The 288,358-nt window shown below is 44.5% G+C and overlaps 1 long non-coding RNA gene across 1 annotated transcript; it reads left to right on the top strand.

Annotated features, from left to right (window-relative positions):
- The first annotated feature begins 140,036 nt into the window (after positions 1-140,036).
- Positions 140,037-274,467, top strand: LOC136793857 (uncharacterized). The gene is made up of 6 exons (XR_010839876.1): positions 140,037-140,106; positions 171,930-171,975; positions 249,862-250,756; positions 252,785-252,933; positions 260,730-260,937; positions 272,362-274,467. It is a non-coding gene; the product is annotated as an uncharacterized lncRNA (long non-coding RNA).
- The last annotated feature ends 13,891 nt before the right edge of the window (positions 274,468-288,358 follow it).

The raw sequence follows: 288,358 nt of genomic DNA, 5'->3' as shown, positions 1-288,358 counted from the left end.
AAGTTTTGGGAAGTTACAGAGTGAAAATACTATATAAACATTTCCAGGGGGGAGTGACAGCTTCAAATAAGGTTTATTTAGGGAAGCTTGGGGTACATGCAAAACTATTTAAGGTCATAGAAAGCAACCATGTTCTTTTTGACATTCTCTTAGTTTCACTTTCTAAATCAATATATATGGAGTAAAATTACTTACTTTAAGATGTTCATAGTCATTAATGAGTTTTCATATACAGAGTTAGTGTAAAAATCCTGACATGCACTCAGTCAGTACCCAGTTAGACTATGATTTCTAAAACCCTTCTTTCCAGAAGACATTAGTACTTTCCAACAGGGGTCAGTGGAATTTCTGGTTTTTGTAGTAGACTTGCATCTTCTGACCTTCAGCTGTAACTCCTTGGACATTGACATGATCAAACCTCCTCCTCCTCCTTGGGGAGAGGGGGCAAATTCATATTTCCACTACATTTTCTCATGGTGGGGAGTGACACACAGCACTCATATTTCCACTTTATTTTCTTTCAGTATTGTAATCCAACTGCATGGAAATCATGACTTCTTAACAACCAGTTCTTTCTGCATGTGGACTTTGCATCCTGATTTAGATAATTTCTGCAGAAATACCTTTCCTTCTTCCTTGCTGTCTGTCTGAATTGAACGAGCATCACTGAGGCTCCATGCAGAGCCTGGGGCAGCTCTGCTCTCACATGCATCTAACCTGGGAAGGTCCTCGGAGTAGAATTCCTGGGTAGCCACAGGGCCCCCAGCTCAGAAGGGCTCTGTGCTGGGTTGTTTTAACTCTCTCTTGACATTCTTAATCATTTTTGTATGTGAGGTCCCACATTTTCAAGTTGTATTGGGCCCTGCAGATTACGTAGCTGGTCCTGGAGAAATGGGCACTGATACCAGTTTTACAAATGAAGAAAGCAGTGCTCGGGACGGGAGAGCAAGTATCTCCTTAGAGGGACAGAGTTAGGGAGTGGCTGAGACAAGCATCACATTTGAGGCTTCTAACTCCAAACCATCTTCCATGGGTGATCAGGCACCATCACCATTGATCCCCTGAGAACACAGCCGTGGCCTCAGCAGCATTGCTGTGGGAAAAGAGCCTCTGTCGGGGAGGGCAACTTTCCCAGTCAATGCAGGGAAAGCATGGCCACTTCACACTTTTTAGTTAAAGACTCACTTCCTCCTGATGACCTTGGACTGGCCTCAGCCTGATGGACAGGAGTCGATGGCTGAGTGGTGGGGAGGGGGCATGAGGGGTGAATGAACAATGCTCGCATACTTTCCAATTAAGACATCCATCGAAGTCCTATGAAATGGGGCATTTTGGCATCCACTGTGAAGAAGTATTTTATGTTGAGTGATGATTTCCTCTCTGCCTGGGCCCTCTCCCTTTGTCCCCTTGCCTCGCCTCTGCCGGTGGTGAATTGGGGATCATGACCCCGCCGTGATATCACTGTTCAGGCAGCTGTGGCGCATGGCCCTGTCATCAGGAGCAAAACAATGATGCCATTTTCCTCTCAAGCTAGAAGATCTTTTTCCAAAGAAAAATAAAGTGCCTGAGGCCCCCCCTGCCTTTGTTTTTTGCTGCAGTTTCTCCTTCACCCAGCGGTCTCTAGTTTGTTCCTGTCCCTGCAGAGGTGTCGCCAGATGACCTGCAGCCTGTTGATAAAATGCCAGTCACTGCCCAAGGTTGCTGTGCTCTTTGGACTCTGGTCTTAAAAGTGAGGCATCACTTATGTACCTATGGCTTTTGTTCATGTGAATGAAAAAATGACCTTTTTCAATGATTCTTCAGCTAAAGGCAGAAGCATTGAAGCTAGATGGGAGGACGTGGGTTATTGGTGCAACTGAAAAATGTTTACAGTTAAGGGTCCTGGCAGAACACAAAAAAATAAATTGTTTTGCCTAAGAAGAGGAGGAGGGGCTTGCTTTCAGACTTCCTTTGCTCAGCCGTGTTATTTACGTCACAGTGCAGGCATGGCGTTAATAGCCTCACACAGCTGTTCCTAAAGTCGTCCCACTGGATTGGCTCTGTCCCTGGTACATGTTTGAGGGGAGGGGAACAGAGAAGGAAGACACCCATCACTTCATTGGCTTGTGACATGAACTTAGTTCAGTGTTTTGCTGTCACCAGCTTGACCTTAATAGTTTTTTAACAAGGGGCCCCACACTTCCATGTTGCCCTGGGCCCTACAGATTATATAGCTGGCCATGCCCTTTAGTGCTTTTCTACCAACGTTAATGCTCACCACTGAATTCTCAAAATTCCTTTCCATGATTATAGGGGATCACTTTGTTCTCTACTTGAAATTTGAAGATGTATGTTTGTGTGCATGTGTGTGCACATGTATGTGTGTTTAAAGAGGTACGTGTGAAACAGAGGAAAAAACCTTCACAGGGGTATTTTGAATTAGAGATAAAATAATAGAAAAGCTCCTGAATCAATTTCACATCCATTTGTTGGTGTGTTTGTTCCATCTGTTCCAGTATAATTTAATATCTGTCACCTTCATCTAGGACATGATGTTCTTGGATGACACTTCAGCTTATTTAATTAGCACATGATACAGTGGGTGACCCCTATTCTTTAGATGTGCCACATTGGAATGGGGGTCCTTTGCTAATATTATTAATATCACATCTCTGACCTCTAGTACCAGTAAGCTCACTGTTCTGGAAGTTGTAAAATTTGGTAAATTTACTTTAAAAGCATTCCTATAAAATTTTTTGAAATCTTGGGTATTGAGCCATTGATAATGCAGTGTTTGTTTCAGGTGATTGCTTATTTTATCTGGCTTCTGGTTATAAGGAACACTGCAGATTTGGAGCCCATGTAACAATTGAGTGGTTACATATACAGTTAGAAGATGGAGGATGGCTGGAGCATGAACATTGCCACAGTATCTGTCTGAGCGCTGGCCCAATTGAGATGGACTGAAGGGGACTGGAGACTGGTCCTCCTCCTCCGTGTGTATCCAGCAGTTCTAGGAGCAGCTTTGCAGCATCCCAAAACAGGGGTCAGCAGACTTTTTTTGCAAAGCATCAGCTTGTAGACAGTTTTGGCTTTGTGAGCTATGATGTCTCTGTTACAACTACTCAACTCTATGGTTGCTTCGCAAAAGCAGCCCTGGGCAGTATGTAAATCATGTTCCAATAAAAAAATAAAGCAGGCAGAGAGGTGGAACTGACCTGGCGTGGCTTGTAGACCCCTGGCCCGTATATACCCTTTGTGTCGCCCTTGGCAGACAGGCTGGCCCTATGCAGGCCAAACACAAGGAATGATCATCTCTTCACTCTCCGTCCTAGTATCAGAAAAGGACCTTAAAAAGTTTCATGCAGAAAGTAAATGGTAATAAGGCTTAATTTATAGTCCTTGCTGAGGCATTTATGTCTGTGTGAGGAGGGTGGGGGTAGAGGACTTGAGAAGGACACAAGAAGGAGATGTGCTCTGGTATGAGTGAAGATGAATGGAGCCCCATGTTTGTGATTGGCAGCTGGGGAGGGGCTTGTGAGTCCTCTCCGTGCCTTGGTCCACAGAACACAGACTGTCTATTTACCTCCCACCAAAGACCCACCAGTTACCTCTCCGGTGAATGGAAGGCACTCCCAGGAGGGATTCTCTGAACAGACACAAGTCCGTTAGCTGGTGTACTAAACCAGATTCAGCAGGATGCAGTGGCAAAGGCAATTTCATTCTTCTCCTGCATTGTCCCTCTACTGATGTTTTCATTCCCAGTGGGTGAGATTTCAGGCAGGTTCCAAAGCTTCTCTGCTCACTTTCAGGGAAATAAATATAGGCTAATGTATTAGTGAGGGTTCTCCAGAGAAACAGAGTCAATAGTACGTGTGTGTGTGTGTGTGTGTGTGTGTGTGTGTATGTACGTATGTGTGTATATATATCAGTGTATATATAGAGGGGAGAGGGGAGGGAGAGAGAAGATATTTATTATAGGAATTGGCTCACATAGTTATCAAGGCAATCTGTCATCTGCAAGCCGGAGAACCAGGGAAGACATTGGTGTGATTCATTCTGAGACCAAAGACCCGAGAACCAGAAGCACCAATGTCTGAGGGCAGGAGAAGATGTACGTCCCAGCTCAAGCAATGAATTTGTCCTTCCTTCACCTTTTTGTTCTATTCAGGCCCTCAATGGATTGGATGGTGCCCACTCGAATTGATGAAGGTGATCTGCTTTACTTAGTCTATTGATTCCAATGCTAATCTGTCCCAGCACCACCCTCATAGGCACACCCAGAAATCATGTTTTATCAACTATCTGGGCATCCCTTAACCCAGTCAGGTTGACACATAAAATCAATCGTCACAGCCTGGATCACTGTCTCTGGCAGTGACCTCAGCCGGGGGGTGGGGAAGGGTGACTATTGAAAACTTTTTCAACGATGTGGGCTCTGCCCCACCAATACATAGAATTTGAGTTTCCCTCAAATAGAGTGAGGAGGTTCAGATGCCACATGGCCAGAGCAGAAAGGAAAGCAAATGTCTCTTACATCCTTGTCCCTGGATTTTTTTTTGTACTTGTGTAAGTTTGTTCACAGGGTGGAGGCCTAAAAATGGGATATCTGGGTCAAAATATGATATTTCCCAAATTTCTGTTGCAAAAGTTTATCGTCTTGCCAACAGTGCATGAAAGTTCTGATTTCTCCACACCCTCCAAATACTGGATATTTTCAGTTATTCAAGTGAACTGCTTTCACAAGAAACATAAGTCTCAAGAAATTCCTTGTTGGAATAGTCTAAACTTGTGCTTTTTGTGACTTTATATACTTAACATAGGTGGTTTCTCTTAAAACAATAAACAATATTTTCAAAGAGAAGTGCAACTGTTATGATGTTTAATCATTTTTATTTTAAATCTCCTGGGGGATTCTATTCTATAGTATTGCATATGCATTAATAGATATCAAAATACATCATGTATTTATGTGTACATGTGTGTAACACTGAAATATGTATATATGTATATGTTTATATATACATAAAGAATAGCAAACTAAGATTATTTTTTCCCATGGTGAGATCACTTTCCAGTTACTATGAAAAATGTGTTAATACATTATATGGCTGATATACTCCAACAAAGAGAAATGTACTCAGCAAGATACTGATGCCAACCAAGCTCTTCTACATTGAAATGTTTCCTGTGGAGTTTTATGGGTACCTCTCTCAAGACATCGCATTGTATGTTAGAGCTACATTTCCTAAAGGTGTGGGTGTTAAAAACCGTATTCAAAATAATAATGACAAAAGTCCATGATATAAAAGTGTGAGAAAGCCTGGGTTTAGCACAATTAAACAGATTTCATTTCTGCAGGGAGTCTATGTGCCTTAATATGCTAAAGCTAGTTTGATCTCCAACTGGAGGAAATAACTGGGAGCTTTTCACTGTTGATAAAATTGATCTTTCTATCATGAGACTGTATCTATTTGGGGACTGTATATTAAAATTCATAGTGTTAGAATATTTTGAATACAAGTGTCATCCTGGCCATGTACTGTTGAACAATGGTCCCCAACCTTTTTGGCACCAGGGACCGGTTTTGTGGAAGACAATTTTTCCACAGACTGGGGGTGGGGGGTGGGATGATGGTTCAGGCAGTAATGTGAGCTATAGGGAGCAACGGGGAGCAGCAGATGAAGCTTCACTTGCTCGTCCAGTCCACCATTCACCTCCTGCTGTGCAGCCCGGTTCCTAACAGGCCATGCACCAGTACTGGTCCGTGGTCTGGGGTTTGGGGACCCCTGCTGTTGAGGAAAGGACTGTATTGCTTTACTGTGTGCAGATACCCTCAATCAGGGGTGTTCACTATTCACTGCAAAGTTTCCAGCTTGATGTAAACACTCTTCGTAACGCTGGACTGACTGGATATGCAACTGGATTAATTAGTTCCATTTCATTGGAATCTAGACAATTGACATTCTTCAACAACTTCAAGTCTTGACTTGTTCTGATGGCGGTGACATCTAGAACCAACTTCACATTTACATATTTATTAGTAATTTTAAAATTCCCTTTGATTGAACAGTTATTTAAATCTAATTCTAGCATCTTATATTTCAGTTCAGTTTTCTAATATTTTGAAATATTATTATTTCTCAAGGATGTAAACAGCTTTCCAGTCACTCCTCTGTGGGGTTTTGGATGGAGAGAATGGAGATTAATTATCGATGTTATTTATATTTTCTGCTTGCCTACATCATTGGGTGGTGTCTTCACATTTTCTCTATGTTTGCTGTGTTGGGAACACACTTACCATCATGGTCACCTACCAAACACTGACCTTTCGAATCCAAGCTGTTCACCAGTGCAGTGTGTGTCCCTGGTACTCTGTAAACTCCTCTGTTCTCTAACATCTTATTTATCAGTTACTGGACACCTCCAGCCTCAGATGGGCATCTAGCACATGGCAACATCTCAAGTAATGCTTGTTGGACAAATAATTGGATGATTGTGTTGGTGAAAGTTCTGCTTACGAGAGCTAGATGTTTTTTGTTGGGTGTTTCTAAAAATGCAATTCTACTGTTCAGCTGAGTATAGCTGGAAATGAGTTTTCTGCTTTAGTATTTCTGAAACTTGGGTTATGTACATATGCATTTAAAGAAAAATAAGAGTTCTCAATGCACTCACAGTGTTTATTTAAACAGCTTATAGTATGATAAAAGTATATATAATCTCTAATCTAGGTATAAATAGTTTATGCTTGTAAATCCAATAAAACAAGAACACATAAATTTATACAGAAATATAAGATTTAATACCAATAAAATTCAAATTAACATAACTTAATATGGAAAATTAGCTTTTCTGTTAAGAAACTGCCATTCCAGATGTAAGTATGATATACCTATGGTACAGTCTTGATTTAAGTGTGACCACCATAACTGCTGTATATGCCTCAAGTCTCTCACTGCCTTTCTATATTCAAAGTTCTCCAACCTCTTAGCCCCTTAGTCCTTATAACATTGTTAGATCACTTTGATTTCACTTGGTAGAAATATTTAGACATTAAGTATACCTCTGCAGTTGAACCATTATACCACAAGAATGAAATTTTTACCCCATTTGATTGTAAAGATAAGCAAAATGTATGCTTAAAAACCCAGAAGCCATATACAGTCATGAGGTGGTTTGAGATGACCCCATAATACACTTTTATTATTAACAGTGTCAACGAGATGAAATCATAGTTTTCAAACTTCTTACTATTAAAACAATTTACTGAAAACACACACTAGTTTGAAAATTTTTGTTGCAGTTGGAGGTCTTTGCATCCTTCCCAAGCACAGTTTTGCCAATGCAAATTTTAGTGTAAAATTTTTAACTTAAAGTAAGATGAACAATTCAATTAATCAGAGCACATTATTCCTCACCATAATGATTAACTGAGATGTTTCTATGGGTGTTTCAACATATATATTCACCATTCATTGTGTCTGTCAATAAATAATGGTTTTATAGTATTTCCATTGAATGACATTTTAAACAAAGTTTCTGTTTAAAATAATCAGGTTTTGTTTTTCATCTACAACAAAGGGTCAGTTCTGTCGACCTTGCAAGGTGACTGTGAGTCAGATAAATATTAAATGAGATCATGTATGCAAAACACTTGGCACTGGGCTCAGTGCAATCAGGAGCCCAATAAAGCCGGTATCTCCTCTTCTTCCACCAAGAGCGTCACCGCTTTCACCACTGCTGGGTTCCTCTTCTTCCTTGTCAGTTCCTACACGGTCCTGCAGTGTTAACTTATCCCGTGCCATTTCCTTTATTCTGTGAGCTCATGACAAAAATAGGATCCTTTTCAAGAGATTCTCCCATTATCCAAGGGAGCAAAGAGCTCTGGGACCCAGGAGCTCCAGGTGGCCTCTATGCTGAAGAGTGAGTCCTTGAGAAAGTCAACTCATTTCTCTAGGAAACCTAAATGTCCTTCCCTTTAGGGGTTAGGAGGATTTCTTGTTGTCAGTGTATACTTAGAACTTGAAAAAGCTTGAAGTAGGAGAGATTGTGGATAAATATCACATCATTCTTCATGTCTCCTTGAGTTCTCCTTATTTCAGTGCTTACAACATGGAAGAAAGAAAGGAATAACACACCCAAAATAGCCCCCAAACATGTTGGGGAAATAAGTTTATGAGTAGACTCAACTTTCTGTGGACTCCCAGTCTGGTTTGAAGAGCACAGAGCTGAAATTATGTCTATGTAGGATAAGTCTTAAAACGTCAAACGTCCACAGTTAAAAAATGGGCATAAGACCTAAATAGACATTTCACCAAGGAAGACATACAGATGGCCAAGAGGCACATGAGAAGATGCTCAACATCACTAATTATTAGAGAACTGCAAGTCAAAATTACAATGAGGTATCACCTCACACCAGTCAGAATGGCCATTTTCAAAAAATCTAGAAACAGTAAATGTTGGAAAGGGTGTGGTGAAAAGGGAACCCTCCTGCACTGTTGGTGGGAATGTAAATTGATACAACCACTATGGAAACAGTGTGGAGGTTCCTTAAAAAACTAAAAATAGAGCTACCATATGACCCAGCAGTTTCACTACTGGGCATATACCCTGAGAAAAACATAATTCAAAAAAGTCATATACCACAATGCTCATGGCAGCACTATTTGCAATACCAGGAAATGGAAGCAACCTAAATGTCCACTGACAGATGAATGGGTAAAGAAGATGTGGCACATATATACAGTGGAATATTACTCAGCCATAAAAAGAAACAAGGGCTTCCCTGGTGGCATAGTGGTTAAGAATCCTCCTGCCAATGCAGGGGACATGGGTTTGATCCCTGGCCTGGGAAGATCCCACATGCTGCAGAGCACCTAAGCCCATGTGCCACAACTGCTGAGCCTGTGCTCTGCAACAAGAGAAGCCACAACAATGAGAAACCCACGCACCACAACGAAGAGTAGCCCCCACTTGCCTCAGCTAGAGAAAACCCATGCTCAGCAACGAAGACCCAACACAGCCAAAAATAAAAACAAATAAATAAATAAATTTATTAAAAAAGAAAAGAAACTAAACTGAGTTATTTGTAGTGAGGTGGATGGACCTAGAGTCTGTCATACAAAGTGAAGTAAGTCAGAAAGAGAAAAACAAATACTGTATGCTAACGCATATATATGGAATCTAAAAAAAAAAAAGTGTTACTGATGAAACTAACTAGTTGCAGGGCAGGAATAAAGAGGTAGACATAGAGAATGGACTTGAGGACATGGGGTGGGAGGGCGAAACTGGGGCAAAGTGAGAGTAGCATCGACATATATACACTACCGAATGTAAAATAGTTAGCTGGTGGGAAGCAGCAGCGTAGCATAGGGAGGGAGATCAGCTCAGTGCTTTGCAATGACCTAGAGGGCTGGCATAGGGAGGATGGGAGGGAGTCTCTAAAGGGAGGGGATGTGGGGACATATGTATGCATATGGCTGATTCTCTTTGTTGTGCAAAAGAAACTAACACAGTATTATGAAGCAATTATACTCCAATAAAGATCTATTAAAAACAATAAAAAATAAATAAATAAAAATAAAATATACATTTAAAAATGAAAAAAAAAATCCACAGTCTAAAAGTCAACATATTACTTAATGGGTAACACTGATGTTTTCCCTGCCAGTGTCAGAAACAAGGTGATGAAACTCGGCACTAAAATGAGAAGATAAACCAAACACTGAATATAAAGAATGCTGTAGTGGAGGGAAGACACAGACAGAGGAGTCAGGGATGAAAGACATCCCTGAATATATCTTGTTTTGCAGATTTGATTTTGGAACTCTGCATATTTTTATGTAAGGCAAAATTAAACCAAAACCTAGAAAGCAGGCCTCAAATACTGAAAACAAACAAAAAATAAATGACCCTAGCTATGTATGAAGGTGGTCGCTAACTGGCAAATAAAATACTATTTTGAGTAACTTCAACACAATAATTTAACAATGCTAGTAGTGCTTTGGACAAAAAGAATAGAAAGAAGTCTTGAACTCTTCAGTAATCATAGTATCAGTGATAATATTCATATTTTTTTAAACTTTTATATATTCTTAGGTAAAATCAATAATTTTGTTAATGTCTTTAGAAACCAGAATCTTAGCACAAAGAAAAAAGTTGATACAGATTTAAAAATTAAACAAAAACTTTATAAGTTTAAATTAAACATATCACTGTGTACTTTTAAATTATTTTTATTGAAGTATAGTTGATTTTAAATATTATATCAGTTTTGGGTATACAGCATAGTGATTCAGTATTTTTATAGAGTATACTTTATTAAAACTTATTTCAAAATAATGGCTATAGTTTCTTGTGCTGTACAATAAACATATCTTTGTTGCTCATCTATTCTATACTTAGTAGTTTGCTTCTCTTAATCCCATACCCCTGTCTTGCCCCTACCCCCTTCACTCTCACCACTGGTAACCACTAGTTTGTTCTCTATATCTGAGAGTCTGTTTCTGTCTTGCAATATACATTTGTTTGTTTTTAAATAGTGCTGCTATGAACATTGGGGTACATGTATCTTTTCAAATTATGTTTTCATTTTCTGTGGATGTATACTCAGGAGTGGAATTGCAGGATCATATGGTAGTTCTGTTTTCAGCTTTTTGAACAACCTCCATCCTGTTTTCTGTAGTGGCTACACCAACGTACATTCCCACCAACAGGGTCCAAGGGTTCTCTTTTCTCCACATCTTTGACAACATTTGTCATTTGTAGACTTTTTAATGATAGCCATTCTGACAGATGTGAGGTGATAGCTCATTGTTGTTTTGATTTGTATTTCTCGATTAGTGATGTTGATCATCTTTTCATGTGCCTGTTAGCCATCTGTATGCCTTCATTGGAAAAAATGTCTCTTCAGGTCTTCTGCCCATGTTTTGTTTAGGTTTTGTTTTTTCATATTGAGTTGTATGAGTTATTTACATATTTTTGATATTAACCACTTGCTGGACATATTGTTTGCAAATATTTTCTCCCATTCAGTAGGTTGTCTTTTCATTTTCTCGATGGTTTCCTTTTCTGTGCGAAAACTTTCAAGTTTAATTAGGTCCCATTTGTTTATTTTTGCTTTTATTTCTTTTGCCTTAAAAGAAGGCAAAAAAATATTGCTATGATTTATGTCAAAGAATCTTCTGCCTATGTTCCCTTCTAGGAATTTTATGGTATCTGGTTTTACATTTAGGTCTTTAATCCATTTTGAGGTTTGTTTTTTTTTTTTAATATGGTGTGAGGAAATGTCCTAATCTCAGAGTCTTTTCTCCATTGTATATTCTGTCTCCTTCATTGTAGATTAATTGATTATAGGTTGCATGGGATTATTTCTGGGTTCTCTATTCTGTTCCATTAATCAATGTGTCTGTTTTTGTGCCAGCATCATGCTGTTTTGATTACTGTAACTTTGTAGTATAGTCCAAAGTCAGGGAGAGTGATACCTCTAGCTTTGTTCTTTTTTCTCAAGATTGCTTTGGCAATTCAGGGTCTTTTGTGGCTCCATATAAATTTTAGGATTATTTTTTCCAGTTCTGTGAAAAATGTCATGGGTATTTTGATAGGGATTGCATTAAATCTATAGATTGCTTTGGGTAGTATGGCTATTTTAACAATAGTAATTCTTCCAATCCAAGAGCACAGGATGTCTTTCCATCTCTTTGTATCATCTAGAGTTTCCTTCATTATTATTTTATTTTATTTTATTTTTTTTTGCGGTACTCGGGCCTCTCACCGTTGTGGCCTCTCCCGTTGCGGAGCACAGGCTCCGGACGCGCAGGCTCAGCGGCCATGGCTCACGGGCCCAGCCGCTCCGCGGCACGTGGGATCCTTCCGGACCGGGGCACGAACCCGCGTCCCCTGCACCGGCAGGCGGACTCTCAACCACTGCGCCACCAGGGAAGCCCCTTCATTATTATTTTATAGTTTTTATAGTGTATGTTTTTCAGCACCTTGGTTAAGTTTATTCCAAGGTATTTTTTTTGATGTGATTTTAAATGGGATTTTTTTCTTTCTCTTTATGATAGTTCAACTTTAGTGTACAGAAGGGCAACATATTTCTATATATTAATTTTGTATCCTGCAACTTGGCTGAATTCACTTATTAATTTTAATAGTTTTTTGGTGATGATTTAGGGTTTTCTATATATAGTATTGTGTCATCTGCAGATAGTGACAGTTTTACTTCCCTTCCAATTTGGTTGCCTTTTATTTACTTATTTTTCTCTTCTGATTTCTGTGGCTAGGACTTCCAATACTATGTTAAATAGAAGTGGTGAGAATGGGCATCCTTATATTGTTCCTGAATTTAGAGGAAAGGCTTTCAGCTTTTCACCACTGAGTATGTTAGCTGTGTGTTTGTCATAAATGGTCTTTATTATGTTGAGATATATTCCCTCTATACCAACTTTAATGAGAGTTTTTATCATGAATGGATGGTGAATTTTGTCAAATGCCTTTTCTGTGTCTATTGAGATGATCATGTGATTTTTATCCTTCCTTTTTTTTCCTGTTAATGTAGTTTACCACATAGATTGATTTGTGAATATTGAACCATCCTTGCATCCCTGGAATAAATCCCATTGATCATGGTATATGATCCTTTTTATATATTGTTAGATTCAGTTTGTTAATATTTTACTGAGTATTTTTGCATCTATATTCATATCAGCATATAATTTTCTTTTTTATAGTGTCTTTGTCTGGTTTTGGTGTCAGGGTAATGGTGGCCTCATAGAACGAATTTGGGAGTGCTCCATCCTCTTAAATTTTTTGGAATAGTTTGAGAAGGATATGTATGAGCTCTTCTTTATATGTTTGGTACCCTAATTGTGATTCTAGATTTCCCATTAAAAGGAGCCAGTGCTCCTTGGAGAAAATGCTGATTCTGGGTATGGGCAGGAAATATATAAATGATCCTGATGACCAGCTTCTTGTTCCAGAAAGTGAGAACAGTAGCAGAATCATGACAAAAAGAATCAGAATTAAAGGATTCCCACCAGCCACACTGAGACAATTGAGCATCAAACAAGTAATAACTGCAATTTATCACAACACAGCATATTGCCAAAATCCATTAGATCACAGTGATACTTCAGAACAGAAATGAACAGAAATGAAAAATGAAAAGTATGTTCACCACTTTTTTCAGACAAAATGATTATTCTAAATGTTCACCACTTTTTTCAGACTAAATGATTATAAAACTTGTAAATATAGGGTACAAAACAGGCATTTATCCCACTTTGTATGAATTGTGCTTCTGGATAAAAAAAAAAAGTTGTTCAGGAAAGTTCTTTATAGAAATTTTGGCAGCAAAGCAAAGAACCATAGAGCTAGAATATCAGAATTTTGCGATCTCTAATGACGCAAAAATCAAGGTGATAGTCATCAATGCTGCCAAAACCACTGGGTGAAGAACTGATAGAGAACTTGATAAGGCTGTGCTGAGGGCTCGGCCATCACAACACCAGAGAAACAACTAGAACCCCAGGCATCTGATGTAGTACATTCCATCCACAGACAACTCTGGTCCCCAAACCAGTCTCAATCTTATTAAGCCTCTGCATCAGTGCTGTTCAATAGAAATATCATGAGAGCCAGATGGGAATTTTATATTTTCTAGTAAACACATGAGAAAGGTAAGAAGAAATAAGTGAGAATTAATTTTAACAGTATATATTATTTAACTCAGTGTATCCAAAATATCACAATTCCATAATGTTATCAATGTAAAAAATATTGATGAGAGCTTAAAACATTTTTTTCCTACTCTGTCTTTGAAATGCTGTCTATACTTTACACTTGCAAGGATATCTTACTTTTGTTGCTAAATTTTCACTGGAAAAACTATCTGTATTTAGATTTTACAAAATTTACAGTTAAAAAGTAGGTTCACATACCAAAGCTGTTCCAATCATACTTGAAATTTTTCCAGTAACAATAGAGTATCAGTTTTTAAATTTACATTAATTTCAATAAATTAAAGATGCTCACAAGAACCACATTTGAAATGCTCAGTAGCTGCTGGGCAGCAGAGATGTAGATCTTTGTACCAGACTCCAGGGACACACAAAGGACAAGGGACCAAGAAGGAGATAGAAGACAGCACAGGTATGCAATCACCAAAATCCAGATTGGGGAAAGCTCTGCAGGACAAGGAATCTGGTTAACTGCAAGTTACAAAAATAAAAGGCGAGAGAACCTCAGATTAAGGAGATTTAAGAGACTTGTCAGCCAAACATACTGTTTAGAATGGGTTTGGATCCTGATTTAAACAAGCCAACCAAATATATACATCTGCCCGTATAAAGGCATGCACACACGAGCGCACACACACACACACATATACACACACACATATACACACACACACACTTAAAATCAGGTAATTTGAATTGTATATTTGTAATATATTTTTAATAGAATGAGTTATTGCTAATTATTGTTATTACTGATCATGCTATTGTGGTTATATTTTAAAAGAGAGGGCCTATTTGTCAGAGACACAGACTATTTACAGATGAAATGGTAGAAGGTCTGAGATTTCCTTCAAAATAATCCTATGGAGAGGAAAACGATTGTGTGGGACTTTTAGGTGAAACGTGTTGACCGCGTGTTCATAATTATTGAAACTAGGTGATGGGGGCATGGGGGTCTAATATAAAACTGACAGCCTTTTAAGTAATATTAAGAATGCTGACAGTTTAGTCAATATAATAATGGTGTGCTATGACTTTTTTTAAAGATTCTTATTTGTGACTAATGTGAAATCATGTGAAGTCTTAGATTTGGCTTAAAATATTCCAGAAGAGATATCGGGATTGTGGGGGGAGGACGGAGGGAGACACTCAGACATCCTTGAGCCTGTGCAGGAAGCACTAATCGCTGTCTCCCACGGGCATCACTCGGCAGTCACCGGCCTCCCCAGCAAGACTGGGGGCAGCGTTCCAACATCCAAAGGAGAGAATCAGCACCACGGTGGGCAGATTACTTCAGATGCACACGCTGTGGCCAACCCAGAGACTGCGTGAGATCCAGTCCTTGGCATCTCTCCCTAGGAGTCAAGGCTCAGTGCTCTGTTTTCTGGTTTTGTTTTGTTTTCTGAGAATCTAAACTGCCTTTCTCAGACTCTAGCCTCTGTGTGTCCTTCACCAAGCTGGGCAGAGGAATCCTGAGGCTGGACTAAGAAAAAAGGTTTGAAAAATTTCCTCTCCTGACTTTAATCCCCCGGTTAAAGGCTACACCTGGATTTGTTTATTGTTATTATTTGTGAAGATCATTAAATCCCAGCAGATTAATGATGATTATGGCCTGGGTTGTTCCAGAAATCTTGACCTCATCTAGGACTTTACCTGCCATCAATTTGAATTACTTCCACTTGTGTCAGCACTATTTTAAGGAGATCAGTGAAGGTTTATGAAGAAAAAAAGCCTTGTCATCTACTCCCAAATTGACTCAATTAATTAAGATGCTGGAGCCACTTCTATGATACTTTTTATATATCCTCACTTTTTATGGGCCGGCAGCTGACATTGATTAGAACAAAAAGATGTGCCTTTTCTACTGAGCACAACAGATGTTTTTAAACAGATATTCATAATTTGACTTTCTTAGTTGGCAGAATCAGATATCAGGGGCATATTTATTATATAAACGTGAGCATTTCCCAGCATGTGACAGGAGTAGAAATTTTAAGCTAGAGGAAGTCATTATATAAATGCAGGTATCAATTTATATATAAACCTGTAAGAGGCCTGTCTTGTCTGCCTTCCTGTAGGTGTGGGGCTGTCCCTCTGGATGAGGTAGATGGGGAAGCTGAAGGGGAAGCCGGCCTGGCTCCTGAAAGCTGTATATTTGCATTTCTTAATCTCACTTTTTTGCATCCTGAAATTCCCCTTCCATCTAGTGCTCTCTGGAAGGCAGTAAAATTGAAAGGGCACTGAATCAATTTAAGTCATCTTGCTGTGGCTCTACCATTTATATGAAGTAGCAGGGCACTTAATCACCGGAACTCTGAGATTGCGTCCTGCGATTGGCTGTCTGCAACTGGGTTCCAAAGCAATTTGTTAGCCACATAGATATCCACCCACTCTGATAATGCTTTGTCCCACTTCTCTCGTCAAGACTTGTTCTGAGTCTTTGAAAGTTAAAGGGCTAATCCATGAAGCTAATTCAATACGGGACACTGAAAGTCGGCTATAGGCTTCTGTGTTTTTTAATAAATGTCTCATTAATATTACAATGTACCCTAGTGGGGGGTAATTTAGACATTGTAGTAGGCCACTGAGAGAATTGAGAGCAGAGGAGTCTTTCTAAAGTCCACTCAGATGTACCATTTTGGATACAATCCACACCTTACTCTGAAGAAGGCCCTGTGGCGAAAAGTGCACGGAAGACTCCAGTAGAAGGAGCTTATGTTTAAAACACGGTCTCCTTTTCTGCTTTTGGCAGTTTGTAGCTGGGCAAGCTGCTTGAGGATGAGCAAGGCTTGGATTGAGCCAGTTGATGGAGCCTCTGTATTCCATTCCCTTTCCTACCATGATGGCTCAGCTGTAGTGGCTCTGTCCATGCAGGGCCGTGGGGACAGGTGGTTGGAGAGTGCGGCAAGGGTGAATCTTGCAAGAAATGGTGCAGGACTGGAGAGCAGAGATCAGTAGCATCTGGCTCCTGGGAATCCACCTTGTACTGTTCCCTCGTGGGAGCCAGTGAGCCAGCCCCCTTCAGTGTTTGGTCCATTTTGAGCTGGACCTTTGTGCTAGTTGCAGCACACAGGGTCTTCCCTGACATGCCACCCAAGCAGCCAGTCAAGCCCTATCCTCAACTATGTGCCATAAAGAGAGTGAAAAAACTGGGGACCTTGAGAAAGGATGGCACTTTCTCTTCTCATCATTTTTTCAGCCTCTGCAGATACCAGGCATCTTCGTAGCCACGAACTCGACTTCATAACATTTTCCTGTATGATCCTGAGTTTGCCTTATTTGTTTAGAACCTAGGATCCTTTCCAATGAGGAGAATGGATGACATGGTGTCCATCCCTGTGTCACCATTTCTAGTACCATCTGTACATCACACATGAAATGAAACAGGGATTTACAGTGCTTGGTGCTCTGAAGAGATGGAAAGGGTCTGCTATTGAGGCGTGAAATATAAACCGTTAATTTATCGGCACACTCGCTGGAAGACAACAGCCAGCCTGTTTGGATACGATGCCAGGGCACCTCTGTTTACTATGGGCCTTGGTCTCCTTGGCCAGATTAGAGGATTTCCGTCTCTCTGGCTCCCTGTTTAGGCTGGACAGATGTTTGCCACACCGTGCCTCATGCGTGCTCCCCAGTCTGTAAAAGTCCCTGAGCGAAGGAAGGAGCAGCCCCCACAGATCAAAGTCTTAAATAACAATATTATTTTATGTAGGGGAGGAGATGAGTTCCTCCATTTAAGAGAAACCACGCTCACACACAGTAGGTCCTGGGGCATGCCGGAGGAGAAGGACACCAGAAACAGGAGGGTCTTGGAGATGGTACTGATGATGTCACCTGACGCTATGCTAATGTTGCTTCCCGCGCCCTCACGGCTGCGAAGTTCTACTTGGTGCCACACGTAAAATACAAGCATATCTCACTCATGTGACGCTGTTTTGCTACTGTTTCCAGAATTAGGAAGTTAGCCTGGGAATAAATTTGAAGGCATTATGAATGCTTTTGCATAACTTCTTCCTGGAATTGCCATCCTTTCGAGGTTGTGTATTCAGAAACAATGAGAACATTTTTAGGATGCCTGTGGTACCCAGACAGCCGAGTTCCCTGGTATAATTATAATAACCGAGACATGAGAGCTGGCTCCCACATCCAGCCACGAATGCAAAGCAGCACAACCACACAGGGTCAATGTCCCAAAGAAGTGAATTTGGAAATTGAGATCATAAAAGTCAACAACAGCCGGTGTTCCTGCACAGGCTTCCTTCTGGATGGAGTGAACCTTCCCATAGTTATCTTCCCGTAGCATCTTTCTCTATGACCTGGCTGGCCAGTTAAGCCCCACGGCACCTGAGCAAGGGCCTTGACTGTTGCTGGAACCACACTGGCTCCCCTGCTGTCCCCTGGTTGTTCATAGTTGTTGGCATTGGAAGGGTCTCGCAGAGTTCCTAAGACACTCTCACCCTCATAATTTTATCTGATCCTCATAAAACTCAATGAGGTAAGAGCACATTTATTATCATTCCAGTTGTATGGATGGAGGGACACTGTGATTCTGAAAAGTTAAGGCATCACTGACACACCTGTCAAGCTTTCCTGGCTCAAAAACCTGAAGCTGGAACCCGAAATCAGGATTTTAAGATCAAAATCCACATGGCGTTCCGACTCTGGGTTGACAGGCAGTGGGGTGTGGAAGGTGGATGGGAGCCGCTGCCTGAGCACGTTGAGGCTGGGACCTGTTTGTGTTCGTGGTGGGTGTGGTTATCTCTACTCCTGTTGGGTTAGCGATGCAGTCAACCATGCATTCATTCCTTCTTGCTGGCCGAGAAATCAGGTCACAAACAATGGGTTCCACCTTAAGAAGTCACTAATCTGGACCCCGCCTGCCCCACAAAACGCCTCTCCCTCCTGACCTCTTCATTCACTTTACTTTCTCTTACCCCAGTTTTTTTGCTCAACATCCCACCAAATTCCATCAGTTTCTGCACACCCTCCCGCATTCTAGTCATGAGTATTCTGACTTTGACTCCTGCCTGTGTGGTTGTCAACCCCCTCGATCCGGTTGCAGCTCACCTGCAGGCAGGCAGAGCCTACACTCTAACCCTCCTGCCACACACAGATGGGATGGCAGTGTTGTCAGCATACAGCAGCATGCAGTGGGGGCAAATCTTGTGTTAACAAATAGGAAATAGCACTAATTTGGTTTTCTGTCAAGTTTAAGAGGCTTAAATCAGTCTTATCCCATAAACAAACATGCATTGAGCCACAAAAGGCACAAAAGCCCATGCTTATACAAGAATATGTTTTTTCTCTATTTATTTAAAAATGTTTCAAAGGGAACTAAACAGAAAACACAGTGTGCATACGGTTGCTCATGGTAATAGAAAAAGAACACTATTATAAATTTACAGTCATTGGAGTGTCTTCTCATCCCTTTTAATTACTTCTGAAATTCGACGGCAGAATTAATTTCTAAATCTTTGACATTATTACGATGAAGCACACATAAAAGGATTATATAATAAGGGAGTATTCATAATGTGAGTTTCTTCCAAGCAGTCAATTTACCAACAAAGTTGAGTTGTTTATGTGGCAGAAACAGGAAGGAAAGAAAATGAGCAAAACAAAACACTTGTGGATGGGAAGGTAGGATACAGCAGCTTTTGTCTCAGCAACTGCAAATATGTTGGTCTGGAAATTTGGAGAGCATCTTAATCCGGAAACCTTGGCCAGCAAAAGAACCTCTTATTCACTAACCCTAAAATCCAGTAGCACAGACAGCAATTCATCTGGCATCAGCGCACAGAGAGCTAAAGCATCCAGTCTCATAGCTTCTCACCTGAAATGGAAAATGTGCCTCAGTAAGAGCAAATTTTAATTATGTTTGTCTCTAATGAAGCTAAAATGCAGGGAAATTGCCATTCCATGCACAAACGTTGCTTCTTTCTCTGGGTTTCCATTAGCTTTCACAACAGTTGTGAGAGACCAGGTGTCTCTGTAAACGGCTGCCTGCAAGACAGCGGGGTTCTCTCTCTCCCCATTCCTGGTAACCCCAGTGCCTGGCACTGTAACTGAGTATTCTGTGAACAAGCACACAGAAACAAATCAATGAATAGCAGACTCTCTGTGTGGAAAGTCCATCTTCTCCACAGAGGTGTGTATTGAACAGCTGAGCCAGTGCAAACGGTGGTGCAGGGACCAGGGGTAAGATGAGTGGAAAGAGCTTCAGAGGAGGTGGGATCAGTTTGTGCACGAAGCAGGCGCCAGGAGTGGAAATGACCCATAGGCGTGCCCTAGTGGGGCCACAGGTACCCCAGAGGTGCCCACATAGGCTATCTGGGACTTGGCGAGGAGATGTGATCTTGCCCTGTGGGCAGATGTTGGAGTGTGGCTTGTGGAGGCCGGCCCAAGGAGGCTCAGTCCCCGCTGGGGAGTAGAGAAACACAGTAAGAGTTTACCATCTGGTGGAAGTTGGCGCCTGTCACCTGTCAGAACTCACGTCAGGTTGTAGCTACACGCAGATGCGGTTTCGGCAGGTTGGGGGCTGGCCTGAGCCTCTGCATTTCTCACTCGCTCCCGGGTGAGGCTGGTGCTGCTGGTGCAGCTCTCATGGAGGAGCCAGGCTCTGAGACGTGGTGGGTGCCCAGCGCAGTCTGCAGCCTCACCGGGCCTGTGGCTGGGCAGGCAGAGCAGGCAGGTAAAACAGGTGAACCCTGTTCATCAGCCTGCCCCGAACTGGTCCAGCCAGGTATCAGCAGTCACTGATTCACGTGTCATCTTCATGGAGGTGGTGGGTATTGAATGCTGGAGCTAAGTGCACAGGAGGGTTTTCTCCCTGGAAAGTCCCCAACCAGACAGAACAGGGACACTGAGCTGAGGTCTCTGGTCAGTCGGCCACAGCCAACATCCCTGAGCAGGCTCAGCCTCTTTCTTACTGAGCTTTCATCTTTTATCCCTTCAAGTGGTTCAGAGCCATCAAAGAGAGAGTTATTCGTTTTTCTTTTCTTTCTTTTTTTATTTTCATTTTATTTTTGTTATTGGAGTATAGTTGCTTTACAATATTGTGTTAGTTTATACTGTACAGCAGAGTGAATCAGCTATATGTATACATATATATCCCCTCTTTTCTGGATTTCCTTCTCAGTTAGGTCACCACAGAGTACTGAGTAGAGTTCCCTGTGCTATACAATAGATTCTCATTAGTTGTCTATTTTATACATAGTATCAATAGTGTATATGTGTCAATCCCAATCTCCCATTTCATCCCACCACCACCCGTTTTTCCCTTGGTATCCATATGTTTGTTCTCTACATCTGTGTCTCTATTTCTGCTTTGTAAATAAGATGCTCTATATCAGTCTTTTCAGATTCCACATATATGCATTAATATACAATATTTGTTTTTCTCTTTCTTTTAAAAATAATTTTTTTGGTGGGAGTTATTTGCACAGCCTCCTCAGTTTGGAAATTCTGGGAATGATATTTTTTTCAGATTCTATACATCTTCTCCATTTAATACATCTGTTACAGTACAATCTAATTGCTCTAATCATGGCAGCAATGACAAGTAATAACAGTAAGGAAACTTGGTGAAATACAGCATATCAGAGGTTAGCAACTGCTTTTACTCAAACTTTCTCTTTTAATCCTCATATCACTCTAGGAGGATTTAACATTTGTTCCATTCCACATTCCAGGACAAAGTCCAAGCCAAACATGGCATTTTCTGAGAATCTTGCATTTCTCATCCCATGGACCAAATAAGTAGGCTGACATTTTAAAATATGTTTAGCCCCAAACTGGCTTAGTTGCACAATAAATGAAAATGCTCTGTGCAGGGTTCTGGCCACTTGGAAGCTTCTTAGCTCCAAGCACAGGGAGGCAAGGCTGGAAGGAAGCGATGTATCCACAGCCCATCATCGTCCCTCCAGTGGTTTGGTGGTTTGGAAATTACTTTGGTGTGTCTCATGAGGCTGACTGACCACACAGAGGGAGGGGGTCCTCTGTCCCCTGGGGCTTGGTGAAGCTGCCCCAGTGGGGACTTGGGTCTGGATCTGAACTAGTCAACAGAGCTCTCTGGGCTCCCCTTCAACACATCCTACAGATGTGCCTTCATGAGCTGCAGCCCCTGCTCTGTGTTCACATGATCCTGGTGTCAGTCTGGGCACAAGTGGTCTCTTCTTGACCTTTCCCCTTCTCTTGGTGCCCTGTATTTGCCCGGAATGTCATTATGCTTTAGTAAGATAAGCCTTGGGCCCTCCTGGCTCCGTGGGAGAGTTGCTCTAATCACTTCTGACCGCCAGCTGCCGACTGCTCTTCTGACCTGGTGAAGACAAAGACAGGTTACTTGAGTTCTTTGTGGACCATTCTTTGCAAGGACCAGGTACTGTGGCCGAGATAGGGATCAACTTCTTACCATGTCTACCCCTGTGATACCCAATGGTCACACATGACTGTGTAAATTTAAACTAAAAAAAAAAAAAGAAATCAAAGTAGGTAAAATTTGGTTGCTCTGTTGCATTAGTGGTATTCCACATTAATTGCATTAGTACTTGAAATTCTTTTTTGATTCATTAAACATACCTTTAATCTGTGAAGCTGATTATGGTTCGCTGTGAGCCTAGCTGCTTTTACCTGGTTGGAATTCTGGTTACCTTTTCTAGTTGGGGGGTGGAAAAATAAAACAATACACTTTTCTTACCTCCTTTACTCAAAAAGTACAAAAAGCAGTAGGCAAGATATTGGTTGTTTTCTTTTTAAAGATCAAAATCTCTGTAAAAGGAATATGCACAATAAAATGTTTAAATCCCATTTTGATTAGTTTGTCAGGCAACTAAATAGAAAAATTATTGCGGTGAGTTAGGTTTAAAATAGAGCAACCTCGGGCTTCCCTGGTGGCGCAGTGGTTGAGAGTCCGCCTGCCGATGCAGGAGACACGGGTTCGTGCCCTGGTCCGGGAAGATCCCACATGCCGCGGAGCAACTAAGCCCGTGAGCCATGGCCGCTAGGCCTGCGCGTCCGGAGCCTGTGCTCCGCAACGGGAGAGGCCACAACAGTGAGAGGCCTGCATACCGCAAAAAAAAAAAAAAAAAAAAAAAAAAAATAGAGCAACCTCTCATGCAGTTACACAGATCAGATTAGAAGGCTGTTAACTTTATAATTTTAGTCTAGTTAGAGATTGTAAATGAAGTTTACAGTGTGTAAGTGGACTAAAGCCCCATGTCTAAACCCCAAGTAGGGATGGAAAAAAAAGTACAGCACTAGTGCTGTATGGCCACAGGTGGCCAGTGGCTCCTGTGCGGGATAGCACAGATAGTTGCAGTGGGTTGGAAGTGTGAGGCAGCCCAACAGAAGTCAGAAAGAGTTCATGAAACTTGACAAGACATACAGAATGTGACTATTTGGAGACAGTATCCAGGTAATCTGCAGGATCAATGAAGCATCAAGGTGGAGGTCCACATGTCATGGATGCTCAGAATCAGGGAATCAGAAGGACAGGAGAGCCCCCTGAGCAGTGGTTCCTCCAGCTTCCTCTCCCTGTGGCTCCGGCCCAGGTCTCGCCTACAGCCCAGTATGGCTGTCCTCTGCCCAGAGGCCTTCTCGGTTTCACCAGGTCCTCAGTAATGTTTGGCCAGAGTTCTTATCTGCTGTTGTCAGATGGCAGAGCCATGGTCTCATAGGTTGGATAGCTCACGGGGAAACCCAAGTTTCCAAGGAAGATTAAAGAAAAAAAAAGAAAAATGTGAGTGAGTAATGAAGGAGAGCCAGCCCTACTAGCTCTACAGGAAATAAAATCCTTTGGTACTGGTAGAAGAGTAAATACTTTAATCATTGGAAAAGATTAGCTATCCCAGAAGCAAATACTAAGAGAGAAACTTAGTGGTAACAGAGAAGGTAATTAATTCAATAAATGATGTTGAAAAATGTGTAGACTTAGTTGGGAGAAAATCAGTGAAGATCTTTAATTCATACCATATATAAAAATAAATTGAAGAAGAATTTAATGGAATATGTAGAAAGCTAAAACACTAAAAATAACAATTTTAAAAAATTGAGGGGACTTCCGTGGTGGCACAGGGGTTAGGAATCCGCCTGCCAATGCAGGGGACATGGGTTCGAGCCCTGGTCCGGGAGGATCCCACATGCTGCGGAGCAGCTAAGCCCATGTGCCACAACTACTGAGCCTGCGCTCTAGAGCCTGCAACCACAATTATTGAGCCTGCCTGCTACAACTACTGAAGCATGTGTGCCTAGAGCCCATGCTCTGCAACAAGAGAAGCCACTGCAGTGAGAAGCCTGCACACCACAATGAAGAGTAGCCCCCGCCCGCCACAACTAGAGAAAGCCCATGCACAGCAAGGAAGATCCAACACAGCCAAAAATAAATAAATAAATTTATTATTTTTTAAAATTGAGGAACGTTTAATTATGTCAAGAAGAAAAGGGAGGGCTTCCCTGGTGGCGCACTGGTTGTGAGTCTGCCTGCTGATGCAGGGGACGTGGGTTCGTGCCCCGGTCTGGGAGGATCCCACATGCCACGGAGCAGATAAGCCCGAGAGCCATGGCTGCTGGGCCTGTGCGTCCGGAGCCTGTGCCCCACAAAGGGAGAGGCCACAATGGTGAGAGGCCCGCGTATCACAAAAAAAAAAAAAAAAAAAAAGTAAAGGGAACTTTCCAAGAAGATAATCAATGGAAGACAATTATAAGCAGGATACAAATAGGTTCAGAGACTCTTCAGGATCAGCAACAGTATCACAAAAGCACTGACCTTCTCCTATGGTCACTGCTTTCATGAGTTCTGGTCCTGGCTTGCCCTACAGCCTTTGCAGCCCAGCCCCACAGCACTACTGGCTGACCAGACAGAGTCCACGTGCCATCCTGGGCTTCCACACAGTTGGATAAAGCAAAAAGCTTCAGAGAGCCTAACAGCATTCATTGTGAAATAACTAAAGGTATATAAGAAACTAGGGAACCGTGTGCCGCAAGGATTACAGGCAGATCGTTTCCAACAGGAAAATGACCAAAGGGTTACTCACAGGACAAGAAAAGTAGAGACTGAAAAGCAAAGGGAAAATCCCTCAACCTCTCTAGGAACGAGAAGAAATTCATATTCTTAAAACTGAGCTATCACTTTTTGCTTGACAAATTTACAAGCTTTTTTCTTTTCTTTCTTTCTTTTAATAAAACCCTCATTTCTGCTAGAATTTCTGGTAGATAATCTCATTCACTCCTGGTCAGAGTCTGTATTGGTACAGAATTCCCAGAAAGAGTTTCTCAGTTTATAACATTGAAACTTAACATTATCTGTGCCCCTTGAACTGGTAACTCAGTTCCTAGGAATATATCTTTATATAGAATGTGATTTATCTGTAAAGATCTATGTGCAATGATGTTCTCTCTAGTTAATGCTGAACTGTTAACATCAGAAATGGTCAAGACTCAGAGCATGACTAAATAATTTAGGTACATTATTAAGATAAAGTATTACGTAGGCACTAAAAATAATAGGTTTAAAGAATTTTAAATTACTTGGAAATGCTAAGTGAACAAAGTAGGATATCAAATTGCATAGGCAGCCCGTTCACCATGATACATGTAAAATGCTTATTTGACTGTACGAAGGGGATGGTTTACTCACATTGCCATAGCAACGAAGAAGGGTACACACCCCACCCCCAAAATAACGATGGTTGTGCTACTAAGTTTGGCCAACACAAATGAGTTGTATTTCCTCCTATGTATTTTGTCCATGCTTTCCAGCTTTTTTCAAAGGACCATTAATCATTTCTATCAAAAACGTCAATACAGAGATTGTTTAAAAGAGGTTTCAGTAATGAAGTGGCTCAGACCTATGGCAGTCCCCTCAGTCTCATCCTGTCCCTCGGTAAGAGTGTGAGAGAAAACAGAGAGGCCTGGAGTGGTACAATCGCCACTGAATAGGAAGCGAGCCATAAATCCTGACCTTTGCAGGAGACACGGCCCTCAGAGGGGAGAGGTCTCCTGTGTGGGGTATCTGTGGAGATTTTGATGCAGAGGCAGAGGTCAGTTAAAAGAGACAAGATGAGTATAATTAATTCAAGACATTAACTCACTCGACAAACCTTCATCAAACACCTTTTCTACATTTTAAGTATTGCATCAGATGTCGAGTCTGCTCAGCCATGCATACTTAGTTCAAGAGAAGCCAGGGTGCAGATGGAGGTTTTGGAAAACCTGCTTTACTCAGCCAGAGTATTAGCCCAGGACCCAGGGAGCATAATGCATACTCGACTCTTGAACAGTCAGGAAGAGAATGGCGGGCGACATGCCAAAAACAGAACGATTAGAGTTGGAATCCCAAGTGAGAACCTCATATGTGTCCAGCCCTGTGCTGCAAACTGTGAGAGAAGCAATAAAACCAGACCGCAAACTGCTCCTCATCCGGGAGAGCCATATGTGAACACAAACGCAAAAAGTTTAAATGACAGGACAAGACTGTGTATGGCTTAGAAGGGTCAGTCCCAAACTCTCAACTGAATGCTCCTTCCTGAAGATTTGGAAAGGAAATATATGTACACATATGCTGCTATGGCCTGAGTTGAGTCTCCCCCAAGTTTATTTGTTGAAGACCTAACCCCCAGGAGCTCAGAATGTGACTGTATCTGGAGATGGGGTCTTTAAAGAGGAGACTAAGTTAAAATAGGGTCACTGGGGGTGGGCCCTTTAGGACTGGTGGCCTTATAACAGGAGAGGAGATGAGGACACAGAGAGGACCACGTGAGGACACAGGGAGGAGACGGCTACTGCACGCCCAGGAGAGAGGCCTCAGAGGAACCAGCGTTGCCCACACCATGATCTCAGCTTCCACCCTCAAGAACTGGGAGGAAATAGGTTTTTGTTGTTTGACTCCTCTAGTCTGGAGCACCTCATTATGGCTGCCCAGGAGTCAGCTTGTCATTTAGCACTGCTCTTAAAATGGAGGTTCAATTCTGATTGCACAAACTCTGTCTCTTTCCTTTGGGGCCGTCATTGCCAATAAGACAGCTTTGACATCTGAGTTAACCCTTGACCCAGAAGTGTGTGGTTTTCCTGTTTAATTTGTGTATGAGCTTAGTGTCTATTTTTTGTGTCAAAAACAGAAGGGCCGGGGCATAGTAGTTTTAGATTCTCATCTCTCTCCATGGTCCATTTCAGATTCCACACCATTGAATTTAAGGGATTGAGCCCAGGTCAGAGCACTATGGTCTCTGTGTTCTTTCCATGGCTGGTGGGCCCTAGGTCAGTGACCTCTTGACCAGCTCTCTCTGTAAGAGTCTGGCCTGTTACTAGCAAACAGACGACAATGTGTCAGAGGACGTGGGTGTCCTCCAACTTGAGTTTCAAAATGCTGTGTCAAGGAGACAGCAGAGAACATGGTTTTTCCTCAGATTCTTAAAGGATGGGTGGCCCCAAAACATTTAAAAACTACCAGGAAGCTTTGTGCATATCTACAGAATGTGTTCAGCTCTACCGTCTACTGTGTTGTTTTCTTCCCCTACTTGGACCCCACCTCCTGGTGCCTTGGAAGGTGGAGGTGGAAGAAATGAATGGCATCGACTGTGTGCGTAGTTTGGGATTTCCAAGTAAATGAAAATGTCCTAGGAAATAGTCAGTGTGGGTTAAACCTCTGGTCCCCCAACATCTGCATCTGCATCTGACTTAAAACTTTTGTAGGAAGGAAATGTGGGGGAACCTCCACAGCTTTTCCTCTGCTGAAATCTCCCCTTTGATCAGCAAGTGTGACTCACTGATTCCAGCTCTGACACAGATGCCTCAAAGGAAGGCCAACTGACAAGAAGCAGGGTGACTAACTTTCTTTAAGTATATTCCAGAAAGTTCTGGCCAGTTTGGGAAAATTGCAGTGCCATTAGGTCATAACAGTAGAACATAGATCTGACTGAAGCTGAGAGCAAGCAAATGAGGGGAAGCAGTGGGGGGGTGGGCTGCCGTGGAGGCCGGGTTACCTATTCCCTGGAACCAGCGTACCCTGCCTGGTTATAAATTCTCTGCAGCTTTTCGCTAAGAACTCACACCAGCCTTTGAGAGAAACAGGGCCCTGGTCTGACCTCCTCCCTGATTGAGAAGGCCAGGAATTGAGGTGCAGGGATCCAGGTGCTGCAAAATTCATGCCTCAACATTCTGAGTGATGCACTGGGTTCACAGTAATGGGAAGATGGGCATTTTAGGTAACAGGGAGAGTAAAATGCTTACTCATGGGCCTGACATTAACTGGTCATGCCTCAAGGGTTTTATAATTCAAGAATAATTTGGTTGCTAAAAAGAAAACTCCCATTTTTTATGTTAGCTGTCCAAACCCAAATCTGTTTCTTTTCATTCCAAAGAGAAAATAATGCTCAAAAGTGATACAGTTTCTCTTAAAATATGGTGTTGTTTAATCAGGTCCACTTCCATGAAGACCCAATGATCTAATCAACAAACATTTATTGAGCAACTGGATGAACACACACAAAAACCGTATCATTGATGTAAAACAATAATGGATGTGAAAAGCAATGCCCTTGTTTTGGTATCACTGTGGATAATCATCATAATAACAAAATTGTATTTGTGACCCTCTTTACGTTTTATACTCCCGTGAGAGAACAGAGTTGCATACTCAAAATCCTGGCCTTAGCTTTAGAACATCCAAGAGACATGAGGACCACACAGGTCATAGACCTCAGAATCAGGGCCAGATGCCCATCCAGTGAGTGTGCGCCATTTTAGGAACACACGTATGACAACAACAAACACATCAAAACAAAAACTACTTGTGCAGGAGCTGCTGCCACTGCTGCACTTTCGGGGCTGGAGGTCCCTGGGTCCTGTCCCTGCCTTACCACTTACCAGCTGAGAGTTCTTCGTAAACTGTCTGTCCTTTTCACGCCTTAGTTTCCTCATCTCTGATGGGGCAAATAATAATATATCTCAGGGATGCTAAAAGGATTTTATGAGTCAGTATATGTGAAGGGCTGTGTTGTACCTGGAATCTAGCAAGCCTTCAGTTTGAGGGAATATGTAGAAATAGAGTTTGCTGCAGCCTTGGGGACAAATAGCCAGGGATAAGGGATATTGGTGGGAGAAGAAACCTGGAGGTATGCGGAGCACAAGGAAATAATTAATTGAGGAAACTGCACTAGAATTGCATATTTAAGAGGCTGTTTCTGGAAACCAAAGTGTCTGGTAAGTCTTGTGTCTAGCAAAGTGCTAGGATACAAGATGATTATAATTCTTATTTTAGAATAGCCCCAGAAAAGAGGGCTATTCTATAATAGAATAGCTTTACCTTAAGAATAGCCCACCTACCTGGTGGGAGGACCAGATACATTTTTAGATCTAATATATCTATTAGAATATGCCTATTCTTAGGCCTGACAGATATAGTAGAAATGTTGGAAATAGTGGAAGTAGTTGGAAAGTCTTCTTGGAAGAGGTAAAATTTTAATGAGGTTTTGAGGTACAGGTAAAATATTGTGAAAAAAAGTAATTTGAAAAAGAGTAAGATCAGAAATTAGAATATTTAGTCAGTGCTGGGAATTAAATTATAGAAATACCTAAGAATTGGTAATCCCCAAATTGAGGATCAAGTTAAACAATCCAGTGTTGGAAATACAATGTTCAAAATATTGTACTGAATCGACATGGAAGCATAATGTTTTAAAGGATTTAAAATTTTTCCCCAGGTTCTGTTTTGGTCCTAGCCACTATATTCCTGACATAAATTTGACTCTTCTCTTTTTGACTAAGAAAAGTGGAAGATTTTTAACCAAGAGAATTCAGTCCTGATGCTCCAAATTGCCAACTTGAAATGATCTTGGTCATAGCTTGAAAAGCATATTAAGTTACAGAGACTCAATTACACACAGATTATGGTTAGGAATTCTAGACTCAAAATATTGTTATTGTTTTTATTGTTATTGCTCCATTGTTTTGGAGCTATACATGTCTTATATTTTATTTCCTTTCTGGGAATGCTTTTAGTTCTGAGGATTTCTGTGCTTTCACCAAAAGTCAATGCATTTATTCTTACAACTATCTCTGGAGAGTCTTGAAAGAGCAAGAAAATCTGCATTATCCTAACTGGTGGTTATAAAGTTGTATTTAATAGACTTTATTTTTTAGAGCAATTTTAGGTTCACAGCAAAATTGAGGGGAAGGTACAGAGATTTCTCATATACCCTGTATCTCCACTCATACACAGCCTCCCCACCACAATATCCCCCACCAGATGATGCATCTGTTACAATTGATGAACCTACATGGATACATCATCCTCACCCAGAGTCCACAGTTTACATCTGGATTCACTCTTGGTGTTGTCATTCTATGGGTTTGGACAAATGTATAATGACATGTATCCACCATTATAGTATTATGTAGAGCACATAAGGATCTATTTTTAACCTTACATACTTCATGTCTGAATCAAGTTATTCTCACTATATGATTTATACATTGTCTCCAGGAGCTTTTGATATATAATGAAAGAGAAAGGGAATATACAAATAGGCATAAGGTGTGTAGTGGCTAGATATGTGACTTTTAACATAAGAGTTAAACCCCATGATATAACTGAATTCACTTTCTCATCTGTAAAATGGGGACAATAATAGCTTCTTATTTACTCTCAGGGCTACAATGAGGATTGAAAACCAACATATGAAAGACATTTGGAACTAGACCCTACGGATGATCAGAAGGCTACAGTGCTAGCAGTTACTGTCAAAGGGGAGTTAAGAGAACAAAACAACACTTACTGATTTATATTTTCATTTAACAAAAATTTCATGAGTGATTACACAGTAGGAACCATATTAAAGGACTGGAATTTAAAAATAAACAAATAAAAGCCTAAGAACTTCATTGTTTATTGTGGTAAAGTGACATATGAATGTCATTATATATTATAAATATATATATATATTATAAATGTTCATTATAGTGTAAGGTGCAAGGCAATTAATAAAGTACCTTCAAAGTGCTCTAGATGTACAGAGAAAGAATTTATTCTTAACTCACATGAAAGTAAATTTGTGTCCCTCTAGAGGAATGATTATTTAATCATGTTCCATATTGAATTCAGTATCAGAAACATCCATATAGAAACTGTCTTAGTCCTTTTGGGCTGCTGTAACAAAGTACCACAGACTGGGTGGCTTATAAGCAATCAGAATTATTTCTCACAGTCTGAGTCTGGAAGTCCAAGATCAAGATGCCAGTAGATTTGGTGTCTAGTCAGAACCCGATTCCTGGTTCATAGATGGCGTCTTCTCACTGTGTCCTCACATGGCAGAAGGGGCAAGGGAGCTCTCTGGGGTCTCATTAATAAGGACACTAATCCCATCATGGGGGCTCCACGTGATGACCTCATCACCTCCCAGAGGACCCACCTCCTAACACTATCACGTTGGGGGTTAGGTTTCAACATGGGAATTTGAGAGGGGCATAGGCATTCAGTCTATAGCAGAAAGGTACTAAGTAAGAGTTAATGTGGGCTATCCTGGGCTACTGAAGCAGAGATAAGGCAGAGACACCTGGAACTGGATTCTGACCATCCCTCGGGAGGAGAGGGTGGCCTGGCTGTCTTGGAGTCTGTTCACAATTAGGTGGAGCTCCTGAGGCAGCATGTGGACAGGTGTGTGAGGCCTGCATGAGTGTGGCATAAGCGTGTGAGGGGTGAAGATCCAAAAAACCCTGACTTCCTGGTTCCTCCAGATCCACAGCCCACCTGTTAAGAGTGTCTTCACCAAACCCATTTTTACTAGATTTGCGCTCTGCCCTTACCATGGTCTGACCTTTGAGGTCACGGTGAGCTAAGAGGCAGTGGTGTTCTTGAAAAGTGAGCCCAAACACAAAGATGTAAAACGAGCAGCATGAGACCAATTAAAATGCAGCCTCTGGGCCCCTTGGGAGAGTCCAGGGCTTCTACAAACAGAGCTTGTACCTGGGGCCTGTGCGGGGGCCCATGCCTGCTATTGAGGATCATAGGGCTACTTCAGGGGCTTTAAAGAGCTGCCTAGAGCAAATATTCTGAAGGTGACCATGGCCTATTCCAAGTTCTTTGCACTCTCTCTGGGCTCCCCTACTTGGAATGATAGCCAGCTTTAGAGCAGTCCCCAGTGGCTATTTCAGAGTTTGTCAGTGGGTCAGGCTTTTAGGATCTAGGTATTAATAGTGCCATGCTCTAAACAAGAGCTTTCCCATATTTTTCACATCAAAGCAGTGAGAGGAAATGGTAACAGTTAGCGAGCCCCTGGGATAATTGGGTGCTCCTGCTCCCAAGCAGAGGTTCAGTGCCTGGGGTATCAGAACTTGCACACACCTGAGACCGACCCACCAAGGCCAGCTCGCCTGGCTGCATGGATTCAATCTCAGTAGCTGACCCACAGAGCTTTGATCATCTTCCCTATGGTCTCTTAATTTATCCTACCGTGTTTCATTTTAAGGAGTTTTACAAGTCTTCTTAGACCAATTTTGAAAGAAGAACCAATATGTAAATTAAAAAATAAAATAGTCACAAACTAAATTCACTTGTAAATATGAAGAGATACGTACAAAATGTGTCCAGAACAAATAGGATAGAGAATCCTACTTTCCCTCCAATTTTCCCATTTCTGGGTCCTCGGTAACATGGAAGACAAAAGCATCAGCAGATTCAGTTTAGCCCCCTTTGGCTTAGTGCTTTTCTTTTTTTTTTGCAGTACGCGGGCCTCTCACTGTTGTGGCCTCTCCCGTTGCGGAGCACAGGCTCCAGACGCGCAGGCTCAGCGGCCATGGCTCACGGGTCTAGCTGTTCCGTGGCATGTGGGATCTTCCCGGACCGGGGCACGAACCCGTGTCTCCTGCATTGGCAGGCAGATTCTCAACCACTGCGCCACCAGGGAAGCCCGGCTTAGTGGATTTCTCTCCCCTCTACCTTTTTTTATTAGTGGAGAAATGCCCCAGCAGACGCTATCATCTGGTTAGACTGTGAGAAATTGAACCAGTGAGGCAGCACCACGTGTTGATGAGCTTCCAGCAGGCCAAGGAGCTCCGGAAGGGCTAGTGCAGCTTCTGGCAGCAGCAAACATCAATGGACCCGTGAGACTGAGGCGCTGCTGCGGTGAGTTTGCTTGTTTGGTTTACAGTGGATCCTATCTTCTGATCAGAAGGGGTCACCGAACTAGGAAGGAATGACAGAATTGCTTTCTTTTCTACATTTTGCTGTGTGTTGCATCGCAGCTGGGTGCTACTGTCCCTCCTATGGGCTGTTTGTATTTGGGCAATTTAGTGAAGTAAATACTACTAGGTTCAAGTCTTTGTCGTTGTCGCTCTGAGTCTCACCTCTCCCAAACCTCAAACAATTAAGATTCCTGCCATGGGCTCCTGCAGAGGTTAGGTTTGGATTTCAATAACGTAGAAGCAACACTTTTCGTGGTTGTTTTGGTCAGTCTATTATTTTAGGAATTCTTCTCCACTTTAGTGTGAAGTAGAGGTGGTTACTTACTGAGCTTGAGATGTTGGTTTTCCTTAAGGTGGAGCACAAATGGAGGACATGGTTTTTCTTTATTTGTGATTCTTTGTTTTGACTACATAATGCAAATATAACTGAGTGAAAGAGTTAGAGATTAATTCATGTGACTGGGTGATTTGTGGGTCTTCATTACTCCTCATGTGAGTAGTTTCATTCACTAAATTTATGGAACACCCAGCAGGGCCTGGCTGATGATAGGTAAGAGGATGCAAGAAAGAATGAAACAGAGGCCTGCCCTGGGTGAGGTCGTGGGTTAAAGGGAATACACAGACCAAATCACTTCAATTGATTTCCAGTAAATTATGTGATTAGAGTCCTGCTCTGATACATTAGTCAGAATGGTTAGTATCGTATAGACTTAGCTCTTTCCCCTATTTTTTGAATTTCTGAATGTGTGAAGTTCTGAATGAAGCACAAAAGATGAACAGGAGGAAGTTGATCAAGAGGATCAGAGAGAGTGGTGGGCTCATGTGGGGGGCGTGTACAACGTACACACGGAAGGAAGCTGGTGGCACTGACAACCACATGCCACCTCCAGGAACAGCAAAAGACATAGAGTTTTCACTTTCGATTGTGTGGTTAATGAGTCTTCAGACTTAAAAAGAAAGTATGCATTTTACAACTTTAATTTATAAGGCTGCATATTAAAATTTCAGAACATCCCACCACAGTAAATGTGACTGTCGGGCTAGGTGGATTTGTCTGAGTCTTTGCAAAGGGAACCTAGGCTCTGCAAAGTATAACTCATTTCTAACTGGACCATATCCAGTTGGAGAAACATTCGAATGGGTACATTTTGAGAGCTCCTTAGGCATGGCCATTGGTGTTCTCTCATCCTTGACCAGTGATAAACATATGTCTTTTTAAGTCTTTCATGTCCTTCTGTCTGGAGCGTGAAATGTCCATCAGTGGAAGCAGGCCAGCACCATCACCCAGGACTTCCCAGGTCCCACCTGAGGCTGGACCTTAACGAGTAAGGCCTGTTGCTGTTCTGCCTCCTAACTTTTACTTAACTGTCTAGGGATGCGCTCTTCCATCTGCTTCCATTGTGAAGTCTGTTCATAGCCAATAAAGGTTTTCCTCTCTGAACCGGCCTTCAGGAATGATAAGGGAAGTCTCAGAGAGCAGGGAAAAAGAGGGTTGGAGCAGAGCCCTGTCAAGGTGACCCAGGGCACCCAAACCCCTCTGTAAGTAAAGGAAATAAATGCCTCTGAGAAATGTCTCCAAGAAGGTCAGCTGAGCAAAACAGGAATGCAGGTGAGCTTGTAGGCATGCAGCATGCTTCCAGTGGCAGGAGGAGTTCGTGAGCCGGTTGCCAAAAATGTCGATGGCGAGAGGATATCAGTCAGGCAAAGATGCTCAGCCAGAGGGTAGCCAGTGCTTTTGCAAACAGCAGGTACTGTCCCAGCTTCAAAGCTCTGGTGTGGAGGACTGCGATTACCGCATACTACTGAGCAAGACCTAAAGGTGTGGCAGATGCCACACTGGGTGGGGTTGGGAGCTAGCGGTTGGTGAGAAGCACTTAGAGATCCTGCAGACCAGTCACCCAGAGGGTTCCCAGAGTGCCTGCTTCAGTGGTTATTCTGGGGCCCAGTCAAACCTCAACAGAACAGTAAAACAATATGTCCACCGAGAAGGAGAGCCAACATCTACTGGCCGATGTGGACATGGCTAGAGACCGTCTCCTTTCAATATTTACTTCTGTTTAGTAGGAAGAATGGCCAGTGTAATTCACAGAGTGCTGAATAATTGACTCACTGTTGTAATGTATGAAGTTTCCTTTCAATTCTCAGAGCACAAATAAGCAAATCACTATTTTGTACAGAATTAGATTATGGGTCTTTTTTCTATACAACAATTGAAATTCTGCTGGAAATAACAAAGGGCAACACTTCCCCAACCAGAATTTTAAACCTCCTGATGCAAATAAATTGCACATCTTTGACATTGCAAATGAGTTGCTACTATTATGAAAGCATTAATAGTATTATAAGTATCCTTAAAAAGATGTACATCAATTTATTCCAGTATTAAATCCAAGATTTACTTAGATCTTCACAAGATCAATCATGCTGCTTTCCAAGAGGAGTGAATATTAAAAGAGTTGATAGTGCATATAGCGATAGCAAGAATTAGAATAGCTTACCAATGTACATCAAAGACTTATCTACCTTAAGCTTCTGCAAAAGAGGAAGTTATTTTTTTTCACAGTGGTACATACTATGCATGGATAAATAATCAAAATTAAACTGAGAAAAGATGGATGCAAACAGAGCTGATACGGATTGGGAAAGAGCTTTATTGTTTTGTTTCATAATTATGAGATGTAATGGACCCAGGAATATTTGAGAAAGAAATTGTCTAAATGAAAATCTGAATAGCTTTAGAAAATATGTGTACATGCATATACACACCATCCCTGTCCCTGGAAAGCAGATTTCTCTTTCATTATGAGGAAGTAATTAAGCAGAGGGGACAACAGCAGCCACCCTGAGGGTGTTAGAGGAAAAGAAACTGCAGGCAGTTTATACAGTTCGGACAGATAGCTAGCTGCCTGCTCTCCTGTCTGAGTTCAAAGGACAAAGTGAGAGAGGTCTGTAGTTACAGAATTTAACAAAACCAAAAAGCCTGAAGCTGTTGTTGCCTCAAACAAGAGTCAACGCTGTGACCAGGCCCTTAGAAGAGATGAAAAGTTGCAGCTGTTTCCCACCTCCTGTTCACCATGTTTGCGACTGAGATTCTTACATATGAATGAAGGAGTATAAACTTCTTAAGTGCAGGAATGTGCCTTCAGTTGCAGGAAGCATTGTATCTTGTGTATCCTGGGTGCCCAGTAGCAGCTATCAACCAACCACTGTCTATTCAGGTGAAGGGTCTAGAAACAGTTTTGTGCAACTAATACATTGAGGGCCAGAGGGTGTGTCACATGAACATGAACAGACATAGAGAGGAAGCTAGTGGCTCTCTTCAAATATTTTAAGGGATGCCAGATGGAAGAGGTGTCTACTTTAAATTTTAACCAAGCAAGACCCTATGGGGATTTCCCTGGACAGAACCCCCTTGTCTTTCACCTGCCTCTTGTCTGTAGAAAAACTTTCGTCAAAGAATAAATTTAATCAGAGAAGTGAGAAAATGGCAGAAAGAAAGGAGAGCAGTCAAGCAAGACAAAATGATGATAATTTAACCATAAACAAAGTCAAGGACCTTTAATTCCTCCTCAAGGGCTATAGATAATATTCTGAGGCATATCCTTTGAGCTGTTTTGCCAATACTGAAACCCCCATCAGGTGGAAAAAGTTAACCCTGTGATAAGCAGACTGTAGCCATGACATAAGCTGCTCCGTCTTACACAGTTCCAAGAACTAACCTCAAGGAAATGGGAACAAAATGACCCTGGAACCGAAGGTTAACTGTACTTAAAACAATCAAGATGATGCTTATCAGACCACTGCAGGACCAATTTCAAGATGATTTCTGGAGCTGACTGTGCTGCTCTGAACGTAGCTCCCTTCCCCCACACACTCCTGAAACTTCCCTTTAAAAGCTTTTGCCCCTTGATCAACAGCAGAGAGGTGGTTCTTTGGGACATGAGTTCACCTTCTCCCCAGGTTGCTGGCCTCCTGAATAAAGCAACCTTTTCTTTCCTACCAATACTTGTCTCTCGAATATTGGCTTTCAAGCTGCAAGCAGCCAAACCTGAGTTCGGTAGTAAAATCACCAAAGGGAAGGTCTAGAACTAACGGGTGGAAGCTACTTGGAAGCAGATACTCATTGTAATAGAGAACTTTTAGCCATCAAAGTGCCCCAGCATTTTGGAAGCAGTGAGCTTTATGTCTCTCCAGACTGAAAATGAGTAACTTCGTGAATAACTTCTCAAATCCTATCCCCAGGCAATAGGATTTGCTGGAAAGTCTAAAGAAGAGCTGTATTTACATGACACATAAGTATGGGTAAATGCATCAAACTCTTGTCGAGAAAGTAAACTAATTTTATAGTTGTCATACAGCCTGAACATTAATTGAATTCAAAGGTCTTTGTCACTAATACATAATATCAGCTGGTTAAGAAAAGAGTGATAATCTCTCAAGGGACAACTTTGAGACCTGAGAGATTTAATCATGGAATTAATGAACCTGGCCCTTCTGCTTCTGACACTTCTATACAGCATCCTCCACTCTCCTCTTGACTGACCATCTTGTTGTCCACAGTGGCCTAAAGAGCTGTATGCCCTTTTGGGATGGAGCTCAGGTTTACCACATTCTCTTCCTTGAGTGCATGAGGTGCATGGAAGTCTCAGTGGGATGGCTGTGTCTGGCCTCACACACTGGACTTGAGAAGAATTCTCTGGAATCAGACAGCAGGCAAGAGAACGTGTGACAAGTTAAGATTTATGTTCTGATGGGAGCCTGGTAAAATTACTGCAGCATACTAAACCAGATGTGACTAAGTTTAAAACAATCTTGTTAGGGTAAATAGGTTCTTAAAACATCATTAAAACTGAAAGCTGATGATGTCTCAGACAAACACTGGCTTTTCTGAGTGTCTGCCCAGTCATTTTTTTTTGTGAGGGAGAAGCTGCAACACTGAGTCCTGGTCATGAGTAATGTATGGTAACCAAGCCAGTGAAACAATCTCCAACAAAAACATGTCTCCACACCAAATTCATACGTCACAGGACCCCAGCTAAGTAGGTAACTATGATTTCTGTTGTGTCCCCTGCTTCTGGTGTTCTTGAACATTTGAACATATGTCTCAGGGCTCTGCTGAGACTCCCTGTGTCTGAACATGGAAGGGAGCCAGAGGGGGAGAGTGTGGATACCTTCCTGTTGATAGGCCTTAACAGTGCAAGACCTGGAGGGCCAGTCACAGAAAGCAGCAGGGGAGAGGCCTCTGGACAACCCAGGAGTGCCAGAAACTCTAGAATCTGCTGCTTGACCTCTCATGGCCAGAGAATTTGGGTCTATGTTAACTTCCATGAAAAACTTGGAATTAGATCTAGGAAGAGTAGCTTGTGATGATGATGTTTTTAATCACTCAGCTGTAACAGTTGGTTATTTTTAACCTACTGCTATCTTGGAATCCATAGAGAGAAGCAAGTTAGAAAGTGTCTAAGAGCTGATAAAATTTCAGCAGGAAATATGTGGAGAGGATTAGTGAGCAAAGCAATAAATTTGAACCTGGATCTATGACTGGCTAAGGAATATCTTTCTACTCTTCCCATTGCCTTGAGGATATTTCTGCTCCTCTGTTCTTATCCCATTTGTTTTCATTATGAGGATTAGCTGATATTGGATGATCATATGCCATTAGTTTACGGGTCACTGCTTAGAAATTGTCATCATTTAAAATTTGGTTAACTGATTTCTGTGAGCGCTGTATTAATTACTTTTACCATTTGTCCTAGGTCTCTGTCTGTCCATTTCTTTTTTGTTAGTATAGTTTTTAGTGCTTATTATCATTGGCGGATTTGTTTTTTGGTTTCGTTACTCTCTCTTTTTATTCCTTTTTTATTTTTAACTTTATATATATATATATATATATATATATATTTTTTTTTTTTTTTTTTTTTTTTTGTGGAATGTGGGCCTCTCACCGTTGTGGCCTCTCCTGTTGTGGAGCACAGGCTCCGGACGCACAGGCTCAGCGGCCACGGCTCACGGGCCCAGCTGCTCTGTGGCACGTGGGATCCTCCTGGACCGGGGCACAAACCCATCTCCCCTGCATCGGCAGGTGGACTCTCAACCACTGCGCCACCAGGGAAGCCCAATAATATATTTTTTTAAATAAATTTTATTTTTCTTTCTTCCTTTCTCTCTCTCTCCCTCCCCCTCTCCCTCCCTCTCTCTCTCTCTCTCTCTCTCTCTCTCGTCTCTCCCTCTCTCTCTCTCTCTCCCTCCCCCTCTCTCTCTCTCTCTCTCTCTCTCTCCCTCCCCCCCCCCCCACTCTCTCTCTCTCTCTCCCACATGCCACGGAGTGGCTGGGCCCATGGGCCACGAGCCTGTGCATCCGGAGCCTGTGCTCCTCAATGTGAGAGGCCACAACAGTGAGAGGCCCGTGTACCACAAAACAAAAACCAAAAAACAAAAAAAACAAAAACAAGATCCATATATATGCTGTCTGCCAGAGACCCACTTCAGACCTAGGGACACGTACAGACTGAAAGTGAGGGGATGGAAAAAGATATTCCATGCAAATGGAAATCAAAAGAAAGCTGGAGTAGCAATTCTCATATCAGACAAAATAGACTTTAAAAGAAAGACTATTACAAGAGACAAAGAAGGGCACTACATAATGATCAAGGGATCAATCCAAGAAGAAGATATAACAATTGTAAATATTTATGCATCCAACATAGGAGCACCTCAATACATAAGGCAAATGCTAACAGCCATAAAAGGGGAAATCAACAGTAACACAATCATAGTAGGGGGCTTTAACACCCCACATTCACCAATGGACAGATCATCCAAAATGAAAATAAATAAGGAAACACAAGCTTTAAATGACACATTTAACAAGATGGACTTAATTGATATTTACAGGACATTCCATGCAAAAACAACAGAATACACTTTTTTCTCAAGTGCTCATGGAACATTCTCCAGGATAAATCATATCTTGGGTAACAAATCAAGCCTTGGTAAATTTAAGAGAATGGAAGTCGTATCAAGTATCTTTTCCAACCACAATGCTATGAGATGAGATATCAATTACAGGAAAAAATCTGTGAAAAATACAAACACATGGAGGCTAAACAATAAACTACTAAGTAACCAAGATATCACTGAAGAAATCAAAAGGAAATCAAAAATACTTAGAAACAACTGACAATGAAAACATGACAACCCAAAACCTATGGGATGCAGCAAAAGCAGTTCTAAGAGGGAAGTTTATATCAATACAATCCTACCTCAAGAAACAAGAAACATCTCAAATAAACAACCTAACCATACACCTAAAGCAATTAGAGAAAGAAGAACAAAAAATGCCAAAGTCAGCAGAAGGAAAGAAATCATAAAGATCAGCAGATCAGAAATAAATGAAAAAGAAATGAAGGAAACAGTAGCAAAGATCAATAAAACTAAAAGCTGGTTCTTTAAGAAGATAAACAAAATTGATAAACCATTAGCAAGACTCATCAAGAAGAAAAGGGAGAAGACTCAAATCAATAGAATTAGAAATGAAAAAGGAGCAATAACAACAGACACTGCAGAAATACAAAGTATCATGAGAGATTGCTACAAGCAACTTTATGCCAATAAAATGGACAACCTGGAAGAAATGGACAAATTCTTAGAAAAGCACAGCCTCCCGAGACTGAACCAGGAAGAAATAGAAAATATAAACCGATTAGTCACAAGCACTGAAATTGAAACTATGATTAAAAATCTTCCAACAAACAAAAGCCCAGGACCAGATGGCTTCACAGGCGAATTCTATCAAACATTTAGAGAAGAGCTAACACCTATGCTTCTCAAACTCTTTCAAAATATAGCAGAAGGAGGAACACTCCCAAACTCATTCTACGAGGCCATCATTACCCTGATACCAAACCCAGACAAATATGTCACAAACAGAGAAAACTACAGACCAATATCACTGATGAACATAGATGCAAAAATCCTCAACAAAATAGCAAACAGAATCCAGCAGCACCCAGGAATGCTAGAATTCTTCAATATATGCAAATAAGTCAATGTGATAAACCATATTAACAAATTGAAGGAGAAAAACCATATGATCATCTCAATAGATGCAGAAAAAGCTCTTGCCAAAATTCAACACCCATTTATGATAAAAACTATCCAGAAAGTGGACAGAGAGGGAACTTACCTGAACATAATAAAGGCCATATATGACAAACCCACAGCCAACATCATTCTCCATGGTGAAAAACTGAAATCATTTCCACTAAGATCAGGAACAAGACAAGGTCGCCCACCCTCACCACTATTATTCAACATAGTTTTGGAAGTTTTAGCCACGGCAATCAGAGAAGAAAAAGAAATAAAAGGAATCCAAATCGGAAAAGAAGAAGTAAAACTGTCATTGTTTTCAGATGACATGTTATTATACATAGAGAATCCCAAAGATGCTACCAGAAAACTACTAGAGCTAATCAATGAATTTGGTAAAGTAGCAGGATATAAAATTAATGCACAGAAATCTCTTGCATTCCTATACACTAATGATGAAAAATCTGCAAGAGAAATTAAGGGAACACTCCCATTTACCATTGCAACAAAAAGAATAAAATACCTAGGAATATACCTACCCAAGGAGACAAAGACCTGTATTCAGAAAACTATAAGACACTGATGAAAGAAGTTAAAGGTGATACAAACAGTTGGAATATACCTACCCAAGGAGACAAAGACCTGTATTCAGAAAACTATAAGACACTGATGAAAGAAGTTAAAGGTGATACAAACAGTTGGAGAGATATACCATGTTCTTGGATTGGAAGAATCAACATTTTGAAAATGACTATACTACCCAAAGCAATCTACAGATTCAGTGCAATCCCAATCAAACTACCAATGGCACTTTTCACAGAACTAGAACAAAAAATTTCACAATTTGTATGGAAACACAAAAGACCCCGAATAGCCAAAGCAGTCTTGAGAAAGAAAAATGGAGCTGGAAGAATCAGGGTCCCTGACAGTAGACTATACTACAAAGCTACAGTATTCAAGACAATATGATACTGGCACAAAAACAGAAATATACATCAATGGAACAGGATAGAAAGCCCAGAGATAAACCCCCACACATATGGTCACCTTATCTTTGATATAGGAGGCAAGAATATACAATGGAGAAAAGACAGCCTCTTCAATAAGTGGTGCTGGGAAAACTGGACAGCTACATGTAAAAGTATGAAATTAGAACATTCCCTAACACCATACACAAAAATAAACTCAAAATGGATTAAAGACCTAAATGTAAGGCCAGACACTATAAAACTCTTAGAGGAAAACATAGACAGAACACTCTATGACATACGTCACAGCAAGATCCTTTTAGACCCACCTCCTGGAGAAATGCAAATAAAAACAAAAATAAACAAATGGGACCTAATGAAACTTAAAAACTTTTGCACAGCAAAGGAAACCATAAACAAGACAAAAAGACAACCCTCAGAATGGGAGAAAATATTTGCAAATGAAGCAACTGACAAAGGATTAATCTCCAAAATATACAAGCAGCTCATGCAGCTCAATATGAGAAAAACACACAGCTCAATCCAAAAATGGGCAGAAGATCTAAATAGACATTTCTCCAAAGAAGATATACAGATTGCCAGCCAGCACATGAAAGGATGCTCAACATCACTAATCATTAGAGAAATGCAAATCAAAACTACAATTAGGTATCACCTCACACTGGTCGGATTGGCCATCATCAAAAAATCTACCAATAATTGCTGGAGAGGGTGTGGAGAAAAGGGAACCCTCTTACAGTGTTGGTTGGAATGTAAATTGATACAGCCACTATGGAGAACAGTATGGAGGTTCCTTAAAAAACTAAAAATAGAACTGCCATACGACCCAGCAATCCCACTACTGGGCTTGTACCCTGTGAAAAACATAATTCAAAAAGAGTCATGTACCACAATGTTCATTGCAGCTCTATTTACAATAGCCAGGACATGGAAGCAACCTAAGCATCCATCAACAGATGAATGGATAAAGAATATGTGGCACATATATACAAAGGAATGTTACTCAGCCATAAAAAAGAAATGAAATTGAGTTATTTGTAGTGAGGTGGATGGACCTAGAGACTGTCATACAGAGTGAAGTAAGTCAGAAAGAGAAAAACAAATAACTGTATGCTACACATATATATGGAATCTATAATTTTAAAAAATGGCTCTGAGGATCCTAGAGGCAGGGCAGGAACAAAGACACAGATGTAGAGAATGGACTTGAGGACACAGGGAGGGGGAAGGGTAAACTGGGACAAAGTGAGAGAATGGCATGGACATGTATACACTACCAAATGTAAAATAGATAGCTAGTGGGAAGCAGCCACATAGCACAGGGAGATAGCTCTGTGCTTTGTGTCCACTTAGAGGAGTGGGATAGGGAGGGTGGGAGGGAGATGCAAGAGGGAGGGGGGGATATGGGGATATATGTATACCTATAGCTGATTCACTTTGTTATACAGCAGAAACTAACACACTATTGTAAAGCAATTACACTCCATAAAGATGTAGAAAAAAAAAGAAATCATTTGTATTCAGAACAAAAGAAATACTTTATGAAAAGAAAAACCAAAAATGCAAATTAAGGAAAACATCCATTGTGCTGGCTTTTTCTGATAATCCACTTGCACATGTTAAAAAATAGCACACCTAAGGAAAAAGAGAAAGCCAACAGAATATTTCAGGGAGATAAAATTTTCAAGTGAAGAAAGCAAAGAAAAATAGGTTTTAAATGTGTATTTGCATTTGAACTTGAAAGATCTCAGTGTCAGGAATAATAGGGTGTAGCTTCTTTTTTTATTGAAATATAGTTGATTTACAATAGTGTATTAGTTTCATAACTTCTTTTTAACTATGGGAAAACCAACCACCAGGATACCCAATGTGAGGTGATAGATCCCTATCTTACTAATTCTAAACGGGAACCGTATGGCACCCCAAAGACATGGAAATACCCCAGAAGTGCTCACATGCACACACACCGTCATACTAGTCACACTTTACTAGAGAGATTTTCCTAGAATATATGTGCTTTTTAGAAATTGCCTTGTTTCCCTTTCATTAACTCTAGCTGTAGGAATGAAGGGTGAAGCTAGTGTAATGTCATGGTGTGTTTGTTCGTCGCCTTCTTATATCCCAGTCTTCTGGAAAAATGGTCTGAGAAGGGAAAGAAAATCATTAATTTTTTTGTTTCCGTTTATAATATATGCCCCCAACTATTTCTCACATGGGTGTGAAGTCACAGTGATCCTGGTTACTTGACCAGCTGGCAACTAAATTATTAAATAATCCTTTGAAAATGAAAAGAACTTCTCATACTTATATTTTTCCTCTGATGTTCTCATTTTTAGTGTTTTTCATGACATTTCAAATTTGGATCTAAATAACAGCATTAACTCTCTTCAGATTCCCAAAATATTATAAACTAACAGTTATTTCATGTGGCATTATGCCAGGCTCAGATGACAGAAGCCACATATGTAACATCCAACAGGTAACAACTCTGCTCTGTCAAACGGGGAAGCTGTGTGTCAGCCAACGGAGCCCCAGGAGTCACCGGGAGACTTAACAGTGCCAGGAGGAAATTAATAAGAATGATAAACTCAAGAATGTTTTTGTGGTGTTGGAGGACAGACTCATTTTGAAAACAACTTATGGTTGGTGGGAGATAAAGAAATAGAAATGTTAGAAGTGTTTTAAAGGATAAAAAGGGGGCTCGTGGCTTTCACTGATACTCAAAGTTTGCATCAGTTAACAAGAACTGGGTAGAGATAGAAAAAAAGGAAAGATATTTGAGACTGGATAGAGCAAAGTTTGATCTCAAAGGCAAAAAGCCAGCTTTGAAAAGGGTTCAGAAGTCTTGATGGAGTAAAAAAAAATATCTTTGAAGCATTCATTTTACTCCAGGGAAATTAGAAATTTCTTAGAAATGAGCTCTGCTGGAGCAATGATATGGAAAAATATCTTCACCACAAATAAGTCCATTGGAGAAACAACTTAGTTTCTCAAGTATGTGGAGCCACTGATGCAAAATGCATTTGACTCATCATTGGAAGGGGAGTTTTATTTAGCTGTGAAGCTGGCATGATATTTTTAGAAATAGTAAAGTTCATGGAGTTTTTAAAGTGTTTAATGTCTTTAGCAGATGACATTTTTAGGGGGTGTGCAGAAGTGACCATTCTGGGCTGGAGGCTTTAGCTCCTGTCCTGCTCTCCTCCAGGTTGGGCCCAGGGTGTGGCTTGGCTGCACTGGGGAGGCTCTGGGGCTGGGTCTGTAAATTCTCCCAAGGCAGCCCTCTCCTGAATTCCTTCCAATTCTCCAGGAACACGTGGTTCCCTGGAGAACACCACATCAGAATTTCAGAGCTGGGGTGGACTTTAACATCCCTCACCACGTCCTCCAGTCCCCACTTGAACCAGTGGAGAGGGAGGTGGAGTTCAGTGAATGTACGCCTGTCAGCCTCAGCTGCACCTGGAGTCTCCACGTCCCCCCACTTCCCCCAGCTGCCTCTCATTTTCGCCAGATGGAATAACGTGGGACGCTGCCCAGGGTGGGGAAAGCTCTTGCCACTTTACAAGAATAGTACACTTTTGGCTGAGGCTGGGCTGTGGTTTCCTGAGAAGTATGTTGCTTGGTCATCCTGCCTCTTTCCTTTCTGAGTAATACAATTTTTCTGTGGAATGGATGCAGAGAAGTGTCACCCTTCCATGGGAGAACCAGATGTGGTCAGGCCTCTGGCAGGCTTCACCGTTCCAGGAGCACTCCTGCCCTCCCAGCTTCCCTCTTGCCCTTCTTCTGTCTGTGACTCGTGATCACCCACCACATCTGCCCTCAAATGACAAGTGGCCTCAACGTTTTCCTGGGTCCAACCATGGCAATGAGAAGGCAGATAAGACACCAAACAAAGTCCACATGCAGAAAATCCATCCTTCTCTCCTTTAAAAAGAAAATCTATTGCTTTTTTTAAAAATTGAAGTACAGTTGATTTATAATATTATATTAGTTTCAGGTGTACAACATAGTGATTCAAAATTTTTATAGATTATAGTCCATTTAAAGTTATTGCAACATAATGGCTATATTCCCTATACTGTAGAATATATCCTTGTAACTTATTTATTTTATACATCATAGTTTGTGTCTCTTAACCCCCGACCCCTATCTTGACCCTCCCCCTTTCCTCTCCCCACTGGTAACCACTGGTTTGTTCTCTATATCTGTGAGTTTGCTTCTGTTTTTTTATATACACCTGCTTGTTTTATCTTTGAGACTCCACATATAAGTGGTAACATAAGAGTATTTGTCTTTCTCTGTCAGACTTATTTCACTAAGCATAATACTCTCTAGCTCCATCTGCATTGTTGCAAATGGCAAAATGTCATTCTTTTTTATGGCTGAATAATATTCCATTGTATATATGTACCACATCTTCCTTATCCGTTCATCTGTCGATGGACACTTAAGTTGCTTCCATACCTTTGCTATTGTAAATAGTGCTGCTGTGACATTGGGGTGCATGTACCTTTTCGAATTAGTGTTTTTGTTTTCTTTGGATATATACCCAGGAGTGAAATTGCTGGATCATGTGATAGTTATATTTTTAGTTTTTTTTTCCACACAGCTAAGATATGAGCATATTATTATATTTTGGATCTGTTTAGTTGTCAGAGGCTTAAGTAAATGTTTTGCTCATTAGGACTTGCTAAAGAATGTCTGAAGGTACGTAGGACGTTGTTTTGTCATGAGAGCTATAAAATAAGAAATGTGAAATTCCAAGTTTCTTAACAATAAAGACTATAACATGATGCACCCAGACCAGATCCAAGTGGAATTTGGAGCTAGTGGTCATGTCTGAGTGCTGATTAAATGTAGAAAAGAGAGACAGCCACCCATCCAGCTGCATGCCCTGGGGTCTCTGATGGTGTACTGGGTATGTTTTTTAGAAATTCTCCTCAGAGGGGTGGGATAGGGAGGGTGGGAGGGAGGGTGACGCAAGAGGGAAGAGATATGGGAACATATGTATATGTATAACTGATTCACTTTGTTGTAAAGGAGAAACTAACACACTATTGTAAAACAGTTATACTCAAATAACGATGTTAAAAAAAAAAAAAACCTAAAAAAAAAAAAGAAATTCTCCTCAGAATTCAAATCTCTGGAAATTCAGAAACTAGACAAAGACATATGTCAGTTTTGTTTCTGAAATATTGACTCAGGAAAAAAATCGTTCTCAATGAAAAACATTTTATTGTGCTGTTTCCTAATCCACCTGTGTAGTGGGGACTCTCCCTCATTTTGAATAAGACCAGTCAGTTTGATTTCTCAGCCCCTGGGATAGAGCATCGTTATAGCACAGAGAACTCAGCTATATAAACAAGCAACTTGAAACATGCATCCAATCTATGAGACCAACTTCTAGATGGTGCCAGGACCCCACTAAGGTAGTGCCACCTCGCCCCATTCTCCAGGAGGTCTCATCAAGAATTCACATTAAATCCCTGGTAAATCTGGAGATGGGTTACTAATGTCTACAGTGCTGAGAGGTGTTGTTTAATTTGATATTTGCAATATGTTTGTCAACTGGTGATAAAGCAGGAGCGATGAAGGTGTCCCAAGAGTAGTCACTGTTGAGGGCTCAGGACTTTGGCTCTCCTCTTTTCTCACTGTGATCCTCTGCTTGGTGATAGGATACAGTCTCCACTGTAAAGCCTCTCTTTATATGGATAACTCCCCAATGTATATTTGGATCCTAGACCTCCCCTACATTCCAGATAGTGCAGCAAACCACGTATTCAATATTCCCACTTGGGTGGTCTACTGGCATCTCAAAACCAGCACGTCCAAAACTAAGGTAATGCTTTTCTCCGGCCAAAGCCCTCATCATTCAGCCTCTCTTGTCTCTGTATCAATTCTGTTCTTCTGGTTGCTCGGGACAGAAACTTGGAGTACTCCTTGACACTTTCCCTCATGTCACATGTTCGATAGACCAGCAAACCCTATTATATACCCATATCTGACCACTTCTCACTGTCACTTGAGAACACAGACGTGAGCAGTTCAAGTTTCTGACCTAAATTATCACAGTAGTCTCCTAGCTGGTCTTTGTGTTCTGCCCCATGCTCTATTACAGTCTATTCTTGACACAGCAACCAGAGAGAGTCTTTAGGTTGAAAATATAAGTCACCTCAGGACTTCCCTGGTGGTGCAGTGGTTAAGAATCCACCTGCCGATGCAGGGGACACGGGTTCAATCCCTGGTCTGGGAAGATCCCACGTGCCGTGGAGTAGCTAAGCCCATGTGCCACAACTACTGAAGCCTGAGCTCCTAGAGCCCGTGCTCTGCATCAAGAGAAGCCACCATAGTGACAAGTCCGCGTACCTCAACAAAGAGTAGCCCCCACTCGCCACAACTAGAGAAAACCCACACGGAGCAACAAAGACCCAATGCAGCCCAAAATAAATAAATTTTTAAAAGTCACCTCTTAGCTCAGTAGCTCCCCATTTCACTGAGTCAGAGTGAAGTTCTACCAGCAGCACCCAGCATTCACTGGTGGCTGTTGCCTCTTTGAACATGACTCTGCTGCTCTGTCAGTGCTCACTCTGCTCTAGCCACACCTGTATCCTGGCCAGATGCCAGCTCCCCCTGAGACCGTCGTGCCCAGCCCCTCAGTTCTGCCCAGCCTCGCCCTGCTCTCCTTCCCCTCCCTCCCCTGCACCCTTACCCTGTAACACAGTGTGATTGACTGGTGTGAACTCCTGTGTGAGTAACACCTTACACCATCAGAATGTTGATGCCACATCATGGAGATCTTTACTCCTTTGTTTGCTGATATATCTCAAGTGCCAGGAGCAGTGACTTGCACATAGTGGGTGCACATTTAATGTTTATTGAATGAATTCATGTTTCTGTGTGATCACGAGTGCCCTGAAGGATGTGAAGAATTCTATCTCCACGCAAGCACACACAGCTCCGACCAGAGCCCACTCTCATCCTTCCATCTCCCACCAGAACCTGCGGTTCTATGTTCTCACAGTGACTGTCCCACTTTACCCATCGGTCCAGACCTTGTCCCTCCCTTTTAGACGATGACCAACTTAAGTGCAGACAGTCATGTTTTCTTCCCTTGCAATCTCCCCATTTTTAAAGACAGTAATGCTTTTGAATGAGACTTTTCCTGATGACTAGGACTGCCTCTTAAAGTTCAAAAGCCAAGGTCAAAGGCACTAAGTATCCCCACATTCTAGTGAATGTTCTGGAACATTCTAAGAATGCTGCAGTGCTGCCAGAATCATGCCCTCCCCCAGACCAAGATGTAGGTGTCCTGACCTTTGACAGTCTTCACCCCACAACCCATCCAGCCTACAAAACCAGGTCTAGAATGTGTTTTGCTTGAGTTGAGGACTTTTCTTGAGTTCTTGGCCCCCTTGGGGTGTTGGAGCAAACGGGTACTCCCTGGCCCCAAGACAAGGACTGGGCTCCAAAGTAACCTCTTCTGGAGATTGGGGTGCCTGGTGTCCGACACCCTGCCTGAGCACTTGTGAACAGCAGAAGGTTATAAGTATTCCCCACGTGGCCCCCCATTGTAGCATGAGAAAGGATTCCAAGAACTCCACCTAGAGACACATACCCACCACTTTACTGAAAAGGGAAGCTAGTCAGGCAAGAGGAGAGGCAGCAGTGCCGTCTGTGTGTCTCCTCCACCTGATGTTGGGAGTGGAGACGAGCACTGAAGGGATGTTACTCAGGGGTGGCCTTGAGTGATAGCTCTTCTTCCTTGATGATTCTTATACATGGTAGGGTTTTTTAAAGGGAGGACATGGGTGGATTACCCACCATGTTTTCATAACTCGCACAGAATACTCCTGCTGTTTGATATGGTTCTTTCCAATCTTAGATAATTGAAAACAAATATCATAGGAAAGAGGGACGATGCTTCTGGAAGACTGGGCTTCAGAGTCAATAGAAACATGACAAATTGCTCTTTATGGGCAATAGGGCAACATTCTCTTCCTTTTTATCCATTTCCCTGGAGTGCTGAAGCATGACTCTTTGCAGTACAGTGTCATCTCCATGACACGATATTTCTCAGAAAGGATGCTTTAGCACTGATCAATCTATACACAAGCCACTGTGTAAGTACAGTGTCCAGAAGTTTTGTGCTTGAGGAAATGGGCCCTTAGCAATAAAGCACTATTTATAGGACATCTCATCATATGAGCATCCAGAGTGTCTAATATAAACACCAAGGAAAAATAAATGTAGCTCAGTCACAAAGAAAATCACATATGATGAGTTCCAATTTATTTAGAAGATTAACTACATGAGTGGTGCCATGTTCCCTCTATTTATATGGTTTCATAGATAAATGCTATGCCCAGAATAGCTCCAAATGCCTCACAGAATATGAGAATATCTTTTCTCCTCCAGAGACATTTTTCATGGCAAAATGAAGGATTAATTTATGGTAGAAATAATAATCTTATTGGGTGTACCTGATTGGATTATTGAAAGCAGGTGTGTTTTGAGTTGGTTTCAATGTTTTCTCCATCACTTCGCCATCTATAATGAGACTAAACTTTTGACTTTGTCTCCTACTTAGAGCAGAATTTTCGGGAAGAAAGGAAGTTTCACAAACAGTTGGTTCAGCTCTCTCTTTTGCCGTCATCCCACAGTGGGTGTTGTCTTCTCGTGTGTACAGAGCTGCCCAGCACTGGGTAGGGCTCTTGCCCAGCATCAGTGCCCCTTCCTCCTGTGGGTTTTCTCCTTATTAGTAGCCAGCCTCTGTTGTTTACTAGCTATGTGGCTTTGGGCCTCAGTTTCCTCATCAGTTAGATGAAAGAGTTCAGTTAGATCATCTCTGAGACCTCCTCCAGCTCTGAGATGTAGCATCTCTAAGACTCACAGAGAGCCTTGTAATGAGCAAAAGTCCCTTACCATAATGGAAGTGTCTGATCCAACAAAAAATTACAAAATTCATTGTGGAGTGTATTTCTTCTTTTGTTCTGCTTGTCAGTCAATTACTTAACCAGTATTTCTTGTATTTTCTCAGTGACTCAGACATTGTATTATTTTATTTCTCATTCATCCAAAGGCACCCTCTCCAATTGAGTGATGTGCCAGCTACATGGCCACCCAGGGAGGTCCTGCATCCTCTCTGGGTCATCTCAGTTCCTGGATAGTTTAGAAAGCCCTCTTGGTCCACTCCAACCATATTTGTCCGTTCCTCTTATAAAATCAGAGTGATACACAGATTCTTTGGCATTCAGGATAACAGTCAGTCCTTTGCAGTGTTAACCTTTATCATGTGCAGCTACTGGCATTGTGCATGTTTGCTTGTTCTGTATGCCGTCTTCCAGGGTAGGCTGTGAGGCAGGGCGGGCGCTCTTACCTACCAAATAGCGTCTACCTCAAGGCTTGGTCGAAGTCAAGTGTTGGTTGAGTGAATGGTAAAGTGATAGTCCCAGAAGCCTGAATGGGAGGAGGGCCAGCAATGCTGGAGACTGACAAGCAGGGTGAGCCTTCTGGCAGAAGAGGCCTCCTCAAAGTTAGGCATTGATTTGCTGTGGGGACATTTTCCATGATTCTGGGCCTGGTTTTCAGCCACATTGAACAAAAAATTAATCTAGAATGCTGACATATACAACATAGTAAAGATTTCTAGCTCTGAATACATCTCAGAAAGAGAAACACAATTAGGTGATGTGGAGAAACATGTCGGGAACTACAAGTTACAGCTGCATTGACTGAGGGCCTGGCAGCATGTCAGGGTTTTGCATGGATGCTTTCTGCAAAAGAGTTTCACACAGGATGACATTGAAGATAGGAGATCCAGTAAAGCTGGATCCTCCACACCAAAGCTTAGGCTCTCTCCAGTGTGCCTCACTGGGTCTTTCACCAAAACTCAATAGAAAATGTACACCATCTTAATGAAGGTAGAAATAGTACTTATGAGAGTGTAGTGTGTTGTAGTATTTCCATGTGCTTTATCTCACTCAATACCTTAGGAAGGTAGAATTTTCTCCGTCACAGAAATGGGTTAACCTCAGAATCACACACTTTGTAAGTGGGTTAATACAGATTTAATGAATGCAGGATTTTCAGAGTTCCAGGTGTAGTCAGAGTGGGCCATGCAAAGATTATTAACAGAAATGGTGCGGTAATTATATCAAGTTAAAATGCATATAGAGGGCTTCCCTGGTAGCGCAGTGGTTGAGAGTCTGCCTGCTGATGCAGGGGATACGGGTTCGTGCCCTGGTCCGGGAAGATCCCACATGCCACGGAGCGGCTGGGCCCGTGAGCCATGGCCACTGAGCCTGCGCGTCTGGAGCCTGTGCTCTGCAATGGGAGAGGCCACAACAGTGAGAGGCCCGCATACTGCAAAAAATAAATAAATAAATAATAAAAATAAAAAATAAGATGCATATAGAAACTGGGAATGAGAACCACCTATTCACTTCTTTAGAGGAAAATAATGCCCACCCTTGAGATAAGAGCAGGTGTCTCAGAAAGAACAACAAGCCCTTGGAATTGTGTGTTGCATGTCTGCTTCTGCTGACACAGTGGAGTTGGAGAGAGTTTAAAGTGAATCCCTTTTATTTTGTGCCCAGCTTGCAGCTACAGCTACATTCGCAGCCTGTAAGCGGAGACTAGCTAACAGAGAAACAGCATGGAGGCCAGGGGAGCCCTGACATTGATGGAGGAAATCACAGCAGACAAACTTGAATTTTGTTTCTGGTAGAATTATAAGATTGGTGGAAATGGGGAAGACAGTGGACGCCGTATATGTTTATTTTAGCAAAATACTTGATATTGTATTTTCATGACGTCTTCTTTTATAAAGAATATCAGATGGTTTGGAAGCAATCACTGTTATTTGTGTTGAAAGTAGCTATGTTGTGGTAAATAAAGGAAAATAACAAAAAATCCAGTGGGACTAGGTTTCTCCCACATGGTGAAAACAGTAGGGGTGAGAGGGCTCAACTCCAGAATGCCTGATGCTTAATGAGAGACACGGAGATGGGAAGGTACAGGTGGTTTGGAACAGTGAGTTCAAATGGAATGGAAAGCAGGAAAACTTTAGAAATACCCTTAAAAGACAGAATAGGGGATAATTCACTAAATAAGTTCAAACCTAAAGGTTCCAGAAAGCACCTGCCAGGTGAGAAGCACATTGGAAATGGGGGAGCTAGCATATCGCTGGATTCTAGCTGCTGTTTTCCTGACAGTGGGCCCTGCTGCCTCTTGCTGGAAGGATGTCCAGACAAGTGTCAGGAAGGCCCCTCCCACAAGTCCCTGGGGCTGAGCGGCACCCACGGAGTTGCTGACTTTGCCCAGCGTGTTGCCAGCCTGGTCTCCACGGACCCATCTGGCAGTACCAGTGTGAACATTCAGGTTTTTCTTTTTTTACATTTTCACCACAAGTTTTATTTCTTCCCTGTCCATTGAATACTATTTTTCTCTTTCTACTAGAAAAATGTACTGTAAGATTTCTGTTCTTTCACTTAAACAATAAAAAATAATTGTCCTTGTGCTTCAGTGATTTCTGAGAAAATGGAATAAACAAGAGGAGATGTCAGTAAAAGTACTGTTATCTTTTCTTTTAAATGAGTCAGGGATTTTTGTGAAGCAAAATTATTCAAATGATTTATTTATAAAAGTGCCTACTTTTTGTACTTTAAATATGCTAATATTAGGGTTCTCCACACAGGTAAGAGCAAAATATCACATTGGTTCTGTATGCATGTGTGTACACACACACACACACACACACACACACACACACGAGAGAGAGAAAGAGAGAGAGAGAGAGAGAGAGAGAGAGAGAGGTTGAGATTTACTCTGAGGAACTGGCTCATCAATTATGGAGGCTGAAAAGTCCTACTATCTGCTGTCTGCAAGCCAGAGACCCAGGAAACCTGGGGTTGTGATTCAGCCCAAGTCCGAAGGTCTGAGAATCAGGAAGCTGATGGTGTAACTCCCAGCCCGAGGACAGGAGAAGATGAGATGAGAGGTCCCATTCAAGCTGTGAGGCAGGAAATAAAGGCAAAACCCTCCTTCCTCCACTTTTTGTTCTATTCAGGCCCTCAACGGATTGGATGATGTCCATGCACATTGGGGAGCATCATCTACTTTATAGAGTCTGCTGATTAAAGGGCCAGGCTCATCCAGGAACACCTTCACAGACACATGCAGAAATAATGTGTCATCTGGGCGCCCCATGGCCAGCATGGCAGCTACTTATCTTAACGCTTGTTTTCTCCCTTTGAAATCTATGGCAGAAGACTTAACACCAAGAGACTCCCTAACCCCACCTCCCAGATACATTAGAGCAGAAGATAGAATCACAGACATCTAAATCGGGAGAATTGTCAGGGATCACAGGCTGGGTGATAGAACTTCCTCTACTGTGCCATTTATTCTGGTCAAATGCAAGTTTGCCTTCTTAGACTCTCCTGTCCTAGGGGGTCTTGCTTAAATGACCACCATGTTCACTGGGGCACTGGCAGGGACAGAGGTCTCCGTCCAGAGGCAAATGGGGGTCTGGGGTGTAGGCAGCTATTCCTTGAGGTCATCCAAGGACCTAGGTCCATTCTCTCTTGTTGTTTCACTCCTGCAGGATGCCTTCTCTTGTCTGCAGAGGTGAATCGGGCCCGTGTCCACAATAGGGGAAGGAGGAAGTGAAGCCCAGTGAGTCTGTCCACGGCTATTTGATCTCTCTCCTTTATCTGGAAAGTAGTCACAGGCTCACCCCAGCTGTGCCTTCTAAAATCCCCCAGAGTGCAGATGAACCTGGGACACAGGGTCTGTTATTAAAAGGAAAAAGGAGGAAAGAAATGGGGTGACAATTAGAGCCTCTTTCACAATTACCCATCCATGTGCAAAACTGTAATAATAGCATAAGGTAAAGATAATTTGGTTGGGACCAGTCAGAAACAGGGATGAAATGACCACCTGAAAGAAGTTTGTGTTTAGTTTTCTGATGTAACAGAGGAAATTTATTAATAGCAGAAGGCAGCAGAAAAATGGGCATCCACAGCACAGATGTGTCCTTCTCAGCTCTGGTGAAATGCATCCCTTGCTTTTTGCCTGAAGACACCTCCTGTCACCTGGCAGTGCTCAATAACACAGGTTATGCCCTCCAACTGGCCTCCCGCCTCTTGGGTTCCCCCACATCTAATCTCTCTCACACACAACCTTCTCCTTGCCCAACACCATCCCACCAAGGCAACAAGAAGCTGGGAGTGTCTTCACATTTACTACCAAAACCCAGACCCCCTGGCCTGGCTACTGGTCCTCCAGGGACTGGCCGCATGCATCTGACGATATCTTTTCTCATTCCTGCTCACGGATTCAGGCAGACATGCCCGCAAATGCCTTTGAATGTTAGGCTCCTAATCTTTTCATCCTTTGTTAAGAAATGCTTTTCATTTTAATGCGGCTATACTTTCTGTTTGCCTTTGAAGCCCTTTTCCTGTTCATGACCTCAAGGTAGATGTTTCCCCTAATTGAAGAAAGAACAACAAAGCTTTAGCATCACCATCCTGCATCTCATGCCTGTTGCTCCCTTATTAAAATATCATACAATGCACAAACAGCTGTTTTCAGAGTGCTTTTTACTTTCCACTCCTGAAGCAAAGAAAAATTAATGGCAAATCACTGTGAAGTGCCCCAGCCTATAGAACTAGCTGCTTTCAGAAATAATCACTCCTGATGGGGTCCCAAACAATATATATGTATATTTACGGAAAGAAATCAGTCAAGAACATTCCTCTTTGACCGGTTGGTAAGACGTGATGGCTTTGGTCCTAAAAGAAGCTCTTCATGCCTTTCATCTCAATTAGCTAGTGTACCAGCCCAGGCAGAGACAACAAAAGCTCCTTTCAGAAGGCCAGGTCAGAGGGCAGAAGGTAAATTGATAATTGGATGCCGTTCCATGGCAGAGACCTCACGGATAGAGGATGGGGAGCCGGCTGGTAGCTGCTAATGGGCAGACAAGAGCAGTGTCAGTGTTTTATTACATATGGTCAATGGTCAAAACACATCTTTGATCTTCCTCACCCACTCTTTATAGAGCACTTTGTTCCTTCCCTCCTAAAAGCTTATTATTAATATCTGCTCTTAGGAAAGACGGGGGGATGCAAATGTGTTTTACTTGCAGGTGAATCACCTCTTCAGGCGTCTTTCTTCTGAAAATGAATCTGTTCTTGTGGAATAGAGGCTCCAGCCCCAGGTTTGCAAACTTCTGGCCATGCATCAGTTACTACCAAGGTATTTGTCCAAGTAGTAATAAATGGTAATAATAAAAAGAATAGTATCATTCGATTGTTGTATTAGGCAAAATGGGATGAAAAAGTCCACAGTGAGTCTGTAATAACATTAAAATAGTTGGTAAGACACAGCCAGGCAGGTATGGACTTTAAGGGTGGTACATCCAGAGTAAAGACTGAGAAATGGTTTAACAGGCCGCTGCATCCACGGTGGATGCCAAGAACTCTCATTTACCCTCCGTTAAAAGGCTTCAGGATAGAGGTGAAACTCCAGCTCCATTTGCTGTCATTTAGGAAGATGGATTGAATTGAGGAAGCCGTGAGGAGGCTTAGATTTCCACAGGGCCATATCCTACGACCAGTAAGCCAAGCAGCCTGTGAAGGGACCATCATCTGCTTCTAGTTTTCTGGCTTGTTTTGTGATGAATCACTGGGATTATAACAGTGCACCTGAAGTGGTGTTGAAAACCACACATGGATATTTGCTTACTTCGTAGGCACGTAGAGACAAATTCTTGGAGGTCAATATAGGACATATTTTACCTAAGCTTTCACATTTACATTTGCCTGGAGTTCCTCGGGTTGTAGAACAACAGGAAATAGTGCACTGGTTTCACTGTAATTTTTTTTAAGTTCAGTCATATCATAAAATTTTAATCAGGTATAACACAGGTTATGAATCCTGGGATCCTTGGTACAGTGAGAAGGTGACTGGTCCGGGAGACGGAAGGCCAACATCTGCCTCTGGCCTGAGCTGTAAGCTTGTAGTATGAGCCTGGGCGAGCTGCTTCATCTCACTTCCTCAAACGAGAGAAGGTGGTTAAGAATCATCTCCTCAGTCTCTTTATGAGCTAACAACGTACAATCCTTTTTTTTTATTTTTGGTTTTCCTGAGCAATTGACAAGGATGATTGAATGGGTGTGCTGCCTTTTCGTCTTGTTTTATAGGAGCTTAAGTTTGAAAAAAAAACCATGAAAGCTAAACAGAAAACCACAGCTCACTGCGCTGCGTGTTTACCGTAAGGCTTTCCTGGATGTTTGTGTGTGTCCTTTGCCATGTGACATATGCTGTGTGCCTTCCTGTGAAGGTCCAGGAAGGAAACACTCATGTCACCTCCAGGCTCACCACTGACACCTGGGCTAGAGGAACAACCTTAAGTGTTGGCCATTTTCCAGGGACCTGCTTGACGCACTTCACAAGAAGATGCTTTTAGATTCCTTTTCCCTACAGTTTTCTCGAAAGGAACTATCTCACACTTTTGATTTTTCCATCATTAAACCAAAACCCACAGCCATTGTACCTGCCACACTTAGGCATAGGGTGCCTCGTCCTGAGAGCTGCATCATCATCATCTCCTGAGCCACATGTTGTTTAAAAAATGGCACTGGTTCTGATATGTCTACGTTATTTTTCTTCCTTGCCTTTTCAAATTTAATCCTGCAGATTTATTCTGCCCTTTCACAAACAAGAATATATTATGTACATTGAATTTGCTGTTGATGCTGTGTCAGGCTAAAAAAAGATACTCTCTCATACTAAGAATTTTTGAATAAATAGGCAAGAATTTTAGATAAGGTAGAGTATATATGTCAGATAAGGAAAATGAATCCATTTTCTTTATTAAATATGTGAGAGGATCCTGCCCATGCAATGTATGCTACTATAGCTTCTTGCGCTGATGGATTTGTTTTCAGTCATTGGTGTTGAAATCCTACTATGTTCACCATTTTTGTCTCCTGGTTCTCTGTCTGGCAGCCCTCAGGCCTGGGCTGAGGGACATGCAGGCACCCAGGGCAGCTCAACTCTGACCCAGAAGTGGTTTCCTGTCTCTGGCAGTGTCATGGAAAAGCTGCTGCCATGGCTGCCATCAACCTGCTCAAAATACTTTCTAATCATTTAGTTGGCAAAAAAAATCACCTATAAAGAGGAATTGCTTCTTGTTTATAAACATTAGCAGAGTCAGTAGATCTGTTTTACAGGAGAATAAGGGGACAGTCGGGACAGTCGTGCACCTAACCAACAGTAAGGGTTATTGACAGTCCTGCTTCAGTAACCCTGTACTTTTTCCCTGTTGCTGACCTAACAAAAGCTCAATGGGTTGAAGCAACACAAAATTATTAGCCTACAGTTCTGGAGGTCAGAGTATGAAATGGGTCTCACTGGGCTGAAATCAAGATGTCAGCAGGGTTCATTCATTTCTGGAGACTCCAGGGGAGAATCTGCTTCCTTGCCTTTTCCACCTTCTAGAAGCCACCTGCGTTTCTTGGCTCATGGCCCTATTCCTCCATCTTCAAAGCCAGCTATGCCAGGCTGAGTCCACCTCATGCTGACGTCTCTCTGTTTCTTCCTCTTCTATCTCCTTCTTCCACTTTTAAGGACCCTTGTGATTACATCAGGCTCCCGATCTACTTACATCGGGATAAACCAGGATGAGCTCCCCCTTGTAACATCATTAACTTAATCACAACTGTGAAGTCCCTTTTGCCAGGTAATATATATAATATATTCATAGGTTCTGGAGATTAGGATATGCACATTTGTGGGGTCATTATTCAGCCGACCACAGGCCACCCTCTGGTCCTCAGATTCATGTCTGTCACATGCAGAATATATTCACCCCATCCCAAGGTCCCTAAAAGTCTCAGACCATTACAGCATCAACTTAAGTCCAAAATATCATCTCTTATCAGTTCAAAAGTCCCAAATCTCATCATCTAAATCAACTAAGTCAGGTACCGGTGAGACTCAGTGTGATCTAACATAGGCTGAAATCCTTCTCCATCTAAGAGCTTGTGAAACTCAAAAAACAAGTTATCCGCTCCCAAAATACAGTGGTAGAACAGGTATAAGATAACAGTTGCAGACATTCACATTCAAAAAAGTAAACAAGAAAGGAAAAAAAAGGAGTCCCCACCAGTCCTACATAATTTCAAAATACAATGGACAAACATTATTAGGATTACTAAACAGAATAATCCTCTATGGCTTGAGGCTCTGCCTTCCTGCTGGACCTGCAGCTCTGCCCTCAGAGGCATTCTTCCTAAGAAATAATGAATCAATACCAAGGAAGAGTGTGTATAAAAAGCTCCATTATGCCTGCCTTGTTGGAATTTTCCCCTCCTACTTCTTCACTAAGTCACATCTGGGTTATCCACGTCCAGATCAGGAACAATCAGAAGATCATGTGTGGGTCAAAACCTACAAATAGTATGGAGAGAATTCTCTGCAGGTCTTCGAGGCTGGAAAGGCTGAGAAAGTGTTTCTGCTTTTAGTTCAAGATCTGGAGGCAACTAAGGTGAAGTTTCCTACAAAACAAAGGCCAACATTTGTAGAGAACACTTATTTAAAAATTACTCTTCTAGGGCTTCCCTGGTGGCGCAGTCGTTGAGAGTCCGCCTGCCGATGCAGGGGACACGGGTTCGTGCCCTGGTCCGGGAGATCCCACATGCCGCGGAGCAACTAAGCCCGTGAGCCATGGCCGCTAGGCCTGTGCGTCCGGAGCCTGTGCTCCGCAACGGGAGAGGCCACGATAGTGAGAGGCCCGCATACCGCAAAAAAAAAAAAAGTAAAAAAAAAAAAAAAAAAAAAAAAATTACTCTTCTAAAGTTTGGTACTTTCCTAAAAGTGCAAAAGTCTACTTCTAGACATCAGAGAATACATATGCTCACCTAAAAGAAAATTAAGTTCCTGTCCTGCTGCTCTGATTTAATGGTTTAGCCAAACAGGTCATAACGCATTTCCTTGCTTTATGTTGGTTTTGAATTTCAGGTCTCATGTAAGTCATATAAGACAAATATTAGCTTCCCATTTATACCTGGAGAGACAGATGCAGAAGCAGAAGAATATGCATTAAAGGCAAACTCAAAATATAATTTATAACCTAATCCACTGTTTTAATCACTAAACAATTAATTTTGTTCATGTCCGGGGTATGTGAAAACTTGTGAAGGATTTCCATATTTAAGAAAAGAGACTGTAAGAGCTAGAAGAAGTTGAGTTATGCCCATAAGACTGTATCTGTAGGGTCTCCTTTGCACCTCTGTGATTCTGTACACACGTTCTAGAATGTCCTCGCTAGTCTTCAGTTGCCATAAAATTAAAGGAGAATGTGGGAGAAACTAGAGCTCACCCTAGACTCCTCGTCACAGTCACCGCTAAGGCGAGCTCTTGAAAGGTTAAGAGCAGTGACATTAACATAGTCCCACAAATGCTGACAGGCATTCTAAGCTCCCAAATGTATATAAAGAATTTTTTTGCAATCTCAAAATATTATCATTGGAGGGGATTATAAAGATTATGTGGTCTAATGCACTAATTTCACAAACGGGAAAACAGAGGCTCAGTGAGATTAAGAAGCGTAGGTAGTTATTCATGGCAGGGCAGGACCAGAGAATTCAGTTCTCCTTCAGCCCAGTACATTGTTTCTCTGCCTTTGTGTATAAAGAAAAACGTATAAATCCTAGTTTCCCCCATGGTGTAGTAGTCCAAATCTAATGGATTAATATCGTCATATTTTCTAAGAACTAAACATATGCACACATACACATAAAGACAGCTTGATAATTCCCATACCTTGTGTGATCAGAAATAAGGAGTCTCACAAAGAGCAGGCACATTCTCCGTGGTTAGCCCTGGGTCGGGCCCCTGGCTGGCCTCTCAGGTCTTCTCCCCATCCAGGCAGGGCCTTCAACGGGTGCGCCTGGGGCCAGGAGATGGGTTGATAGGTCTACCTGCCATGTGACCCTTCAGGTCCAGGACAGCTGAGGCTTCACCTCCATCAGAATGCATTCTTGGGCTTCCCTGGTGGCGCAGTGGTTGAGGATCTGCCTGCCGATGCAGGGGACGCGGGTTCGTGCCCCGGTCCGGGAAGATCCCACATGCCGCGGAGCGGCTGGGCCCGTGAGCCATGGCCGCTGAGCCTGCGCGTCCGGAGCCTGTGCTCCGCAAAGGGAGAGGCCACAACAGTGAGAGGCCCGCGTACCGCAAAAAAAAAAAAAAAAAAAAAAAAAGAATGCACTCTTTCCATCACAGGCAGACTGCAGCGTGTTACCCAAATAGTGTGACCTCCCACTCATGCCAGGACTGAACAGGTGTCCACTACTATTTGGGGTATATTTTGTGTATTGTATTGAGTGCTTTACAAACATTACTTCATCCAATCCTCACATCTGTCAACAGAGTGTCACCAGTATTTGATCTTATTTGGCTTAGAGAGGTGAAGTGACTTGTCTCGGGAATGGATCCAATCGAGAGGGTGTGGGAAGGAGTCAGAAAAGCTTGTCTAACCTACACCTACATGTTGTTGGAGTGAAATAAGACCTCCGATGCCCTTCCTCCTAGCATAAGAGAGCAGCAAATCAGAGACAATCATACTTTAAAGACCATGTGCTTGAACTGACTCGTATTAAAACACTGCTGTCCAGAGAGGGCAAAATGGCTTGCCCATCATCATGTAATCTCTCTAGGACTCAGACGGCGGATGTGGACCCAAATGATCTAGGAGGTCCCTTGGACTAAAATAAAATATTATCTAGTAAACCCTTGTCTTTAAAGCTTTAATTGCTGGGAAAATTGGCAGCTGACCACCACTATGCAAGCACAGTGAATGCTTCAGCAGCCCGCTGACCGCCTGCACAGATGCCCTCAGTAAGATGTGCATCTCCCTCCACCCACTTGGGAGTAGGATGAAATGGCACATTCCATTTTCAAAGTGGGCTCCTTGCACATATCGACAGTATCAAAAATTTGAAAAACTGTACCGTGGAACCTGTAGTAACTTGCTAGCACGATTTACTCACCCAGGTAATCCAGGTGACAGAGGTTATAGAGTCATGCAAATTCCAGATGCCATTTCAAAGCCAGCCAGGGGGAGAATAAGCAGATTTGTGTTTATGATAATGACATTTAAAAGTCCTAAATTATAGGGTTGTTTACAGAGATGGACTTATTATAAAATAATTGCATCCAACTTCACATAAACATAAAAGAAAGTCATTTTGTTGTGGATGGTTGAAAGGAAAGATTTTCTTAAAAGAATGGAGAAAATAAGACTCAGTTTCAGGCAAAAATCTTCAAAGGAAATTCATGGAATCTTAAAAAGAGAATCTCACTCAAAGAATTCTCTAGAATTTCCTAAATTTAAAAGCATTGTTTTTCTTCAGACATCTAATTTAGATTACATACCAAACCCTATAATAAACCTCCCACAAAGAAATAATAGTAGACTGCATGCATTATAGATGTTCAGGGTTCACTCCATTTAAATACAAGTATTGACCTTCTACTAACAGGATGCCAGTGTTCTATGGCAACAGCGAAAGAAAGGTCACAATAATATTTTCCAAGGCAATTTTTGGCCCTTAGTGGGGAATTCACTATTATACTTAGAGGCTGTGCCACCTGATAAACAATGGGTAATGATCACATTTCACCTTGAGCATGTTTTTTTTTCTCTTTCTAGTCGCAGACAGCTTGCACCTAAGCAGTAGCTACTGTTCCTGTAAGATACATTTAGTCACCATTTAAGCATCAAATTGCCCGTGGTGGAGGTTCGGGTGAGATGTGTCTGTTAGTCTTTGGGGTGTTTGACAGCCATTAATCCCAGAGGCAGTATTTGGAGAGATGTTATTGATAAAAAGCTTTAATTCTGGGATCAGCAAAACCTGAGTTTGACACCCAAGTCAGCCTGTTTCAGCTGGAGACTTAGCCCATCTCTGCCCCAATAAATGGGGAGTGAGTGACAGCACTCACTCTCAGAGCCACTGTGAGGATTCCAGATGGTCAGATCCAGGCAACTCCTGAGATAGTACAAGCAGTCAATAAGCATAGCCATTCCTGTTATTGTTACACACTTATCTTAATTATCTCAGTAGTTTAAGTTACATGTTTCATAAGTGTGAGCAGATGGTACAAAGCATTTTAAAATATCAAATATGAATGCATTATTTTAACAATTTCCTCTTGGCTCATACAGCTTGAAACAGTTATTGTTTCATGGGTTTTGAAGCAGACTGAGATTTATTACTAAGTTTTATATATCATAGGAATAATAAACATTATTATACCATTGATTACATATATACATAATCTGTATATGTTTACATGTATGTATTCTTATGTGAATTTAGTCATTTTAATGAACCTGGCAAAATACATTGATGTTGGATTCTCCAACATCATGTGTTCTGAAAAACAAATATATTACATAAACAAAACTACAGTATCAAATGATACCATTTTAGCAAATATGGGACTGACGATAAATCTTTTGTAGGCTGAAGTCATACCATTCACAGTAGTTTAACTGAAGAATCTGCACATTCTACAGCTATTTCAATCCCTTCTGGGTTAAGTATTTCCCTTAATCAATGTTCATTTTCTCTATGGAATCTGTTTTTAAGAAGTAGAACAAGGAACCAGTTTCTCTGATTAATGGTATCAGGTGTAAAAGTTTCAGTTACTGAGGACTTTTTTTTCTTCTCTGTGTATGTGTGTGTGTGTGTGTGTGTGTGTGTGTGTGTGTGTGTGTGTACGTGCATGTGACTGGCTTTATTTTGATATTGCCTTTATCACATATATCTATAAACATATCATTTGAACCTCATAACAATCACAAAAGTAAGTACATATTATTATTAAACCATTTTTTCTTATTGATCCCATTTTTTTTTGAATTTTAGAATTTTATTTTTTTTATACAGCAGGTTATTAGTTATCCATTTTATACATATTAGTGTATATATGTCAATCCCAATATCCCAATTCATCACACCACCACCCCAACCCCCGCCACTGTCCCCCCTTGGTGTCCATACATTTGTTCTCTATATCTGTGTCTCTATTTCTGCCCTGCAAACCACAGGTTCCACATACATGGGTTAATATGTGATATTTGTTTTTCTCTTTCTGACTTACTTGACTCTGTATGACAGTCTCTAGATCTATCCACGTGTCTACAAATGACCCAATTTCATCCCTTTTTAATGGCTGAGTAATATTCCATTGTATATGTGTACCACATCTTCTTTATCCATTTGTCTGTCAATGGGCATTTAGGTTGCTTCCATGACATGGCTATTGTAATAGTACTGCAATGGAACATTAAGGTGCATGTGTCTTTTTGAATTATGGTTTTCTCTGGGTATATGCCCAGTAGTGGGATTGCTGGGTCATATATGGTAATTCTATTTTTAGTTTTTTAAGGAAACTCCATACTGTTCTCCATAGTGGCTGTATCAATTTACATTCCCACCAACAGTGCAAGAGGGTTCCCTTTTCTCCACACCCTCTCCAGCATTTTTTGTTTGTAGATTTTCTGATGATGCCCATTCTAACTGGTGTGAGGAGAGACCTCATTGTACTTTTGATTTGCATTTCACTAACAATTAGTGATGCTGAGCAGCTTTTCATGTGCTTCTTGGCCATCTGTATGTCTTCTTTGGAGAAATGTCTATTTAGGTCTTCTGACCATTTTTTTATTGGGTTGTTTGTTTTTTTTTAATATTGAGCTGCATGAGCTGTTTCTGTATTTCGGAGATTAATTCTTTGTTGATTTGTTTGCAAATATTTCCTCCCATTCTGAGGGCTGTCTTTCCATATTGTTTGTAGTTTCCTTTGCTTTGCAAAAGCTTTTAAGTTTCATTAGGTCCCATTTGATTATTTTTGTTTTTATATCCGTTACTCTAGGAGTTGGATCAAAAAAGATCTTGCTGTGATTTATGTCAAAGAGTGTTCTTCCTATATTTTCCTCTAAGAGTTTTATAGTGTTGGGTCTTACATTTAGGTCTCTAATCCATTTTGAGTTTATTTTTGTGTATGGAGTATTCAAATTTCATTCTTCTACATGTAACTGTCCAGTTTTCCCAGCACCACTTATTGAAGAGACTGTCTTTTCTCCATTGTATATCCTTGCCTACTTTGTCATAGATTAGTTGACCATAGGTGTGTGGGTTTATCTCTGGGCTATCTATCCTGTTCCATTGATCTTTATTTCTGTTTTTGTGCCAGTACCATATTGTCTTGATTACTGTAGCTTTGTAATATGATCTGAAGTCAGGGAGTCTGATTCCTCCAGCTCTGTTTTTTTCCCTGAAGACTAATGGCTATTCGGGGTCTTTTGAGTCTGCATAAAAATTTTAAGATTTTTGGTTCTGGTTCTGTAAAAAATGTCATTGGTAGCTTGCTAGGGATTTCATTGAATCTGTAGATTGCTTTGGGTAGTATAGTCATTTTCACAATTCCCAATCCAAGAACATGGTATATCTCTCCATCTGTTTGTATCATCTTTAATTTCTTTCATCAGTGTCTTATAGTTTTCTGCATACAGGTCTTTTGTCTCCCTAGGTAAGTTTATTCCTAGGTATTTTATTCTCTTTCTTGCATTGGTAAATGGGAGTGTTTCCTAATTTCTCTTTCAGATTTTTCATCATTAGTGTATAGGAATGCCAGAGATTTCTGTGCATTAATTCTGTATTCTGCAACTTTACCAAATTCATTGATTAGCTTTAGTCGTTTTCTGGTGGCATCTTTAGGATTCTCTGTGTATAGTATCGTGTCATCTGCAAACAGTGACAGTTTTACTTCTTCTTTTCCAATTTGTATTCCTTTTAGTTATTTTTCTTCTCTGATTGCCATGGCTAGCAATTCCCAAACTATGTCGAATAATAGTGGTGAGAGTGGACATCCTTGTCTTGTCCCTGATCTTAGAGGAAATGCTTTCAGTTTTTCACCACTGAGAATGATGTTTGCTGTGGATTCGTTGTAATGGCCTTTATTATGGTGAGGTAGGTTCCCTCTATGCCCACTTTCTGGATAGTTTTATCATAAATGGGTGTTGGCTTTTGTCAAAAACTTTCTCTGCATCTGTTGAGACGATCATATGGTTTTTATTCTTCAGTTTGTTAGTATGGTGTATCACATTGATTGATTTGCATATATTGAAGAATCCTTGCATCCCTGGGGTAGATCCCACTTGATCACAGTGCATGATCCTTTTTTTTTTTTTTTTTTGCGGTACGCGGGCCTCTCACTGTTGTGGCCTCTCCCGTCGTGGAGCACAGGTTCCAGACGTGCAGGCCCAGCCGCCACGGCTCACGGGACCAGCCGCTCCACGGCACGTGGGATCCTCCCGGACCAGGGATCGAACCCGCGTCCCCTGCATTGGCAGGCGGACTCCCAACCACTGCGCCACCAGGGAAGCCCGCATGATCCTTTTAATGTGTTGTTGTATTCTGTTTGCTAGTATTTTGTTGAGGAATTTTGTATCTATATTCATCAGTGATATTGGTCTGTAATTTTCTTTTTTTGTAGTATCTTTGTCTGGCTTTGCTATCAGGGTGATGGTGGCCTCATAGATTGAGTTTGGGAGTGTGCCTTCCTCTGCAATTTTTTGGAAGAGTTTGAGAAGGTTGGGTGTTAGCGCTTCTCTAAATGTTTCATGGAATTCACCTGTGAAGCCATCTTTTCCTGGACTTTTGTTTGTTGGAAGATTTTTAATCATAGTTTCAATTTCATTACTTGTGATTGGTCTGTTCATATTTTCTCTTTCTTCCTGGCTCAGTCTTGGAAGTTTATACCTTTGTAAGAATTTGTCCATTTCTTCCAGGTTGTCCATTTTATTGGCATAGAGTTGCTTGTAGTATTCACTTAGGATGCTTTGTATTTCTGTGGTGTCTGTTGTAGGTTCTTGTTTTCATTTCTAATTTTATTGATTTGAGTCCTCTCCCTCTTTTTCTTGATGAGTCTGGCTAATGGTTTATCAATTTTTTTATCTTCTCAAAGAACCAACTTTTAGTTTTATTGATCTTTGCTATTGTTTTCTTTGTTTCTATTTCATTTATTTCTTCTCTGATCTTTATGATTTCTTTCCTTCTACTAACTGGGTTTTGTTTGTTCTTTTTTCTCTAGTTCCTTTAGGTGTAAGGCTAGATTGATTATTTGAGATTTTTCTTATTCCTTGAGGTAGGCTTGTAGTGCTATAAGCTTCCCTCTTAGAACTGCTTTTGCTGCATCCCATAGGTTTTGGATCGTCATGTTTTCATTGTCGTTTGTCTCTAGGTATTTTTTGATTTCCTCTTTGATTTCTTCAGTGATCTCTTGGTTATTTAGTAATGTATTGTTTAACCTCCATGTGTTTATGTTTTTTACGTTCTTTTCCCTGTAATTGATTTCTAATCTCATAACATGTGGTCAGAAAAGATGCTTGATATGATTTCAATTTTCTTAAATTTACTGAGGCTTGATTTGTGACCCAACATGTGATCTATCCTGGAGAATGTTCCTTGTGCACTTGAGAAGAAAGTGTAATCTGCTGTTTTTGGATGAATGTCCTATAAATATCAATTAAATCTATGTGGTCTGTTGTGTCCTTTAAAGCTGTGTTTCCTTATTAATTTTCTGTTTGGATGATCTGTCTACTGGTGTAAGTGAGGTGTTAAAGTTCCCCACTATTATTGTGTTAAAAGTCCATTTTCTCTTTTATAGCTATTAGCAGTTGCCTTATATATTGAGGTGCTCCTATTTTCGGTGCATATATATTTATAATTGTTACATCTTCTTCTTGGATTGATCCCTTGATCATTATGTAGTGTCCTTCCTTGTCTCCTGTAACATTCTTTATTTTAAAGTCTATTTTATCTGATATGAGTATTGCTACTCCAGCTTTCTTTTGATTTCCTTGTGTGGGATATCTTTTTCCATCCCCTCACTTTCAGTCTGTATGTGTCCCTAGGTCTGAAGTGGGTCTCTTGTAGACAGCATATATATGGGTCTTGTTTTTGTATCCCTTCAGCGAGCCTGTGTCTTTTGATTGGAGCATTTAATCCATTCACGTTTAAGGTAATTATCGATATATATGTTCCTATTACCATTTTCTTAATTGTTATGGGTTTCTTTTTGTAGGTCCTTTTCTTCTCTTGTGTTTCCCACTTAGAGAAGTCCCTTTAGCATTTGCTGTAGAGCTGGTTTGGTGGTGCTGAATTCTCTTAGCTTTTGCTTGTCTGTAAAGCTTTTGATTTCTCTGTCGAATCTGAATGAGATCCTTGCCAGGTGGAGTAATCTTGGTTGTAGGTTCTTTCCTTCCATCGCTTTAAATATATCATGTCCCTCCCTTCTGGCTTGGAGAGTTTTTGCTGAGAAATCAGCTGTGAACCTTATGGGAATTCCCTTGTATGTTATTTGTCGTTTTTCCCTTGTTGCTTTCAATCATTTTTCTTTGTCTTTATTTTTTGTCAGTTTTATTACTATGTGTCTCAGTGTGTTTCTCCTTGGGTTATTCTGCCTGGGACTCTCTGTGCTTCCTGGACTTGGATGGCTATTTCCTTTCCCATGTTAGGGAGGTTTTCAACTATAATCGTTCATATATTTTCTCGGGTCATCTGTCTCTCTCTCTTCTCCTTCTGGGACCCCTATAATGCAAATGTTGTTGCATTTAATGTTGTCCCAGAGATCTCTTAGGCTGTCTTCATTTCTTTTCTTTTTTTTTTTCATTATTCTGTTCCTTGGCAGTGAATTCCACTGTTCCATCTACCAGGTCACTTCCATTTTTCTGCCTGTTATTCTGCTACTGATTGCTTCTAGTGTATTTTTCATTTCAGTTATTGTATTATTCATCTCTATTTGTTTATTGTTTAATTCTTCTAGTTATTTGTTCTTTAATTCTTCTAGATCTTGTTAAACATTTCTTGCATCTTCTCCATCTTTGCCTCCATTCTTTTTCCAAGGTCCTGGATTATCTTCACTATCATTATTCTTAATTCTTTTTCTGGAAGGTTTCCTATCTCCACTTCATTTAGTTGTTTTTCTCGGGTTTTATTTTGTTCCTTCATCTGGTACATAGCCCTCTGCCTTTTCATCTTGTCTATCTTTCTTTGAATGTGGTTTTTGTTCCACAGGCTGCAGGATTGTAGTTCTTCTTGCTTCTGTTGTTTACTCTCTGGTGGATGAGGCTATCTAAGAAGCTTGTACAAGTTTCCTGATGGGAGGGACTGGTGGTGGCTAGAGCTGGGTGTTGCTCTGGTTGGCAGAGCTCAGTAAAACTTTAATCTGTTTGTCTGCTGATGGGTGGGGCTGGGTTCCCTCCCTGTTGGTTGTTTGGCCTGAGTGGTCCCAACACTGGAGCCTACCCGGCTCTTTGGTGGGGCTAATGGTGGACTCTGGGAGGGCTCACGCCAAGGAGTACTTCCCAGAACTTCTGCTGCCAGTGTCCTTGTTCTCACTGTGAGCCACAGCCACACCCAGCCTCTGCAGGAGACCCTCCAACACTAGCAGGTAGGTCTGGTTTAGTCTCCTATTGGGTCACTGCTCCTTCCCCTGCATCCTTATGCACACACTAGTTTGTGTGTGCCCTCCAGTAGTGGTGTCTCTGTTTCCCCCAGTCCTGTCGAAGTCCTGCAATCAATCTTGCTAGCCTTCTAAGTCTGATTCTCTAGGGTATTCCTCCTCCTGTTGCTGGACCCCCAGATTGGGAAGCCTGACTTGGGGCTCAGAACCTTCACTGCAGTGGGTGGACTTCTGTGGTATCAGTGTTCTCCAGTCTGTGAGTCATCCGCCTAGCAGTTATGGGATTTGATTTTACTGTGATTGTGCCCCTCCTACCATCTCATTGTGGCTTCCCCTTTGTCTTTGGATGTGGGGTATCTTTTTTGTTGAGTTCCAGTGTCTTCCTGTCGATGATTGTTCAGCAGTTAGCTGTGATTCTGGTGCTGTTGCCAGAGGGAGTCTGCTGAGGACTTGAAAAGGGTAAAGAGGAACCTTGGCCTTCTGGTGCTTTCTCTGGAAGCTGTGGGAAGAGAAGTCAAACTTCATTGACTACTAATTAGGATTTTCTCAAAACATTTTCTCTTTAAAAAAATCCATAATATATATTTATAACATCTTGCATATTTTGAATTCTCAAAAACATATAATTAGAAATCTATGCATGTTATAAAGATCTACACATACACTCCATCTAGATCTTTACTAAACAGTCCTTCAGCCCCTCACTCCTCCTCTCCTTTCTTCCCTAAGGGCCCAAAGTCACAACATCTCAAGGATATGGGCAAATGAATTCTTTTGTCTTCAATTTCTTCTTGACTACATGCAAGAGAAAAATAGATGTTAGTGAAAGCCAAAGAAAAACCTTATTTTTCTAAGTGATCTGACATATCAAATGAAATACTGACTTCTGAAAAAAATAAAAGCTTTTTGAAAAAGATAAGTTATTTATGGTTCTCAAGAATAAAAAGTATTACACAAGGTGTACATATGCACACACTGCTTCCTTTTATTGGAGATCTGGCACTATTTTCCCATGATGTTTTCCTTGCTAGCTAGCTAACACTCTCTTTTGTTTTATCATTAAAGGCCTAGCCCTGATTTCTCGCATCACGTGACAGTGTTGCTATGGGAACAGTGGCTTTGTGTGTCCCTGAGGGAACAAAGGGTGATTTCCATTTGAGGACTTCAGAGCAGGCTTGGTTCCCTGTTGGTAAATGATTGTGGTAACCAGCATATTAAATGTTATCGGCAAAATTCCATTCATATTTTACATGTCCTCTCTCCAGCAAACAGTTCTTTCAGTACATGTTATTACGACAACCTTGGGACACAGGCCAGAACAAAATGAAGCTTTGCAGGGTTGAGAAAGGACCACCAGTCAAAAGCAAGTAGTAGAATTTTGAATCATGGCTTTTGTCTTCTGAATCCCAAGTCACAGCTATTTCCAGAATATTTAAGATTCTGCTGTCATTTTTTAAGAAAATCTTGGTACCCATATGACTGATTTTAAAGTGAATGAAGAGGCAGTCAGATAGTCCCCAGCGTTCCCAACTCCTGCCTGGTACCAATTCAGGTACCTGGTTTACCTGTGTAGACAGACTTAGTGAAAAATCCAGAAAAACTCGAAATCTATTGAAAAAAATAATATAACATTGTAGTGATTAAAGTTACAGCTGTTACATCAAATGAGTACGCCCACGTAAGTATATAATTGTTTACAGATATGATGTATTTATTTAGTGCATTTCTTTTGCTAATATATTTATTTAGTTCATTTCAGCCTTAAAATATTTTAACTTTTTTCTTACATACAACATTCATGTTGTAAAGTATACAAATCATAAGTGTACAGTCCATTACATTTTTTTAAAAATGAGCATATGCATATAACCACCATCCTGATCAAGTTATAGAACATTACCAACACCCAGAATTTTCTAATCATAGCCTTTCTAAAGGTGACCACTGTTCTCACAGCTACCATTACAAATTTATTTTACTAGCTTTGTAGTTCATATACTTGGAATCATATAGTATGTCTGATGGCTGTGCATACATAGTTTGTTCTTTTTCATAGCTTTAGGAATTCCACTGTATCAGTATAACTCAAATTATTTAGCGCTATGTTGTTAAAGGACTTTTGTGCTGTTTCTAGTTTGGGGCTGTTGTGAATAAAGCTACTGTGAACACTCTCATAAATATCTTTTTGTGTATATCTGCACACTTTTCTCTTGGATAACATTGTTAAACTCATTTATCCTCATAGTTTATCTGCATATTCTAATGAATTTTCTATCTGCACAGTCATGCTGTCTATGCAAAATGACAGTTTTCTTTCTAAGTCTCAGGATCTTTATTTATCTTGCTTGTCTTATTGCACTGGACAGGAGCTCCAGTTTACTACTAAATAGAAAGTGTTAGAGTGAATTCCCAGTCAGAAGCAGAAAGCTCTCAAATTTTTTTTTTCTCTAGTATAATATTTTCAGGGGTTTTTGGTAAACATCCTTTCCTGTATAAGGAAATCTCCCTTTATAGTTTGCTACGAGTTCTATTATGAATGGGTGCTGAAAATATAGAGGGCTTATTTTGCATGTTTTGAGAATCTCATGTGATTTTTTTTCCTTTAATATGATGTCACATTGTTTTAATTTTGAGTTTTATATAAAACATACATCCCTAGAATAAGCCCAACATGGTTGTAATGTATTACTCTTTTTTTTTTTTTTTTTTTTTTTTTTTTGCGGTATGCAAGCCTCTCACTGTTGTGGCCTCTCCCGTTGTGAAGCACAGGCTCCAGATGCGCAGGCTCAGCGGCCATGGCTCGCAGGCCCAGCCGCTGCGTGGCATGTGGGATCTTCCTGGACCGGGGCACGAACCCGTGTCCCCTGCATCAGCAGGCGGACTCTCAACCACTGCGCCACCAGAGAAGCCCTGTATTACTCTTTTTATACATCATTGGTTTCATTTGTTAATATTTTGTCCAGGATTTTTGTGCCTGTATTTATGAGAATGATTTGCCTCTAATTTTCCTATCTTATAATGTCCTTGCTAAATTTTGACATTGAAGTTATACTAGCCTCACAGAGTCTGGAAATGTTCCCACTTTTATTGTTTTCTGGTTGAGTTTGTGTAAGATTAGTGTGAGTTCTTCCTTAAGTATTTTTAGTGATTTAACGCTGCAGTCCTCTGGGACTTGAGTTTTCTTATTGGGAATGGTTTAAATTGTAGATTCAACTCCACTGAGAAATAGAATTATAAAGATAGTTGTTTCTTCTTGTTTTTGTTCTGGAAAATTGTTCTTAAAAAATTTGTTCATGCCATCTTAAATTTCAAAGTTATTTTCAATACATGGTTCATAATACCCTGTGTTTCTTTTTCCCCAGAACTGTGAATATGTTACTTTACATGGCAAAAGGAAGTTTCTAGATGTGGTTAAATTAAGGATCTTGAGATGGAGAGATTATCCTGGATTATCTGGGTGGACCCAGTGTAATCATGGCATCTTTTAAAGTGAAAGAGAGAGGCAGGAGGGTTTGAGTGGGAAAAGAAGCAGAGGATGGGTGATGGTATCCCTGAGAGTGGGACACAATCCAGGGAATTTGGGTGCCTCTGGAGGCTGGAACAGGCAGGAAGCAAACTCTCCCGAGAGCCTCCAAAAGGAACACATGTGGCCACTACCTTGATTTTAGCTCTGTAAGACCTCCTGGACCTTCAGATAAACAAAATCTGTGCTTTTAGCACCAAGTTTGTGGCAACTTGTTACATTAGCAACAAGAAACTGATACAACCTGCCCTTATTTTTAATGTCTTTAGGATCAGCATTGATGCCCCCACCTTTTCATTCCTGATATTATGCACTTAGGCTTTTTCCATTTTTTCTCAGTCAGTTTTTCTGTTTTGTCTCTTTTGTCAGTTGACTCAGTGGACCACATTTGGCATTTACTGATTTCCTCTATTGCCTGCTTTATATTTCCTTGATAACTTCTCTCATCTTTATTAAATCCTCACTTCTAACTTTTCTCATTTTAGTTGGATTTTCTTTTTCTGTTTTATAAAATAGGTTACTCAGATCTTTATTTTCATCCCATTTGTACATCCAAAGAAACATCTGTACAAAAATCCTGAAAGATAAGTGTAAGAACTAATGGTAGTCTTGGTGCAGCAGCCTTAAACAGGAAATAACCTAAATGCCCATCAATGGTCTTACATATTAGAGTTTGACTTTTATCCTGAGACAGTGGGTAGGGTAGGTGGGTCATTGCCAGGTTTCCAGCACATGAATGACATTATCATCAGGCGTGTTTGAAAGTCCCTCCCTTTTCTTTGGCACAGCGTGGGGATGCACTAGAGGGGCCAGACTTGGCTGTAAGCAACCCAGGGTCTGACACACAGGCAGAGGGCATGCCGAGAAGGGACAGGTGCACGCTGTACTGTTAGTATTAACGAGGGGACATATGTGGTTCATAGTCCATTGTGGCCAGTCTGGGATGACCTGGGGATGAGGCATCCGTCCTGTCCACCTACCTTCAGTTTCCTCCACCTCCGCATCACCACACACCCTTGACAGCGCCCCTTTTGGAACCTTCCCCTCGGTGACAAGGATAGCAAGCTCTCTTGGCCTCTGCTTCCCTGGTCCATTCTTCTCTGTCTCTCCAGCAGCAGCTTCTCAACTTGACCTCCATCTGTTGACTTTTCAGAGGGTAATTCTGGACCCTCTCTTTGTCTTTGTCTACACTCTGTTCCTAAGTGTATCCGTCTCCATCACTTTAAGTATCCCGCACGTGCTAATGACTCATAAATGTGTATGTCTGGTCCTGCTCACTTCCTTCAGCTCCAGAATCTTGCCCCCTCCACACATACTGTCTCTGACCAAATAACCTACAGTGTCCTAAAATCACTGTGTGCCTTGTGTAGACAGGGAAAACCAACCTTTTAGCCCCATGTCTACCTCATCTCTTTTCTTTCAGAGCCACCTTTAGTTCACTAAGTCGGATCATCATCTCCTTAGTTACTTAAGCCAAACCTTGGTTCATTTTCTCCTTTGTTTAAAAGGAAAAGAAAAAAGAAAAAAACTTCTAACTGAGGTCTGCAGAACCTTGTGAGACCTGGCCATATCCACCCACATCTCACACGCATGTCCTGCCACTCTGCTTTTATGTAGTAGCTCCAGGCACCGCGGGCCCCTCTCTGCTCCCCAGGTGAGGCCTGCCCTCTCCTCTCTCGGGGCTTGGGCTGTGAGACCTGCATTCCCTCTGCCTGGAAAGCTCTTCCCCCACTGTTCATCCTCCACTTGGATGCCGTCTCCCCAGAAAGGCTCTCCCTGGTCCTTCTGTCCAGGAATGCCTCCCTCCTCTGCCTTTGTTCATCTCGGGACCAAGGCTGCTTTCCTCCTGACTGTCACTGCAGGTTGTAACAACACTCAAATTTTCCGTTTCCCGACTATTGTCTGCATCGTTTGCTGGAGTGAGAGCTCCATGGAGGTGGGGACCACACCCTTTGTCCTCACCCAGAGTAAGATGGTGTTGAAAGGATCTGGGAGGGAGGTTCAGAGTGCTCTTTAGCAAGTTGGGAGACAATGTTAAGGGTGGTTATTCTGGGTTATGGGATGAAGACATTTTTATTTCCTCATTATACTTTATACATAAACCCGTAAGTGTATTAATCACTTATTACCTTTATAATCAGAAAAACAAAGCAAAACCAACAATTTAAAAAAGGCACACAGAAGATGCATTTGTGATGTGGAATATTATCATGAGAAGCTTGTTTTTGAAGGTGCTTAGAGGGTTCACCTTGCCTGATTGGAAAGCCACAGCTGTCCTGGAGCATCCCACACCTGAACACTTCATTTAGTTAGTGTTGCTCTGGGTTTAACAGTGAGATTATCGTGTCCATACACTGCACATGGGTAGAGGTGAAGGGAGGGTCAGTACTTCTGGCTTTTTAATCTTGGGTCTAAATCAAGAGTTTTCATTTCTAATACTTGGTCCTTTCTCTCTCTCTTTTTTTTAATCTCATTTCTCCTTGATTTCAGAAAGGGGTGGGTTTTTATTTTTTTAGCATCTATCCCACGAGACTTCATTAATTTAAAGGGCATGGGGTTGGATGGCGTTGCCTTTCTGCACAGAAAGTGTAAACTTTGTTGTAAGCAAACTCCCTACTGACTTCTGCAAACAGCAGAGAGGAAATGTGGCTGAGCATGTCTTCAGTCTACAGAGGTTCATTTGTGTGGATTCATAAGTGAGTCACAGCTATACTGTTATTTTACGCTCAAGCCATTGTCAGGGCATTAAAAAGCCATTCTTTCAGCAGTTACCCTGTCTGTCCAGATGAAACATGTCTCTGAGCTATAGTAGCCCGAATATCCACAGCCGACATTTACTGGACATGGACTCAGTGGGGAGGACTGAGTGGAAATTAGTTTTTATTGGTCTTGTGTCATAGGTACGGAAGTGGAGGCCCAGAGGCAAAATCCTTGACTCCTGGGCTCAGACACTCTCCTCGCTCTCATTCTGGCTCCGCAGGTCTCTCCTCCTTCCTTTCTCCATCTCCTCCCCCTCCCCCACTGTCTCCCTCAGGCTTCAGCTCCTAAAGAAAGTAGGAAAGAAATAAACATAAAGCAAACCAGTGTGATGACTCATCTGTGATCCAAGCATGATTTGACTTCAATATTGCACAGCATGTAAGGCTGATTTGGAGACTGCTTGCTTTTTCCCCTGTGGAATAGCATGATAAGGTCACTTTCTTGAGGAAATACAGCTGCCCCAAAAAAGACAAGAAACCACTTTCCCTGTTCTCACTCCCCGTTTGGAACTCTGCAAGGCGGTGTTAAGAACAACTGTCCTGCAGTTCGTCCTTTCATCACTTCCTTCACCTGGAAAAACCACATGAGTCAGAATCACGAGTGTGGCTTCATTCACAACCTTCTTTCTCATGGCTTGAAAGAAAATGTGCACTTATTGGAAAACACCCTGATAAATCCCATAGTTAATACTTAGAATATACTTTTACTTAGCAAAACAGAACATGATGGTACTCATCCAATCAAAGCCAGAGAGAACAATCTAGTTTTGCCATATATGCACCAGTTGGAATTCATCAGTTCTCTCTGATGTTCACGTACTTCTGACAGGAAACAAGACAGTTCACGCTCCACACAGTTGCTGAAAGAAGTCTGGATAGAGTAGTGCAGAGGAAAAAGCATGAGGACTGTGGAAAACACAGAACTATGGACCAGCCAGCTGAATGATTTGATGGCTGTATTACAGAAGACAATCCACAGCACCTCCTCTGACTCCTTGCAAACAGGATGTGATCCATTTTCCAGTGTTAACAGAAACGGGGACAATAATGCTTATCTATTATTTTATCATCCATGCTTTGGGACATGAGTTGGAGTCTTGAAAAGTCTGAGCTTTGGAGTGGTTTATTGCATGAAGCAGAGGACTCGCAGTGTGGCCTTATGTAACTGCCTCCTCTATGACGGAAGTGATCTGAGATGTAATCCATTCCCAGGCAAGAAAATGGACATTCGGATTGACCAGAAAGATTAGCCTCTTCCTATGTACAGATAAGCAAGGAGCTGAAAGCTGTAATGACAGACTTGGAGAGAGAAGTGTTAAGGGGTGGAGGCACCAGAGATGCTACGACCTGAGGCAAGGCACTTAACTTCTCCAAGCTTTAATTTACTAACATGAAAATGAGGATAATGATACCTGTCCTGGTACCGTCATTGTTGTAAGACCAAATGAGATGTTTTATGTGAAAGCACTTTGAAAATTCTAAATCACAACCGACTATAAGCAGTGATTCCATTCATGGAATTAGTGCAGAAAATAGCTTTTCCAAAAGAAATTAATCAAGAAAAATTAGTACTTGCTATCTAAGGTAGTGTTTGTTTGTATTCTATTCCCAGCACCTAAGTAGAAATTACTTGAAATTTATTTATATGAGTTTGCTTGCATTATATTCCTAGAAACAATACTTGGTTTTGAAAACAACAGAGATCCACTCTGGCTGTAACATGGTAATTGTGTTTCTGGGGAAGCTTATACTGTTAAAGATTCTTTTATAAACTATTGTTTTAGTGATAAAAGTGGGGCATAGAGGTTAGATTTTATCAGGCTTACAACTGCAAAGTTGTTTTTGTCAGAGGACATTCTAGTCGTTGGCTGATTCAGTCATTGTGGATGTATAATTTAAACCTAAGCATCGTTGAGTAAATCCCACATTTGATGACATTGCTGCTTTATTCACAGGGAGCAGCCTTTCCTTTATTCTCACCACCAGTGCGATCATTTATGTGGTGCTTCTTACACATTCTAAGTATTTTGTCAGTCTTCATTATGATGCTCAAAGCACAAAACTTACTCGGACAATAACAATTAGTAACAACCAATTTCTGGCTCCCAGTGCAAATTCTCTTCTCAGAAAAATGCACCTCTTTATATCCAATTAAAATAATATAAGCTCTTTCTGTAGAACTGAGGTCTGTATTTTACTTTTTTTCCAAATTTTTAAAATAAAATTAAAGTTGGGGATCTCCACCAATTTCCCGCTGTTCAAGGCAGGAGAAAATCAATACCTTGCAGCTTCTGGCACCTTGCCCTTTCTCTCCAAATTCCTAGGATTTGATGTGAGAGGAGTCACTTTCATTTGTGCACCATCTTTCAGCATCCTGAGACTGTAACTCAAAAAAAATTGACCATGTGCTCCCTGTCTCCTCCCTAATCTTGGTCTTCAGTTTCCTCATCCTGAATGAGTTTTACCCTTTGCAGATTGAAGATTTTGTTTCCTTGATGAGGAAAATGGGAGTGAAGTGGGAGGTGCATCCTTTTCCTACTAGAACCCAGCTAATGATGCCATCTCTGCCTTTCTTAATAATAACAATGGGCCTCAGCCCTCCTGATTCAGTTCTTAAGCTTCCATCCCTGCTCCAACCGTTGTGCTTTGTCTTTGCCAGCGTTTCTCCTTCCCTGTCATCGTCAATATCACTGAGTCCTCCTTGAGAAGCCATCTAAGTCCCTGGAGATACCCCCTCATCTGTCCTCATCAAAATCTTCTGTGATCATATTGTTCAGCTTCCTCAACTCAGTGGCTCAGACATAGGAGTGGGTGCTATGCACTGTGTTTGTGTCCCCTCCAAATTCATATGTGGAAACCTAACCCCCAATGTGATGGTGTCAGGAGGTAGGAACTTTGGGAGGTGATGAGGTCATGAGGGTGGGGCCCCCATGATGGGATTAGCATCCTTATAAGGGAGACCCCAGAGAGCTCCCTCACCCCTTCCTCCATGTGAGGACACAACAAGAGGATGCCATCTGTGAACCAGGAAGTGGGGTCTCCAGATCTAGATTGGACACCAGATCTACCTATGCCCTGATCTTGGCCTTTCAGCCTCCAGAACTGTGAGAAATGAATGTCTGTTGTTTGTAAGCCCCACAGTCTGTGGTATTTTGTCATAGCAGCCCCCCCAGTGGACTATAGCAGTGGGTACTCAAAGGAGACCTCCTGGCTGTGGCTCCTAGCTCTACCACCAGCCAGCCATGTGACTCTTGAAAATCACTTCACTTTGCTGTGCCTGAGTCTTCATCTTTAAATTGGGGCTAGTAAGAGCACCAACCTCATAGACTCGTACTGAGGATTAAGTAAGAAAATAAGCAAAATTCTTGAATAGAACTTGGCACAGAACATGCACTCAATAAATGTCAGCTATCATCATTATTGAAGGAGGGCAGGTGCCCTTAACCACAAGCCACACCAATCCTAATGGCCTCATCCTTGCCAGATTTATGTTTCCTGCCTGGCCCTGGAGGCATCTGGGCTCCTGACAACACCCTTAGGTCATAACTGAGTATCAGCCTATCACCCTGAGTTCTCTCAGAATGAAGTTTCCACCTTCACAGAATCAGCCTGTCTACATTTGAACCCAGAATTTTTCCATCATATCAGTACTTCACGAGGGAAGTGGGTCCACCTGGGGCCTTGGTATAATGTGCAGCGAGGCTGGGGTGTCCCTCTCACCAGGCAGAGCTTCCTTTCTGCAACTTGCAGCAGCTGCAAGGATGGAAGGTCTGATCTCTGGGGGGGTGGGGAACCTGCAAAAGACCAGGTCTGTCAGCAGGGGCCCGGTGAGGCAGCTCACACCTCTGCACCCCCCAACCCCCACCCCCGTCCTCAGGGGCTACGTGCCCACTGGTGCATTTACACCAGTTTTTTCATGACAGTCTTTGCTGTCACGTCATTGCAAAGGCATTATTTTGGGAGGGCAAAGCCCCCTTTCTGGCTCCCTTCCAAAGCCTCACACGTCCCACCTGGCAATGTACCTGTTTAAAAATACACTTTCCCCTTTCTGAGTAACTGAGGATGAACTGGGTCAGCCCAGGAATTTTTTGGGTGTCATAGAGAAGTAGCCCTGGGCGCTGACCTGGAGAGCACTGGCTTCGGCTCACATAAAAGTCAGAACAAGATAAAAAGAAGGATCCTTAACCTCCAGTCGGCAGCCCTTCTCACAAATCCAATGTGATGCACAAACCACCTGGGAAACCCCACTGTTGCCATGGAGATGGGCACCTGGTGCTTTTCAGCTGCCATCAGCTTCCTCCTCATTTCCAGGCCACAGAGTTCTAAACTGACAAAGTCAGGCTGACCCCATCTTGGTGCTGGACAGCAGGGGTTGGATTTGGTTTTGCCTTTTGCTTTCTTGTTTGGTTTTTTTTGTTGTTGTTTTGGGGTTTTATTTGTAAACTACAGGGAAATTGGTTTAAATATATACCTAATGAGAAATGCACACAACCCAGGTCCCTCACGTGGATAAACACACTGTAGGCAGGCTATACATGCTTGAGCCAGTTATAAAGCTGGTTATAACGCAGTGGGCAGTGATCTTGCAGATGTTATGGTTCAAAGGGGGGCCTCCTACTGCCTTCTTGGCTGCTGAGCCTCCTTCTCACAGGGGGTAGGACTTTGAGGTCATTGATGCTGTGACACTTCCCAATGTGGCCCAGTTATAGAGATGGCAGTGATCAATTATTTCTGCTGATCTGATGAAAAACAAGGCCCCAAGTACCTCACTGAGCCATGGCTAGATGGTGTGGCTGGAAACTGCCCTCGGGCTGTAGGCGAAGTTAGGGATGTACTGCTTGGAGATGAGCAAACTCATCTAAGTGCCCTGCTTTCATGCCCCATCCGTAACAATTGTTCTTTAAAAGATTTTATTTTTTTAGAGCAGTTTAAGGGTCACAGCAAAATTGATGGGAAGGTACAGAGATTTCCCATGTACCCCCTGATCCCCCACATGCACAGCCTCCCCACTATCAACACCCCCACCAGATGGTCCATTTGTTATCATTGATGGACCTACATGGACATGTCATCATCACCCAGAGTCCATAGTTTACATCAGGATTCAGTCTTGGTGTTGTCATTCTGTGGGTTTGGACAAATGTATAATGACATGTATCTGCCATTACTGTATCATGCAGGGTAGTTTCACTGCCCTGAAAATCCTCTGTGCTCCTCCTGTGAATCCCTACCCCCCAGACCCCGGCAACCACTGATCTTTTTACTGTGTCCACAGTTTTGCCTTTTCTAGAATGTCTTATAGTTGGAATCATGAAGTGTGTAGCCTTTTCAGATTAGCTTCTTTCACTTAGTAACATGCATTTAAGTTTCCTCCATGTTTTTTCATAGTGTGGTAGCTCATTTCTTTTTAATCACTGAACGATATTCCATTATCTGATGGACCACAGTTTATCCTTTCACCTACTGAAGGATATCTTGGTTGCTTCCAGGTTTTGGCAGTTGCGAATAAAGCTGCTATAAATATCCATGTGCAGGTTTTTTATGTGGACATAAATAGTCACCTTATTTGAGTAAATACCAAGGAGCTTCATTGCTGGACCGTATGAGTATGTTTAGTTTTGCCACAGTGTCTTGCAAAAGGGCTGTACCATTTTGCATTTCCACCAGCAGTGGATGAAAGTTTCTGTTGCTCTACATACAACTGTTCTTGGTTGGTTGGTTGGTTGGTTGGTTTTTACCATTTCCCCATTCCCTTTCCTTAAAATATACCTAAACAGAACTCATTTTAATCAGAATCATGCAGAGAGCTTCCAAATCCCGAGCTCACTGCTCAGTCAGAAATCCCGCTCTCCTAGGAAGAAAAATGTATTTCTCTCCAAGAAATAAAAATATAAGGTGTTTTGGACATGGGTGTCACTCTGCATTTTAATCAAGTAAGAACCCAATCTATTACTTAAGATGTCTGTGTTTACAACATTCTCAAATAGAGATTTGATATAAGTATGATCAGGGCATTTTAAATAGTAAGGTATCCTTTGTGTTCACCAGACAACTCTGCTAAATACTATCTTAAAAGAAAGGTGGTAAACAATAGCTTGTTGGAAGCAATATATTTTTAAGAATCTAATCTGAAATTTTTCCTATCTTTGTTTGGACAAGGACCCACTTAGGTCAATAATTCAGTGTTAGCCTGATGAGGAAATGTGACCGAATCTTGCATTAAGAATCTCAAACTCGGATATGGGGAGGGGGAAGGGTAAGCTGTGACGATGTGAGAGAGTGGCAGGGACATATACACACTACCAAATGTAAATTAGATAGCTAGTGGGAAGCTGCCGCATAGCACAGGGAGTTCACCTCTGTGCTTTGTGACCACCTAGAGGGGTGGGATAGGGAGGGTGGGAGGGAGGGTGATGCAAGAGGGAAGAGATATGGGAACATATGTATATGTATAACTGACTCACTTTGTTGTAAAGGAGAAACTAACGCACTATTGTAAAACAGTTATACTCAAATAAAATGTTTAAAAAAAAAGAATTAGAAGCAAAAGAAACAAAAAAGATAAATGAGACCTCATCAAAATTAACAAAATTTTGTGCATCAAAGAACATTAAAAAGAAAAAAAGAAGAATCTCAAACTCATTCACCTCTTACATCTATGCTCTGAAGGCCTGACCCGCCTCAAAGCTGGGGAGGGTAGCCTCGAGCTGTCACTGCAATGGCCCCAACTTCACTTTAGCTCAGAGAAAACATGACTGGACTCCCCCCAATTCCACCGTCCACTGAGGGCTGCATTTTTGCCAGTGAGATTCCTCATCACATAGGAAGAGTAGGGATGAACAAATGCAAATAGACTGGCAAGAGCATGGGCTATGGTTTATACGTAAACGGAAGAGCAGGTTTTTGTTTGCTGCATTTAGACAACACCAAGTGAGAATTTAACATTCATCTCTAGCTGCAGCTCAGCCTAACTGGAACATGCACAGTGGCATTGTCAATGTCTCCATGTGGCCACAAGCCAGTGTTGAGGCAAGAAAGTGGGACTTAGGTGTCCCGAGGCACGTCCAGGATGGAGAGGAAGGCTTTGTCGCCCTGTGCGCCTCCTCCCATCTGCAGGGTGAGGGAGGGCAGCCGCATGCTGTAGGTGGCTTTGCTGTCTGAGCACAGGCCAAGCAGGTGGAGATACTCCCGTGGAAGGTGGCTGTGATGACATCGTGCTAAGCAGGTGATTTCCCCACCTGGTCTCCACTTTGCAGGGGGCAGGACACAAGATGCTACTTATTCGAAAATTTGAAGAGTAAAATAGGCAGGAAAGAGTACAGACAATGGTCATTTGGCCTAATGATAAGAACAAGAGGAACTCAGAATTGGGATGTGAGAGAATGTTCCCGTGTTCAGCGTGGTCAGGTACTTCCAGAATCTCTGGATAATGAGCAGGAGGTCCCACCCTGAGGTTCCCCCAACCAGGGTGATTCCTCAGGAAAGCAGGGACCAGCCCCACACACGGGAGCTTAAGGCCAAAGCTCCACGGCACCTCTAGCCATGGAAGATAATCTTTGCCAGAAACGCTTCCTAACCAGAGCCTATAGTGTCACAACCTACTGCTCATTATAGCAAACAGAAACCTTCCATCAGCAGTTCCAGGGTCTCTCTGAGGGGGCAACTCCATGGAGCTATGGACTGACTTTCCTTCCAGAGCTTACTATGTTTCTTTCCTATTTAGCTAAGTAAAATTACCAGCTTTTTAAGGACCAGACCACAACAATTTTAACGCAGCCTCTTGTTTTGAATAAGGAACATTTCCACACTCATTAGATCGTCTACCTTAAACCCTCCTGATATTCCTCCTGTTCTTCCTAATTTCAGAGGGACAGAATGTTTATTTCCTTTATGTAATTCTATATAAGAGATACCTAAAAGGGGATTCATGTCTCAAACAACAGTCTGACCAAGGTTTTAAAAGTGGCTGAATGGAGTAAAACTAAGGGATTGGGGAGGACGTGAAGGGAGGCAGGGTGCTGCCTCTGGGCACTTTCTCTACGCAAATCATTCATTTTCTCCTTTGTTAACAGGATCTACTTAGAGGTTCCTGCTACCTATACCTATTTCTTTTTATTTTATTTTATTTTATTTATTTTTTTATACAGCTGGTTCTTATTAGTTATCCATTTTATACATATTAATGTCGATATAACATATATATGTCAATCCCAATCTCCCAATTCATCTACCTATTTCTATTTCTATCACTGGCCCCTGTGACAGAAATGCACATATTTCAGACAATATTAAAGTATGAAATTACAATATTGTTATCTTTATACACACATTCTCCCATTCCCTGTAGGTAGAAACACTTTTCTATTTAAGTCATGTTTACAGCTTGCTAACTTAACGGCATCTTCCTAATTTGCACTTGGTTTCTTACCAAATAGCATCTAAAGGGCTGAGCAGAGCCCAGAAGGCAGAAGCAGAAAGAAACTGCCAAATTGAAAGTGGTCCGATTAGACTGGGAGTGAAGCCAGTCATGGTAAAGGTAGAACCAAAGAAATCACAGGAACGGGAAATGACAGAGTCTTCAGCACAAAATAGACCTGTGAGAAACTAATTGCTGCAGATTTCATGATGCCCAAAATAAAACCCAGGGAAGATAGCATGAGCATGCTGTAATGCATAAAATTTTGACATTTCTGGTAAAATACTCCAAATATGCCCGGGAAGGTTGGAGCTTGTCTTCAGTGTTCAGTTCTTTAAATCATTGCAAACAGCTAGCCGTATTTGTGGGATCACATTGACTGGGTGTTGAGAGGAAGAGAGGAAACAAAAATAGATCCTGCTCCGCCTTGAGGAATGTGTGTCCCAGATGTAGCTTTGGAGCAGCGCAGAGCGGTGGCGGCCGATGGCCGAGTCTCTTTTCTCAAATGCAGAAATGGCGGCCAAGACGGATAAGGGATTTGGTCAAACCACCCTTTTCCTGGAGGCAAAAACTCAGAACTTGTACCACACAGCCTCGCCAAGACGGAGAAGTGGCTGCTCTTTGCATTTATCATAAACGGTTGTTTATTCCTCAGGAGTTTGAAGGAGGCCATGCAAAGATTACATTCCAAAGGCTTGATTTGATCACTGAAAATGCTGGGGTTGGAACTGTAATTACCAGTGTTCTCAGAGCCCCATGCCTCCTCTGGGATTATTTGCATAAAGGTATTGCCTGGGGCAATTCCTGGAAACAACTATGCCCTCACTGTCCTCCTGCAGGGAAGAAGGCTTCCCAGGTTAAGATTCTGGCCTAAGCCCCCTGATCACCAGCCTCTGAGTGGCAGTATCTTTATAAAAATAAGCACACAGTGCTGTTTCTCTGTCGTTCTCCTGGACTGTATCTGGAATAATCATGAGCACCAGTGGAGGGTATGAGCCCGGGGACTCTCAGCCGGTGGTTTCAATCGAACATTGACTGTGGTGATAGTAGGATTGGAATTCGTTTTATTAGAAACCAGAAGGTGGAGGAAACCAGAGCCGGGGGGGGGGGGGGGGGGGTGCGGTGCACTCGAACAGGCTGGAGTTTGGAGCCAGAGAATCCAGAATTTGAATCCTAGCCGTGCGTTGGGAGGGTCTGATGAAATAGTGGCTGATGTCAGTGGGCAGTGCTTTATGGGTATAGATGATAGGCCCGTTGGAACCTTCAGCAGTAGCGTGTGCAGAGGAAAGACCTAGAGAAGGGAGGCTCAGAGCCAGGAAGGGGCTGCTTGGGGCCCCGGTGGAGAAAGTGGAGCAAGGTCCGAGTCTGTCCAGGACACGCAGCCTTACAGTCCACTCCCCTCCTCCCAAGCCACTCATGCCACAGCTTGAAGGGGGTCTGTGTGTTGGCAGAACAGCCCAGTGGGAAGAAGACACACTTTCAGGAAAGAGCTGGAGCCAGGGGTTCAGAGGGGAATAGACCCTTCACCTGCAGAGTTAGTGAGGCAGTCATCCCTCTGTGAGATTCTTCTAGGCAGGACTGTTCCCCAAGGCCCGATGGCACCAGGGTGGTAGATGCTCTGGAGCTTTCCACGGACTTTTCTTTTCTGCCTGAGGGACCCCTATACATGGCGTGGGGATGGCATGCCCAGTGTCACAGCTCCCTGTTGGAAATCCTACACACACAGCATTCAAGCTGACCCGTCCCGAGTATCAACTCCCCCCATGCCAAAAGGAGACCTCTAATTCTTTATATTAACTTGACTTCTACTACTAAGTGTTTGCTTAACCATCAGCTTGCCTCCTAATTTCCGATCTCATAAGCAAGGGATCTCTAACTCACCCATCATAAATGAGCTGTGGAAGCTTCTGAGCTGGTAGAGTAACCTCACCTTTCATCTCCATTCACTTGGCTATGGGAAGCTCTTGGATGACCTTAGTGGCTCGATAACAATTTATGTGCCCATAAATTCACTACATAAATATACCACGATTAAGGAAAGCACATGATTATTTCCTGAGCAAGTGCTGACTCAAGTATTTATCCAGTCAAGGACAGGTCAACAACAGTGAAACCATATGCACTCTCATTGATGACATTATGTGATTTTGTTAAAAGGGGACCTAAGATATTCAGGGTCTTAGGTTTAAAGGAAGCATAACCCACTGAGGGTTTCCTTCCCTCTCTTGACTGGGGCATGTAATAAATAATCTCAAATAAATATTGTGCTGTAATTTTTTTAAAATAAATTTATTAATTTTGGCTGCATTGGGTCTTCATTGCTGTGCACAGGCTTTCTCTAGTTGTGGCAAGCGGGGGCTACTCTTCATTGTGGTGTGTTGGCTTCTCATTGCAGTGGCTTCTCTTGCTTTGGAGCACGGGCTCTAGGCATGCAGGCTTCAGTAGTTGTGGCACCCAGCCTCAGTAGTTGTGGCTCACAGGCTTTAGAGCACAGGCTCAGTAATTGTGGTGCACAGGCTTAGTTGCTCCGTGGCATGTGGGATCTTTCCAGACCAGGGCTTGAACCTGTGTCCCCTGCATTGGCAGGTGGATTCTTAACCACTGCACCACCAGGCAAGTCCCTGTGCTGTAATATTTTAATAAGATTTCTCTTATATCAGTTTTCTTTTTGTGCCTGATCATCCATAGCAAGTTTTTCAGGTTTTTGGATGCAAAGGTCTAATTACAAACACAGTGCACAAACAGGCAGGTGGTGGCAGGATATTAATCTTGCAGACAAGACCTGGGCACACTTTTCTGACCTTGTGCGATCATAACTAAGAAGCAGCTGACTGTGAGCACAGTGTCCTTACACGTCTTGGTGCCACCAGGGTGCGAGCGGAGTTTCCCATTGCTCTTCTCACACTTGGCCTGACAGTGTGAACTCTGAGGGGTAAATGGACACAGCCGCTGGCTCTTCTGCTCGTTCACTGGCATCCTGGATTGTGCTGATTGGAGAGGAGGGCCCTCGTCTGTACACGTGGGCAGATGGGCCGTCACTCTTCTCCTTTGCAGTCTTTGGGAGGTGACAGAGTTGTCCTTGATCTTCTCTCCTGTCAAATTCCTCATGGGATGGGCTGATGTACATCTTCTCCCAGGAACAGAGGGGTGAAGAATAAAGGCAGCTTACTCCAGACTTCACGAAATTTCCATCATTTCTGCCTCAAATCTGCTCTCTTTGGAATCTAACAACTGTCCCAAATGAATTTTCACAATCTTATCCAATTTCATTATTACAGACATTTTCATTCATTCATTCATTCATTCTTTCCCCTACTTACCCCTTCCTCCATGTGAGGACACAGCTGTTTATGAACCAGGAAGCAGGTCCTCACCAGACATAGAATCTCCTGGAACCTTGGCCTCAGGCTTCCAGCCTCCAGAACTGGTAGAAATCAGTATCAGTTTGTGTTGTTTATCAGCCACCCAGTCAGTGGTGTCCAAGGCGGCAGCTCAGATGGACTAAGACACCCTGTCGCCTGAATTTATTTTACAACTCACAGAATTCATGAGTGAGATCTTGAAAGTGAAGTCACAGTCTACTTCTCTGCCCAGAGGAGTCATCTGGGTGCTTCCTGTCACTGGTGACTTACAAAAAGGCAGTGGTCAGTGGCCTCATGGGAAGGCAGCTGGTTCCATCAAATTGGTGTTCTGACAAAGCCATAATTCCTGTGTTCCTCCTGGTTATACTGGGGACTAGACATTGGTTCTCAGCCGTGCTACAGATTGAAATCCATGGGAGCTGTAGCAATGCTGATGCCAACTTCTGCCCCAGAGACCCTGATCTGACCACTCTGGAGAAGGCCTGGGAGTCGGATGCTTGAACCCTCCCTGGGAAATTCTGACGAACAGCCATGGTGGAGAATGTCTGCTCAGGACCTTCCCAATGAAGCCACCTTCTCCCAGTGGACTCAGAGGATGCTTTACATGTCTCCTCAAACAGCCGAGCTTCTGTGAGTGCCAGGCTGATGAGTGTAAATCAGATCCAATCCAACAAATATGTCCTTGGAGACTAAGGTATGGACAGTTCATGGGGGTTGGGGGTTGAAGCAAAAATAAAGCATATGCACTAAGCACTCCAGAGTTTGGATTTTGTTTCCAGAGTGAAACTGATACCTGGGGGTACCTGCTCTGCATCAGAGGTTCACCAGATGGCATTTGTTCTATGATGCTGTTGTAACATCCCTACTTTACAGCCCGGTCAATTAAAGCCCAGCAGCTTTCCCAGAGCTGCATGGCTGGTCATGGCAGAACTGTGCTATCCTGGGGCCCAAGCCACCTCAAGGCCTTGCTCTTCCAATGGAAGACATTGTAAATACAATGGGTTCTAGAACAAAAGAAGTTCAAGGAACGAAATCACATGTTCAATTTGTCTTCACCGGCTGTGTTCTTTCTAATAGCTTACCCACAAGTCTTCTTGGAAATACACTCCAGGGCCGAGAGCCCACAGGCTGGAGGCAGATGTAATCCCCTGCCTTCCTCGATGCATCTTGATCCTAAGAGCCCACTAACATGACTAGGAAACCCCCTCCCCAATGAGACACTGAGACTCATCCCACAATGTGACTTTGTCCCCTGTTCTGGAGTCCACTGAGTTGCCACACCTAATCTCTATTTACCTGCTATTCAAGTCCTGCCCTTCCCATTTAAGCTGTGCTAGACCCATTCAAGGCCTTGCCCGAGTGGCCCAGGGACCGTGATCATCCCTGTTTCCTTCCAGCCACTTTCTCAGCCAGACAGTATCATCAGTTATTTGTAAGACCCACAGAATTGAGAGGATGCTGCTCTTTCCTGGCCCTCGGACTTTTCATGCACCCTTTCCATAAAGTCCCAAATACTGAACAACTCATGTCTGCCACCAAAGTGGCAGGAGCTTCAATCTTCCTTTCGTGGTTGTAATCTGTAGGTTATGCATTCATCTTCACTCTGGGGAATCAGGTCACTTTAAGCTTTGAGTGATGTCATTTTTTTCTGTCTCTGAACTTTGAACATTTCAGTGGAATACTGACTTATTGAGCCCTCAACTTTATTTAACCAAGTAATTCCCAAAAGCCCATTTCCCTATTGAAGCTCTCTGAGGCTACTTGGTCACGAGCAGATGTTGTCCCAGAACAGATTCTCAGTGTGCGTTCCTGTTACCGTGTTCAATTGTTGACACCACCTGTATCAACGTATATGGACACGACTTCGATTCTGATGCTTAGAGCTCATGTTCACTCCTCTCTTTACCAGGATTCATAACTTGGTACAAAACTGGAATATAGGTCAGAGGTTCCACTGGAATTCCACTTGGATCATTGAGCTAAGAGTCCGAGTGCAAAGGCTGTCTGCAGACACATGGGCAGAGTAAAGAGTACCAAAGGGACACCAACAGGGACCGAAAGGGACATTGAGGCCCTGGAGACAAGCAGCAGCAGCAGGAGACAGTGTTACCAGCTCGGCCTCAGAGAAGGGGCCCCTAGTGGGAGCTAAACCCGGGGAGGGTCCACATGCTCCCTTTCCCCATCGTCCCGTCTCCAGGAATTGCACTGGCCGCACTGACCTTAAGGGCAGCCTCGCAGGACGGGGATGAGGACAGCGATCGTGGAGGATGGATGAGGGGCGGGAGTGGGCAAATGGGAAAAACCACTCAACCGATTCTCGGTACAGTCGGCTGGCAGGGCGTGCGGCAGCAAAGAGAGGTAATCATCCAGCCTTGAGTTAGCGGCAGGAACCTGATTCTACAAATTTCCTACTGGAATGAAAGCGCGAGGGGCAGCAGTTTCCGAATCTCCACCTCTCTAACCACGCCTGGTACCCCTCAGGGGCTTGGTTCATTGGTTAGTTAATTAAACACGTGATGTGTGTTTTAGTCAAAACACATCTAGCAGACGTCTGTGGAGGTTTCCTGAGGAAGCAAGCAGTGGCTGACGGCCAGGCAACATGAGGGCTTGTGAAGAAGCGGGGAGCAGACGTTCGTCCATGCTTGCCAATCCATGGAGGTGGACGCCATCCAGGGTGAGCGAATTTGTAAAGGTCACGTCTGTAGCTGGTGACGGCAGTTTATGAGACCGCCTCCGGCCTGTGAGGCTGGACGTACTTCCTCTGCTCTCTGTGTCAGTGCATTCTCTGGCCTCTGTCTCCTATTGCCCAAGTATTAAGTCAGGAGGCTCACTCACTCAACCCCCAGACCCTCTGCGTACATGGGGCCTGTTGGCAAAATGTCTGCTTAGAGTCTGAGAATCATTTGATTTCAAGGAATATTTTTCAAGGTGCGCAAATACACATCACAAATATATGTTGGCTTTACTCTTCAGGCCCCTCATAAAATTTCTCCCTTCTGTACAAAGCCTTTGAAATATTATTTATAAAATAGTTACTGGGAAACATAAATAGGTTTTCTCTCATGCCATAAACCATAAAACTTACTCATATATTATGTTTATTGTTCATCTACTTCCATCACCATTGCTTCCTCACTCTACCTGACGAAATATAAACTTTGGGAAGACAGGGATTTTTGACTCCTTTGTATGATGATGTAGCCAAAGAACTAGAACAGGGCCTGACTCAGTGCTTGAGCCGTAGATGTTTGTTGTGCAAATGAAAGGATTCTAGTGTTTGTTCCATGTGAGATGTTGTCCTACATGCAATGGGGACCACACTGAGAAACACAGGGCCCCACCTTCACAAGACTTGCAGTCTGGTGTATGGGGAAGAACAGGGTTTGTTTCTGAATTACCCCCTACTTCCTGCAAGAGGAGACAGGGTGAGGAGGAGGGTCAGAAGAGAAGGGGAAAGGAGAAGGGTTGCGTAAATGCTACTTTTGAAGCCCCAGGTGGGAGTGGCTCCCTGGCTCTTCCCCAGAGCGCCCGGAGGCCTGTGGTCGCCCTGTGCGTGTCAGGGGCAGTCGCAATGGCGTTAGCCCGGGCTCCTTCTCTCGTGGCTCCTGGCGCCCCATCCCATTCACCGCTCGCTTTCTGCTATTGCTCTTTCCTCTGTCTGAGCTCTCTTCCCTCCCCTGCTCCCTATTTACCTAGCAGTCTCCTACTTATTCTTCAAATCCCACCTGCTACGAGAGTCTCCATGCTTCCTGCTCATGTAAGAGACTTCCTCTGCCTCAGACAACGATAATAATAATAGCTTAGGTTTCCTGAGGACTTAGTGTGCTCCAGGCACTGTCTTCAGGAACCCAGGGTGCAGAAAAGCCCGCGTACCAGCTCAGCCCACAGCTGCTGTCATTTCTTGCAGGTGTCTTACCCACTAGACTCTGAGAGGGAGAGTCACAGTGCCTGTTTCTTTGTATCTTCAGGCGCTGGTACAGTGCTGGGCACTTGGGAGATGCTTAATACATATTTGTGCCATAGTTGGATAATTATTCTCTTGAACTCCTAGATCCCTCTCCCCCTGTTAATCTCCCAGATCCAAGCTGCCTGGTACATTGTTTTCATGCCGAGAGATTAAAACAGTAAACGTCTCATTGGTTTGGGCATTTGAAAGGAGAATTGGGTGGAAAATGTAATGCTTAGTCTAAAGGGAATGCTGGGTAAGTGAGCACCACCTGGAGACAGCTTTTCAGAATCTCTGGATTTTCAGTTTAGTTGGTTCCCTGAAGGGGCTTTAGCTGGGAAGCATGAGAGGGTGGAGCAGCAGCTGCAGGTTAGAGGCAGCTACTTTGTTCCGCCCTCACTCCCACCGCATTGGAGACCGAGCTCAATCAGATTGGGTCCTGTGCGACTTACGTGACAGCTGCTGGGACTCCGGTCACGGTGGGGGTAGAGAAGGGGGGTGAGCACCTGGCAATCGTATGTGATGGGCCTTATCCTCACCCCAGACACCATGGGTGAGGGACGCACAGAGGAATTTCACTTTAACTGACAACAAAAACAACAGCAGCAAAACAACAGCCACAGTGACAGTCAACAGACAGAGCCCTGACTTTTGCAAAGCATAGTTCTAGGTTCTTAATATATATAAATTCAATGATTTTCCCAACAGCCTTACATGGCAAATATTCTTATCTCCATTTTATAGATGGAGAAATTGAGGAACAGGAAGACAGTGAAACTTGCTGCAGGTCGCAACTTGGTAGCAAAAGATGAAAAAGTAAAAGGGAGACACTACACACACACATCACAAACACACAGAAAAGAACAAAGTTAAGGATGTAAGATTAAAATTTATACATAATATAGAAATAGAAAACAATAAAATATTTTAAATATTGACATTTATTAGAACTAGAGAATTTGGAAGCATAACTAGGACAGGGTGATGATCCTGTCTTTAGTTAAAATTTTGACATTTTGTTCACCATGAATGTTTTTGCATTAATTGTGATTTTTAAAAATTTCATTAAAATATTATTTATCTAGATTACTAAGTTGCTTGCCACCTCTTTAAACTTTATGCTTGAAGCAGATATGCCCAGTCTAGCCAGATACAGGTGGAAGATTTCAGACCTCAGAGCTTGAGAGCAGACATTCTGATGTGGTGATTTGTTGACGGGGAGCAGAGTCACCCAATACAGGACGAGATGCCTGAGGGAGAAAGACCTAAATCCTAGAGGAAAGTGCTGGACTGTCAAAGCAGTGACCTCTTGGACTCCTGCCTCAACTTCCTACAATTTTAGGAATGTATTTCCTTTCTTTACATCTGGGACTAAAGGAAAAATGGTCTCTAAGTGAAGCTGAAAAACTCCTTGGGACAGAAATTAAACAAAAAATTTGACTTAAGAGGAAAAATTTAAGTCATAGTTTTGTGAAACCAACATTCTCCTGATTTTCCTTACAAGTTGATTATTGTTTTTTGTTGTTGTTGTTGTTTTTGTGTTACGTGGGCCTCTCACTGCTGTGGCCTCTCCCGTTGCGGGGCACAGGCTCCGGACGCGCAGGCTCAGCGGCCATGGCTCACGGGCCCAGCCGCTCCGCGGCATGTGGGATCCTCCCGGACCGGGACATGAACCGGTGTCCCCTGCATCAGCAGGCGGACTCTCAACCACTGCGCCACCAGGGAAGCCCCTTACAAGTTGATTATTAATTCTTAATAAGAATATTTACAATTTGATCAACTAAAGTTTGATGCTAATCATCGTCTGAGCCTTCAGCAAGTTTCAGTAATAATGTCAAAGATCACTGAACACACATCACCGTAACAAATACAGTAAGAATTTAAAAGCTTGAAATATTGTGAGGATTACCAAAATGTGACAGAGATGCAAAGGGAGCAAATGCAGTTGGAAAAATGGCGCCGACAGACTTGCTGGAGGCGGGGGAATCAGACGTATTGGGGGAGGACGCCCCCTTCTGGTGAGGATGTGGGAGTCCTAAGAGAGTCACATTCATCCTCAGCGAAAAATAGCCACATCATCTACAGAATCGTAGGACTTTAAAATGCTTTAGAGAACTGAGGACACGGAAGAACCTAAATGAAGTAGATTCCAGAAAGTGAAAAGCCCTGCCCCACGTGGGCTGCTCTCTCCTGCACAGAGGGGAGATGAGGTGAAGCCACCCTACACGTGCAGGAGGAGCCACCGGCTGGGTTTGTCCTGCATTGGTGGCCGGAGTGGACTGGCCTGATAGGCCCAAATCCCAGGTGAACCCAGCCCAGCTGCACCCACTGGCCACCGCCCTGCCTCAAGCCCCACACCACAGGGAGAGGGAATACGCTTCCCAGGCCACAGGAGCACAGGGGTCTTCAGCACCCTCCCAGCCAAAGAAAAAGCCAACAGGAAGAGTGCCAGAAGTGATGGTTTGGAGGGATTTGCTGGAAAGGGGCACAGGAGAACTTTGCATGGAGATAGAAATGTCCCGTGTGCTATTTGGAGTGATGGCTGCCCAGAGGGTCCTCACACAGCACTATTGTAACTTACATGTCAATAAAAGCAAACTATTGGGCATCCTGGAAGCTGGAAGTTGAGCATCTATAAAAGTACAAGTAAATTTTTCAAATTATTTAATAATAATTCATTAACTGCTATGATATTTTGTAACTTAATTTTACTTATAACATTTTGCACTTACTAGAATGGAGGAAGAAAGAAGCTTTAATTTACTGGAATTCCTTTTTTTTTCTTTTAAAAATGGCATAATTACGGTTTTGATGAGAAATTTTCATTTTCCAGATGTACTAGTAAAATTTCACTTTCATATTAATTTCTCAATTTCACCCTCTGACACACACACAAAATCCATCATTTTATTTATCTTTTATTTGTAACTTTACCTCAATATCCTGTTCTTAAACGCAAAACTAACCTCCCATAAATATAAGCCTGGTGAAGAACAGAGTTAATCTTCAAAGAGCTGTCACATAAGTCATCCAGTAAGATAGAAAGATGTGTTTGTATGCAAACTTCAGCTTTATAACTCTGACTCACTAAGAAATTCAGTGATTTAATGCGAAACAAGCCAGTTAAGAAAGTAAGCTGTTGGAAGAGGAGTGAATAAACATATTAAGCAATGTTACAATGAAATAGAACATGAGGTTCCTAAGCCATAAGACAGTGAATTTGAATTTCACGTGGGAAGGACTCTGCCAGAGAGGGTTTTTTTTTTTAATTCAGTATGTAGTTTTAATTAAATTACAACTCTGAATTAGACATAAATCAACCAGACCCGTTTGGGTTTCATTTTTAGCACAAAGATCCTATCATCTTCAGTATTTCATTCAGAGCTAATTAAATATGGATTTATGGCTCTTGGTACCTTGAAACCAAGGAGGACTTCCAGAACATGCTGAGCCATTGAGGGGGAACTATTTGGGGGTAGTCACTGAATGTCAGCCGTGTGCCACAGGACTCTGTTTCTGAAAGCTAGATGTATTTTCTGGTATGTAAACAAGCCTCCTAAACCTCTCATTGTTTCTACCCCTAGTAACAGTGGAAATCCACCACACACGGAACAGCCCTGTTTCCGGCAACACTATTCCAGCACAGTGCTTCTCTCCCTCCAGAACCTGCCTGCTCGGCATCCCTCTCTAGGGAGCCCCAGCTAAGCCAGTGTGTGCACAGTTTCCATATTCAGACATCCCCCCAACCCTGACTCCCGGCAGAAATTTGTGCTGAGGATTTTCAGCCCTGGTGGTGGGTTAATAAATATATTCAGGGTGAGTTTATTGAGTACCTTAAAAAGCAAAATGCCAGCTTCATCTCCTAATAACTATAATATTTTCCTGGAGCGGGCATGCTGCGTATAGCTCACAATTGAACACTTTCAGGTTGGAGAGCAGAAATACACCAAGTAAAAACAACTTACTTCTTTCCGCTGTTTGCAGAGACAGAAAAACGCCCTCCTGGAAGTGAGGATCCAGGGGTACAAGAAGAAAAATACTGTTTTTAATAATGAATGGAAATTAAGTACAGCAAACCAATTTTTTAAAAAAACGATGTTGGTGTGTACCTTGAAAGGGATATGGCAGTTCTGAGACACATAGAGGGATTTTTATGTAGAAACAGCAGGAGGGCAGGCTTCCGGCTTTCTGGTGCCTCCTATAGTTTTTGAGATACTGCGGCATACCTGTAAACAAAACATTTTTGAATTTTTTTTTTTTATGACGAAGAACATAATCAAAAAAGTTTTGATCAGAAAAGAGACTTGGTGGAGAATCCTTTAGAAAAGGGGGAAACCACAATGTGGGGCATGTGATGTGGTGTGGAAAACAGAACAGAGGTGACAAGCTTGGAGGAGTCTGGACTCCCCCTGGGGAAAGCCTCCTATAGACGGACAAGATCCTGTTTTGATCAGTTGGTGGCGTTTAGTGGTGAGTCGTCCTGGGCCCTGGTCAGGTTGTTTTGTACCTTGGTTCTAAGATTCAAGATTTCTAAAATGCACGTGTTAATTATTCTGTAGTTTTCACTACACACACATGCGCGCGCGCACGCACGCACACACATACACTCCAAAAATTTTTGTTGTTGTTTAGTAAAAGAAAAAAAAAAGATTCCCTTTGAAACTCAGTATCTACCCTGAACCAGAAAAACTCTAATAATACCATCAAGGATCTGTTGCTCCTTAGGTTCTGAGGTCCCTGTTCTGGGACTAGGCGACAGGATCCCCTTTCTCTGGCTTTACTCGCCAAAGGTATGAGCTTTCCTAGAACAGATCCTTGTACACAGCTGGGACCTAGATCCCAATGGCAGGGGTCTGCCGTGGTTTGTCCCCACAGCAGGGCCATCGCCGTGTGGCTGTGACTGGCCTTCAGCATCCAGCTTTCCATGAGGGCAGGCACTGCTTTGTGGACATTTGAGTTACTCTTCCCATTCTGGGCTACATCAGTCACTGAGGAGGGATGGCTCTCGCGTCTCTGTTGACACAGTGAAACCCAGGGAAAACAGGGAGTTTCAAACAGGGAAACCTAGGTCCCTGACAGCACGGGGCAGCCATCTGTTCATGTCCAAACCTGAACTGCATTTGGCCCACACCCACTTTTCAAGGTGGTGTCCAGTGGTGGGAAAGAAAGATCGACTTTGCCTCTTTTTTTTCTTTTGGCGCTAGAGACAAGCCCTTCCTTACTTCAGGTTCACTGCTATAGAAAGCCTGTTTGTCTTTTTCTCTCAGTGATTGAGCTGGTAGTATTCCTCCCCTTCTCTGCCCACGTCATGCTCTGAGCCAAATTCTTCAAAGAAGAGAAAGACATTGGCAGACTCAGTAAAACTTAACATTTCCAGAGTGTTAGAGGCGGGATACGGTCGAACGGCCGCTGTGGCGTAGAATCCCCTGCTGGACCCATTTCTGTTCAAGATGGAGAATAGCCCAGTGCCTTTGGGAACAGAAGCAGGACCCTCTGCTTCCACCCATTCTGGCCCGAGTGGGAAAAGCTGGCTCAGCAATGTCTAAAATCCTTGGCTACTGCGGTTGGTTGAGCCCCAGACTCCGCAGAACTTTTTTGGCTGTTTGCAATAGCACGGTGAGTCATGCATTTCACGAGCAGTTTTTAAAAAGGGGAAACACCTCCCTACTTGAAATGTGACTCTCAAGTGAAAAGAGACAGTGTCAAAACACCAAACAATTCCTCCATTCCTGGGTTCCTTTCATTCTTCCTGATTGAGTCTCTTTTGAAGACTAGTTTTAACTGTTTGAAGCCTGAAACCCAATCCAGTTGTAAAGCAAGAAGCCAAGTTCTTTTTGTGCTTTCCTGTGAACAAACAAATTACCACCTCCCCTAATCTAAGGATCAGGTCCCCAGGCCAAAAGAAACACAACTAGCTTTGCAGATTTAGATAGAAATGCGCTGAACCTGAGCTTTAAAAAAGAAAAGAAAAAAAAGAGGAAAACTGGCTTGGCCTGTACCTTGTGATGTGCTGACCTGGAGATGGATGGAATGCAGCTCTCTGCCACCTTGTTGTTTTTAGCACCAGATGCCTAATACCTAATACAGTCACTTTTCCATTGGGGCTTCTCCCTTTGGGTTTGAGTCTTTCCATAACCATCCAGGGCTCCTAGAGGGTGTAGAGAGTTGTGTCACATGTGCATTCCCCTCACAAGGAAAAGTCCTTGGGTTTCCAGGGCTCATATTCTGCTTAGGCTGTCCTGTCCGACCCTAAATCAATCTCTGCATCCTTGCTTTTACATCTAACTGAGGATGAGAACTTTCTCCCCAGAGAAAGAAGAGCAAGATCCAGTCAGATGTGGTACTGGCTGTTTTGGGTTAGATGATTCAGCTCGTTTTTGTGGATTTCCCAAGATGCTTTCTGAAACTCTGTTGAAAATATCTGTGTGATCGTGTAACAAATTAAACAAAAGGCAAACCACCAAGTGTCTGCCTGTTTGAATAGCATAACCACAAAATCTCTGATTCACCGGTCCTTACTGTGGAGGAGGAGAAGCCAGGGATGATCATCAGTTAAGTTCTAACTTCCTCAAATGCCAGCTCACCGCAGCCCTCTCTGGGGCGTATTGGAAGCTGGAGGGAGGGTTGGTTACATTTTTAATAGCCCCCAGGACCACTCCACTATGTCTTTATATTCACACGTCACCTCGGCTGACTGTACCCGGATGCACTGTTTGGCCAGCTTCAGTTTTAAATGGCTTGCGAGATGGAGGGATGTGTGCTTGTTTTTTTATTTTGCTTTAATTTTAGGAGCCAAACATCATTTTATATACATTTTCCTTAATTAAAAAATGATTCCTACATTTTGTTGCAGTCTGTTTTCTTCCCGGCAGCACACACCCACATTTCTTCACCAGCTTACTCACTGAGCAAAACAATAAGCGCCAAATCTGTTTTTCACCAGCCAGGCTTTTCCCAGCACACTTCATGCAGATGGAATTTCTCGCACACCCACTCATTATGCCCTTCTTGTTGATGTTGATGTTGTCTTTGGGTGTTTTCCTTGGTCTGTAGCGGAGGGATGCTCCATGCTCTCTCTTATCTCTCGGGGAACCATCACAACAAAGAAACATCTATTTCCAAGATGCACAGCCCTGCCCAACCCAGAGATGTGGTTTATCCAGCCATCACGCCTAAGACACAAATGCCCTCATTCACACACACACAACTTCCTTTTCTGCACAATAATTACCTTCCTCCCCAGTGGGGAGGTAATTCCCCAGTGTCTGGGAGATGTCCTGTCCTACAGGGTGAGTTCTGAAATGTGTGATTCTGCAAAGGAACCAGAATGCCAATACCCTTTGCTTGTTCTTGTGAAGGTTGTTTTGTTGCTGCTTTTGATATCACTATTCCTCTTCAGAAACAGGAATTTCAGCCTTTAGAGAATTCCCAAGTTAGAAGGAATGCACAGACTCGGAAAACTTTAGCACACACACTGAGAGAGGCGGAGCACCATGTGTTTTGCCAAAAAAACATCTAGAATTTCCTGTTTTCCAAGTCTAGGATGTAACTTTACCTTTTTGGGTCAAGTTTTCCATGTTCCTGGAAATATGGAGCTTTCTATTTCTGACTTCTCTAAGGATTTATGAAAGACATTCAACAGGCTTCTTATAAAAACTACATAGTGCTTTTTCTTCTTCTTTTTTTGCTTTTTTTGTTTTGTTTTGTTTTTTTGGTGGTACGCGGGCCTCTCACTGCTGTGGCCTCTCCCTTTGCGGAGCACAGGCTCCGGACGCGCAGGCTCAGCGGCCGTGGTTCACGGGCCCAGCCGCTCCATGGCATGTGGGATCTTCCTGGACCGGGGCACGAACCCGTGTCCCCTGCATCCACAGGCGGATTCTCAACCACTGCACCACCAGGGAAGCCCATCTTCTTTTTTTTAAATTGAGGTATAGTTGATTTACAGTATTATGTAAGTTTCTGGTGTACAACATAGTGATTCACAATTTTTAAAAGTTATACTCCATTTCTAGTCATTATCAAATCTTGCCTATATTACCTGTGCTGTACAATATATCCTTGTAGCTTATTTATTTTATGAATAGTAGTTTGTGTCTCTTATTCTCCTACCCTTATATTGCCCCTTCTCCTTCCCTCTCCCCACTGGTAACCACTAGTTTGTTCTCTATATCTGTGAGTCTTTTCTTTTTTGTTATATTCACTAGTTTGTTTTATTTTTTAGATTCCACATGAGAATGATATCATACAGTATTTGTCTTTCTCTGTCTGACTTATTTCACTTAGCATAATATCCTCCAAGTTCATCCATGTTGTTGCAAAGAGTAAAATTTCATTTCTTTTTATAGCTGAGTAGTATTCCATTGTGCATATATACCACATCTTCTTTATCCAGTCATCTGTTGGTGGACACTTAGGTTGCTTCTATATTTTGGCTGTTGTGCATAGTGCTGCTATGAACATTGGGGTGCATATATCTTTTTGAAATTAATGTTTTCCTTTTCTTTAGATATATCCCCAGGAGTGGAATTGCTGAATCATATGGTAGTTCTGTTTTTAGTTTTCTGAGGAGCCTCCATACTGTTCTCCATAGCGGCTGCACCAATTTACATTCCCACCAACAGTGTAGGAGGATTCCCTTTTCTCCACACCCTCTTCAGCATTTGTTATTTGCGGACTTTTTAATGATGGCCATTCTGGCAAGTATGAGGTGGTGTCTCGTGGTTTTGATTTGCATTTCTCTAATATCTAGTGATGTTGAGCATCTTTTCATGTGCCTGTCGGCCATCTGTATGTCTTCTTTGGAATAGTGTCTATTCTGTTCTTCTGCCCATTTTTAAATCAGGTTGTTTGGTTTTTTGATGGTGAGCTGTATGAGCTATTTACATATATTGGATATTAACCCTTTATCTGTCATATCATTTGCAAATATTTTCTCCCATTCATTAGATTGTCTTTTCATTTTGTCGACAGCTTCCTTTGCTGTGTAAAGGCTTTTAAGTTTAATCAGGTCCCATTTGTTTATTTTTGTTTTGTTTCCTTTGCCTTAGTAGGCAGATCCAAAAAAATATTGTTACTATTTATATCAAAGAGTGAGAGTGTTCTGCCTGTGTTTTCTTCTAGCAATTTTATGGTTTCTGGTTTTACATTTAGGTCTTTTATCCATTTTGAGTTTATCTTTGTGTATGGTGTTAGAGAATGTCCTAATTTCATTCTTTTACATGTAGCTGTCCAGTTTTCCCAGCACTGATTATGGAACAGACTGTCTTTCCTCCATTGTATATTCTTGCCTCCTTTGTTGTAGATTAATTGACCATAAGTGTGTGGGTTTATTTCTGGGCTCTTTATTCTGTTCCGTTGATTTATGTGTCTGTTTTTGTGCCAGTACCATGCTGTTTTGATTACTATAACTTTGTAGTGTAGTCTGAAGTCATGGAGAGTGGTACCTCCAGCTCTTTTCTTCTTTCTCAAGATTTGTTTGGCTATTTGGGGTCTTTTACGCTGTGCTTTTTTAATACAATTCTTTGTGAGCTGGACTCACTGGATCTGAAACTGTATGCACTCAGTTTCCCTTTAACTATTTATCTCTTTATCATGAAGGGGGAAAAACCACCAAAAAGTGTATAAAGAATTTCATTTTATTGTTGAATGTAGGAAAATAATTTCTGACATTTAATAGTCTGTGAACAGCTAAAAAGTTATATTAAATATCTTATATTTAAAATGACTTAAGTCAATAGAAACCTAAGTATCTTAATTTTCATTTCGTATGGTCTTCAGCCATGTACAAACGCTAGAATATATAATCACATACCTACTATGTAGTATAACGCTTTAGTAGTCATAGAGGGAAAACAGCAAACAAGTGGTTATTTTTATATATTTAAGAGCAAAGTCTCTAATGGTTCCTCAAAGATTTTTATACACACACACACACACACACACACACACACACACACACACACACACACATATACTTAGTTAGTTAGTTAGTTGTCTCTGAATACAGAAACAAATGCAAACACAGACTCTCAATGACATAAAATTGAATGCTATAGAAACTCCCAAAGAAGTTGTTCTCAAGTCTGAAATCTGCTTACTTCTTCTTTCAAATCCCCAAGGAAGTTAGTACTAAAATTAGTTGAAATACAGCCTTATGAGCAAGACCATCTACTCTAGAAATTTCCTCCATCACACTTAGAATCTAAAATAGAAACACTGTATGCTTTCCTTGATAAGTCACCCTATAATTTTTCTGGAAAATGCTCAGACATGTCACCTGTTGTTATAGCAGCATAGTCCTGTGAAAGATGAAGATACTCTTCTGGCTACCTCCCTGCTTTAAAACAGAGGAGATGCAAATACTCTGTGGCAATGCTGTTAGCTGGAGTGACCCTGAATTTTCCCGTTTGTGTTCTATCATTCTTATCTCCTGTGCAGATTCTAGTGTAGGCTTTAATTGGCTTTTACAATCCCCTCTATTCATATACATTCATGTCTCCCCTGTTAAGTTTCTATTCCTGAAGTTTGTTTAATGCTGAAGTTAAATTTTTACAAGCAACATTGAAAAAGACTTCCTGCCTTGAAATTAGCAGCCACTGCAAGATCTACTCACGGGCCAGTGGCAGCTCCTTTTCTCTCAGTGGGCTTCTATCTGGTGGCAGCTTCTAAGTGTCAGATTGCCTTCTATCTGTGTGACTAAGAGAAAGTTTGTCAGGAGGAGGTTGTTAAAAATGCATATTAGCTTGATAGTCATAAGACTATAATATTCATAATGTCATTTTGCTGATGACAGAAACTTAGAATTTGAAAAGTAAATCTTTGCTAACTTTTGAATGCATCCCATACTAGTCAGATAAACAAACCAATCCAAGTTAACTCCAGAGCTCAACTGTCATTACAATCTTCCTGCTGCTTAGAAGAAGATGGTGGGTTAAGCAAACTGTGAAGCCGGTGTGGAACAGGAGGGAGGAATATTCCTCTGAGTGGGCATGAAGGACCATAAAGTGAATGAGTGATTATGTGCTGATCTTTAATTAGCTCTTCTTTCCAAGCAGACACAAATTCATTTGTGAAGTTTCTATGTGTCACCCTTTCCTTCTTGATGAGATTTTAATAATCATTTGTCTTAACAAAGCCTGGAAAGGTGTTGAAAGAAACAAATGAGCTAATGGCTGTGAAAGCACTTTTGGGAGAAGCTATATAAATACAATGCTGTAACCATCTATTTGTGAGATTGGGGAGGGAACGACTGGTTTCACGTGTCTGGAAATACCTTCACTTAGAATTTTGTGTCCGAGCTTCTGATCACTTTTGATCATTAAACACACACATGTGCACGAACACATACAGTATGCATGCAATTAAGAAATACTTTTCAGAAAAAGATAAAATCATTACACTGATTGAAAGAGAACACATGTTAAAGAATTTCTGTAGGGACTTCCCTGGTGACGCAGTGGTTGAGAATCCACCTGCCAATGAAGGGGACATGGGTTCGATCCCTGGTCCAGGAAGATCCCACATGCTGTGGAACAACTAAGCCCATGTGCCACAACTATTGAGCCTGCGCTCTAGAGCCCTAGAGCCACAACTACTGAGCCTGCGTGCCACAACTGCTGAAGCCTGTGTGCCTAGACCCCGTGCCCTGCAACAAGAGAAGCCACCGCGATGAGAAACCCCTGCGCTGCAATGAAGAGTAACCCCTGCTCGCCGCAACTAGAGAAAGCCGGCGCGCAGCAACGTAGACCCGATGCAGCCAATAAATAAATAAGAATTTATGTAACTCATATGCTGTGAGGAAACCAGGCAGATGTGACAACCCATTCAAAGGAAAAGTCTAAACAGCACAAATGCATGTGGAATAAGGGAAGGTAGAGATCTATTGGAAGTGGACACAAGACTGGAGAGGATGGGGGGGGGGAAGAAGCCAGTTAAATCACTACCAGAAAGGAAAGAATTTGCATATAATCAGTTACTTCTAACTTACAAAGAATTACAAAAAACCTCAGACAATACACAGTTAGAATCTGATAACACTGAAGGATGTGCTCTATAAGATACAAAACTTTGTCTACACACACAAGAATATAGATTCTTTACATCAGGGACTAGCAAACTCAGGCACATGGGCCAAATCCAGTGCAGAGACTGCTTTCATAAATAATGTTTTATTGGCAGCCAACCATGTCGGCTCATCTATGTCCTCTCTGAGGCTGCTTTTGGTGCCACAGCACATTTGGGCAGTTTCTACTGAGACTGTTTGGCCCACAAAGCCTAAGATATTTCCTGCTTGACCCTTTATAGAAAAACTTTGCCGGCCCTTGCTTTATATTAATACACAGAATTCTAGACCACATTTAGCTAATTGTGCATTTATTTCTTAGTTAAAGTGTATCCATACATTCTTCTTTGCAGTGGAGTTTTGCCTCCAATAAGCCAAAAGTTCGTGATTGTCATTAAACATAATAAGCTGCCACCAACTCTTTTTATTATATCTTGAATTTTGCTAAATGTTTTAGTTTTAACAAGTTGGCAAACAAAGATATTGTTGTCTAAGATCTTTGGAGATATTAGTCTAACTGTGGGATCTCTACTATGAAGGACATATTTAGGTAATTCATCAGTCTTGGATGGCATAAATTTTATGCCTTCAAGTGTATGGAAGACATTTGAGTGATAGCATTTATGTTACCTTCATCATCCTTATATTCTTCATTTTAATCAACTTTATATTCTGCCATAAGACAGAATATAGAAGTCTAAAATCTCTAAAACAGATGTCACCCAAATTACAAAGGTCAGAGTGGACGCTTTTGGGGCAGCTGAGAAACTTGTTCCACATTTCTCCAAGATCACTCCTAATCAGTACAACTTACTTGTATGTAATTGGGTGGGCTAGCTGCTATAACAAGCAACCCTAAAATAAATATAAATAATATCCTGAAATATGTAATAGCTTCAACACAGAAAGTAGCATAAGAACATGCAGAACTAAGTCAGTGAGTGTGTTCATAGTTGTTCAACTTCTGCACAAAGACTGTGCCATCTTTCGCGTGTAGCTTCCAAGGTCCTCCTTTGACCATCCTTATTTTTTCAAAAGGGAAAAGAGTGTGGAGGGGCCTCAGAGGAGGGTCTTATGGGTACAGTTCTGCTCGTATTCCTTACTAAACTGCACTAGTATGGATACCTCTGACTGCAAGATGGGCTGGAAAATGTGGTCCCAACTAAGGGCAGCTCCTAATGTGGGTAGGGAGTATGGACGGACGCTGTTGGTGATGCTCTCACTTCTGCCTCTGCACCGCCGGTACAGGCAGTTCTCCTGGCTCCCAAAGCCATTTCCAGCTTACCCAATAAAGCTTGAGATTTCTGTAACAGCAACACGATGTCTCCAGCTCTGCAATTAGCCATACTGATTTTAAAATACAAACATGCCTGAAAAGGAGAGATAATGATAGGAAATAATTCTCATCATGGTGCAAATAACTTATTTTAGCTTTGTGGTTTTTTTTTTTTTGTGGTACGCGGGCCTCTCACTGTTGTGGCCTCTCCCATTGCGGGGCACAGGCTCCGGACGCGCAGGCTCAGCAGCCATGGCTCACGGGCCTAGCCGCTCCGCGGCACGTGGGATCTTCCCGGACCGGGGCACGAACCCGTGTCCCCTGCATCGGCAGGCGGATTCTCAACCACTGCGCCACCAGGGAAGCCCTAGCTTTGTGTTTTGATGTGATTCCATGGATTTAAAGGGGAAGAAAGAAATGCTGGGAGACAATTCTTTGTGCACCCCTTCTGTTTCTGCATGCCCTGTGAGTGTTTGTTCTGGACACTCTTGATGGATGTTTGTAGAGTGAAGAGCTTTGTGAGACACTGACAATGTCTCTCTCTGAGAAAGGGGCAAGTTTGCTTACGGGAGCACGGGCGGGATCCCCCTCTGGAGCACAGGGCAGGCATGCCCCTTTTGAAAGATTAGGGATTCCAAGCTTTGGGTTCCACTCTTGTAACCCAACTGTGCTGGTTAATCTTATGTTTGGACCTGACTAGCCATGTAGTGTCCATTTTAAATATCATTTCTGAGTGTGTCTGTGAGGGTGTTTCTGGAAGGGATTAGCATTTTAGTTGATAGACTGAGTAGAGTAGATGGTCCTCCCCAATGTGGGTGGACACCATCCAATCCATTGAGGGTCTGAAGAAAACAAAAGGAACAGGAAGAAGAAATTCACCCCTTTTATCCTGCCTGACTGATTGAGTTGGGACCTGTCCTCTCATCTTCTTCTGACCTTGGACTGGGACTGGGACTTACACCATTAGTTCCCTGGTTCTCGTGCCTTCGGACTCAGACTGTCACACCCCCGGCTCTCCTGGGTCTCCAGCTTGCAGATGGCAGGTGGTGGGCTTCTCAGCCTGCACAATCACACAAGCCTATTTCTATAATAAGTCTATCATCTATCTACCTATCTATTGATACAGGTGATGTAGATACAGATATGGATATAGATATCACCTATTAGAGAACCCTGACTAATCCAGCAACCTGATGCATGTGCCTGTATCACCTGGCCCACTTCATGGTGCTCCATGGGGACTGGAACTTTAAGGAACCAGCACAAGAAAAATGGTGATATTCAGGCAACTGCAATTTCTGTGAGTAATAGATTGTCCTTTACCTCTGACCCAGGAATCTCACATCTTCTGCCTGCACCCATGAAACTGTGGGAGGCTAACATTTTAGCTTGCAAGGAAGGTAGAATCACAGACCTTTCATAGCTTTTGACAAGAAGAAATCATCACAGAAATAGAAACAAGTGACAGAGAAAGGAGATCTTTTTTTTTTTTTTAATCGTTACCTAGAGCCAGACTAGCCTTGCACCAGTTTTAGGATAATGTGCAATGAGTACATTTATTATCTGCACCCTTTCGTGTAAGAGCCGAGGTCCACCTCCTTCACATGAGGGCAGAGAAGCAAACCTTGCTGCAAACATATTTCTTGCTATATATTCTTGGTTCAGAGGCAGCCAGCTATCCAAGATTACTTATTTAGACTAAGTCTATTATTTTCATATTTATATTTCTCGATTACACTTTTATGTATATCAGCCACACATATGATTCCAGATGGTTCTTTAGAAGTTAATAAAATTTGCCTACCCATAATGCATCTTAACCATGGACTTACCTAAGAACGTGTAAAAATACACAGGAATACTAAAAACCTGGAATGGCTGCAGGACCACCTCTCTCTGGAAGGAAGCAAATAGCAGACCAAGATATATCGTCACATGCCCCGAGTCGAGTGTTCAGCCTTATCTGAGGAGTGGGAGCAAGATTCTAAACCAAGTTCTCAGTCCCGACAGTATCAGATGCTGATGACATTGCATCAAAACAAGGATCTTGCTAAATGTTAAATGTGGAAATACAAACTTTGAGTAAAAAATAAAATAAAAAAGACTGATGTCTCCAGGCTGAATACAACACATGTTATCTCACCAAGGTGACTCCAGGAAAACTCGTGGGCTCCCAGTGATGGAACTGGCTTAGGGTAGTAAAAGTAAAAATGGCTTCTTAGAGTCTCGTGGACTCAGTTAGTTAAATGGATTACCTGCTGGGCTTGCTTCCCTAAGAATCCACTTGATACGTGTAGGTATAAGAAAGGTCATTTTTCTATAATCAGTTTCATTATTTTGACTCTAATCTGAAGCAAATTATCCTTCTTCAGTAAAAGTGAAGAGGTTTAAATCATGTAGGTACTTTCCAAAGTCAGAAACATCATATTATGCCAGCATATAAAAATCACATTCAGCTCATGTGTCTTGGTATTTTTGGCTATACTATGGCCCTTTACAGTTTGTGTAATCGCTAGATAAGACAACTGTGAGCTTATCGTCAGCTAGGAAAACAGAGCCAGGACATGTGTATTTATAAATCGAAGCTATTACCATCAGTCCTGAGTAACTAAGACCGAAGCATACATCTCTCTTTCAATGAGCACCCCTTTAGCATCTCCAGAAACAATGAGCATTCACCATGACAGATTCCTACCAGTGTCACCTTGAGTGGGAAATAACAACTGGAAGATGCTCAAGTTTTCCTAAGTCTACTGCCTAATTTTTGTCAAATCTAACACAGCATCGCCATTGATCAGATTGTCTATCACTATGAAGTAGAGATTTCCCAGCCAACCTGAGAAGTACGCACTGTGGTTACCCCACGTTACCAATAGAAACAGACACAGGATAATTACTAGGTGTCAGAGACAAGATTTACATACATGTGCTTCTGCCTCCTAAGTAACAGGAGCCTGGAGCTGGGAAGAGGAGAGGACACCTCTGGAGAAACGAAACTGTGGTATCTGACAAGATGGCAGGGAAATACCAGGAAAATGGGAAGAGGTTGGGAATTTAAGCTCACAGTCATTTGCTGTCTCTGGAGTTGACAGACCCCTGACTTGCCCAATGAAGATTACCTTGTACAAAGAGAAGGTGTTGGGTCACCAGAGACCAAGAGGCTGTTTGGGCAACCCTAGTCTGTTGCCTCACTCAGGGAATTCTTTGGGCATTCCTTCAGAGGGAGAAGCAGCATCAACCAGGCTGAATTCTTTAGGAGATAGTGGGCTGTGGGCGAGTGCAGTATGGACAGGCACCTGATGGTTTGGCAAAGACGGTTCTGTTTGGAATCAAGTCAGGAGAGTGCTGTGTCTTCAGCACCCATGAGAGCTGAGGACGAGTCCCTGCAGGAACGTCGGGTGGGCTGTCATCTTCCAGGGCCTCTCAGGGGCACCTCCCAGAGGGTGTCAGAGAAACTGGGCGGAGCCTTCAGCCAGGGGAGCTCTTGAGTAACTCGATATGTGAATGCACTTTGGGAGTAAAGAAGTGGAATGTTAAGTAGGAGGTTTCAAGCTCAAGAATTACAGAACTGCAGCCTGGTACTCAGTGGAACTGCCTCATGTACTTGGAAAATGATGTACAATGCAGGAAGGTGACAGGTTGAAAGTAAAGAGCAAATACCATAGTGGCAGGTGACAGCAAGGTGAGGGAGAAGCCTGGTGTTTGGTGCCTGCTTCCTCTCTGGAAAGAGCTGTGGGGTTTGAGTCTGAGGCAGGGTGGAGAGCACAGGATTCACAGGAAACACAAATGCACATCACCTAATGGTAGAGGGACAAGGCAGAAGGAGACTGGGACTGATCCCCGTTGAGGGCTTTCAAGTCTCAGAACTGGCCACGATTTAGGGAGTCGTGGTGTGGCATCCTGTCAACCAGGTTGGACTGTGTTTCTTGTCACTGGAATGATCCCCTCAAGCCCGTGGGTAAGAGGAAGAGATGCCCCGAGACACAGTCCCCTCTCGGAGCTGTCAGGGCAGTTACATGGTCCAGTGCTGCCAGGACATGGGTCTCAGGCTCTACAGCTTCTCTGTTAATGTAGCTCTCTTGCATGTCTTAAATCCATTTTCTTTCCTTAAATTAAAAATAAAAGTCTAGTTCAGATGTGAATAGCTTAGTTTGTTCTAAGAATATTTTGAAAACGTTCATCTCTAGACTTGCAGCCAGATCCAGCTTCTCCCAGGGCAACGGTTCCCCGAATGGTAAACGCCACTCTCAACCCAATTATTGAGGAAGATACACTCTCTACATCCTGCCAGAGAAGCTTAATCCCCCCTGCCAACCCCCATATGGAGATGTAAAGGAGGAAATACACTTGAATTTATTCAGCATCTACTTCGTGGTTTTTCTTTTAAATGTGTAGAGTATTTTAAAAGTTTCATCTCTAAAATTGGTGAGGGGGCATCAGAGCTACAAAAAACTAAAAGCATCTATTGAATGGCATAGAATTTGGGGGCCAAAATTTTGATTCAAAGATCTCAAGTCACTTTAAAATGTTTAGATAAGTGATTATGTTTTCAAACAGTCATTTGAAGTGTTGGTGCTGTAAAACGTCAGCACTGTTGGAAAGAGTATACATATGGGGTCCTGTGCTGCTCGGCCATGAAACAGAAGGGGAGCCGAGGGGCGTCATGGAGAAGGAAAGCTTGGCTGAGAAGCGGGAAGGATTCTCTAACCAGCTTGCTGACACTCAGAGGAACAGTCTACCTGTGGAGGTGGCCAGACCAGCTGAGCAAGCAGCTGTTAGAGATGCAGAGGGAGGTTCTTTTTATGTTGAGTAGGAAACTGAATTACATTCACTTAAAGTTCTACTAGGTTCTGATATTTAGTGCACGTGTTTCGTAACATACAGACAATATTACACGGCACTGCTGTGAATCTTCTACTTGAAAAGGTCCACCGCCCCCTGAGCAAAACCCTGAGATACAAGTTTCAAAGTACATTTTTGGCTGATTTTAGGAAGGTAACATGGTATGTTCATCATATTTTGTATAACACCCCCAGCAGGGGCTGAGGCAGTGTTCTGTTTTGAAAATACAGTATTTTTGTACCCAATTGTGTTCATATTCAGAATAAATGACATATAGATTACTAGGAACATGATGTAAATTCTGGTTAGCTTTTGCTGCCATTGAATTTGGACATGAATATAACTTTTTGTTTTGGTGTCAGAGTTGCCCATGAGTAGCCCAGGTTTTAGGTTTAGAATTAGACTTAACCAGAATTTAACCCTCACCTTCCCAGCTAGTAGCTATGTGACCTTGGGCCAATCTTTTAATCAGTTTCCTCACAGGCAAATGGGCATTACTAATCAATGTCTGTTTAGGATATCAAGGTGGGGTTAGGAAAGGTAAGACGTGCCCCTGTGTATAGCCAAGGTCCACACCTCTGGCTGGAAGTGAAAGGTATCCTGCTGACACCGGTCAGAGGGAAACACGGAGCTCCTCAGAGTACACACTCTTTCTGGAGGCAGAGCTCTTTGAAGTAGCATTTGTGTGTTTCTTGTTTATACACAGTACTCTGTGTATCTAGTTTCCTTAAATTACCTTGGATCACACGAAAGAAAGAGAAATTCGGTTTACAGATAACAGACTCCCAAACCTTTGCAAAGGAGGCCCTGGCACCTCTCTGGCTGAGTGGTCCTGCCAACACAGGCAGGGACAGGATGGTCTCGGGGCCACTTCTTTCCCCAAGCTCTAATGAATTCACCATTTCTGGCCTTCTCAGTGACAGATGGCAAATTAATAGTGATAATAGTAGTAAAATCATTATGATGAAGAAAACAAAGATCCTCATTGGAGTGAGATGCCAACATGACACAAATATCTGAAATAGTTGGTGTTGAATGAGGTGATTCTCTCTACACCCGGTTTCAGATTATCCTGTTACACTTGTTTGTAAATCCCTTTCCCAAAGCTGGGTGTTTTTATTGTCCTGCAGCCACTGCTGCAGAGAAGAAAGTGCTGATTTGCAGTGGGCTGGGCTCCCTCCTGGAAGGAAGGAACAGGCCCTGCCTGGCAACCGCCCACCACAGAGAAAAGCCTGTGGCTGTTGAGATGAGGCGGGGAGCCGTGGAAGCTCCCTGCACAGCACCTTCCTGGCTGAGTCCTCTCAGCAATGAGAAACAGACCCTGAGTGTTATTGCAGGCAAAATCCTATTTTAATCTGCCCTCCTCACTCTTGGAATGTTAAATTTAACTGCACTTTGGAAAGCTCCAGGCTTTTGATCTCCCCTCAAAGTGGCCCTGCTTAGCCTCCAAGCAGAAGACAGCTTCCAGTGTGATTTTGTAAGTCAAGTATGCTAAGCATCCTCGCTGATAAATGGGAAAGCAGGTGCTCATTCCCTGGGAGTCCTTTGTCTACACGAGGGCAGGACGGCAGGGGAGGGCGGCGGACGTTGTGGGCTTCCCGGGAGAACTCGGCGAGGACGTGGAGCGAAGCAGCAGGAATCCCTGCTCTATGTGGGCAGCCAGCGTGCCTACCGGTGGGCTCGAGGCCCTAACCAACACAGCCCAGACTCTGTGTGCCGAGAGTGACTCTGTCATATCCACAGCTCATCACATGACAGCCTGGAAAACAGCCCAAGGCGGGGGAGGGGTGGGGGTGGCGGGCATTTATTGTGCTTTTCATGGTGCAGCCCGTTCAAGTGTGCACCTCTTCACTGGGATCGCAGACCACCCCTGTTCTCTTGGGGTGTCGGGTGAGTTCTGAGCTAGAGTTAGAGGCCTGGAAACAGACATGGAACTGGGAGGGAGGGGGTGGGGGGAGGAGGAGGGGCAGGGGCAACCTCCTAGTATTTGGAGTGTCCTGTGGCCACTGCGCTCTGGGGGGTCCCTTCGTGCGACTTCAGGCAGGTGTCACCCGGCGGAGCCTCGCTGTGGGGACCGAGCGATGTTCAAGGCCCAGCGGGTCTTTGCAAAGAGGCGCGGGAAGAAGAGCCATCCCGAGATGCTGCTGGAACCTGCCCGTGGCTCTTTGTTCCTCGGGATCCCGGAAAGTTAGGGCATGTGAGGATGCCATGAGTCACCCCGCCCAGCTTCATAAGGCTAATCCTGTTCTCCACGATGTGACTCAGGTCATGAGTTTGTGATCCTCTGAGAAAAAGTGTGTGTCTTACAGCTGTGGTTACTGTAATGATGCCATGCTCCTTTGCAGTGACTGTCACCTGAGCAACCTGCGGCACCTGCAGCATCATTAGCTCCACCACCTTGTGCCTTTGCAGTGACCACACGAGCCACGATCCATCTCAACTCTCCGCACCTCAGGGACTTCCTTGTAGGGGTTAGTGATGAACCAAGAGCCTGAGCACGTTGACCTTCAGTCCCTTTTTAGTCTTGTACTGGGGACAACAGTACACTGGAAAAAAAAGAAAAGGAGTATTATTTGAATCCAGTTTTTAAAACTATTCTGTTGATATTAACAAGGTTAAGAAAAGGATGATTCATTGAGTCATCCATCTTCAGGGGGAAAGAGTTGGAGACACAAGGGGAAAGTAATGGAAAAAAACTAATGTGGAGGTTTGGGAAGTCTTTTTATTCTGCACACTTGTTTCATGGTTCATTTACATTCCTGGGGAACCAGTGTACCAGACGCAGACTCGAGGCCCGAGCTCAGCGTCAGGCGGCCTTCCGGTCATACTTCTCCCTCCTTTCCAAGACGTGTAGCCCCAGCTTCTGTCAACCTGAGGGCCTGCTGTGGGTCCAAAGGAAGAAAGGAGGAAAAGAAAGAAGGAAAGAAGGGAGGAAGGAAAGAGAGAGAAGAAAAGAACAGAAAGAAAAAAAGAGAGGAAGGAAGGAAAGGAAGGAGGAGAAAAGGAAGAGAGGAAGAGAGGGAAGAAAAGGAAGGAGGGTAACCGAATGGCTGTGAAGAGTGTTTAAGAAGATTGGGGGGGTGTCTGCCACTTCCTACCTGTTTGACCAGGTTATACAGCTTCTCTCTAGTCTCGGTTTCTTCATCAGTAAAATGAAAATTATAATCATTTGCTATATGTATGATATGATGTACAGTCATATTATATATATAGTCATAATACAATATATAATATATGGTGATATATGATCTATATGATATGATAAATGACATATATACTTCTAGCCTACTGATTGGCACACAACTTTAACCATTGTTTCTATTCATATTAACAAGAATAATAAATATTATAATTGCTAATAATGTCTTACAATGCATACTTTCCAGAGGAATAATCTTTTAACAGTACACTCTTGCAGCAACTAAAAAAACCCAGAAAACCCAATGTCCACAGGTGAACTTTTTAACAGGAAAAGAGAGGCAGGTAAATGTAGAAAGAACTTTGATTGAAGAAGACTTCTTTTTATTTTTTATTTATTATTATTTTTTTAACATCTTTATTGGAGTATAACTGTTTTACAATGGTGTGTTAGTTTCTGGTTTACAACAAAGTGAATCAGTTATACATATACTGTGTTCCCATATCTCTTCCCTCTTGGATCACCCTCCCTCCCACCCTTCTTATCCCACCCCTCTAGGTGGTCACAAACCACCTAGCTGATCTCCCTGTGCCATGAGGCTGAGAAGACTTCTTTTTAGTATCCCTTAACCCCAGGCAGATATAAGGTCAACCTTGAGGAGGAAAATAACATTAAACCACCCAAATATGCTGTACTTAACAGCTTCAGCCAAGGTCTGATAAGATGAAATTTTATATTATCAACTAAAATATAGTTCTGAGATTAGGATAGATACCACATAACCTTCTGTCTCCCTGGAATTCTGTAGCCAGGCAGTGATTCAGTGAGGGCTTCATATATATTAATTGACAATGATAAAAATTATCTAGAGATTTAGAGTCTTACTCTAAAGCTTTCCTAGAATAAAAAGACCCAGGTTTTTCTTTCTGTTTTCTTTATTCCTTCCCTATCATCATTACTCTGGTTTTTAATCACCCCGAATATGATGGCCTCATGGTCGCACACGTTTCCTGGTTGTCCAGGAGGGGTTGGTGCATTCCAGGCGGCCTGTTTTCCAGGCTGTCGCCCATCAGGGATCTCTGTGCAGATACAGGAATAGCCTTTCTGAATAGGTTCTCCTGCTGCTGCTTCTCATCCGTCTGCCGTTTTTTGTTGTTTTTTTTTTTTTGCGGTACGCGGGCCTCTCACTGCTGTGGCCTCTTCCGTTGCGGAGCACAGGCTCCGGACACGCAGGCTCAGCGGCCGTGGCTCACGGGCCCAGCCGCTCCGCGGCATGTGGGATCTTCCCGGACCGGGGCACGAACCCGTGCCCCCTGCATCGGCAGGCAGACTCTCAACCACTAGGCCACTAGGGAAGCCCCATCTGCCATTTTAGTTTAAGCTTTATAACAAAAAGTGTTCTGCAAAATCTAAAGGTAAGATGCAGCCAGTATTTCAAGAAAATGGATGAATCGAAGCTTCTGCACATAAAGAAATCTTGGATGTTGGTTAGTGACCCTTTCATTGAATTGGGGGCAACTTTTTTTTTCTTTATAGGGAAGAGGATAATTAGCTCGATTCTTCCTTTCAAATGGAGACATCATTTGACCAGGAGCCTTCAGCTTTTCTCAGCTGCACACCCCAAAGATGCTTAGGTCCAGATGTTACCACTGGAGTCACAGAACTCTAACCCCATCATGGGCTCCACTGCAGTTCTTACCTGAAATTGCTAATTACAGAGCCCGAAACACAAGCCGACAAGTGAACGTTCTCCACCAAATGCTGTCTATTAGCCTCCTCCATCACAGGCGATTTTTTCAATTTTAATAATGTCATTATGAAGAGCAATCAGTTATACTGAGGCTATTTACAATGTTTATGAAATGTCCGAAGTCTCCTAATTATGCATTAGCACTGAGCCAGCTGGAGTCCTGTTGACAGCAGCAGTTAATGGGAATCCCTGTAATAAATGACAGGCCCCCTTCTGGTGGCACGCATGGGATGTTAGCATCTTCTCTGGAATTCTGTTAGCATCTTCCCTGGAATTCTGTACCAACCACGCTAGGAGTGCAAGTTTAATATTGGCGTGCCCTGTTTTACCAGTGAGGAATATCTTGGGTTTGGGGAGGGTCATGTTTATTTACTGTTAGGACAAAAAGTGTCACACATTTTTGGCTACTTAAAAAGAATGAGTTCTTCTCTTCCAAGGGTCAAGGAGGTGGTGAGAAAATCTGCTGTGAAAGTCCATTCCTGCCACTGATCATGTGCTCAGGCCCTTACTCGTCATTTCTCTTATCCTTTGTAGCCAAGTGGCTACTCCCTCTCATTAAAAGCCCAGGAGGGCTAGAACTTGCTGGATGAGGGTGAGATGATCCAAAGGAAACCCAGGCTGCCTGGGTTTAAAGAGCAGACAGTCATCTGTAAATAATGAGTACCCCTTGAAACCAGCTGCCCTTGGGCATCTGTGGAAAGTGGAGACACCTGGCACCCTGGTTTGCTCATCCATCCTCTGATGGATCATCCTCTGGATTAGTAGACACCTCCCGCAGGGACCTTGGCGCTACCATCGGGGTGCTGCATCAGCACATCTGCACACAGGGCCCAGAGGACTAGACTCCTGCCTCCTCCTTCTTTTCGTCCAACTCAGACCAGTGAGTGCACTTCACTGAGCCTTGATAGACACCTCTGGTGTGATTATTTTATGCTCTATTGCAGCATATTGTAAAAGGAACGTTTGTCTTCGTCGTAGGGACAGCACTGGGCTCTCAATGTATCTCCACTTTCTGACCTCAGCAAGCCTCATTTTCTGAGCTGGAGAATGGAAATAGCGATACATTCCTGGTCAGTCTAACGGGATAGTTGTGAAGAGCAAATGCAAAGATGTATATTCAGGTATCTGAAAAAGCATAAGCCATGAAGCAAATGTAAAGTATTGTTTATGTTCTCCTGAAGGGTAGCAGGACATGCAACCCCACAATATGCCACCTGATGAGCATAAGGACTATTTTGAGCAAAATGCACTTTAAAATAACACCAGGTGCAAGTAGGGTGCTCCTCCTGGAAGCCCGAGAGAGGACTCCACATGGAAGATGACCCCCCTGTGCCTGGAGGGAAGGAACGTTCTCATCCTGCAGGACAGGGAGTCATGCTGAGAGCACTCTGTACAAACAGACCTTTTAAAAATAGCTCTCACATTTCTCAGCCTCCCCTTGTATTTTAGTTACTTTTCCGCAATTCCTTCTCTTTGTTCAACCCAGTATAAAAGCATTCAGGTTTGTCTCTTCTTTGCGTCTTTGCTGCCTGTGAAGGCTTACCTAAACCTATAGTAAATGAACCTGTATGCTTTTCCCCTCTTGATTTGTCTTATGTCAGTTTAATTCTCAGGCCCAGGTGAAAACCCTGGGAGGGCAGGGGTAAACGTTTGTCCCTTTACACTTCTGACCCTTCCCCTCAGAAGTCTCAAAATTCTCACTAAGCCAGCCTTCCTCCTTTCTCCTCAGAGGGGCATGTCTACCTGCCTCCCCTCCCAGGCCTACATAGAAACTGTACAAGTGAGATGGGAACAGGTACCTCTGGGGTGAGACTGGCAAAGCCAAGTCCCCAGAGAGCCCTGGAGCACTGTCACTTTGGTCATTCCACCCTTGGGGCTACTCTTTTGCAGGCAGGATCAGACGCCTGATTTGTCTGAAGGCTTCTTTCTTAAAGGGCAGACTCATCAACCTAACTGCTCGGGGTTGGGGTGGATTCTTGTCTTAGTGCCAATGGTGTCATCTGTGGGACAAGACATCAGGTCCCACCAGGCTGGTGTTTGGAGATGTGCATGGCAGCCAGCAGGAGGTCTGGCTGACACAGACTCTGAGCAAGACGGGGCAGTTGGTGCGTCAACTGTGTGTGGCCTCAGATAAGCCTCCAGGACCCCAACAAAGACGCTCCCCAGGAGTCACCGCCAGCCTCCCGCTGTGACTTTCTTCTCCTAGGAAACCTCCAAGGGACCCACCACCATTCCTCCTGGGACCTTCTCTCTTAGGCCCCACCAGGGTCCCAGCCCGTAGGATCTGCTCTGTCTCTGTAAGATGACTCATCAGTTGTGGGTTGGTTCCTAATGGTTAGAGGACAGTTGTATATCATCCTGGGAAAATAATCCAGAATGGAAAGGGAAAGGAAATTGTTTATAAAATTCCAAGCGGTCAAGCATTACTACAGGAAAGGCAAACTTGGACATATTCTTAAAATTCTGACTTCACATCCATTTTGTCAGACCGTTTTTCCTTCCGGTTGGGTCCCAGTGAAATCATATGACTGTCACTCAGGGAAGACACGTTCTGCTGTGGCCCGCAGCCACCCACACCTCCTGTCCCCGGAGGAACCTCAGTTTACCTCGGTGTACCTTACCTGGGAGAGGACTAAATGGAGCGGGTTCCAGAGACACGTCCTTCTAATACACAAGACCTAAAAATGGCTATTTGCCTGGTGATATACGTTTTTCACCCCCCTCCCTCTAAGCTGAGCTGGGAGACTATTTCCTGGCAGCTCTGCTCAGTTAAAGACATTTTCTGATAAATGGAAACTGTATTTTACTGGATTCTTCATCCATAAAATTAGGTAGTTAAACTAGATCATCTCTTAGGGATTTTCCAGCTCTAAAGTGGTACAATTCCATGATTTTATGGTGTGGTGCTGAGTTTCTTTTATTTCATTTTGCTCAGAAAGGATTATGCAGCCTCATCACAACTTGTCACAAGAAAGGGACATTCTCTCATGCCCAAGACAGGCTCATAAGACAGGCTCAGCATCCAGGCTTATATGCTCCATAGCCAATGTACAAAAATAATTCTCTACAACATTTAAATGCAAAACAATTAGGAATGTCCAAAGTCAATCTCAGTATTGTGTTCTGTGCTCATTCACTTAAATATAAATCTTATTTGGAATGTACTTTAGTCGGTCAAGAGCAACAGCACAGGTTCAAAATACCTATAATATAAAATCGGCATATAGTAGTACATCGTATTTATCTGTCCTGAGGAGCCTATCAAAAGACGCACTTTTCAGATGTTGAGCCATTGCCTAACAATGACAATCTTATTAGAGGCAGTTGCATTAGAGGTAAATGGTTTATATGTTGCAATAACGTATTGGTATTTAACTTTTGTCCTAAGTGGCTATTTTCTCTTTCTATAAAATTAGCAAGAAAGGACCACTAAAAATCACCAGTTCAGATTCAATGTGTGTCACGCAGATGAAAACACAACCTATTTAAAGAAACCCAGATGTAGTGGGGGGGAGAGTGGGTAGGCAGAAGTGGGGAGGATGCTCATCTCTAGTTTCCAAACTCAACTGAGGGGAGACCTCTCCTGGGAGGCGTCTAGGAGTCCTGATGTCCGGCCAGCAACCTACACTGACTGAATCAGAGTGCATGGGGGTGTAAGTCAGCTTTACTGGTTTTTGAAGATTGTACTATTATTGCCCCCATTTTGCAGGCGAGAAAATTCAGGCACAGGCAGGATAATTAACTTTCCCAAGTCTGCACAGTGAATAAGTGCAAAGCTGAACTTCACATCCAGGAGGTGTGACTCCAGAGCAGGTGCTCTGTATTGCAGTGTCATACACCTCACATCAAACTCAATATGAAAATATCAGAAAATGCAAACTAGCAAAATGCCAAATAAGAAGAAACTTCAAATCACACACACTCAGAGGAAACAGTCATCTGCCATTCTTGAATTATTTCCCTTTGGAGGGGGTCTTAGGTTGTATATATAATATGTTAATGACAGGTTCAGAGAGTCGGAAGTTGGGCTAGTGACTAGATATTCATATGGTGAATATATATATATGTGTGTGTGTGTGTTTAACTTGCCTTGGATACATTTTTGCAACACCATTTTAAATGAATGGAAGATGTAAAGAAATGTGCTCTTCTCTAGAGCCTCCAGAAAGAGCACAGACCTGCAGATATCTTGAGTTTAGCCCAATGAGACCTGTGTCAGATTCTGAATTCCAGAACCATATGATGGTAAATGTATACTGTTTTCAGCTACTAAATTTGTGGTAAATTGTTACAGTAGCAATGGAAAACTAACACACTCACCAAAGCTATGTCTTAAGATTTTTTCATGTTCAACTTTGATAGGCAAAAAATGGGTTGATCATTTTGTCTTGATTGACAAATTGTCTTGATTTCCTCCCATGATCACTGTTTACTACACTATAAAGTTACTGGAAATGTCTCTTCCTCTAAGTTCTCTGGATCTCTTCCTGTCTTGTACCCACCTACCTAATAGTCCTTCTGCACCATGCATGTTGTCTACAGTGACATGTCTATGAGCTTTTAGAAGTTTTCGGTGCTGCTTATTTTGATTTTTAAGGTCATTTTTAATTCTAAGTCTCCTTTTCAATAATTGGCTAGTGTACAAAGTAAGACAAGAGTCAGAATTTAAAATAAGACTTTGCCTTTATAAAACTGCATTTCAGGAAGGAAGAAGGAAAATAATCATTGGCCAATAGTTTGGAAATCTCCACACCCCTCCCTTAGCACCTCAACATGACAACCTTTGTTTGGATATAAGTACAACCTCTGATGACCCCCTCCAAGAAGATGCCCTGAGGTCATGTGGGGACATACTGAGAGATAAGAGCCCTTGACACTCAGCAGGGTGAGAAAGCCAGCCCTGGAGGGATCAGTGGGCACACTCCAAAGAGCTGCTTTAGGAGCACTGACAGTATGAATTTAGGAGAAAGTTCAATATCTGACCAGAAAAAAATATTAAGCGTTGCTACTTTCATTGAGAAACAGGTTGACATTTAGTGTTGGGGAAATAAAGCAATCCTGCCAATGAAAGACCGCTCTGCACCAATATAGATGAGAGGAGTAATTTATTATAGAACAATTCATTATCAAATTTACAGGCGTGCAGGGCAGCACAAAAGTGACAACAAAGTCTGGACAGGATTGCAGACATTTATATGGTAAAATAGAAGAAAGAACAATTAAAGCTCCACTTGTCTTCTTGAGCTGTGAAAGGACGGGTGTTAAGATGGTCTCCCTTAGAGAGCTGGGAGCTTAGTCCAGAGGTCCAGGTTACGGTTTCCAGTGGCAGACGACCTCGCATTGTGAAATCAGAAAGTTGCCCTCTTATTCGCCTATGACTTTCTCAAGGAGCCAGGCTAAACAGGGAAGAGATGCGCCCTGCCCAAAGAAAATGGCATCGTTTACATTTACAGTAGTGCTGCTTTATGGTGGAAGCGTTGATTTACTCATTACTACCTGAAAACCCACCTTTCTCCTGCCAGATATATGTCATCACCCAGCTTCAATGAATCTGATACTGGATTAAAATGAACAACAGTAGACCTGTTGAATATTACCTGTGTCCCTGAATTTCTTATCGATCTCTGAATAACTACCCTTTGAGTGGGACTTTTCTTGGCAATTCTCCTATTAACAACACTAAATTTCTCTTGAGAAGAGCTTTAGAATGACTTCTGTTTAATAGTAACCTGGGTTCAATTTTAATTAGGCTATAAGTGGTAAATATTTGTTAATAGACCTTAGGGTGAATAATTAATTAGTAAAAGACTGCTGTGTACTGACATTTATGTGACCAGATTAATAGATCAGATCCAATATAGTCTCAGTGAAAGCAATTTTTTTCTAACCTAATTGTTAAAGATTTAAGATATCTACAAAACTGTTGTTTAAAAAAATAACCACACTCTGTGTGATTTTTCTTTAAAAATTTATTTCTATTTCAATGGCTTGTATAAAGAAGATATTCTTTTTATTTTGTTACATTAGTCCAAACGGCTGTCCTATTGAAACATAATAAACTAGAATTAGACAGATTCTGTATTTTATCCCTTTGTGGTATTTGTTTCTGTTAGAATATTGTTTAAAACAACGTAGGTTTTATTTTATTCTTCCAATGGATAAAAATTATATAATCTGGAAGTCCAGTTATTTTTTAACAGTTTTATGGGGGTCTAATTTACATACCATAAAACTCACCCATTGCCATTCAATGATTTTTAATAAATTTACAGAGTTGTGAAACCATCCCCACAGTCCAGTTTTAGAATTGCTAAAGTATCTCACTCCTCATTCCTACCCGCAACTCCATGCACCAGGAATCTTTTTTCCCTTTAAAACTGTTTACATTTTTAAACATGGTAAAATACACATAATATAAACTTTGCCATCTCACTGCTTTTTTTCATTTTTTATTATATAAGTTTCGGGTGTAGAGCATTGTAGTTCAACATCTGTACACACTGCAGTGTCATCACCACCACAAGTCTTGTTGCCCTCCAGCCCATACACTTCACACCCTTCAGCCATTTCACCCATCCTCCAGCCCTCTCCCTCTGGTAACCACTAATCTGTTCTCTGTATCAATGAGTTTGTTTTTGTTTTATCTTGTTTGTTTTGGGGTTTTTGTTTAGATTCCACATATGAGTGAAATCATATGGTATTTGTTTTTCTCCATCTGACTTATTTCACTAAGCATAATACCCTCAAGATTCACCCATGTTGTTTGCAAATGGCAGGATTTCATTCTTTCTTATGGCTGAGTAATGTTCCATTATATATATATATATATATATATATGGCTACATCTCCTTTAGCCATTTATCCATCTTTGGGCGCTTAGATTGTTCCCCTGTCTTGGCTATTGTTAATAATGCTGCAATGAGCATAAGGGTGCATATATCTTTTCAAATTGGTGTTTTTGTGCTCTTCACATAAATGCTCAGAGTCGAATAGTAGTTCTCTTCTTAATTTTTTGAGGAATCTCTATGCTGTTTCCCATAGTGGCTACACAAATTTACATTCCTGCCAACAGTGTATGAGGGTTCCCTTTTCTTCACATCCTCACCAATCTTTGTAGTCTTTTTGATGATAGCCATTCTAACAGGTGTGAAGTGGTATTGTGGTTTGATTTGCATTTCCCTGATGATTAGGGAGGTTAAGCACTTTTTCATGTATCTGTTGGCCATCTCTGTCTTCTTTGGAAAAACGTCTATTCAGATCCTCTGCCCATTTTTTTTTTAATCAGGTTGTTTGTTTTGTTGCTGTTGAGTTGCCTGAGTTCTTTATATATTTTGGATATTATCCCCTTATTGGGGAAATGATTTGCAAATATCTTCTCCCATTCAGTAAGCAGCTTTTTTGTTTTGATGATGGTTTTCTTCAGTGTGCAAGAGCTTTTTTAGTTTGATGTAATTTTTAATTACATTCATTAATTTTTGCTTTTGTTTTGTGGAGTCTGATGCACAAAAACATTGCTAAGACCAATGTCAATGAGGTTACTTCTCATGTTTTTGTCTGGTAATTTTATGGTTTCAGGTCTTATATTCAAATCTTTAATCCATTTTGAGTTAATTTTTGTGTATGGTGTATGACAGTGGTCTAGTTGCATTCTTTTGCATGTGGCTGTAGAGTTTTCCCAACACTGTTTATTGAAGAGACTGTCTTATCTTCATTGTATGTTCTTTGCTCCTTTGTTGTAAGTTAATTATCTAAATATGTGTGGATTTATTTCCAGGCTCTCAATTCTGTTCCATTGTTCTCTATGTTTGTTTTTGTGCCAGTACCATATTGTTTTGATTGCTGAAGCTTTGTAGTATAATTTGAAATCAGGGATCATGATACTTTGTTCTTGGGAATCTATTTTCTATCTCTATTGATTTGCCCTTTTTTGGATATTTCATATAAATGGAATCATATACTATGCGGTCTTTTGTTTCTGGATTCTTTTCCTTAGCATAATGTTTTTAAGGTTCATCCAAGTTGTAGCATGTATATGTAGTTCATTTTCTTAAATTACTGAATAATGTTTCACTATATGGATATTGCTCATTTCGTTTATCCAATCACTAGTTGTACATTTGGGTTGTTTCCAGTTTTGAGCCATTATGAAGAAAGCTGCAGTGAACATCTGAACAACTGTCTTGGTATTTTTTTTTTTTTTTTTTTTTTTTTGTGATATGTGGGCCTCTCACTGTTGTGGCCTCTCCCGTTAGGAAGCACAGGCTCCGGATGCGCAGGCTCAGCGGCCATGGCTCACGGGCCCAGCCGCTCCGCTGCATGTGGGATCTTCCCGGAGTGGGGCACGAACCCGTGTCCCCTGCATCGGCAGGCGGATTCTCAACCACTGCGCCACCAGGGAAGCCCGTCTTGGTATTTTAATTCTTTTAATTCTCTTTGATAGATTCCTAGGGTTAGACTTACTAGGTCTTATGATATATTTATGTTTAACTTATTAAGGAACTGCCAAATTGTTTTCCAAAGTGGCAGTACAATTCATATTCCCATTAGTAACATAGGAGAGGTTCAAGTTTCTCTGTGTCCTCACTGACATTTGTTACTGTCTGACTTTTTGATTGTAGCCATTCTAGTGGTTGTGCAGTAGTACCTCACTGTGGTGTAATTTTTATTCTCCTGATAACTAATAATGTTGAGTGTCTTTATATGTGCTTCTTGGCTGTTGGTGTACCTTCTTTGGTAAAATATGTCTTCAATTATATTTATATAGTATTAGACATGCATTACTTTAACAGCATCTCATATATTCCACAGATTTTTAAAATTCATTTGATTATATGTGAATAAACATTTATTATGTGTGACCTGCTGCTGGGCTATTTGCTTTATAACATTAAATGAACATCTATGTGCGATGTGTCAAACTAGTTGCTTTGTCAAATACTAAAAATAAAAATCCTTAATTCTTGAGGACTACATAGAAATAACCACACCAAAAAGTAGATGATTAATGAATGTTGAGGGCTATAAGAGATCATTGTATGCAGCGTTTTGTACTTCAAAGGAAGAAAAGAAATCTCTCCCATCTTGATAGGAGGGAGCTATCAAGGCGGGCTTATAGAGGAGGCAGTATTGGGGCCCTATTTGCAGAAAGGTTAGATGTTCAGTCGTGTAGAAAGTGAGATGGAAAGAGCATGCATTCCAGCTTGCACAAGTGACAGAGGCCTAGAGCAGGGAGAAAATACTGTGCATATATGGAGAAACATGAATAATTCAGTTTAGCTGTGCTACAGAATACATGAAGGGAAGTCGTTACAAAGTTAGGCAGGGTGTGATCTTGAAGTTCTTTGAAATGCTGAGCAAAGGAGTATGTATTTTATTTTCAAGAATGGGGAGCCATTCAAAGATTTTCAGCAATTGAGGGTCATTATTAAGTTGTTTCTTGGGAGATTATTCTATAATTTATATATAAGTAAAACAGGAGAAGGAAGAGGAGGGAGGAAAAGTCACCACCTAAAGAGGTATGACTTAGGAGAGCCTTAACGGAAAAAAAAATAATAGAGGCAGATGGAACAGAGGTTGTAGCAGTGGAATGTACGGGACTCAGCAAGTGACTGGCTGTGGAGACGAGTGGTAGGAAAGCCAGAGGAAGCCCTGGGGTTTGAGTGGTTGATGAGAAACCGAGTACGGTTAACAGGGTGGACAGAGCAGGGGGGATGTGATGTGTTTGGCCTGGAGCTCTTAGACTTGAGGTGCAGGTGGGTCACCGAGTTTCTGTAGTGACCTTGGCGACCCAGAGCCGTAGCTCAGCAGTGCCATCAGGATGGAGACGCTGTGGAGACAGAGTCGTGGAGGCCGCAGTGCTTTGATGCAGGCACACCCCAGCCCTCTTTGAAGTCCCAAACCCCACTGATTCCACACACTCACAGTTCTTTTTGCTGGGAACTGTAGGGCATGCTCCTAATTTTCACGATGAATTTAGCGTCAGGATTATAATTTTCCTCTCTGCTTTTCCCCCTGATTTCATTCTTCGGTGATTCGAGGTGACCCTTGAATTCTCAGTGATAATCCTTCCAGCACCCTCTCCAGTGCTTCCTTGGCCTCATCTGTCCTAACCACCTCCATCTCCTCCCCACTGCAGCTGCTCGTGCACATGACACCTCAGAACTATTATCCTGCATACTTTATTCTTCTCATGACAGCTTTTCCAGAACACACGTAATCAAACTAAAATCCTCCCCAATAGGTCTGTCCCTATTTGTTTTAAAGTGTTTATTGTCACTCACTCTTGAGACAAAGATGAGCATCTGCGAGCATATATAAATATACTTATGGGTCTACCATGTGCCCAGAACATTTTTTCATAAATATGGCCTCCATTGGTCCTCAGAACAATGCCATGAAGATGGGCTGTGGCTGCATTTCTCAACAGGGTAATACCTGCCAGGTGTCACTTCCTGAAATTGACTCTGCACATCCAGGTGGGAGATGACCTAGTACATCCTTAGTGAAACCCTGAGAAATCAGAGAGGAGGGCGACTTTAGGGAGTTACCATGGTGAGTCCCCACAGAACCAGGTTCAGCTGGGGATGCTGCTCTGAGAACTCAGATGAATTCCTCGTGGCATGGGGCTTCGCAGGCTTTAATCCATGCCAGGCAGCTCTTTTTAAGGTTCACTGTATCACCAGGTTTTAACTAGATTGCCTCCTCCTGCTCCATCAATTTGTCAGAGAGAAGCACTTTCATTTCTTCGGATAAAGTGTGACTTCATGGGCTGTCCATCTTTAGTTAATTAGCCACCACCAAAGTTCACCAAAGGGTGAAGCCTTTCTCCCTGATCCTGGTGTTGCTGCCCATGTTAGGGGCCTTGCCTTCCACACCATTGGCAGGTAAGGGCTGCTCAAAAGCTGCTCTTTTAAAAAGTGCTTTGTGACCACCTAGAGGGGTGAGATAGGGAGGGTGGGAGGGAGGGAGACACAAGAGGGAAGAGATATGGGAACATGTGTATATGTATAACTGATTCACTTTGTTATACAGCAGAAACTAACACACCATTGTAAAGCAATTATACTCCAATAAAGACGTTAAAAAAAATAGAAACCAAAAATAATTAAATAATTTGGTTGTTTTCAGTCTCATCAGAGGAGGGGAGGAGGACTGGTGTGGCTGTGGAGGGCACAGAACACTCAAATATGCAAACGTAGCTCCACCCCAGTTCCTGGGTTACCATTCTTATACAAAAAATATGTGGATTGTCAAGCATTGTAATGTAATAGCATTGTAATGTAATAGCTAAATGAAAGTGTGCTTTTGGTTTTCAGTCATCGTAGCTCTGTAGCTGCAAGAGAACAGATACTCTTTTAGCACAGACGCCAGAATCTCATGAGTTTCCTCAAGTTAAGATTTAAAGATTTGGGCTTATTTCCCTCTGTCTCCAAGTGCAAGTAGTCAGCCATCCAACCCAAGTGTCCTTGAACTCCTTATGCCCTAATTCAATTCTACAATAGCAGCAACTGAGTTCCCCAAAGCCAGACCATCAAGGGATACTCTTTTCTAGGTGAAACCCAGACATCATTACTGAGCTGTTCTGTCGCTGCATGTCAGGGGTTGCCGAATTCATACCTGTGGTGTTGTGATGTAATAAGACATACATATTTTGGTCTTTGTCCCTGGCTCCTGACCAGAGCTCCTAAAACCCTTGTGATTGCCTAAGTGGTAAGAGCAGTCAGAGCGTCTTTGGTTATATTTGCTTTTTGTGCCCAGTTCCTGAAATAGCTCCATGGTGATAAAGGTGAAAGGAGCATTTCTGTTATTCATAACAAGCCCCTTTCAACCACATCTGAGTTTGTGCTGAGGTGACTTTTAGAAGCAGCTAAGGATGGGGACTGGTCTCCAGGGAAGCCAGCCATATGATTAGAGGGCTGGAACTTTGCCCTGCAACCTCTGGGGAGGGGAGAGGAGCTGGAGGTTAAGTTAACCACCAATGGCCAACGATCGATTCAATCACACTTCCATAATGGAACCTCCATAAAAACCCTAAAGCAAGGAGTTCGGAGAACTTCTGGGCTGGTGAACACATCCACTCTGGAAGGGTGACATACTCCAACTCCACGGGGACAGAATCTCTTGCACTTGGGACCCTTCTGGACCACACCCTATGTACCTCTTCATCTGGCTGTTCATCTGGATCCTTTATCATATCCTTTACAATAAACTGCTAAATGTGTTTCCCTCGATTTATAGCAAATTATGGAGCCTAAGGAGGGGGTTGTGGAATATCCGGATTATAGCCAGTCTCTCGGAAGCCCAGGGGACAACCTGGGACTTGTGGTGGGTGTCTGAAGTGGGGGAAGTCTTGCGGGACTGAACCCTTCACCTGCTGGGTCTTCACCACATTCACATACTTAGTGTCATAATCAAATCGAATTGTAGACACCTGGCTGGTGTCTGAGCAGTTGGAGAATTAGCTGGTGTAAGAAAAACCCACACATTTGGTGTCAGAAGTGTTCTGTGAGGAAAGGAAACGAGCGTTTTTGCTTTAAAATACCTTAATACAAGTTGTATTTTTTTGCCTCCTGCCTCAGAAAAACAACCCCAGACTCCCCAGATTTCCCTGGAGCCTGCTGCCGGAATAACCACCCTTGGTACCAGTTTCTCTATCAGTCAAAGTGGTTAGTTGCAACCAGCAAACTCTCAGTGGTTTAAAAAGAAAATAAATTTTTGAAGGGCCATTGGGTGGTTAGAAAGTGGGCAAGAGCAACCAGAGGCTAGGAGCCAGAGCCTCAGACAAACGTGTCCTGCAGAGCCGGTCCACGGGGCACTGCCAGCACTACCTGCCTGCGGGGTGCTGGCTTGTCATCCAGCATCACCAACACCGGCTGCAGGAGGCTGCCTGTGGTGCTGGTGGCCCTGGGGCTGAGTGTTGCTCTGCAGCTACTGAATCCCTTCTCCTTTCTCTGGCTTCTTTGCACCTCCTGCCATGTTAGCAGCTGGGGCTGCCGTGAAGCCATGCTGGGGACTGGGGGGCTTGAACAACAGTAATTCATTGTCTACACTTGGAGGCAGACGTCTGAGGTCAACATGTCTGCAGGATTGGTTGTGAGGGAGAAGCTGTTCCAGGCCTCTCTCCTTGGCTTGTGGACGGCTGTAGACATCTCTTCCCTCTGTGCCTGTCTGTGTCCAGATTTCCCGTTTTTATAAGGATGCCAATTATATTGAATTGAGGCCCATAGTAATGACCTCACTGTAATTAATTACCTCTGTAATGATCTTACCTCCAAATAAGGTCCCATTCTGAGATAGCGAACCTAGGACCTCAGCCTATGAATTGGGCTGGGGGGAGCACAACCCATAATACTAGTTCCATATACAAAGTGTCCAACAGGGACTATATGATCCCTGGCCTGTTCCCCAGTTTGGGGAGGGTGAAGTAGAGAAAGGGTAGATGCAGACTTTGGGTCTTCTTTAGTGGAAGGTTGGCTTTCCTGTCCGCAAAGCTCACACAATGGGGAGTTCCTTAGCCTTGGGAAGGGGTCAAGATCCTGTACAGCTGAAATTTCCTATGTCTGTGTGAGCCAGCTTGTGTATAGTGTGTATGTGTGTGTGTGTGTGTACAGCGCAGACATCATCCTAGCTTTCAGACGCATTGCTGTGTAAAAGAGTGATCTAACGTAAAATTCTTCATGGTGGTTACACTATTCTTTATTCCCATAACCCAGGCATCATTAAATTACCTTTTACCAATAGTTGGTGAAAGCGGTGACATACATAGGAATAAGATTTATGAAGCCACTGAACATACAGCTGTTAAAATAGATAAAGCAACATCATCTAATGAAATGTGAGCTTGACAGTGAAATGTGTGGGCCAGCTTCAGGAATGCTTCAGAAATGTCACGTTATTCTTTTGTAACAGTACCATAGGTAGCCCAAATTTGCTGTGATTCCAGTACCTTTAGAGAAAAGCATATTTAGTCCCTTTTTGTGTCTCTCTTCTCACTGCCAATCTTGGCCTCAGCTGAGTGGCCCATATGAGGGATCTAGTCTCTAAAGAGTTCTCAAACTGTTGACATGTTTTTTTTCCAAATATTGGTATCATTAAGATTCCAGTGAAAGCATGATTTCACCAAAAAATTATGTGGTTCATCATTTCTTCAGGAAACGTGTTTTGTGCACAACTCTGGAATGCTTGCCTTGGGTTATAAAGCAGAGTTATCAGAGCAAATACTTAATGCCAAACCAACATCTTGCAACTGGTGTTTTCATCAAAAATATACCTGAACCATGATTCAAATATAAACAAGATAACAGGGACAGAAAGTCACTCATATGTTAAGATCAGAATAAATAACAGAAATAACCAAGGAAAGGTGGGATTGGTCCAGGAAGACTTGTAGGAGTTTTGAGCTAGATGTAATAAAACATGGTTACTGAGTGAAAGGAAACTGAGGGCAGAGAGAGGTAGGGCTTCAGTAGGATAACTCCATCTGTGGCCACTCTAAGTCCCACCTGCCTGTGAGTCCTCAAAAGCCATCTTCTCAGGCTCTTCCTGGCATAAGCCAAACAAAATCCCAGAATACTTTTTTGATATTTACAGATTTCATAATCCAGTCCTTGCCCAGACAAATATTGACCACCCGTGGGGGAACCACCAGCTTTGCTTCTCAGCAAGACTGCTGGGTCCCTGTTCCCAGCCACTGCCTCCCAGAAAAGTCTCCTATGGCCTCTGGAGACTGGGGCACAGGCCATCTTTTCTGGCTCCCAAAATAAGACAGGAACTGCTTGGGTGGTAGCCGAACCGATTTTGAGAAACCTGATGTGGGTCAGTCATTTGAGGCTAATTTCAAACCTTTCAGTAAACATCAACCTTCCCAACTCTGGGAGTGATACAGATACCTACCCAGAAAACTACGTAAACTTGTTTTCCCTGCGATTGCTGTACTTCCTGTATCCAGTCAAGCCAGAAAGACCACAAGTGCTACCTCTTTCTCACAGTATTTTTCCACTTCTTGGCTGGGTCTCAGCCTGAACATGGAAGTGCAGAAATAAGCAAGAATAATAAAAGCTGGGCCCCTTCCAGGAAACGTGCAAGAGGAATTCACACTGTTCTCTTCAGCTTCACTAGCAGTCACAGCAATAGCACGAGCCCTGGGTTTTATGCCCTTGTCACGTGAGTGAGAATGTCTGGGAAAGTGACAGCAGAGAAAACGTACCCGCTCCCCAACTCCTCAGGTCCTACAAGGCCAGAATTGTGGACTTGGCAGGTTTCTAAGTCAATACCTCTCATTCTGAGTTAACTGAGGTCCGTAGAAGTGAACCGTGAGAACAGCTGTGCCAGGGAAAGAGAGCAGGACTTCTGGCTCAGACCCTGCCGGAGCCACGCGGTGATGCTCAGCCTGTGGCTGTCCCCACAGCTGCTTCTGTTGCCCTCCTCACACCCGCCTCCTTAGATGTCGAATGCAGTGGGAGATGCACAGGACCTCGTTCCACATGCTGTGAGGGACCCCATGCCTACTGGAAGTGAGAGGTGTGGGGAGATCCAGTTTCACCCGATCACTTAGCATTTCAGACTTTTGGAGCAATAGCAAATGTTTCACTTCTCTGTTTTTCCATTATTATTGTGCCATTCAGTCATGATGAGAGTGCCATGACCTTGGGCCTGTAGCCTGGGTCTTCTAGTCTGTAAGATGGTGATCATCGTGGAACCCGCTTTATACAGGTGCCTGCTCACAGCACCACTGCTGTTAAATCGTTGGTATTACAAATCAGCAGTATTTTTCCATGGGTAGCATTTTCTGATAAACTGTGAGCAATAGATCGAGGATACAGGGCAGTATGCAAAATGAGGATTTAAGCAGGAAGAGTCCGTTGTCCTGGGTTGTTGAGACAGTGAGTGAGGACTCTAGAGGACTTGGTGTAATTCACATTGCCTTCATCCAGCTCTGGGCGCTCTCTGGAGAACCCAGAATTCTGAGGTCCATAAACGAGTTCAACAGAAATCCCTTCTTAAGCATATACTAATGGATTTCTAGCATTTAAGAGAGAATTATTAAAAAATGGAATGTTCAGAAGCCAGTCTTTTTAACACATTTGAGTGCTTTAAAAAAAATAGAAAAACAAAACACCACATACTTACGATCTTAAGAGCAAGAAGGTAGATCTTTTCAAATGCAAACAAAATAAAGTGAGAAACTGAAACAGTATGAGTGTATTTGAGGGAATTCTATTGATATTACTGCAGAGATTTTAAAATACCAGTTGAGAGCAGAAGAAAAGCCACCTGTCAGTGAGGTTCATCTGCACACAGTAACCTAAAAAAGTCACGTTCTTTCTCTCATAAAATTCTAAAACAGATGATTAATACAGCCAAGGACTGAATTAGATTAATTAATTTGGCTAATTTGAAATAATACGGCATTTCGACAGCATAATTTAGTCTCAGCTCAGTGATGAAAAACGGACTTCAAGAGATCCTTCCCCAAGCGTTTCAGTCTTGAAATCATTTCAGTTTCATGTTGCTCTAATTAGTCAATCCAATCACAGGAGGAGAGGAAAATACATTTCCTCAGTTCATGGTCAGTCATTCTACGCCTTGTGGACGTTAGTACTCTCGCTGCTCACTCGGGGGCTGGACCGCTACCATAATGGACGGTAATGGATGGACAGGGCTCAGGGGAGACGGCAGGGCTGGTGAGTCCAGGGAGGGAGGACTTCACAGGCACATCACTCTCTGCCTCCGGGAGCACGTCTGCCCCAACACAGGCAGCTGAAAGCAGGTCCACTTATTCATGACCATCACCTTCAATATTATGTGAAAAACCAAGCAGAGAGCAGCCAGGCCAAAATCAAGGGCGAAATCAGGACACACGGTCGCATGCCTGGCCCTCCTCTACCCGGCTGGGCTCTCCCCTGCTCCTCCTGGAGCTCCGCCCCTCCCCTCTTGCCCTCTGAACTCTCCTGCTTTCTCCAGGCCTGCTCCCTCTTGCTTCTCTCCGAAGCTGGTCTAGTCTCCGAGCCCTCCGTCCATCTCTCCTCTGAACCTCTGAGAGCTTACAACCTGTGCCACTCGCCAAGCCCTGGCCACTCCCTGAGTTATTTCATTTGCCATGTCTCTCTGTATGTGCAGACACGTGCCATGTCCCCCCACGGAGGGGGCTGCTTAAGTGTTTGACCTCTGGTTCTCTCTCTAACAGCAACATCGTGAGCTCTCCTTGCGCAGACTTCGACTGAACTACTTGACTGATTCTCAGGCCATCAATAAAAGTAGGAGTTGCTTGTACCATGCTGTTCATTTTCTAAAGTATCAAGTTACATTAGACCCTGGGGTCAACCATCTAGAATCACTCTAAATAATTCAGATATAGTGAATTCTGAAATGTAGCTGTGACCTCAGGAAATGTTTCAAATACAAAACAAGGGCGGTGCTGTTGGTAGGGAACATAAAAACCATACTTCTTAGGCGAGTCCATTTATCTCTAGGTTGTATTTCAAATGGAATCTGGAAGGATCTGGAGCAGGTTTGAAAGCCGGTGGCTGTTGTCTGCGACATCAGTGTGAACATGGACAGCGTTGCTGCGTGGGTCTGTACACCCTGCTTTTTCAGGGACATTAGGATACGTGACCAGCAAGGGAGGTCCCAGCAGGAAGAAAGCCTCCACAGAGAGCTCATCAACACTGTCCTGGTGGAATTTGGCAGCCCTGCATGTGGAGACGCTGGCTCACTGTCCGAGGGCCAGGCCTGTGTCGTCTAGTCCTGCTGGCTTAGAGCTGTATTTGCACTCTCATTGTGGCATTATCCATCTCTCTTTTCCCTCTTCTCTTAAACTTAAAATTCCATATCAACTAAAATTAATGCATTTTCAGTACAAAACACTTATCCTAGCCATCCTTTCATCAATTTTCAAGAATTGTATTAATGCAACAGTTGGATAATAATGACCCTTTTTAACACCAAAATAGTAGCTGGCAACCGATTTACTTTCAAATTCAAAGGAGGAAACAAAACAAACAGGAAAATAGACTCATTTGTTCTGGGACTAAGGACCAAGTCATTCCTTTTCTTAGTTTTCAGTGTAAATAACTCCTGCTCAAACGCTTCCCGGCAGAAAGCTGGGCAGGAAGAGAAAGAAGAGGTGGCTCGTTAAGTCTTTGAGGCCATGGGTGCTGGTCCCAGGCCCTGGCCCACGGGCGTTGTGCCCGGGGAGGAGAGTCCTCCTCTGGCTCCCAGGCCTCCCTGGGCAAAGTGCCAGGAGCAAGCGGGGCTCTGCCCCCCACCCCGACCCTGAGGGCATGGCTAGTGGGATAGCACAGGGCCAAGCTCAGTGCTGAAGGGTCCTGATCCCATCAAGGAGGGGCTGGTGTTCCCTAATCGCGGGAATTAAGGGTCCTGGATCCCAGGGCAGAACCCAATCCCAGAGCCCGATGCCACCCGCGTGCCCTGGGCAGTGGGGCCGCACTGTCCCAGCACATGTGCGGGTGCCACACACTTGCCTCGGCCTGGCCGACATCTCCTTCTTGACCTCCTGATCCCTTTCTCTCTGAAATCAGGAAGGGAAAGGCAGAAAAGGCAACCTCATTGCTGACTTCCGGGACTAGGTCTGACCTCAGTCTTCCCATGACCAGGAGGCAGGAGTTGTTATGATACTGAATTTTATTTACAGTGAGGAAATGAGATTCCGAGAGTTGGGGGTTGGTACAAAGCTGCACAGCAGTCAAGTGAAGGGCTAAGCTTTGGGCACAGAACTTGGTAACTCCAACGTCCGTGAAGAGTCACCCCCTGTGGAGCGCCCCCTGAAGGGCTTCTGCTCCTGCTGCTGTGGGTGAGCGGGTACTGGACACCCAGTGGACCTCCACCCCAGGCCCTCACCCAGTGGTGTGTGGAGCCCACTCAGGACCCAGGCACCCACCTGCAGCTGCCGTGCTCAGCCAGGGGACTGCCCTCCGGGGAGCCCACCCAACCTGCACTGGAGACAGGGGACCACTCTGAAGGGCCCTCCCACTCCACGGGCTCCCCGGGGGCAGTGACAACTGCATCGTACCTGCTGTCTCCCGCTGCCTGGATGCGTATCCTTACCCAGAGCCCACGGCCCCCGCTTTGCTGCCCTGAGTGTTGCCCGAGGACCAGCAGCAAAACACCTCCTGCAAGCTGGTTAGAAGTGCGGACCCAGTCCTCCTTCCAGACCTGCTGGACCGAGATCTGCGTTTGAAAAAGATATGACTCAGGCTTCAAATAGGTGCTGTTTAGATACATTCTTGAAAAATACCAAAAGTAGACAAAGCAAAATAGTATAATGATAGTACCAGGGGGATTTTTTTGTTTTTTAATTTGGCATCATTTTGAAAACACTGTTCAGTATTTAAAAAAATTAAAAGTAAGGCAGAAAAAGCACATTGTAAAAGTTTTTTCTAAATTTCAGTGAAAACCCAGTTTAACTTTTAATTTATTTGCTGGTCTTTCTGACCCACCGTAATTTTTGCTTGCCTGGGATGGTGTTCCTGCAGTATAAATACTGCTGCAGTAAATCACTAGGTTTTTAGACTCTGTGCAGCAGGAGAGGAAGGCTTCCAGATAATGAAACCTGTTGCCCTCCTGCCCAACCATCAGTGGAGTCTCATCTTGCCAAGGGTTTCAACTCAACACCCCTGGAATATTCAGCTGCTTTATGAGCTGCTAGAAAAGTAGCTTATCGACTTGGTTACCACTTAAGGCCATAAGAACAACCAAGATTTCAGATGAGATTCCTTGGCCAGCAGTGTCTTTGCCCAGCTACTCAGAATTGACATATACAAAGTTAGAAAATCTGTTGTGTGTGAAATAGAAATCCACAGGGTGGAGAAGGGGGGATACTTCGCTTGTCATTTCAGTTTTTGTATTTCAGAACTTCTCCAAAAAGGCACTAATAACCTCTTATCATGGCATTGCCGCTTCTATCTTCCATTCCCAAGTGACAAACAGTAGGGCACGGTGAGAAACTGAGCTGAAAACATGCAAAATGTGACCTCAGGGTGACAGAATTCACCCCACAGCCCCACAGCCTCAAGCCACAAATGTAGGATTCCTTCCTCACTCCTCATATTTTGTCTTTCTCCGTGTGACAAAGCCTTTGTGGCTCCACCTTCAGAATCTCTGTCCAGTCCGTCTGTTCTCCTCACGCAGGTCCCACCTCCCCACATGGCCACGTTCAGTGTCCTGGATCGGGGAGCGTGGTCCGTCTCTGTTCCACACAGGGACACTGCACAAGGCTGTGCTTCACACACAGTATTTTTAAAGGAAAATACGATCAGTCCCTCCTGCAAAAAGTATAAGAAAGAAAGTTAAACTAGAAGAGACAATAATTGTATGAAGAGATAGTAACTGAATGATATTCAGTTCTTACAGACGCAGAGGGGATCTTCCTGAGATGGGCCTGTAAGGGCCCGTTTGTCCCTTCAGGAGTCTTTGGTTGTAGTCCTAGGGGGGTCAGGGCTCGAATTCAAACAGAACAGATTCTAAAATAAGACCCCAAATAGTGTCCTGGCTAGTAGGGGATTAGAAAGAAATTTCCCCGTAGGACTAGAGAAGCCCCCACTACTGGGGGGTGAGGTGCCAGGGTGGTGCTGGTGTCCCCTGGCCTTGGAGGCAGAGTCTGCAGCCCTGCACATGCTGTTGGCCATGCACCTGTCCAGGGCACAGGGCCCACATGGATCGGGTGAGGCCAGCAGGAGGCCATCCCATCTGCCAGGCGTCGAGGGTCCCAGCAGCGCCACACCCTTAGGGAACCCAGGGAAGGGAGAGGGGCCAGGCAGGGTGACAGCGGGACAGACACAGAACATGCGAGTGGCCTTGATAGCATTTCTGTTTGTTTTACAATGTGCCCAAGGCCGTGTGGACGGGACATGGGCCTTGTTTCCTGTCGTCTTCTGGTCCTCCCTGTCCATGTGTCCAGCCGGGAGAACCTCCCCGTGTGCCGGGAGGGAAGCCCTGGCCTCTGAGTTTAGATGATGAGAAAGACTGAGTCTCCTCCCCCTCTTTTTGTTGTTCGGTAGAACAAGGAGGCGGTTGATAAAGGCCTGCCGGGGGCCCTGCAGCCACAGCTGTCCAGCTCAGCCCCCGGTCAGCAGGTCGTTTGGGTAGGGGATGCAGCTTGTTGAGGGTGATGATACAAATCTTCCGTGGCCCCTTTAAGGGCAGCCCCCCAACTCCCGTGACTGAGTCCTACTCCCACTGTGGCTCAGAACCTTGCAGAAGCAGAGCCCACGTGGCCCCCAGCACCCAGCAGATTGGAGGGTAAACTTGGCCTTCTGAAATGCACGCTTCTTCTGAACTAGGAAATTCAGGAGTGTAGGAAACTGTCCCGTAATAGCTACAAAAAGCCAAAACCGACATCAGGGGAAGATAGCCTCATTCTCTGGCTGAATTAGACAAAAAGTGGAATTCGCCTCTGTCTCCAACCACCTGGGGTTCAAGACTGGGAGAGGTCTGTGTGGGCATGTGTGGCCGGTGCCTCGGGGTTTCCTGGTGGGGCCCCAGCCAACCACCCAAGGGCAGGCTCCCTGCGGTTACTGGAGATGCCACATGTCCTGTCCCCAGACCTCCGTTCTCCTGAGTCTCAGTCGAAGGGGGCAGAGGGTGGAGGAAGGTGAGGAGCATTTGCTGAAGGCCTGCAGGAGAAGCAGAGTCCATTCATCTCACTGCTTCACAGGCTGGTGCTGAGCCAAGCCTTTCTCACAGGCAGAGTTTCACCCCAAACCTCAGCCTGTGAACACAGATAAACACAGAACTTCTTTTTATTTTTTAAAATTTATTTATTCATTCATTTATTTTTGGCTGCATTGGGTCTTTGTTGCTGCGTGCAGGCTTTCTCTAGTTGCAGCGAGCAGGGACTACTCTTCGTTGCGGTGCACGGGCTTCTCACTGCGGCGGCTTCTCTTGTTGCGGAGCATGGGCTTTAGGCGAGCGGGCTTCAGTAGTTGTAGCACACAGGCTTAGTTGCTCTGCAGCATGTGGGATCTTCCTGGACCAGGGATCGCACCGTGTCCCCTGCACTGGCAGGTGGATTCTTAACCACTGTGCTACCAGGGAAGTCTCCAGAGGTTCTTTTTAAAGAGAAGGATACAAAAGGGGATGTTTGAGGCTGAATTGTGTCTTCCCCATACTCATCAGCTGAAATCTAACCCCTAATAGCTCAGAATGTGACTGTATATAAGGAGGTGATTAATGAGGCCACTAGGATGGGCCCTGATCCCATAGTATTGGTGCCCTTATAAGAGCAGATCAGGATACAGACACGCACAGAGGGATGACCACGTGAGGATGCAGGGAGAAGACGGCGTCTACAGACCCAAGAGAGGCCTCAGAGGAAGGCAGCCCTGCTGACCCCCAGACCTGGGATTTGAAACCTCCAGGACTGGTGGTGAAACACTCAGCTGGGGAGCCTTGTTATGGCCACCCGAGCTGACCGCACTCTCTGGGCACCCCCTGCTCTCCCCAGACACCCCCAAGGAAACCTGGCACTTCTTGGAATGCTGTTTGAAAGACCCTGATCTAAGCCATTCCTCATTTTGGAAGCACGGAATCCCACTCAGGGTTTACAGTGTGTCCATTAGGTGCCCCCAGGCCCTGGCAGAGCAGACAATGCACCGTAGCTGGGCCCCAGGGCACCATGATGGGGACATCTCGGCTGAGCCTGGATCACCACTTCCGGAGCCGTCCTCCCTGCTGGCTGGAGACGTCGTGTCCCACCCCTCCCACTTCCTCCTCCCCACTCCCTGCTCCATATCAGACGTGCATGGACATGGGGTTTGCAGTGCACCACGCACCACTCCTGCTCAGGTGATGCATCAGTTACTTTCCCCTTCCTTCACACAGTTGGGCCTAACGCTTATCTCCCCGGAGGGCCTGGTGACTGACCCTCAACAGTGTGGAGCGAACACAGGTCAGAGGATGGTGGTCTCCTGCTGCAAGTGCCCAGGCAGTGAAAGGCACGCACGCCATGGAGGGAGAAGGAGTCGAGCAGAGCGTCATTCGACTCGGCCACTTTGGCTGCTTCTCGTGTTTCCACTACAGGAAGGTTGGCTTCCTGCTGCCACACAGACATCTCTGTGAGAAGCTGGTCCTGACCTCACTCTGGTGGGGTGTCCACGCTGTGATTGAAGGGGAGGCATGGAGGCTGTGGCTGCCAGTCTGTTTCCCTAAGGAGCTGGGGACCCAGCGTGCCTGGTGGGACGTCTCACCTGCAGGTTACTCTAGACCTCCCAAGCTTTGTGCCATCCCAGGGGTGTTAGTCAGCGCGAGCTGCGTTACAGACACCACAAATGGTGGCTTAAATGACAGACATATATTCTCTCCCAGGCTTGGAGGCTGAAGTCCATGATCAAGGCATCACCAGCAAGGGCTGGTCCTCCTGAGGCCTCCCTCCTTGCAGTGTAGACACCATCTTCTCCCTGTGTCCTCACATGGTTGTCCCTTTGTGTGTGTGTGTCTGTGTCTGCATCTCCTTTTCTTATAAGGACACCAGTCCTATGGGATTAGGGCCCCACCTACATGACCTCAATTTACCTTAGTCTCCTCTGTAAAGACCCTATCACCAAATACTGTCACCTTCTGAGGTGTCTGTGCCTGTGTTCATTGCTCTACATCCTCACCAGCATTTGGTGTTGTCGGTGTCATTCTAATAGGAGTGTAGTGGTACCTTGTTTCAATTTGTATTTCCCTGAAGACATGTAGTGTGAAGCATCTTTTCATATGCTTAGTGGCCATCTGTATACATCTGTATATGTTCTCTGGTGAGGCATCTGTTAAGATCTTTGGCCCATTTTTAATCTTCTTATTGTTGAGAGGTATTGCTTTTTTTCAAGAAAAGAAAAAAGGTTATAGGTTTTATAAAGAGATATCCCCATAAATGGCGGAGATGTGCAGATAGTGAACTTTCATCTCCTTTAAGGTGCATTCAGTTGCTTTTCATACTTCATACTGAGGAACGATCAATTACTGATTTATTAAATGCTTAGAAGGTGCTTATCACCTCCACTTGGTCTGTGACTTTCCAAAGATTGTAATTTTGCTGATTATGTAAATCTACACATACAGTCACACCAGCAATTCAGAGATTCATGCAAGGAGCCTCTTTAGTTAGGTCATGATTGCATGGTTCGGAGTTTAAGGAAAGAGGTGGATGTTGCCTGGAGTGGAGAGGTCGGGGTGGGGGGAGGGAAGAGCCCTTCAGGAGGACAAACACACACACACACACACACACACACACCCACACACACACACAGAGCCAGAGCCCCTCTGGCATAAATGATTATGTTACACCAGCTTTGTGATTCTAAGCAGGTCCTTTACACTTTCTGCACCCGAATCTGCTTGGTTTTGTTTTTCTTCTGAGTAATGAGGAGCATGGTTCTGTCCTCATGTGTTCTCCTCAGTGAAATGGGAGAGCTAGTTTGAACTTGTAAACTGTAGTGTCTGCCACAGGCCTGCATGGTGTGAGCGCTGTCTTGCCATCCTCATCCATTATTCCCTGCAGGCGGACCCCCCCCAGGGGACCCCGAGGTGGGGGGCTGTGGTGATGGGGCTGGGGAGTCTCTGGGGGTCTCTCAGGTCCCACATGCCTGCACCCCAGTTCTTCACCCTGGCCCCGAGTCACCCAGGCATTTCGCCGAAACACTTTCACCCTGGAAAGGCCCACTCTGGGCTAGAGCATGCTCCCCACAGGAAGATGGTGGGGTAGTTTAGACTCCCCTTCCTCCCATGGAGAGTCAGCTGCTCCCCAAGTGCTATTGACGGGATGTTTTTGTGTCCCCCCAAATTCCCTATATTGAAATCCCATCTCCCCAGGTGATGGAATGAGGAAGTGAGTCCTCTGGGAGGTGATGAGGTCATGAGGGTGGACCCTCACGATGGGATTAGAGAGTCCTATCACCCCTTCCTCCAGGTGAGGACAGAATCTGCCTGTCTTGATCCTGGACATCCAGCCTCCAGAACTGAGAGGAATCAACGTCTGCTGTTTATAAACAGCCCCCGCCAACACAAGTCTGTGGTTCTGGGACAGCAGCTCAGCTCACTGAGGCGGAGCCTCTGTGAGGACTCAACCTTCTGGGTGACAGGGAGTGTAGGGGAGAGGCCCCTCCTGGCTACAGGAGGGGAGCCCGGGGCTGGGGAGGAGACGGAGTCACCCTCAGGGTCCAGGCTGCGAGACATCATGGTGACGCCGCAGCAGCGAATCTCCCAGGTGGCGTCGGGGTGGCTGGTTAGCTCCTCGTCCTCGTTTTGGGCTGGACTTTTGGTGGGGCAGGGAGGGCAGGGGCTCGGGACCAGCCCAGCTCGACTGGCCCCTGTGCAAGCCCCTCTGCATCCCAGAGGCCATCTGTGCTGAGCTGGCACCCTGTGGTCCTGGATTCCAGGTGGAGAGTTCACCAAAGCCCAAGCCTGCTCCCTGTGAAGGGGGCCCTGAATGGATTGTGTTCTTCCTTTAGATGCCGGAGGCTCAGGAGGTGGCCCTGGAGGAGTCGCGCTGTGGGCATCACCTTTACCAGCATGCAATTCTTCTTCACTAAGGTAAAACTGCTGCCCTTAAATAGGGCACAGAGGTGGATTGCAATAATAGAAAAAAAAGTGTCTTTTCATATATTATTAACTGGTGATATTACCAAAATATAAGGAAAGAGGGCCACATTCATTGATTAGTTAGGGGTGTCGATGTCTCTTGCTCAAACTGGAAAAAAAAATGAGTGGCATCTGGGTCATTTTTCCGTCCAGTACGAGTGTGGTGACCAGCTGGCTTCACATCCTGGTTCTGCCAGTGCACACAGCCTGTGGTGAGTTCCGTGACCATCCGAGCCTCCTGCATCCTCAGTGATTGCAACAAGTAAACAGAGCTACACAGGCATATACTCACATATGGATAAATACACAGTCACTCACACACACACACACACACACACACGTGTGCATTATTGCAACTCTAGAACATTCTGGAAAAGGTAAAACTATGGAGACGGTAAAAAGATCAGTGGTGGGCTTCCCTGGTGGCGCAGTGGTTGAGAGTCCGCCTGCCGATGCAGGGGACGCGGGTTCGTGCCCCGGCCCAGGAGGATCCCACATGCCGCGGAGCGGCTGGGCCCGTGAGCCATGGCCGCTGAGCCTGCGCGTCCGGAGCCTGTGCTCCGCAACGGGAGAGGCCACAACAGTGAGAGGCCCGCGTACCGCAAAAAAAAAAAAACAAAAGATCAGTGGTTGCCAAGAGGTAGTGGGGAGGGAAGGATGAATAGACAGAGCACAGAGGATTTTTAGGACAGTTGAAACTTCATTCCTTGCTGGTGGGATGCAAAATGGTACAGCCACTTTGGGAGACAGTTTGGCGGTTTCTAACCAAACTGCAAACTACAAATCCTACTCTACGACCCAGCAGTCATGCTCTCTGTACCTGAAGACACATGAGAAACAGCAAATGCAGGGGGAGCTTCTCCTGACCACCCTCATCTGCCTGAACGCAGAGCCTCTACAGGAACTCGGGGTCACAGGTCCACTCCCGGGAGCTTCACCACCAGGAAGACTGACTCTTGTCCCAGGAGAGGAGCTGAGAAGTGGACCCCACCCCCAGACAGACCCTGTCACCAACTGCCACCCTCCCATCCATCCTCTAAGAGCCACTCATCTTCCCTAGAAAACATGTTCTCTCCTAGGAGAGGCCTGCACCCCCTCCCTTCCCCCAACTGAGGCTGTAGACAAGCTCTCAAATCTCACTGCCCCTTTGGGCAGTCACCTTTTGTCCTGTAAAGCCGTCATGCACATAATATTAAAATTTGATAAATGTATATACCTTTTCTCCTGTTAATCTGCCTGTGGTCAGTTTGTTTCGTAGACTGAGCCATGGAACCTCAGCAGACAGAGGGAAAGTCCTTCCCCCCCTGCAGTGTACATCGCAAAAGGTCCCACTTTCTAGCCGATGACAAACAGGGTGTTTTTAGGAGGGAAGAGGGCTTTGGATACAGAAAGATCCGGATTAGAATTCCAGCTCTGAATTACCTGCTCTGATCCTTGGCAAGTTACTGATCTGTTGAAGCTTTGGTATGTTTGTCAGTAAAATAATGATTATTCCTATATCGTAAGGTGCCATTAAAAATGAAAATAAATGACATAATGTATGGAAAACATTTGACACAGTGCTCAACAAGTTGGTCACATTTCATAGGATCCAAAACACAAATGACTTAGAAATTCAACCATAATGTAATGTCATAAGATGGTCTATTTATTTAACCACACACATGATCGAAGCTCATTGTTTTGGGTCCCCAACTGCAAGCTCCCAAAAACTCAAGCAATGTCTCTGACTTAAAACACAGAATTTATCATCATCCTTGGATCACAGACCTGCTAGCCCAGATGCCCTTCTTAATAATTCAGTCTGGGCTTCCCTGGTGGCGCAGTGGTTGAGAGTCCGCCTGCCGATGCAGGGGACATGGGTTCGTGCCCCGGTCCGGGAGGATCCCACGTGCCGCTGAGCGGCTGGGCCCGTGAGCCATGGCCGCTGAGCCTGTGCGTCCGGAGCCTGTGCTCCGCAGCGGGAGAGGCCACAGCAGTGAGAGGCCCGTGTACCACAAAAAAAAAAAATAATAATAATTCAGTCTATTTTAAACAAGAATCAAGGTTATATCCTATATCTATCTTATCTTAACAGCTTTAGTGCCCTCAGTTTAATTATGTTGTATTTCAAAACCATTTTAGCAAGAAGCAGGGGTTAAAATGCCCATATATGTGTGTGTACATAGACATACAAATATCCATTAAGGTAAACCCATAAATGTCAATTCTATTCTAAATTCTGTTTAGAATAGCAGTCACAGTGGAAGTGAGCATTTTTTTGTGAGTAAAGTGCATCTTCCTCATCATGTCAGCTTTCTAAATCAGGATCCCTGAAAGAATGAAGAGCATACCAGCAGTGGAGTGAGGTGGTATAGATTTGGGTCCAGCTGTGCCCCCAACTTGCCCAGCAGTTCTTGAAAATCATTTAACCTTCCTGAATCCACCTTTCCTCATCCCAAACAAGGGAAGAATAATACTGCCCCTTCAAATCACAATGGTGTTGTTAGGTAAAATTAAATTAAATTATAAACTTTGAAAAACCATATGGTAAGAACTATACAGACATAAGATAGTTTTAGGTATATTTGTGTCCTTTAGGTAGAAGGTACCCAGGTAAAAGAGATTTTTAATATTACAAGCAATAAGCAAAGAGCAGAACTCTAATTGCTTGGCTCTCTGGCTTTTATCACCCATATTATAAACAGCATGAGTGTAATAACTAGCTTTCCTAATGAAATACCATATCTGGCAATTACCTTAATAACATTCCTCTGGATGATCATAAACTTCTACCTTCAGAAACACCTGGAATGAATGTCCTCAGGTGCCACAGACTGATAGAGGCTCTGATAAATGTGAGGCATTCAATTTCAAAATCTCCCTCATAAAATAATTCACAGGCTATTTAACAGTGTCTGCATTTTTACTTCTCTCATGCTGATAGGAAAGCGAGGGCAGTAGCGTTTATCAGCTGTCCACTTGGCGCCACGTATGGCGCTGTGCATTTCACACAGGACATCCTGTAGGTCTGGCAGTGAGGAAACTGAGGCTGGGCTGCCTCTGTCATCGGCCCAGCCCCTGCCCACGAGAGTGACAGCCCGGATTCCACTCTGCCTCCTAAGACTAGGAACAAGCAGAGTCTTATTTTTTTAAATTAATTTTTATTGGAGTATAGGTGCTTTACAATGTTGTGTTAGTTTCTGCTGTACAGCAAAGTGAATCAGCTATATGTATACATATATCCCCTCTTTTCTGGATTTCCTTCTCATTTAGGTCACCACAGAGTATTGAGTAGAGTTCCCTGAGCTATACAGTAGGTTCTCTGTTTTATACATAGTAGTGTATATGTCATAAAATAGCAAGTATTTACACAGGGTCATAGCATTTGTGTAATGGACCAAATGTCTGTGTGCCCCCCGCCCTGCCCAGAATTCATATATGGAAATCTAAACCCCAATGTGAGGTTATCAGGAGGTGGCTGTTTGGGAGGTGATGAGGTCATGAGGGTGGAGCCCCCGTGATGGGATTAGTGTCCTTATAAAGGGGACCCCAAAGAGCTCTTCAGCATGTGAGGACACAGAGGACATAGGACAAGGTGACCATCTGCAACCCAGAGGAGGGCTCTCACCAGAGCCGACCGTGTGGTCCTGGCGTCTCGGACTTCCCTCCTCCAGAGCTATGAGAGAGAAATTTCTATTGTCTATAAGCCAGTCAGTCTGTGGCCCTGTTTTGTGGCAGCCTTAATAGACTAAAACAATTTGTATTATTCAGTATGCTTGTCAAGGTTACCTTCATCTTTTTTTTTCCCTGGGATTCTTATATATATTGGGCCACATGTATTTTTTTCCCAGATAGTCCTAAAATAAACATTTGTCCTATTGTCCAAATAAATAAAAATAATCCAGAAAATCCAATTTTCAAAAAGTAAAATTTTCCCCCTAGACTACCTAGTATAGGAACTGTCATAAAGATTCTTTGTCGAGCCATCATCCAGATTTAAAGAAAATGTGATCATCGATAGAGGTGAGAATTACGAGCTGCAGAAGTTGTGAAATCACTTCCCACTTGGTCACATTCTAAGGTGGAAAAGCACTTAGGTTTTCTCCCTAATTTGGTAACTGGCTGACCAGAGCCTGTGGACCTGCAGCCGATTCGAAGGACCTGCTTCCTGGTTGGGGGGACTGCATTGTGGGGTTCTGATCTTGTTTGCCAGAGAGGTCAGCCTGCTGAAAAAGTTGTCCTAGGTTAAAAGACCAGTTCCCTTCCTAACAACTGGGCCTCAGCTAAAGTTACTGCCACAAGAAATTTACTGCCTTTTGAACTTAAATTAAAATTTTGATGCCTATTTCTTTTTATGAACAAGTCTGCTCATACAGCATAATTACTGTAATGAAGATGCATTGCTTCTCTTTGGGGATTTATGGCGACTTATTTTGTTCAGTTTGCTGAGGAATGTGAGACTGAAAGGAGGGGTAACCCCACAGAGAAACTACCAAAGACAATTCTAAGGTAGAACAGATGAGACCAAGTGGGAGGGTGAGCAGTTATCAGGGCAGAGTCAGATGTCCTGGTCCCTGGCTAGAAGCACAGAGCTCTCGGTCAGCTGATATGGACTTCCATCAAAGGGAAAATTTTACTTTCCCTTCTATTGATGGTGTCTCCTGATAAAGTAATAATTTGCATTTCTGTGGTGCCTTTCATTTCCGAGGGCTTTACACAAGCTAAATTATTTAGCTTTACCCTAGCTCCGAGAGGTGAGTTTCTTTATATACTAACCTGAGGCATTGATAAGCTACATGACCTCCCCAAGGGCACTACTCAGAACTGATCCTGAAGAACAGCTTAATCCTTCCTGCTCCTGGGGATGTGGCTGCTGCCTCCTTTGTTACGGTTCAGCTCATCCGAGTACTTTTCTCACATCTCACAGGTGTTTCTTTTTAAACTCCCGTCATCATCGCCCCATTATTATGTGTCATAAAGAATCATAGCCAAGGAAACCTCTGTGGAACATAGCATACTCTCTAAGGGATTCCTGCCTGGTTTCTTTCCATGATTAGGGAAGGGCTCACCCACTCTGTACGGTCACCCTTCCCTGGGGGTTCTCTCACAAGAGTGGGGACCGGCAGGATCCAGAGTCTCATTCCAGAGGGACACCCTACTCAGCCCACACTCAGAGGCCGCTCTCCTTTGGATAATCGTGTGTCATTTATGAGACTCGCTCAGGAGTTGTGTATTCATGTGTTATAGTCTCGATTTGGATAACAGAATAATAATGCCAAACAGGTTTCTCTTTCAGCCACCCAGATCTAGGACACCCCAATTGAGCTTGAGGCAGGATTTGTGAGGTAAAGAGGAGAAAGAGTTTAGGATTCCAAAGGTGACAAAGGCTGAGGAAGAAGACGTATCATTGGGTGGGCCTGAGATTACAGAACGAGGGGATAAGGCCCATGTTTACAAGCCACCCTTCCCCCCGTCCCCCAAATATGTATGCTCCGACTAAACTGAAGGATGACAAATGGGTTTTCATTTGGTAATCTAAACTTTTCCCCAAGAGACGGTATAGAATCTCTTTCAAAAATGGTATTTCTTAGGTGTTATTTTTGAAGGACAGACGTAGACTCTTAGTGAGTGGATACCAAAGCCCAGTTTCTTACAATTTTTGTTGTGAATGTGACTTTTTTTGGTTGGGGTTTGGAAGGAGATGTTACTTAATTGTCTGAGATGTAACTGTCAACTCAAATGAATCCAAGGACAGTCACCCCATGGGCTCTCTCCTTGAGAGGTGTGGAGCCTGTGAGGCAAAGGGCAGGCATGGGATCCAGGGATCAGTGGATCTGGTCCCCAGGGCAGTGGCCTGCTACCTTAGCATCCACTGTGGCTGGAATTTAGTTCCCTCAGGGTGTAATTGGGGATCAGGGGTAAGAACAGTCTCTTTGCCTCATATCTCTGAACCTAGCAAACCAAAAATAAGGAGAGGGAGGCACACCCCAGAGCAGCCCAGCGCCTCCACCCCGCCTCCACTGCCCCTCCCCTTGCTGGATGGGCCTGAACACACGAGGGGTCTGGATCACACACAGCTCTGAATGGCGCTAACAGGAAACCGCTTTGTTTACAACACTGAACTGCTTCTGTTCACAGGGCTTTGCTGGCCAGACAGAGATGCTTTGGAGGTGACGTAATGAGATGTATTTGAATAAACTCTTTCCACTGGGGTGAACTTTTTTTAATGAAAAGAAAGAACTTCTTTTCAAAGATGAGCTCTCATTCCTCTGAACACGATTTCAGAGCTCTTCCACATTTACCACATCCCTGCCAGGGCTGGGACTGGTGCAGTGATGTGTCCCGAAAAGTGATCATCATCGGAGAACTCTGTGAACTTGCCTCTGCGGTTCTGGTACTTTCCTTCCTTGTGACGCTTCTGAATTTGCTTTATCGTTTATGAATCTTGGTGGCCAGTACTCTACATGGAAGTACACAGTGTACTCGGGTGCTTGGGAGGTGGTCTGTGCAGTGAATCCAGTGTGAGGTTTTCATCAGGCACCTTTGTGAATCTCGGATCAGCACAGCCTCACACAGACGGGTTTCTAGACAGACAGTGTCTCGTACATCTATTCTCTTTATGAAGAGCATCCTTTCAACTGTTTTCCCTGTTTCTCTGTCATAGTCGGTGTTCTCCACAGCAGGGCTGCAGTTGAGTTGGGCTGAGAAGGCTTCGTGTACCAGCAGGACTGTCATCCTGCAGGGTGAGTGGCAGGCGTGAGGGCGGCGGGCAGCCCAGGCTCTGTTCTGACCACCCAGTCGGCAGTCACGGGAGCACATGGTTGATGGAGCATGTCCGGCCCTCAGATCCCCAAGCCCAAACGCATGCATGCACGTACACACACACACACACACACACACACACACACACACACACACACACGGGAGTGTCTGTGGTCCTTCCACGCCAGGCACCAGGAGCCCAGGGTGCTTGGCTCAGCGGACTCTTCCCAGCACACCCCAGCAGTTGATGCGTCATGACAGCAGCTCTGCTGAAGACATTGCAGAGATTAAGTATCAATTTCTGAGGCCATATCTCTGTGCATCAGGCAAAGGTTATCACCGGTCAGTGGTTCTCCAAGTGTGGAAATGCTGTTTTGTAGCCCCCGAGAGCCACGGATTCAGAAACTCTGCGGTTGGGGCCAGCACTCGGTGTTCTAAGGCCTCCAGGGACTCGGATGCCTGCTCATGTTGAGGATGAAGGGATTAAAATGACTTAGAACTGAAAACATCTGAACAATCAGCAGCCACAGAAAGAAATGTCATCTAAATAAGTTTAAGCAGACACTCCAGAAAATACACTTCTATTCAGCCCCTCCAGGGGAGTTTCCTGTTAGGAAGAAAGCTGATTTTGCACCTGGAGGTGAGAATGCAGCGGCCCTCCGGAACCCTCCACACTTTCCCACTGAAGTCCTAAGCTCTCCCTTTGTTTCAGCTGGTATATGGACCTTTATCTCATTACGGAGCACACACGGGTGTACACAGACACATGCCAATCCAGCTTGCACATTTCCTGTGAATCTGCCTGTCGTCCGTTCATCCGAAGGCCCCCAGTCATTGACTCAAGGTGGTAGAGGAAACTTTCTTCCCAATAAGAATTAGTGGTCTTGGACTCACTTGCTCATCTGAAACATGTTACCAATTACCAATGCCTGTTTTTACACGTCAGCTGGTGAAATCTCGTGTGGAAGAGATTGACACAAGAACCCGCTCTTCTGGCCTGAGACAGCACTGTGCCAGAATCTCCCATGAAGTATTTCACCTCATCCTCACATTAACCTTGAGAGGTAGCAATCGTTCACACCATCTTGACAAGGCAATAGATTAAGAGAAGGCAAAGACCCAAGGTTAGGTAACTTATTTTAGGGGAGGAGAAATATCTTCTAAGTTCTCGGCTGGTACCCCAGCAACAAAAGACAGATTAACAAGAGAAATGCAGTCATGTTTGTCTAACATAAGTTTTATGTGACTCATGAGGAAATGATGACCTGAAGAAATGGCTAAACCTGAGAATTTTTATACTGGGTGTGATAAGAGTGGAAGGTCATGGAAAGATGTGATAGGCAAAGAGTCTGAGTTCAGGGCGGTTCACTATTCACGAGGTTCCTCTCAGCGTCCCTTGTCTAGTAGGATTTGCATTTCTTTCAAAGCAAAACTGGAGAAGATTCAAGGTTGGAAGTTGAGTCAACATTAGTTGCCCAAATAGGATAAGCATGAGCCTGAGAATGAAGTGACAAGTAGGAAGGACAACTGGAAATCAGTGCCGGGAGAGACTGATAAAGGAGTAGCAGCCCTCTCACCTGCACGAATGCCCCCCTCTTGGTCTCAGAGAGCAGCATGCTGGGTCAGGCACTGTGTGTGCATGTGTGTGTGTGTGTCCTTCAGGTTAGCCGTGGTTCCCCAAAAAGCTGGTAGAATGCAGTGCTTTAAATCCACTCAGAAATACTCGTTGAACCAGTATAGAAATACAGTCCTTGCTCGTCCTTTTCCCTCTCTGAAATCTGTGAAAACAAAAAGAATATTTATAGCCATGACAAACCGTTCACTTATAGAGCCAACGCAATTCCTAAAGATATAGAGCCAACTTAAAATGTGTTAAAATTTTTAAAAATCAGTTTATTTCTGTGACTGTTTGAAATTAGTTTATATGCAACTTAACAGGGAAAACAGTGTTCAAATAACAATGCAAGGTATTATAAACTTTCTGATAAAAAGGTGCTATTTTCATTTGGTCAATATTAAAACTAGATTTGAAGGAACCCTGCAAATTTATACTTCGTAACAAATACATTTATATATGTACATTTAAATTTCCCATTCACAACTACATAAACTCTTTCCGAATAAGGTACTTTATTGCTTGACATAAGGCACTTATGCAAAGATTTAGGAATACCAGGCTTGGTGAAGTTATAGCTACATTTACAAAGGGCTTTAACTAAATTAATTGAGTGTAACAGACTTGAGTTCTACAAAAACAAATATTTGGGATTTTGCCTGTTACTGCTGTGGTTTTTATAATGTCAAGCAACTGGTCCGATTAAAATTCTCACCACTTTGGCATTGTTTATAGGCAAACTACAGGGAAGAAATGTTTATTCCAGCTGTCAGCTAGTATAGGCTAATGGTTCATCATATCCTTAATAAAACCTAGATCCAGATGTTTTAGAAGAAAGCATACGATTTCTACTGGCTATACCACATGAGAAAAGGAGAAATAGCAGTTCAGTAACAATCAATCTGGAACATTCACTACCACCAAAGTAATTAGCACAGTAAATTATCCAATTCGGTGACCAATACAACGGTGCTTGATCATGTTTAATGCCTACTGTGCTATCTGCTGTCAGTTCTCCCATGAATTAATTAATTTAGCCAAAAATCTTAGGGAAAGATTGCATCTGAATATAATCCTACGTTTTTGCATAATGGAAATAATCCAGGACAGAAAAAATAAAACACACACAAGGAAAACATTTTTTCTTGCACATCAGAAGTTAAGCTGTGTTTGGGGGACCGTTGTGGGGGGGAGTCTCAGGCTTTGGATTGTCTGGGAAGTGTTCCCCACTTCTTCCAGTTTCCTTACCAACTTCCATGCAGCAGCCTACAGCTTGATCAGGCTTACAGTTCCCTTTGAACATTGTAAAGATGCACGTTCTCCTTATTATAAATGCCTAATCCTTAGCTGAAACTATCTGTCACAATAGTGTCCTGTAGTGAAGACTTGTACAAGATAATTATGTGGTGAGCGAGCGATAGAGTGTTCCCTTTATCCGTTTGAAATGGGATGCCTTCTCATCTAATCAGCTGCCTTTTGTCCTTATATTATCAGGCAGGTGAATGAGGGCCACTGAATAGCCTTTCTAAAGCCTTTGTTGGTACACATTCCCCTCTCTCTAGATTAATGAGCAATATTTAGTGTTTACCATCTCCCCACTTCATAAGCATCAGTTTCCATTGTTGCTCTATAGAGTGGAAGAAATATCGAGCCCAGTCTTTCCCTCTGAATGCTTGTAAGATTGCTCGCAAAATGTTCTCTCATAACAGGCTGGAGAGAACGTGTCTTCTGCATGTTGCATTTTACCAGGAGATGCTCACTGCCTGCCAAGTGTGGCCCACGTGGAGGCCAGTAGCGGACTTTGCTTTGATTCCCTTTTCTTTTTTCTTCCTCCTTCCCTCTTTCCTTCCCTTCCTTCCTTGAACATATATGGAGCAATTACTATGAACAAAGTAAATACTGTTGTTAATGCCATTTTTAAGATGAGGAAAATGAGGTTTTTCGAAGTTAAATAACTTACCTGTTTTTACACATGTAAAAGGTAATGAAGCTGGATTTTAATCCAGGACTGCCTGACCCTACAGAGCACACTGTTACCCGATCCCTTTACGGCTTCCAGAAACCTCTTTAGGACGTGGTCTGGCATCATTCAGGGGGACAGCAAACATAGTCTCACTGGAGGTATCAGGGCAGCACCCAGATGAGGGAATCTCTCCTCAAATAGTCGTGCTCTCACCCCTGAACACCTTTGGCTACCTCTCTACCCCTCTCACTTGCACGAGAGCCAGAGCTTTCCACGTGTACAGCTGCCTCTCCATGAGTTGGGGAGGGTTGATGGTAAAAGCTCAGTTCAGCGTGCTGTGCAAGCAATAGTGTACCAGGGATGCCACGATCTTTCTTCCTGTTTCTTGTGCAAGTTGTCAACCTATTTGAGAGGGAAAGGCCACCCCCATTCCCAACTCCATCATCCACGGCTCCCAGCTCTTCCTCCCTCTTCTAAAATTCAGGGGGTCAGACTGCCTGTCTTCTAGGGAAAGGGAAACCTTTCCTCTTGTTGATGGGAGATTTAAGCTCTGACTTTTTCCATTGAAGTATAGTTTATTTACAATATGTGTTAGTTTCAGGTGTATAGTGTGGTGTTTCAGGTTTTTTGCAGATTATATTCCATTATAGGTTATTACAAGATATTGGGTATAATTCCTTGTGTTATACAGTAAATCCTTGTTGCTTATCTATTTTATGTATAGTAATTTGTATCTGTTAATCCCTTACTCCTAATTTGTCCCTCCTTCACCCCTCCCCTTTGGTAACTGTAGGTTTGTTTTCTATATCTGTGAGTCTGTTTCTGTTTTGCATATACATTCATTTGTATTATTTTTACATTCCACATATAAGTGATACCATATGATATTTATCTTTTTCTGTCTGACTTACTTGGCTTAGTATGATAATCTATAGGTCCATCCACATGGCTGCAAATGGCATTATTTCATTTCTTTTTATGGCTGAGTAATATTCCATTGTACATACACCACATCTTCTTTATCCACTCATCTGTTGATGAACACTTAGGTTTCTTCCATGTCTTGGCTACTGTAAATAGTGCTGCTATGAACATTGGGGTGCATGTGTCTTTTCAAATTAGTGTATTGTTTTTTTCCCGATGTCAACCCAGGAGTAGGATTGCTAGATCATATGGTAACTCTATTTTTATTTTTTTAAGGAACCTCCATACTGTTTTATGTAGTGGCTGCACCAACTTACAGTACCACAAATAGTGTATGAGGGTTTCCTTTTCTCCACATCCTGTCCAACATTTGGGTTTTCTTTGTACTTTTTGTTGATGGCCATTCTGACAAGTGTGAGGTGATACCTCGTTGTGGTTTTGACTTGCATTTCTCTAATAATTAGTGATGTTGAGCAGCTTTTCATGTGCTTCTTGACCATCTGTATGTCTTCTTTGGAAGAAAGTTTATTCAAGTCTTCTGCCCATTTTTTGGTTGGATTGTTTGTTTTTGGTAATGAGTTGTATGAAGCTCTAACTTTTATGGGCCATTAACTTTGAACTGTCAAGGATTAGGAAGGAAGGGAATAGGGTACTTCTTGAGTGAGGTATAGAGTAAGCAGAGACGGGACCAGGAGAGGCCAGGCTGAGCAAGTGAGGGAGTGACCAGGTGGAGTCTTAGAGGGTCTGGTGCTGGTGTCGAGGAAGATGGCAATGGGGGCAGAAGCCACTACCTGGAAATACTAAGGAAATGCAGGCAGAAGGGCAGAGGTGGTGAGCTTTGCTCAAATGCCCAGCTGCTTCTAGAATCCCGGACACACACCCCAGCCTACCTTACCAGTTACCACTCCCACCCTTAAGAGTAGAATTGTGCTCCATGCCTCCTGGTGGCACATTAGGGTGCCCCTAGGTCTCACATAAACCCCAAGTGGATGCTCTCCCCATACACCTAAAGCAGGAGGCCAGGGCACCTGGCAGGGTAGGTGTCATGGTGTTCCTGAAGCCAGCAAGTGTGAGCCCTCAGCGCTGGACCATTGAGAAGTTTGAGCCTCCAGAGCATCAGTGTTTGTTAAGTATCGGCGTAGAGGCCGTTAACACATCCAGCCTGCCTTCAAAAGTGTTACACAGACTTTGCTCTTGAGCCATAAGGCTGGAATGAAACAGTGCAAGGTTTTGTGACATAAAAGTGGGAGTTCCTCAGCTGGAGTCCCTACAAGCTGTGCCTCCAACCTTCCTCATGGGCTGATGCTCCAGAGGGTGGAGCCCCTGTCTCTCAGCGACTGTGGTTCACCGGGTCAGCCATGCGTGTTCGTGTGTGTGTGCACGCATGTGTGTATATCATGATGGGGGTGCCTTTTGAAAAGCCCCCCAATTGATTTGCAGCTCCTACTCCCCTTGAGAACCTTTCTTGGAAGCAAACTGCAATCTGAGGGTCTTCGATCAGAGGGTTTAAATAAGGTCTGTTCAGTATTTTGTGACAACTAAACACCAGGCACTGAGCTAAATATCGCAGACACCTGCAGAGAATCACTAACACCTGCCGTCAATTTGAAATGGGAAGGGCCTTCCTTACGCTCCAAATATACATTTAATGTAAATGTGGCCCAATTTCCCCAGTCTAAACAGTAATCGGCACGTGGAGGTCTCGATGAATATGGGGTAAACCCTGCCCCTCAACTCCCACTCACCCCAGACTGCGTTCACATAAAGGTTTGCCGGTGAGGGCGGAGGCGTTGAGTGTAGAGGGCCAGCCCAGCCCCACACCTTTGTCGTTTATTTGCTCTAAGTGAATATTTACAAAATACTACAATTGCCAGTATTTTGCTGAAAGCTTTTATCTATTATTTCAGCCATCCCTTTATACATTCATTATTTCATGCATTCATTCAACAAGTACAGAGTGCCTGCCATGTTCTGGGCATGGTTTGAGGTGCTGGGAGAAGTTCAGAGATGTTAGGAAACGCAATTCGGGCACAGCAGCTCGTCCTGGAAGAGCCGGGATTAGACCTCCTGTCGGTCCGATGCCAAGGTCTCGCCCTTGGTCCCCACTCTCCTGGAGCAATGGTTCCCACCACATCCCAGCCGAGTAAGGGTAACTACGGTTACCAGACAGACGTAATTTGATTTATTTGACATTTTAAAGAATACATTATTGTAGACCATTTTAAAGATACATATATTAGGGAAAGTAATGTAGTAAATTTCCATGCACTCTTAACCCATTTATGACAATTTTCTTATTTCCTCAATCTCTACCATTTTTTAACTATAAAACGTTAAAGCAAATCTCAACACATCATTTCATCCATGAATGCTTTACTATTTATTTTTTGTATTTAACCACAATTCCATTATCACTCCCAATAAATTTGACCATAATTCCTTACTAATATCTAATGCCCATTCTGGGCTCAGTTTTCACTGATCGTCCAAATGAATGTCCTTTTATTGTTGGTTTGTTTATACCATGATCCAAAGACAGACCACACTGTGCATTTGGTTGGTGGGTTTCCTTTATCTCTTTTAGTCTGTAACACTCCCATGACCCTCCCACCTTATTTTCCTGGCATTTGTTTGCTGGGTCATTTGAAGAAACTGGCTCATTTGTCCTGTGGAATTTCCCGCACTCCGGGTTTGGCTGATTGCATCCCTGTGGTTCCTTAAACTAACTTGGTCCAAGTGTGAGTCTAGTGTCTGATCACAGACATGGTCTTCTCCATAGTAAGAGCTCTGTTGGGTAGTCCTGTCTATAGACAACATTACACATTACACATGAGGCAGTCGGTCTGTAGTCTAGCAAGGGGTGTGCGGCAAATACCCGACAAAGGCAATCTTTCCTACTGTACTTTCACGTGGTCCCTAGGTAGGTAAACATCCTTTCTCCCAGAAAATATATAAATGAAATCAAAGTGTTTTTATTTCAAAGTCCAGCTGCCACTTTAGGGCTGTTGGGTAGGACAGGTAATAGGATGGCTGAGCAATGTGGGGTCTCCCTAGAATCCGGTGTGTACGCTCTTTCTTTTTGTATGGCCTTTTCTCTTGAAGATTTATTCTGCTCTTACTACTGTGTGGCAAATCTCTATTTTCAGAACTGAATCCATTCCAGATCACCTCCAGGTTCTAACCACCTTCCTGACTCCTCCATTGAACTTTACTAAAGTGACTACAGCCAAACTCAAGATTAATCTCCAGAACTCAAGTCTCACCCTAAAATTCCCCATTTATCAATGGCACCATCTTCAAAAGCCTCAAAACCCCTAAATGTTGTTTTCTTTCCACATCCAGTTACTCACCATTGCTCTAACAGTCCTCCTCTGTACACTCTGAAAATACGTGCACCATGAACAAACCAAAGACAGATACCACGGACAGGTGTGGGCACGCCGTCCTGTCTCTGCCTGCATCTTGAGAACACCTGGAGCTCATGGAGACGAGGAGGAACTCTAAAGTCTGAGGCTGCTCATCACAAGCATCTCAGAGCCTGAGCCTCCAGATGTGTCACTCTTAAAATAGTCAGTACCCACTTCATTCAATAGACTAACTCCAAATAACTTTTAATTATTTGCAAAAACTAAACTCAATTTCCAATACAAAGACTTCGTATTCTTGAGAAAAAACAGAAGAATGTACTCAGAGTCCTAAAAGCAGTTTCAAAAAATAGCTCCAAAATATTTTGACTAATTTTTTAGAATAAGTGTACTGCTCCCCAAGAGGACAATTGTCAATAGCTTATATTCTTCCTTAGTGGTTTATGATTTAAGATTTGGTGCATTTATAGCTCCTGTCAAAGCTCAGTGTTTTCTCCAAACCAAATTATAATGTGAATGATATTATAAAGCATTAGACTGACCTAGAGACAGAAAATGTTACTCAGGAAACCGCTAGTATTCCAAGACTAACTGACTTCTATGCATATTTTTGAATTCTATTGTTATACCTCTGAATGGCTTAATCTCAACTATGCTTTTTTAAGTTCGTGATTGGATATATTTGGGTAATTGAATACAGCTTGTATAACCACCTCCACAGTCAAGACCTAGAACAGTCCCATTGTTTCAAATGTTTCCTGTTTCCTTTTGTGGCTGATCCCCTCCCCCAACCCCTGCCCCAGACCAACAATGACCTGCTTCCTGTCACTGTCACTTCGCTGTTGATGGAGTTTCGTATGAACGAAACAACGCACTCTGTAGTGTTTTCCGTTTGATTTTTCATCCATGTTGTGGTGTGTATCACTATATTGCTCCTTTCTGTGGCGGAACAGTATTCTGTGGTAGGATGGATATTACAGTGTGCTTATCCATTCATCAGCCCAAGGGTATTTGGGTCGCTTCCAGTATGTGGCTATTAGGAGTAACGCTTTATGTAGACATATGTTCCATTTCTCGTGGGGGGAGACCTAGGAGTGAGATTTCTGGGTCATAAGTAAGTAAGTGCATATTTATCTTTACAATATTCTGCCTCACTTCCTTCCAAATGGCCGCACCATTTTGCATTTCCACCATCAACGAGTGGGTGTTCCATTCATTCCACATCTTCACCGCCACTTGGATTTGCCATTCTTCTCATGTTTAGCCATTTCAGTGGGCACAGCAGCATCTCCTTAGGGGTTTTATTTGCATTTCTCTGATAACCAGTGATGCCAAGCATCTTCCATGTGTTTGTTTGCCATTCATAGATCTTCTGTTGTGAAATGTCTACAGTCTTTTGACCATTTTGATCCGGGTCTTTTTTTCTTATTGCTAAGAAATTACTAATTATATTTATATATTCTTTTTTTATTTTTAATTTATTATATGTATATATTTATATTTGTTATTGATTATATTTGTATGTATACTTAATTTTTATTTGCAATTTTATATTCTTATTTTAAAGAAGAACCTTTCAAATGATCTATTTCAAGCTCTCCAAAGAATGAAGGGGCAAGTTGACTTGTTATTTGTATGATTTAGGATCTCATTTGCAAAGAAAACTTCCTCTGAATTATGAGAGAGTGAGTATGTATATAGGGTGGGTGCATGTGTGTATGTGTAAGGGTGTGTGCGTGAGTGTGTAAGGGTGTGTGTGTGTCAGCGTGGAGAATGGTGAAGAGGCAAGATAACCACAGGTTGGTAGACTGTCTCAGGAATGATCCTATAACTTATTCATCTGTTTTCTCTGCTTCATTTAAAAGAACATCAAGCAAAACTGTGTTGTTTTTGTAACTCAGACTTCCGGGAACAGAAAGTCAGCCCCGAGGTCTGAAAGGAGGAAAGCCAAGGCCTCGTTTCTCAGATCAACAGGGCCTGGTTGCAGATACAATCCTTGCTCGGGTGTCAGGTCCAGCAGTGGGCCGCTCCCGCCTTCTCACTGGAAACTGACATGTACAGTCTGTTAATGCCTGAGTGAGTACAGAGAGCCTGGGAGAGGGAGCCACTGTCAGTATCCTGGCAGCAATAGAGAGCTGGAGGGAAAATGCAGTATTAGAAACAGATAAATGCAGTAGGAGTGAGCCAAAAACATATGGCTGAGCCAAAGCAGAGGCTCCGTTTACAGACAGCTGAATTCACTGTAACATGGCACTTAAACTGACCTGAGCAGGCTATTCTTCTTTAACCTCCGTCACCTATGGCATTGTACCAAAGAATTACTTCATAAGAAGTTTGGAGAGAAACCTAACATATCCCGGGAGCAGGTGTGTTATCTCTCATCTTTCTCAATACCTATGCCAGACCTTACTTTGGTCCAAGCCTACTTAAATAATTAACACTGCCCAAATGGTGGTCATTACCTACCCACAGGTACTATGTCTACGCAGAGCATTCAACCACTGAAATGTGATTGAATGCAGCAGCAGATCCTTCACTTTAGAAGGGATATCTCGACATGCCCCCACGCCGCTGGGCCTCTAGAAATTTTCCTGAAGTACAAGGCTGCTGGATTTTTGTTGGATTTATTTCCCATCCTCTGATATGCAAATGTCTTACCAAAAAGTCTAGACCAGTTGCCACTTCTCACTAACTAGGTCCAGTTGCTCCTGGCCAAAAAAAAGTGAAGAATTCGATTGCGTAACTTGCAAATCAGTGTGAGTTAAAAAGGAAAAGGAAGAATATTTCATCAATCCATAAAAAGGCAGAAAAGCAGAAAAGCAGAAAAGCAGAAAAATCGCCATGAATAGATCATTGTAAATGATAGGTAGGCAACCCCAAATAGATGTTAGATATAAAGAGAACCGTATAGTTATAATAAATGTATCACGTTAATTCTCAGGTGACGTTAAAAAATCTGCCTATGTGCGCGTTTTGTTGGGGACCTCCTAAAAGCATGTGGTGAGACAGGGTTAGCCACGAAGAGGTTCATCAGGGGCGGGCAACGACTGTGAAGGGGAAAGAGGAAGGAGCTGGGGGGGTGCGCTGGCAGAGCTGCCCTGGGGGCAAGTCTGACCGCAGGTGAGGGAAGCAGGAGGGAGGTTGGGGGAATGCATCTTAGACCGCAGCTCTAGGGGAGTCTGGCTGTGGGCATTCTTCTGTCCCAACCACCCCCCAGCACCCAGCATAGACCTGCCCTGGTGCACCTGCCCTGCAGGGAGCAGGGAGTAGCAAATGGGTCTTGGAACCACTGCTCAGAGACCAGAGTGGGACACGCTCCTAGAGGCAGCCCGCAGCCCTGCCATCCAGCAGGCACACACCGCAGGCGTGACACGAAAGCTTGTAGTAAGAGAGTTGAAAGAATATGCTGAGAAAGCAAACACTTAAAGAGCTTTATTGAAATGTAATTCACCTACCATTCAGCTTACCGGTTGAAAGTGCACAATGTTTTTAAACTTATATTCACAGGATTGAGCAACCATCACCACAATCTAAATTTAGAATATTTTTATTCCTTGCAAAAGAAGACTGTTCCTATGAGCAGTCACTCCCCCCACCTCCTGCAGCCCTAGGTTACTACTTACCTTCCTGCTGTCTCTATAAATTTTTCTGTCCTGAACATTTCACGTACATGGGATTACATAACAACACATGGTCTTTTGTGTCTGGCTCTTTACACATAGCATGTTTTCAGAGTTCATTTGTGTTGTAGTGTGTATCAGTACTTCATTCCTTTTTTTTTTTTTTTTTTTCCATTTATTTATCTTTGGGTGCATTGGGTCTTCATTGCTGCATGCGGGCTTTCTCTAGTTGTGGCGAGCAGGGGCTACTCTTCCTTGTCGTGCATGGGCTTCTCATTGCGGTGGCTTCTCTTGGCTCAGAGCATGGGCTCTAGGCGCACAGGCTTCAGTAGTAGTGGCTCATGGGCTCTGTTGCTCCACGGCATGTGGGATCTTCCTGGACCAGGGATCGAACCTGTGTTCTCTGCATTGGCAGGCGGATTCTTAACCACTGCGCCACCAGGGAAACCCTCATTCCTTTTTATTGACAAATTACATTCCACTATTTGGATATACCATATTTTATTTACCCATTCATAGATTGATGGGCATTTGTATTGTTTCCACTTTGGGGACCATTACAAGTAATTCTGCTAAAGCATTTGTCTACAAGTTTTTCTGTGGATGTATGTTCTTATTTCCCTTGGGTAAACACCTAGGAACATGACTGCTGACTCATAGCATAACTCTTAACATTTTGGGGAAATGAAAACTGTTTTCCAAAGCACCTCCACCATTTTATATTCCACTGAAAATGTATGAGTGCTTTAATTTTCTGTCCTTCTCCATGCACACTTGACTTAATAATATCTAACCTTAATCAGTTTACCTACATTTTTAGAAAACAATGCAAGAGTCTTAAAATAGATTAACTTCAAAAGATTACCTCCTCCTTTCTTACATGTTATGATTGGGTCATATTTTGCTTCCACCTTGATTTCAGAATCCCCAGAATCAGAACTTACTCTTTTTACAAGAGTCAAAGTATATTTATTTCAATTCTAGTCACATATTTGCAGTAACTTTTATTTATTTATTTATTTATTTATTTATTTATTTATTTATTATTTTTTGTGGTACACGGGCCTCTCACTGTTGTGGCCTGTCCCGTTGCGGAGCACAGGCTCCGGACGCGCACGCTCAGCGGCCATGGCTCACGGGCCCAGCCGCTCCACGGCATGTGGGATCTTCCCAGACCAGGGTATGAACCCGTGTCCGCTGCATCAGCAGGCGGACTCACAACCACTGAGCCACCAGGGAAACCCTGCAGTATCTTTGATCACCATTTTATTTTCCTTCATTCCTATTCTTTCTCCTGGAATCAATTGCTTTCCCTTTGGTAGTTCTTTCAGCAAAGGTCTGTGAGTTGCAGAACCTCTTCTGTCCGTCTTTCCTTCTTTCCTGCCTTGTCTTTCTTTTCTTTTCTCTTTTTTGGTCTAAAAATGTCTTTACTTGTTTGAAACAATATATAGGGAAACAGAATTGTGAGATCCGAGCTGAGTTACGCTCAGACTGTCTGCAGGATCCTTTGGGCACGAGGAGCCCAGTCACTTACCCAGGCAGCCACCAGTCACACGGCTCCCTCCCAATCCTCATCACCGGTGTCTCCCCTGTCTCTCCCGGCTTTTCCCATCTGTTAACAGCTGGTGCTCATTGGATTCTCAAACCTGCTCTCAGTCTTCCCATCTCACTGTCCAGGTGGCCCAGGGCTATTTCTCTCTGGGGTCCTTCTGTGTGGTCACATCTCAGGTCAGGTCCTGCCAGGGGATGGGCTCGGATATTCGTTCCCACAGGGCAGTCCAGCACCTTGAGAGTCGACAGAGAGAAACTTGACTTCACCCCAGGTTCCAGAACATAAATGATTCCACTTGAAGGGGGAAACCTGTGACACTTCTGGGGTTTTATGAACTTTCCTAACAGAATTCTGTGTATTCTCTGGCAATTATCTCCCAGCAAAACTTTAGGTCTTTTCCCCGGGAGAGTAATAGTTATCAAGCTCACCAACAAGACTGCATAACTTTTGAGAAAAAAGACACATTTACCATAATCTTTTCTAAGCTTAAAATTAGCACCCTAGTCAGTGCTTTATTTAAACAATGATATCAAGGTTCTGAGGACGAGGAGTTGGAGAATGGCAATGCCTAAAATATTCTCTAAAAACACTTTCTCATAGAAAATGATGCTTCTGTTTGGCACCCGTAACCATAACTCAATCTGTTAGGCAAACATAATTTAAAGGTTTGAGGGTTTTTTTCTTTTTCTAAGAGAATTTAAACTTAAAAAGAACTATTTTAGAGCAAAGTGATTAAACTGAAAAGCAGACTCCCACCCAAAAAAACTGCGGTTACTTAAATCTTAATAATTAACAAGTCATTGAAGGTCCCATTTCTTGATGCTTATCCTCAAATTCTGTTTTAAAAGGAAATACAGTCAAGTTTATCTCTTTTCCCAGATGTTTCTGTTAAAAAAAAAAAAAAAAGAAAACGGGTATGCTTTATGGTCATTTGAAAAATATTAATAGAAGACTTAGGCATCTGCTTTGTTAGAGATTTGGGTTTGCTCTCACGGGGAGACCCCTCTTGAGGGGGATGATGTGGGAAGGGTGCAGGCCGTGGCTTGCTTTCAGAAGGCTGTGAGGATGCCCTCCAGCTGAGAACAGGCCCCAGCATCCCCCATCTCTCCCTTCTGTCCCTGCTGGACCATCACCCGGATGCCAGCACGTCCCTGCTTCCCTGTTTCTGTCTCAAAGGCAGCTTCTTCTGGTGACAAGCAGGAGCTTTGGAACCACTGTCTTCTGTGCTTGCCTCCCAGGAGCCCTGCCCAGGGTCAGCGCCACCCGCCACGCACGTGTGGCAGAGCCGGCTGCTACAGGGCCAGCAGACTGGTCCACACAACCACTGGGGGGAGCAGGATGGGGCAAACCCTTCCTCATGCTGGACACCTTCTTCTGTCCCCACAGGTCACTGTAGGTGAGTCCTGGCTGTGTAACAAGCAAACCTCTCCCAGCTGCAAAGGCCTAAAGCACAGTCATTGCGTTTCTGATTGTTGTGTACCTATGAGAGGCAGGCCACACCTTCCACCTCACTGGCCTCCTCAAGACCCTAGACCTGAGGCCCAGGCAGCTCTGTGACCCCAGGAGCCTCTTTCCAGTCTCCCAGCGTAGACTTTCTTCTCACTCTCTTGTGAGACACCACAGGTACCAGGGTCTCCAGGGGTCACAATTCCCTTCACTGACTCTGGGAATCTTGGGCACTGCTGTCCAGGAAGGTCCAGGTCCCATGGCCAAAGGTTGGGAGTCTCCTGATAAAATCTCCTTTTTCATATGCTCAGTGTGGCAGGCTGCCACCATGCTGCTTCCTTTAACTGGTGAGCCTGTTAACCCAGGACCAGCTACAGACCTGTGGGGCCTGGTGCAAAATTAAAATGGAGGGCCTTTGTTCAAGAATCATAAAGAATCTCAAGACAGCAACAGCAGAGAGAGCATTGGCCAGGTGCAGGGGCAGCACTGGGTTAACCGTACACCATCTCCTGAGACAGATGGCCCAAAGCCATGGGAATGGAAATATGTTCTGGCTTGGGAAGATACATTTTCCTGGAGTCAAGATGCCTCATCATTGTAAGGCATTTGATACCTTTATGGCTCTACCTGTGGAATTGCTCTATAATAATAGTGGCTGAAGAATGGCAAAACTGTTGTTGAACCCAAGTTCTTATGCCCCTCACACAGTGAGGACAAACAGACCGAAACCTCAGAGTTTGGAGCAGAGAAAAGTTTTATTGCAAGGGTCAAGCAAGGAGTACAGGGAGCTCGTGCTGTAAGGACCCAAACTCCCTGATGGTTTTCAGGGAAGAGTTTTTAATGTAAATTTTAGGCAGAGGGCTGCAGGATGCATGCTTTCTTCTGATTGGTGGTCAGGTGACAGGGTGATATTTCAGGAATCTTGTGCTCAGCCTGAAGTTACCACCCTCCACTGGGTGGGGGCCTTGGTTCCTGTAGAAGAACTCAGAGACCTGTATCAGATTAATATGTATATCCACTGGGGAGGAACTAGGATTCTGCTTTATTGCTGCATTATTGTTTCTTGACTGCTTTTCCTTTGTTTCAGCATTCCCTCACTTCCCTAATAAGTAACCTTTGGAACTCAGGGAAGGCCTACAAAAAAGAAATGGGGGACATGGAAAGGCTTTTGTACCTGGGGGGGCCCACAGAGTCCTGCTCAGTTTCAAAACCAGGAAGCCTTAGGTCATGTAAACACAGTAGTTTTATTTTACTAGGTTCACACAACATTTTAAAAGCATACAATTTCATGTGAAAATCTACATTTCCAGATCCTTCTGAAACATCAAAAGTAAGGACCTTGAGCCAGCTTGGAGAGCACTGCCCCTGCAGTAGCTCTGACCACTCTCCAAGTAGCCTGTGCTCCCAGGGCACGGCAGTTTCCATTCTCTCCACCCAGCTGGCTCAGTCCGTTTGCACCTTCACAAGAAAATACCGTAGACTGTGCAGCTTATGAACAGCAAGTATTTCTCACAGTTCTGGAGGCTGGAAGTCCAAGATCAAGGTGCTGGCAGATTGGGTGTCTGGTGAGGGCTCCTCCTGGTTCCTAGAAGGCATCTTCTCCCTGTGTCCCCACGTGGAGGAAGGGGCGAGGGAGCTCTCTGGAATCTCTTCTATAACGACACTGATCCCATCGTGGGGGCTCCACCCTCATGACCTCATCACCTCCCAAAGGCCCCACCTCCTGACACCATCCCCTTGGGGGTTAGGACTCAACACAGGAATCTGGGGGGGCACACAGACATTCAGTCCATAGCACCTCCTCAGTCATCCATGCTTTCTTCCTGCCCTCTGGAGGCAAAGATGCCTCTCCTGCTTCAACGGCTCTGCCCTGAAACAGGAAGATGAGCTTTCTCATCAGGGGGATGCCTGTTTCCAGTCAACACTACCCTCCCCAGTCCCTCCCCAATCTTTGGAGAGCAGACACAGCTTAGGGCTCATTGGAAAATTTGGGCAAAGTAGGAAAGTATATTTCCTAGTTACTGGGTAAAAGTTTGAGATAGAAGAAGAGTGATATTCACTCAGAATATAATCAGGACTATTTTTCTTTCTCCCTTTTCCCTCCCCTCAGTCCCTGCTGCAAGGATCATATCCATCTGATCCTCAATTGCACCTACTCTTTCACTGGAGCGGGGGCGTGGAGCCCTGAACTGGGGAGCTGAGTCCACGTCCCCACCTTTGTCTGACTTTGCAAAGCATCAGAGAGGAAGGCGTTTTCCTCTGCCTTCTGGGTTCTTCTGCCTGGTCTAAGAATTGCACTGACATGAGACAGATGAACAGGAGAAAAGCAAACAAAAATTTAATAACACATATACATGGGAGTGACCCAGGAAAACTGAGTAAATCACCAAAATGCCTGAAGCCCTCACCTTACCTACCACCTTCAGCTAAAGACAGAAGAGGATGCTGAGGGTGGGGAGAGTCAGTTAGGGGAGGCCACTGGGTGAGGTTCTTATGCAGATTGAAGTCCTGCCTTCTCCAGTGAGGAGAGTTTCTAGAGGCTTGGTCATCCTCTTCTTCCTGCTGCGGAGAGGGAGATATCCTTGCAAACAGAGCCTTCCCTTCTAAATGCAAATGTTTCTTACAAAAGAGTAATTCCTACTTGGTTTTCAGAGTTTTTCCCATGTATGCTGTTTCTTAGAAAATAACCAGCTTAAAATAATTAATATGCCAAAGAGACACACTTTCAGGTGGCAAAATTGGCTCCCCTACAAAAGCCTCCCGGAGACGTAGTGCAGCTCACACCCCTCATTTGTCCAGTCGGACACTTAGCTTAATTGAGTGCAAGTCGAATTATTAGTTCACAGCTACAAAAGCCTCCATCCTCAGTACTGTAGTTGGCCTCTTTAGGGGGGATAATTTGTCTTAGATTTGTTTTAAAATTCCTAAGACTCAAACTGCTCCTGGCTAGTGAGGGCATAATTTAGTATGACCACCAGAATGCACATGCCCATTTCTAGGGGACCTATTGGTATTGGTTTTATCAGTTGGAAGACATTGGTGTTCAATTGAATAATGACTTCTTCAGGAAAAGCGGGCCCTGCTCGTTTTTATGAAATATTATCTACTGGGAGCAAGTGCTGGTCTCACAAATAGTTTCTGTCCAAACTCCTCAAGAACAGGATGTGATCAACAAAGTGAATGATTTTTCTCTTTAACACAGAGTAATCTGTCTGCTCTCATGTAAACAGCATTCAATTTTTCTTGGCATAATGGCTGCTTCTGTAGATGAAATGAGCCTTTTGTACTTAAGAAAAATGTGTATAATTTTGGCCATTGGCTGAGATAACTTAACAGCTTTCTGAAGTCAGATATTTTTAGAGCGCATGTAAAACAGCGACTAGTAATTAATAGAATATCGACTGGTTCAGCCTCGTCTAATCATAGACTGCATATAAATCATAAGGTGTTTTGCAATTAGGAAAATCCATATTAAATAACAAAGTACTGTTATCTTAGTAACCTTAACAAGTATGGACTAATGCAGTATGGAATACAGATGTATGGAATACATGCAGTATGTAACAAGTGTGGACTAATGCAGTATGGAATACAGATTGCTGCAATACAGATGTACCTGTGTGGAACAGGTCTCCATTTATCACACGTAAAACAGACTTCTTGTTTTTGTGGACACGCCTGTACTGACTAAAGGTCACTGGTGAAATACTTCGCCAATATCCCCAAAATGCTTGTTTCTCCTCCAGGGATTTTCCATACTGTCTGTCTATCCCAAACACCAGCAGAGCCTTCTCTTTGCACCTCTACACAGGTAGTGATTAAAGGCTCCCTGATTTCAGCAGTGCCAACCAGGATCACAGCATTTATGGAGCTTTCAGCATCCCCATTACAAATGCCTCATAAGTGATCAGCTGTAAAGCAAATTTGAACCAGCTGAGGACACCATCAGCGTAAAAAGATCTCAAAAGATCTTAGCCTGGGCTTCCCTGGTGGCGCAGTGGTTGAGAATCCGCCTGCCGATGCAGGGGACACGGGTTCGTGCCCCGGTCTGGGAAGATCCCACATGCCGCGGAGCGGCTGGGCCCGTGAGCCATGGCCGCTGAGCCTGCGCGTCCGGAGCCTGTGCTCCGCAACGGGAGAGGCCACAACAGTGAGGCCCGCATACCACAAAAAAAAAAAAGAAAAAAAAGATCTTAGCCTGAGAGTGGATATTCTTTTTATGATGAGATTTTCCCATTTATTTTTAAAATATATAGAACACTTATTTACATTTGCCATCTATTTCATAGAAAAAAAAATATAGAAGAGTATTGTGTTACTCTTTTTACTTGAGCATATATTGCTTCTAAAAAAATAAGACACTGGAAACAATTTTTATATTGGATGGCTATTTAGTTATTAGAGTTTTCCTTCCATGACATGCTCCCATTTGTATCTATGGAAAGTTAAAAGGCTATGAACTTACTCTCATTATTTGGTTAAATGATGCCTTTAAAATGTTTATTTTAGAGCAGGAAGGGATCTTCAGGTCATTTAATCTAATAGTCATTTGTGAGATGAGGGAAGTAAGGAGGAGTTAAGTAAATGAAGGGGTTCAGGACCTGCCAACCCCAAATGTGCCACTTTGATGTGTAACCAAAAGTGGGTTCTGGCTGCTCACCGCTCAAAAGCCAATAAAGAGGCAAGGTTGGTGGAAACGAAAGTTTGTTTTATTTTGGGTGCTGGCAACCAACACTTTGCAAAGGCAGGCAAAGGTGGGGACGTGGACTCAGCTCCCCAGTTCAGGGCTCCACGCCCCCGCTCCAGTGAAAGAGTAGGTGCAATTGAGGATCAGATGGATATGATCCTTGCAGCAGGGACTGAGGGGAGGGAAAAGGGAGAAAGAAAAATAGTCCTGATTATATTCTGAGTGAATATCACTCTTCTTCTATCTCAAACTTTTACCCAGTAACTAGGAAATATACTTTCCTACTTTGCCCAAATTTTCCAATGAGCCCTAAGCTGTGTCTGCTCTCCAAAGATTGGGGAGGGACTGGGGAGGGTAGTGTTGACTGGAAACAGGCATCCCCCTGATGAGAAAGCTCATCTTCCTGTTTCAGGGCAGAGCCGTTGAAGCAGGAGAGGCATCATTGCCTCCAGAGGGCAGGAAGAAAGCATGGATGACTGAGGAGGTGCTATGGACTGAATGTCTGTGTGCCCCCCCAGATTCCTGTGTTGAGTCCTAACCCCCAAGGGGACGGTGTCAGGAGGTGGGGCCTTTGGGAGGTGATGAGGTCATGAGGGTGGAGCCCCCACGATGGGATCAATGTCCTTATAGAAGAGATTCCAGAGAGCTCCCTCACCCCTTCCTCCACGTGGAGACACAGGGAGAAGATGCCTTCTAGGAACCAGGAGGAGCCCTCACCAGACACCCAATCTGCCAGCACCTTGATCTTGGACTTCCAGCCTCCAGAACTGTGAGAAATACTTGCTGTTCATAAGCTGCACAGTCTACGGTATTTTCTTGTGAAGGTGCAAACGGACTGAGCCAGCTGGGTGGAGAGAATGGAAACTGCCGCGCCCTGGGAGCACAGGCTACTTGGAGAGTGGTCAGAGCTACTGCCGGGCCAGTCAGCTCTGACAGTCATCTTGATGTTGGTCATTCAGTGGTCTGATCAGCATCCTCCTGATTGCTTTAAGTGTAGTTCATCTTCAGTTCCAGGGTCAGTTTGTTCCCATTTTTCTTGAAGCCAGTTCTCAGAATTGTGGCAGCTTATGTCATGGCTACAATCTGGTCATCATGTAGTTAACTGCTTCCACCTGATGGGGGTTTCAGTCTCTTTAAGACAGCTCACAGGATATGGCTCAGAACATTATCTGTAGCCCTTGAGCAGGAACTAAAGGTCCTTGGCTTTGCTTACTGACTCAACTATTATTGTTTTGTCCTGTTTGACTGCTTTTCTCTGCTTCTGCATTTTCTCACTTCTTGATTAAACTTATTCTTTGGCTAAAGTTTTTCTACAGACAAAAGGCTGGCAGAGGATGTGGCCGGGGTGGGGGCAGGGGCCATAGGGTCCTGTTCCATTTCAGATGTACTGATTACTTTGAGCTGAAGGCATTTGAAGGGCAGCAGATGCAGGGAGAGCTTCTTCTGAACCCCCTCATCTGCCTGAACACAGAGTCTCCACAGGAACTTGGGGTCTTAGGTCCCCTCTCCTGGGAGCTTCGCCACCAGGAAGACTGACTCTTGTCCCAGGAGAGGAGCCTAGAAGTGGACCCCACCCCCAGACAGACCCTGTCACCAACTGCCACCCTCCCATCCATCCTCTAAGACCCACTCATCTTCCCTGGAAAACATGTACTGTCCCCAGAGAGGCCTGCACCCCCTCCCCTTCCCCTGCTAAAATGGTATATAAGCTCTCAAATTTTACCACCATTTGGGTATTTACTTGTTTTTCCCTGTGATGCCCCCAAGCACATAATACTAAATATGAATAAATGAATATAACATTTCTCCTGTTAATTACCTGTTGTCAGTTTATTTCATAGACACATAGGAGGGTAGAGGGAACTCTTTCCTCCCCTACAAAACTTCCCAAGGTCATGGGCGTCAAGTTGCAGTTTCATGAGAGCTGAAACTCAAATGCAGGACCCAGGATCTAAACCCGACACATGACCACTCCCCACCAAGTGTAACCCTCAGCACCAGGCACGAGGTGACACAGCCAAAGTGAGACCTCAGATCTAAGCTTCTGTCACCCTTTCCACCGCTCTGTGCCTGGTGCTGTCCTTCTGACTCAGGTGATGTTACCCAGCCCCATGCGGGTGTACGTGACTCCTAAAGGTACAGGGCAGCCCTGGTGACTGATCACCACTGTGGTCTCCATCACCCATATCACTTGTGCGCTCAGTGCTGTGTGCACACTTGTCCTGGTGGCAACCCTGTGAGGTGAGTGCCCCAGACAGGAGAATGGAGCCCGAGTAACCGTGGCTTGTCCCTCTAGCCCATGCCTGGACCAGGCCACGAGGCCTCCGGCCCATGGCTACACCCCTGATGGCTGCACCAACCCAGGCCAGCAGCAGCCATGGCAATATTTAAATAAGCAAAAAATACAATATTAAAACCTGTCTGTATATATCAGATGGAAGCATTTTGTTTGGAATAGCATGCATTTTCTTCAGTAGTTCAATAGTTGTTGCTTTTCATCAAATGACAGTCCCCACCTTTGATACTAGGGCCAGTGTGGAAACGTGAAGCATCCAAGTTGTTCCTTTATTCAAGACATATATTTTTTCAACTTTAACATAGAATATAGTAATTGACTTAAGCCTGTCTATTAAAAAATTCCATGAACCAATTGAAGCTAAAGAGAGCTATTGAAATGTACAGGGTCAGTGATGAGAACTTTTTGGATGAGCGTTTCCAATGAGCCAATAAAATACACACTAAGTATGTGTCTTCATTATGTCTCAATATTCATAGAAATATTTTATTGGAAAATGTGGTCACATCTGTTTTCTGCTAAATAAAAATCTGTGTGAATTTAAGGACCTGATAGGAAACAAATAAATGTATAAAAACAGTTTAAATGACCTGAATCACTTTTAGTGTGGAGGGTTTATAGAAAAAAAAAAAAAAATATATATATATATATATATATATATATATATATATATACACTTTTTATGTGCACTCTGGCACTGTCCATTTTATTTTTTAAAGAGGAAGATTAAGCAAAAATTTTATCCTCAATTTATAAAGATTAAGAATTAGCAGGTTGATCTGTGAATAATGGTTAATAAACCATTTATCTTAGTCTGTTCAGGCTGCTGCAACAAAACACCACAGATGGGAGCTTAAACAACAGACATTTATTCCTCACAGTTCTGGAGGCTGCAGTAGTCTGAGATCAAGGCACTGACACTGGTGAGACCCTCTCCTGGTCCATACATGGCGTCTTCTCCTGTGTCCTCACCTGGTGGAGGGAGAGGGAGCTCTGGTCTCTCCCTCTTATAAGGATACTAATACCACCCTGGGAGCCCCACCCTCATGACCGTATCTAAACCTCATCACCTCCCAAAGACCCCACCTCCAAACGTCATCCCACTGGGGGTCAGGGCTTCAACATGTGGATTTTGGGGGGACACAAACATTCAGTCCATGGCTCCAATCAACATTTCAAAGGGCCGATACCCCCTGATGAACAGCTTCCACATTTCCACCTGCTCTCATTTCTAACCCTAAACCTCTGCTTCTCTAGCACCTTAGACGTTTTGCTTTTTCTTTCTTTTTCTCTTATGCTTTTTCTTCGGGAAAAGCTTTCCTGCCTGCACTCTCACTCTCCACACACTTCTGTCTCCTGGGGATCTGTTTACTTTCCCTCTCCCACCTCTCAGATTTCTGCTCCTTTTTCCACCAGCCATTGCTCCCCACCTGATAAGACCATTTAGCACATTTTGTGTTTGTTGATTAAAGTGTGTTCCCCAATCCTGAAGTGAAGAAGAGCTGAGTTAAAAGTTTCATATTCTTCCCAGACACTTTTGTTCTCACAGTGTGCTCCCTGGACCAGCGTCACATGAGAACTTACTAGAAATGCACATTCTTAGTCCCCACCCAGGCCTGCGTCAGATACTGTGAACTGGAGCCCAGGATCTATGTTTCAACAACCCCTCCAGGTGGTTCTAATGCTGTTGCATGTTCGAGAAGCATTGATGTAAGGGAAAAAAATTGATTTGGAGGAACTTGAGTTTGATTTCATTTTGATTTCCTCTCTTTTTCCCTACCTGCACTTCTCTGATTTTCACAGAAAGAAAAAAGGGAGTGTCCTATGCATTCCTAAGATGGGAAGGGAGGAAGGCTGCTCATTTCTGTCACCTCAAGTAGATCATTTGAACTTGATGTTACATCAGAATCACCTGGAGAACTTGCTGAACAACCCTGATTCAGTAGATCTGGGCTAGACCAGGACCTGCATGTCTAGCAGGCCCCCCTGTGGTGCTGATGTTGCTCTGGGAGTACCACTGGTCTCAAAGAACACATTGGTTTTCCCCTCAGGTGATCCAGTTGATGGCTATAAGGGGAAAGAGTTCAAAATAACACACCATACATGATGAAAGCCAATTTGAGCATAAATATGGACTAAGAATAATGATCTCTGCATGGACAATAGTGATCATTATGTTTAGCTCTCTAGCAACCAGAGTTGAGATGACTTCACACACAATCTTTTCAAGCATGTTGGCCACGGCTGCCATCCTCACAAGGTTTCCCTGCTTTCCTTGAATCTCCAGATTTCATGAGTGTACAATATGGCCCAAACTCAGATTACCTGTAGTTGATTCTGAATTGTGGCAGCCTGTAGCACATCGGAAACTTTTCTGAAAGGCACCCCTCAGTTATGGAGCAAGATGGACAAATAAGCTGATTATATCAACTAGGTACTCTCTGCTTAGTCAAGAATTACTCTATCAAATGCCATTATTAGTATGCCACTTTCTGATGAATGAGAATGGGACAAAACAGTATATAACTCCAAATAATAGCTTGTACAATCCAGTGTGGTTTCCGTGATGGAGTGAGAGAATAAATGTAAAGGTGTTTAATAATGTTCCGTATTCATCTCTATGTAAGATTCCAATAACTTACCCTGTACCATTTCATGATGATCTTCATTATCTTCTCACTAGAGATTGATTCACTTTACCGTCCCTGTGTTACTATAGTGCTGTGGCAGGTTATTATTTAGTGTATTAATATTATTTGCGAAGTTCTGTTTGTTTCTGGAAACAAATCTAGTAGAACGATTTGACTGTCATTTCCAACCTCTGGATAAGATTTGTTATCTCAGATGCATTTCCTATAATTTATGCATAATTCAGCAACATGAAAATACTTTATGCAAATAATAAAGATGTTACAAATGTGTGCAGTCTGCACTAAACTTCTGAAAACAGTTTTGTTTCTATTGTCTTGTTTCATCTTCATGACACCCTCTGAGATAAGTATTTTCATCCCAAGATGAGTAAAATGAACTGCTTGAGATAATGCAGATATTTGGTGTCAGAAGTGGAACTAAAACCTGCTTTTCTGGCTCATTGTTCCTTATTCTTCCGTCAGGATGGTTTCTTTTTCCCACTGAGCCCAGAAACCCACTAAACGCAGCCATCTGGAAACTCACATGTGGAAGACTTACATTGTATCTAATCAAGAACTTTGGTAAACTTACAGTTTCAAACCTTGAATATTTTGAATTTGCCACTTGGAAGTGAAATCATAAACATTCTAACAGAATCAAGCAAAAGCTGGGTAATCTTCCACTGTTCATTTTAGTAAGCATGAATTGAGAGTCTGCTCCCTGCTGTGCCAAGCTCTGGAGGACACAGAAATGACTGAAACATGGTTTCTAATTGCTAGACGCTTGCAGTCTGGGTGGATGGGATGGGTTTGGGGAGGAAGAAGCCCTAACTTACCATCAAGTCATAAATTTACATTCCTATTAATGAAGGTACCTACAAACTGCATTATTCACTTAACTGAGTAGAAACAAGTTTTGTTCTTTTTTCACAGGTTAAGAAATTAAAAGTTAAAGAATACTACTGACATGATACAGAAGGTTAGTACTATCGTTTTGTCTCTCTACTCTGGGATTCACGACTTGTGCTCAGTGTACACAACTCCATATAATAGTAATGGGGGTCACACTTGGATATTGGAAAGAGAATTTTTCCCTCTAGAATTTGCACAGGAAAATCCCTGAGAGGATAATAATTTCCACAGCCCAGTCATTGCCCTATCGGGACCCAACAAGTTACTCTGCACCATAATTAAGTAAGCACAACAGGCAACTTCAGATTTCAAGACTCTGGGTTTTATGGTTACAGATGGTCTTCTCACTGTAGTCTGTTCAGCAGTTCCTTGGGTCATAAATGTTTAATTTTTAATCTATTTTTTATCGGTTTTATGTAATGCAGGCTGCTGGTATACCAAAAGAATTTTTACTAGTGCATTTTATGTGTGGGAAGTTTGTGATAAAAGCTTTAGTGAAATAAAATGAGGTGTGTTCCCTCAAGAAAATGAACATTACTCTAACTCAAAACACAGGTGAATGTTCTTTTCATAGGACATGGACTATTTGGATCTCATTTACAGTATTGTTTGCAGACTTAATATGATCCTGGGAAGTCACATGACTTGCAGGTGTATTACTGAGGGCACATGGAGTTACATCATCTATTTGCACTGGAAATGTCCTTTGAAATGATTCAGGGGCTGGAAACAATAGTCATTTCAGGATATATTTATCTTTTCTGACTCAAACAGCTGTCCCACTTTTCAGGAGACCTTGTGTTATAGACCATATGTGCCAATGAAAGGTAAATTGTTAAAATACCACAAACAATAGCTGACAAAATCACCAGTGACATCACGTGTTTACATATCTATTATAGCCAAACCTGAATTTTAGTTGCTCTGGAAACATAACAATCATTTCAACATGTTCTGGGTGTGAAACTTTGAGGTGAAATCTTCTGTTGGGTATTTAACACACAGCATAGCACAGGGTCTGACAATTTTAAAACGATTCTTACACCTTCCATTTAGCTTGACATATCTGAAACCTTTCCTCACTCTCTCCTTTTGGAAGGACTGTCTGATGCACCAGTAGACAGGGTGGGTTAATCATTACCCTTTGGCAAAGCAGACTTATTGAAAGGGAGAGGAGGAGGCCAGCTCTTCAGCCAAAGAGAGTTGTAGCAAAGGAGTCAAAGAGCATGAACTGTGACCCAGGGAGAGGTGTGCCCGCCCAATGGGCTATGGCTGAGCTGCACTCATGCTGCCCCACAGCGCCTGACTATGCAGTGACTTCACGCAGAAACTCCCTGGAACAGCCACTATCCGCACCTTGGCTACCATTTGTCCTGACTTGGCCTCTGTGTTGATTCCAGAGTTAGCTTTGGAATAATAAACTGAATAATTTTGCTTCAAACCAACAAAATTTCACTTTCTTCAATTTTACTAAAACCAAAACATCATGCTTTCTACTTCCACGGCCAGAGCCGATTTTCTACCATGCCTTGCCCTCTCCAGCAGCCGGACCATGGCTGTGTCTCTCCCTGCAGCGCTGGTTCAGGCACAGGCATGGGTTCTCTTTGCTCCAGGCACTTACCCAGGGTCTTATGTGCCCCCAGTGAATTAAAACACAATCCTTCTCCATCGAGTTCTTGCAGAGCTGTGCCTTTCTTTCTGTTCAGCCCTTCACAATGAAGTCTGTCATTTTAAACTGACTAGCTGGTAGGAATTTTTAAGACACTATACATAGCAATACTTGGCAGTTACGTTAAAGCACTTTATCAACTTAGAGTTTACAATTAATCCCTATAACTCTACGAGGTAGGACTGAGATTCAGAGAATCTGTCTTTGAACTCCAGCTTTTCGCCAGTTGGACAAATCAACTGAATTTGCTGAGTGTCTTCTAGTCTGTCTCCCAGAGTAATGGAGGGGAAGGTACCCGGGTTAGAGGTGGGACTCAGAGAGATGGAATCTGTGTTGAGTCTACTGCTCCATGACTTGCTGGTCAGTTTGGGACTTGGACTGGAGCAGTGGGGACCCCTGGGGATCCCTCAGACATGTTCAGGAGGACTGTCAGGTTAAAACCATTTTTACAATGATTGCAAGACTCCTTTTGTCTTTTCACTCTCACTGTCTGGTGAACGTATAGAGGAGTATCCCAGAGGCTATGGGGTGTGTGCTGTCACGACAGACTGTACGTGGAGTCCGCCGAGTGGATCGTGTTAGAGGTGGTCCGGTGACCCAGGCAGCGTCTGTAGCTCCAGGTGATGCTGAGCTGGTGGAGGAAACGGGTTTTTCACGGCAAGGAAAGAAAGGTGCAAGAGCTGGAGGAGGGTTGCTGGACTCACATTACTCTCCCGTGACCAGCCACGTGGTGACGTCCCCGTGCGCAGGATGTTCTGGGTCAGCCGTTGGTCCCAAATCAGGATTCGGGAGAAAAGGGGGAGGAACTGGTCTAGCTGGTTAGTTCACTGACACGCAGGAGACGAGGACACTGGGCAGCCTCCCCAAGCAAATGCAGCCGAAAGTAAATGAGCGGAGGGGAACTGCCACTTCAGCCGGAGTCCACCTGGTGTAAAATACTCTGTTCCTCGTGGGTAAGTCTCTGTGGCAGGAGCCTTGGCATCGCTCCCCGTTGCTGCTAACAAGACAAAAGGCTGCATTTGCTGTGTTCCAATTGTAAATGTTCCTTTTGTGTGTTTCTAAAAAGGCTTGTTTTAAACAAGACCTATATTTGGAGAAAGTGAAATCCTTGGAGTAAGTTTTCTGTTTCACTGACCTGAGTTTCGTAGAGTGGAGTGTGCATTCTATTGGGACAAGACGTCCATCAGAACAAGCCCTGTATGCACGGATCTGTAGGTGAATATGCTTTGGACGTCACATTGCAATGCAGAGGTTTCCACGCTAAATTGGGCATACGCCTCTAACAACAAACCTGCGGTAGATGGAAACATGCATTTCTGTGTGACTAGTAAACCCAATACTCCCTCTTAATTTCTAGTAGCTTTTTAGTATCAAGCTTTTTAAAGGCAGATGTCAAAGCACCAAGTTTACAAATGCTAGACACACGGTTAACACAATGGAATTGACACTCAGCTGTTAGGGGGTACGGAGAAAGGAACAAGGCAAAATGACTGTATGAACATAACTAGTCCACCTTTAGTAGGTCTGGGTATCAGGGAACTACTGAAATAGCAGAGAGCTGCCTCCACTGGAAAGACAGCACAGAGCCTGCTCCTGTGCGCCAGCCTGCCCTCACTTGGCCCTGTGTAAAGAAACCTGTCTGCAAAGCTGGAGGAAGCCAACAAATGACCAAAACAGACCCTGATTGTGAGTGAAATTAAATGTAACTACAACACTGAGCCTATAACTGTGGTAGTGAAATAAAACGAAGTAGAGGAAGCCCTGCTGTAATAACAACTTAACATCCACCAGATTGTAAAGCGAATCTAGGAGGAACCATTGAACGTGCAAGAAGAAAATTATCACCCAATATAAGCTGCACTGAGATGTATTCATGGTCACCTAGAGTACCCCAAAATCTGAACAGTGATTTTTTTGTAAATGATGGCTAGATGCTGGTAGTGCTTAATTCATTTCCCCACATCACCCAGAGCTGATGGTGCCTGGTTCAAGCATGCTTCACGTGGAGGGAACATGGCATGAGCTGACCGATCACAGGAGGAGACGGGCTTCTTGACCCCACTGGCGGGCCACCGGGCAGTGGCACAGTGGAAAGGCAGTGGCTAAGAGTCACTGGCCTGGATTTCCAGTGGCCTGGATTTTAACAGGAGCTCTGCCCGTAGATAGCTCTTTGATCCTGAAAGAAACAACCCTCTTTTCATCTGTCAGAATAGTGGGGATTTTCCATCTTTCAGAGGGGTGGGTAGTATTAAAGGATTTTTAAACTTTCTTCCCTGTCAAACATTACATTTCTCTACGGTGGCCATGACTGGGTGTAGTATGCTAATGCTGTCATTTCTTGGACCATTACTGCTTCTCCTTGGTTCATTGGCCAGGAATGCCCCAAATCACTCCATTGTATCTTAGAACTTACTCAAAACATCCGTAAGCACCTGGGAAGGTATGTAAGCACCTCCTTTTCTAGCAGAAAAATCTTGTTACTGAACGATCATGAGTACACAGAGCGTTCAGATCATGACGCACAGATATTCTCCACTTTTCTCCATTAATCACCCACTGGTCCATTCAGAATTCACTCCATGTGGACGTTGAGGGGGTCTCTCCTCTCTCACCCCAGGGTCCCTTGAAGTTCATCTCTACATCTCTGATCTTGATCCTGGCTCCATGCTATAGGAGCAGCACAGATATTGTAAACACCAACCTAACACTTCCCTGGAGACTTCTGGTTGTTTAGAATTCCACCCTACTAAAGATTTCCACCCTGGAGGAGGCTGGAGGGAAGGGAGAGAGGATGTTGGGGAGGAAGCAAGCCCCATCCTGTCGGTTAGCGAGACAGTTTTCAGGGAAACCATGCTGCTGTTTGAATGTGAGCTCATCCTAGCATTTGGGTCTTCATAACTCAGATCTGGAGTCAGCGCAGTAGCTCTGGCAACTGTGTGTAAATGTAATCTGCTCCATGGCCCGGTGCCTGAGACATTTGGCTGCAGTCCTAGTTTACTAGAGAATATTACTGGTAATATTAGTAGAGGATTTTTTAGCGAGTCGGCAGTACTCTCGTCTTGAACTTTTGTCTTTCTCCCCACAGGCGGGGCCGCGTCCCTTGTGCCCACCCCTGCTTCAATCTCCACTTTCATTAGGTCTTGGCGGGTCTTCCTGCCTCAAGGTTCCCCTCTGTTCTCACTCCAACCACCTGTTGCTGCAGACCGTGGCCTTCTTCAATAGTCAGCCCAGGTGGTTTGAGTTCTCCGCCGTTTTCCTCCCGGCAGCCTCCCTGGCGCCCCTGTTACCATGTGCGCCAGGGCCCCCTGAGCCCACTCCACTCCATACTCCCAAGCCTTTACGAACTCACATATGGTTTTCCTTCCCCTGCTGCGAGTATGTATGCAATTAGATCTATATTTCATTAACATTTATATTCTCCAGAATACCTAGTGCTTAGTTCTTTCTAAATAAACATCAGATTCATTCAGGTTTCATCTGGAGACCGTTTCAGCATCACCAGCTGTGTAGATCCTGTTCGCAAAATACGGACAATGTAACAATCCCTCTCTCTCCCCCAACTCTTGTCGCCCTGGGTGCTGCCAGCTGAGGGAATTTGGGAGGTGGATTCTGGCCCTCCCTCTGTCACCAATGGGCTGTGTCACCTTAGCCTAGGATGGTGCCCATCTGTAAAGGTAGTCCAGCGGTGTGGTTTCCAGCAGTGCGGTTCCCTGACGGAGACCCTGGAGCTCATCCTGGGGCCCCAGTGGCCGGCGGGCAGGGAGCAGACCAGCCCCAGCCTCACCACGGCAGAGCTGTCCCATCCCTGCTCCACCCAGCACAGTCCCGCCACCATCTCTTTTAGAAAGATGCTTGCACAGAAAATTGGAAGGTCCGCAAACCATGGTCTAGGTGACCCCTAGTCCCTCAGCTCCTGGCATGCATGTTACAGTTATGATGGCACATTGCCGGCGCGGCACAGAGATCCTAAGCAGAGTCCTCAGAGGACTGGGGTTCTGACCCACTTCCTGCATGGGCAAAGCACGTCAGAGAGGTCACCGGGAAACAGTGTGAGCACAGCTGTAAGAGGCCTTAACTCAGGGGGATGAGCCCTGCACCGCAGCTGGGACAGGGCTCCTTGGGCCAGGCGTGGTTGCAGCTCCACATCGGGATGTCAGCCCACCCTCAACTGTCCAGGAAAAGGCCACTTTCAAACCAGAGACTCAGAGTTTAAAATCCTGACACACATCATTGCTCACTGGGGAAATGCAAATCAAAACTGCAGTGAGATACCGCCTCACACCCATTAGGATGGCTACTATCAAAAACATAGAAAATAATGAGTTTTGGTGAGGATGTAGAAAATTGGAACCCCTGTGTGCTGTTGGTGAGAATGTAAAATGGTGCAGCTGCTGTGGGAAACTGTACGGAGGTTCCTCAAAAACTAAACAGAACTACCATATGATCCAGCAACTCCACTCCTGGGTAGATGCCCAAAGGAACCGAAAGCAGCATCTCAAGATGGTATTTATACCCCCATTTCATAGCAGCATGATTCACAACAGCCAAAAGATGGGAACAACCCAGGTATCCACAGGTGGATGAATGGATAAACAGAATGTGGTCCATCCAAACCTTGGCATGTTATTCAGCCTTAAAGAAGAAAGAGATTCTGACACAGGCTACAGCGTGGATGAATCTTGAGGGCATTATGCTGAGTGAAGTAAGCCAGTCACAAAAGGACAAATGCCATATGATTCCACTTACGTGAGGTACCCAGAGTATTCTAATCCATAGAGACAGAGAGTAGAAGGGGGGTTGCCAGGGGCTGGGAGAGGGGGTGGGGAGGTGTTGTTTAATGAGTGTGGAGTTTCACTTGGGAAATGAAAAAGTTCTGGAGATGGATGGTGGTGATGCTACACAACACCGTGAATGTGTGCAACTGAAGTGTACACTTAAAATGGTAAATTGTATGTTAGGCACATTTTCACAGAATAAAAACAAGCCCTTCGTACCCCCTCTGTGGGGAAGGATAACCTGATAGAAAACAATAGAGAAAACGTCCGTGGGAGGGCGCTGGGACCCTCCAGCTGCGGGTGGGTGTCTGTGCAGATGTGGCGCCCATCTCCCAGTTTCAGCAGCGGAAATGACACCACAGTGGTCAGAATGTGAGGAATAAAAATAGAACCTCTGCTTTTAGCAGCATTTGCCATAAGTTGGAAGCACCAGTGCTTTTATGCAAAAGGCAACATTTTCTTCTTGCACCCTCTTAAGAGGAGTCACTTGATAAAGAATAGCTCTTGATTTTGTATAACCCAGCTGAGGGGCACAATCGAGGTGGAATAGTCACATTTGGACCAGATTCTCTAAAATTTGGTTTGTACCGTTCAGTGCCTATGGCACCTCCTAAACCTCTAATCACATGGGCATCAACCGTTTATTTTCCAAAATACATTTTAAGCAGAAATGTGCCCAAGGAGCAGACTCAGTAAGTTGGGTGCTGCGTCACGTCCCTACACGCACACGGCTTGGATGAGTTTGCTGAAGCCGGTGGGAGCTACACCCTCCCATTGGGATTGGTGGTTCAGCAGGGCTGCCTGAGCATCAGTCTACCTTTGCTTGTCAGGTGCCATGCCATTCCCCTGAAACAAATAACTCAAGAGTCTTCGAAGTTCTACAGTTACACCCTGCTCATTCCAGAAGTTATGCATGTATCTCATGCTTTGCGCATTTACTCAGTAAATCACATAACATAGCTTCGTGTGTTCATATATAAGTTCCTTAAAAGCAGGTGCCGTAACTATGTTCTTTCAGCCCCGTATGGCCAGCACATACACAGTTTACAAGAGGAGCTCAAGCAGTCAGGAGCTTGAGACATCATATGCAGTGAAGTGTACATTGAAAAGCTGCCGGCTGTGGTCTGAGTGTCTGTGTCCCCCTCAAATTCACATGTTGAGTCCTAACCCCCAAGGGAATGGTGTCAGGAGGTGGGAGCTTTGGGAGGTGATGAGACCATGAGGGTGGAGACCCCGTGATGGGATCAGTGCCCTTTTAACGGAGACCCCAGAGAACTCCCTCACCCCTTCCTCCACACGAGGACACAGCGAGAAGATGCTGTCTGTGAACCAGGAAGCAGGTCCTCACCAGACACTGAATCTTCAGGTGCCTTGATCTTGACCTCCCAGCCTCCAGAACTGTGAGAAATAAATGTCTATTGTTTATAAGCTGCCCGGTGTTGTGTTATGGCAGCCTGAACAGAGTCAGTCAGTGCCCTTCCCACCATATCAGGTCTTGTTTTCCTGAGACGAGCATCCCAGACCTTGTGCCCTCAGCCTACTCTTTGAGACTCACCCCCAACTCCGCTGTGCTCTAATAACCAAACCCCTGCCTTTCAGAACACGCCCAAGTACTTAGAGCCAGCTTGTGTAGCAGCTCCAGGCACACCAGGCACTGAGGTGAGGATGAGGACACAGACTCAGACTTCAGGGAACTCCCACCCTTCTCATCTTTGCTTCAGTCCCATACTTGTATCCTCCCAGAATGTCCTTCTGGAATGTTCTTCAAGACTGTCTCCACCTTTTAACTCCTTTCTAAATGAACTCAAATCCTATCTTGTTTATGAGGGCTTTTCTGAGGCAGTCATAATGAGTCTTTCTCTCCTGTCATCTCCCAGATTATTTATGATATTGTGGCCATTCTATTTTGTATTAGAGAAAATTGCAAAGAGTTTATCTTGCTTTTCATAATGCAAGTTCCTTGAGACAAGAACTGGATTTAATTAATTAATCAGAGTCCCTAGGTACAGGCCTTACATTCATTCACTTATCCATCCATTCTTTTTTTTTTCTTTTCTAATGAAGTATTTATTAAGGGTCTAACATATTTTCTGTGCTCAGGAAACAGAAAGAAAATCTAATTGCCTTTTCAACTTCAGCATGTGACTTCCGCAGTTCATAGACCAACAGCTAACCTAGAGGAGCGAATGAGCGGTCTTTTTCTTTGGAGTCATGGATCCCCTCATATTTCCACATACAATGCTAAATTGTGCATAAAATAAATACCAACAGTATGTAAGAGATGAGAGAGAGGTTTGGACTGGAGTTGTTGAAGATTGCAAGAAGATAGAATGTTTGCCCGGGGTGTGGGCTGATCCTTGAATAATGAGTTGGATTGAGAAGGTTACTCAAAGGGGGAAGGAGGAGATCAAAAGCTCCAGACTCTCAGATGTGCTGAGCAGAGGAAGCGAAAACCGAAAACCAGAGGAGGGCTGCTGTCAGGAAGATGTACAAAACTTGCATGGATAGGATAAGAACCAGACTTAAGACTTTGAAAGATGAGACTTTTTTTTCTTAATGGAAGTATAGTTGATTCACAATATTATGTTAATTTCAGTATTCAGTTAGTGATTCAGTATTTTTGCAGATTATATTCCATTATAGGAATATAATTATAATTATAATTTTAGGAATTATAGGTTATTATAGGTACTGGTAATACATCCTGTGCTATACAGTGTACTTATCTATTTTATACATAGTGGCTTGTATCTGTTAATCCCATACCCCTAATTTGTCCCTCTCCCATCCCTCTTCCTTTTGGTAAGTTTGTTTTCTATATCTGTTGAGTCTGTTTCTGTTTTGCATATACATTTATTTGTATTATTTTTTAGATTCCACATATAAGAGAGCATACTGACTTATTTCACTAAGCATAATATTCTCTAGGTCCATCCACGTTGCTGCAAATGACAGAATTTCTTTCTTCTTATGGCTGAGTAATATTCCATCGTGTATATATATGACATCTTCTTTATCCATTCGTCATTGATGGACACTCGGATTGCTTCCATGTCTTAGGTGTTGTAAATAATACTGCTATGAACATTGGGGTTGGGGTGCATATATTTTTTCAAATTAGTGTTTTTGGTTTTTTGTGGATGTAAACCCAGGAATGGAATTGCTGGGTCGTAAGATGGTTCTAATTTTAGTATTTTAAGGAACTTCTGTATTGTTCTCCATAGTGGCTGAACCAATTTACATTCCCACCAACAGTGCAGGAGGGCTCCCTTTTCTTCCTGTCCTCCCCCACACTTGTTATTTATAGGCTTTTTGATGATGGCCGTTCAGACAGGTGTGAGGTAATACCTCATTGTAGCTTTGGTTTGCATTTCTCTAATAATTAATGACGTTGAGCATCTTTTTTTTTTTTAAACATCTTTATTGGAGTATAACTGTTTTACAATAGTGTGTTAGTTTTTCCTTTGCAACAAAGTGAATCAGTTATACATATACATATGTTCCCATATCTCTTCCCTCTTGCGTCACCCTCTCTCCCACCCTCCCTACGTTGAGCATCTTTTCATGTGACTGTTGGCCATCTGTGTGTCCTCTTTGGAAAAATGTCTATTGAAGTCTTCTGCCTGTTTTTGATTGGATTGTTCAGGGTTTTTTTATTGATTTGTATAATCTGTTTGTATATTTTGGATATTAATCCCTTGTTGGTTGCATCATTTGCAAATATTTACTCCTATTCCATAGGTTGTCTTTTCATTTTATCGGTGGTTTCCTTTGCTGTGCAAAAGCTTTTAAGTTTAATTAGGTCTCATTTGTTTCTTTTTGCTTTTATTTCTTTTGCCTTATGAGACAGATCCAATAAAATATTGCTACGATTTATATCAAAGATTAAACTCTAAGCTAAGGCGGAGTCTCTAAAAGTGCAAATTCAGGCAATGATTCTGTTTATTCTCTTTCCTGGCTGGTTCAACCTGGCCCCAGAAAAATCCCTGTCTCCACTGGACTCCTCTCTTGTCTGAGCCTCCTTCCAAGGCTCTGCAAATTCCTGGGATGACCAGTTGGCCCTACTCACTCCTCACTCCCTCGGCACCCTCCTAATTTCAGTATTTGAGGCATGATATGGGGGTGTTTGAAGGATCAGAGAGGTAGAGAAGAAGGATATTTTCAGTTGTTTAGTGGTTTTTTCTTCATTCCCTCTTTCCTAAGCTCGCACAAACCTGTCTTCAGGTTTTCTCCTCCTTAGAAATCTGAGCGGCCACAAATAGATACCATATGACGTCTTGTTTCGCCTGTCCTCTCACGCAACCTCTGAGCAGGTCATGTTATGCTCATCACAGAGCTGAGGAAGTGAGCAGGCAGATGTAACAATGTGCCCAACTCACATGGCACACACACAGCTCACGTCCACAGGGAGGTGCAGCTCCCGCCGGGCAGAACCACCCCAGGCCCCCACTTCTCTCGCCATTGCCTTTCTAAGGCCCACTTACCCTCTGCAAACACAGTTTGTTTAGGTCCATTGAAGGTGTTGGAATGGGTGCTCTCAAAAACCGCCACTGGATGTGGATTTCTTTCTTCCTCTCTTCCTCATCTTTGCCTTTCCAAAAAGACCAGTGAGGAAAGGGGATCAGTAGAAGAATTTGGAACAAAAAATGAGTTACGGTCCACCAAGGTTAGAAGGAAGATTTTGGTTTTTTCCTCAAATTACTTGAAATAATAAAAGAATGTAAGAGTCATGAGATTTGGGGAGCAATGTTTTCTTTTTCTTCCAAAGCATTTACTTACAGTGGAAGTGCTGAGATTCAGCCCTAAAGAGAAATGAAGTTACAAGACATAAGGTTTAAAATGGCTGTGCCTCATAATATAACATCAGTATTTTTAAAGTAATTACATCAATTTCCTTCCGACTGAAAAAATGTTAAATCAAAATCTTTGTAGGTGGTGATGTGTAAGTCCATTACTGCTTGGATAATGCACAACAGTTGTTTTCATAATTTAAAAAATAACATTTCCTGGGCTTCCGTGGTGGCACAGTGGTTGAGAATCCGCCTGCCGATGCAGGGGACACAGGTTCGTGCCCCGGTCCGGGAAGATCCCACATGCCGCGGAGCGGCTGGGCCCGTGAGCCATGGCCGCTGAGCTGTGCTCCGCAACGGGAGAGGTCACAACAGTGAGAGGCCCGCGTACCACAAAAAAAAAAAAAAAAAAAAAATAAGGAAGTATCCACCTGCCAATGCAGGGGACGCAGGTTCGAGCCCTGGTCCGGGAAGATCCCACATGCCACAAAGCAACTAAGTCCTCGTGCCACAGCTACTGAAGCCCGTGTGCTTAGAGCTCACACTCTATAAGAGAAGCCATTGCAATGAGAAGCCCATGCACTGCAACGAAGAGTAGCCCCTGCTCACCACAATAGAAGAAAGCCCACGCGCAGCAACAAAGACCCAACACAGCCAAAAATAAATAAATAAAATAAAATAAATTAATTTAAAAAAATCTTTATTAAAAATAACATTTCCAAAACTTGCTTTAAAGCATTTACATAAAGTATTTGTGTGATTCTTTTGCCATATCTAAAAGAATATATGTATATATTTTTTTTCATTTAGATTAATTTTTGCTTAGATGTATTCTGATGAATTTCTTGCCTGGTACTCTCTTGAGAAAGCATTTTCTATTCCTTAAGAAAAAAACTATAATACACAGTGCATAATAACATTCATTTAGATTTTTCACCTTAACTCTTATTTTTAAATTTGCATTACTAAAGCAGACCCTACCAGTGAAATGAAAGGAAAAGAATAGACTACTGCATTTATAGAATATATTTCTAATTTAAGAAACATTTTATGCATTCTGAACTATAAGTGTGGATTATGTACAAATTTCATAGGATTCAGATACTAAGAGTAGATTTTCTGATACCATGTGAATCTAGGTTCCCCATTTTAAAATATCAAGTGGTATCCTTTAGACTTGGTATCTGCTGAGATGCTTTCCAAGAGGGGCACTATAGGAACAAAATTTAACTGTAGCTATTATACCTGAAAAGAAAAACCCTCTCATGTTTTGAGAGGAAACAGGAAAAACAGCATTGAGTTAGTGAGGAAAAAGCTGTAGGTCTCTGTTTTCGCTGCTTCTTATCTCAGCTTCGTTTGTCTGTAACACCAGTTCCCTGGTAGTTTCAGCGTTTCCACTTAATGATGCTGACCGTAACAGACCTACATTTACTGCATCTCCAGGAATAACTCATAAAATAAACATCCAACCATATTAGAATAAATTGTGTCTTTATTAATATGGATTCATAGGAACCTAAATATATTCCTGATACATAAAATGGACACGTTTCTTTTTTCCATTTGCTGGATCTGAATTTGAACTTGCCAACTGAAAAAACTTGAAGACTGTAAACCTGGAAGCCCATGATATTCCAGGCATTTTAGGAAGGAGAACAAATCAAAATAGCCCAGTCAAGGGCCAGTTGTAGACATGTGTGAGGATTATGAGTACATATTCTAGTTAGCCTGCTGACATCAGATATGAGGCTGGCCCCAGGTTTAATGAACTTTGCTTATGTCAAATATACCAAAATCCATGGGATTAGCCAAGTCTCTGTTGATCTAAAGCACCTGGGATTTCTACCGTCCGTATGTTTTCATTTAAGGGCCAATTTACCCCAGGAAAGCTCAAAGGAGAATTCCAAAATATATTGCTGTAACATTAAATTTATACAGTTGGCTTGCATTTAAGCAGTGTGTAGATGTTGTACATGATCTGAGTAAACCCTTTATTAGCAGTGTCAGCTGTTGACAAATTACATGTAATTCTGGCGTTGCAGGAAACTGTGCATATGCTGCACGACTGCTTCTGTCAGTGGGGAAGGCACAGCCTTTCACGGGCTGGATCAATGGGCACTGCAGAAAGGACCTGATTTAAATGACACTGTCCACCTGTGAATATCTGTTAGGCTCCCAAACTGCCCAGATTTGATTCCTAATCTGCAAAGAAACCTTCCTACCTGGTGGCTCCAGGCCGCTCCTGGCTCTGCACTTTCATGTCTTGGAGACCCAGATGAGGGAGAGGCCTTGCAGGGCCATTGCTGGCATCCGACCAGCGATCCATAAGCCTCTTTCTTGGTCTAAAGAAATGTAGCAACAGTGGCTCTATTATGGCAATCCCATGCTTACTGTCCTCACGCTCCAAATGCTAGGTCGACGGGAGCATAAGGAACAGAGCCATCAAAGAAATCGGTTGAAAGTCTTGAGTTGAAAACACCCACAGATTGCACAGTCCCCATCGGGGCTTTTCCCAGGGGAAAAGGGCCTAGAAGGAGGCTGGGACACAGCCAAGAAGGCTGCAGCCTACTCCATGCCAGGTGTCCCTCTCTGAGTTCATCCTGGGAGTTGTGGGGACTCCCAGGGAGACAGGGAGGCTGGAGTGGCTGAGCCTCTCACAAATCACAGTGAGCGCTGTGATGAGGATGTCCCTGGGCTGTGTCCTTGGAGGGCGGAGAGGAGACACACGTTCAAACGCCTGTGGTGCCGAGATGAAGGGGGTAGGATGCGGCAGACCGAACGGGAAGGGTGTGGGTCAAGGTCAGAAGACGTTCACATGCGAGTGAGGACCCAGCACACAATCCTGTCTGAGGAGCCAGATTCCCACCCCGTGCAAGCACGTAGAATCAGCTACCGAAGAATGGAGCCGTAACCATGGCATCTGTAGGAACTTTAAAAGTCTGGTCTGAGAAAACCAAGTCTGGGAAGTACTCTCAAAAGCATAGTGGTCCACTTACCCAGGTGGACGACCTAACAGAAACCCTTGTGAGTCTGAGCAAGAGGCAATAGTGTTAAAAGAACCAACCAGGTCGGAATGGACCAAGAGAAAATCAGTCACTTATGGACAAAAGGAAAACGACATTTCAAAAAAGGACATGATTTTATCACCTTGCTGCAACTTCTTACATATGACTCAAGTCTTGATAACAGATCAAACTATTAACAACTTTCTGGTTTCTTAGGTAGGCGCTGCTTGACTACAAACCTACTGCAATTAATTAAATCAAATGGATTTAACAGAGTCTTCTGCATGACCTAAAAGAAGGAGATGCCATCCATCTTACTAGATGGCGATTCCAAATAATCCCACTTCGCTGTGGTGTCTCATTTGTTGTTTCCCCACATAGGAGTACAAGTATTTCAAGATGTGAAGTGGGAAAAGCTGATGTGACATTCTCAGGTTTGTCTCATTATGTTTTCACTTTCTTTGCCACTCCTTAGGTTACAGGGTGGGGGGAGAGGGACCAAGATGCTGTCTTGAACCTTGTCTCTCCTTCCTCCTGAGAAAGAAAACCAGCCCCTGCCATCCTGGACCTAGTCTGGGACTCTTAGCCAGGCCTTGCTGTTCTCCCCGTGAGGATAACAGCTGCACTGCATGTCAGCATCAGTCCAGGCCACCCTGAGACCAGGATGCAGCAAGACAAAAGCAAGACCTCCGTGTGGTTATTTCTGAACACTGAAAAACACAAGCATCATACACGCCACAAAAATGACCAATAATGCCATTTTCCTGGCAAATAGGAAAGACTGCTTCTTCTTTGCTAATTATAGCTTTAGTCTTACTAGTGTCTGCTCTGCTTCCAGATAAGATTTGTGAATCTCCCCAGTAATAAAATTATCCCCGCCTTCTGACAGCACCCAGTCCAGAGTAGACCCCCACTCTCTTCAGCCGTCCGCAAGACCACCTAACGTAAGCCCAATCCTAGGAGTCCTGCTGATACCCTCTTGCTGAGATACTCCTTCCCCCAGGGTGGGTTGTCCCTTGCTGCAGCTCCTTTGACCACAGGGGTGTCCTGGTGGTCTTTGACTGGAAGCCCTGGGCCCCGTGCTCCTCCACGGGCACACTCAGTCACTCACAGCACTTCAGCCCGTCTCCAGGGGGACAGCTCTCCAATCTCTGTTTCTCGCCTTGACCTCTTCATTGGATTATACTCAGGTTTTCAAATGCCTGTCAAATATTCCCAGATGCCATGTTGCTAGAAATCCAAGTAAAGTTTGTTCCAAACTAAATTCATCATCTTTCCCCCCTTAATGTCTTCTCTGCTTCCTGTAGCTCCCACCTCACATACATCTCTGGTCTCTCGGGCTCTACGTAGGAAAGGAAACCTATGGAAGGGCTAAAAGTTGCTAGATAACCTATCAGGAACACCAAAGCCCTTAACCAAGTGTGAAATTCTACTTGAGTGTTGTCCAAAAAATTACTCTGACACTTGTTAAATATGGTAAGAAAGTCTATTCAAGAAGGGACCAAAAAAAAAGAAGGGACTACTGCAATGGGGTTTTGCAATAGGGGAGAGAGATCGGGCTCAACCCCAAATAAGGACATGTGGAGATTTACTGGCAAGGAGCAGGGTGAGGGTCAGTGGATGGAACACAACATCAGAGCTGGGGGACTCTTGCTAGCACAACTCAACCGGATTCTTGCAGATGAGGTTGATAAGATATCAAGGGTGGAGAATGAGGAATTTGACCAGATATTGATGGTGGGAGCTAAACTGACCCACCAGGATTCTTGCTAAAACTGAACTAAGCTGCCGAGGGTCAGAGCCCAAGTTTGGGGCCTGGTCCAGAAGAGGCCTCAGAGGAGCCCAACCCAGGTTTGGTCAAGGAGACAGTCTTTGTCAGTATATATGCCTTTATTATTCTTAATTTCATTTTCTCCCAATTTCAAACAAAAACAACAGGACAGCCAATGTTTAAAGTTCAAGAATATGGCAACACAAGATGATGATGTTCTTCGTATGTGAAGACTTAATTTGGGGGGAAAAACTGCCCAAAGCAGCTGTTTTCTTCCCATATGTTTCTATTTAAAACCCTGAGAAATCCTAGCTTTGTAAAATTCATACTGACCTGTCCTCACCATTTGAATGATCCTTCTATCAATGTAAATGGAGGGAAGATGCCACTTACTGAAATGTTAGTCACAGAAGGCGAGAATGCTATGTTCTTCTCTCATGTGCACCTGTCTGCCCAGGTCTTCAGTTCAGCGTTGAAAAGATACTTTTCCTCCTGCTTTATCTTCAGCTAGGACATGGGTAATAGCAGTATTTGACAACAGTCTTATAATCTGAACAGATAGTTTCTGAGACTGGATTTCCATCAGAATCACTGGAGGAGTTCTTTTTCTTTCATCTCATGTTTTTCTTTTAAGAAACATAGATTCTCAGTGGCTTCCCTGGTGGCGCAGTGGTTGAGTCGCCTGCCGATGCAGGGGACACGGGTTCGTGCCCCGGTCCGGGAAGATCCCACATGCCACGGAGCGGCTGGGCCCGTGAGCCATAACCGCTGAGCCTGCACGTCGGAGCCTGTGCTCCGCAACGGGAGAGGCCACAACAGTGAGAGGCCCGCGTACCGCAAAAAAAAAAAAAAAAAAGAAGAAGAAAGAAACAGATCCCCACAATGTGCACCATCCCTGAGATTCTAATTCAGAAGATTTGGGACTTGAGAAGCATGATCTGTAAATGAAAAACACAAAGCAAGAAACTTTCCCAGGTGATACTGATGACCAGCAAGACTTAGAAATTACTTACTAAATAAAATGACTTATATTCTGGACATTGTCATTGGGTCAATACAATACATTCTACCTTACTACCCTTTAAAACATGAAAATAAAATATTACTTTTTATATAAAAAGTTAAAGACTAGATAAAGCAAAATATTTAGAATGCTCTCTGTAAATGTTTAAAAATAAATAAAATCCAGTGTATGTTTTTTTCAATGTTTATCAAGGTGTTTCATTCATAATATTAAACAAAATTTCTTTTAAATACAATTTTTCTTAAAGTATCTCTTAGAAGCCTTTCCTAAATCTTGCTTCTGTCCCTAAGCTTCAGGACAGCCCTTATGAATAGTTCTTTTTTAAAAAACAAAGATGGGTGAGCTTTCTCTTGCCATTTCTGTTCTGCTTTTACTGATGGCAGCTGGTTTACTATCTCTTCCAGATCCTGTGCACACCTCCGGTAACCAATTAAAAGATAGAATTTACTTTCACCAGATGGTAAGGTTCTTGGGGGAAGAATTATGTCTGTCCTTTCATTACTGTGTCCCCACTGCATTTAACAGCATCTGACCCGGAGTGTGTGTTGACTCTTTGTTAAAGGGGTGAATGTACAAATTTACAGTCAAGTAAGTGGACCTGCTCTTCATGTGAGCAGCACAGATCATGACTGTCTTTTCTAACCAGAATGAAGTCATTTGTCCTCTCAGAAGTAAGAAACGTACCTAACCCCTCATATAAAGGGAGTCTCTCTGACATCAACTGTGATTTGAAAAGTTTATGATAGTGCTATCTACACAAATACGAGATCATGTGATGTCAATAAGTATTGGATCACCGGTCAGAAATGTATGTCTGGCTGCCTTGGAAAAGTTAGTGTAATGTAACAAACAGGCACTTCTGAAAAGCTAGATTCAAGATTCATATTTGTCACTAATTTAATTGCATGAAGTTTTACTCTACCTTTCAGCTTTACCGGCCTCAGTTTCTTCCTGTGCAAAATACTTCTAAGGAGTAGGTTAAATTAAAGTTAACATTCTTGGGCTTCCCTGGTGGCGCAGTGGTTGGGAGTCTGCCTGCCGATGCAGGGGACACGGGTTCGTGCCCCGGTCCAGGAGGATCCCACGCGCCGCGGAGCGGCTGGGCCCGTGAGCCGTGGTCAGTGGGCTTGCGCGTCCGGAGCCTGTGCTCCGCAACGGGAGTGGCCACAACAGTGAGAGGCCCGCGTACCACAAAAAAAAAAAAAATTAATTAAAAAAATAAAGTTAACATTCTTAGCAATTCAATGATCTTTTCTTAAGAGAAAAGTTTAAACCACATGGCAGAAAGAATAACATAAATCCAGTCTTTTTTTTTTTTTGGTAGAATATAGAAAAAAATGAGATGCCTATAGTCATCTGTTGATTTTTATGTAAAATGTCTTTTTCTTTGTTACTTTTCTTATTCTCATCCCTGTATTTCTCTTTTTACTATTTCAATATCTTACACATGCTTCTATGAATTGCCTTTGTCCCATGATCCTGTGCTTATCAATCCTATGATTATCCTTTTCTTTCTAGATTTTAAGACTGGGGAGATCAGACACCAGGCTACCTTTATTTCTTTATCCACAGTATCTGATATAATATAGAAGCTCAATACAACTTTGATGATGAAATAAATGAATGAAGAAATACAGGAATGAAGAAATGGATTGTCAATGAGAAAACAAAACAACAAAAGGAGCTTACCACTATCTTCTTAGAGATAGTATAGCTCCACTATAGGGGCCTTTGAAACTTGGAAACATTTTATTATATTTTATATTTTTTAACTGTAGTAAAAGACACATCACAAAATTTACCATCTTCACCATTTTTAAGGGTACATCTCAGTGGTATTAAGTACATTCACATTGCTGTGCGACCATCACCACCATCCATCTCCAGAACTTTTTCATCTTCCCCAAATGAAACTCTGTCCCCATTACATACTCCCCATCTCCCTGCCCCAAGCCCCTCGCAACCACTGGACCTTGGGTTGCTTCTACCTTTTGGCTGTTGTAAATAATGCTGCTTTGAAGATAGTTGTTCAAATATCTGTTCAAATCCCCGCCTTCCATTCTTTTGGTTAAACACCCAAAAGTGGAGTTGCTGGATCATGCAATAATTCTATGTTTGATTTTTTGAAGAACCTCCATACGGTTTTCTGTAGTGGCTGTACCAATTTACATTCCCACCAACAGTGTACAGGGTTCCAATTTCTCCACGTCCTCAGTGCACTTTTATTTTCTGGGTTTTGATAGTAAGCGTCCTAATGAGTGTGAGGTGGTGTCTCATTGTGGTTTTGGTTTTCATTTCCCTGACGGTTCGTGATGTTGAGCATCTCCGCATGTTCTTATTGGCCACCCGTAATACTTTTATTTTTTATTTTTTTGATGAGGCGTTTATGGTAGTCAGCGCCATAGATGGTTATTTGAACTTCTTAGTCAAACAACTTAGTTGCTGTATTACTGCCCTGAATGGTTTGTTACTCTCACACGATTTCATACGTGTTGACCAGTTGTCAGTCTGGTGCCTGGAGCTTTGCGTCTGTCATCTCATTTGATTCTCCCCCAAACTGGGAGTGGCACATGCTGGTGTCCCCGTTTTATAGCCGAGGGTGACACAGGCTAAGTGACTTCTCCAAGGCAGCATGACTAGTTCCCAGCCCTGCTGGAAATCAAGCTCTGGGCCTCTGACACCAACGTAGTTTATTTGGGTGAACAAGTTTGCTCACTGTGTTGATAAGCATCACAGGCACTCACCACTGTGAAAAAGCAAACCCCCCAACCACGTAACTGCTCTTTTCTACTTCGATCATCCCAAATAGGAGAGACCCCCGATGATGCCATGTGTGTCACAGGGAAGCCCTTTCGTGTCAGGGCACCCTAACCCTGACTGGTACCTGGGCACTTCCCTTATGCTGACACACAGCCTAAAAAAGGTCTTTACATCTTAATTCAGATGGTCCTTCAGCTTGATTAATGCTGTTAAGTAAAATGCTGTTATGCATAAAGGAAAAAAAATAAATAGAAGGACCTAGCTAAGCGCTTTTTTATTAGCCTTAGGGCAAGTTCATTAACTATGCTGGAACTGTTTTGTGTAATTTATGCATTATATGCATGTACGTGTAGTACTGGATAAAATAGATCATTGACTCAATTAATGATAGAAGTGCCACCTCCCCTGCTGGGTTTGGGAATCTATCAGAGTTTCTGATAAATCTAGTCTTCAGCAGCTTATACATGGGAGTGACCTTCCATCAAGAAACATATATTTGGGCTCGGAAAAGGTCGAAGTGCCCTTTTATAAGCAGAAAATTACTGAATCAGGATCATTAGCATCTCTGAGTAATCCTATTTTTCAATCTTCCCCTCCTGCCCTTCCTGCCACCTTAGAACTGTATTTGAGACCAATTTCCTCAGCGTCTTCCTTTTCTGCTGGTTTAGCAGTCTCATTGTATTTCTTCTGGGTCAAAAAGCATTTAAGGGCTTCCCTGGTGGCGCAGTGGTTGAGAATCCGCCTGCCGATGCAGGAGACACGGGTTCGTGCCCTGGTCCGGGAAGATCCCACGTGCCGCGGAGCAACTAAGCCCATGAGCCATGGCCGCTAGGCCTGTGCGTCCGGAGCCTGTGCTCCACAACGGGAGAGGCCACAACAGTGAGAGGCCCGCATACCGCAAAAAAAAAAAAAAAAAGCATAAAAAATTTTTTTTTAATTGAAGTATAGTTGATATACAATATTGTGTTTCACGTGTACAGCAAAGTGATTCGGTTATACATACACATATATAAAAAGCATTTTTTAAAAAGAATCTTCAAACACTTTCCAGAGGGTTCTGTCACGCGAAGTTTCTCCTAACAGTTGTTAGTTAGCACCCAGATCTCTGGATCTCTGAAGTGAGTCTCTCCCTGATTTTTTCTTTAATTATGCTGGATTAGTTCTATTTAGAAAGCAGCCCATTGCGTTGGGGGTGCTGTACTCAGTATACAAACCTCTGAGGGTGCCTTCCTCCATGAAGGGCCTCGCCTAAGGGGGGCGGAGCTGGTCAGCCTCAGGCCTGGAGAAGGAGCCGACCCTGGGGTCACCCACACTTGCTGCCTGAGGGTGTCCACACTTCTTCCTGGGCACATCCTCTTAAGGGAACCGAAAATATGAGCTACATGCAAGCAGGGGCCTGGGCCTCCCGTTGCAGCTCCCGACCGCCCAGCAGAGAACTGCGGGGAGCAAAGAAATTTGATGAAAGAGACCGCACTCTGGGGACCCCAAAGGTGCTGAAGGCACCACAGAAACACCCAGTTTCTCAGAAAAATCGTTGATGCTTGAAGAGCAAAGGAGACTAGAGGAAGGTGTTAGGTGGACTAAACGTTCTAATTTCATACATTTGCAGCATTGCGTGGCTTCCTGAAAATGAGCTTAGTGTACAGGAGGGTCTAGTGAGACGCCAGTAGTTTTGTAAATCAAAGTGGATGAGTGTGTTGGGAATGGCAGAGATTGCTCAGGTCCAGCACCTGTGTGAAACGGCAGGCGTTAACAGGCCTCTTCAGTGAAGGGTCGCCGCGTCCCAGAGGGTCTGGCCACACGTGAACCACGGCCAGTCCAGATGGAGATGTGCCTGGTGCAAAGATGGGCACCAGATTTCTTTATATGAAGAAAGGAAAGTAAATCAATATTTTTATATTGATTACATGTAAAGGTGATAAGATTTGGGGTTACATATATTATTAAAAGTCATTTAACCCATTCGTCTTCTTTTACTTTTTTCAATGTGATTACAAGAAAATCCTAAATGGCATTTGTGAATCCCATTGCGTTTCTACCAGGCAGCATCTCTGACGTGCTAACTGCCTCACGTGTCCCTAGAAGATGAGGCACCCAGCACTTCCCTCCACAACTTCACCTCTAAACTCCATTTGGTAGAACTTTTATAAATCTTCCTTGAAACACCAATTCTCCACAGTAAACAGTTTCAGAAACCAGTCAAAGTAATATTTTCATCTTCGGCTCAGTCTCATTCAGACTCAACTAGCTGTCACACTGCATCTTCTGACAAATGCACAAGGATCCTGTGTTTGTTACCTGACGTGTTTGTTACCTAAGGGCGAAGCTGCAACCAGTGAGGCAGGCCCTGCTGGTGATGCACTTTACAACACTCAGTTAATCAACCTTACGATCTACTAAACCAGCGGTCCCCAAACGTTTTGGCACCAGGGACCAGTTTCGTGGAAGGCAATTTTTCCACGGATGGGGGGAGAGGGTGGGTTCAGGCAGCAATGCAAGTGGTGGGGAGCGACAGATGAAGCTTTGCTCGCTCGCTCACCCACCACTCACCTCCTGCTGTGCAGCCCAGTTCCAAACAGGGTCTGTGGCCTGGGGGTTGGGGACACTTGTACTAAACAATCCATAGTCTTTAAGTAATAAGCCATCAATACCCACATTTAAAACAACCAGAACAAACTTACCCAATTAACTAAAACATAACTAAAACCCTCAGTCTAGTCTTTAAAATTATCATTTAATCATCTTAAAACACAGGAAAAGAATGTGTGAAATAGCAGATGAATTCCAGGAGTCATTATTAGAAACCCGTAGTTCCATTGGTCTCACAAGTCCTAATACTTAAGTTAACCTTGAGGTAGGGGTTGCATTTGTACAGATGTTGGGGGGAGTTGGAGAGTGTATCTGGAAAAAGGCGAGGGATGAGACTGCATCTCGGGGAGGCTGCCCTGGAAGACCGGGGACAGTCACAGCACGCTGCCAGGTAATGTGGTACCACAGCTTACATTCGCAGAGCTTCAGCAAAAAGATAGAGGAAAAGTGATGTATTAATTTCTTTAGGAGACTGATGTAAATATTTTGCACCATAAAATATATAAGAAGAAATTTGTGTGAGATTTGCAGCAAAAAAAAAGCTCAGAACATTTATAGGAACAGAAATTGAGAAACAATATTGATGAATATATGGATTACATTACCTTTCTTTTTAAATAAACATGGCTTTCAGCCTAAAAGTAAAAAAGCCATGGGCACAAAAGGCCTTGGATTTTCCTGAGCCTAAAATATTTGGAAAGCACTTGAAGGAATTTTCCTGAACCTTCTGCTACACTCAGTAATCCCTACCTAAGCTACTCTTGAGTAAAGTATTTTGAGAATGACTCATCCTGTACATACATTTGCCTCCTTTCAAAACACCAACCCTCTGTTTGTATCATCGTTAATTTCTTTCATCAGTGTCTTATACTTCTTTGCATACAGGTCTTTTGTCTCCTTAGGTAGATTTATTCCTAGGTATTTTATTCTTTTTGTTGCAATGGTAAATGGGAGTGTTTCCTTAATTTCTCTTTCAGATTTTTCATCATTAGTGTATAGGAATTCAAGAGATTTCTGTGCATTAATTTTGTATCCTGCTACTTTACCAAATTCATTGATTAGCTCTAGTAGTTTTCTGGTAGCATCTTTAGGATTCTCTGTGTATAGTATCATGTTATCTGCAAAGAGTGACAGCTTTACTTCTTTTTCCAATTTGGATTCCTTTTATTTCTGTTCTTGGATTGGAAGACTCAACATTGTGAAAATGAGTATACTACCCAAAGCAATCTACAGATTCAATGCAATCCCTATAAAACTACCAATAGCATTTTTCACTGAACTAGAACAAAAATTGCACACTTTGTATGGAAACACAAAAGACCCCGAATAGCCAAAGCAATCTTGAGAAAGAAAAACAGAGCTGGAGGAATCAGGCTCCCAGACTTCAGACTATACTACAACGCTACAGTAATCAAGACAGTATGGTACTGGCACAAAAACAGAAATATAGATCAATGCAACAGGATAGAAAGCCCAGAGATAAACCCACATATGTATTTTTGATAAACGAGGCAAGAATATACAAGGGAGGAAAGACAGCCTCTTCAATAAGTGGTGCTGGGAAAACTGGACAGCTCCGTGTGAAAGAATGAAATTAGAACGCTCCCTAACACCATACACAAAAATAAACTCAAAATGGATTGAAGACCTAAATGTAAGGCCAGACAGTATAAAACTCTTAGAGGAAAACATAGACAGAACACTCTTTGACATAAATCACAGCAAGATCCTTTTTGACCCACCTCCTAGGGAAATGAAAACAAAAATAAACAAATGAGACCTAATGAAACTTAAAAGCTTTTGCACAGCAAAGAAAACCGTAAACAAGATGAAAAGACAACCCTCAGAATGGGAGACAATATTTGCAAATGAAGCAACTGGCAAAAGATTAATCTCAAAAATTTACAGGCAGCTCATGCAGCTAAATATCAAAAAAACAAACAACCCAGACCAAAAATGGGCAGAAGACCTATATAGACATTTCTCCAAAAAAGATATACAAATTTCCAGCAAACACATGAAAGGATGCTCAACATCACTAATCATTAGAGAAATGCAAATCAAAACTATAATGCGGGGCTTCCCTGGTGGTGCAGTGGTTGAGAGTCTGCCTGTCGATGCAGGGGACACGGGTTCGTGCCCTGATCCGGGAAGATCCCACATGCCATGGAGCGGCTGGGCCTGTGAGCCATGGCCACTGAGCCTGCGCGTCCAGAGCCTGTGCTCCACAATGGGAGAGGCCACAACAGTGAGAGGGCTGCATACTGCAAAAAAAAAAAAAAAAAACTACAATGTGGTATCACCTCACACGGGTCAGAATGGCCAACATCAAAAAACCTACAAACAATAAATGCTGGAGAGGGTGCAGAGAAAAGGGAACCCTCTTGCACTGTTGGTTGGAATGTAAATTGATACAGCCACTATGGAGAACAGTATGGAGCTTCCTTAAAAAAATAAAAATAGAACTACCATACGACCCAGCAATCCCACTACTGGGCATATACACAGAGAAAACCATAATTCAAAGAGAGTCATGTACCACAATGTTCATTGCAGCTCTGTTTACAATAGCCAGGACATGGAAGCAAGCTAAGTGTCCATTGACAGATGAATGGACAAAAAAGATGTGGCACATATATACAATGGAATATTACTCCACCATAAAAAGAAATGAAATTGAGTTATTTGTAGTGAGGTGGATGGACCTAGAGTCTGTCATACAGAGTGAAGTAAGTCAGAAAGAGAAAAACAAATACCGTATGCTAACACATATATATGGAGTCTAAAAAAAAAATGGTTCTGAAGAACCTAGGGGCAGGACAGGAATAACGATGCAGATGTTGAGAATGGACTTGAGGACACGGGAAGGGGGAAGGGTAAGCTGGGACAAAGTGAGAGAGTAGCATTGACATATATACACTACCAAATGTAAAATAGATAGCTAGTGGGAAGCAGCCACATAGCACAGGGAGATCAGCTTGGTGCTTAGTGACCACCTAGAGGGCTGGTATAGGGAGGGTGGGAGGGAGGGAGATGCATGAGGGAGGAGATATGGGGATATATGTATATGTATAGCTGATTCACTTCATTATAAAGCAGAAACGAACACACCATTGTAAAGCAATTATATTCCAATAAAGATGTTAAAAAAAAAAACAAAAACACCAGCCCTTTTCACCAAACCAGCTGCAGCCATGAGAACGGAAGATCTAATCTGCCCCTTGAACTCATTCAGGATATGAAGTCCCATCCCAGCAGAGGTCAGGAATGGTGCTGAGTTGGCTGGGTTGGGTGGCTCCTGGGTCACCTTCTGTCCGTCTTTGCAAAGGTCCTTATCAGCCACTGAGGTGGAAGAGCTGGGCTTCAAGGCCAGACAGCTGGATGCGAAGCTGGCACCTTCTCTTACTTGCCATGAGATCCTCACCAAATTCTCAGGGCTCAAAGCAAAGTGAAAATGTGAGATCCTTTGTTCAGAAAGCGTAAAGAATCTCCAGACAGCGAGGGCAGAGCACTGCACCAAGCCTGGACTATCTCTGAGGTTCCTGTGTCCTTCAGCACAGGGATTTTTCTACATCAGCTCCATGTCTTCACCCATGTAATTCCCCATGATCTGTCTGCATTACTGGGCCGTGGGATTAGGACAGTGAAGACAGCTCTCATTTACTAAGCTCGAACACGCCACAGTTTCTATGCTGAGCTTTCTACCTGCACAGTGTTTAATCTCTACTCGATGCCCCTCCCCCACATGTCTTATGTCAGATGCAGAAATTATCTGTGGTCCCTGAGCGATGGGCTCACCATCAGCAGCTCACTGCTCTTCAGTGACAGAGGAGGACCGGAACCCAATTCTTTCTGTATCCAGCCCTGCTTTTCATCACCTGCCCTGCCCTCGAGAAAAGCTGATTCACAAGCAAAATCCTATCCTCAATTCCTTGTCCTAATGCTTTTTTTGTTTTTTAGTACATTGATTCACCTTGGAAAAATTTTTGTAAATGAGCAAGTAAAGACTGATACCGTGACCCTCTGAAAGCAAGGGTGCAGATGCAGACGACTACATCTGCAGGGAGGGGAGGTGGAAGCAGGAGAGCATAGGTCTCATGAACCCATTTCCCTAGAATTTGGTCGGAGGAGTCCGGGGCCATCCTTCCAGCTGAGAGGTCCCCTGTTCCTCCTTCTCCTGCCTATGTAAAAACAGGAAGCTTTTGTTACATCTATAACGCCTTTCATTTTCTAAGCTGCATTGATTCCTGATAAGCATTCCTTTTCATTATTCTTTTATGTTTATTGCCTTTTCTTACCAAAAAGTGGTGGCACGTTTAAGAATTCTGTCTTTTTTTCTTTTTCTGAAGGAAATCATTGGTCCTTCTCTCCACCCGCTTCCTCCATTTCTGCCGTTTGTGAAGTTGAGTTTCTGGGAGTGGGAGGGGACCTGACTCCCCAGGACAGTTATACTGGAGGTGAATCTGGAATCTGACTGAGCTTCCAAAACCACTCATCTACAGAGAGGTTTTATAGCCTTGTAAACAGCTGTGGCAGCAAAAATCTCCCTGTTCAAATGGCCAAATAGAGTAAGATAGGACTAATTTGATTTTTTTCAAGTGGGCTTTTAGAAAATAAGAAATCATTAACCCTAATTAGGTTTATTTAAGTTGCCTATTTAACTGGCTAATTTATTTATTTATTTATTTTGTGTGTGTGTGTGGTACACGGGCCTCTCACTGTTGTGGCCTCTCCCATTGCGGAGCACAGGCTCCGGACGCGCAGGCTCAGCGGCCATGGCTCACGGGCCCAGCCGCTCCACGGCATGTGGGATCCTCCCGGATCGGGGCACGAACCCGTGTCCCCTGCATCGGCAGGAAGACTCTCAACCACTGCGCCACCAGGGAAGCCCCTGGCTAATTTATTTATAACATATTATTTGTATAGGAATGGCATTTTGACTATACACCTCTGTGTGTGCAAATAACCAATTTCAGTAAACTGGGTCTATGTCTGATGAGAGCGTATGTCTGTCCTTCATCCAGAGAGCAATTCCCTGTCCTCCTCCTTTCTTATGTCATTAACCTGTGCAATAACCTGTTCTTAACCACATTTCCACACACTACAGCCCAGCCAGAGCCTGACTCAGTGCCTGAGTCACAATGCATCGACTCCAATGATAGAACTGCAGGTCTGACGCACAGACTTTCTCATTGAGTTTTTCTTTCTTTTTTTTTTTTTTTGGCCACACTGTGCGGCTTGCGGGATCTCAGTTCCCTGACCAGGGATTGAACCCTTGCTACGGCAGTGACAGCACCAAATCCTAACCAGTAGACCACCAGAGAACTCCCTCATTGAGACTGACGGGTGCAGTGTCTGCTTTTCCCTTGCAGACCAAAGTAAGGGTTTTTGTCTTTCATTTTTATCTCTGAGACTGTCAGCTAATAATGTAGTTGTTCCAAGTATGGGTACGACCTGAAACTATAACTGAGTCACTGAATACCTCAGAAAAAGGAAGGCAAAAATGTCCAGGACAGACTGGCCTCATCCTCATCCCTCATGAATTATCCGTCACAGCAGTCGCTACCGAACAGAGACTCTCCAGCTCCCTGTAGTTTCACACAAACTCTCTTCCACCCTCACCTGTACAATTTTAATCCAGATGTTTCTTGTGTCTTAAACATAATCATAGCCATGGGAATTCCTTGCCAAAATCTTGTGATAGTCTTTCCTACTACATTTTAACTCAACATCCTCTTATTTTATGCTCAGACACGTGGAGAGGATTTGTTCATTGTCTCTTGCCCATGATTTTTTTTTTTTGGCTGCGTTGGGTCTTTGTTGCCACATGTGGGCTTTTCTCTGGTTGTGGTGAGCAGGGTCTACTCTTCCTTGTGGTGTGCGGGCGTCTCATTGTGGTGGCTTCTCTTGTTGCAGAGCATGGGCTCCAGGCACGCGGGCTTCAGTAGTTGTGGCACACAGGCTCAGCAGTTGTGGTTTGCAGGCTCTAGAACGCAGGCTCAGTAGTTGTGGCACATGGACTTAGTTGCTCCGCGGCATGTGGGATCTTCCCGGACCAGGGCATGAACCCGTGTCCCCTGCATTAGCAGGTGGATTCTTAACCACTGTGCCACCAGGGAAGCCCCCTTGCCCATGATTTTGATCTTCAGCTGTGATTAAGTCTCCTAGTGTTCACATACGGTGTTATTTTATGACAAAGAAAAATATTCACAAAATGTGGTTAAATGAAAATAAATTAACCTCATATATCTGGGGGAAAGCCAGCAAAAAGGGGGAAACAAGGCAGTTAAATAATTAAATATATGGAGAAAGTATAGTGGGAGGATGACACATGCCAACATTAATCGTCACTGCCCCAGGTCCCGGAAGTAAGAGGGTAATCTGTTAGGTTTCTTGCCATATTTTGAAAGCTCTGAACATATTTTGGAATTATAGTATTAATGTTGTAATCATTAAAATACTACAATAAATTGAATAAAGAGATTGATTAAAGTCAGACCAAGGGAGCATTCTGAACCTTAGTTCAGACCCTGGTGGGCTGATTCTGAATTGGTAGGTCTTTCCATGCCACACTTCTCTGTCTGGGCCATGTGCTCACAGGCTGCTGGGGGAGGAAAGGAGGGTGCAGTTCACTTCTCTCCATTTCCAGATGCCCTACTGGGATCAGAATTACTGCCTAAATGACCAAATAGCTTGACATGTGTTAATATCAAAAGATCTAATTTTAGCTAACAGGATTGTATTCAGCAATCAGTGGGGCTGGGGTTAAGGTTTGATTTGAAGAGGGAGAGGATGCGTAATTATGGCCATACCTTTGCTAAGACCGGCTTGCCTTATTCTAATTATAAATGTTTTTAACAAATTGCCACTGTGAACACTAATTTAGGTCAAGTCTTGGCCATTGAATTCAAGAATTCCCAACATAATACCAGCTACATGCTAGACAGACTCTTTGATTCAAATTAATTCAGTGTCTGAATCTCAAATGATTTTCCATCAAAGGGATACTCCTAAATTCAGTCTCTCACCCATCCCTTAACAATTCCCTCCAGAGAGAGAGACAGAAAGACAGAGAGAAGGAAGTGAGCAAGGAAAAGCCCATTTTGCAGCATTTGTCCACTCCCCGTCCATGGCCAATTTCAAGCCACCACAGTGACATCACTGACCTCAGAGCTGGAAAGGAATGTGTGCCGTGCAAGGAATGAGCTACGTGTAATCAAAAACTGTATTAAAAATCAAAGAAGATCTAAATAAGAGGAAAACCATGCTGTATTCAAGGATTGGAAAAATCCAACCTAGGAAAGATACCATTTGGCCCCAAATTGATCTCTACGATTCCTATCAAAATCACAGAACGTTGTTGTGTAGATATAGACAAGTTTACTCTAAAACTGATATGGAAAGAAAAAGAACCTAGAACAGTTAAAACAATTTTGAAAAAGGAGAATAAAGTGAGAGTATGCACATTACTTGACTTTAGGACTTGTTAAAAAGCTACAGTAACCAAGACAGCATGATGTTGGTAGAGGCATGGACACATAGACCAACGAAACGGAGTAGAGATCCCAGAAATAGGCCCACACAAACACACCAAACAGATTTTTGTTAAAGGAGCAAAAACAATTTAATGGAGGAAAAGTAGTTTTTCAAAAAATGCTGCTGGACATTTGGGTTGGTTTCACCTCTTGGCAATTGTGAATAATGCTGCTATGAACATGGGTCTGCACATACCCCTTCCAGACCCTGCTTTCAATTTTTTTAGATAAGCAAAATATGGTATATACTCACAATGGAATATTATTCAGCCTTTAAAGGGAAAGAAATTCTGACATAGGCTATAACGTGGATAAACCTTGAGGACATTATGCTCAGTGAAATAACCCAGTCACAAAAGGACAAACACTGTGTGATTCCACTTACATGAGGTACCCAGAGTAGTAAAATTCTTAGAGACAGAAGATGAAAGAGTGGCCGCCAGAGCCGGGAGGTGGAGGAAATGGGGAATCCTTTTTAATGGGTACAGAGTCTCAGTTTGGGAAGATGAAAAAATTCTGGAGCTGGATGGTGGTGAGGGCTGCACATCAGTGTGAATGTACTTAACGCCACTGAACTGTTCACTTTAAAATGGTTAAGATGGTATATTTTATGTTACGTGGTGGAACTATAACATATATAGAGAGAAAAAGTGAAAAACAAAACCTTGACCTAAACCTCACGCTGTGTAAAAATTTAGCACAAAAGGAGTCATAGATTTAAATGTAAATATAAAACTTTAAGACTTTAGGGAGAAAAAATAGAAGACAATCGTCTCAGGACCTAGGGCCGGGCAGAGAGTTCTGAGACCTAGAACAGCATGAGCCATAAAGAGAAAAAATTAATAAAGTGGATTTCATCAAAATTCAAAACTTTTGTGTTGTGAAAATCCCGGTTTATGAGGATGAAAAGACAAACCACAAGCTGGGAGATACTATTTACAAACCACATGTCTGACAAAGGACTTGTATCTGGAAGATGGGAAGAACGCTCAAGTCTCAACAGTGGAAAAAACAACCCATTTGGGAAGTGAGCAAAGACGTGAACAGACATTCACTGAAGAGGAGACATGGGTGGCATATAAGCAATGTAGGACACTTACATTGAAATAGTCATAGCACCAAATGCTGGCTGGCAAGGATGCAGAGAAACTGAATTCCCATTCATTTCAGGTGGGTATGAATGTGGTGTGGCTGCCCTGGAAAACAGCTTGGCTGTTTCTTGTAATACTAGCGTGCACTCTCCCTAAAACCCGGCAACTGTGCTCTTGGGTGTTTATCACAGAGAAATCAAAACCGACGTGCACAGAAATGCTGTACGTGAATGCTCATAATGACTTTCTCTGTAAGAGTCAAAAAACTGGAAACAACACAAGTTTCCTTCAGCGGGTGAAAGCTTACCCACTGGGGTTTATCTTTAGAATGGGACCCAATGCACCAATAAAAAGGAACAAACCCGTGGTACACGCAGCAGCCTGGATGGACCCCAGGGGCATCCTGCTTGGTGGAAAATGTCAACCTGAAAAGGTGCTATTCCTGAAAGATTCCATTTTTGAAACCTCCTGGAAATGGCCCTAGAGATGAAGAGCAGGTCAGTGGTTGCCAGGGGACCGTGATGGTGCAGATATAAAGGGGCAGCTGGAGGGGCTCCCCTGTGATTGTGATTGTGGTATTGGTTACAGAGACTATTCACAGGAGAAGATGGCCTGGGACACACACACACACACACACACACACACACACACGACAACTGTGTGAAGTGAGGGATGTGCTGATTATCCTGACTGTGGTCACCACGTCACAATATATACTTGTATCAAAATATCACGTTTTACACCTTAAATTCATACCACTTGTATGTGGTCAATGATATCTCAATAAAGCTGTAAAAATAAAACCAAAAAAACCTAAGAAAAACATAACTTAAATTTGTTATTTACAAAACACATCCAGGTAAGCTTTATTTTTAGGAGAGGTGGGGCTGATGCCCTGAAACCCACAGCAACACCACCCGAAGCCCCAGGACACTTTCCACAACCCAAAACCCCGGGACACATCCCACAGCACAATTCCTTGGCATCAGATACACTTTACTAACGTATCTAAAGTGACCCTCTTGAAAAAAATATTTTGGTCATTTATTCTGAATTTCCCCGTTTTGCTGTACTCAAAGGCTTCTACAACAACAACCCAAACATCCCAAGCCTTTCTCGGGTGTGTCCTTTTCTAAGTTAGATGCTCCACCGGGGGCAGCTCTGGCAGGGAGGATGGGGTGGAGGACAGAGGATGGAGGCTCCACAGGACAGCTGAGCATGGGCTGGGGGCAGGGTCTCCAGGACCCTGAGATTAAGCTGGGACCCGACAGCAGGAGAGGAGCCCCTCCAGAGAACAGCAGAGGGGGTGCCCCTTCCCTTCTACTGGGGGCGGCTCCTCCCAGACACTTCCTCTGCTCTGCTCCTCCAGGGGGCATCCACTTGGCCTGGGGCCCCCCAGCTCCACATTAGCAGCTGTCACTCTCCCCTCCCTCTGCCTTGTGCTGGCAGCCACAGGCCACTAAATCGGATGAATAAATAACCTTCTGATTCAGAAATGTGACACACTTGGCAAGGGGCAAATGGGGCATGTTTCACTAAGTGTGAAAATATTGTCAGGGCTACTACAGAGTGGAGACAAGTTGCAGAAATGGCATACAAATGTCACCTAGAGAGCTTCCTGGGAAATGCATTCTGCAAACCAACTATTAGGTATTCATGTGGCTCTTAAAAATGTCTTATTATTGATATTACTATTAAACTCATCTGAGAAGTAACCCAAGAAATGTCCCCACATCAGTTACTCTGCAAAGAGATACCCAGGGATAGAAGCAGGAATGAAATCTCTGTCTCAAGGAGGGGAATTCCCCTTAATTTTGGAAGAAAAGGGGATATCGGAGAAATGTCTTAGATCTAAATTTTTGTCTTCCAAACTGGTTTTCAGGAGATAAGTGTCTGCGATCCTTCAGTGGATAACAAAGCAGATTGTCTCTGACCTGCAGGGAGCCTCACCACCAGCTCACACAGACCCTGCATGAAACACAGCCCTGCACAACACATGAGGGTATAATTACCGTCTGTGCAAGTCCGTCCTTGGAAATTCAGTTGACGCCGAGCAGAGAGCACCACCAGACAGCCATATGGCGTTCCCTCTCCCACGGCGATATTTTTATTCAGAAATTACCGTGCAGGCCCTGATTTTTGGCTGCCGGATTCCTAAATCTGCCTTGTGAGGCCTCCTTGCCGTGCTGCATCTCAAGAGCTGCCTTTGGATACAGGGGAAAATGATTCATAATTGAACCAAAGAGATTCTTTTAATGAACTTGCCCCAGGGGATATCAAGCTCTTTTTATGAGCAAGTTTAATGAATCATAATGAATTTCATCATACGAAACAATGTGGATCCACCATAAAGAAGACAGGAAGTGAAGTGGTCTGCAGGCGAATGGGAAGAAGCACAGGAAATTACTCGGAACCCACGGGCACAGAATGAAAACAGAGTGTCGTATATGGAGCTTAAATATTGGGAAGGGGGTATATAAATAGAACACACATGACCTCTAAAGTAATTTCAGCAAAAAAAAAATTCTATGTACAACTTATTTATGGCACTCTTCTATAAGGGCTCTTATAGCTTGTTTTCAAACTTTGTTTTTAAGAGAAAAGGATTCCTTCCCTTTAAGACCATGTTCAAGTGTCTACTCTGTGGTGTAATCTTTTCCAGACCCCCCCTTCCTGAGTCTTCAAATATCTGGGCTCCCCCAGCCCCGAGGCCTTGGCTCTGCAGGCGCAGTGTGATGGCACTGCCTCTGCCCTCAGACTAGATCAGGAATTCCTAAGGTCAGGGAAACATGAAGCGCTACCCTCCCCTCGAGAAACTTAAACCCAGCGGGAGGCCAACAAGTGAGCAATTACGTAACACATTTTTGTAGGTTGCAGTGATGGAAGGAGTGTGGGGAAAGCATTTTGCCACCTTGTCAAACAGAACGGGCATTATGGAAACTATTGATGTGAAATGTGATGGGGGTGCCTGCCCACCAGAAACACTCCAGATCCTTCTCTGTCCTGCTCTGTGCCCCAGGAATCTCGGCCTGGGGACTGCAATAACGGCCTCCCTGGCTCTGGGGGAGCCCCCAGTGAGAGACGGCAGAGGGAGATCTGGGGCTGGCGGGCGAGAGCGTGGGGTTCCTCATGCTCCTGCCTCCGCAGTGTTGGCCTCGGGTGCCTCCCACCCCTTGTTGGTACCTTGTCCTTTCCACACCTCAGCATGCAACCCCTCTGTTAAACATCCCTTAGTTACCCAGCTGTAGCAGCTCCTGTTTCCACAGGGTGGATAAGAATGAACAGATGAGAGGTGGTGCCGGGCAGTGGGCACAGCTCACGGGGAGAGTGCTCGGCTTCTGGTGAGGTGTCAAGCAATTCTATTGCCTGGGACACAGAGCAGATGAGGCCCAGGAAAACCAGGGAGCCAGCAAGATACGTGTGGGGATCCTGGGTGCCCTGCTGAGGAGCTGGGAGCTTACCCTAAAGCCTAGAGGCAGATTACAGGGTGGACCAGCGAGCAGTTGCTCCGGGAACAATCTTTGGAATAAGCTGGAGAGACGCTGTGCACTAAGCCTGGTTTCGTCTGTTTTACCGCCTTACGTGACTGGGAAGCAACCTTCATGGCAAAATGGTTTAGTGAAATGTCATCAACCCCCGCTCAGCCAGCTCAAACCAAGACTTTGGAGGCATCTTTGTGATGCCTTGTTCTGGATTTTCAGTACAACTGCAGGACATGCCAAAAATAAAATTTAAAAAAAGGACACTAAAGTAACAAAAGATTTGTTTAAAATAGGGAGAGACAGTTCTATACAAGATGATTAGTTCGTTAATATTTAGAGCATGTAGTAAATCCCTTATTGTATACAGAACAGGCAATAATCTTTGTTAAAATCTTTGTTAACAGGGTTTCTTTCTCCCTCATTAAATAAATGTTGAACAAGTTTTAAAGAAAGTGGATTTGAGGGTTGCCAGGTTACAGGCTTAAATGCGGCACTTGTAGTCTCATGCGGGTCCTGCTAAAATATAAAGGGAACTCATCAGAATGTTCTAAGAAATGGGTTGACCAGATTCATTTCCATTTTAGGAGGTCTGTGTGGCTCCTTGAGGAGAACAGTTTGAATTTGGACCGGCTGATGAGGACCTGGGACTGGGGCAGTTAGGAGGCTGTGGTCTTTATCCTCATGGTGGACAAACGCAGGGGGAAGCAATGCAGATGGTGACAAGGACTGTGGAGGGAAGGGCCGTGAGGGCTCCAGGACGGCCCCAAGTCCCAGTCTGAGCACCTGGGGGAATGTCAGTGCCAATTCCAAGGGTGTGTCAGGGCCCCTGACACCAAATCGGGCAATTTGGAAATTCAAACATATGGGCAAAAAACAGGAAGGGGAAATATCTTTATTTAGATATCCCAACTACAAACATTTTGGTCCCTTGGACGTGTTATTTCTGTCTGGATATTTAAGAAGTGTGTGGCTGTTTTTAGGTTGTATCTGCTTTCCCGTGGTTGCATACCTAGAAGAGATGAAAGCTGCTGGCATTCGGGTCACATACCTTCCCTGGAAAAGAAAGAAAATGCAGTTGAGTTTAGGACTCTTTGAGTAATGGGATTAAAGATGGGAAGCTGAGTTGAACACAGTGAAATAAAGAAAGATGGCACAAAGATGAAAACAGGAACTGTCTGGTGGAGGTGTTAGGACCGCAGGCAGGGCAGGTGGGCTGGGCCAGTGCCCAGGATGGGGGGTGGGCTTTGAGCACAGCATATGCAGCTGCAGAACCAAAGGCGAGGTCTGGGGTGCTGCTCTTGCTGTCTGGGATCCAGAGGCCTCCATGGGACTCCAGGCGGAGGGTATGTGGTTCTTCCTACCAGCAGCGTGCAAGAATTCGTCTCTGAGGTTTTTATATACAATATGCATATATTGCATATATTGCATATATATGCATATATTGGTGGGGGTGGGGTGAGAAGCAGGAGGGCCTGGGTTATTGCTTTTAAATTATGTTGTTTTCTTGGGAAGAGAGACTACTTTTTAAAAAAAAATTTTGGTGGTAAAGAAACTTATAATGTAAAATCTGCCATCTTAACCATTCTAAGTGAATAGTGTGGCAGTGTTACCTAAATGCACATGTTGTACAGAATATCTCCAGAGCCTTTACATCTTGAAAAACTGAAACTCTGAGCCCATTAAACAACTCCGCATCCTCCTCCCCCTCCCCCAACCCCCAGAAACCACCACACTGCTTTCTGTGCCCATGAATTTGACTATTTTAGGTACCCCACATGAATGAAATCATACAGCATTTGTCTTTTTGTGTCTGGCTTATTTCACTTAGTGTTATGTCCTCAAGGTTCATCCATGCTGTAGCCTGTGTCAGAATTTCCTTTTTTTAATTGAAGTATAATTGATGTACAATATTATATAAGTGACAGGTGTACAATATAGTGATTCACAATTTTTAAAAGTTATACTCCATTTATAGTTATTATAAAATATTGGCTATATTCCCTGTGTTGTACAATATATCCTTGTAGCTTATGTATTTTATACATAGTAGTTGTGTCTCTTGATCCCCTACCCCTATCTTGCCCCTCCCCCTTCCCCTTCCTTCTCCCCACCGGTAACCACTAGTTTGTTCTCTATATCTAGAATTTCTTTCCTTTTTAAGGCTGAATAATATTCCATTGTATGGATAGAGTTCATTTGCTCATAATGTTAGCATCTACATAACCATGATCCATTTATCAAAGCTAAGAAATTAACATGCATACATTTTCCTAAACTTCAGACTCTGGGATTTCATCATTTTCCCACTCGTGTCCTTTTGATGTTCACGTGTCCCCTTCCATCTGTGATGAATTCTCTTCAGGCTTCCCTTGTGTTTGATGACCTTGACAATGTGGAGGGTACTGTTCAGGGGACTTGTAGGACATCCCTCAGTCTGGGTTTGTCTGACTTGACTCAGGTGCAGGTGGTGAAGTCGCCCTTTCCCTTCCATGCCCTCCTCTCTAGAGTCACAGTGTGCAGTTCATGCTCACAGGAAAGTGTCAGAAATTCACACTGACCTAGTGTCTGGAGTGTGGGGACATGTGTTCGATCACCACTGTGTTTAATAAACGTCTGAAGGAGACCCTTGAGGCTGTGCACATACTGTGTTTCTCCTTAAAGTTTTGCCCCTTGATTCTAGCATTCTTCAGCTCATCTCCCTCGTGCAGTGATGGCTGTGGTGTCTAATGCTGGTTTTCTATTCCCTTTGTTCCTCCCACATTTGCTCTTTGGAATTCTTCTGTAAGGAAAGCATCTCTTTTCACTATTTTTTATGCAGTCATTAATTTACATATTTTTAAAATGTATTTTAACTTTTTCATAGTAAATGAAAACATACACATACTTGAGTTACAAATTAGAATATGTTACACACCAGAGTTTACACATTGGAGAATATGTAGTATTTACGCTGTCATACTGCCATGTTAACCTCATTTTGTTTGAAGCACTGGCTAAAGTCAGTCTTTTCCTGTTTCTGTTTCAATTTTTGAACTCCTGAAATAGGACATTGGTCAGGAAGTTTATAGTTTTTCTCCTGGGTATGTATATCTGTGTGCATGTGTGTAAATTTAAGATAAGCATGACCACCATGCAATAGAGTAAGTATGTAAGTAACTACTTGCCCATGTGAATCACGACTATGTTGATGTAGTGTAAACAATACATTGCAGACAAAATTTGGAGGTTGAGGTTGATACAAGACTATATCCATCGTCTGTAAATCCTGATATCCATAGGTGATAAATAACAAGGGAATATTAGAAGCTTCAACATGTAAAACAACTTATTCGAGAAATAAATAAAAAAGAAAACTAGAGAAGAAGGGAAGAAGGAAGGAAGGAGAGAGGGAGGGAAAAAAAAACAATTTTCTGATTTATTTATGCTTCATATATTGGGATACCAAGTAAGAGCTCATGAGAGGAGAGGGTTCCGTAGCAAACCCCTGTCTGGACACCATGGTGCTAGGATCCCAGTCTTCCCAGTGGGAACGTACTTATTTCTCATCCCCTTGTTGAGTTGCCAGTATCTTGCTTGACTTTAATTGCTTTCCAGTATGTTCCTCTTCAGAGCTGTCATTTCTCTAAGTTTTCTAACTATTGTTGTGCTTGGACCAACCGATTTCCAAGCTTTGCAGACCTCTTTAGTTTGCCAACCTGAACACTTCTGAGGAAAATCATTTAGGTTACACTTCAGCGAAGCACATTTGCCTAAGATGAGCAGCCTGGTGTGTGCGCACGGTGCTCTTCCTCACTCAGCACTGCTGTAGAGGCAACCAGTGTTTTTAAGGGTTTTTTCCATAAGCACTAGATCTTGATAAAGTAGATAACCTAGACGATTTTAAACAATTTACAAGAGTCTAAGTTTAAACATAAATTGTCCTGGAAATTACAAAATGTAGAAATTATCCAAACAAACTTTATTTTATTGGAAAATGAATTTTCCATACTTTTGGCATGAGCTTTTCAGAAGTTGAACAATTACTAAAAATAAATCTATAGTAAACTATGTAGAAGTCAATTTGACATTCAGTAATTTCCATAAAGGCAGAATCATTTTTTAAAAGATTTAAAATAGTGAATCATTTATGGATTTCCTAAATACAATTTGAATTTTTCTTTTGGACTTGACTTTTGAAAATGGGACTTCGTATTTTCTTTGCTTGTTAGAAAGACCAGATAATACTATTCTGGAGAGCAGTTTGAATGTTTTAATGATTTAAAGATTATCTGATTAAAATGAAATTCAAAAGGACTTTTGAATCTGAAATTTAGAAGTCATAATTCTAACAATTATAGAACTAAAAACTTATTCTAGACTCTGGATTTTCATTAGCTATCAAAACTTGCTTCATATTTTTCTTTATATCTAAACTCAATAAAGTAGACACACCACTAAGAAACAAACTAAATGTCCTGCTTAACTGATTTAGACAAAAACTTCACTCCTTGTAAATAGAAAGATAAGGGTTAGCTCTGAGCCCCATCACTTTATAATTGCATGGTTAGGGGTAAATACATAAATTATTTGAGTCTTTGTTTCCTAAACTGTAAAACAGAACTCATAGAAACCATCCCACAGAGTTAATGTGCAGATTAAAATCTATTAAATTTACATACATCGTATTTAAATTTATATATTCTATAGCATATATATAAATACATATTCAATAATGTTTAAATTTTTGCCCCTGGTACCCTTGGAATAATATGGTGTAACATTATAATTGGATTTACTTTTTATCTTTTATTTATGCAACAGATATATTTATATCTTATATATATATTTATAAGATATATTTACATCATTGTATATGAACGAAGTTGTCTTATTAAACACACTTATAGATGCATTCATTTGTTCAACCATTCATTCTGTAGATATTTATGGGGTACCTACAGTGTTCCTGCAGTGTTCCAGGCACTGTTCTAGATGCATGAGACACACCACTGGGCAAAAGAGAGAAAGTCCCTTGTTCTCAGAGCTTACATGCTACGAGGGGAGATGGGCAATGAATAGTAAATATGATAAATAAGTTATGTCATATGGTAGAAAGTGTTAAAGTGGAACAGAAAAAAAGACTAGATGGGTTCCGCCTACTTGAGATCCTCCCTTCCTGTCTGCCTGCACTGTGGACTTCAAACCCCAGCCTCAGAAATAGAGACACAGCCTTACAGAGACTGCTTCATCAGCCCCACTCTGGGTAAACCATTTCCCTGGAACAAATCCTACTGTTGGGCTTCCCTGGTGGCGCAGTGGTTGAGAATCTGCCTGCCGATGCAGGAGACACAGGTTTGTGCCCTGGTCCGGGAAGATCCCACATGCCGCGGAGCAACTAAGCCCGTGAGCCATGGCCGCTAGGCCTGCGCGTCCGGAGCCTGTGCTCCGCAACGGGAGAGGCCACAACAGTGAGAGGCCCGCATAACGCAAAAAAAAAAAAAAAAATCCTACTGTTCTGCTTGTCTGGTTGAACCTTGATTGATGGACCCTACTACTCCAAGTTCTAGGCTCTGGAGATACCAAGAGTTCTGTGACTTGTTCCTTGCCACAGACAGAATGTTTGTGTCCCCCCGAATTCCATATGTTGAAATTTAACCCCCAAAGTGATGGTGTTAGGAGATGGGGCCTTTGGGAGGTGATGAGGTCATGTGGGTGGAGCCCCCATGATGGGATTAGTCTTTATAGAAGAGACCCCACACAGCTCCCTCGCCCCTTCCGCGATGTGAGGACACAGCAAGAAGACACCATTTATGAACCAGGAAGAGGGTTCTCACCAGACACAAAGTCTACCGGCACCTTGATCTTGAACTCCCAGACTCCAGAACCGTGAGAAATACATGTTTGTGGTTTAAGCCGCCCAGAGCAGCTGGAACTAGGATAGTTCTTGATCCAGAGATAATTAAAACCTGAATGGGAGGGGCTTGCAATCACATATGTGTAATTAGTTTCATGTTCCTTGAAGGTGAGCACCAATGGATCAGAGTCTCACTAAAGTTCCTCAGGGCCCCAGTGATCAGAGGGACTCATAAATACTGCTTGCTTGGCCCATGTGCCATCTTCCCAAGTGAAAACCAGCCAGGCACTGGCCTCCTTCTGGAGGGAAGTTGTCACTAGTGGTGAGCACCCTGGATGGGGCAGATGGGGTGCTGTTTCTGCAGCGGCCTTTTCAGATAATCGCTGGCTTCCTGTCTGCATAGGGCTTAACCTGAGAGGCTAGGGGAGGCACCAGTCAGGCTACTTTATGTTTCCCTGAGATCAGCATAACCGTCTCCAGGAGAAAAGCCAGGGAGAAGGAACAGAGCAGCTATTGCGAGGCCTGGTGCCTTTTCTCTGCTCCCTGTGCAGACAGTAAATGCAGCCTCCATGCCTCTCTCTCGGGAAGCCCAGCCACAGCTCTCTGCTCATCCTGCCGAAATAGACCCGCATGGCAGGGCTTAGGGATTCATTTCCAGGCTCTGCCTATGCCTTTCTCGAGGCATAAATTGGGTTCTTCTCAGGCGTATTAAGAGGTACCTAATTGCATAATTCATCCTGACAGACTTTTCTCCCTCTAACAATTCTGGCCTTGTTGAAAGCAAAAGCTATTTTTACCAGGATTGAGCTAGTACAGTGCTTTGTGCAAACACAACCCCTGTGTCAGAGGAGATCAAACTCATTCTTTCTCATACACTTTCACAACAACCTGAAAAGTAGGTGGGTGGAGGGTATTATTACTCAGACGCCTAGAAAAACACGTCGTTGTGCACATGAGAATAGCACAGAGTTTCATTCTTCCCCACCTTCCCTCCTAATCGCTCTCCCCCTCCCTCTCCCTGACTCACTATCCATGTAACAGAAATCCCGCAACAATGAGTGTGTGCTTCTGCAGGCCACTAGCCAACCTGGTGTTCCCACCAGAAATATACCCTAAGGATCGCAGGGTCCTCCACCGTCTCAGAGACCTTATAGTACTTAAGAAACGCTCAGTTATTCATTAGAATTCTGCAGATGATGATCCTGGAGAAGCTACTGGTTGTTCTCCCATTGCATTAGTCAGGTCGGGCTGCCAGAGCTAAATACCATGTCTGAGATCAATGTGCCAAGAGGGATAGTGTCTGGTAAGGACTCTCTTCTTCGCTTGCAGATGGCCACCTTCTCACTGTGTCCACTCATGGGGAGAGAAAGAGAGCAAGCTCTGTGGTTTCTCTTCATAGAAGGGCACTAATCCATCACAGGGACCCCACCCTCATGAACTCAGTTACCCCCAATTATCTCCCAAAGGCCTCATCTCCAAATACCAGCACATTGTGGGTTAAGGCTTCGACATTTGAATTTTTAGGGAACACAATTTAGTCCATAGCACTCATGTACTTCAGGAAGAAAATGTGGAGTTGGGTCCATTTCATTTCATTTTTCCACTCACTCCTCTGCCCTCATGGGAACACCCTGCTCTTCTAGCAACATGGCTCACAGCCATGACAGTGCATGATCACCACTGTACACCTGCAGCCCTGTCACTGCATGATCACCACTGCACACCTGCAGCCCTGTCACTGCTTCACCACTGCACACCTGCAGCCCTGTTACTGCTTCACCACTACACACCTGTAGCCCTGTCACTGCTTTACCACTGCACACCTACAGCCATGTCCCACCTTCTCATTTGTGAAAGGCTTGGACTTCTCTTCACAGGCACATTCTCTCCTCCAAGTTCAGCCATGCTTTTGCATGACCTGTATTTTCATGTGAAAACTCATCTGATTGTTTGCCCTCTGTCCTGGCCTCATCTCTCCAGTTACCTGCTCTCACCCAGGACTCATTCTTCCCCTCCCGTAGGCATGCACTGGGCTGAAGTACTGCTTTGCTGAAACTGCTTGCTCTGCCCACAATGACCTGTCCTTCCAGCTTTTTCAAGGACTTTGCAGCTCTTTTTCCTTCTTGGAGGTGCCAGTACACTTTCCTCTCCATCCCTTTCCATAGCCCCTTACTTTCCACTCTGCTGCCTGTGTCGGCAGAGCTGTGTGGCATTGCAATGACAGCAGGCTCTTGGCAGCGTTCTAAAGTGTCTTTTCATTGTGTCCATTTGAAATGCCTCATTTTTGAATGAACTCAACTGTCCGCTTTGTTGTGCCTGCATGCACACATACACGCAGGCTGCTTGGAGCTGCTGGAGAGATTGGCAAGCCAGCCAGGTGAGCTGTGTGTCCTGTGACTGCTGGCCTCCACGGGGCTCCCTTCCCGCTAACCCCTGTCCCATGTGCTGCTTTAGGAGAGAACAAGCTCTGACTGCTGTCAACCCCCCTAAAGCCAGTGTTTGCCGGCACAGTCGCTCTGTTCCGTCCTCCTGTTCATCAGAGAAACCATCATAAAACACCTAAGTTTGTGCCTCGATCCCCCTAACTGTGTCTCTTACCAGGCTTCCTACTGTGGGGAAAATGGACATCACCAGATGGAAAATCGGTGCCCTCCCCACCTCCAATCCCTGTTACCATCACTGGCACCTTTTTCTCAATTCCCATCCTGGGTCCTCCTCCTGAATTTTAACTTCCTTTTTGTTACTGACTCCTTCCCATCAGCACTTAAATATGTTCCGCCCCTCCCACTTCACCTCTTCCAGCCCTGTGTTCTCTGCAGCCACTCCCCTGTCCACATCTCCTGCCCATGTCCACGTGCATTCAGAGCATCTCGCCTGCTTGCTCCTCCACTTCCTCACCACCTGCATGTGGCAGCCAGCTGCTGTTCTGCCCGCACCTGCCACCCGCTCTCCCAAAGCCGACACCAAGACCCCTGAGTCACTAACCCTTCACTCTCCTCCAGGTCTAGCATCCAGCATTGTGCCTGGTGCCTAGCAAGTGTTCAATAAGTATTTGCCAAATGATTGTACACCCATCCCTGAAGAGGTTCAAGTATTAAGAACAGGGTATCTTTCCTGAGCAATTTCCAGTATCTTCCCAGAGAAAGGTTAGGTGGACACATTCATTCGTGCCTGTGTTCATCTCTCCACTCACTCACCCGACACTGACTGACTCTGTGTTATGTGTCAGACTCTGGTTAGATGCTGGAAAAAGACAGTGAATCAACACAGCCCCTGCTCACAAGAAGCACACTCGCAGATCAAGTGAAACACTGTGCTTAAATACAGGAACACATTACTCCTAAAGTATTATCTACCCCTGCCCCCATATGCCGGAAGATGAATAGAGAGGAGACAGGTGACAGGAGGGGTCCCTAAAAGAGGAATTTCTAAGGAACCAGGTTCTGGGGTAGTTATCCTACCTCCTGAAAAAAGGTGGAGGCCTTGGGGGCCCCAGTCACATATCAAATTCTTCAAGGGGTAGAAAAATATTCTCCATCAACATCTAACTACATCAGCCTTGTGTGTTCTGAGCTACTCAAATATAATCCAATATTTGTTACTTGTGGGGTTTTTGTTATTTATTTATTTATGGCGGCATTGGGTTTTCATTGCTGCGTGCAGTCTTTCTCTAGTTGCAGTGAGCGGGGGCTACTCTTCGTTGCAGTGTGCGTGCTTCTCATTGCCATGGCTTCTCATATTGCAAAGCACCAGCTCTAGGCACGCGGGCTTCAGTAGTTGCAGCACGCAGGCTCAGTAGTTGTGGAGCACGGGCTTAGTTGTTCCACAGCATGTGGGATCCTCCCAGATCAGGGCTCAAACCCATGTCCCCTGCATTGGCAGGCGTATTCTTAACCACCGAGCCATCAGGGAAGTCCCTGTTACTTGTTCTTAAGGTAAAACACGATCAACAGGAAGTTTCAGCATTTGCCACTGAAAATTGTGCCTCTTCCAACCCAAGCTTTACAATCCCTCTACAGTCTCTTTTTCTCTGTCAGTCTCCGGTAATCAAGCTACCATATTCTGTAGTGACTTTCTTTTCCTTAAAACAAAAAGTGGTGTCAAAATAAGAAAAATTATTTACCAAGGATGCCAACATTTGCCATGATTGGGTTTAGCAACTAGTATAAAGCTGAGAATCCATCGATTTAGCAAGTCAACCATGTCTAAATAAACGGGAACAAACACAAATTATTTTCTGACACCTCAAACTTTCCGTTTTGTTGTTCACACCTGGAATGGAATTTCAATATTTACCCTAGTTCTGCAATGAATCTTGATATCCAAAATTTCACAAGGGGCACAAAAGTTATAACAGTCTCTACAGAAATTATATTTTAAATTTAAAAAAAAACAGACATAAAGTGCAAGTCTCATAAATGAGGAAGCTGCATGGAATCAAATAGCACTGGGGTATCACCATTGTAAATGACCGGGCATCAGTGATGTAAGAACAACGTTCTGACACTCATATTAGAAAGTCCAGCTTTACCTTTTTTGTTCTATAATGAAGAGACTCTCATTCCTTATTCCAAAGTGAGTGGTAGCATAGCTTGAGTTGAAGTTAACCCATGGCTAGAATTCAGACGTGTCTGGTGGATTCATTGGCACGTTGGTTGGCCAGGCCATCCCAAAGCCCAGCTGTGTGAAGGGCTGTGAGGACTTCTAGGAGAGAACTCACCCTGTAGACCAGGGTCCTGAAAACAAGCAGCTGTGCTCGTAACCAAACCTCCATTTGCTAGTAAGGTGGGGGCCTAGTATACATCAACCGGGTCTATATTCTTGCCCATTGCCCCTGTATGCAGAAACTCAGAAAGCTGTTTCATCAAACACTGTTAACACTCAAGCTCATCCAGACCTCCTCAGCCTCTGAGCACTAGCGTGGGTGATGTAGCAGTCATAACTTCTACTGGCTAGACCTAAGTTTCCAGGCTGCTTCGAGTTACTTCTAAGAGCCCCTGGGGTGATTCACTCAAATCTACCCACTTTCCTATCATTTTCCACCTCCAGACCTCTGTTGGTGTTGGGGATCCTTGGTCTCCAGGGGGCTGGGGAGACATGGCCAGGTCATGTCAGGACATGCAGGTGCCCAATTGTCTACAGGCCTCTCTGTGAAGGGATGCCCAGAGGGGCAGTTACGCTAGTGGGCAGGGCAGTTCCAAGAGAAAGAGCAAGTCAGCCAAAAAGATTAAAGAAACAGCAGATGCCACAAAGCATCTGACCTGACAGCTGGCCAGAACTGTTGACCGGCACAGGTCTGACAAGCCAGGAATGCTTGGGGCTCACTTTGAAGGGTGTCAAGTTTCTATGTCAGAATGTGGGTCCAGGAGCCAGTGAATTTGGATATGGAGACGATAAAACCTTGGAAAACATGGAAATACCAGCATTTCTGCACATTTCAAAGTCGCTAACTCACCATTGGAGAAGTGGGAAAGATGTTTATCAGATTTTCCTATTACAAAACCATCAGAGTCTGTGTCGTCTGAAACTGCTGCTGCTGTGGAGAGACTGGCAGCATCCCAGAGCCAGGTGACAGACTTGGCAAAGGAGCTCTTTGTTAAAGGCCACAAGGACAGTTCAGCACATTATTTAATGGTTCATAGTACACACATGAAGACACAGGTACTCAGGACTGGTTCAGCTGAGGAATGACGTGTTATCCAACACTTTTTTTTTTTTTTGCAGTACGCGGGCCTCTCACTGTTGTGGCCTCTCCCGTTGCTGCAGAGCACAGGCTCCGGACACGCAGGCTCAACGGCCATCACCCACGGGCCCAGCCGCTGCGCAGCATGTGGGATCTTCCCGGACCGGGGCATGAACCCGTGTCCCCTGCATCGGCAGGCGGACTCTCAACCACTGCGCCACCAGGGAAGCCCTATCCAACACTTTTAATTCAAGATTTGACTTCATCTGCTTTTCTCTGTCTCCTCCATTCTCTCTCCATCTCTTTTCTCCATCCTTCCCTGTCATTCTCCTTCTTTCTTGGTATGTCTGTCTTGTAACATTGTTCAGTATTTTCTCCTGGATCATTTAAGAAATTAATAAAACTCTCATTTATTTATTCTTAGCCATTTATTGGTTGTTGAATAAAATAAACACATAGAAAAATGCCAATAGTAAGAATTGCACATGCTAAGGTTTTTGTTGGCTAAAAACAAACAGATCAAATTCCAAAAAAATTTAAAACTCCATAGGTTACTTAAAGGAAAATCAGACTAATTCTGTTATTGAAACACTAGTCTGTGTGCCTGACACACAGAGAGGCCAAACAATACAAAAACGCCAGAGTTTGGAACAGAGAAAGGTTTATTGCAAGGCCACGCAAGGAGATGGTTGGCTCATGCCTTAAAAACCCCAGGACTTCCTTGGTGGTGCAGTGGTTAAGAATCCGCCTGCCAATGCAGGGGACACAGGTTCAAGCTCTGGTCTGGGAAGATCCCACATGCCGGAGCAACTAAGCCCATGAGCCACAACTACTGAGCCCATGCACCACAGCTACTGAAGCCTGTGTGCCTAGAGCCTGTGTTCTGCAACAAGAGAAGCCACCGCAATGAGAAGCCCGTGCACCGCAGCGAAGAGTATACCCTGCTCGCCACAACTAGAGAAAGCCCATTCGCAGCAACGAAGACCCAACGCAGCCAAAAAAACAACAAAAACAAAAGAACCCAAACTCCCTGAAAGCTTTCAGCAAAGCCCTTTTATAGGAAAGGGGAGGGAGGGGCGTGGTTAGTTGTTGCAAACTTCTGAGAGTCAGATCCTTTGTTCTTGAGGTCAGGTCAAAGTCAGGTGAAGGAGGATGTTCCTGTAAATCTCCACCAAACAAATGTTACTCTCTGTTCTGACAAAAAAGGGGAAGGTCCCAAGGCACAACTTTCACCCTTCGAGGTCCAGGCCTGGCTAAGAGAAGTGGGTCCCTGTGGCGGGGCGAGGGGCTGTTACCCTGCCCTGGAGCGTTCATCCAGCACCCAGTCTGGGTCCTCCTGCCAGTGCCCAGGCCTGGCTGAAGAGGCAGATCTCAGTTGGTCGCTCTCTCAGAGCCAGGTCCCCAGACCCTGCCCGGCTGCCATCGCTGTGGGAGGCAGGTGCCCAGGACCCAGCTGGCCTTCAGGCTCCTCAGGCCACCCAAATGGTGGGAGTCAGGTCCCCCATACTGTGTCTTATGCAGACTGCTGCTGCCATTAGGTCACAGAGGCAAGGATGGGGGAGAGGTTCACTGCCACCTCAGGGCCTGGGCCCGGCCAGTGGGAGGTCTTGGCGAGGGCTCTGGAGCCCTGCAGGATGCACCCCCAGCCTGTTTCCTGGGCCCCCCAGCTCACCCACCAGCCCTAGGCTGGGTGAGCTGGAGGGCCCTGGACAGAAGGCCAGGACCTGCCTCTTACCTCACTCTCCACCTGAGGACCACCACTCCGCAGACCGTTGGCTCAATGCCCCTCCTATGGTCGCTCGTTGACAATTGCTTGCTTGTGGGCAGGGCCCATTGCAGCACCAACCAATGCTGAATGGAGCCCACTGTGGCACCGACCAGTGCCTGAGCAGGACCTCTATGTGGCTCTAACCAGCTGGCATTAATGGTCTCTGGGTAACCATTGCCTGGTAATGAAGTGTGGGGGGGTGGTAATGACTTGCAGCAATGGCCGAGTGCTAAGGACTAGGCACTGCAGCACTCTATTTCAATTCCTCAGAAATCATGCATACACAGACATTGAAAATGCAGAGGCTCTAACCAATAAAACTTGATATGGGCAAAACATTGCTCAATGAATCAACTTTTTTTTTTTTCCAAGTAATAATTTTCTTTATTAATCTCTTCCAATTGCACTTTCTGGACAGTTCCTTTGCAATTGGTTTGAGGTTTTTTTTTTTTAAACATCTTTATTGGAATATAACTGTTTTACAATAGTGTGTTAGTTTTTCCTTTACAACAAAGTGAATCAGTTATACATATACATATGTTCCCATATCTCTTCCCTCTTGCATCACCCTCCCTCCCACCCTCCCTATCCCACCCCTCTAGGTGGTCACAAAGCACAGAGGTGATCTCCCTGTGCTATGCGGCAGCTTCCCACTAGCTATCTAATTTACATTTGGTAGTGTATATACGTCCCTGCCACTCTCTCACTTCGTCACAGCTTACCCTTCCCCCTCCCCATATCCTCAAGTCCATGCTCTAGTAAGTCTGTGTTTTAAATGAATCAACTTTTAATAAACATTTACATGGAAAAAAGATAATAGCAAATAGAATAATTTCATGAAAAATAAATATTTTTAATTTAAATGCTATACAATGTTTAGAAATCAATTAGATTGCCTTAATGGAATTCATTTTCTCTATGCAAATTTGTCAATCTTGCCAAAAATTTAATTGAAATATGTTTTTACATAGATGGAATGTGTATGAATACAGAAAATCTGAGAGTTTATATACACAGAGTTTACAATAATTTTTTCTTTAAATACTATTTTTAGCTTTTGCATACACACACACATATACAAACACAGGTTGTTTTATTAAAATGGAATTGAATCACTTAGGGTGATAAGATGAATAGTTCCTTTGCATTTCAAGTAAGAAATTTCTCCCTCCAGTAATGGCAGACTAGTGTTATAGACTGAAGTGTGACCCCCCCCCCACCAAACTTATGTGTTGAAACCCTAACCCCCTGTACCTCAGAATGTGACTGTATTTGGAGATAGGGTCTTTAAAGAGCAGATTAAGTTAAAATGAGGCCATTAGGGTGGCCCTAATCCAATATGGTGTCTTATAAGTACAGGAAATTTGGACACAGAGAGACCCCAGGAATACATACACACAGAGGAAAGGCCATGTGAAGACACAGTGAGAAGGTGGCCCTCTGCAAGCTGAGGAGAGAGACCTCAGGAGAAACAGCAGTGTGCATTCTTTTTAGAGAAATAAAATATCCTGGACATCAGATTAGATTTAATTTTTTCATATACAATGTCTAGCACTCAGTCAAAAATAATAGGGCACATAACAGAAAAATAATGTGAAACAATGAACAATAGAAACAGGGGATTCAGGTGAAGGTGTTATCAGTTATGATTAACATGTTTAAGGAGCTATAAGAAGAGTTAAAGAAAGGAGAGACTATCAAGAAAGAACCAAAGGGAGATTCTAGAACAAGAAGACACAATAGCCACAATTAAGAATTGAATTGGTGAGTTTAACAGCAGCTGAGGAGAGGTGAAAGAAAATTAGTGAGCTGGAAGATAGGTCAAGAAAAAATATGCTGACTGCAGCACAAAGAGACAAGGGTATAAGTCAAGTTCCAGCAAGAAAGAAGAGAGAAAGGGAGAGAAAACTATCTGAAAAAATTTCAAAACTGAGAAAAAACATCAAGCCACAGTGTGAGAGTCATACAGAATCCAACCAGGTAAAATCAAAACAAAACCACACCTAAGTGCAGAATGGCCCCCAGAATCATCTTCCTGACACACGGGGGGCCTTAGCATTTATCCACCATTGGTTGAGGAAGTGAATTCCTCTGACATCTGGTCTGCACTAGTCTGGGACCAGAGAGCCTCCAGGACGCTGGAGAAGATGCTGAAGCAAAGAGTAAAGACATGCAGCCCGTGCTCCAGGTGGGATGCTGTCACCGCAGGTGAGCTCATGTGACCTGTGTACCACAGCTGAGTCAAAATCACACATGGGCTGCGGAGATGTGATATGAGGAACCAGACGTATTTGCTACATAACTCGTTAAAAAGTGTTATCTAAAAACAAAAAAACTGCTGATATCATCTTAGACCTCTGTGTACAGTTAACCTCTTTACAAAGTCATGGCCTTCATTTGTTTTGGAGAACAGGTCTCTAATAATCAAGAATAACATACATCGCCCACATATGAGAATGCTATATTGGACAAGTATCAAAACATTCTAGACAGAACCCAGGAACATCAAGAAAGTTTGAATGATTCTGTTCAGCATAAGCAAACCTGTCAGTGCAGGAGCTGAGTGGACCCTGGGAGTCATGCTAATCAGCATCAAAGAATGTTTCCTGAACATTTTGGGGAACAGATGACAGCTTTGTTCTTACCCACTGGGTGCTTAGGATTGGTGGCTTACACTATTCCCATTTGTTGGGCTACCGACTGTTTCTCTGACTTTTGCCAAATTTATCTAAACGTGAAGTGAATTGAAAAAGTCGAGTTTCAAGCATTTTTTAAATAGCTAGGGGAAAAAAACATGAGCAGGAAACATTGAATCAGGTGCCATCAGCTGAACCAGCCGTTCCGACCTGCTGTGGAAAGTGACATCCTCAAGCCAAGATTTCAGTCCATCAAAAACCTGGCAGGAGCCCAGAGCCACCTGTGATTTCTTCTTTCTTATATAACCAGCCAAATTAATTCTAAATGAGCAGTAAAATCAAAAGGCTTGCAGCCAGGCACCCCCCAGGGAGGACGTCTCTCCAAGCCCACTATCATTCTGTACTTCTACCCCGTTCTCCCGACCTTTCTTTGGAATGCTAGTTCATACGTATGTCATATTTATAAAGAGAAAAATTCAGTAAAGTGAGTTATTTGGGGAATAGATTTTGCTCAAAAGAAAGGTTGTCATATAAAGTCTGCTCGTATCAAAGACAGGATTAAGTCATTGTTCACCTTTGCTGCTCGTGGTACCGGCTGGATGGGTGTTTTATGTGATGCCCTTTTTGGGGTGCCTATACCTTCCTTGCAGGTGTTGGTCTTACTAATGCTTAGCTCACAGGAAGCTCTTTCTATATTATGAACTATTTCAATGCTCACAGAAAACATAGAGAAAAATAGAATGAAGACTCATAACCTCGCATCATTAAAAACAGTATTTTGCATCATTACCTCAGTTCTTATTAATTTAAAGAGATAGATCACTATAATTACAGTTAAAATCTCCCTTTTATGCTTCTCCAATTCTTTCCATTTGATCCCTTCTGAAAGATAACTCGTATCATGGTTTTTGTGCTTAATTAGCCCCAACACTGCTTTGATGTTTTTGCATTATTTGAGGGTACATATTCATGAATAGTATGTTAAAATTTATGTATATGGCCTGTATCAGTCTACATCGTATACTTTTCATTCAATATTTTCTGTGATTTATCCATTTTGATACTTAAGCTCTAATTCACTCATTTTAACAATTGAAAACATTCCATTGTGTGAACGTACCAAACTGTAAGTACCCATTCTCCTGCCCACAGTCACTTAAAGTCATTTCCAGTTTCTGTCCAGCACAGGGAAAGTTGCAGCTAGTGCTCTCAGACACGTCTCAGTGTGCGTGGGTGAGTGCTGCTCTGGGGAGTTTCCTAGAAGCCCCGCGGTTGGTTGACACCCCGGTGTGCACCTTCAAGCCTATCGAGTGTCACCAAATTGCTTCCTGGAGCAGCGATCCAACCTCACAGGACGCTCTGAGTGACACCTGACTAGATGCGTCCAGGACAAGCAGGCGCCTCCAGATCATAACTGGGCAGGTGGCAATCGTAACTTAGCCGATAATCTCTGCAGCAGAGAGAGCTGAACTGCACCCACAAGGGACCCTGCCATGGAGCTGGGACAGGTTTAGGGTCTCCTGTGATGAGACGTTTAATTCCCAGTCACGTGATCTGGCAGGCCGGTGATTAACCAGCTGATGTGCATCCAAAACGAATGTGCTTAAAGTCAGCCTACCTTGTTACGTAATTGAATTGCATTCTGTAGGTTTAATTAGATTGTCACTGGCCAGCTCTTAGAGTTTTATTAATTTAATAGCATCCCAATTAAATGATCCTAGTCTCGTTGTAAAAACACTTCTGGTGTCTTTACAAGAGCACTCATGCTCTCGAGGGTAGCCCAGAGGGACCTGCCTTACCATCCCCGAACTCCCAGGGGCAAGAAATCACAGAAATTGCGAGTGGGAGGCACCGGGAAAGGTGGGAGACACTCGGGAGGAGAAGGAGAGGCAGCGGGCGGGGTGCAGACTCCTGATGGTCAGTTTGGAGCTCCGTGACAGACCGGCGGCATGTGCCCACTGGCCACACAGGTGGGACCCCCCACATCTGCCACTGTGCCGCCTGGAGCGGTGTCTGGAACCCCCCGGCCCAGCTTTCTCACCTGTAAAGTGAGGATGGTGAGCGCACACACTCCAAGGACATTGCCATAAGAGCCGATGATGAGGTACCCACAAGGCGCCCGGCACACGGTGAGGCCAGCTCTGGGGGCCACTGTGGATTGTGGGGAAGGCTGTCGGGTGTGATGAATCTAAAAGTTCCCGCAGGAAGCCCCCATGTGGTCCGGCCCCCTCTTTACTGTGGATGGAACAAGCATCGTGCGTGAGCCACACTGGCTTCCAAGTCTCAGTTTCCTCCTCTGCAAGCCAGACTGGTGGCACATAAGCAGCCGTTCCATGAGCAGAGGGCCCTCTGTGCTCCTGCTCTCCGGAGTCTGCACCGTCTCCACTGCATCTCACGTGGCAACGCCAAGAAGCAAAGCCATCCCCAAACCCAGAGGTGTGATACCGGGAGCGGGTAGAGCGGAACAGAGTGAGCGCCCTGCTTTTTAACCTCGGAGGAAGGACAAGAGCCTCCTGTCTTCCTGCCGATCAGGTGGAAACATTGACCCACTTGGTAAATTCCTCCTAGACTTTAGTGCTTCACAGATGCCCTTACACGCTACCCGTCACGTTCCCTAAATCCACCACCATGAAAATCCTTTTTACACTTGACATCTGATCGTCCTCCTCTACTATGTTACGGCATTATGAGACCCTCAAATCTTCTTTAGAGGGAGACAGAATGTAAATTGTGTCTCGAATTTCTAAACAGTCATATTTCCCGTTCTCACTTCTGCCATCTGGAGGAGTGGCATTTCGCTCGGGGGAGGGGGTGTATTGAATATATTTTTAATTTTCTGTGTACTGGGATGTTTTGACATCCTGGAGAACCTTCCTGGCTGGGGAGACTGCCCTCCTGGGATGAACCAGTTCTTACAGACGGCAAAGGGCCCAGTGGGAGGAGGCTGTGAAACACAGACCAGCCAACCCAGAGCCAGACCCCCTCTCCCTGCCTGGGCACCCCAGGGGGGGCACTTCTCCTCTGCCTGCATCATCCAGGACCAGGGGCCAGGCGACCAGGGCCCATGGCTATAGCCCCAAACCCCTTAATTATTCAAACTAGCCAGCCCTAAACCGTTCACCTGCCTGCCTTCCATTTCCTGCAGACACCCCAGCAAAGGCCAAGGCTGTGGCTCTCCCCTCCCTCCAGACCAGCCTGGTGCTTCCCCACTTGGCCCTGCGTGGCGGCCCTGCCTCCTGCCTCCTGTCTGCAGGACCCATGAGTGTAATACACTGTTTTCTCCTGAGCCTCTCCTCTGCGTCCTCTTGTGGCAGCACCTGACTGACCATCGTATAAAAGAATACAGAACAGAGTCAGGGTGAAGAGAAGCCTAGTGGTCCTGCAGGCTTAGCTCGTGATCATAGTTTTGGTGAAAAGAACAGAAAGGAAGTGAAAAGGAGATTTCTGAAAACAGAGGAGACACCTGAGGACCTCCTACCTGCGTTCCTCCTGCCTCCAGCTGTGTTATCTCCCCCTCCTCCCTCTAAGCGTCACCATGTCAAGAGCCCCAGAGCTGCCTCTCCCCAGCTGCGCCCCCAGGGCAGCGCCTGCGTGGGAGGGGGCTGCCCTACCAGCCTCACGAACGATCACCCCGCCCTCAGCCAGCTCCGCGATGCCTCCCCACCCTGGAGGTTGTGTAATTACTGTTTCCTGTCAGACAGTTGGCACTTTAATCAGTCTGGTAACTTTTAATTATTGCTGTACTATGTTGTGGGCATATTGTAGAGTCTGTTTCTGCTTCAGAATGCTGTATTTTCTGTTTGCTTTCGCGAAGTGAAAATTCTTCCCAATTCTTTCCCACCCACTGAGGGGAAAAAGGATGGAAAGCATTTCTGGCAACATATATCATCATCACAGTAATCAATAATCTTTATTGTGGTTGGATGATGCCTATATAAATCTGTAATTGCACACGGACTCCTATGAGGTGCCATACCGAGGGCGTGACATCTAGAGCGTCCCCTGCCTTCTGGAGGATTAAACTTAACCAGTGTGAGGCTCCAGTCCTCCCTAGTACACAGCCCACCCTCAACCAGCTAGAGACAACATTTGACCCTCTTCCTCCTAAATAGGGAGACATAGTGAATCCTAAATACTGAACTCAAATACTTAAGAAAGGAGGGTGATAGCTAATATGGTTGGGTAAGTTTTAAAAGCCACTTCCCAACCTCAGGTTCTGCTTTTCTTTTTTAGATGATGGTTCAGTGCTTTATCTGGGAATGCAGTTGCATTTGAATAGGGACTTCCTGGAGAAAATGTGCAAAAATTACACTGTTGTTGGAAACGTCCATTTCAGTGGCAGCCCGCTGAGACTGATGGCTGAGAGGCGCCTCATCCCGTCCAGAGTCCAATAGTAGTTTTACTACTTCTTATCACTTGGTCAGCCCCTCCGGTCTTCAGTCTTCTCCCCTGCAGAATGGTGGCCACCTGCTAACTCGGCAAGTTAGCATGAGGACAGAGGTATCCACCTGTGCACAGACTTGTGAGCCTTTGTGCAGTTGGTGCCCCGGAAATGTGGTTTTTCCTTCTTTCCTACCTTAAGGGCTTCCTGTCTCCCTCAGTCCAGTCCTGCACAGGAAGATGAGCTGAACACCCAGCACCCAGCCTCACTTGGCCAGGCTGAAGAATGCCTAGGATCCAAGCATGTTCTTGTTCTCTTTTCCCTTCCGTCCTTCCATCAACGGGAAATGCACATAATTTAAAAATCAATTACAGAAAGGCTCAGAGTTTTAAATCGCCACTGTTACACTCCTCCCTCCAGTCCTCTTTTCCAGAGCCAATGTCTTATCCACTCTGCTAGGTGCTCCTGCTGGAATTCATCTCCTTAATTATAAACAGCAGGCTTATGTCCCTGCATCTTGGCTTATTAGTTTCAGATTCACTTTAGGTTGTGCTCCTGTTCTGCTGGATGAGGAAGCCGCCCTCTTAAATCCTACCAACTCTCTCGTTTAGTCACATGGACGGCGTTCACATCCCTGTAAGACAAGCTCATAACAGAAATGGAGGCTGTTGTAACTGTCAGCGTTTTTCTTCGTAAGTCCAAGTCGTGTACCCTAACGTCCAGAACTTGGGATCTGGCCTGTCAGTCGGCCTCAGAGCTGCCTCTGTGCTGGAGGAAGCTGGGATTGAAGAACGTTGGCATCTGTCTTTTTTATCGACTTTACTGGGATATAGTTGACAAATAGGAATTATATATATTTAAGGGGGCCCTTTTGATGTTTTATATAACACATCTACCACCTCACATAATTACGTTTTGTGAGTGTGTGTGTGGTGAGAACACTTCAGATCTACCCCTTAACAAATTTCAAGTACACACTGCAACATTGTGAGCTGTGGTCACCGAGTTGTGTATTAGATCCCAGAGCTTACTTGTCCTGCATAGCTGAAGCTGTGCACCCCCGGGCCAGGATGTGGAGGAATAGGAGCCCTTACATGCTGCTTACAGCAATGCAAAATGGTGATGCTCTTTGGAAATTGGTCTGGCAGTTCCTCAAATGATTAACCAGCTATCATATGACCCAGAGATTCTACTTCCTGTCATATACCCAAGAGAAATGAAAGCACATATCCGCGCAGAACTTGCATGTGAGTGCTCACAGCAGCATTATTCCTAATAGACAAAAGCAGAAACAACCCAAGTGTCCATCAGTGGATGAACGGATAAGCAAAAAATGGTGAATATTATTCATCCATTGAAAGGACTACAGCACTGTTCTTACACATGCTATACTGTGGATGAACCTTGAAAACATGCTCAGTGAAAGAAACCAGCCACAAAAGACCACATGCAATATGATTCCATTCACATGAAAATCCAGAGTAGAGAACTCTGTAGAGAAGATCACTCTGTAGTGGTTGTTTGGGGCTGTGGTTTGGAGGAAAGTGGGGGGATGGGGGCTGATAGCTAAAGGGTCCTGGGTTTCTTTTTGAAGTGACGAAATGTTCTAAAGTTGTGGTGATGGTAACACATATCTGTGAATACACCAGCAGCCATTGAATTGTGTACTTTAAGTGAGTGCATTTCATGGTATTTGAGTTATGTTTTCATGAAGCTGATTTGTTTAAAACAAAGGAGAATGTTGGAGGTTCCCTGGCTCCGTGCTGGGAGACTGTGGGCTGCATCCGCCCCATGGAGGGGGCGTGGGCAGGGCAGGATGGACCTTGAGAGGATTGTCGCTGAGCACAGCAGTTCAGTGATGTCCCTCCTTCATGCTGCAGACTCCAGGGCAGCTGTGGGCTGTAGAGGCGGGAGCAGGGACCCCAAGGCGGTCTGTTCCTTGGACGTTCTTGTTTCTGTTAGCCGGCATTCCCCTTGGATATAAAGGACCACATCACAGATGGCACTTGGGTCTCAAAAGCACCTCAACCCCTGGCCTCTCTTTCTGATTTTAAAGTTTAAACAGGGACTAGGGAAAATTTGCATCCTTTCTTGCTCTCTGCTTTTCTCAATTGGACCCTTTATTACACACCCCACCAGGGAGTTGTCACAAGTCATGTCCCTGAGGTGTCTTAGGATGAAAAAGGAATTCTTTTTTAAAAATTTATTTATTTATTTATTTATTTATTTTGTCTGCACCAGGTCTTAGTTGCAGCATGCAGGATATTTTTAGTTGCAGCATGTGGGATCTTTTTAGTTGCAGCATGAGGACTTCCTAATTGAAGAAAAAGGAATTCTTGTTACGTGTACATCGCATGGCTAGTTCTTTCAGATTCTTTAGTGAGGGACTCAACATAAAAAGAACAGACTTCCGTGAGGCTTCTGATATTGCAAAAACACTCATCTGTGTTTTGTTCGTGGGACTAGGGCTAGTGATTGAACTCCTGTTGCCCTCATTAACCGCATCCTGATGGCGGCTCCAGTGTGATTTAAGGTATCCTTATCTTTCAAATTAGCTCATCCTGAGTGGAAGGGAGGCTCACACATCTCCCTTGTTCGGACAAGGCATTTGAGAATGGATGCCACATTCTGTAAAAGATGCCCACATCAGGGAGGGCGGAAGACAGGCACCCAGGTTTTTAAGAATGTCGGGGTGCAGTTCTGAAGAGGAGGAGTGTCTCATCTCTCCTTAAAGGCAGAGCAGTGCCCCTCACAGCTGCCTCAGGGAGCATTCCCATCCCCTGGTCCTCACTGTGCAGGGGCTGCGGGGAGCAGCTCTCTGGTGACCACTAGCAGCCACCTTTCCCACAGATGGGCACATTTGGAATCGAATGACCTTGCTGCCGTTGGACACTCAGATACTTCATGAGCTGGACAAGTAAAATGCAAAGGGCTCAAAGACTCCTTCCATTTTCTTAATGCACTTTGGAAAACGCTGTTTGAAAGTGTTCAGTTCCGCTGATATTTCTGGGGAATAAGTGAGACTGCGCGTCCCTGGCTGCCTGAGCGAGGGTCTTATAGCCTTGGATGTCTTTTAATAGCCCCAGCTCCACCCTTTCCTCATGAAAAGGACAGAAGGACACTAGTGTTGAGTCCAATCCCCTTGACATCACATTTCGCTTCCTGGAGTTCATAGGGGACCGTCCCAAAGGCTTGGAATGATGTTATTTCTGAGAATTGTTTCTTCATCTGACAGGCCCCCTCCATCTACACGTTCTTTTATATGAAAACTGGAACAAACATGTCTCCTTGGTTGGACCATTAAAAAAAAGGCCAAGCTATCAGACACCCGTTCCTGCAGGGTCCTGCACGCAGAGTCCTCCATCCCCTGGCGTCCATGGGACACTGGAAATAGTGGGGCTGCTGTTCTGTGTTTTCAGAGACTTGCAGTGTCACTGCTATAATGTGAGGACATTTGTGTGGGTTGTGGCTGCTCTTTCCTTCTTGACCATTTCTTGGGGTAGAAAACTTGACTTTCTCATTAACTGCTGTACACTGAATACTTGTGTCTCCCCAAAACTCATACAGTGAAACCTAACCCCCAGTGTGACTGTGTCAGGAAGTGGGGCCTCTGGGAGGTGATGAGGTCATGAGGGTGGAGCCCCCATGATGGGATCAGTGTCCTTATAAAAGAGACCCCAGAGAGCCTCCAGCCCTCCCTCCAGGTGAGGACAGTGTGTGAAGACACTGTCTGTGGACCAGGAAGTGTGCTCTCACCAGACACTGAATCTGTCGGTGCCTGATTCTGGAAGTCCAGCTTCCAGTAAGAAATGAATGTCTGTTATACTTGAGCCCCCAGTCTGCAGTGTTCTGTTATAGCAGTCCAAACAGACTTAAGACATCAACTCAGAACCAGTTAAGGATTCAGAAAGATTATCTGGCAAGGACTTAAAAAGACAACACATAAAACCATGTCCTCTGAAATCCACCGTGGCTTGTCTATTTTGTAAGCAGAACCCGAGTTTTGTTTCTTAATTGCTGCCATTGGCTCTTCAGGCCTGCTTTTAACTTTCTGTCTACTATGATCCAAAGCAGCAAGAAAGATGTTACCATGAAAAAATTGTTTTCTGATTTTTTTTGTATCGTAGGTAAGAGAATTGCTTTTCCTTATTCTCATTTGCAATGTTCCAGAGGAAAACTAAGCAGAGCAAAACAGTGTCCAAAAGCAGTCTTTCTGTTTGCTGTCACCCACCTTCACTCTGGGCATGCTGCTGTAGCAGGACTGTCACTGGTGTGCGTTTCCCCTCCTGGCTCTTGGTGTCTCCCCGGCAGCCAGATGCCTGACCTGGGGACGCCGGTTTCTGTGTCCCTCCTGGTGGGGACAGCAAGAGGCACCCTGGAGCCCACGGCCTAGGAGGGTGCGATTATAGCACTGGTGTCTCTGCGCCCCAGGCTCCCTGCCTGCTCGGCGGCTTTCCTTTCTCCTGATTCCTATAAACTAGTCGTCCCCTCACTGGGGAGAAGAGGGAAGTAGATGAGAAAGAAATCTCACTGGCCACGACCTCACATGGTGGCTGGAGGCTCGCCAGCCCCCGGACCCCTGTTCCCTGGAGCTGACACACTGGCCGTGCAGTCCAGTCCACCTCTGTAAAGAGTGTTCACAGCACCCAGAACTTGTGTATTTCATTTCACTCTCCTGCAGAGTGTAAACACCGTGTAGAATGCATTCGGTAGATCAAGGCTAGAAGTGAGTTTCTTCTGCAATATTTTCCTTTTAAAAGAAACATAGCACAGACATCATTGATGAGGAAGCTTTTGAGGACAGATCAAGGCTATTCCTTCTTAAATTCTCTTTCCCCAGCCTGCAGAACAGATTGCCAAGCCAGCTGTTTACGTGAAATAGAGGTTATTCCCTGCCAGCACCTAGGAGCAGAGGGAGAGGATTTTTTTAAGAAGTAGAAGACACCCAATTTCAGAAGATTTTGCTGAGTAATTTTCTCATTACTTCCATTCAGGCTGTTTGCTTGATCCAGAAACAGGTTTCTAAACTGGAAAAGGGGGACTAGAAATGATGACAGCAACAGCATGTGTTCCCCGGGAGCATTTTGTAACGACCGTCATTTCAAAGGTCTCTGCTCCAGTAAAGGCACCTCGAACCCAAACCCCCTGCCCTTTGAGTCCTCAGACGTGAGGGTGCTGCCGGCAGCAGCCTGCTCCCACCTGTTCAACGTGAATAAGAGGCTGATGTGTACCAGGAAGAGCACATGAGAAGGCTGTCCCCAGAAGGCAGAGCAGAAAAGCAGCGGATTGTTATTTATGTTGCTATTGTTCACGCTTGCTCCCTGCTTGGGGTTGACTGCATAGAAACAACCCATCATTTCCCATGGAAGCTTATGAAAATCATTCCTCTATAGCAAAGTTACTTGAAAATAATCCACCCTTTCTGACTTACTTCACTCTGTATGACAGGTTCTAGGTCCACCCACCTCACTACAAATAACTCAATTTTGTTTCTTTTCATGGCTGAGTAATATTCCATTGTATATATGTGCCACATCTTCTTTATCCATTCATCTGTCAATGGACACTTAGGTTGCCACCTAGAGGGGTGGGATAAGGAGGGTGGGAGGGAGACCCAAGAGGCAGGGGATATGGGAATATATGTATGCATATAGCTGATTCACTTTGTTATACAGCAGAAACTAACACAACACTGTAAAGCAATTATACTCCACTGAAGACGTTAAGAAAATAATAATAATCCACCCACCCACACTGCTGCACCCCGACACACACACATCCAGAAGGTGACAGAGAGCCTTGGATGGACAGGGCTGGTGTCCTGCTTACTCCAATGTCATACTGTAACTTGAGGTGCTCAGGTTTTCTCAGTGGGTGCTCTCAATGCATTCACAGTGTTGATCTTGGAAGTTTCTCGCAACAGTGGAGAGATGTCAGCCTGGGGATAGCTCTGTTCATCTTCGGGCAAAACATCCTCCTGGGATCTCGGCTTCCTCGTCTACAAATTGGGACTTTGTAAGACCGGCACCGCTTACCTGCAAAAGTTCTCTTGGAGATTCAGTGAAATAATGGTTTCAAATTTTCTGAGGTAACTTATAAATTGTATTCAAATATTGTAAGGTTTATTTATTTTGCATCAAATGAAACAGGAGTATCTTATGTATTTGACACTCCATGTACTAGGGCATTAAAATAACTTACATTAAAAGAATTGATCTGGTTGCTTTTATTTCCCATCTAAATAGCGGTTGTTTCTTTGCCAGTTAATGTGAGATAAAAATGTAAAACTTATTTCTCTTCACTTAGCGATAATAATTACAACTTATACTTTGTTATTACACTTAGAAGCAGTAACAGTATACTTATACTAATGGGCAGTGGTGGTCACAGCTTACATGTGTGAGGGCTTTCTACTTGCTTGACACTGTTCTAAGCATAACACTCTTAATCCTCCCAATAGCATTATGAGATGGGTACCATTCTCCTGTCTTACAGCTGGGGATACTAGGGCACAGGGAATTTAACCAGCTTATTTATGATTGCATAGCTGGTAGTGACAAGGCCAGGACGTAAATGTCCAGGCAGTCAAATTCTTAAATCTGCATTCTTCACCAGATGCCACACAGACCCACTGTTTTCTATATTTTCAACAAGTTTGTATTGTTGGGTACGGAAATTTCCCAAATGCCTTGTAATAACCTGAATTCATTCATCCCTTATGATACTTCATCAAAAGAAAGGCAGATAATTATACTCTCTTTTAGAAAAGGAAAAAAAAAACATTTTAAAAAATGAAGTCATTTGTCCACAATAATAACTCTGGGATTAAAAGTTGTGGTCTCTGGTGCTTTGTTTGTTGACTGTTTCAATGGCCGCTGAACTGGTCGATTACGGGCCATTTTATTCTAAGGCCAGACAGAGAATGAGGACTGCAGATGCGGGGCCCCTGGGGGGCGCCAGCTGCCCTGTTTTCTGCTCAGACGTGACTCCCAGCTGTGGGACTGCCTCAACTGGCTCCTAGTCGGGAAGTCTGGCCTTTGGAGGAGGGAGAGGATGAAAATAGGAGGTGAGGGGGCTTGCACAGCTGTTGGAAAGACCGTCCTGGGAGTCCAGGAGGGCCCTTCAGGACTCTGAGAATCCAAAGGCCATAGGGACTCTTGTTCACGCTCGGGGGCCACACCGTGGCCTTGAGCTCCCCCTGCTGGAGCTCGTACCTGCCCAGCCGCCCTTTCTCGGGCCTGGAGGGAACGCGGTGGTTGGCGAGGGGTCTTGGGAAGGAGGACTCCAGTTCTCGTCTTTACCTTCGGGCAGGAGTGTACAGGGTGGGGTGACGCAGCGTTGGTGTTAACAAGCAGTAGCCGACACGATGGATGGAGGTGTGCAAAGAGGGCAGAGGGGACTCTGGGCCTCAGGCCGGGAAGCTGATGGCAGAGACGTCTCGGGATCTCCGTCACCAGCACGTGAGGAGCCAGAGGAAACAAGACTGCCTGGAGGCCAGGGTGGGGCAGAGGCACACAGCGGCAGGTGGGCACAGCTGGGTGGAGGGTTTTGCTCTGACTGAGGGGCAGGCATGGAAGGGATTTGAGCAGAGAAATGAGGGAACCTGACGGATCATGTGCAGGGATCAGCGAACCCAGCACAACAGGATGGTGGGGAAGCTGTCGGGAGGGTGGAAATCATGGCTGGACCCCAGCGTGGGATGGCCTAACCTTGGTGAGTTCTGAAGGCTGTGGGGGACGAGCTGGGGATGGGCTGGATATGGGTGTGAAAGCGAGCAGTTGAAGCTGACCCACCAGGCAGCCTGGCCTCCTGGGCAGGTACCAGCAGCCACGCGATCAGAAGGGCCTGCGCCTCGTTTAATGCGCCGCTGTGTCGTCTTGAAATCTTTGATTATTTTTAAACAAGGGACTGTATTAGTCAGCTCCGACTGCTGTGACAAAGTACCCCAGACTGGGACCTTAAACAGCAGACATTCGTTGTCCCCCAACTCTGGGGGGCTCAAAGCCTGTGATCAAGGCCTCTCTCCTGGGTGTGTAGACACCATCTTTTCCCTGCGTCCTCACGTGGTCATTCCTCTGTGTGTGTCTGTGTCCTGATCTCCTCTTATAGGGACACCAGTCCTATGGGATTAGGGTCCCACCCTAGTGACCTCAGTTTACTTTACCTCTGTAATTACCTGTCTGTAGATACAATCACAGTCTCAGTTCCCAGGGTTTGGGGCTTCAACACATGGATTTAAGGGGGACGTAATTCGACACAAAACTCTATTTTCACTCTGCCCCAGTGTTTCTGGCTTGAGCAGCTGGCAGGATGAGAGGACGGTTATGAACTTGGGAGACCGAGAGGCCAGCTTTCTTGCAAGGAGGGGAGATTGGGGGGTTGGACTTGCTGAGTCTGAAACAGAAAAGTGAACTTATCAAGCAGGCAGTTGATGCACGCTGTGCTGTTCAGGGCAGGAGGAGAACTGGGGGTAAACGTGGAAATGACTGTGTACAGAGGTTTTAGGTGGCGTCCCCCAGACGACAGGCCAGGGGCCAGCCCGAATGTAAGAACAGAAAGTTGGACAGACCAGCCCAGAGTGTTGATAAAGAGCATGTGCTGAATCCAGGGACTGGTATCCCCCATGCCGAGGGGGGGGTGGGGATGAGGAAGGGGCGGGGTCTTTGAGGAGGGGTCATGAGGGGGAGGAGAGAGGATGGGGAAATCCCAGTGGACTGGGTCCTGGTGGAGCCCTGTGGTCCAGGAGAGAGGCCTGGGGCGCTCAGTGGGAGGAGAAGGAGGGGAGGGTGTGGAGGTGGCTGCTTGGCTGCCCTGGGCACATCCTGCAGGCCCGGGTTTAAAACCACTCCTTCTCAACCACTCAGAAAATCACCCCAAATGTAGGGGAGAGTGACATCATTTTAGAGAGAGTTGCATCTACTTCAGTTATTTTTTAAGTCACCTGTTGGTAAACTGTGGTATTTTCCTTGGTAGTCATCATATCTAACTCCACACTTGTCATGACAGTGGGTCTGAGCTGCAGGCTGCGAGCTGAAAACAGCTGGTGCCTGGTGCACAGACTTTCCGCAAAGTGCATGTTGCCACGTGGCCTTGCTGCCTGGGGGAGGGGGAGGCGTAAGGAGGATACTCGTTTCTAACCCAGCACAGACTTGGGGCTTGATAGCTGGCACTGTATCCTCAGCAGTTGTCTTTCTTTCTGCATGTTGCAAAACCGTCTGCGGGGCAATGAGAAGGCGACTGCACAGCCCTGGGGTTCCTGCATCAGACGCCATGAGCACCTGTAAATGGTGAATTTCAGAAACACATAGATGTATGTGGAGAGCTTAAAAAAAAGAAAGAAGCAGGTGGAGAAGCACACGTGTGTATGGTAGCCGCGGATTTAACACCATGTATGTGCATGTACACACACACGGAAACATATATACACACGCATGGCTGGAATGCATTTGCCACTGTTTTTTCAGTTCTATCTGTGACTTTTCTGATAATAAACTGCTCTCCAGCACAGCAACACTGGATCTCTCATAAATATTTATGGTGACATTTGGTGCCCCTGAAAGCAGCCCCTTTCTCCATGTGACAAAGCACTAGGGGAAGTGACAGGCAGGCCCCTGTCTGCCTTTCCACTCGGCTGCGGCAGCAGGCCCTGGCACGTCTCGGTGGACAGGCTGCAGTGGACGTGCTGTCCCTCGCTGCTGGGGGGGAGGTCAGGGTGCAGCGTCTACAAACAAGATCTCTGCCGGCCACCCTTGCGTAGGTGCTGTGTTGGCGCATGGAAATAAAAACAGCATTTCCAATGTATCGGGTGTGCCCCGCACTCACTCACACCTGAACGACCCACAGCAAAGCAGCCTGCAGGACGAGGAGAGGTATGTGGGAACACTGCACTTTCTGCTGTTTTTCTGTAAACTTAAAACTGCTCTAATAAAAGAAAATTTTTGGATTAAAAAGGGGTGTGGAGTTGGATGGTGTTTGGGAATAGAAGAATTAAAGCCACCTGCCGTTCCACCTCCAAGGAAGCCTGGTTATACCTTTATTTCATGAACATGCTGTTTACCAGGGACAGGATCTGTGTCTGCTTGGTTCCAAGTGTGACCTTTGACCAGCCGAGGGCCCACGGGCCAGAGCCTTGCTGAGTGACACACCAAAGGACCCTTGTCCGAGTGTGCTTAAGGGATTTGGAGCATATCTGAAGGGGAAATTATATTTGTTATTGAATTTTTCTGCTTTTTTAAAAATCACAGTGTTTTTGAGTTCATTAAAGTTTTGAAAACGCAGAACAAAAGGAAAAACGAAGTAAGTGTCAGCTATCCAATCACTTTTGAAATATGTATTCTCAAGATTGGGGTGTCTGTTTTTCTCAGTATTTTTGTATGAGTACCTGTTTACATTTTTCCCAGTTAAGATGACACTGAATTTGCAGTTTGGATGTTTTCTTTCTTCGCATTCACCCCTACACCATGCTTTTCCCCATAGTGTAAAATATTCCTAAAATTACAGATTTTGATGGCTGTATTGGTGGTCACCACATGTATCATAATGTATTTAACTCTTCCCTTTTTATGGGTGTCGAAGTAGCTTTCAGGTTGGAATTATTATGAATTATCCTTCAATAAATGCAGACAGCTTCTAAAGGGTAAGATTATTAGGTTAAAGATAAATTCTTAATGCTCTTGATAAATATTGCCAAACCTACCTCATCAGCTATAGATCTTGATGCTATATAACCAACAATGTGATAGAACACTTAATGTTAGGCATTTAAAACATATTTTCCCACTTAATAAGTGAACTTTGATATCTCATCTTCCTTTATGTTTTGATATCTTCAATTATTATTGAGATTAAACATGTTTCCATTGGTTGATTGGCCATTGCAGTTCTTTCACTAATTTCCTGTTATGGTAATTGTTGACAGTTTTTCCCAATACCTATTGAAATGTTTTTTTTTTTTTTCCTCTTGGCTTGGCATTAGCTCTTCACACACTGTGTTAATTTTGCCCTTTTTCCCAACTCTGACTTTAACTGCCATGGTACCTGGACTGTCTTTGAATCTGCAAATAAAGCCAGGAAGGACACGGGTCTGAGGGAGGAATCTTACAGGACACCTAATCTCTTCATTATATAAGTTATTTTATTTTAGAGACTTCACATAATTTCTTCAAAATCTGAGAGCCAAGTAATGACAAAATGGGACTAGATCTCAGCTCTAGGCACCAAACCCATGTTCTTTTCACTAAGTTACGTTGCTTGGCTTCAGGTAAAGCAGATGATTTTCATGCACTGTGACCCACGTGACAGCTGGGAAGTCCAAGCTTCCCAAGTGTGGGGAAGTCCCTGCTTCCTGATATTGAAATTAGGATGATTCAACGCCCTCATCCCAAATATGGCTCAGAAAGACATATAAACTAGCCAAAAAATCCACCCAGCCACCACCACTACCACCTGTAACAGCTGGGGCAATGTTTTAGGAACTCGAATTCCTTGCTTGTGTTGAATTCTTATCCCGTGTTCCAGCTGTTTCCTTTTTCTGCCCCATGTTCCCTGAAATATTGAATACACGGACTTTGTGTTGTTTCCATTTAAAATCACCCACACGGTGTAGTTGCTTGTGCGTCCCGGGCCCTTACCTAAAAACTGGAAAAGCAAAAGACATTCTGAAGCAGTGATCTCCTTCCAAGTGTCCCACACTGTTCACTGAGAACCCACGGTGCGCTGGGCACTCCGCAAGACACAGGGCCCAATTCAGGAAGAAAAGCGGCTCCCATTTGGTGGTGCCAAAAAAAACAAACAAAAAACTAGTGCTTTGAGAAGACTACCTTTTATTAAACTAATGTGTTGAGCTGCTCACATCGAGGTAGAATTCTTACAAAAGGTCATGGGATAATGTTGAGTGTTGGAGGGAGCATAACAGAGGCTCAATGTTAAATGTCAGTTTCTAGGTCTCCAGGGACTCAGAACCTCCTCCTGGCCCCTCCCTCTCTCAGGCCCTCCCCCTCCACCCCCTCCTGTCACCTTCCCCTCCTGCCTGCCCACCCTCACTAACCACCCCCTTACCCACAAAGGAGAGGCACTCTCTTGGCCCATTTGGACCTTCCTGTTAATGACCTAAAGGTGATTTCTCACAATCGCAGTAGCCAAAGTGTTTCAAGTTTTCCTAATCAATAATCATTTCTCTCTCTGACCTCTGCTGGCAATTCTTAATGTAACATTTTTTTCCTCCTCTCAGACCACATGATTCAAATTTCCTCTTTTAATCCATAAATAATATCCTTGGTAATATACCCTGAGTGCTGATAACTTGCCAGGCACCATGCGAGGCAATTATGCTAAATGCCACTTAATTCAACTCTGAAAATAACCGTGTGAGATAGGTATTATTATTGCTATTTTACAGGAACCATAAATAAATTGCGCTTCGTTTCACAGATGGTAAATTGCAGAAGAAGCATTTAATCGCCAGAGTGTCTCATTTTAAGCCCCTCACTCTTAACAAAAACTCTCAAAAATGTTTAGAGAACTCCAAGAAGTTAAATAATCTCTTCATATCTCTAAGCTTCAGTTTTCTCACCTAAAAAAAAGCACAAAAAATAGTAATGAAACCCCTTCCTCTGAAAGATTCCTGTGAACACCAGAGGGGATTATATATGGAGGTGGGTATGTGCTCCTGCCTCCCTCCAGGGTGGGGCCTGTCTCCCCTCCCCTTGAATCGCCTTGTCACTTGGTTTGACAACATGATGCAGTAGAAGTCACGCTGTGACATTTGGGGCAAGCTCCCAGGAGATCCAGATTCACTCTCTTGGAGCCCTGGGCACCGTGGAAAGAAGCCACCTGGTCTACTAGAGCCAGCAGCCATGTGGATGGGAACCGAGGACCCAGCTGGGGCCCCAGCCTGAGCAGGAGGTCTTCTCAGACCTTCCAGCCCAGCCTCACAACTGCCAGCTGAACACAGACTCATGAGTGCCACCCACGGAACCAGCAGAAGGACCCCCAGTGAAGATGGATACACTCTTGCTCAAAGTCCTTAAGTTTGTGTGTGTGACACAGGTCTATACATGTTTTGTCTGGTGGCCAAGAGTGGATGTCCAGCAAATGGAAGTGTCATTCCTGTCCCTTCCCTCCCATCCTTGGGACAGACTAGACCACACTCAACAGGAGGGCAAGAAAAGTGTGTTTTCCCCTGTTCTGTTCCCAGTGTTTGTGCTGCACCTGGCATCAGAAGATGTTTGAAGAAAAAGCAACTCAACTCTGTAAAAAGGAATAAGCTTCAAGATCTGTTTAAATTTTCAGACTGGCCTTCCATCAACTTGAGTTTGAGAAATGATGGCCACACAGCAGACTTGTATAAACAACTTTAAGTGTCATGTGTCCACTAATTACATTGTAAATGCAATGTAAAATTTTATATGTTGCTTACCATATTTGCACTAATTGAAAGCTATTCTAAAGCAAAATACTAGACCAATCTCTACATCTGCGGTGTCAGACTCTCCTATATCCCTTTGTCATTTATGTGCTGTCTTGCATCAGCTCTTTCATTATTTGGAAGCTTTTCTATTTTTCCACTTAAATGCTCACGTGTTTGCGAAGGACTGACTCCTTGAGAACCAGGGCATGCATCATCATTTCTTGACACCCATTGTAATACTTAGCAGAGTCCTTGGCACATAGAAGGAGCTCAGTCAGCGTGTTAAGAGCCAGAGGATTCTTAAAAATATTTCCTGATGATCACAAGTTAGCACAAGTTATTTCAAAACAGACAAAGATTTGCTCTAGGCTCTTGAAAGGAAAATAATTTCTAACAAGAAAAGGAGCAGATTTGCTCCTTTTATTAAAAAATTGAGGGCAGATTTGTGTGTGTGTGTGTGTGTGTGTGTGTGTGTGTGTGTGTGTATTTGCCTCTCTGATGGTTATTTATGAACATTTGAGTGAGCTTAGGCTGGAATTGGATGGTTGAGTATTGCCAACAGTGAAAGACAGCAGCACAATGAAATTTTTGGTGTAGAATGTTCCCTTTTCATTTACTGCAGGCTAAGCCAACTGTACTTATTATGCCCCATAAACAACAGCAACAACAAAGAAACGCCCCATAAAAATTAAATTGTGAAACCTAAATTATTTATGTGATTTCATTTGTTAGATGCATTTTGTGCCATTGAGCCTAGCTTCTTTCTAATGTCATAAGACTATTAGGAACTGTAATAATCTTCGGGGGATGTAAGATTTATCAACCCTTGCAGGATGGGCTGAGAGCCAAGGAAGGAGATTAAGGGGTACTGGTGAAATTAATCAAGTTTCTCTCTGTGTGCTGGCCAAGAGAATGCATGGGTTACTCTTCCAGCGTTTTACACAGTAGGAACACAATTTGACCACTACCATATGTTGAATTTAGAATTACATGTTAGTCTTTTCCAAAAATAATCCCATAAAAATGTCAATACTTTTATCGACTAATAGCTCTATCCACTAAAAAGGGAGTTTACATACAGAAAGTGAAAGAGTGTTGATATTCACTAGCTCACTGGGAGACATTACATTTTCAACCTGCTGCAGGAGCCAGGTTGGCTGATCTGCAAAACAAGAAGGCTGATGGAGAGACACAGTGAAGAGACTCCACTCCATCATTGTTTTCTTTACCGTAAAAGGAACTGGCATATGTTCCCTTGTGACATGTAAATGGGCTACAGTCAGTGGCCTTGAAATATAAGCTTTTCCTTTGCACTTGAGGCAATGTTGAAGTTTTCTGGAAAAGATAGAAGCCATCATTCCATTTCTAACACAAAATGAAAGCATCATTGTGGGAGCAATTTTGAAAATGTATGAACTTCATAAAATATTCCATTTTCCACATTGTGGGTTTGGCTGCACAATCAGATCATTAAAGCTCAGGGAAACCACCCATTGAGGCTTCAACCCTTTATTTGTATGATATTAATAAAGAACTTAAGGTATTTTCCATATTGCTTATTGATCAATAATGAGACAGGAAATAAACACATCACCTTCTATGCCATCCAAAACCAAAGAAAGAGGCAGCCAGAAGTTTCAGCGATATCTCCAAGTGAAGCTGCTACATATGTAGCACTAAAACCATGTCTTCAATTTCCACGTGATGAGGCCTAAAAAGACTCTTCATTAGGTTCACATTAAAGTGACTGCCTTGTCATATGAGGAAAATTGGAATTTAAGTCTGTTGGTTGCCATTTTCCTTCCAAATTGAACCAGCAGCTTCAGTTCACTCTAAAAGAACATAACTGTCAGAAATAAACTGACACCATAAACTATTGTGAACACATTGATGTGCCTCTTTTTCAGATCTAAATAACAGGTGGCTTTGGAGGAAAATCAGATTTTACTTTAAGAATGACTTTTGGGATCACCGAAAATACCAAGAACCTTAGATTTTCTCTCTGACAGAGTCAGAAGGATCCTAGTGTTTCTCAATCAGGGACACAGCTTGGTAACCAGTTCTTGGTCGGTCAGGTAAATGGACTCTGACCCACTGACCAGGTGTTGAAAGAAATAAGATATATAATAGGCAAGTGAAAAATGTTCCAATTTTGTGAAGTAGTTTGGAATTGTTCTCCAGTTGACGTTCCCCATTTCCTCACCTGACATGTGGGTTTTCCAACTGAAAGAACTATGTTTTCTTCTACAGAGATACCCAGATACCCAAAACTCAAGTCAACCCTCCTATAACATGGATATGGGGTTTTTGTTTGTGTGCAGGGGTGTGTGTGTGTGTATATGTGAGTGTGTCTCCCACACAGCAAAGGCTATATAACCTAATTCAACCAAAGGGTGCAAGAGGAGGGGGGAGAAGGAGACAAGAGATGTTTTTGTTTACTTTTTAAAAAATTAAATACTTTATTTTTTAGAGCAGTTTTATATTCACAGCAAAACTGAAGGGAATGTACTGAGATTTCCCATGTACACCCTGACCCCATGTACCCACAGCTTCCCCGCTAGCAACATCCCCGATCAGATTGTGCGCTTGTTACAATTGATGAACCTACATTGACTGGCACGTCATTATCATCCAAAGTCTATAGTTCACAGTCGGGTTCTCTCTTAGTGTTGTACATTTTGGGGGTTTGGACAAATATATGACATGTATCCATCATTAGAGTATCACACAGAGTATTTTTACCACCCTAAAAATTCTCTGCCTTTTCATCCCTACATCTCCCCAAACCCCTGGCAAACCTTGATCTTTTTACTGTCTCCATAGTCTTTGCCTTTTCCAGAATGTCATAGAGTTGGAATCATACAGGATGTAGCATTTTCAGATTGACTTCTTTCACTTGGGAGTATGCATTTATGTTTCCTCCATATCTTTTCATGGCTGCTAGCTCATTTCTCTTTAGTGCTGGATGAATAATATTCCACTATCTGTATCTACCACAGTATTTATCCATTCACCTACTGAAAGACATCTTGGTTGCCTCCAAGTTTGGGGCAATTATGAATAAGTCTGCTTTAAACATACATTTGTAGTTTGCTGTGTTGACTTGTTTAAATTCTAATTTTGAAATAGTTGTAGATTCACAGGAAGTTGCAAAGAAAATGCAGGAAGTTCCTTTGTATCCTCCACCTAGTTTCCTCCCGATGGTTGCATCTTACATAATTATGTACAATGTCAAAACCAAGAAATTGACATGGATACAATGCACGTGCCTAGTTCTGTGTCACTTAACCGTTTGTGCAGATTTGTGTAACCACCACTGTAATGGGTACACATGATACTTCACCACCACTGAGTGGTGCTACCTCCTACCAACAGTGCTACCTGTTGATTTTTGTCCCCCAAAAAGATGTGTTCAAGTCCTCACCCCCAGTACCTGTGAATGTGACCTTATTTGGAAATAGGATCTTTCCAGATGTAATCAAGATGAGGTGGGGTCATTCTGGATTAGAGTAAGCCCTAAATCCCATGCCTGGCATCCTCATAAGAAGAGAAGAGAAACAGACACACACACAAGCAGGAAGACCTTATGAAGATGGAGATGGATATGGAGTGGTGCATCACAAGCCAGAGAATGACAGGGATCGCCAGCAGCTACCGGAAACTGGAAGAGGCAGGGAAGCATCCCAGTTCTCCCATGATTTTGGACTCCTAGACTCCAGAACTGCTAGAGAATAAATTCCTATTTTTTAAGCCACTTAGTTTGTGATCATTTGTTATGGAATCCCTAGAAAACGAACGCATGCCTCTTTATAGTCACACCTGTCACTCCCCTGTCCACCCCACCATCCCCAACCCCTGGCAGCCATCATCTGTTTTCCATTTCTCTAATTTTGTCATTTTGGTAACGTTATATTAGTGGGATTACACATAAGAGATCTGTTAAGATTGGCTCTTTGCTCAACACAGTGACCTTGAAATCCATTCACATTGCAGGTATCTGTAATTGACTTTTTTTTTTTTTTTTTTTGCGGTACGCGGGCCTCTCACTGTTGTGGCCTCTCCCGTTGCGGAGCACAGGCTCCGGACGCGCAGGCCTAGCGGCCATGGCTCTCGGGCTTAGTTGCTCCGCGGCATGTGGGATCTTCCCGGACCAGGGCACGAACCCGTGTCTCCTGCATCGGCAAGCGGATTCTCAACCACTGCGCCACCAGGGAAGCCCTGTAATTGACTTTTTAGCTGAGTAATAGTCCATGGTGTGGCTGTACCACAGTCCGTTTTACCATTCACCTATTGAGGGACATTTGGTGGTTTCCAAGTTTTGGTTATTACAAATCAAGCTGCTGCAAGCAGTTATGTACCTTTATTTGTGCAAACATGAGTTTTCATTTCTCTGGAGTAAGTGCCCAGGACAGCAATTTGAGGCCATATGATAAGTGTATGTTTAGTTTTTCAAAGAAATGGCCACACTGTTTTCCAAAGTTGACGGTGTACCTTGTTATATACCCACCAGCAACAGCAACGTATGAGATTCAGATTCTCCACATCCTCACTAGCATTTCATGTTGATGCTGTTATTTAGCTGATCTAATAGGTATGTAGTATAACCCATATGGTTTTTAAACCTGCATTTCCCTAACAGCTAGTGATGTTGAACATTTTCCCATGTGCTTTTTTGCCATCCACATACCCTTTTCAGTGAAATGCCTCTTAATGTCTTTTGCCCATTTTCTAATTGGGTTTTTTTTAAATGTTGAGTTTAAGAGTTCTTCATATAGGGCTTCCCTGGTGGCGCAGTGGTTGAGAGTCCGCCTGCCGATGCAGGGGACACGGGTTCGTGCCCCGGTCCGGGAAGATCCCACATGCCGCGGAGCGGCTGGTCCCGTGAGCCGCGGCTGCTGAGCCTGCGCGTCCGGAGCCTGTGCTCCGCAACGGGAGAGGCCAAAAGAGTTCTTCATATAATGTAGATACTAGTCCTTTGTCAGATATGTGGTTTACAAATATTTTCTCACAGTCTGTAGCTTGTCTTAACTGGGTCTTTCTCTTCAGTCTGTAGCTTGTCTTAACTGGGTCTTTCTCTTCAGTCTGTAGCTTGTCTTAACTGGGTCTTTCTCTTAACAGAGTCTTAAGGCTCTTAACAGAGCCCTTCACAGAACGAAAGTTTTTAATTTGATGTCCAGTCTACCAGGTTTTTCTTTTATGGGTTGTGTTATTGGTGTCATATCTAAGAACTCTTCACCAAATCCTAGGTCCTGAAAATTTGGTCCATGTTGTTTTCTAAACATTGTATGGTTTTATGTTTTACATTTAAATCTGTGATCCATTTGCACTCAACTTTTGTGTAGGTGTGAGGTTGAGCTTCTGTTTTTTTGTCTGTAAGTAATTTCTCCATGGCTTTGTTTACTTAGATCCTTTTTACTCTGAAATTAAAGTACATCTTTTTTTCTAGTTATTCCTCATTCTTCCTTATTTTGAGAGATGTATAATATCTCCTATGGCAATAAATATATATATAAGGGCTAGTGAAAATTTGGTGTCCAAGAAATAAATGTCTGTGGGGAGATTTTGATTATTTCTAACTTTTATTTAATGACTGACCAATGTAGTTTTTATAAATACACACCAATCTGGCGATTGCTAACAAAGTTCATGTGTCCCAGGAGTTGACCTGATGCAACCTTAGGAAGCTAGTACCCTTACCAGAGCAGGTGTCTATAAATCCAGACAGTCATGAGTGGTGTTTTTTTTTTTTTTTTTAATTATCAGGAAACTGTGTGTGAAACAAAGCAACATGTAAGAAAGAAGAAAACCTTTGAAAGGATAGGAAGTTAATATGACATCCAGGAAGCAGTTAGACCTCAGTTGAGAATGATCTGAGCAGCAGGAAGGGAAAGGGCTGAGCCCAGGTTGTTAGCTTTAGTCACCTCTGAGGATGAAGCCCTTTGTCTCCAACTGGGTTACCAGATGTCCTCCTAGTATCTATGGGAAGCTCCTTTCAGAATTTCTCTCAGTCACATAAGAAAATACTAATAATTATCATTCTTTAAAGTCATGCGTGCACACACAGGCATATACACACCGTTATCAAAAATGCCGACATGGGGCTTCCCTGGTGGCGCAGTGGTTGAGAGTCCGCCTGCCGATGCAGGGGACGCGGGTTCGAGCCCCGGTCCGGGAAGATCCCACATGCCGCGGAGAGGCTGGGCCCGTGAGCCATGGCCGCTGGGCCTGTGCGTCCGGAGCCTGTGCTCCACAACGGGAGAGGCCACAACAGTGAGAGGCCCGCGTACCGCAAAAAAAAAAAAAAAAAAAAAAATTGCGACATGCTAGTTGGATATTCCTGATTCACCATACCTGACTGAATGTGACTTTTGGCCGTTTTGTAAAAATCAGTGTGACTTTCATTAGGATATGCTGCTAGGGTAAATTTTTTTTTTAATTGGGGTTTAATTAAAAGAAAGAGAGAGGGAGAGACAGAGAGAGAGAGAGGAAGAAAAGAAAGAGGAAGATAAGAAGGAAAGAAGAGAGGAAGGAAGGAAGGGAGGGAGGGAGGAAGAAAGGGGGAAAGAAAGTCCAGGCTGCCTCCTTTGGGAAGTATGCATCCTTCCAAAGGGATTATCCTGAAAGAAGCAACCACTTTTTACTGTGTACCTTTGAGTATGTTTCTTTAAAATCCATAAACATTGCTTTATTTTGTTTTTCTTGAAAAGTGGTAATATTTAATTAAGCATACTTGGGGAAATTTCCCTGACTAAATTTTCTTATTCAAAAATGTTTCTTTCCAGGGACTTCCCTGGTGGTCCAGTGGTTAAGACTTCACCTTCCAATGCAGGGAGTGCGGGTTCGATCCCTGGTTGGGGAGCTAAGATCCCACATGCCTCAGGGCCCAAACACCAAAAAACAGAAAACAGAAGCAGTATTGTAACAAATTCAATAAAGACTTTAAAAATGGTCCACATCAAAAAGAAAAATCTTTAAAAACAAAGTGTTTCTTTCCAGATTTCAGTTCAACTGGACATCCCCCACTCCCCATATTATTTTTGGAGCTTCATAGGTTTTCCTTGGCCAGGAGAAGAACACTGTGGTACAGTGAAGAAATACGGGCAGGACATTTATATAAAGGGAGTGGATAACACACATTTATTTTGGCCCTTCCTTGAACTCCCACTGTAAAATATGGAAAAAGATTTTTTGAAAGATGTAAACTCACAAATTTTCTTCTAAAGCGGGTAGGAAAGAAAAGCAGCTTCATTTTGGAAGCTAAGCAGAGAAATTTCCATTTCCAGAAATAAGACACATGAGGGGATTCAGATCATCTTCCCCTTTGAAAGTGATAAAACGATGATTCAACTCTAAAGAAGCTTATTTTTAAATTATTGACTAGCTGACAGGATAAGTAATTATTAGGATGGACTGTAAGGCTGTAACCAGAGGGGTTAGCCAGGCACCAACAGCTTTTGTCCTGCGGGCAACCAGCTGAGCCAAGCAAAGATAAAACATGGGCTCTTAAAGTTTGGAGCCATGCAAAAGTGGGGCTTCACAGGAAGCCATGCCCTCAAGGTGCTGGTATCAGAAGGGTCCACACTCTTGGAAGAGTAGCTACTAAATAAACCCCACCCAACACACAGAATCAACTCGTGTACCTGGAAGAAAAGGGAATGTCCTAAATCTGGTAAGGGGCAGATACAAAACAAAGTGAGACAAAGACAAAACAAAAACCTACGGCAAAATCCTACCTATCGTTAAATGTTGAAATCTGCCCCTTTCGGATCAGAAGCAGGACAGGAACGATTGCTCTCAACTCTCCTCAGCATCACGGAGGTGCCAGCAGTGGAAGGTGTAAGACAAATAAGCATGAGCGTTGGGAAAGAAAGAACAAAACTGTCTCCTTGAAACTGAGCAGGACCCTATGGGGCTCCTGGGCACAGAAGCCTTTCTGTCCCCCATTTCTTGTTTCTAGGGAACAGACTGCAGCCTCCACGACCTTCCCTGGGTTCCAAAGGGCAGATTTGAACAGTTGCTAATCAAGGGAGGAGCAGCCAAGAAACCACCTGAGGCCAGATTAAAGGGACCACAGAAGCTCAAGAGGAAGATTACCTGAGACCAGATTAGAGGATTTCGGCCCTGCACACACCCCAATCTTATCAGCAACCCCGCCCTTGAACTATTGCTGTAAAACTCCTCATCAGATCTTCCTGGGTTGGGACACACAGTTTTTCGGGGCAAGAGCCTGCTGTGTTCCCCTTTGCCTGGCAAAGCAATAAAGCTGTTCTTTTCTACTTCACCCAAAACTCTTTCTCTGAGATTCGATTCCACACAGTGCACAGAGGCTGAATTTTCGGCATCATTCCAAGAAGGAAAAGAGTAAGGATGCTCCGACAGCCGCTTTCCAGCCTGGCCCCGCCGTAGACTCAGGCTGTGACCTTGGGCAGATTCTCGCTGGACTTCAGTTTCTTCACCTGTGAATTAGGATTAACAAAGCCCTAAACTGTGTTAGCTGGTTGTAAAACCAAAATGAATAAGAGCAACAAAAAGAGAATTGCAAAGATTTACGCACTATACAAAGATAGGATATTGTACGTATTACTTTTATCCCTGATATAGTTTTGTGTTTAGAGATTCATAGAGCAAGCGAAATAATGTGACCGATTTTGTAGCAATCATTGGTTCACCCGTATAATTTATTCACTCTGGGCAATTTTGTCCTTTGTATTCATTGGAAATAAAAGGCCCGCTGGAAAATCAAATGTCTTCATGGAAGAGTTGATGCAACAGTATTCTCCTAAATTTATTTAATAAAAGGCCGATTCCAAAGAGAATGAGAAAATACATTCTTAAAAATAAGAGTGTGACTGCAAAAGAATGTATTCCTTTGTGTACTTATCTGTGGGAGATTGCATCTTCATTATGCAAAAATGAAGAGCCCTCAGGTGTCCTCAAACAGAGGGAGATAACACAGGTGTGCCTGAGAAATACTGTAGATAAATGTGAATTCACTGTAGAAAGACAGTATGAGGCAAAACTTTGTTTAGGTTGAAGGACCCTAGCAAAAGAGATTTAAATCAGTGAAGCACCAAAGAATCTTATCACACTGAGATCGCCCCCTAAGGCCAACCTGAAGCAAAAGACTTTATAGGAGATTTATATCAAAGAAAAGCTTTTATCAGCTTTTTAGATAGCTTCGATTTAACTTGCAGTAACAATTGGATTCTCCTCCAACCCTGGGATTTTTCTTTTGTTTGAGAGAGAAGGAAAAGGGTAGGAGGAAGGGACTGGTGATGAAAATGTAATAGAGATGAGATGAGGCTTAAGAAATGTTTTATTTTATAACAATTTTAAAAAATATTGAGTTATGTCTCATGCCTATTTTAACAATAATTCCTTTAACTGGGAATTTATTACAAGCAAATATTATACTCATAACTATTCTTCAGATATCATATACACATTAAGCTGAGTACCATTAATAATTCAAAAGTCTTTCATTCCCTTTCATCCTATTGTCTAATACTTAAGATGTTAATGTGAAGAGAAATTGTGCAAATAGCATTCTCCTGTTACAATATTAAAATAATGGAGGGATATGCGCTCTCAACCCTTTTACAAAAATCATGAGCAGTCAAGTAGGAAATGAGAGCCATGTCAGTCATACTAGAATAATCCCTCCAATTGATTCTGGCCTCTTGTCAAGTGTTCACTTTTGCACAGAATGGTCCTTTCTCACATGTACATTTCTTTCTCCCTTCCCTTCTGCAGCCTGTCCCCAGATGCTTGTAAACAGTTGTGCCTACAAGTAAGCCAAGAAGCCTTCTCAAAAACATCGCACATGGTGCAGCAACTGGCCCCGCCTCCATCAGCAGATGCCAACAGCGTTTTGTTTCCTGTTCGTGAGATCCTTTGGTCATCAGTGAAATCTGTGTGAGATGTAACAACAAACTACAGTGACAAGGAATTATCTGATTTACATGATAAGTCACATGCCAGGAAGTTCTGTTGATCAGCTCCACTCTGTATTTCTCCGTAAGCAGCAAAATCATTAGTGATATGAAGTGTCACTTACACGTGGAAGAATTACCACAGGAAAAAAAATCTGCTCCACTTGAGTAATGTGATGGCCACTTGACCAGTTCAGACCTTGGGGTGTAGCTAGGTGCTTCCCACTCCTTCACTCTTCAAGTAGATTATAGAATCGTTCTCTCATGCCAGAATGGGGAGCCTTGCGTGGCTGGATGAAAAATCTGATGGGTTTACAAATCAGTTTGCTTATTACTCACCGGAACCCTCTATCCGGATACACTGTGGCCCACGAGGGCTTTGAATATTTCAATCCACATAGATGGAATGGTGCTTCAGAGCCTGGCAACATTTCGCAATGCATGCCTTGCAAAATCTCTGCTTTTATGCAAATGAAAGACCCTCCGCTTTACCCCTACTATCAACTTAATTAGCCAGATTTCTCTGAAAGCTAGCTTGCTGCCTCCAAGCTAATGAAGACTCGCCACACTCTTTCTTTCCAAGATTGTGCTTAATAAACAGAAAGTGGAGAAGGTAACGAGGAGAAATCGGAAGTAGCTGCAGTACAAGCAGGAGTGAAGGAGAGCTGATTTTCCCCCAGCCGGCAAGGATGTCCCTGCTCATGTATTCACAGAAGGTGGGTATTTAAAAAGAAATGTGGATTTTGCTTTCACCTAATGAAGCTTTGCTATTTTTAAAGGATCACACTGTGATCTTTTAACGCCATGGTTGCGTTAAAAGATAATGGTCGCTGGCGTTCTGTGTGTTATTTTTAGCAGGAAGCCTAACACAAAACCTAAGTTAGGCAGCGGATCCTCCTGCCTCCCGAGGGCCTCATTAAAATGAGATGTGTCCCTCCGGAGGCTAGCTCAGTAAGCAATGTTTAAATTTCTTGATCAGGCTGCACCGAGTTGCCATACAAGAAATGGTTTTGAGAACAAATCCTCTGTCAGGCTGTGGCCCACACCTTAACAGGAAAATCCCAGTTACTTAAAATGTCAGGGAGGAAATGGTCTTTGAATGAAAGACGTTTAGAATTTTCATCGTTCTAATTAGGAAATAAGAAGGTATCTACTCAGCTAGAAAGTAACCGCCCCATCAAATTATACTCTCCTTTGAATAAGCCAATATCAGCTTAATAGCGTTTTGCCAAATAACGAAGTCGTGAATATTAATCTTCATTTTGAACCCAGGTTGAGTATTAACTGTTTCAAATAGAAAAAGCTGGGATTCTGAGAATAAGGCCTGTTTTAAACTAGTCAAAATTGTTTTTATAACTGGCAAGTAGGCACACCTGTGATAAAACATTGCTCAGTTCCTCCGTGCTATTTCAATATCCTAAGTAATTTTCATTGCTGAAAGCATTCCCAGAATCTCCTCATGAATAAGTCCCTAAAATACCAAATAAGTAAAAATTATTCTACGATGAATGCAATATTCCATTTCCGGCTGTCGAAATGCAGATTATTTTATCCGCCTGTGGCGGTGTGAGGCTTCGGGCCTATCGGCCCATCTCTCCATCTCCCATTTTTCCATTCCTGTGTGAGCCTGGGAGCCCCATTGCTTTGTAGATGAAGACGAACCAAGGCCCACCTCAAGATGCCGACCCTAAACCTACAACTGTAAGGACATCTGTGTCATAGATGGTAGCTCAGCTGGAGGCCAGGCTGCCAAGACTTTTTCTTAGGGTTTTCTGTACATCTGAGGTTCTCTGCCAACACATGGTCTGGTTTGCTAACATGCTGCCCTTTCTTCTGAAGATGACATCTATTTAAAACCGCCGACTTTCCCAGCTGGTTCAATTTTTTTTTTTAAACTGTCTTGGATGACAAGCAGTCCCACAATAGAGATCACATTATCGATGGAGTGACCCAGATCAACAGAAGGCTGGAAAAGTCTTCATGAGCTGAGTTTGATCTAGACATTGAGCTGAGTCTATTAGTCCAGCTTGTGAATTGATAGCTACTTGACCCCCGAGGTCAACATCCTTGTGTTTCAGTCAGATCTGCTCCCGAGCCCTCCAGATGGGTTGGTGGTGACGCCAGGCTATTGCCATAAGAATAATTCAGAACTGCCGTCTGCTTGGGAATAAATGATTTCATAGCAAAAGCAGTGTGCTTACATTGGGGGTAAGTAACTCCTGGGGATAACCATTTGTACCCTATTGCCAAGGCTGATTTTACAGTTTGAAAAGCACCTTGCAAGCAAGTAAAGATGTAATTATGGGATATAGTGTTAGTGCTTTGTTTAATAAGAACCTCACTTAAACTTTTAAATTGACAGCTATGGTGTTTTTTTAATGATCTACTTTTTTGTTTGTTTATTATAAAACTAAGTTAAAAATAAAAGGCTAATGAGAAAAAAAAAAAAAAGTGATGTGCTTAAAGATTCCTGAACTGGACGAATCCTAGTCCAGATGAACAGCAGCCCCAGGAAGGCACATGAGAAAAAGGCGTTGAATAGAGCAGACCCAGGGCAGCCTGGACCCCACTTAGTGACGTGGCCAGGTTCACCAGTGACAGATGACCACAGCGTGTCGATTAGGTCATGCCCAGGGCCGGTTTTCAAGGTGCGCCTCTGTATTTCTCCAGGAAACTTCGACTTCAGGAAGGAATTAGACTGTATATGTATAGTCTAATATCAAAACATGTCACATTTATTTTAGGTGCTTTGCAGAGCCAGACCACATTAATCTACTCATTCAACCAACACATTTGCCTACGACAGGGCAGGCACTGGAACAAGATGCAGGATATGAATTTGACACATTCGTCATCAAAACATCCCTCAAGGTCCCGGGGCTCCGGACATAAGGTAAGTGTGGACTGAACTGAATTGCTGACTGTGTACTTCCACTTATGTGCACCATGCCTCACTCACCTGCTGAGTATTGAGGGGAAGAGAGTTCACGTGGGTGGTCCTGTCCCCACCTCACAAGAAGTTTGGGTGGGTCTGAAGCCCAGTGGTCTGGTCAGGACCAGAGATTAAAAGCAGATGTGTATTCCTGAACTCCATCTGTAATTCAGGTTATCTGACTGTCTTGAGAAATAACACACAGCTCAGTAATTTAGCCCAGAAACATAACACCCCACCTGGCCAAATTGCCTTTCAAGTATATTTTTATTACCATCAGGACACGAAGTCTAGGCCCTGTCTTCAGACAAGGAAAGGAAAATCTTCCATTCCTACCCTCAAGGTCAGACAGAAGACACCCAGGTACAAGTATGATTGAAGAAAATGATTTAACATAAGTGAAGAGAGAAACGCTGCATGGCGGAAATATTCTGCACCAGGCAAGCGCAGAAAATCTTCTCCCTTGAAATTCTTAGGATTTCATTAATTCTTACTCTGTGCCCCCCTCCACATGTATTCCACATAAATACACGTATTCATGTATGAATACAGAGTGGCTAAATCTCTATTTCATATACATTACTGTTAGCTCTTTGGTATTCACAGAATGGGTTTTCCCAATTCCAAAATTTTACATTATTTATATTTACCAACTTCCTTCCATGGTCCCCAGGCCTGTCGTCTGGGCATTTCGGGGGCTATTGATGTTCTGTCCGAGTCTGCCCTCCCAGAACCCACAGACGGGGGCTTAAACAACAGACACATACTTCTCACGGTTCTGGAGGCCAGGAGTCCAAGATCAAGGTGCCGGCATGTGGGTCCTGGTGATGGCTCTCTTCTGGTGCAGAGAAGTGTCTTCTCACCTGGAGGAAGGGGCAGGGGGCTCTCTGGGGTCTCTTTATAAGGGCACCGATCCCAGCATGGGGGTCCACCCTCATGACCTCATCACCTCCTCATCACCGTCACCTTGGGGATTAGGTTTCCACATATGAATCTGGGGGACCCAGACACTCAGTCCATAGCAGGCGGCTTTGCAGTGTCCTCTTCGCTGCAGCCCTGACAGCCCACGGATCCTCATTCAGTGTCCGGGGTGAACATCGCCACGGGTGTTCTCAGCTACAGGCCCTTAAAGCACAAAATGGCTTTGGGCCCTTCGGGGACACACGGGGCTTCCAGCCACAGACCACTGTCCACCAGCAGCTTCAGTGGAGCCGGGAGGCCAGCACCACGTGCCACAGCCCTGTCCCCCAGAATCACAGTTCGTCTGCCTGAGAAGAACGAGCAGAAATGGGAACCCCACTAATAAGGGAGAGATTTTTCCAGATCCCGTGTGTCAGTCGTCCTGCGGCCCGTGCTGAGGCTCGCCAAGGACGCTGACTTAGAAGTAGGTAAAGTAAGTTAGGGCACACATTGACTCCTGCTAAGTCGCGTCGGGAACGGAGGCAGAGTGACCGATGGCCCCTGCACAGCCGCTTGGAACCTGATTTCCACTCCTGTGTTTTCACCTGCTCACATTCAGAATCCAGGGGATGCTACTTAACACAGAGAAGAAGAAGGGACCCCACGCGCGGGACAGACTTCTGATTAAAGATGGCTTTTCAGGAGGTTCTCTGGGGGCTTTGTGCCTGGCGTGTGTCTCCGTATTTTCACTTCTCGAAGGACCACAGAAAACGAGCCCCAGGGAAACCCACCCAGTGTCCACATCCTGTCCCGGATTGACAGTTCCCACCTCCTGCACCCCTGATTCAAGTCTGTGAATTCAAGACCACAAGACGTAGGTGCTTTCTGGTCCAGGTCCTGCTCTGGAAGAAAAGTCAGTTTGCAGATATATGTGCAGAATGCAAAGGGTGTTTCCGTGGGTACACTGACCAGTGTCAGCCTGTCAGAGGGGCCGTCGGTCCACTTCATCTGAGCAGCTCCGTCTCCCCGCCCCCTCCACTAGACCACCGGTCTAACCCCGCTGCCCCCAGCAGGCGTATTCATTAGCGGGCTCACCTTCAGTGAGCACGTCACCGCCACCCCCTGGGTGTGACCCACAGAGACAGCCGTATTCGTCCACTGCATCTCCAGCAACCACAGCGGTTCTTGGCGTGTAGTAGGAATCCAGTAACTACTGTTGAATGAATGTGTGAATATTTACACTGACTGATTACAGTGGGAGAGAACAAACAAACAAAAGGAGGAAATGAAATGTTCACTTTGAATTCTTGAAATTTCATTTTCTAAATCTATAGCAAGTATTATGTTACAGTTTTTAAAGCTTTGAGAATGACAAATCCTAGATGTAAATAACCCTTAATCCAAAAGGTGACCCTTTCTGGAAACGCTCTTGGGCTAAAGAAGGGGAGAGGGGACAGTTTGAGGAGCTCTCAGCTGCACCCCCAATCTCTTCCTCACCTCAGAAACACAGCCATGCACATGGCGTCCTGAAGCCCATCTCAAAATTTCTCTTCCCTCCAATGCAAGAAGGAGAGACACTTACACACAGGAGGGATTCGGGTCTGTGCTTCCAGATGTGTCCACGAAGACCACTCAGCCTTTGAAACTCCCACCCTGGGAGCCACTGACCCTGGGCCCCTGAGGCTTTCGGGACATTGCTGGGCGTGTGACCACAAGTGAGTGCTAACGGCCCTGTGACCGTGAAGTTACCAGGAAGCTGCTGGCAGGTGAAGGAGCCTTCCTTCCTGGGGTGAAGACCAGGTGCCCGTGTCATTAATGTGGGTCAGTTTTCCTTTACGCTCCATCTGGAAAACTGTGCCTCGTTGAGGACAACTAGGTTTTCTGGGTCGGTTGTGTTGGGAAAAGCTTTGTAGGGGAGGAAGAGTTGAAAGATCAACAAAGGAAAGGTTCTGGGAGAGGTGAGGACTCTATGTTTTGTTATTGTTCTGTGACCCCCAAACAGCACTGGGTGCAGGGGCCTTGGCAAGGCCCAGAGTGTGGGTTCATGAAGCCCAGCAGCCAGAGGAAGCAGTTAAAGCCGTGGGTCAGAGGAGGTGACACCAGCAGCCCCACGGGTCACAGGTCATCTCTGGGTTCTATGTAACAGCTACACATTGCAAAATAGGAAGAACAAAAAGATGAACGTTTGGCAGAGGGGACACAAAATCACAATCTCCTCCCCTAAAGGCAGCAAGATAAATGGCCACTGGGACCTAATAGTCTGCGATGGTTTGTAGGGATCGATCTGGGAAACAAACACACAGAAACAAAAACTTGGGCAAGTTGGGAGTTAGGGGTTCAGTTAATGGGTGGTATTTACCAGAAGCACGGCCACAGTGCACTCAGTGGCCTGATTTCACTGGAACTGATGCGTGAAAACTGAGCCTGCTGTAAGCTTCTCCTGCCCTGTCAGCCAGTTGCCCCGTCTCTGTGTCCCAGGTCACCCAGCCCTCCAGAACTTACAGACACAACTGTCTGCCCTCCTAAGGCCAGGGGTGTCCCCAGGGCTGCTGACATAAGCCCTGGTGGTTTTTAGGGAAGCTCTTCTCTTTTCCAGAGTAAACTATGGAAGCATCCAGAACAATAGAAGGTCAGGGGCAATGCATGTGAACATACTCCATCACTTGGTCAGTTAACCAGGGGGAGTGGTCTGCTGTGTAACTACCACAGATCACTGCAGACCAGGATCACTCTGCAGACTGGGATCACACTGTAGATCGTAAACCCACACAAGAATCAGGTGAAACGACTGGGGTGAGACAGTAGTTCAGGACTTCTTTACATCAGCATCTTGCCGGTAACTCAGCAAGTTACCTAAACTAAGCTGACTTTCCTCCTGGGGTTAAGATGAGTCTTAGATACACTTACGGGTGTGAAGCATGTACCATAGCACCAGGCTCGTGTACGTACGCTAGAGATGTGAATTACTAGTTAGGAGGGAGATACAGGAGGTCTTTAGAGTGAGGGAAAAGGGCTTGTCCAGGACTGCTGGACCCACACCCCACTCCGTCCCCTGTGCTGCTGGCACCAGGACCACACATGAGCAAGTGGTAAGAATTAAACCCACGGCTTGCCACGCTGTGCAGTCACTGCTGCTGCTGAGGCCCTCGTCTAGCCGTGGGTTTGAGGACAGACTGCAGCTGCACAGAGGGGCCCCTAAGCCGTCTCGTCCTCCCCAGCTTGAGCCCTGCCCGGGAGCAAAACGGGTCGCAGGCGTCGATCACCACCAGGCACCACGTGTCGGAGTCCTCACTCACTCTGGTTCACGTGTCTCTCCTTGCTTCTCTGCATCCTCCTCCTCCTAATGTCCTAGGGAGCCTCCAGGGCTTTTCTTTGGGGCTCTGATTTCTCACAAGATTGATAGAGTGGGGTATTCCAGACAGTGATAGCCTTGGTTAAATAAGTGTTACTGAATTATTTCCTTCTACTTTCGAAGTGCTTTGTAAAATGTGAGCTCATTTCTCCATTCTGTCACCATAAACAGAAGGCAGTGAGCCTAATCAAACATTCCTTTAATGTTTGCAGACCATTCAATATCTTGGGCCATCGTTTCTAATATAAATCTCATCAACGTTTAAATTAAATATAGAGCAGGAGTTTATTCTAGGAAGAATCAACCCGGGGATACACACTCGATGTGGTTTCTGAGATCAGTCCAAAACATGACCTATTTTTCTTGAGATTTTGTTCTTGCTTCTAACTGTGGAAGGTGACAAACAAGCGAGCATGTGGGCTGATGGACGATTCTGACCAGTTGAATCTGGTTCATTCGAACACATGTTTGTTTCATCTCAGCCCTTAAACATGTAAGAGTCAGCCCCTCGCTGAAGGTCTGTGACTCAGAGCAGGACAACTTTTTATGTGGCTTTGTATCCAGCGCGTGCCAAAGGAACGATAGGCAAGACAGACAGCTTTTCTCTTCAGATAATTATAAAGAATCTTTAAATAACCCTCACTGCAGAGCCTTGATCGACATCTTGTCTATTTGCAAACTTTTGTTTGAACAGTCAAAACTGCCACCTAAGCAGCGCTGCAGGTATGTGCCCACAGCTGTTCACATCTGATATGGACTAAGCCTGGGTTATCACTGTGGGCTGTAAGTCAGCATCTAAGACATGACATTTGGAGCAGACATTGCGTGATGGTTGTGATAAGGCTCTGGAACCTTCTCTCCCTCTCTGAGTGCAGAAATGTTTGTGTAAAATCAGATCAAATAAAAGGTCTCTCTCCCTGGTCCCTCGGCCAAATCATCTTTCACTTAGTGCAGTTAAACAAATATTGGCCTAGCTCTGTAAGATTTGACCTTTCCAGTGTGCTCTGTGAGTTTATCCTTTGTTTAAAAAAAAACGCATTTTGAACTCATGGTTTTGCCTCTCTGAGGAGTTTATTCTCTGCCAATCTTCATGAGTGACTCATGTCCTGTTATTTAGGTTTGGATGGAAAGCAAGACAGAGAAATAGGTTGCTGTCCCAAGTTGCCATGATGCCTGAAAAGCACCCACATATCGAGACACCTGGCACACAGAGAACCCACCAGAATCTCTCTAGCTTGAGATTGAATCAAAGTCCCCAAAAGGAATCTCATCAGCATTCAGGTCCAGAACACATGATCTGGGGGCAGTCTTGGCTCCCAGACCAGCCCTGCTGCTTGTCCAGGGGCCTCGGCTGGGATGCAGATTCTCAAGGCTCAGCTGCCTTCTTGGGAAAATCAGGATGGTGACTATCTCCTCATAAGGTGGCTGTGAAAATAAGTAAGGTGGTTGCCACAGTACTGGGAAGGCCAGGAACAGTGCCAGGTGACCCTTGAACAACACGGACCCCATACTGTGCCCACCCACTGAGCAGCAGAAATCCACCTGTCACTTTACAGTCGGGGCCTCTGTATCCTCAGTTCCATGTCCGTGGATTCAACCAACCTTGAATCATGTAGTCCTAGTATTTATTTATTGAAAAAAATCCGTGCGTAAGTGGACCCCACAGTTCAAACTCATATTGTTCAAGGGTCAACTGTGTTAGATTCTGCCTTGTTTATTTAGAGTCAAGCAAATTGAGACCCAGAAAGGTTGTGCTTGACCCCAGTAGCACACGTAGTTCATTTCAGTCCCAGGTTCTTTGCATGGACTGACCAACATCTGGGATGTGAAGGGAATGTGGATGTGACACCCCAGGATATACCACTTTGGCACATGGATCATTTTGAGCTGAAGGCGATTGATTGAGTGAGAGTCAACAGCTGCTGAAAGCAGCTTTCCAGGAGCTTCCCTCATCTGACTAAAGGCAGAAACTTCTGAAAATGAGACCGCCATAAATTCCATCTCTGGGTCGGGGGAGGTTTGGGCCACAAAAAAGACAGAAAGTCGGCATTGAAATGAGTCTTCACAAACAAACCTTACTAAAATAACTCTTATCTTCCACTAGTTTCCCCCTGTATTTACCTTCCCACAATTTACTACCCCTAGAGGCCAACCCCCACTTCCTTTGTCTGGTCATTATTCCACAATTCATTGCCCTTTGTTAAAATGGTATATAAGCCTCTGAGCCTAACCACTTCTTTGCATTTTCACTTCTTTTCTGTGAAGTCCTCTGTGCATGTAAAAAGTATTAACACCAATAAAAATCTGCATGCATTTTCTCCTGTTACTTTGTCTTCTGTCAGTTTAATTAACAAGGCCCCAGGAAAAAACCTAAGAGGGTAGAGGGAGAGTTCCCCCCCCCCCACAGTGAAACTCAGAGACTCTGGGGTGAGCAGGGTGGGGCAGACCTGGCCCCCTCTTCCCTTAACCGTCTCCCGATCCAGGCGGATCTCTGTTGACGCCATGTGTTCTTCTAGCCACAAGGCCTCTGCACTTGTGAGCGACCTCTGCCCCTTGACTGCATCTCCAAATCCAACCCCTTCCATGGCATCCTGTGGGCCAGAGTTTAGTAGGAGAAACGAGAGGCCGTCAGCAGCCTAGCCAGGGCTTTCTGCTCCATTCCCTTCCCCAAGGCCATGGCTGTGCTGTTCCCAAGACTGTAATGCCTGGAACGCCTCTCTGTTGCACCCACCCCCTCCCTCCAGGAGTCGGTTTAAATGCCGTCTCCTCCGTCTTCCTCGGACACCCCAGTCAGGGTCAGAACCCCTGTCACGCAGCTGGGGGTTCCCTGTGCTTTTCCTTCAATATAGTTATAATATACACTTGAGTGTTTTCACTTATCAAAAAAAAATCTTTCTGAGAGATAACTGCAGATGCAAGAAGGGCTCTCTGACCTTCCCCTGAAGCAGGTCGTGAGACCCTCACGTGAGAGGTGTCCTCCCTCTACCCGGAGGAAAGGAGCATCCTTGTCTCCAGGAAGGAGGGTTGTGGAGAGGAAGCTGAATGAACAGGACTTTCCAAGTCCCACCAGTTCACCTGAGCTCAGATTCTTTGTCCTATCACATCTTTCTTCATTAAGCCCAGTATAAAAAGTCTCAGGTTAAACCATTTCTTTGAGTCTTCATCTCCTTTTGGAGGCTCCCGTGTCCCATAAAACTTACATTAAATAAATGTTATGTTTTTCTCCTGTCAGTCTGTCTTTCGTCAGTCCAATTTACAGGGTTCCAGCCAGAGAACCCAGGAGACTAGTAGGAAAAACCGTTTTTTCCTTCCCTACAATATCAAGTGAAAAACAAGATAATCCATGCAGTGTTGTGTAAACCAGATTATATTAAATTTGCAACATAACACGAATGACCACAATCTGGAAGAGAAAAGCCCCAATGTCGGAGAACAGCGGCCTCTTGTGGGTTGTGGGCGGCGGGTGAGTTTTGCTTCCTTCCTCATGACTCTTTGTGTTTTCTAGATGCTCCCAACGACTGTGAGAGAGACACCTGTGTCAGCGGCCTGGGTCAGCCCGTCCCAGGCTGCGGCCTCACCGTCCACGTGACCTGCTGGAGGCCCGCAGATCTCTGGGCTGCCATAATGAAATGACCTGCACGAGCGCCAAGCACACGCCGGGAGCTCTGCTCTGATGGAACCAAAAGCAGAGAGGAGGCCTGGGACCACCAGGGGTAAGGTGCGTGCGGGAGGCGGGCTCGTTCTCTGCAAGCAGCTCCGCCTGCAGTCACTGAAGCCAGCAGTTTATCTGAAATGCAAAGGAGATGACAGAGTGCCCCACCCCCCGAGAAAGTCCTGCCTTGGTGCCACCTGTTAACTGATTTCCAGTGAGACAGGACTGCAGTCCTGGGCGGTCGGTCTGCCAGGGCCTGCTTGGTTGGCATGAGGCTTACTCTGTTGTCTGTAGAGCCAGCTTTGCAGTCATGGTGAGCACGACAAACGGGAGCATAGGTGAAGCATTGAGGATGGTGAGCCAGCGATTGGTTTCTCTTCTCCCCGTCCCCTGGGATGATACAGAGCAGAGAAGCCAAGGCCAAGGCCTCCACAGATGTGGGTCGGCGTGGGGAGGGAGCCTGGTCTCCCCTGCCCACCTGCTCAATCGCAAGCATCGTGCAGGCAGCTGGGGAAGGACAAGCACTGCCTGAGACTCGTGCTAACGGAGCTGTGTGCTAGGGAAGGAGCAGGTGCAATCTGTCCTGGCTGGGAACACAGCCTTTGTGCACGCTCTCAATGGAGTAGGACTCCCAGAACGTCCCCACGATCCCAGAGCACCTCATGCCATGATGGAGAGCAAATCCACACTGTGTCAGTTTTCTAGACGACCTCCGTGGTGAGAGGTTTAGGGTGCATCTCCTTTAACTACTGAATCGGGGCAGAGAGCTCTCAGAAATCACGCTGAGAGCAGAACTTGAGAAGCCAGGCAAAGCAGAAGGAAGAAGGCTTTATTCTGACTGACATCCAGAGCCTGGCGCCCCGCCACCCAGCCCCTGTGTGAGGTAGATGCTCGCAGCTGCAGCCAGCCGTGCTGGTTTCTTTTCAGTTCCTTCCCTAGAGCCGCTCTAATAGGAGAAGAGCACCCCGTCTGTGAGCCCTGCCCACCTGCGCACACGTCTCCCTGGCAGCCCTGAGTCCTGTGCAGTCGCTGGTTAGTTTAATTGAATGATAAAGGATGTGGGTGTGAATTAATTCTACAGGCAGGTAGGGCTAAGGGATGGATTATATGGAGAAGAGAGTCTTTTTAGTGCAAATTTTGGTCCACTCAGGACGCATAACTCGTAGCAGGACCAGTAACCTCAGCAGGGCCGCTTCCTCCTGGAACCTCTGGTCTATCAGGGACTCCCCTTGACGTCCACGGTAGGAAGGAGACCGTGGACCAGGGGATGAGCTCAGACCCAAAGCCACACGCTCTCTGGTTCTTATCCATGAAATAAGCTGCTGCCTCACTTACCTCCAGAACATCCTTTGAACTCTAAGAGGAGAGATTTTACTTGTTCTCTCTGGGATGCTAATCTCTCTGGGACTGCTGAGAGGACAATGCGAGGACAGGAAAAGTGCACTGGAACAGAAGGGACTAACCCTCAAGCCCGGAGGTGGGAGGTGGGTCTGCTTCACTTACTGGCCCAGGATCTTGGCCCCGTCCTTCCTCTGGGTGTGCCGGGCTAGACGGTGAGTGAGAGGGCTGTGCGTGCTGAGGCCACGGGTGTTCTTGGAACGGCCTGCACGTGAGGGAGGGATCCATGCGGTGAACCAAGATGGCTGGGCCTTGGGCTTCCCTGATGGCTCAATGGTTGAGAGTCCGCCTGCCGATGCAGGGGACACGGGTTCGTGCCCCGGTCCGGGAGGATCCCACATGCCGCGGAGCGGCTGGGCCCGTGAGCCATGGCCGCTGGGCCTGCACGTCCGGAGCCTGTGCTTCGCAACGGGAGAGGCCACAACAGTGAGAGGCCTGCATATCACACACACACAAAAAAAAGATGGCTGGGCCAGGGAGGCGCCTCCCACCCGAAGGCTGCTTTACAGATGGGCGAGAAAGTGGAGTCGTGAACGTCACTGTGACGCACATTTATTGTTAATGTTGTTCTGGCAAACGCTGTGCTGCAGACGCTCCCACCCTCCCACTGCTCCTGCCAGAACGTGTAGTTTGAAAGGACACTTTCAGACCCCTCCTTCCACAGAATTCACCTCTGGAGACTGAGCCCCATCCCGAGAAGGCATGGTCCACTGGGCAACAAGGAAGCACGCTCACCTGTGCTTCATTCATATGGAAAATGCGGTGAAACAGAAATGAAAGCTTCCTCTCCCATCTTCTGTCTCCAGACGCCACCGGTAGACAAGGAGTAACCATAGTAACAGATGCCTGGAGAATGGAGCAGGAGGGGGTGAGGAAGACCCGGAAAGTGACCCCCCTCGGCCCTGGGGCCCCGTGTCCTCAGGAAAGTCTCACCTCCCTTCTCTCACCTGGATTTTGGTGGAAGATGTTTTCCTCTTTCTCCCAAAATTACCAGGAAGAGAAATAGAAAAACCACCTTACCAATATAGACTATACTGAATACAGAGAAAATGCAGAAGTGAAGCCATGCCTTACACACAGACAAATTCCCTCAGACTGAGAGATTCACCTCAGTTTTAAAGATAGAGTGGAAGTTTGCTAAAAAAAAAAAAAACAAAACCCAGTATTGACTGCAAGTGTTTCCAATGACATCAAATAAAAATCAGACCATTGGGGTCATTTCAGAAATAGACCTCTCGCCGCGGTGCTGAGGACGACGTCAGGTCTGATGAGAGAACCTCGGCCCGAGCCGTCCTGCCTCTCCCGGGCCAGGAGGAAAGGCTCTCCCTGCGGAGAGGCCTTGAGAAACCACCCTTCCTAAGGGACACCCCTTATAAACAGGAATTTTTTTTTTTAATTACAAAATGTCGGGAAGTACAATCTGCCGAGGAGGCAAGACGTTCCAGGTGGCAGGGAATGGATTTGCTCCTCAGAACGATGTGCCGGAAAGGACATGAGGTAGGAGGCAGGACTGGCCTCGGGGATGGTTTTCTGGGGCTCAGGACCAGGCTTCCCCCCACCCCCGAGGCTCTGCCCGGACCTCGGTTGAACTCGAGAAAGTGGAAAACACAGCGTCCCCAGCGAGGCCGCCAGCAGAAGCCAGCGCGCCCTGCGCTGCTTTCCTGAACGTTTGCCCAGGCTGCACTTCCAAGGGCGTTTTGGCCACAAGAACTGCGCTCAGCTTTGGCCTGTTCACCTTGAGTGGACAGAGAAGCGTCTCAGCCCCAGATTCTGAGGCCACAGGAGCTGCCAAGAAGCAGGGAGCGTCTGTTCCTGCTTGCAAGATCAGACCTTCTGAGTAAATATTTGTGTCCTTTGGTTAATTGCATAAAGTATCCATCTTTGTCACTGAGCGGGAGGCAGGCATGTTTGTTGATTCCTGCTGTCAATCCATAGGCAACAGGAAATGTTGCAAAATCATTTTAAAAACTCAGTGAGAATAGAATAGAGTGAAACTTTCTCCTAAGGAAAAAAATTGCTAAATAACTTTTGACCCCTTTAAAAAATAATGGAAGATAATAAAAGAGGCAAAAGGGATTGTTCTGTGTAACCAGCAGTGAGTAGGCCGGCAATTTGATTATAAAACTACATGCTTGGAACAATAAAGGCTACTGTTCTTTTAGCATTTAAAAAAAAAATTTTCTGGATGTGAACAGCTAAGAGTTGACCATTGCTTCTCCATTCCAAATCACATCCCTTAATATGGGCAGAGGATTGTGGACCTTCATTATCTACATGTAGCCTACTGAAAATCAACGTTTTGGGTTTTTGTTTCCGAAAAACAGAAGTACTCATTTTATTTGACTTGATGAAAAGTGGCATGATTGAGCTCAGAGACCTTGATTACAATCCTAGCTGTGCAACCTTCAGCATTTACCTGCCAGCTTTCTTTCACGTTCTGCTTCCTCACTGTAAATGAAGAGGTAAAGGAACCAAATTCTCTGTAGCACAAAGAAGTGATGATATGGGTACATGGGTAGATTAATAAATAAGAAAACAGTAGATTAGATAACAATGGTAGGTAGAATGATGATAGATTCGATAGATAGTTGATAGGGATAGATGATGGACCCATGGATAATAGACGATACATTAGATATAGAGAGAGATGATAAATAGGTGACAGACAGATGATAGACACAATGTAACAGACAACAGATGACGGAGATAGACACATAATAGACACATAGATGGTAGATGATAGAGAAAACAGAGATCATAGATCAACAGATAATAGATGATTAGATAGATAGATGATAGATAGATAGGTAGATAGATAGTCAGACAGGTGTGTTACTGGAGCAACAACATTCTTTCCTGCTCCTTGGCGTGACCATAGGTATTCATAAGGAACGATGTCAGCAACAATTCAAATAAGAAGTTTTAAGTCCTCAGTACTAGTCACAGATGTTAAAGCTGTTATCCCCAAATATAAGCCGATACAAAAAAGAAAACAGACCAATAGTTCTCTTTAAAATGACTTTTTATTTTATTTTTATTTTATTTTTTATTGAAGTGTAGTTGATTTACAATGTTGTGTTAGTTTCAGGTGTACAGCAAAGTGGTTCAGTTATACAAATACATATATATTCTTTTCAATATTCTTTTCAATTATAGGTTATTACAAGATATTGAATATAGTTCCCTGTGCTATACAGTAAATCCTTGTTGTTTACCTATTTTATATATAGTAGTGTATATATGTTAATCCCAAACTCCTGATTTATCCCTCCCCCACCCCCTTTCCCCTTTGACCACCATAAGTTTGTTTTCTGTCTGTGAGTCTGTTTCTGTTTTGTAAATAAGTTCATTTGCATCACCTTTTTAGAGTCCTTATCACTTATTTACATAAATGACTGACTTACTTTACTTAGTATGATCATTTCTAGGTCCATCCATGTTGCTGCAAATGGCGTTATTTCATTCTTTTTTAGGGCTGAGTAGTATTCCATTGTGTGTATATGTTTGTGTGTGTGTATGTATATATATATATATATATATATATATATATATACACCACATCTTCTTTATCCATTCCTCTGCTGATGGACATTTAGGTTGCTTCCATGTCTTGGCTATTGTAAATAGTGCTGCAATGAACATTGGGGTGCATGTATCTTTTCAAATTATAGTTTTCTCCAGATATATGCCCAGGAGTGGGATTGCTGGATCATATGGCAACTCTATTTTTAGTTTTTTAAGGAACCTCCACAGTGGTTACTGTTCTCCATAGTGACTGTATCAATTTACATTCCCCCCAACAGTGCAAGAGGGTTCCCTTTTCTACACACCTTCTCCAGCATTTGTTATTTGTAGACTTTTTAATGATGGCCATTCTGCTAGTGTAACATAACTTTCTCAAAAAAAGAAAACACTACAGATGTTTTTAACCAAGTTGTCATTGATGGCTGAAGATTTTTTTGTCAGAAAGATCACTGCACGTGAAGGCATCTCACATCACGCTCACTCTTTTAGATATGCTATTTTTAATGAAGGGCTTATGAACATTCTTATGGACTGGGAATTTTTCCCTCTGTCATGTGTACCTTCTGGTTGAGTCTCTTCTGATCCACCAGCTGAAATTCCCACATGGGGCGTGACTGTGCTCAGCCTGAGAAGGTGGAGGATACTTTCCGCAGAAACGTAACAGAAAGCTGTTCTGAGAGAGAAGTTGAAGACTGAATCCCAACAATAATATTTGCAAATTTGAAGTGTCTCAGTTTGTTAAGCATAAATAGAATTGAAGTGAACACTAAGAAAGGACAAAGAAAGTGTGCATTTTCTATCAAGATAATATTGTGACTCTGCAAACGACTGTACTGTAACAGTGAAGTCTACCACTTGGCCGTAGACACCAAGGTGTCCAATGCAGGAGAAAGCGGGCAGTGGGGCAGCTGTGGAGTCCTTCTTTACATTTCCTTCAATGACAATTGGAATTCTAAATTTTACTTTCTATGTTGCATATTTTTCTTTCGAGTATCTGGCACAGAGATATACAAAAAGTTAAAAATATGGATTGACAAAGAATTTTTCACTATTTCGAAGAAAGACAAGATTTAAATTCTGGTTGTGCATTAAGATCAACTTAGTTTGTACACTCAGGACCTCATATTTAGGGATCTGATTTGATATATTTTGTAAGCTTTTGTAAATATCTATGAAAAATATAACTTCAGCATTTATGAAAATTTAAAGTTGAACAAAGCAAGAATTAAACCATGCTGTTAAAGATGTCATCAAATTCCCAAGTATGAGTAAGAAAAACCAAAACAGTGGGCAAACCAGGCAGTATTGGAGGCAACTTGTGTGAGGTGGGGAACACACAGGGCCTGAGTGCCTTCGGGGCACATGGGCTCCTGACACGTCGGCCACATTCATGTTGCTGTGTAAACAGATGCGCGGGCTTCAGGAAGTGGGGTTTGAATGGCAGATAGTGGTGGCCACTGTACTAAGAGACAGAATTACATAAAAATCTTCAAAAGAAGGGGGAAACGGTTTGCATCCCAAGCTTTCGAAACCGTTGCAGTTGGTGGCATCTGTTCGCAGTTGGTTGTGTTTCCAGCAGGAACAGACAGATCCTTCCTGGCCCTGCCAGCCACTCCTGCATCACGTTTAGCAGGACTGGGAAACAGCCGGTTGCTTCCAAACCTTCCAAATGGTGGAACCATCCCCACGGAAGAGTCTCCACACCTGTTGTGGTTTGAGGGTTGGATTCAAGAGCAGAGGAAGCCATGGGGCTGCCTGAGTGGCGCAGGGACCTAGGCAGCCCCAAGATGGTCTGGAGGGAGGAGAGAGAAGGTCCAGGACATGGTCCACAGTGAGATGGGGGAGCGGACATGAGCACAAGGGGGTGGGAGCTTTAGGAGCCTAGAAGAATGGGGGTGCAGGTAGTTTGGGTGGAGAAATACGGTAAATGATGCTTCTTTCTTTCCTTTGCGCGCTCCCCCTAGTGACACGCACAGTCACAAGCACCAGAACCAGCAGAGCTTGGTGGAAAGAGCCATCGCCTTGCTGGTCCGCCCTCCAGCTGCTCGGTTGTGCTGGGGGACTTGCTGCCTGACTGTGCATCATCCACGCCACTGGGGAACACTGGGGGTCCTGCTGGAGTGGACTTACCTCCATCTCTGCTTTTGCCAAAGGCACGAAACCTCTGGGCATCAGTTTCCTCGTGAATAAAAGGAGCACATGCACCTGACCTTCTCGTAGGATCAGATGAGGACAGAACGCTCAGTTCATGTTGCTCCTGCGTGAAGAACTGACAGTACAAAGCTTTACGACGCTGTCTCCTGGGCGGAGACATTTTCAGAGTCTGGTTGACACTGTCCTCATTATGTCTGTTGCCCTAGCAACAGCTGTGTGAGGTTTCGGCCCTTAGCTGGTGTTGAGCAGAAAATTAGGACCTGAAGCCTTGCTGACGAGCTCGTCACCTTGGTAGCACACCAGGCTCCCAGCAAAGGTGATAAAGTGACTGTGCAGCATCCAGCTCGCAGAGCATAGTCTGACCTTTGCCTCAATTCGAGAACCAAGTACTCCTTTTCAAATATGGAGACACAGCGTACATAACAGTATGGAGAATGTAAAAGCCTGATGTTAAGTTGGTTACTGTACCAACAAGGTTCTTAGCCTCCAGTCGCTGAGACCATGGACTCCTGTGACCAGACATCTGCAGCGAGGATGCCTTTAGATTCGCAGTGCTAAAATAGCTACTTTGGTCATGTCAGAATCTCAGTCCATCATCCAGTTGCTATTTTTTTTTGTTTTTGTTTTTGTTTTTGTTTTTGTTTCCAGTTGCTGTTGATCGCTGCGCATGTCCTAATGTTTACACCTGATACAGATCGGCTCCTGGAAGAGGTTAACTGAAAGTAGGAACAAAGAGCAAGAACACAGTTGCACTGTTTAACTAAATTTCTCTAAGAAACATGACTAAGAATTAAGCACCTCTATGTCGTTTTAAAAAATTAAATCCAGCCAGTAAATGCACGTAACTTACCAAAGCTAACATCACTTATACCCCTAGAAACCGCCTGTTTTTGTAATTTATGTTGCTTGGGTTTAATCCTAAATTACTTGATTTCTTATATGTCACAAGACATTCTATTTTTCACATGAATATAAGTCATGAAAAACAAATCTGTTAGGCTGGACCTCACCTTACAAAATATTTGTTATTTCTGAGAGGTTTCAGGCCAAAAATATCCTGCTTTACACGACAGAGCCAGGTTTGCTATTTCAGGGAACTTGCGTCGAATCACTCAAATAAATGATAATTGACATCATCATTCCCTTAATATCCACTAGGAAACTGTGTCCTTTACAGATCTTATAATTGCAACTGCAATCTTGATTTTACCCTTTTTTGGTAAAGTATTTTGCTCTGGGGCTCTCATACGCAAAGATAAGAAACCATGAATTAAAGAATTGTATAAGAAAATGTTTATTCCAGCTGGATCTTAATTTTTGAAATAAGCACTGAATCTTCGGGAAGCAAAAATTGTTTTTCATGCAACTATCAAGGTATGATAATCCTAAACCACAACTGGGGTTAGGGCTCCACACCCACCCTGTCACTTTCTCCAGGGCTCCACTGGGCTTCTGTGAAAACAGCAGATGCCCCAGCCGATTACGGAACACGAGCCACACAGAAGATGGGCTGAGTCACAGATTCCTCCCTTCCGCTCCAGACTGCTGCTCACTCACGGGAGGAAAAGAGAAAATCAGGGAGAACGAATCTTCCCAAGCTGCTCTCATCACAGGCTTGTGTCAAGCAAATGTGTCATGAAAGGGTTCTTCCTTAAAGTAAGAATAGATTTACAGCACATCACGGGGATGAATATAATGAAAAAAAAAAAAATTCAATTCAACCAAGTAAAGGGAAAACAGTATAGAGCAAAAGGTCATTCATTCACCCACCGCCCCCGCAGCTCAGACCCATAAAACACCCCGAGGAAATGGATCCAAGATTAACACCTCGCCACCCCATGCCGGGTACCTGGCCTTCTTCTCCCTCCCCCATCTGTTGTCCTGTTCATCTTACACAGAATCAGATCTGCACCCTCCTGCCTGAGTTCTCCCTAGGAAGCTGCTCAGTGGGCCGGGACTCATGCTAGCTGTGTATCTGTTTATTCAAATCACTACCTATATTAGATGATAAACATTGTCACAAAAAAAGATAGAAAAGGAAGGAAAGAAGTTGATGGAAAAAAATCCTGCTTGATATTTTTAAACGTAACTCAAATAAATATGTCAACACATATTCTTGCATAATTTTTTATAGTATATAGGACTCAATTCCTTCTTATTTTTAGGAAAAATAATTCAGATGTATGTATACGTTGCTTGAAATATATCACATATATCAGTGGCCTCAAACCCTTCTAATTAGATTTTAGATCATGATCCATTGCACATGCACGCACACACACACACACACACACACACACACACACACACACCCCGTTTGACACTTCATGACACGATACTTTATTATGTGCAGCGCGCTTAAATCTGTTCTATTCTGTTTCCTTCGTCTCTCCATCCCTCCTTCCTTTTTTCTAAATCGATCTCATGAGCCTAGTGGGTCAGGACCCACAATTTAAGAAACGTGCCTCCAGATGGGACACTGACCTGAAGGAGGCTGCACGTGAGACTGTTGCCCGTTGTGGCTGGTAATGGCACGTGTGCCAGGGAGAAAGCACAGGCTTCCTCTGACTCGGTACCAAGGCTCTGGGCGACTCCTGAGAGGACCAGAAAAGCGCAGGGCATGTGTGGAGGGGAGAGGAAAGGGCTGGAAGGAGAGGAGGATGGAGGGCATGACCGCAAGGCTGTCCACGCATCACGAGACGACTGGAAGTCTCAAGGTAGGCACGGAACAGTGCGAACCAGGCTGAGAAGTGGGCTTTGGAATTCAGGCAAGACGCATCCCAGGACAGCCAGTATCCCTGCTGTCTTCCTCTGCCATAGTAACATCAGCAGCCCCGCACCTTCAGGGCCACTGTACTCGGTATGTCCTTGTCTTGTTTACAGGACCCTCAGAAGTTAGTGATGCGCTTTATATCAGAGGGTGGAGGTGCATCCCCTCTGCGCTGAGACTGCCAGCCTCACCAGCCTGCAGGAAAGTCTCACGAAGACCCCAGACCCCAAGGGATGAGTCAGTGCCAGAGCCCCAGGCGCCTGAGCTTAGAGGGCCAGGAATCTCAGTGAGGAGAGGGCACCCACTGGCCAACACACAAAGCACACGCAAACGCAGAACTTCGTGTGGAACAAAACCACGAATGTGAAGAGTGCTTTTCTGAAACATTGACTTCTGCATGGATGCACCTGGAGAATGGATGCTGGGTGAAATAAACCAGACACAGAGAGACAAAGAGCACGCGGTCTCACTTACATGCGGGATCTGAAGCAGTGGAGCTCAGAGCTGAGGCTGGGTGGGGGGAAAGTGGGGACGTGCTGGGCACAGGGCACCCACTTCCCTTATTGGATGAGTAAGTCCAGGGATCGAATGTACAGCATGGTGACTGCAGTGAACAGTACTGTGTTGTGTACCTGAAATTTGCTAAGAGAGTAGATCATGAATGTTCTCACCAATAAAAAAAAAAAAAAAAACTGGTAACTAACTACATGAGGTGACAGTTGTGTTAATTAATTGTGGTGATCATTTCACAGCACGTACGTATATCAAATCATCACATTCTATACTTTAAATATATGCAGTTTTATTTTTCAGTTATACCTCAATAAAGCTGGGGGGAAAGCATTTATTCCTGCATTCTTTTGACTCAAATGGTCAGAAGGAAAACAATTTGGTATATTTCACATTTTGTGTTTCTGTGCAAGTGACATGGAGATGACGCTTTAAAACACTTCCCGCTGAGTTCACTGAGCATGAAACCAGGTTTCCACAGCCCTCACTCAGGAGGGGAAGTTCAGCGTTAATCCGAGTGACAGTGACCTGGGAAGTAAACCAGGGTGCCTTTCACAGCATAGACAGTGCTGTCCGCTATACCTCTGAGGTTGGGCGTGGTCACCTTCTGAAGTTGCCTATGTCCCCCACTCAGCTACGTCCTGTCTATTTCATCTTCTGGGTAAAAAACTGAAGTCAGAGGAAAGCCAGTCCAGCAGTTCTGAGTGGTCACCCTCGCTGCGGGACAGGATTGAGATGGCCGACTTCTGTGGCTCGTCTTGGCCGTAGTCATGGGACTGCTGAACTCTGCTGAGTTTACTGGACACACAGACAGACAATACAATTCCCTTTTACATTTGAAAGGTCAAATCAAGACCAAGCCAGTTACAGAAACATGTAGGAGTGTCCCCATAACTGCTCATAACTTACTCGTGGTGTTTTGCTGTGTTTCTCTTTGTGAATTGAGCCATGGCTTACACAGGGGCCTCCATATATGTTTGTTAAATTAATGAATTCATTAAAAATAATGCAACTACTATGTGTCTACATCATACTCTCATTGTACTGTCTGTATTATGCCTATCCTATTTCTCTTGTGTTAGGAGTTTAACATATCGTGACAGTTAATTTAATGTGTCAACTTGACAGGGCCGATGGACACCCAGACAGCTGGTGAAACGTTATCTCTGGACGTGGCTGTGAGGGTGTTTCTGGAAGAGAGGAGCATTTGAAACGCTGGACTGAGTGAAGACGGCCACCCTCTCTGTTGTGGTGGGCACCATCCAATCTGAATAGAAGAAGGAGGTCCATCTTCTCCTGCCCTCGGACATCAGAGCTCCTGGTTCCCAGGCTTCGGACTCAGACTGAATGCCCCCGCGGCCTCCCGGGACCTCCAGCTGGTGGATGGCCGATGGTGGACTGCCTGACCTCCAGGACCACGTGAGTTAGCGCCTATAGTAGCTCTCCTCTGTATCTCGCTACATCTCATTGGTTCTGTTCCTCTGGACAACCCCGACTGAGACACATCTGAACCCTCCTCCTCCTAGAGAAGGAAGGACAGTCTGTTTGCCTCTCTACCCCCCTCAGCAGTGCTTCAACATAGCTGGGGCCCAGCATGTGTTCAGTACATTGAATTAAAATTCTTGTTTTATTTTATTTTATTTTATTTTTTTGTGGTACGCGGGCCTCTCACTGTTGTGGCCTCTCCCATTGCGGAGCACAGGCTCCGGACGCTCAGGCTCAGTGGCCATGGCTCACCGGCCCAGCCGCTCCGCGGCATGTGGGATCTTCCCAGACCGGGGCACGAACCCGTGTCCCCTGCATCGGCAGGGGGATTCTCAACCACTGCGCCACCAGGGAAGCCCAAAATTCTTGTTTTAGAAAAGCAAGAGGCTTCGTTTTTCTAACTCTCTCACAAAACCTTTTTTTTAATCTCTTCATCTGATATCAGGTAAATGTCTATAACTTCTGAATATCCAGAAGTGGATATTCAGAGGAGTAGTTGCTCTTGGCTGTTGCTTTCTGGGGAGTAATGGCTTTTATAAATGAATGAACTAAACAAAACTCAGGCACAGATCACAGCCTCTGCGAGCTCAAGACCGGAATGCCAGCTGAGGCTGGGGTATTGACCTACATTAGCTGGATGGTAGTTTAGCGATGACAGTGTCAGAGCACCAGCTAGCCCAGCAGCTGCACACAGGCCGGTCTTGGCCCCGTTCAACTGCAGGGGTGCTGTGTGTGGACGCCCGGCTCTCCCCACCGTTACTGCTTCGTCATCACCCACTCGTCGCGGGCAGCCACCCCTGCGGTCCCCTGTGCACGTCAGACTTACCCTGTCTCTGGTGGCAAGATGGGCCCCCAGGAAATGACAAATCCCACTGGGTCGGCCTTGACACCCACCGGAGCCCCTCAGCCACCCAGCACCTCCATGCGGCTTGGTGATGCCCGGAAGCCACTCCGAGGCTCTCAGCCAGGCCTTGACTCCCCACACTGACCTCCCCAGGGTCCATGGCACACCTTACCCACTCCCGAATCAAAGCCAGGCAGACCCCTGCGTAAACCAGGGGTCCTCCAGGCTGTCACCATGCTGTGAATTTTAGTTCCAACTTCTCCGCTTGGATAACTGCCTCGGGATCCCTGGCCTCTTGGTGACCTAATCTAACCCCACGTAACCTCACGGTGCATTTGAAGGCTAGACCTCCCAGTTCCACGGGGCTTGGAGCTCCATGGTGTGGCTGCCAGGCCTCACGTGCACAGTGGTTGCTCCAGCCTCCATGCTGCAGCATCCAGGCCCTCATCCAGTCCCCACGGGAGGAGGGAGGGCCTCATTCCATCACCCAGTAGCTGCTATTATGGAGAAAGCAATTTGTGCCAGAGACAGTACTTTCTAAAGGGTTAATGTTTGGGTTCAAAGGAGCAGATTAACTAGTGGGGGTGCCTGGCAAATGTTTGTAAATAGAGTCTCAGCTCCCATCAAAGCTGGCCACCCAGCAGCTGCCAGCTCTTGGTACATCCAAGGTCAGCTGTAGAGTCCGATACTTCTACAGCTAAGCTCCCTCTTCTTTAAAAGAGTGTAAGAGTTAGGGATGAATGGATAAAGAAGATGTGGTGCATATATACAATGGAATATTACTCAGCCATAAAAAGGAACGAAACTGAGTTATTTGTAGTGAGGTGGATGGACCTGGAGTCTGTCTGAAGTGAGTCAAAAGGAGAAAAACAAATACCGTATGCTAACACATATATATGGAATCTAAAAAAAAAAAAAAAAAAGGTCATGAAGAACCTAAGGGTAGGACGGGAATAAGGACACAGACCTACTAGAGCATGGACTTGAGAATATGGGGAGGGGGAAGGGTAAGCTGTGACAAAGTGAGAGAGTGGCACGGACATATATACACTATCAAACGTAGGGTGGATAGCTAGTGGGAAGCAGCTGCATGGTGCAGGGAGATCAGCTGGTGCTTTGTGACCACCTAGAGGGGTGGGATAGGGAGGGTGGGAGGGAGGGAGACGCAAGAGGGAAGAGATATGGGAACATATGTATATGTATAACTGATTCACTTTGTTGTAAAGCAGAAACTACCACACCATTGTAAAGCAATTATACTCCAATAAAGATGTTAAAAAAAAAAAGTGTAAGAGTTAGGTCAGCTAATGTGAAAGCTTATGAATAGAGTGGTTGAAAATGACCTCATTCTAGGCATCCCAACACCCAAGGTTAAAAGGTTAAGAAAAAGGGTGTCCTCTTTACATGCTTAGAGACCAGCACATCATCTGGATTCTTGCAGGAAAACGTTTAATTTATCATGAAAGTCGAGGAACACAGTACTGACTTGACAGCAGATTAAGGCTATTAAGAATACTTGCTAAAATAAACAACAAACTTGCACCCTACAGGAAGGGTGAGATTGTCCATAATCAAGGAGCAAGTCAGCTGGAGAACAGGATGAAGCCCGCAATCACCCCGCTTACAGCAGGCAGCCTGAAGGTAACAGCCCAGCCCAGGTAAAGAGACGGCCTTCACTCATAGACCGTAAGGCAAGTCGTGACGAGGAGATGAGAATATAAAACCTACTTAAAGAGAGCGGGCTAAGCTGGGAATGGTGTCTGTGGGTACTATTTGAAAAGGCCTTTCCTAAGTCTTCGTGGCACCTGGGGGCCCCCTCAGAACAGCCAGGCAGGAAGGAGCGGGGAGGGAGCCTGGGCGGGCCCCTTAGGGACCTCATGCCTTGAGCATCTTCTGTCCGTGAGAAAGGATGTCCGACGTCTACAGGGACTAGAGCTCCCTCTAACCCCACCCCACAAAGCATCCCGTGAGGAAAGGTGGGAGCTCACACAGCCAGCAGCAGGGGTAGTGCAGTCCCTCCGCGGAGGCAGCGTGATCCACGTGATCCACGTGATCCACGGGCCAGATCCAGGCTTGGGTCGCGTTAAGGACATGCTCAGTAGCTGCTCCCACTCAGGCTGGCTTCTTGGCTCAAGTTTTATGACTCTAAGTACTGAGATTTTGGCATGATGTCAACAAAGTATCGATATTTGGATTGTGCATTTTCTGTTTTTGTTCAAAATATTATTGGTAGACACAGCTGTACTGTAGCATCCCAGCAAATTGTTTAATTTCCTCAACTTTCCCTTTCACACATTCATTCTCAGCTTATTAACTGTTTTTTTAAAAATTTATTTATTTATTTATGTATTTTTGTCTGCATTGGGTCTTCGTTGCAGGCATTCTCTAGTTGTGTCGAGTGGAGGCTACTCTCCGTTGCGGTGTGCAGCCTTCTCATTGCAGTGGCTTCTCTTGTCTCAGAGCACGAGCTCTAGGCGCGCAGGCTTCAGTAGTTGTGGCACGCAGGCTCAGCAGTTGCGGCTCGCTGGCTCTAGAGCACAGACTCAGTAGCTGTGGCACATGGGCTTAGTTGCTTCGTGGCATGTGGGATCTTCCTGGACCAGGGCTTGAACCCATGTCCCCTGCATTGGCAGGCAGATTCTTAACCACTGTGCCACCAGGGAAGTCCCAGCTTATTTAACTCTTATTTATGTAGTTTATTAATTCTATAGGATGTCATATCTCCCATGAATCAGTATAGCCTGTAAGCAGCTTCGCTATGTCATTGATGTCTTGATGCTTTGGAGCCACCAGGGTCAGAACCATTTAGTGGGGCTGCGAGGGCGGGGATGCCTGGGGAGCCGCTGCTGAACAACAAGGGGAAGCCATCCGCTGTGGGTTTGCCATCCCAAAGTGCACGACTCAGTCATTATTCCCTGCTGGTTACAGTTCGTGATGAGGAAAAGCTCACCTGGCAGGGGAAGACATGTTCTAAGTCCCTGGGAGGTGGTGGGGGCAGACCCATGGGCCCTGAGTCCTCCAGAGCTGAGGATGGTCACCACCACTGATGACTCGGTGTTGGCCAGGCCTCACCCCGGCTCTGTCAGAACTCGGGCCTTCTCCTGGGCCTCCTTCTACTCCAAGAGCCTGGCCCTGGGGAGGTCGGCCAGCAAGTACTGTGGGCTGCAGGGTCACAGCTGGCATTCGGACCTCATGATGGATGCGCCGGGGCAGCAAAGGGCTCTTCTCGTGGCCACAGATGGAGGCCACCCACCCGCCATCAGACCACCCCTTCCTCCTCCCCCAAGTCTCCTGTCTCTTCCCCCGCCTCCACCTTGTCTCCCTGCTTCCACAACTCACCCAGAGCATACAACACACACAGCGCCCCCCACACCACACACACAGCCCCCCCCCCACGGCCCCCACACACACAGACCACGCAACAACACACACACACACACACAGCCCCCACACAGCGCCCCCCCACAGCCCACACAACACACACAGATCCCACACAACACACACACACACACACACAGCCCCCCACACACACAGAGCCCACACAACACACATACACAGAACCCACCCACACACACCACACACAGCCCCCCCCACACATATCGCACACATAGCCCCCCCAACACACAGCCCACACAACACACACAGCCCACACAACACACAGCCCCCACACGCACATCACACACACAGCCCGCCCCCCCACAGTCCCCCACACAGCCCACACAACATACACACAGCCCACACAACACACACAGCCCACACAACACACACAGCCCACACAACACACACAGCCCCCACACACACAGCCCCCCCTTACACACACGCTCCCCCACACTGCCCCCCACAGCCCACACAACACACAGCCCCCCCACACCACACACACACAGCCCTGCCCCCCACACACAGCCCCCCCCCACAGCCCACACAACACACACACACACACAGCCCCCCCACAGCCCACACACACCACACATACAGCCCCCGCACACACATCACACACACACAGCCCACACTTCACACACAACCCCTCCCACACAGCCCCCCCCACATACATACACAGCCCGCACACCACACACAGCCCACACAACACACACACACAGCCCATACACACAATACTCAGCACACACACACACAGCCCACACAACACACACACACAGCCCACACAACACACACACACACACAGCCCATACACACAATACTCAGCACACACACACACAGCCCACACAACACACACACACAGCCCACACAACACACACACAGCCCCAGACACCACACACACACAGCCCACACACACAACACTCAGCACACACGCACAACCCACACAACACACACAGCCCCCCCCACACAGCCCCCCCGACACACCACACACACAGCCCACACACCACACACAGCCCCCCAACATAGCACACACACAGCCCACACAACACACACACACAATCCACACACACACACACACAGCCCCCCCCACATCACACACAGCCCCATCCCACAGAACAGACACACACCCTGCACACCACACACACACAGCCCCCCCACAACACTCAGCACACACACACACAACCCACACAACACACACAGCCCCCCCACACACAGCCCCCCCCACAGCCCACACAACACACAGACACACACACACCACACACACAGCCCATACACCACACACACGTAACCCACACACACAACACTCAGCACAGACACACACAGCCCATACAAAACACAGACAGCTCCCCCCCCACAGCACACACACAGCCCCCCCCCACAGCCCACACAACACACACACACAGCCCATACACCATACACACACAGTCCACACACACAAGACTAAACACACACAACACGCACACAGCCCTCACACACGGCCCACGCACCACACACACACACAGCACACACACACACACAACACACACACACACACAGCCCATACACCACACACACACAGTCCACACACACAAGACTCAGCACACACAACACACACAGCCCTCACACACGGCCCATGCACCACACACACACACAGCACATACTACACACAGTCACACACACACCACACAGAACACACAACACACACACCAGGCTCTCTCCCAACTAGGCGCCGCTGTGCTCAGAGACGCTGGACTGGAGCGGGGAGGTAGACGGAAGAGGAGTCCCGCATGGGGCGCCGCCTGGCCTCCCTGCAGCCGCCTCTTTCCTGCACACACGGGCCCTCCCACATGCTCTCTGCCAAGATAACACCGTCGTTCCCGATGTTCTCGTCACACGGTGAGACATGCCTTGTAGAGCAGGGCTGTTCCCTGTAAATATGACTCTTTTTCTCACAAATCTGTGTGTGTGTGCATGTGTGTGTATGCAAGTGTGCCCATACACATGTAATCACGTGCGTGTCCGTATGTGTGTGTGTCCGTGTGAGCGTGTGCATGCGCACAGGAATCCCACCACTGACCCTGAGGTCCGTGGAGCCCAGGCAAGCAGTGTGAACGTTAAAGGATAAGTGTGTGCTACGCAGGTGTGTCTGTCACTTGCGGTTCACTAACTGTCTGTTTTATTTTAATGCTGATGCTTCCTGAACGTGCAGTAAGTTGATGTACTGACAGAGCAAGGCCTTCGTTCGGAGCCCCCACAAGCCTGATCTCATTCTGTGCACAAAATGTGAGGGTCTCTGTGTAAATGAGGGTTGGGGACCGCGCTCCCAGGAGCAGCCTGACCTGACGTGCTACTGTTGCCATGGTAAGAGGGGTACTTGCCACCAGCATCACAGCGCTGTATCACCAATTTAGTGCTCCACTAAACACAAAATAATGCCTCCTTTAATGATGCTGGGCCGGGGTTCCTAGAAATATGGGGCCCCCTGGAGCAAGCGCCAAGATGCAGAATAAAATCACAGGAAACATCTCCTTGTACCCTGCAGGGTGGCTGTGGTTTCCACCACGCAGAAGCCGACAGGTATTTGTCGGCGCTCCTAAGTTGTTCAGCAGATTGCATCTCCAAGCCTCAAGTAGCAGTTCTCCAAACCCAGCGTCAGGTGCCTCGGGCTGGAGAGCTGACTGAAGGCCAGCCTGAGTCTGGTCCTTGTGCCATCTGCGCCTGGTAGAGTACGGGGACCAGGCCGAGTCTGCCGCAGGAAGTGATCGCTTCACGAGGCAAAGCTTGGCAACAACAGTAAATGGAAGCCCAGCCGTCGTGGACGCGCCGGCGGAGGGACACATTTGCTTTTCTCCAATCCTGTCTGCCCTTGTCTCGACAGGTTCAGAGAGCATCCGCCTTGGCGAGGCCCCAGCGCTGTCCCCCATCATCAGCGCAGGCCTCTCCCCCCCGGCAGCGGGGCCGACATGTGCAGGATCATCTTCTGAACCTGCTTTTGCCTGCGGTTCCTCTCCGTCTGTTGTGCCCGCGGGCAGCACAGTGAGCTCGGGTTCTTACAGCCAAAGAGAGCCGAGGTCTGAAACCCACGCTGACTTGAACTTGAAACTTGGCAAAATACAGACTGGCTCAGAGCCTCCGCTGGGTAGGCTCAGAGGTCCCTGGGAGACGTGAGAAGAGCGGGCAGCCTCTTGAGCACACCTGTAAAGTGCCTATCAGTATGCCAGGGTCCTGCCCTGTTCCGGCCTCGGAAACCCCCAAGCTGCCCGCCGGGTGTGTGGGGATGCAGGGCAGGGCTGCACAGGAGGGGGAGCAGCTCACCTCTGACCTCCAGCGTGAGGAGGGACCAAGAAGGCCAGGCGACAGGCGCAGTGTTAGGGTGGCGCAAACGCAGCAGGTCACAGGCCCCCAGCTTCCACACACTCACCGATGGAGTTTTAAGGGGGCTTCTTCTGCTTTTGAGGATCATGGTTTCACTAAATGATGGAATAATTTTATGCCATTTCCCCACTAATAACCATCACACTGCTACTCAGAGGCGTGGCCTTAACTCTAGCCAAGTCCCTGGGAGATGGTGGCTTCATTCCGAGGACGCTGGCGACACCTCCTGGGCCTTTGGGGAAGCGTCACAGCTGCGTGTCTGAACTCCGGCCTGGGGAGCAGGTGTGGAGGTCCCAAGCATTGCTTAGTGGCGACAGGTTAACATCTCCATGCGACTGTGCGCGTCACGGAGGAAAGCAGACCCCGGGCCTCTGAAAGACTGGGTTTCCCATAAGCACCTGATCCCCAGTGGCCACTCGCTGGATGAACCTTGATGAGGTGGTGCCTGCGTCCTCGGGTCACTGGACAAAGTGGCCCGGAAGCTGTCACCCCTCCATCCCCTAGACTCCCTGCGACCGGCTTCCTAAGGCAGAGGGGACACCCATGGTTCCTCCTCATGTTCTGATGTGGACAAGACTTCTTTCTGCTCTGGAATTCTCACTGCAGAGGACAGAATGAGTTTTGATCTTGTTTTCGACATCTCCCTAAACAAAAGGGAAATGGTGACTCCATTTTTCCTCCATCCCAAAAGGGAAAACTAAATTGATACATTGAGCTGAAAGAGTCCAGGTGGGAAGGTGAAGATGCAGAGCTGGAGGCGCCCGGGCGGGAGGCAGGTGCTGGGACGCAGGGGGTGACGGGAGAACAGAGGGCTCCCTGCACAGACATGCCCCCCAACGCCGTGCTTCCGGGGGGTGGGGGGTCAGCTGTGCTCTAGGAAGAGCTCCTCCCTGGTTGCCTGCTGGTCCCTCCTCCCCTGCAGGACTGGGCGGACAGGCCTCAGCTCCCCGGCTCTGACAGACTCTCCCAGAACTGCTGTGCCCGGCACCATGTGTCTTGTGCCCTTTGGGGGCTGTCCTGCGGGTGCCGTTCATGGCACCATTGCAAGGGATCCTCCGCTTGGGGTGGAAGCCACACCTGCAGTTAGGAGACCGCACTCGGGTGCCAACCCGCTCAGGGATAGGGAGAATGGGTGGGAACAAGGCATCACCCAGGGCGGGCTGGGCTGGGCGGGGAGGAACAGACGCTGCTCCAGCAGACCCTGCTGCTGGAGGAAAGAGGGGTAGGGCAACAGGAATTTATTTTGTAGACACTTTTCTCCTCTAAGGCCGAGTCCACTTCCAGACCAAAGCGGGGGTTCTGTGCAAGGGTCGCTGACTTCATCTCCGGACGCTGCTCTGCTGCAGACCCGCTCCCAGCAAGCAGGCCGGGCAGAGGGGCCTCAGAGGCATGCCCAGGTCTCAGATCTTCCTGAGACCAGCCTGTGGTAAGCTGGGGTGGCGAGTGGAGGCCTCCACTTCCCCTTAATTCTCCAATTAAAATGATCACCACAGTCACTACTTTCCATTTCAAAAGTGGGCTTTGACCACCCTGCCTGATGGGAGGCTGTCTGCAGGGAAATGAAGGTGTTCCTCACTAATGCTAAAGCTAAAGAAAAACAAAAAAAAAGCTTTGTATGATTCTCTGCACAGAATCCACCTTGTCACCCCGCAGCCAGTGTCCCCGGGCCGCTCCTCATGGCTGCCTCCTGGGATGCGGCTGCCCTGGGACCGGGACCATCTCTCAGCCGAGTCCAGCTCTCCATCGGCTCTGCCTCTGCCTCCTGGGAATGGCGGCCTGTAGTGACGATTTACACAGAGCTGTACCTGCAGGCACGCAGCTGGCGGATGTGTGGGGCGGGGCCCCGGGACTTGGGTGGGGTCTGCACCGGGCTCCCCAACCCCACCTGCTGTGTCCTGGACTGCATGTGGGAAGCCCGGAGACAGTCGAGGTGGTCTCCCTCGAAGCAGGGGGAGCCGGCACGTCCCTTCCCATCACCAGACCCTCAACAGCCTTGGCTTGAAGACTGCGGTTCTTCTGCTGGTTTGAAATAGACATCAATGGCCGTCAATCATGTCAGGTGTTCCCTTCCCAGACGCGCTCACTGCGGAGCTTGCTCTGGGAAACTTGTTCCCTTGTGAGGAGGTGTGGCAGAAACACAGTTACACGTGGTCCTTTTCAGCCACACGTTGTGTGTGGAAACCTCACCAGGGCTTCCGTGGGGAGCAGAACGCTTGCCTTGAGTGTGACGTGGCCTGCAGCCTGGGTGACGTCATTTTGTAAAAAGGATGTCGTGCTATAAATAACTGTCTGCGGCTGGACGCGGGGCGGCTCGCGACGGGGCCCGGGCTGGGCTCAGCTCTGCCCCTGCGGTCAGAGAATGTGAGTCCCCGTCTCAAGAAGAAAGAGACTCCTTCCCGCCCCCTTTAACGTCCCAGTGTCTTCCGGGTCGCCCGCCCCTGAACTCAGCGCTCGCCCCCTCCTCACGTTTACCACCAGGTCTCAGAGGGGAGGCGGCCCCCGGTGATGCAGCTCCTGAGGCCCCTGAGGCACGGCGTCCTGGGAGGGGAGAGGTCCCCCAGCATCTCCCCCCCACTCCGGCAGGTGCCCTTTTCACGCTGACCTGGTGAACCGGCCACCTAAGCCACACAGGAGCCCGCACCCCCAGGCCCTGCAGGGCGGCCCCACGTGGTCTCTCCCGGCTTGTGCCCCGAGGCTGGCCGGCAGGAAGGCCACCGCCCTCACCGGCAGAGCCGCCATCCCACCACGGGCAAGGGAGGTACGGGGTCGCAGCCACGCGAGGAGGCGTGTCGGGAAGGGGCGGTGTCACCCCAGGCACAAGGGACGGTACCTCCTGTTCAGTTCCGGAAACAGGTCCTGACCTTGTGCCAGGAGACAGCTGTGGAGTGAACAAATAAACGAATGAAGGAGTGAGTGGATGAACGAGAGAAGTGAGGGACTGAACAGGTGAGCGAGTGAGCAGGCGAGCAAACGAGCGGATGAGCGACTGATCTAATAAATGAACAAACGAACAAATGAATACGTAAGCACATAAGTGAACAAATGAGCAAATGAAGGATGGAAAGGATGACCCTTTTTGACTCACTTCCTGTCTCCCGTCCCCTGGCTCCATCCACTCAGGAGCCCTGGTGCTGCGCCCTGAAGGCCCCCTTGAGGAGATGCGGACGGGGAAGGCTCTTAGGGACAGCAGGGCTTCCCTAGAGGTGACACCTGGGCCCTTTCTCGCAGGCTCAGTCAAGAGGAGAGAGGTGAATGAGGGACTCACCTGGGCACAGAATCTCAGTCATCTTGATAAGTGCCATTTTAATGCAGAATGATAAAAAATCAAAATTGATGCAAAACCCCATGACAAAAAAAAAAAATCAATATTTTAAACAAAGACAGCATTACTATTCCCGTGATTTTTTTTCTTGCCTCAGGCTTCAATATGGCTCATCACAAAACTGTCTTTATGTCAGATTTTGATACTTTGTTCATGATTTTTTGCATTAATTTTGATGTTTTGACATGTTGTATTAAGATAGTATTTATCTCTATTCCTGAGAGTGGTTTTGTTTTTCTTCTTTGTTTGGTGCCTCCTTAAATGTCACCCCCAGGTGCATCGCTCGGCACCTCGTTGGCTGCACTCCACCGCGGGGAAGGGTGCTTTGCTCAGAGTTCTGGAGGCTGGGGGTCCTGGATCAGCGCCAGCACTAAGCGTCCAATGAGAACCCGCTTCCTAGGCTCTTAATGGGTCACATAAGGTCATCAAGTGGTATCCCGTGGAATGATAAAGCAGGTTTTAAGTGACACATTCTTGGAAAAAATATTAAATATGGAAGGATCTGAACTTGCATGCAGTCGTGTTCACCCCAAACCCAATCACCAGGAGTCTCCGGTTCAGATTCATCTGAGTTGTTTGCCGGGCACTGTTCTGGACCCCTCACCCCACCCTGTTCCATCCTCCCCTGTTAGCATCCCAGAGGTCCTGGGACAGACGCGGAAACAGAGTGCACTGGCAAAGTTCTCAGCCAGATAACATGCCACCAGCTTGAGCAGAGGCCCTGGGAGGAGGGCGGGCATCCTGGACCCAGAGGGACAGACGTTGTAGGGCATCCGAGAGTCAACCCCAGTGAGCTCTCCGTGAGGACGCCATGTGTCTTCCCCACGGAGATAGCAACGCCTGCACCCCAGGACATCCGAACTCCGTGAAATAAAGCTGACATTCTATTTCACAAAAATTATTCTTATTACCAGACAGAATAAAAGAGCCCCTCCTCCCCTGCTATTGATTACAAAGGCTTACAAACTCCCTCCAGGAGGATTTTTCCACAGGTTGTTTTATCATCATGGCTATTAAGGTCCTTCCTAGCAAAGTGCTAAAATTGTGATAGAGAAATAGAAACCCTTTCTGCCTTTGCAAAGAATTGTTAGGCTGAAGAATATATGAATTGCAAAATAGCGTAACAAAGATTTGCAATGCATTTCTGTCATGTGGAAGAAGAATCGAATTTTATTTAAATGTTGACGGGAAGCGGCTGCCTTCACGCCTAGGCATGGATGACGATTCACACGTATTTATAAACTAAAATGGCGAAAAAGAGACACTTGTCAACACAACCCTTAGAAAACCCAGGGACTCTTGGAACCTGGGAGTAGATTCATGGGAGAAAAGGGAGAAGTTGACATCAGGGAAACCGTGAAGGCCTCCCTTGGCTTCCATCTGCAGGAGCTGACGGGGGTCAGGACATCCCCAAAATGGGAGCTAGGAGTGGGGTTACAGGGCCCAGATCCTCTCCTGTCACCTGAAGGTTTGAGCTGCAACACCTCGGGTCCTTCCTCAAGCTCCTGCATCCATGCTGCTGTGAGTGGCTAATGCAATTGTTCCTACCAGCATCCAGCCAGGTCCCCTGTCTGTAGGTGCAGAGGAGGGAGCCGAAGCTCAGAGCAGTGATGCATACTTGTCCATGGCCATGACGGGGCTCAGGACACGCCACCCCAAATATGGCACCTTGGCACATTGAGTATTTCAAGGGGAAGGAATCTGAGGAACGGCAGGTGCATGTCATGAGACCCTCACGTGAGAGGTGCCCTCCCTCTACCACAAGGAAGGGAGCATCCTTGTCTCCAAGAGGAGGGATGCGGAGAAGGAACCCCACGAACAGGCCTTGCCAGGTCCTCCCAGTTCACCACCCTGAGCACAAACTCTTTGCCTTTCACATCTTTCCATGACTCTCCACTCTTATCATACCCAGTATAAAAACTTCCAGGTGTAACCAGGTCATTTCCTTATGAAGGCTCCCATGTCACATAACACTTATATGGAATAAGTATGTATGACTTTCTCCTGTTAATCTGCCTTTCCTTAGAGAGCCCCAGCTGAGAATCACCTTGATGCTGTTCTACATAAATCCCTCTCCCAGGGCATATTCTTGAGCACAGGAAATGTCTCTGATTCGAGTTCCCACAAAACCTCACCCACCACCTTGCCCTGTTAGAAAGCGCTGATGATACTCTTATCTATTCCACAATTTTTCCTAAGTCTGAAACTCTGAGGTTCACAGGAGAGTTGTGGTGGGATAACATTTTGGTAGATTAACAATTTCTCCCACCATTTTCTGTTCACACCCTTCCCTCTGTTCACACGGCCCAGGGTTTGTCTTAACTGCCTCAGGAAACGAGGACAGGGGAGCAGCCCAGAGAGAAACAATAGAGGCAAATTCCTAGCTCTGGACTTTGAAAAGTGTAGGTAGAGGCACAAAACAATAGATGTGGAAGGATATTTTTATCTGAGAGCCAGCTTTTCTCTCCCCCTGCTTCCAGGCTAAAAGTATTTTCCTAAATGGGAAGAAATGGAGAAAAAGGATCAGTTGGGAGAAAAAAACAAAAACATCTAAACGCTAGTGGACTCCTGAGAAGGGACCTCTGCCCGTTCCCTGAGGAGGGAAGGGTAGGATTCTTAGACAGGCAGGAGGACCCTGGTGAACACAGACCAAGGCTCCCAGTCTGAGAGTCAGTACTGGGGAGACACACAGCCCCCTGCTGACAGCCACTGGGGTGTTGCAGAAATCCCAGCGGAGAGCCTGGCTACTGAGGCCAGCTTAGCCCAGGCAGTCCTGTGTGCCTGGGGTGGAGGGCAGGCAGTGGATTCATCTCCTCCACCGCAAGAGCAGAGGTCAGAGTGGGGCGAAGCTGAGACAGGTGGATGTGGGAACACCTTGTGGACATGAATAAGGGGGCACAGCAGCATCAGCCCACGGCCTGGCCAGGGAGGACCCCAGAGACAAGATGCTTCCAGCAGAGGCCAGGTGGCAAGTGACAAGGGAGCCCCAGGCACAGCCCTTCCTGAAGCCGAGAGCCCCGGGAAAAGAGCACAGTCCCCAGAAAGTTCAGGGGCCCAGGGTTACCTGAGAATTGGCAGGAAGTACCTCCCCCACTAAGCGGATGGAGCTCAGAACATACTGCATGTGGATATAAACTATGTGGCTGTTTTCCTGCCTGAATCCTAGAGAAATATGGTTTGCAAAGTGGGTGAAACCTCTCTCTGGTTGGGGTCTCATGTCTGGCAGGTGGACCCCCAGGAATGCAGACTGTGGTGAGGGGTTGGAGTCTCTGCTTGACTTGGGAGAAGGCTGCTCCTAGTAGAAACTCTACAAACCGTGGGGCTGCCTTCTGGTGGGTAAAATACTGCACTTTGGACCTTAGCACTCAGATGAACGGGGCTAACAAATACAGGATCTGGGTATCCATGTCTCTGGTTCACTGCATGGACTTGGAGTAAATTGCAGCCATCACCATCCTAATGGCCCCTTTATCATTTCTTCTTAATCAGAGTGGATATGGCCCGCAGCCTCCAGCCACTGCTGATCTCTCTGCTCCTTCTTGCAGTAAAACTCCTTGAATGGGTTGTCTGGATCCCCGGCTCTATTTCCTCCTGCCCGGTGTCGCTGGAGTTCAGTTCAGAAGCGAAGGAAAACGTGACCCCTTAGTCCAAGAAGGGAGCAGGGCCAAGGGCTCTAGGGCACACATGCTCTCCTGACGGGCGGGGGGAGGTGGGGCGGGGCTGCTCTACAGGGATCCTCGGGGGGCGGGGCGGGCTCTGGGGGTTGGGGGTGGGGCTGCGCCGCTCCCGTGCTCACTCCTATCCCACGTGCTCGCAGCGTCTCCCTAGCCATATCCCTGCGCGCAGCCGTCAGTCAGCCCTCGTCCTGCACTGAGGTGTTGGCACGTTCCTCTGCCCCAGGACCTCTGGTCTGCGACGCCAGGTGCAAGGCCTCTGCACCGCCCCTGTGAGCAAGTGAAGCTAGAGGAAGCACAGGAAAAAAGGTTAGACTTTGTTTTATTACCAGATTCTGTTTTTAATTGTCAGTGGGCTTTGCCTCCTGCTGGGCGTGGAGGCCTGACCCGTTGGAGGAGCAGAGCTTGGTGGCCCCCAGGCCTCGGACCGACTGTTTGTCTCCCTGAGGGACCCCCCCCCCCGATTTGTCTAACCTTTTGGGGACAAAGGAACCTGGAAGACTTAGCTCCATGGCCCAAATATCAGCTAGAGTCATGGTCCTGACAACGCAGGTCCAGGACTTGGCCTGCGGGCAAGTGTGCCCCTGGATCTCCCTGCCCACAAGGCGGAGAGGCCTCAGATCCGAGGGGGTCCCCCAAGCCGGCAGGAGGCCATGGCCGCAGGTCGTCTCTGCCTAGATCGGGGCTCGAGGCCTTTTCCCTTGAGTGCGAATTCTGGGCAGATGGGTCACCAAGGGGGACCTGTCCCCTTAGCAGCGAGCTGGGCTCGCAGCCTCCGGTTTCCCCCAGGGTCCCAGCCGGAAGGGTTGGGGGTCGGGTGGTGGGTGCAGGCGGCAACTGGTAACCATATTCCGTGATACCTTTCCTGGTTCCTCCCACCTGGCCGGCGCCCTTGAGTCGTTGCACTTCGAGCGGGCTGAGGTGTTCCTTCTCTCGGGCTGGGGGTGGGTCTACCATCAGGAGTTCAGACACATGGAAGGTCCCTCGGGGCTACCGCACGCAGAGCAAGGCGATGGGAGGCAGCTGAGCCCAGTTCTCTCGAGGCTTCTGACACAGTTCGGCTAAGGTCTG

The sequence above is a fragment of the Kogia breviceps genome, chromosome 3 (assembly GCF_026419965.1).
Source record: "Kogia breviceps isolate mKogBre1 chromosome 3, mKogBre1 haplotype 1, whole genome shotgun sequence".
Lineage (NCBI taxonomy): Eukaryota > Metazoa > Chordata > Mammalia > Artiodactyla > Physeteridae > Kogia > Kogia breviceps.
Note: the sequence above shows the minus strand (reverse complement) of the source record. Positions and strands in the feature narration are given on the sequence as shown.